Source organism: Tympanuchus pallidicinctus, unplaced genomic scaffold (genome assembly GCF_026119805.1).
Source record: "Tympanuchus pallidicinctus isolate F22 unplaced genomic scaffold, pur_lepc_1.0 scaffold26, whole genome shotgun sequence".
Taxonomy (NCBI): domain Eukaryota; kingdom Metazoa; phylum Chordata; class Aves; order Galliformes; family Phasianidae; genus Tympanuchus; species Tympanuchus pallidicinctus.
Window position 1 is genome coordinate 10982324 of NW_026294743.1, and position 250298 is coordinate 11232621.

General features: G+C 36.8%; 4 long non-coding RNA genes across 4 annotated transcripts; all 4 read right to left on the bottom strand.

Annotated features, from left to right (window-relative positions):
* Positions 1 to 82941: 82941 nt before the first annotated feature.
* On the bottom strand, positions 82942 to 90101 carry LOC128084392 (uncharacterized). The gene is made up of 4 exons (XR_008208504.1): positions 90043 to 90101; positions 89068 to 89175; positions 87046 to 87208; positions 82942 to 84949 (listed from the first exon to the last, which is right to left on the bottom strand). It is a non-coding gene; the product is annotated as an uncharacterized LOC128084392 (long non-coding RNA).
* A 525-nt stretch (positions 90102 to 90626) lies between these two features.
* Positions 90627 to 180610, bottom strand: LOC128084391 (uncharacterized). The gene is made up of 20 exons (XR_008208503.1): positions 180526 to 180610; positions 179994 to 180151; positions 156357 to 156418; positions 150193 to 150528; positions 149998 to 150070; positions 132099 to 132244; positions 129851 to 129987; positions 125632 to 125689; positions 124888 to 125028; positions 120573 to 120683; positions 117344 to 117407; positions 113616 to 113743; positions 111753 to 112503; positions 108394 to 108513; positions 102273 to 102379; positions 95620 to 95824; positions 93690 to 93783; positions 93000 to 93067; positions 91831 to 91882; positions 90627 to 91339 (listed from the first exon to the last, which is right to left on the bottom strand). It is a non-coding gene; the product is annotated as an uncharacterized LOC128084391 (long non-coding RNA).
* Positions 180611 to 184268: 3658 nt separating this feature from the next.
* Positions 184269 to 188794, bottom strand: LOC128084409 (uncharacterized). The gene is made up of 3 exons (XR_008208524.1): positions 188604 to 188794; positions 185087 to 185318; positions 184269 to 184340 (listed from the first exon to the last, which is right to left on the bottom strand). It is a non-coding gene; the product is annotated as an uncharacterized LOC128084409 (long non-coding RNA).
* A 44944-nt stretch (positions 188795 to 233738) lies between these two features.
* Positions 233739 to 244923, bottom strand: LOC128084410 (uncharacterized). Its single transcript, XR_008208525.1, has 3 exons — positions 244843 to 244923; positions 244413 to 244719; positions 233739 to 235051 (listed from the first exon to the last, which is right to left on the bottom strand). It is a non-coding gene; the product is annotated as an uncharacterized LOC128084410 (long non-coding RNA).
* Positions 244924 to 250298: the final 5375 nt, after the last annotated feature.

Consider the following 250298-nt stretch of genomic DNA (forward strand, 5'->3'; position numbering starts at 1 on the left):
GAGCCGTTACAAAATCAGCAAGTGCTTTGAAAGCCAAGATTACCCATGCTCAGCTGAGCCCACATTCTCAGTTGTGTTTGTATTAAATGTTACGGAGCTTTAAGTGCAATGTTTAGTCTCAGAAAATGTTCTTTAATCAGTCAACCCTCATGGCTCTTCAGAGCCTGAGGTGTGCATAGCCCCCCCGAATGAAGACAAGCACAGCTAGTGTCCATATGGCTGCTCTGTATCCTAGGAAGAGGATTTATGAGTTCCCTCCCATTATCACTATGCTTCCCTTGGGGCTCTTTGAGCTTTCACTCTGACTAGCTTTAGTATCACGCTGGCGAATGAGGAAAAACTCCAGATGACACAGATACATCCTTCTCTCTCTGTGCATTCTTTTCTCCACCAAGTTATGTAGCCATTGGTTCCATCAATAGGAAGAATCATAGAATCACAGAATTACTCAGACTGGAAAAGACCTTAAAGATTATCAAGTCCAACCACAACCTAGCCATCCTACCCTAACTCTAACAGCCCTTTAATTTAAAGCTCTATCAATGAACCTTCCCAACTCCTGTCTTAAGACCCCTTTCCCTTGATGTGATAAGCTACTCCTATCAGCAGGCCTTGTCTCATGTAAATCAAGCAGAAGTCAAAAAACCCCAAACCCTGCTGGGCATAGTAGGCTCAGAGCCAGGTATTAATCTGCTGGCCCATCATATTTAGTCCCTTATCATTCCCTATAACAGGAGGGACAGAGGAGAATACAACTTGTGCTCTCAAATCCTTCACCTGTCACCCCACGGCTCTGTCTCGCTCCAATTTATAGGAGGGAGAGGAGGTTCTTTTATTATCTATATACCCAGCGTGAGATTAAGAAACAATGGTTCAAATGTCGGTCCGACCAGTTTATTACAAATCTTAATCAGGGAAATGGGGAAGGGGAGGGCGGACACTGTTATGAATTAGGGTAATGGGGAAGGGAAGGAGGGTGATAGAAAAGATAAGAAAGAAGAGGCAAGGAGTCTTTATAGGAAGCAAGAGGAAGATAGTCACCACCATGGATCCAGCGAGGTTCGTAGTTCAGTCTTTGATCTTCAGCAGCGGTGGGTCGTCAGGCAGAGCTGTTCTGTTGACAACGACGACGACAATGGCTATGATGGCCCCTGTTCAATGGTTTCAAAGTGATTGAGTCAGCAGTCTTTGCAGTGACAGCTCAAATCCAAAGTGGTTGAGTCAGCTCTCCTTTGAGTGGCAGCTTCTGGCTCTGGGAGCTCAGCAGGAAACTCCTTTGTTCTTATCTTCCTGGCCTTGCCAGCAGATAAGAGGGAGCAGGGAGGCGCCAACTTGTAACTTGCCTTCGCAGGATACAATGGTATTGTCCCCCAGTCTTCCATAGCAAACAGGAGTTGGTAACAGGCTAGATCTTTTGCCAGTAAACAGTCCTGAGCACTATCTTCCGAAGGCAAACAGCTCCAAAGATGTAAAATTGTCCACACAGCGATGTTGATTGCCACATAACATCCATCACTTGCCTCCTTAACAAAATACCTAAGGAAGCAAGCTTTGAGCCAAAAAAACAAAGAAGGATTCTCACAGGCTCTGAACTCCTTTTTCATAGTCCATAGGGAAGTTCTTCCTACATCATCGCTGCCTACCCAAAAACAAAACAAAAACAGGGGATAGGAATCTGAGGGTCTAACTAGGGGAGGAAGTTTCTTCCTTATGTCTTTAACTTGGACTCCTCGGAGGCAACAGACCGCCCTGTCTAGAGGCTCTGGTCTATATATTAGCCCTTCTGCTTCCTAAGAACTTCACTACTCACATGAGTATGCAACAGTGAAAGCAGGTTACTCTCTGTAACTAGAATACCTGCAGATGACAGGAAAAAAAAGAAAAAAAAACCACCTTGTGCAATATTTTCTGTGAATATTTTCTGTATTCCATGCTATGAACTGCAAGGTATGTTCTGTAGTGTTACCTCTTAGGAAAAGCAAGTACAGAGTACTGACCACCAACCCACATATCACCTTCAAGTTCTTATTTCAGGCCTTTATATTTAAATTATTTTAAGAAATACAGACATCATTCATATGAAAACTTCTTCTAGTAAATACACTGAGACACAACAGTTGAATTTGCTGCTGTTAGTATTCCCTTTTGTTTCCTAATCGAGTAATCAAGGCTGGGGGAGCTGGACTTGTTCAGCCTGGAGAAAAGGAGAAAAGAAGGCTGCAGGGTGACCTCATTGCAGCTTTCCAATACCTAAAGGGAGCCTACAAACAGAAGGAGAGTCAGCTTGTATAATCAATGAATATTAAGATGTTATAACTACAAAATAAACAAGAAAGTTTGGCAAAGCAAATAACAATAACAAAAAGAGAATAGATACAAAGCTTACCCCTGTTCTGGGCTCACCTACAAAACACCAGCAGAGCAGATCTCCAGGAGATATCCTTCCCCACTGGTAGCCAGCTCTTAAATAGGGCTAGGAATTGCCTTCACCTGTGCTCCTCTGGCTGACTCATGGCTCTCCTCAGGTGATCAATCAGAGGTTCAGGCCTCTGATTGGTTCAGCAGTTCCCATACTGCAGTGTTAAGGATCTACGATACCGGCCGTGACAGGGCCAGGGCCAAATCACTGGACATGCACACCAATGTGGTGAACAGCAAAATGGGCTTTATTACAAGTGAACTCTACCTTATATGCCCCATGCGCTTCGTCTACGCCCCCGAGCATATGTCACAGTGCAGGGGAGGTCCTAATGCATCACATCCCAACATCGCCTCGTCAACGCCAACTCCTGACACATCACATTCCAATTTCAACACTAGACACCTAATACAGTATATGCAACACCATACACAACTCTTTGAAAGGGTTGATAACTGCAGGACAAGAGGAAATGGTTTGAAGTTGAGGGAGGGAAGATCTAGGTTGGATGTCAGGGGGAAGTTCTTTACAGAGAGAGGTGAGGTGCTGGAACAGCTGCCCGGAGAGGCTGTGGCTGGGTTGGATGGGGCCCTAGGCAACCTGGTCTAGTATTAGATGTGGAGGTTGGTAGCCCTGCCTGTGTCGGGGGGTTGGAGCTTGATGATCCTTGAGGTTCCTTCCAACTCAAGCTATTCTACGATTCTATGACTGCGTGATAATTATTTGTGCATTTCCAGTTCCTATAACTCTTACTGAGCTTGGTTTCTGCTTTTCCTAGTATTCCATTTTCTTACCTAACTACTGTCATTTACTTTGTTTCTGTCCATTTCTGATATGTCGCAGGTATTTTTAGTTTAAATCTAAACTCCATTATTTCATTACTACTTAATTTTTCATTTGCAAAAGCCGTAATGTGATTTATCCTCATATGCACACTCAGTCAAAATATTTGTAATTAAAGTGTTCTTAAATGAATTCAAGAAAGTTCTAACATTCTCCTTAGACTCTTAGTTCAAAGATAGATAGGTGTGTTGAGGGGCAGGAGGCAGAGAGAAGAAGGAAGGATAGATGCATGGTGGGCTCCATGCCTACTTTTCAAAGGCAAATGACCAATTGCCTCAGGAAGACATCAGTTCCAGTCAGTAGTCAAGGAGAAATTGCTCTAAAATAGACTAAATAGCAAAGAAGTGCATCTCCGACCGGTGGTTATGTACTTTGTCCTTTGTTTAGATACAACGTTGAAGTGTAACATTATCATCTTTGAAAAACAGCAAAAAAATAAAAGAATATGCTCTTCATTTAGGTCCAATATTTGAGATAATCTTATTTGAAAAAAATCTCTATTGACATTTTCTTTTTAACATTTTTGTGGGGCAGAGGGAAGTGTTTTGCTTTGAGATGCAGAACTAATTTCTTGAGAATATGTGCTAATTTCTATGGGTATATGCTATATTCAAATCTGTAGGCTTGTTTAAACTAAAAGTAATGCTCCAAACATTGAGGGGGAAACCATAGCTCAAATACTTCAAAGGTAACGTTATAACCTCAGGTAACCAAATTTACCTGTTACTGGAAATGCCATTTTTAGACCAAATCACAAACTTGATATCAGAAAAGATCTTGATGGTCTGTAAATATGTTAAAAATAGGTAAATAATCTAATTTTCTAACAGTTTGACATAAGTAAGTATATAAGTATATACATATATATGCATATACACATATATATGTAACACACACACACACACACAAAAAAAAAAAAAAAAAAAAAAAAAAAAGAAAGAAAGAAAAAAGGAAAAAGGAAGCCTGGCAATTCAGCTTCATCCCATGGAGATTAGTGGAACTCAGAATGGTCTCGTAGTAAGGAAAATCACTTTTGAGAGCCATTCCAGTAGCTAAATGTATTCAAAATAATAATAATAATAAAAGATTAATTTTTGCTAATGTTTCTATTAGGAGCATTATTTTGCTGTATTACTTTTAAGAATCGAAGCATCCTCTTATTATTTTGTTGTATTTAAGATAAAAGCTTAAAGAAAAATAGAATAAGTAGCACTGAGGAAAAAAATATTGTAAAAAGCACATCGGTATATATGCCTTACTCCTAAAATTTAAGCCTTGCCTCTGGTAGCAGCTTTTTAATTATTTTGGATGTTATTAAACATGGTGCATTGCAAATGTCACAGAATTCTTTCCTACTGATTTTCCACTACAGCTTTTCTCAGACCTTGGGCTTCTGCAACACTTTCAAGAAAAGATTAGACAATATCTCTAAGGAACAGCTTTGGTTTAGTGGATCATATCTTTTGACCAAGAAATGGCATCTCAAGTTTCCTTGCAGTTCTATTTCCTAATTCTGTGATCTCCCAAAGAGATACTGTAGAATAAAATTAGAATTTGCCTCTCTTTTATGTACTTCCTGCTTTCTTTTTATATGACTACTTCACAAACTGTATCCTTTAACGTTGTTCTATTTTGACAGCCTGTGACTGGCACATTTTCTAAGCTAAGTGATCACTTCTGTCAGATATTTACCTCTTTTCAAGAAATTATCTCTGAAGTTACCACAGGTCTACCTGCATTATCCTTTTTTTTTTTTTTTTTTCCTTTTCTTTTTTTTTTTCTTCCCTTCAGTTTTCAGGATACCACATAAGTAAACAGCCACACCAGTTTCATCTCCACTTCTATGCTACGTGCCCTACTTAGCATTTCAGGTTTTTATTGTGCTTTATCATTTTCTTCTAGTTCTATTTGAAGTGCACCGTATCTTCACTATTTTATGGTGTTCTAGCACATCATTTTCACCTGCAATAATGGGAGTGGCCGTTGTTTCATCTTTAGGTATATGAGGGTGGCATTTCTATAAATACAACACAAACTCATCTGTATATTCCACAAATATGTAGACGACAATTCATTACTGTTTCCAGTAAGCTCAGGGCTGGGGTGGGAGGGAGATTAGAAGGAGGAGCACCTGTTCAGCAATTCCTTTGAGCTATTTACTCTGTTCTTCCTAAAGTACTCAAGTGCACGTCAATAGCTTTAGCAATAACGTTTAACCACTGACAGTGAACGACTAAAAAAAAGATTACCTACAGAAGGCTGTTTCCCACACAGTAAACGTCTTATCATTCTTTTCCAATATATTAACGTAGTTCAAAATATAGCATTAAAATTACATTTTTGCTGCTGTGCGATGAAAGCAAGAGTATCTCAAGCAACAGAAATAAGCTTTCGTGGAGACCCCTGGAGTTCAGATTTGTGCGTATGAAAATGGTGAAAGAAATCATAAGACAGAATATTTGTCAGATGCAGAAAGAAATCTTTTGAATGTTATTGTTCTGTGACAGAGGGGGGTAAAAAAGCCATTTAAAATAAATCACAGATGTCCTGTATAAAATTCAGAGGATTTAAAGGCCTGAGACAAGGTTTTGAATAACTGAAGGTTCACTGCATCTCCTTTTTAATAGTGTGCGACTCATAACTGAGACTGACTTTATGTACTATTGTGGACTGGTTCTGAGCCAGAAATCCAAGATTTCATAAATTTTTCCTTTAAATTCTCTATTCGAGCAAGAAGCAAGAACTTCTTTAATCGTGTGTAAAAAGTCTGTTAAGGGATTCAAGATAGAAAAGAGCATTATGACGGAGCGCAGGAGCCAGCCACAGTCCCTTCTGGCTGCGGCCAGAAAATCCTATATGCTGGCCTGCTATGTCTTAGGCAATGTGTGCCTTGTTCCTTGTGTTACAAGCTCCCCTTCATTGGAAGGGACAGTGATAGAAATATCATTCTATAATGGTTCCCTAAAACTTTCGATCTCATTTTTAAAAAATTAAACAGCTACATTGATCAGTAATACAATCACAACACAAGTGGAAGTTTCATTAGCTCTTCCTTCAGCGCATACAGTTGCTTCTCCCCAGTTTGCTTTATCATTCTGCAGAATTTTTCATGTGGTCACTTTTCAGACAGATTCTGTTTAGCTTCTCCAGTTCCACAGAACTTCAAAAATAGAATTTAACTTATGCAGAAGTATTTTTGTCTTTTTTACCTTGCCACTTCTTAATCCTGCTCTCTTAAGCATTTCTTTTTCTTCCCGAAAATTGAAAATAATAGAAAACGATACTATTTGAATAAAAGATATTATAAAAGACAATCAGGTTCACTAAAAGAACATAATGCATATATTATTGCTCTTGTAAAAAGATTAAGACTGCAGTTCAAAAAAAAAAATACTCAAATGTTTGCTTTAAGTTCCTGATAAATTTTACCTCAAGGCTCATTAAAATGCTGCCTTATATAACAATATTTCAAACTGACAGCTCACACATTGAGTGTGGCTTGGTTCTGTGAAATTATGTCTTCCGAGTATTTGACTGTGTGCATGATGATTTTGTTGCACCTCTGAATCATGTGAAATTAAAATGTTAATGAAATGGTTGAAAATAAATAAAGAAGAATTGGACTGTTGTTAGGAAAGCTCTCCTCACTCTCCGAGGGCGAGACTTTCACTAAGACCTGTTAACACGGGACAATTGCTCCCAGCTACTGATAAGCACGCAGTAGATTAAAATGAATCGCAGAAAAGATTAATGCTCTTGTACTTGTTCTTAAGACTTATAACTGCTGTATTAATGTTCTTTCCACTGCACTAATAACAAGTCAAATTGACAGCCCTAGCTCTTGGCACATTAATGTCTAGAGACCTGGTCTTTAAGAAGCCCTTACTTACAAAGAGAATGCTATGGGCTTATGGAGTTAGAAATAATCTTTTTTAAAATATTATTATTTATTATTTTTTTAAATAATGTCATAACCAAACAATGTTCAGTATTGCACATGGCAGTATGCCTATGCACACAGGCTACTCATCCCACTAAGAAATTTCAGTTTTGATGTCTTTCAAAGAGTTCTTCGGTGCTGGATTTTGAACCTACATGGTGACATGAATGCATATATTTCTAGATTTCTAAAGCAGTCAAAATGACAGCGTGTAATACCTGCATAAGAACATATAAGCAATACAGAAATCATTATCCTCTTTCAGGTAACTTTTAACCTAGTCATTTTCAGGTTTGTGATACCTAACATTGAAAAAAATTAGAAATAATTTTTTTTTTTTTTTTTTTTTTACTTTGCCCTTATCTTGCTTTTCTCCATCTTCATGTAGTATTTTGTGTTCCTCGTCATCATTGCCTAGAATTGAACATTTTGTGGAACAGAGGAAAGTGCACTTATTCACATATTCTGGACTAGATTCAGTATGCAATTTAGCCTTGGAAAGGTTTGGAGCTGCTCTTTCTCTGCAAGTATAAAATGCTTCATCCTTAAGCCGATAATAAACACTAAATTAAACAAAGCAGTATAAATGGGTCTCATCTGGAAGAGACTATTCTGACTGTTTTTGTGCATTGTATGTGAAGAGTAGGTTGTAAAAATTCTCATGAGGGAAGGTTACAGAAAAGAATAAAAGAAAACAATGAAAGCAAATGCAGTTAAAGAACAGAAGATCGAAGTGGAGAAGCAGCAACTTACAGGAGAACATTACAGGTTCCCAATAAAAATGAGCAGTCTATTTTTAGGTTGCGGTTTATATAGCCTCCAATGCACATACATCAGGAGCAAAGGGTAGGTAGCAAAATAAGAAAAACACGATCATATTATTTCTTATTTCCTTACCATTCTCCACCATTCTCCACGATGTGGCCAGATGCTGTCAGACTGGAACAATATCTACAAAATATCATAGCGTGTAAATACAACTGGTTAACTCTTGGCTCGTTCCCGTTTCATTTCAATGATGTAAGTTCATCAGAAACTTTGCTCAAGCCCTCCAGTGCAGACAGCCAAGATGTGATTTTCTAACTCGTGCTAAGGTATAAACCACAGTGATGACAGAAAAGAAAATGAATGATTGATTCTTACCAGCAGTGGGGTTTAGTTATGGAGATGTATGGTTGTCACTTTCAGGATTGCAGAAGCCTTTTAGATAGTCACTTACTGACAAGCATGAAAGCAGGCTGACTTAAAAGGATTCCTTAAGAAGGAAACTGAAATAAGAACACTGAAAGTTTTAATGTATTTTGTTCAGATTTTTAAAATATAAAACTATTAGACATCAAGGAAGATGGAGAACAAGCAAAGTCTCAGGACACCAGTGTGTTAAACAGATTTGCACAGACTTAGACTATCTTACTGCGCCTCTTCAGGCCATCATTTGCTTATTCCTTTCACAGGTACATTTGACAGTGGTTTTTATGACTAGATGTCATAGTTTCTGACCTAGTTTTTCCTCTCTTCTTAAAAAGTAATAAGGGACATGATAAATCTGAGGCAGACTGAAGAGAAGCTGTTTTGAATTTTCTGGCAAAAGAGTTTTGTCTAGTTCACGCATCACACACATACATCTCAGCTTGATATCTCGTACAGAAGCACAAATCATTTTCCATCGGACTGAGAAATAATGTCAAACCTAATGGCAATACAAAGGTGCAGACTGCTCATTAAAATTGGCCAAGGTGTCTTGACTTTCGGGCACGCTACTTCACAAATGAACAAAACCTAACGTCAGTCTACAGTAGCATGTTCTGTGATGAGTATTTAAGTCACAAAGTGTGCTAAGTTGATCATCTTTACTCACAGCAAGCAAGGTGCTTCAGTTGTCCAGCGCATTGCAGTCTGCAGCGGAAGACCATTACTGCAATTCCTCATGGAGCGCTGAAAGACACATGGGCACACAGCAGGTGAAATCACCAAAAACACCCAGCAATGCAGCAGTGCCTACGCTTCTTCTGCTGGGGATGAACAATGCCAGCAGTAAAGCTGCTCTTTGTCTCTACTGGATCTCATTGACAGTGGGATTCACAGAGTAGACCTCCACGGCCTGATCTCACAGGCGTGCTCAGAGCGATCTACATTCCTTAGGGAAAAGAAAAAAAAAAGAAAAAAAAGAAAAAAACAATAACAAACTTTGGAGAAGTGTCCACTCCTCCCACATAGCACAGCTGCTCCTTACCTGATTGCATTTTGATGAAAGTGTTTTACATCTCAGCAGAGTGCCCTAATTGTGATGTTAGCAGATAGTTTGGGACAGGTCTCTCTTGCTCCGAATGTTTTTAGCTGACGATATTTAATTAATTTTCCGCTTAAGAAAGTAAAAACAGTCACTGAAACAAAGAAGGAGAGGGAAGAAATACAAGGTTGATTGATATGCAGCTTCTAGTCTTCTCTAATGACTCCTAAACTGTTTAATTGAAAGGGACTATTTTTCACCCTGAAACTCTCCCTGAGATACTGCCCAGTGTTTAGGCTATTTTCTAAGGTATTGGAATAGAAGCTGTGTTGAATTACTTCAGGCTATGGACTTACCTGGACAGCTTCTGGGGGGACAAAGGAAGTGCAGGAGGACGCTTCTTCCTGCGTAGCCACGTACATAAAATCTTCATTCTTTCTACAGGAGTCTGTAGTCTTTTACCCTTTACTCCTCCTCTGAAGACACTGCATCTACATATTCAGTTTCTGAAAAGGTAATTTTGGAACAACACAAAAAAGAAGCGATTCATCATAGAATGAAAGGAGAAACTTTAAGAGAAAGGCTTTGAGTAGTATAAATAAAAGCTGAGTCCGATTGTTTTTAAAGCAGTGTTAAGGGCCTGACACAAATAACCGGATTACAGCGTTGTCTCTTAGTTGTCACAGTTCTGTGTAATTGGTCATAATATTGTTTACAAACACACTTTTTGCAACTAAGTAGGGAGTAAAACACACACGATCGGGATTCAGTAGGCAGTTAAATGATGCACTTCTGTTTTGTCTTGTGGGCTGTATGTAATACTTCTGTTATTTTTGAAGGTTACGTTAGTCTGTACTTCAAATGAGTTCAAATCTGGTCTTTCGGTTACATCCTCAAATGTTTGCAATCATCCCACAGTTCTGTGGAATTTTATCAAAGCATACCTATATTTATTCTGCTGAAATAATTTGTTAAGAGCAGTTGCTGTGTGAAAGCACTTACAAACAGAGCACAATGTGAGATGATGTAATTGTGTGAAAACCCTAGATGGATCTGTTTTTTTACACGTTATTTTTTTTCCCCACTATATATGTGGCATATCACAGAACATGCAAATAGCTTTAAAATTAGACAGTATTTACCCAGAGAATAAAATATATAGTTAAATGAAGAGACAACGTTTCTTTCTTACCAATAATGTATAATCGTTATATACTAAGACGTATCGTATCAATAATCATCAAAAATCTCTTTCTGTTACTCTGAAAAGGGATCTCACATAAAATCAGACTGTTGTGACTGTACCAGGGATTCACAGCACCGTCAGTCACAATAATAGCAGGTCATGACTGTGAGATGAATTTATTCCTGCCTGGAAGGATGATTGTGGAATTTGTATTGATGTTGCATTACTGTGAATAAGTAAATTAAGTTGACTGGCTATTTCTCCTCAAGATAGATGAAAATAAAATTAAATTAAAAAACTGAATTCAACATACAGTCAAAGATCAACAGGTAAATGAGCTGTCACTGAAGCCATGCAAGTATTCATTGTTAGGGGGTCATGAAATGGAAACTGTTCATAAGGAGTTAAAAGAACCTTGTTAGCATTGTGCTCAAAAAAAGCATATTGCTGATTACATTAAAAACAAAAACAAATTTCTAATCCAGTGCAGCTATAGTCTCTCTTTGTTTTCTTTCCTGTTAATGTTCTCACTCAGCATGATGGAGGCGATATATTTATTTGGCATCTACAGAAGCTTCAGCTTTAATCAACACAGTTGATTTCAGTTGTTACATTTCAATTATATGTATACTGCTGGGACTGTTTGTTTCTTTCCAGTCTCTTATGTCTGTAGGTAAGACAGTAATAATATTTACAGTACTATGTTAGTCATTCATGTCTGCTTCAGTCAACTTCTTCTATGTTTATCAGCCTATTTATATATCCCAATCTACCACTTTTTCTCTATATACCACTTTTTTTTTTCTCTGAATACGTACCTTCTATCAATTATTCTTTATATTATCTATATTATCTTTATAATATCTGATCTTATTCACTTGTTTGCACTTGTAGATCACTCTTTTCCTGCTGCTTGAGCAATACAAACAAACAGGTGAATAAGAACATCTTTGGCTCCCGGTTGCTTGTTAAAAATCTTCTCATTAATGATTCTTTTTTCATTCAGTGGTTAGATTTTGATGCCTTGACAATTCAAATGGAGCATGGAGTACTAATTATTTTTGTTGTTTCATCATTTTTTAAGATGCTTCATTCATGCATGACAGAATTAATCTTACGTAACTCAGGGGAATGCTTTTCCACAAAGGGTGAAATAGCAATGTCATCCACAACATTGATTTAATCTGTAAATACTTATGTAAGTAGCAATTGAATTATTAAAAAATATAGTTGATTAATGAAGGATTTTCACATGCGAAAGCTGAGTCCCTTTTATTATCACCATTATTTGAAATAAAAAGCCTAATCAAGTCTACAGGAACCTAATTGGAAACTGTATAATAGATGCTATGCTAGGGTCAGTTAATTTTCCTCTGAAGACAACAACCATATTGTACTTGTTAAAATGTGAATGGTTTTAGTTGCTAAGGACACTTCATTGGGTGCTTGCATAATATCTATCTGTCTTCATACTGCAGAAAGAGATTTAAAAAAATACCCTTTCAATTATATGCTTTGTTACATGCTTACTAAAAACCAAATTACTTAAACTCAGTTACTGCACAGAATTCTCACTCTCCTCACTATCTGACAGCGTTAACAAAAGAAAGCAGTAAGTTGCCATTTCTCTCATATTTTGTTTTCTGGACTTCTGGAATTCAAAGAAAAACTTTGAAACATTATAATCATGGAGTCAGAAGTGATTATTTATATGTATCACTGTTAAAGACCTATTTGTACCATGCTATCCTAATGAGGGCTTCACCTCAGCTTCTCTTTCCAATTCATTGGTTTTGGTGGGAATCAGATATTCAGTGCAAATTTAGTACAGAATTTAGTTGCTCGGAGAAAGATGGTTTTGGACACAGAGTTAGTGTCTTCTGTATCTGACGCCTAGGAAGCTCCTAGAGCTATGAATAATTGCATCAAATTTCACTAAGTAAGAAAATTAGTTGTCCAGAACAAAATTTTCAGTAACTACAGCTGTGAAGGGGAATTAAATATCTAGCAGCCTTCCAAACAATGGGAGATCTGGGCCCTTCTGAGAATAAAGCTTAAACTGAATTTTTTTATTTTGTTAGTCTGAAGGTAGAAGCAAAGATCATAAAAACCATTTGCTTTTTCTTATAATACGAGAGATGCTAGCATTCTTTTCTATAACAGCTTGTATTTTAATACTTACAAAAAACAAAAACCCCTACAAACATAATCGGAACGCAACGCTTTGAGGTGAAAAGAAGTGAGCCCCTGTTATTACACGTGTTGAACTCTATAGTTGTAAGTCACCTGAATATTTTTTTCTCTCTTTAATATATAATTCATGTAGTAGTGCGTTTGTGTGCATGAATTTAGGACTCTTCGTTTATTAGTCCTATTCTCCTATCTTGAAAGGGAATGGTTAAAGCTGGCCTAAACAGGCAAGAGCAACCCTCCCCTCTTTATAGGTATTGTAATTGCTAAATAAAGAAGCCTAACTTAATATTCTGTTTACCATATCCAGAGTTTCACAGGTGCTCTGCATAAGAGCTGCTCTTAGCTTTATAATAAGCTCTTTTATTTTCATCCCTTCCCAAAATGATTCAATAACTAGATGGTGGCAGGTACAAGACTAGCAACTAAGGAATCAAACAGCTGTTGGGCATAAACAGTTATGCATCAATTCACTCTTATCTCTCAGTGACATGCATATGTTTATGAAAAACATTCCATTCTCTTTCAATGTAAATCAGGACTGCATTTTGTTATTTCTACTTTTTCTTTTCCTCCTGAAATCACATTTCCTCCAGGAAATTGCATGATGTATAGTGCAGAATTTTCCCTTGTAATGTAACGCATTCACAATTAATTGTCAGATTTTTGATTCACTTGAAAAAGGAAAGAATCAGATCCTAACTTATGCTAGAGTCATTAAAAAAATGTGTTGTATGTATGTAATATTGGACTACCATGTCCTTTCCCTGACCAAAAGCTGAGTACAATGCAAACAACTTTTAGAGCTTTGGTTTGAGCTGTGAAGAACTAATGGGAGAAAATACTTGAACCCATGGGAAATGGATGACATATCATTGCTGTGGACTCATCGTGCGGAGTGATACCACATGGCTGTAGAGGCTCTCGGTAGTTGAGAGTGGGAGATGTTTCATGGTTAGCTCATGTAGAGATAGTGCAGCCAAGGGGAAAACAGTGGCAGTGCTGAGCTGCTTTCACAGGATGCTGAGACTGAATGGAATGCTGCATTCACCAAGCCTGGCTGAGGGAGCCAGGGGGATCTGAGGAGAGCGCGTGCGTATGTGTGTGCAAAGCACTCCCTGATACAGCCTTCCTAATTTAGTCCACTTAATGAATTCCCTAAACTGAAAAATCTTCCCTATGGTAGTATTTTCCTAGAAACGTCTAGGCACAAAAGCAGGAAAAATACTGTTTCTGTTGTTAAACAAGTGCATGAATGCTCCAGTAACTGCTTGTCTTACCTCAAGTCAAAAATCAACATACAAGGCTGGGAGCCTCTGGTTCAGACAAGTGGGGACTGCCAACATTTCAGCCATTTAGCACTGAGCTGCGACACTCCTACGCACGATAATTGCTTTCTCTACAGGTATATGTATACAGTCTAATTACATTTTTTAAAACGTGACAAAGTGCTGCACGGTTACTTAGTGCCACTCTCCACAACAAATACTGGAAGAATTGGGCACAAGGTGTAGCTCTCCTGCATTCCAGGCCACAGCCACAACTGCTCATTTACACACTGAAGCAAATTTTACCTACCAGTCTCAACAATAAGCACTGTGTTTCCCTTTTTTATGCAGGTCCTGTTGAGTTCCCAGTAGATGAGTTTGTAAGAAGGGAATAATGGACACTCAAAACGCACGTATGTCAGAGCTTACCATGCAGATAAGGAAACCACTGCCAGCAGCAATGCTAGGATGCCATGCTATGTTTTAGTATACAACTAATAAGTACTAATGTTTACTAAGAGTCAGAAAAGTATTTTTGTTTTCGTTATATGGCAGGGGAAAAGCAAGATCTATTTCTAATTAATATAAAAGCTTTCATCCTAAGGCTTTGGAAAATCAAAAGTCCAGAATCAATTTTTTTTTTTTTTTTTTTTAGATCATTTGCTATAAATTATTTGTGTGAAACAATTGATAGTAAATGTAATGAATGGGCACTTACAGGATGTTCAGCACAGTTCCATTATGTGAAATCAACAGGAAAAGGATCTATTTTAGAATGATTTTTACTTTAACAGAGAATAACTTGCCTGGACCACAACCAACCTATATCATAATCTCCGTCTAAAGTCATTAAGTCAATTTTACTACATCATTCAGGTAAAATATGAAAGCAGATTTCTGCTTTATCAGTGAAATTTAGCTCTCCGGTCCCCTAGCAGCTGAATTATATACAAGGAGCTACAGTTTAAAACACGATCTGTCAAGCATACATTTAATAAAATTCCATCACGATCATTTAAATTTTATCAGAATGCCTTAAAAAAAAAAAACATTTTGCGAAGAGAGGTTGCAGACATCTATATGGGTTTTTTGCATAGAACCCTTTTCCCTTCAGCATACTTTAGAAGCATTTGCTCCTCGCTAGATCTAGCTCATGGCCTGTTTTCACTGTGAGGCTCAGCAGTGTTCTTGATGCCAGCTGCAGTGCAGATGATGGCAGATTCACAAGAACTTTTCTTTCATCCTTCCAACGTGAAATGCCCCTTCTGTGTTAACTCAAGAAGGGAGGAGCATCAGGAACAGGACCGACCGCAAGATAACCAAGAATCAAGGGAGCCTTTTGCAATTTAGAGCACTCAGGACATCTATTCTAACTTTCACAGCATTAGCCATTTTGGGGCTTGAACTTCAAGCAGACCGACTTAAGCCTCTTGAGTATAACCACAGAACTATACCTCTCCACTCTGTGCATTAAGTCATCTCTGTTTAAATAGCAGTGGAGATCTGCTAAATCCAATTGTCTGCCTCTGTGACACTTCCTTAAAATAGAGATCAGAACTATTGTCTTCTCCTTGGATTCTTCCATTCTGGAACAATTGGAAAAAAATTGCTAGGGGGATGCTTTGCAACTGTCAGGAGCGGTGTTTTTTGTTTTGTTTTTTTAAATATGACAAGATATATGTTCAGAGTGATGAATGAACGGAGTGAGCAGTGTGTGGGAATTCAACTTATACTGAAATATGTATCTAGGAGAGAAAGGCAGAGAGGTAAAATGATGCAGAGCTGACCATAAAGCTCACAAGCATTATTCTCAGCCCTGTGCTGTATCACATATGAGGAAAAGAGTTGTTTTTTAGCTCTGTTAGCTGACACGCTTAAGCAACAATTCCATAAATGCAACAAAATAAGCATTTGCATGCTGTGTGCATACTACAGCCTTGTTTCATTTATTAGCGTAAAGTTACCTTTTCTCCAAAACACCACCTTGACTTTTAAACATGTACTTCATGTGTGTATTCTACTGTGACAGAATGTGCTAAAGCCACACATTGGCCTGAAAAAAAGTGGAAAAGCAAGCTCTGTTAGAGAAATACAAGGAAAAATGCCACATGAGGTAACGTGGATTTCCTATTATACACAGAGTCTAGATTTGCTAAGCCACCTGAATTAAATTTATGTCTCCTGAATGATTAGATCCTGTATATTCACGCTCTCATTGTTTGTGTCAAATAAAAGATATTGTGTACAACTATTATTTCACCTGGATCTTGCTGTTTTCCCTTCTAGACTAGAAGCTTACCCTCTCTGTTCTATAATTTTTCTACTGTGTCCAAGCCAAAATTATTCAAATGTTATAAATCCTCTCCAGACTTTGAATGTATTCCTAAACATTCCTCTCTGTCAGTTGCCAACTGCTTTGGTCATTGCTTAGTTGATTGCCTGAAGACCACAGCTACTTTCTTCCAATCACAAAGATAAAAAAGGTTGATCTTCGACATACATCTCAATTTTTTCTTACGTTTATGAAGTTATACCTTTGTTGAACAGCTGGCTTATAGGAGGATCGTGCCCAGCAGAAAAGTAATGCACTGGTCTAGTACAACGCGTTTTTGTTCTGACAGTTAGAGGCCTTTACTGACTTAGCCTGTTATGTTCTAGCTATGCAAATGCTCCCCACTGAGAGACACAGTTTATTGTCCAGAGACAACAATATTTTGTGGATGCTTATTGCCAGAATAAATCAAAAGACATATCAGACATATCCATTGTCATTGCAATTATTGGCAAGGCAGAGGCACTTTCAAGCAACAGAAACAAAGAATGCAAGCAGTACATTTAAATGTCAAAAATGGTATGCCCCAGGGCTCAATACTGGGGCTAATGTTAATGGCTATATGGCTATAATCAATGAATATTAAGGTGTTGTAATTTCTAACTAAACAAGAGACTCTGGCAAAGCAGATTATGATAACAAAAAGAAAACACGTAGAAGGCTTACCCCTATCCTGGGCTCACTCACAAAACACCAGCAGAGCAGATCTCCAGAAGAGATCCTTCCCCACTGGTAGCCAGCTCTTAAATAGGGCTAGGAATTGCCTTCACCTGTGCTCCTCTGGCTGACTCATGGCTCTCCTCAGGTGATCAATCAGAGGTTCAGGCCTGGCTCAGCAGTTCCCATACAGGCAACTTTATTTAAAATTTTTATTAATGATCTTGATGGGGGGATTGAGTGTACCATCAGTAAGTTTGCAGGTATGAAAGTGTCATAATTTATCACTGAATGGATTTTTTCCTTTGTTCTTTTGCATGTTGACCCACATTCTGACGTAGTTATTTTCTGAAGGCTTTTCTTTTTTCTGTTTCATAAATCATGCCTCTAAAGCATTTAGAATCCTTCTTCCTCTATACTCTCCAGAAAAAAAGATGCAATTCTTTATGCTCTGTTAAACAAGTACATTGGATTTCTTACTAGAAAGGTACAGTCCTACTAGACTGTTTTTCTGTGTCCTCATGCACTCTAAGAAAAATGTCACAATAAAATAATAATAATAATAATAGACTAATCCCTTTTCCTTCAAAAGCTCAAACTTGAGCCTACATCAATAGCTCTAGTAGTCTATAAAGATTTGGTCATTACTCTTTGTATTCATTGTTATTTTAGGCTTTTTTATTTAAAAAAAAAAAAAAAAAGAATTTAAATTGTGCAAACACAGTTGATAATGATATGTTACAAACCTATGCAGCTATTTTCCTTTTCTCCTCTCAAATGTTTTTACCTACCTGCAAAAAGTCACCTAAACTCAGCTTCCACTCACTGCTAAACTATGACTTATTTTTAAGCGCAAGATCCTATAAAAAAGGGATGGTCACTGAATATGCAATTCTAACTTTCACCCGTACTTTAGATCAGTTTCTTGTTTTAAATCCCACTTAATTACTCTGCTGCTTGTTACTGACTCTATCTTAAGTGCTTTTTGATGAGACGTAGGGATGATGATATAAAAATAATTGATTCATATTTTCTTTGTGGCTGAAGAGATATTTAAACAAATTTTTTTAGTGTTATGTTATGCTTGAAAATTAAAAGTGAAATTTCAAGAAAAAAAAAAAAAAAGAACAACTTTCCACAGACTTAATGTTCTTGAGGCTGATATGCTGATGTTCGTTGTTTGTGGTATGGGAAACAAATCAGTATTCTGCTTATCATACAATGCATGCATACATATTGCAAAATATTTTTCGCATATTAAGAAAGAAGTTGGCATGATCCTTACCCTACTTTACTAAAGCATGGAAGGAGTCCTGGAGAATGGGAAAGATATTCCTTTATTTTATATTAAGCTTCAATATAATTTCCTTAAAATCCAAGCTGAAAACATTCCACTGGTATGTAGTTATTTCTGTGTATTTATTCATGAGTTTGAAATCCCACATAATAGTTTTCAAGGAATCTAGGGCAATAAAAATAATGGAAAATATTAACAATTGCCACTGTTGACCCACCTATCTGTTGTAGGCATTTAATCTGATCATTGTCATCATTACCATGAGATTCAAAAACTGGCCATTTAAAATTTCAGAAGTTCCTTGGCTGATGAAATCTGGATGTATATTCAGCCACAAGTCAGTAGTTCTTTCTTCTAAATTCATTCAAGTGATATACAAACAGACATTTTAGATCAAGTTCTGGTACAGGAATCTGAGTATTACATTGGAACTGAGCACCATTTGTACACCTTAGTCACTGATTATGGCAATAAAAAAAACCCATCCTGTAACTCAATATGGAGACCCCCAAATGGAGAACCACCAACCCATCCCAAAAACCCCAAATGGAGACATCCAACTCCATGACCCCAAATGGAGACCCCAACCCATCCCAAAAACCACAAATGGGGACCCCAACTCCATCGTTGGATGCCTGTAACCAGCGGTGTTCCTCAGGGGTCGGTGCTGGGTCCGGTCTTGTTCAACATCTTCATCAATGACCCATCAATGATGAGGGGATAGTGGCCACCCTCAGCAAGTTTGCTGATGATACGAAGTTGGGAGGATTGGCTGACACACCTGGAGGCTGTGCTGCCATTCAGCGAGACCTGGACAGGCTGGAGAGCTGGGCAGTAAGAAACCGGATGAGGTTCAACAAAAGCAAGTGTAGAGTCTTGCATCTGGGGAGGAATAATTGCATGCGCCAGTAGAAGTTGGGGGATGAGCTGCTGGAGGGGAGCTTTGCGGAGAGGGACCTGGGTGTCCTGGTGGATGACAGGTTGGCCATGAGCCAGCAGTGTGCCCTCGTGGCCAAAAAGACCAATGGCATCCTGGGGTGCATTGCAAAGAGCGTGGCCAGCAGGTTGAGGGAGGTGATCCTCCCCCTCTGCTCTGCCCTGGTGAGGCCTCATCTGGAGCACTGCGTCCAGTTCTGGGCTCCCCAGTACAAAAAAGACAGGGATCTCTTGGAAAGAGTCCAGCGGAGGGCCACGAAGATGGTGAAGGGCCTGGAGCATCTCTGCTATGAGGAAAGGCTGAGTGAACTGGGTCTGTTCAGCCTGGAGAAAAGAAGACCGAGAGGGAACCTGATCCAGGTCTGTAAATATCTAAGGTGTGGGGGGCAGAATGGTGAGGCCAGACTGTTTTCAGTGGTGAGTGGAGACAGGACTAGGGGAAACGGCTGGAAACTGCAGCATAGGAAGTTCTGCACAAATGTGCGCAAGAACTTCTTTATGGTGAGGTGACGGAGCACTGGAACAGGCTGCCCAGGGAGGTGGTGGAGTCTCCTTCTCTGGAGATGTTCAAGACCTGCCTGGATGCCGACCTGTGCGACCTGCTGTAGGGAACCTGCTTTGGCAGGGGGGTTGGACTCGATCTCTGGAGGTCCCTTCCAACCCCCACAGTTCTGTGATTCTGTGAAATGACATTATAATTTTACAAAACATATTACCTTGAAACTAGTACATATGGACCAATTATTATTTCTTAGTCCTGCAAAATTACTTACGCACAAGACTGTACATCAGCAGAGAGGTTAAATCAATTAGTTTTGCAAATGACCCACTCACAGACCCCTGTTTATCAAATGGTGAATTCCTAGCTCTGTCTTTAAAACCCAATAAAAAATATCAGGAGAATTAGTCCTAAATCTAGTTTTCCATCCTCAACATAATTTGAGGGAAGTTATTTGCATCCATGGTCATTGCAAACAGCAGTCATTTAAATTTAATAACGTAACCTTTCAAGCCTAACTTGAAATATCTCACTGATAATGCATAGATATATTGCAATGTATGGATATATTAAGGCATGAAAAACAGCATTTAATCTAGTCTCTAGTTTTAGGAAAAAAATCTTTGCAACCTGCTCAGTGCAGAACATCTCATTCAAGACTGCACTTGTTCTCATGCAACTGCTTGTAGTTGACAGCAAAAATGTGGATCAGTTGTGGGCTTATAAATATATACACATTTAAACCTAACGCAGTCCAGAGGCTAACAACTTGTATATTTATTCTGCTTTCGGTATTGTAAACAAGTAGAAGTCTTCAACATTGTTCAAAATAATGGGATTGATGTATTTTCATTTGTAAGTTATATGACAGAGAGGAGAATTTTCAAATAACATCTGTTTTCTATTTAAAAAAAAAAAAATCTAATTACCCTTGGTGAGATTTTTATGGTAGATTGTCACTTACTAGTAAATCATTTTTACCATATACTTTATTATTGAAGGAAGTAATTCCAATATGAGTATTAATTAGAATTACTACAGGATAGCAACTAACGTGCTACAAACATCTCGTGTACCACAAAAATAAAATAAAATAAAAGAAGTAGTTCTTTAAGTAAATCCTTAATAGTTCTGTTCAAGTTTTACATTGGTCGGAATTATTATTGTTTAAATGTGTTCTCAGTGTCTTTGTCAGAGGCATGAACTCTCACATTGCACACAGTATAGCATGATTACATCTGCTTAATTGTGTTCCTGTATTATTTCATTAGCATTTTAATGGCATTTCCATAGTCAAGCTTCTACAAAAGCACCTCAAATACACCTCCTCTGTTCAGCATAGTTATAGGTATTAATTCAAATGGCCACTAATCATGTGTACAAAATGGAGACCGGTGAAATAGATAGACATAATTAATTTACCTAGAAATGTCATAAAACTCAGTGGCGTATAATGAAATTACACAGTAATAAATATATAAACATCACTTAATTCCGTTATAAACCCTGAAGTGACAGAAATAATGATGAATTGTAATGTAGGATGAAGCCTATTCTTGATCAAACATTTTTGTTAGCTTAGCCAACTTCATGGGAATCAAAACTGCATAATTCTCTTTAAATTTATATGGATTAATATTAATAAACAAAATTATAAAGATCCACTAATAATTAATCAAGCTAAAATAACTGTAAAATAATAGTTTAACATGGTTTAAGCTTAAATGCATTATTGATAATGGAGTAATACATCGGGGAAGACTTCTAGTATTTTATTTTAAATTACGTTACTATTCTACAAACCTCTTTCCAAAAAAAAAAAAAAAAAAGAAAAGCAGTATAAAGCCTCAAAATCCTCACCATGTTTGAGGTATTTCTTCTTACGCAGAAAATGCTGGCTCAAGAAAGATTGTTAAAACAGTCCAATTCCTTCTTCTAAAATGTAATCAAAGCTGAAGAGAGAGAGAACTGTAGATGAGTGAAACTCACGTGCTTTAAAATTTTGGAAAAAGCTGTGCTGGAAGAAAGTCTTGAGAAACAAATAATAATTTTGAAATGCATGAATTACGCAAAGTTTCTTTCGCTTAATTTAATTTTTCTTCTTAAAGATTTCATCGTGTGCGTTTTGATAAGAAAGCATAATTATAAGCAAACGTATAATCACACGTGAGAGATTCTATTACTGACATAGCACAGAAAGCTTTAGACTTATATTACTGTTTTGCAGAGGACTGCTTCTTGTAGTCTTCGGGATGAAGAGATGAACTGAACTCCCGAAATATTTCCCAGGCTTTTTCCAATAACTTTCGTTAACCAAAAAATAACTCTCTGTGCCTTCTTTCGCATCGTGCCAGGACTTGCAGGATGAAAAAATACATTATCTGAAGTGAGAGGTGTCATAAAGGATACTCGCAATGGCCTTTACCCAAATCCTAATGCAGTCCTTCTGCATAGCATGACAATTACAGTGAAAAATGCTCTGCTGGATTTGCTATGTAAAGTGAACCTGTAAAACTGTATTACTGCAGATATGCCAGAATGCAAAAGAAAAAGATACTCATGGGACTGCTTTGGAATTATAAATTGGTATAATTCATCAGAGTTCAGCTGCAGTATGGAAAAGCCAACAGACACAAAATTGAAACTGCCAGTATTAGCACAATATCTGTGTTTTCATTCCTGACCCTCTCACACCTTTCAGTAACAAACAAGCGCATTAAATCTAGTGCTCTCAATTTGAGTATTGGGAAGGCTCGTGTTTTTGAAGGTAGGAATCCTTGATTAAAATTCAAGCTTGCTTCATATGTGATTATCCTGAAATGTCACAAAAATTGGTTCCTGTTAAGAACAGTGAGAAATTATATGTAGTTAGCAATTATAACAGCAGCATTTTCTTCCAAATAATTGGAAGAAATCTGAAGTTATATTGACAGTAGTTAATCATTATGAATGCGTGAAATAAACTGAAGAAGTGCTGGCATTTATATGATGGGTTTTCAGAATCAGATAACCTGAATCAGATAACCTGAAATGCTTTCATACAGGCTAGAGCAATTAAAAATGAAGAAAGTCAAACCAACCACAACGAACAAAGAAAAAGAAACCAATAGACCCAAAGCACTAAATAAACAAATCATTAGTAGATGTATGAACTGTGATTTTTAAAATAATAACTTACCTTAGGCAAGCATACTTGATTATTAAGATTTCCAGACATATGATGTTTTCAGGTCTTCTATGCAGTCTCTTCAGCGTGAAGAAATTTCTGGATTCCTAAAAACGTATTATCCTCAATCCGTAGCTCTTGGTTACTTTTTACAAATATTGAGTGAAAGCAATGTGTCCTTACTTCCAAGAAGACCAATGGTATCCTGATATGCATTGAAAAGAGTGTGGCCAGCAGGTCAAGGGAATTCATCTTCCTCCTCTTCTCTGTCCTGGTGAGGCATCATTTAGAATACCGTGTCTAGTTCTGGGCTCCCCAGTTCAGAAAAGACAGGTATATCCTAGAAGGTGTCAAGAGGAGGGCCACAAGGATGACAAAGAGCCTGGAGCATCTCCCATGTGAGGAAAGGCTGAGCAACATGGGTCTGTTCATCCTGGGGACTAGAAGACTGAGAGAGGATCTTATTAATGTTCATAAATATTAAAAGGAAGATGGAAGGCAAATGGCTGAAGCCAGGCTCCTCTCAGAGGTGTGCTGTAATAGGACAAGGAGTAATGGCAAAAAACTTGAACGTAGGAAGTTCCATGCTAACATGTAGAAGAACTCACTTATGTAAGGGTGATAGAGTGCTGGAACAGGTTGCCCAGAGAGTTTGTGGAATCTCCTTCTATGGAGATACTCAAGACCTGCCTAGATGCCTACCAGTGTGATCTAGTGTAGGGAGCATGCTTTAGTAGGAGAGTTGGTCTCTATAATCTCTTGAGGTCCCTTCCAACCCCTGTGATTCTGTGATTCTAAAAGAAGATCACCTCTTGTTTGTTATCATTTGGTGAAGGAAATAGGTGAGAAATCAAGTGTCCCAAAAATTGTTCTTACAATTTGTTCTCTCTTTTCAGTTTGGTTTTGTTACAGGCCATTCATCTGACTATTTTCACAGTTACGCTTACTCTTTTCTTTTCTTTTTTTTTTTTTTTTTTTTTAAACAGAAGAGAAATATAACACTTGAAAGCCTTTAAAGTTTTTTTACTATATCAGTTTGAATAAGTCATTTCTGATACTTTAGCAGGAATCAGTCAAATGTCCTGTCAGTAACAGATTCTGCTGTGTTCAACCGGGAATTTAATTCATCCTCATAAATATCTACTGCTCTTCTTTCATATCATTTTATACCTTTTCTCCAGCTTTTCTAGTCTACAGCTATCCCCCACTATCCCATTCTATTGTTTGTAACAATAGCTGTCATTTTACTTTTTTTTTTTTTTTTTGCTCATCATCTAATGACTTTTTTTTTTCAAGAGAAGTCTTCTGTTCTATTTTTTGTGTTTATGAAGCTTCTCTTTTCCAAAAGCTTCTCAAATCTAAACTCCTGTTTATCTATCAACTCAATAGCTAGCAAAACTGGACACCATGACAGCATGATTTTTCACTAGGGTACAATTCCAGATTAAGGAAAAGATGGTAACATCTCATTTTTCATCATTCCCTCCACTCTTCATATCCTATTCAGTTCTCCATTGGAATGAATTTATTTACTAAGTAAACAAACTGTAGTAGCTGACAGATGGATAGTAACAGTCAAGAAATGTCCCTATTTATCACTAATACACATCTTTGAGTGGACTTACCAGATAGGATCATAAAGTACATCTTAAAATAAAACTGCTTATTCATAAAACTGAAATACTAATCTTCTAAATAATTTATAAAAAATATTATCTTACATTTCCTACTTAACTGGAGTCCATGCCTGAGAGTATCGCAGTCCGCTTGATAAATCAGAGATGTCAGAAACTGCAGCAATGTTCTTTTCCAGTAAATCTCTTCAGTAAATAATGACGGTTCAAACATAGTGATTTCTTCACATAATGGGATTTGGATGATTTTCTGCAGAGTAGATATAAAATAGACATCATTTTTCATGAACCAGGAGTTCATTTTATAGATGCTTTATGTGTGTTTCCTGTGTATGCTGAAAAATATGTTTGTGATCAGGGTAGGAAAAAGATGCAAGAAAGAGTAAGGCAATACAAAGAAATATGGAGTTCATACTAGCCTGTGGAGAGGGCAGGCATTAGACTTGCTAGAGAAAATTTTGTCTGTGATTCAGAGATACCCAGGGATGCTAAGCATGTCTCCTGAAAGAGATTTCTTTTGCAATGTTTGTATTTTTGCACATTATACTAAAGTCACAGAAAATCTGCAGTCTGATTGCTGGCAAAACTTTCACATGATAATTAGAACAGGACTTGCCCCATGCGGTGTTCTACAGATAGCTAGAAGTCTGAATTTAAATCATCATAAAGAAGTTTCTATTACACCTCATGCTCTCTAGTCATGAATAATATTAACAAATATTCAGCTTGTAAGGGTGCCGAAAATAAAAATCAAAGATTTGGTAGGTATTATGCTGTTTTTTCCAATAATACTTGCCTTTCTCATTTATGATCGTGCTGTTAGTCAGAACTCTAAAATTTTGCTGAGTGTATGGTCATTAAAATGATAAAAGTGTGATCCTATCACTATTGATTTTTCCACTGAATTTTCAGCATGAACATTTTCTGCCCCTGAGAGCACTCCAGCTGTGCTGCCACAACAGGATAAATAATGCCTTTCTGTTTCCCTGAGAATCTGCTTTCTTCATCTTCCGATATAACTTCCCAACTCCATTTTATTTTTCTCTAGACAAATTGGTTTATGGATTCAATGAGGAAAAAATTAAAAAAAAAAAAAGAATCAGTCAAATGAAAAAAAAAAATAATAATAATAATAAAAGAAATTATTCAGAAGTTGTTAAAGATCTTTCCAAGGTTAAGCTGAAATATACGCTCTCCAGCTTTCACCTTTTATTTTAAAGGTTAAAGGGTGGAGTTGCAGTCTGTGAGAAGAAGGGTTTTCTATTTTGCCGTGATTACAGGTAACTGACTTTTTAAGGAAAGAAAAAAAAAACTAGAAAAAAATGTTAAGTGTGCAGCTTTTATTTTGTTTTGAATATAAAGATATTAGAGGTTTCTGGGATTTATATCATGCTGACAGACTGCAAATTTCTCAACCACTAGCAGATCTACCTCTCCTAAATATAACAGCACAATGCTATCTGCATTTTCTTTGACTAGCAGGTCAAAAGAGGTATTTTTTTTTTATTTATTTCATGCATCATTCAACATTTGCTTTAGTCATTCTATGAAGTGAGAATATACTTCATTCTGCCCAGAACAATGTAAAAAAAAAGCAAGAAATATTTTTGTCTGCTTTTCAGCAACACACTTGATTGGACTTATATTTGTTGCCATATGCTGCCATGCCATGGGTTATTTCAGTGTATCTGTGAATTAAAAAGCAAACTGGTCTTTACCTTCTTTGCTCTGAATGTGTTCTCTGCACTCTAGAAACACAAAACCTGGATTTCTGGCTTTGGCAACACCACGAGCACAGCTCACTCAAATTGAGTAGGTTTTAATATTAACAAATTCCTGCAAGGAAAAGAAAATATTATGGTACTAGTGGACACACATGATCTGTGTAGTCTCTATTTTCCCTCAGTTGCTATTGGTAACGATTACCATACCTTTAATCAATTCAAATCATGACACAGTGGCCTACTATGCACTGTTCCAGTCTAGTCCAGAGATGCAATGCAGGAAAACAAAATATTACACAGTCTACACCATTTCTTCTCAAAGTAGCTAGCAACCACCACACCGTTCTTCTGTTCTGTGAGATTAAATGAATAAAACAGAAAAAAACTTTTGATTGTCATGATATATATTTGACAGTCTTGCTAATTCATAAGTTCTGCATTTCATGCTTGTATCTGCGACCTGTTCAAAGCTGCTTTGTGATACAGCCATGAGAAACAACAGGAAGGCCACAGCTGCAAATATTAGAAACATTTTTATAAGCTTTTTTATAAACAACATATGGCTACTGTACTGGTTATTTAAAGCAGAAAATTAATGTATTTCTGACTCTAAACATGCTCAAGAGTGGTAAGAATACTGTCAATGTACACATCTCATTTTTCTTCTCGACTACAGCAATTGCTTGAACTTCTTCCTTAGCCTGCATATATTGAAACTGAATTTGCTTTCTTGTTAGCATCTAGTGAGTAGTTCTTGCTGACCTCAGGCTGCCTTAGGCACAGATTAAAATTACAACATTACTTAGATTAACAATTAATACTGCAAAGGCATCTTCAGTCCCCAGAGTCACATTAGAAAAGGATGGTAACAAATCACATTTTATGGGAAGGTGAGAATACGATTGATACTTGAAATTACTGAGTGATTTGTTTCAGTGCTTCTGTAAGCTGATGTCAGAAAGCTGGATAGCCCACTGCCATATTACTGTTTCTTTTTTTTTTCCCCCAATATATTTTACATTTCAATCTACAGAAGAGTTCATGCTGTTCCTTTAGCTTGGCAGCAAGAACTCCAGAAAAAGTACCACTTACCTTCCCTGCCCCTGTACTTGGCACTGGTGAGGCCTCACCTCGAGTGCTGCGTTCAGTTTTGGGCACCTGAGTACAGAAAGGACACGGAGGTGCTGCAGCAGGTCCAGAGAAAGGCAACAGGGCTGGTGAAGGGCTTGGAGAATATGGCCTGTGAGGAGAGACTGAAGGAACTGGGGCTGTTCAATCTGGGGAAAAGGAGGCTGAGGGGAGACATTACTGCTCTCTTCAAATACCTGAAAGGTGATTGCAGTGAGAGGGTTGGTCTCTTCTCACTGGTGACAGGACAAAGGGAAATGACCTCAAGTTGTGCAGGGGTAAGTTTAGGTTGGATGTCAGGAAAACCTTCTTTACAGAAAAGATTGTTAAGCACTGGAAGGGGCTCCCCAGGGAGGTGGTTGAGTCACCATCCCTGCATGTGTTTAAGAACCGTTTGGATGTGGTGCTCACGGACATGATTTAGTGGAGGGTTGTTAAGAGTTAGTGTGGTATGGTTAAGCTGTGGTTGGACTTGATGATCCTGAATGTCTTTTCCAACCTGAGCAATTCTATGATTCTATGTCATGTAATCTATTTCTTGCCATGAATACAGAATATTTTACTTATTCTTTAATTATGTATTGAAATAAAGGGTTTGATGTCAAACCTCGAACAGTCCCAGAGGCCGCCTCCAATACCAATTCCTATCTGTGCTTCCCCTTTGTTCCTACAAAATAATGTTTTGGCATGACTAGCCTACAGGCCCCCTGAAAAATGTGTTTTCCTTTCCTCAGCTTTCTTAAGACCAATATGAGGCATGTTATGTCTTGCCCACCCTCTCTTACCCATTTTCTCATAGAAAGGTGAGTCTGTGTAAATGTTTTACGTGTAAATTGATGACAGCTATGCTCGAATGGCTCAAAAACACTGTTCTCATTAGCAAGATGCCTCTCCCGAACCAAGTGAGGGAGAAAAAGTTGAGAATTTGATAAGGAAAAGTGAAGAAGCTTTAGGAGGAAAATACAACTTAAAAAAAAAAATGTCAAAACATGTTTTGACATTGTAGGGTGTCAGCGCTTTGCTCAGATGGCACAGAAGTTAATATCAGTTTTGAGATGGACTTTAATGGGAAAAGCTCGTGGCTAATCATGAAAACTAATGTCTCCTTTTTTCTCGCTCTTCATGACAAGTGTGTGAAAACATATTACTCTGTCTTCTAGTGGCATTTATACACTGTTTACATAAAAATAAACTTCTCTTCCAAGTCTGTACAGTGGATATTGTGCAATTTATGGCTTCAGCTTTGGGCAAAGATATCAGTGTTCTATAAGAACTGCATCCCTATGTGGGACACTTCTGTTTTGCATTAACAAAACTAAATAGCCTCCACAGCACTTCAACACTTTTTTAAATTTCAGAAGGATTGAAGCTGAAACTGTGGAAAATATGCCTGTCTAAACCACTGTATCTTAGCCTGAAAGCACAACATGACAGATGGAAGGTAGACTACTTGTGGTTAAATTAGAGATGACACACGTGAATGCACTCATTTCTTAAGAAACCAGACTTAAGGAGATAATATTTCAAGTCCCTAGTTTTTCCAGTGAAATAAACAAAAGCATCCTAACCCTGTAGCTTCAGGGAAAAAAAAACAACCTCTTAATACTCTGTGATGACTCTTTTTTTGGCCTCAGAGAAGTCCTCTGGATATTTTTCACTCCGTTCTGTATGCAGTGAGAGGGAAAGTGAGATAACACACCCCACAAGCTTCTGTGTGCCTGTGACATTTGTCAAAGCTGTTACATCCATGACAGCTGAAAGGTCTGCAGTCATCTGATTGCGCAGGCGAGTGAATCCTATTGTCATCACTCTGAAGCCTAAAAACTGTGTGGAGCTACACCAGAAGTGCTGCAGTTTTAGCAAATGCATTGGCTTGACAAACCAGTATTTTTGTAAGATGGAGCAACATTCAGGTTAATGACAGCTGTTCTGTCAGCTGCTTCCTAATGCAACAGTGTTCGCAGATCGGGGAGCAAAGGTAATATTTAGACAGGTTATTTTGGGGTATTGATGTTGTATGCTTGTTCCTTGTTATTTTACTTTTTTTTTTTTTTTTTTTTTTTTTTTTTTTTTTTTTTTTTTTGGTTAAGCTTGCTTGAAAGGAAATGGTAAAGTATACTTCAGTATATCACTAAGAAATAAGAGATGTTGCTCTTGAGACTTTCCAGACAATATTCACTACTCTGGAACACAAAGCATGTTATTCTGTACTGTAGTTCAATAAGAGTAAAGAAAGAATGAGACTATTTCCACTGGGATAACTTTTAAACTACACAAGTAGATGTTTAAGTGCACGCTGCTGCTTCTTATCCAACTTGGATGGTGGCTAGAATAATTGCTGAATCTGAACAATATGAAAGCTTATTTCAGCTTCAGCTTTGGCTCTGTGGGTGACCACCTGACTTGACTAAGTCAAGCATAAACTTCTCACTGACTGTAATAAAAACAGTATTTCATCATGCAGCATAGACTCCTTATAGAATTTACGTCAACAGTAAGTTGCAGAACAGAACTCCTTCTGTATAAGATAGCACAAAACGTCTGCTTCTGTAGAAACCTTCATAACTTCATGTAAATTAAAGCCAGAGATATCGTTACATGATCGGATATGTGTATAATCAAAGAATATTGGGATGCTATAATCACAAAATAAACAAGAGAGTTAGGCAGAGCAGACTACGATAACAAAAGAGAATAAATAGAAGGCTTACCCCTATCCTGGGCTCACTCACAAAACACCAGAAGAGGTGATCTCCAAAAGAGATCCTTCCCCACTGGTAGCCAGCTCTTAAATAGGTCTAGGAATTGCCTTCACCTGGGCTCCTCTGGCTGACTCGTGGCTCGCCTCAGGTGATCAATCAGGTTCAGGCCGTGACTCAGTAGTTCCCATAAAATATGCAAGGAAAGTACCACTGACTTCCTAAAAAGATGTGAGCGCAGAATGAGATACAGAAAAAATCTGCAGTCTCATGCAGCCCTGAGGGAGCTGCAGCATACACGAGACACACAGATAGCCCAAGGCCTGAAAAACATCTTTTCATCTCTAACCCCTGTTGTGCCACTCTTCTTTGGAAATTAATTTCCTACATCTGCTGTCCTTCTGTACATCAAAAGGTGCCAGGTTTCACTCAGATATGCTCTAGTAGGTGATAAAACTTTAGTTAGCAAAATATTTCAGTCTTCAGAAAAATTAAAGCCCGATCTACAGATGAGTGCGGCAGATCATAACAGACTACTTGTGCCTGAAGCCCCAGCCGAATGGAGAATCTCTCCTTCCACCTCTGCCCTTTTCTCTGAAGTTCTGTGAGGCCAGAGGGGTTAACATCTTTGATATTTTATTTCTTCTTCTAAACTGCATCTCTAGCTGAATTCACATCTTATAATGCCTCCAGGACATCTTGCCAGTACTTGGAGAACAATATTATCCAGATATGCTTATTTCCCACAAAAGGACTGGTGAAGACCTAAACCAGAAAAAAATATGCATAATACAACATTTTGGTAAGCAAAGTACAGCGTTGGTGTAGATGCTGTCTTCCACCAGCGCGTGGAATGATTTTTGTTGCTGTTTTTGTCATTGGCAGACAGTGACGATCAGAAATAAAATACTAAGCTGCCCGTGTGATTACTAAAACTGATCTCAATTTTTACGCACTCTTTTTAAGTGATAGTATAAAGAAAAGCGTGTAGAACATAAAAAAGTTCAAGGTAAAACAAAGCTGCAATGAAAAATGGATATGAGTTGTCTCACTAGTTACAATTCAGTAGGCCATGCAGATCACAAAGAAAGGATTAGTTAATGTCGAGCTGCCACAAAACAAGTGTATTTGGATTTGTAAATCAGCATGACATCTTTACACATCCTGATGTAGTCTACAAATGCTTCAGGTGGAATACTGTATCAGGTTTTGTTCGCTTCATGTTGTAGAGAAAGAAACGGATAAAGTTGAGAGGATGATAGAAAGTTAAAAATCATGATGTCAGAGAAAACAAAGAATTGAAATCATCTGGTCTAAAAAGGGATACATTTTGGAACATATGTTGATTTGAGTCCTGCCTGGTTTGAGAGTTGAATATAGGACATCATGTGTCTCTGATGGTGATTCTGAAATATCTTTGAAATGTCATCAGAGGAAAAAAAAAAATAAAAAGATCCTTGATTTCAAGTAACCACCGTTAATTTTAGTTTAGATTATATCTTCCAAGAGATTTATTTAGTTTTTCTGAAGTTGATTAAAAAAATCATTGAGGAATTAATTACATGATTTCCAGGTTGTAGGGCAAATAGACATGCACGCACGTAAGAGTAAGGGAAACACATCACCTAATTAGCTGAAGTAGCTGAAAGCATTAAATAAACTTACTAAAAATTTCAATATAACATTTAGTCTTAGAGTAGGTTTTAAATATCAGTTTATTTGACTTTTTGACTACTTTCACTTCTAGCTCTTATCGATGTTTTTTATTATCGTGATAAGAAATATATTTTTATTAAATCTTATCTCCAAACATCACTCTGAATTTAAAACATAGAAGAGTAGAAGAAAAGCATTTTAAACTGAATTTTTGTTTTAAGCAACACACTAGTCACTACATTTAAAACATGGGGTGCTACAAAGCATTTTTCCAGTTAAATTACCTAATTTTGTTTCATTTATGGACATGGGAGGAGCAGTATTGCAAAAGCCAAAACCAGCATCCATTGCTCTGCACTCTGTTACAAATGGCCAAAGGGAATCATCTGGGAAAACAAAACAAAACAAAAGAAACACAATCAACTAGAGTTTCTGCTTTTAAAGAAAATTATTTAATACAAGATTAGAAAAGAAAAAATTGTCTTCATTGCTTGTCAAATATCATTTATCAAATATGTTATTCATTGATTTTGTATTTTTCCCTTGACTAACGCATCTAAACAATTATTACTTATGATACTGAACCAATACTTCAGCAACCACAGCATTATCTGTCAAATAAATTATTTGATAAATAGTGGCAGTATTATTCAAAACTCTTAGCCAACTGTTTGTTTGGTTTTTTATTCTTTATTTTCAGCTAGCTGCAATCTCTGACATGGAATTAAGCTGCCTAAATAGAAATTGATGATGCACATCAAATGATAATAGACAGTGTTGATTAGGTATAAGATTTCAGCTCAGACAGCGCTATATTTTCCATTAGACTGCCTCTTTCAATTGTCTTTTGACAGTTCCTTTCTGGGGTTTGTGATCCTTCTTTCCTTACATTTTCTTTCCAACTTATATTGTTCCATAAAAGATAACTGTCCTTTTGTATAATTTATATATGGGAGATGGCTCAATACTGTATTTGAGAAATGCTTACTACACACAATCTGTAACTATTGTTAAAGATTTTACTGCTATTTAACTACTCTGATATGACTTTATAGAAACAGAAGCCTGAGAACTGAAGTTATCTGTGTGCTAGAAAATGATTTGAGTCTGCCATTTCAGTTACTGCTACTGTTGAAAAATGTGGAATGCACCGTGCAGGGCTAGGCAGGAAAAGAGACAATTTCATAGTTAGAAAAATGTTAGCATAGACAACTGGACAGAAACATTGTCCATAAGCAGGGTGCTGAGCAAATGGGAAAGTAATTTTTGTAAGTAGTAATGCACTTCTCATTTTCTGTTTGCCAACTGGAAGACATCTGGAGCTTACCTTTGAAGAATCACTCAGCATTCATGACTGCATCCAGAGTCAGTCACCTTCTCTATAATGATTCAAAAGAAAAAAAGGCCAGCGAGCCAATAGGCAGATTTATCAAATTACACTTGAGAAGTTCTCACTTTCTAAAAATGAACTATCAATGTTTCTACAGTACTAGGACGTTATAAATTTGTATTATTTCTAACATAGTTAAGTCTAAAAAATAGAGATTTTTTTTTGTACATGCATAAATCAGACTTTGTGCATTAAATATGGCTCTCAACTCTTCATCAAATAAGGAGGGTGAAAGTAGAGACTGAACAGTTGCAGTTGAGAGAGACATTTCTTCTATACTGAAGAAATTAACACAGAACAGAACTACAAGGACAGTGATTTCAGCTTAAGTGGAAAGTCTAAGCTCAAGTTTATTTTCCTTTGTTTTATTATTATTTTTGAATGTTTGACTTACAGCACTGAACTCGGGGGAACAAAGTGGTGCAGAATGCTGGGTCTGGGGTGGAAGTGCCACAGCCTATGGCCAATCAGAATGGGTGCCCCGTTCTCCTGGGTCCTTCTTGTGAGTCTGAGTAGGATGGGGCTAAGTGTTGTATGAGTGTATGGTGTGTGTCATGTAATAGAATTTTCAAGAATACAAATCACCATTCAGCCACTCAGCTCATCCTGATTAGCAACTAAATTCTAGTCTGTATTTCTCTGAGCGATGCAGTCCTGTTCTTGTGGCCTATAATTTGACCAAGTTTTTTTTACGCTGAAGTTCCTCCATACCTTGTGGGAACTGACATTGTCAATTTAATGGTGGATCAAACATATATTTCTTCATTTTTAACAACCTAAACATTCAATTAATACTTCTGTAATTAATATTATCAACAACTTTGCATTAAACTCCTTTTTTTTTTTTTTTTTTGCATATTCAATTTGTTTCTGCAACAGTTAATTCAAATTAAGCGTAGTTGGAGCTGAATCAGTAATGCTAATTATTCAGTTCAAAGCAAAGAAAATAACAGTTATGATGGTAGAAATATCTAACTGCAAATATAGCTGGAAGTATCCTAAAACTGCATCACCTCTAATTGACATCTGTGACATTGTAGAATAACTTTCTTGCTCTGCTCCAAATAAATATGAATTTTATGTTATGTGATAGTTATTTCTATAAATAAGAAAGTGAAATTTGAATTTGAAAATAAATACCTTGCCCCTTCTCAGTTGAAATTCTTGCTTTCATCTGGAGGCAGATTTATAAAACTTCTTTTCACAGTTATTATTTCTAGTTTTGATGCAATTCTGAAGAGGCTTAAGAGGTACCGGACTATGGGCATACTTGCTGAAGTGGTGATTTATCTATTTTACCTAATTTACCTGATCTACCCAACACAAAATTCAGGAAATTTAACACCATAAGTACCAAACAATAATACCAATCAGTCATATCATTTTTCCTTTCTGAATAATTAGGGCTAACACCAGTCCTTAACTGAAACCTATTTCCTTTTCTCTCTGAACTTACTTGCTAACAATATGACTAGCTATTAGTATAACAATCCAGTTAAAGTGAAGTAAAAACAAAAAGCAGCAGAATTGCTGCTTATTTGATATGTTTAATACAAAAACTATATTTCATTTTGCCTATGTACAATTTGTGCGTACTTTTGAATCTGACTTCCTGTAACTATGGTGCAAATACATTTACAATTCACAGAACTGCATGGATTGGAAGGGACAGCAAGAGATCATTAAGTTCAAGCCCCCTGTTAAAATCAGGTTCCCAACAAGTATATGCGACCTACATATCCATATTTCCTTAATTAAGAAAATGGATGTCTGTGACTGACACTATAAATCGTGTCTACTGTATCAACAGTACATGTTTCTTATTATTCATTAGTAGTCTTGTTTCCAAGAAAATCAACACAGTATTTAGACTTTTTTTTTTTCTCTCTTCTTTACAATCAAAGTTTCATAGAAATAATTAATAATATTTGTAAACCTAGGGACACTAGGATATGTTAGGATATGTAGTAGGATGTCTTTGAAAGCGAAGATGTTCTAAATGAAGCCAAAGTTGTTTTAAACCTACTTGACCCATTACCTGAAAGATTTTTCCTACATGAGTAGGAAGGTGATCTCAGAAATTTCTTAGACGTAGCAAGTGTCATTCAAGCTTTCTCCTTCTTATAGCAGATGCAGTGTTGTTGAGAGAAACTGTCTGTGCTTTCCACTGACGGTATTGCTGACAAATAAATCTGCAGTTTACCTGCACACACACACAAGTCATGATGTTATTACTTTAGAATTCTGAATATGGTATTACCTTGAGTGTCTTGCATAAATGATAACTTTGAGAAAGAAAAAAATCCCTGAGGAAGACAGTAAAAAGTAGCAACAGTTCTACTCAGAGAATACTGGAGAACACTGAGAGGAAGACCTGCGTACCCCACTCCACAGAAGCATAAAGACCCAAATTACCATTGGCTATCAGCCTGAATAACCGAGTTGAAAAGCTGGCTCTAAATCTTTAAAGGGCTATTTCTGGTAGCAGTAATCTCCCTCTGATGCTTTAACTCACAGTTGTGACGTTACTGTTGTGGGTAAGAATAACTGCATTAAGTTTAAGTAAAGGGTTGTTTAACAAAACTGCTAATAGCCCTGCTTTAACTTACTAAGTGGTTTTCTATAGAACTGAGAAACCAAAGTGATGTACAGATTTATCTATGTGTTCTTATTTACTTTTGATCATTGCAGTACATAAATTTGATTTCACAAATTCAGGAAGAAAAATGGTTGCATGATACAGTGATTTTTTTCTTTATAAAATTCTAATTTTTAACTGGAAAAAAACCCCAACATATTAGAACTGCAATATACCTGCCTGGCTTGTTTGTCCTTCTTCCTATCCAAAATATAGATGGCAAAAAAGTCAGAATTAAAGTCTCAAACCGAGAGTTACGCTAATACCATAAAGTGAACAGGAAGGGGTACAAAACTGTGTGCAATTTGACTGCAGCTGGAAGGAGAGAGAAACTGCAGAAGGGCATTGCTGCAGCAGCACTACAAGAAGGTTGTACATTGGCCTGTAGACAAATGATCTCCAAAAGTTATGCTGATCTGAGAGAGTCTTGGCAATCTGGAGTTCGTGTGCATATATTTTGTATTTTGTACAGCCCTTGATCTATAAGGGAACGTTATGACAAGAGAGGGAGAAAAAAAACAAGATAATATGCAGCAATTCTACCAAGACAAAATTTCAAAGATGTATGTTAATTTCCTTGATGAGAGTTTACTCTTTCAAACATATGGCAAATTAAGGGTCTCTGCATGTTTTGAGGGATCCTGCATTGCAACGTAAATAAATGCCCAAATTCTGCTACGCTGATGTGAATCCATGGCAAGAGTTTGGATAAATGAGACGTCTCCAAACTTAGTTCAATAAACAAGAACAGCAGATGAGCCCATGGGGATTTAAGGGTCATTATAATCTTGTAGGAACAAAGCCAAAGTTGGGGCATTTTTACAGCTGAAGAAAGCAGACGAAGCATATGCTGCCACTTATGATCTAAATGTCAGTTTTCATCAAAAGCTGTCTTAGCTGCAAGGTTGCTATTGCTTGTTTCCCCACAGTCCTCATAGTAACTATAAAAATTTCATTTCTACTCTAAATATTTAAGTACCAGTTAGACCTGTTAACATTTTGGAGAGCAAATGCAAGGGAGCTACTAGATTGCACTGATCTAGGCCTCGTTGTCATTTCAGCCGTAATTCTTTCACATGTTTTGGGGTATAGAGATTTCTTGGTAATTTCAAATATAACATATTCTGGGATAAGTTAATTGCTCCTAGCAAAGCTAGTTATTATACATTAGTAATTGCTGGGTACTGGTTATAGAGTGTTTTTCCCTTCTTTCTTTTTCTTTCTCTCCTTTTTTTTTTTTTTTTTTTTTTTTTTTTTTTTACTGCCAGTTAAAAGGTTTCCCAGTTGTCAACGAGCATCACACCGTAAGGGAGTTAGAATTTTAAAAACATTTCCAGTGTTTGAGCTGATGTTGATTTCATTACTAGCACTGGAGTCACACTGTATTTTTTTTCTTGTCTGTAATTAAAACTGAACATACAAAATCTGTCCTAGGTTACTGGAAGTCAGCAACTTCTGACAATCAGTTTCAATTTTTGTGCAATTTATCTTGCAAGTGAATTTGGAGGTTCTTACCCGTATTACGCCACCACTGCGCTCACACAAAAATATGTCAAAGCGTGTCTGTCTCAAAGACCTTGCAGTCTAAATGGAACTAAATTTAACCCTGTAAGTGTTCACAAAAAAAAACTGAAACAAACAAAAAACCAGAAAAGAATAATATGGATGTTCAGATTAACAAGAAGATCATATAGTTTTACAAATCAAATATAGTCTAATTGGAACATTCCAGAAAACAAAAATTATTTCTATTCTTGCCTTTAAACATTAAAACAGAAACAAAACAAAAAAAAAAAAAGGAGAGAAAAAAAACACCACAGAAGAACCTGTGAACTTGTTGAGGTAGATTAATAATGAATACTACTAGTGCAAATAATAGTCTGAGTTATTTTCCTTCTCAGAAAATCTGCATCATTTTTCATTTCTCATAGCTTTAATATCATTTATTTCATATAATTTGCTGGGTTAGCAGACAATTAAGAGCATTGTGCTAAGTGCTGTTATTGATCTCAGACCAGTCTCACTGAGCACATCAACATAATATTATTGCCACAGGCACTTGTGTCAGTTGGTACAAAATCAATTTGATCTACTTCATACTTGAAATCATATTTTATTAATGAGAAACACCAGATGATAATTTTTGAAACAACTCTGATCCTTTTTAGCAGTTACATTAATTTATAATGTTTATTAGGGCTTGGAAATTGTACGCTTTTATCCTTCCAATGAATAGTGATTTGTTCCTGTGACTATGGAGAAAATTTTCCCTAGGCAAGTTTCCTGATATCTCATTGCATGTGAAGCTAAATAAAAATAAAAATAAAACAAAACAAACCACACCCATACTTTAAACAGCAAAATTTAGCCAACACAAATTTATATCTGTGAACGAAACAAACAAGTATTTCTGCATACTGTAAGATACCTGTAAAGGGACCATATGTTTATTTAACGTATTTGTTGAGCTTTTATTAATTGACAGCCTAAATAAAACAAAATAAACCTAAATATTGGCAGCATAAATCTATTGGAGGTATTACGTACACATGCAAATCTCCTGTGCCAGTATTTAAAAAGCAGTGTCTAAAAAAATTTTACGTGAATTGCACTATTTTTTATCTTTCACTTGACAAAACACTGTTATAAACTTATCTGCTGCCATAAAATACTCAGAGACCTGGTGTTCATTTAGCAATATAATGGAGACTAAGATAAAATAAAAACTAGTGCAGTTAAGGCAGTTTTAAGCCCTCCCTGTGTCCTCTTAGGGTTTTGCAATAAAGATTACGGTTACAAATGGCACTTCTGATCCTTTAATCCTTCCTGGCACTGCGGAAAATATCCGTCATACTCAGTGCACCAAAATCTATGAGTACTAGATGAAAGAGCAGTACAGATTCTCTCAGTCAATGGAGATCTCTCCCACTTCTATTTTGATGACCTCCTCTTGATTGCTTCTAATGTTGAGTTTGGAGAAGAAGGAAGGAAGAATTTCCACTCTGGTGCATTTTTGTAACTGCTTCGGTACCTGGTTAACTCCAGTTTGAGACCTCTTTTGATTGAACAACTACAGATGGGTCATCATTACTTCCTTGTGTATGGATAATTTGTATGCTGTAAAATGCATCCATAGAATTTCGCTCCAGTTTGTGTGGAATGTTCTCTGGTGGGGCAATTGGATTGGGTTGGGACTGGCTGGGTCCAACACAGGGCAATCCTGGCCTCTTCTCACAGAGGCCATGCAAACCCTGCTGCCAGAACCTGTGCACCAGCATCCATTAATAACAGTCTTACACATTTTTCTCTGAGGTTTGAAATCCTATGCTGTATTGTGTGTGCCATTTTAAACTGAGTAAGGTTTTCCTTCTGAAATTGGGAAAGACATATCTTCTCTTTTATCTTTCCCCCCCCCCCCCTCTCTGAAATAGAGTAAATTGACAAAAACATTGCCTGGCATAACCTGACTTGGGAACTATATGAATCATTTATTTTCCACTTGTACCTCCCTCCATCCAGAGGCTAATCAATTCTTGTATCCATGTGTGTTCTTCCAAAAGAACATAAATCTCTTGCTGGTTGATGCAAAATAGCTGTACGTACCTGAGACAAGCAACAGTGCACTGTAAGGAAAGCAAGCTCGGCTGCTGATAGACGTTCTCTGAGGTGCAGTGCTTGGAGTCAACGGAAGAATTGCTCTCCATTAACTCTGCCTCCCATGCACTGGCGGCTAAGACAAAATAAATAATTAGGACTAGTGAGTAAAATGTAACAACCTGCTGGAAACAAGGTTCTTTTGCTGCATACCAAGCTGTAATGCATGATTGCAACTTACCAATTTGTTGATCAGGACAGAGGATTATGCCATGTAATAGATCAGACATCAGGATCTTGTCTTTTTGTCAAGTATTCAGGCAGGAAGGATGGCGGAGATTAAATATCTAAATAAACTAAAAGACACGATAAGGGCAAAAGAAGAAGAAAACTTGTATTTTAAGATACCTCATTCTCTCTGGGGCTCAATCGTACTGAAAACAGTATGGTAGAAAAGAAAAAACATGAAACATTTTGAAGAAGATGTGGAGTATAACACAAGGACAAAGAAATACTCCAGAATGTTTGAGTGAGCATTTCTATTTCCATCAATTCAGAAAGTTTTTACCACTGACAAAGAAAAGCAGTGAGAGAAAATGTTATGGAATTTCCCTCAAGAGCTGTTTGTATGAATCTGTTTGTATGCTTTAAAATAATAAAAAGATTCTTAGATCAATTATATGAAAGTCACAAGCTGCGACATAGGAGGTGGATCAGAAAGTTGATCATCATAGATAACTTTCATAATATTCTGGCTCGAGTGTGATTTCAGTTAGTAATAAAGAAAAGTTAGTTTCTATTTATGGCTGTTTAGTGGATTGCGACACAGATCTGAGAACCATTCTGTACTTGTTTAGTTTGCAGTGGACAGTGCTCTATGCAAAGCTTGCAGCTGTAGAGCAGTTGAGGATGAAGGGGACAATTAGTAGGATGAAGTATTTGCTCAGGGCAAGGCTGTGTGGAATATCAACACAATTCTGTACTGTGCCATTTCTGCGGCAGGGAAAACTGAAATGATATTGCTAAGAAATAAAGCAAAAAAACCTTCAGCATGTCTCCTCTCCACTTCATCAGATAAAATGCAGTTTCACATTTTCTTGTACTAAGTGAAGATTTCCTCTGATCTTGAGAAATTATTTTTTGGTCCGTCGTTGTAGGATTCTGTAGCAATAAAGTATGATTAGAGCAAGAAGAACAAACTCTTATTTTTTTTGGTATCTTAGAGTTCATAAAATTCATTTGATAATAACTGTAGATTTGTAAATGAACTACAGACAGTTACAGGTTTTTTTTTTTTAAAAAAAAAAATAAAACAACAACAACCTTATATGAACATAATAATTGAAAAGATTTTAGTTATATGCAAAAGGTAAAGCAAATCTACTTACCTGCTTTCAGTCTCCTTCATAAGTTAAAAAAAAAAAAAAAAAAAAAAAAAAAAGGGGGGGAGGGGGGAGGAGTGTAGGAACATGGTTAACCAAGAAGCAGAACAAGAAGAAAAAGCTGAACAAACAAATGTTACAAATGTTCTTATAACTTGCGGCACTATTCAGATGGCTATTAAGGAAAAGAACCACTGTCCCCAAAGCAGGAGTAGTTGAAATCTGAATGAGTGAGTAAGGGACTTTTACAGCATCTACTTATTTCAAAATAAAACTGAACTAGAGAAGAGAAAGCATCCTTCCAAGGGCCACTAACTCTAAATCTACAGCTTATATTGCATCAACTCCCAACAGATACTTCTTTATGAGCATTCAGAAACAAAATCTTATCCAAGTGGTTGTAAAAAGAACAGAAAGGCATCAACAAATGGAAACAGCATCATACTTCAAATTGAAAATCTACTATTCTCATCATTTTTGCCACTGTAAAACATAATATCCTGGAAAGCTGCATATTTAGAGGATTCAGATGTTTAGAAGTGTAATATTGCAAAGTGAATTACAAGTATGCAGGCATGAAATACACCAAGGAGCTTAAGATTCTGGGCTCTTCAGCATCAGGAAAATATTCCACAAAGAAATTTTTAAGACTTTGCTTATGTGAATGGACCACTACATGATACTGAGCACAAAGAAAAAGTGAGCTAAGTTGCATACCAGAGAAAGTGCCTCATATTTCATAAAGAATCAGAAATACAGTTATGTACACCCTAGTATTCACAGTTAGATGTTCCAAAGGGAAAGAATGGGATAACAATCTTAAGTTGAGGGTTTTTCCCCAAAGTTTTACTCAAAGGATTGCAAAGATAGAGATGACACTCAAAATATCTCCTCAGAAGTCTCTTTTAAGTATTCAGGACAGCAGTTAACTTGGGGATATTCACGTGTTTCAAAATGAAACAAAAATGTACAATTTATCTCTCTTATATATTTCTCAGCATACACTGAATATACTCAATCATTTTCAGATACAGAAAGGAGATCAGAAGGAGAAATGGCAAGCTGGAACTTACCTGAAAGGCTATGAGATCTGAATAATTCCTGAGGTCACATGAACTATGCAAGGCACTGTCATATATCTGAATGCTGATGCAGCACAGCCTTGTGCCCTGTGGTCACACTAACTTGGACCCCAGAAAGAAGCTAGTTATGTTTTTTTAGCAATTACTATATATGTAATTACCATAATATGTATGTTAAAATAATATATATTATATATATAATTAACATAAAATATACATATAATATATATACATAATTAACATAACCCCTCAGCTGTGCTGTTGCGTTACACTGATGACCCAAAAGGACCATTCTACTGACTTGCATAGATCTTTCCAGAGAATCTTTACATTAAGCTGCGGTCACATTCTCTTGTTTTAATTTACAAAGCATCAGAACTGTGATAAAAAGTGATAATTGTACTGGACCAGCCCATAGTGCTTATGTCCCCTCCCCTTCTCCTTTAATATTTATGGCGTAAGAGAAAGATGTTTTGGTAGCTGTGAATTATCGCATTTTTTCACATTTGAGAAATAAGAAAGGGTAGATCTATCTTTGCAAAATATTTGTGTATACCTATGTACACATTTTAAATTAAATTACACATTTATATTGCAAATTAAGTTTCAGAGCAAGGAATTTAGGGAAGACAATGGCAGCCTACGATGAGAGAGCTGCCTAGAATTACTTGGAAAGTCACGAAAGAGAGTCAAATGAATTTCCGTATCAAGTACATTATTCAAAGATGACAACATCAAGCAGTCGTTTGCCTCTGTTTCATTAAAAGATTTTCTAGAGCCACTGAATGAATAGAAGAGTGAGAGGGAAGCAAGAACATCAAGACTACAGCCTGAGAGGCTAGGTGAAGAGGTTTATAACAAGTGCTTGCAGATGTTAGTGATTACTCTGTGTCTGCAGTATGGTTACACTGCCATTCATTCTAAGTGTAACATTAACAGCTTGTTTCGGAATGCAAGTATATTTTTAGAGGAGCATAGAACAAGAAAGATTTCTATTTTTTCCAGTTACTTATTCCAGAATACATGCATTTGCATACAAACCACTCAGGCTGTACACACACATATTTATATGCATCTCACCTTTTTGGAACTGCAAATGTATTTTTTCAAAGTAAAGCATGTGCAGTCCTTCACAGTGCTGATTACTATGCAACTGCCATGTTTAAAATACACTAAGGATATTATTGCAGCAGCTTGTTTTTTTAACTGTTCAACAATGGTTTTTAAGTCTTATAAATTATAAGAGTCTTATAAGAGTCTTATAAGTTATAAGAGTCTTGTAAGTCTTAATAATGACAGAAAATAGAGTACCAAAAAGCAGGTGCTCCAATTTTGGAGCTCTAGCAGGACCACGCAGGGCACTTTTACAGGAGCAACATTTATCCTTGCTGGCTAGTCCATAATGCCAAGATAAAATTGATCTGTCCCTAAAAGAAGATTCTATAGATTAACACTACTGTGGAACTAACAAGAAACCACAGATTTTACCTACCACTATTCAGGATGGAATACTTTCCACAACATCTTTCTTTTTATTAATGTCTCACATACCTATTCAAAGGAGGAGAAACACATCTACGGAGATGGACTTACGCTTTTGTTATGGATAGTTTTACTCACCATATGCAAACTTACACCATCATCCTTAATGTCGATTCACAGGACTGAGCTTTGAGGAACATATATATGTACTTATATATATGTACATATACCCATGTGCATACAGTGCTACTACTCTAGGGAAAAAAAATAAATAAATAAATTTAAAAATTTAAAAACAGGAAGAGGTGAAGCAGGTTACTTTAGGATGTGTTAGCTAGCAAATTTTTACTCAGATAAGTAATAGCTTCTTTTTAATGGCTACTGAATTCCTGAAAATGAAATATTTTTCCTTAGATAGATAGATGCTGATATTATATACATGTAATACCATACATTATTTATATATATATATATAAAATCTATGTATTATGTATATATACATATACACTTACATTTCATTCTTGTCATTCTGTAACCCTGAGAGCAGACAATGAGAATGAACGGACAAACAAATAGAGACATAAAAGTGCGAGGGGTGATTATTTTAATGGCTTAGCATTCAATATATTGTTCAGGACACTGAAACGTATATAGGAATGGTTCTAGGAGGATCTATTATTCACCTGTAGCTGTAGAATATGTTTTAATTTGTTTTCTAATCCTGCATCTGATTTCATTCATGGCATAAGCACAAAGCAAGTACAAAGAAGTAAGACTTTCCCATTTTGAATTTGTTCCCTGGAAAACTGTTCCCTGGAAAGAATCAGAAATCTTCACTTTTTCTTTTGAACGAAGTCCATGGTTTTTAGATTACTGCATTTTAATCCTCACATGCACATTAATAATCACCTCTAAGAAGAGGCCTAGGTTTACTTAAGGCATACCTAATTTTCTTCGTCTGCTAATTGCCATGGTTTTACAATTTCTGTCATTGGTATTCCATATCATAACATCACATTAAAGATGTTAATGCCCCCCTTCCATGGACTAACAATTTTTTTGAACACTTGGCTCTCAGAAGAGAAGAACTACACACATCCCAGAGGATCTTGTGTTCAGAGGGGAAGATGAGACCCGCAAGTCACAGGTCTTGCTCTCTCTCTTGCTGCCTGGCAGTGTGTGTGTGTGTGTGTGTGTGTGTGTGTGTGTGCGCACTCCCCAGCCATTTCACCTTCGATTCAGAGTAAGGCCTTTGGTTTTGGATACTCTCTAGATCTACATAACTGCATGACAGCTAATACACACTTAAAAATTAAATACTAGTAATATGAAAAATGCACGTTCCTTACATGAAAAACCTACTAATGCTTATCTCTGTGCAACAGAAAGTCCAACAGAAAAAGACGATAAAATTGAACACTAAGTTTAAATTGCAGGCAGCAATATTTTTTCCATATCTGTAACATGTTTGACTGCAAGAGTCTACATAACAGCAAAAAGTGAGGTCACCTTCATTACTTGTAATATAGAACTGACCATAGCTGCATCGTGCTCATCGCATTTCATAGGATGATTCAATACACTCAAAACAAAGCATTAGCTCATCTTTTTGCCACATTAGAAGCTGGCTCTTGAGAGCAGTCAATAGGAGCTGAAGAGAGATAATTAATACTGAGGAAAAGAGTTCAACTGGATCAACAGATGAAAGAGAGAATATCTTTAGGCAATTAGCATATCAAATGTGCAGAAGGAAGTATAGAAGAACTGGGGACAGTGAGGAACCAGACATGTCTCCTCGCTTTAGTGGAAATTACAATGACTGAGCAGTTATTGAACAGATTTTCAGTAAGTTAGCCATTACAGATTCAAGCTAAATGCACGATGTTTTGGGATATTTTCTTCTATTCCTTAAGAAAAACAGAGTGTTTAATTATCAAAATGTGCAACACAGTCTTTCGAGAAAACAAAGAAAGAAAGAAATATTGCTTTGAGTCACTTCAGAAGCCATAGCAACTTCTCTCCATAGCAACCATTTCTTGATGCAGTGGTAAAAATGCTTACAGAATTGTCAGCTCATTGAGCTCGTCTTGCTGTTTGGCACATTAGGAAAGTTCTGTTTACTTTAGCATTCAAGCATATAAAGGAAATCATCCACTGGTCTATGAAAACTTGCTTTTGCTACACCAAGAAAAAATTTTACTCTATTGTTTTTTATTTTAAAGATGACTTGCTGATGAGTGAAGTCAGTTTGAATTCTTGCTGGAAGTTCAATCATTAGAATATTGAATTTCTCTGTTTAGGTTCCAAAAAAGATTACCTTGCCTTCAACAATAAGAAAGAGAACAATCTAGAAAGGAGGAGTACGGTAGAAAAGGACTAAGTCCCACTGTATGGGTGTCTTACCAGCTGGAGTTCCATTGCTCCTCAGCTCACATCATGCAGCACTCAACACTTCCATTTTTACAGTTCAGCCCATATCTAGCAAACAGATAAAGAAATAATCTTTGAGTAAGAATTGTGTCTATTTGTGTTATTGGAAATGCAGATGAGAAAATGAAAAGCAGGCTCTAAACAAAACAATCAAATTCTCAGGAATAATATTCACTATATTGGAACATAAGCTCTCATCATAAAAGCCAGACAAAAAGTAATGCTGGAGATATTTGTGATCATTACTGTTGCTGTTTTCAATATGTATATCAATCAGATTTTTTGGGTATCAGATTTTCATATATGAGATGTAACATGTAGACTTATCTCTTTGAAATAAAGGCAGGTGAGACCATGAAGACTCAGCCATGAGCTCTTCAAAGAATGCAGAAGTACAGCCCGGTATGTTAAAAGCAAACATTTTATGAGCTTCCCTAGAAAATTGTAACCCTATTCCATCTTTCCCAGGGCAAAATGGTAGCAAACAGCTTGGCAGCTATTGGTGATCTATCTGAATATTTTTAGCATGAGAAAGGAAAACAGTTGCTATGATTCCAGTCTTGTGTCCTGCCTGTGAAATCCTACTCAGAAGAAAATAGTTAAGATATAGTTAGCATACCCACAGGAGTGCAGAGTTCAAAGTTCCTTGGTGTTCATATCAGGTGAGCCAGGCATAAAGTTGTTCCGGCCTAAAAGAAAAGCAAAGATTCCTCCGAGTTCAGCTAAATCAATCCCAAATTCAGATTCCTGACCGTCCAAGATACATGAAACATTTCATATCATATGATTATGTCTTTTCTGTCTGTTCTGCTTGTGCTAAAATCCAGTGATCCTATTGTTGCTGTGATAACATGACACTGTGAGTCTTCATGTGCTGGCATCACAGCTGCAGTTGGACAAGTAAAAATCCTATTTACAAGCAGGAGTGATTGGGTGTGAACTGGAGGAACTGGAGAATAGCGCAGTGTACTCTGCAGAAAAATCAGCACCAAATATTTTACTTTGTTCATTTTCATAAAAATTCTCCTGCTAGAAAAGCTAAGAAGGAATGTAAAATTTCTATTTGGAGATACTACATAAAAACCATTCATGGTGGGGTTGTTAAGGAACTGGCAGTAAAAATTTAGACTATGTTTACGCTACAACCTTAGGTTACAAAATAAGTGGCTGAAGACAGCCACTAAGCTGTTCATCCTGTGTTCATCACCTGATGGGAATAAAGAGCAACAGAAGGAGCGTCTCTGTAAATGTAGTGATTTTCAGCTGTAACATCAAATTAAGTTAGCTGCTTGCTTTATCTTCTTGCTTCCCATAGCTGAAAGCCTGCATGACTTAGTCAATTTCAGTCTTCTTTCAGTATACCATTTATATTTCTACCCACAGGCACCATTTTTGATCTTGGGATTTATTTTTTTTTTAATAGTCAAATAATACTTTGCATTCCTGATTTACTTATTTTTTTCAATTCAGAATGTATCCTCATAGTTTAGGTCAAAATTCTTCAAATCAGACATGGAATGTGATTGTCTTGATTTTCTGAAGCAAAAAGTGTTATCTTTATACATGCAACGGATATAGTGGCAGAGTGGTGCTTATGGAAATCAGAGACATGCATATGCCACTCATCTTTCTTGCAATGGGATTTCATCCAGAATCACTGCAGCTGGTTATATGAAGATACAAAAAAAGCATTTTATTAGCTTAAGATCAAAATTTCATCAAAGTATTCATCCAGTCTTCTGCTAAAAATCAGGGCACTGTTTTTAAAACTGATTTAAAATCAACACATTGGGAAATGGATGGCAAGTATCAAGATCTTTGTTTTCCAGTAGGTGGCAGGTATTAATATCTTTGTCTTCCAGAATAGCACTATCCTTTCTGGTATAGTCTTCGAGATCTCATTCAGCATATCTTGCATATGACTCCATAACCACCCATTGCCAGCTTAATGTTTACTACCTAGTTGTCCATGAGACACTGAAAACTGCTTGTTTCCCTTCCCTCTTCAACATGGGAAAATAGCTTGATGTTTTGCCTCATCTCGTTGATTTTAAAAATTTAGGACTGTTCACTTTATTTATTCATTTTTAAATCCTCACACGCAGTAGTCAAGTAGCAGTATTTCGCAGTGGCCATCACAGCACTGATGCAGAAGAAGGGAAGGCAGCAATGGAAACTGGCTTCATCCACCTCTTCTGTTACTTTAAGTTTCTGAAACAGATAAAAGACAACTTGCTATTCTACTGCTAAGCATTTTAAAGATTTAATTGTAGGGAGCTGCTGACAGAACACAACTATGTCTTTGCCTCATGAAAGCTACTTATAATTTTCTCATAATTAAAAATGATCTCTGAAGAAATTGAGATAATCTAGACTAACTTATACCTATACCCTCCTTTTCTCCATTGGCAGAGGACAGACATTTCTCCTTGAAATTCAACAATTTCCTTGATGGCCCAATCAGAGAGATCACTCAGTGATGTGAGATACATTCCTGGCTGTCTATATGAAGTCCATAACAGCTCTGATGAATCAAAAAATGAAAGAAGCAAACATTAACACCATAGCAAAGGAGAAAAATATAGCCAAATACAGCAGAATCAATGAAAAACACTGTGACAACGTATGAATGATGCAGTAATGCATAAGTCTACAGTATACTCTTCACTTGTAGGTCTGAAATGCTTTGGAATTAGGATCTCTTCAACAGCTGCTTAGGGCACACATTCTCACGTGATTCTTTGCCTATGTTCTGACTAACCTAAGAACATCTGTTTTAAATGCATTCTTTCGTGTAAGGCAAGCTGTTAAAAATTCACAGGTTTACAAGTTCCTGTCGAACACATAGGGATGCTAAATGGATAAGGAATATTACAAACAAATAGTACATTAAATTCTTTGTATACTTCTATTTCCTAATCATAACATAGTAAGCTTTTATCTTGCAGCTTTTGTTAAGATCAAATGAAAACATGAGAAAAAAAAAAAAGACTTGAAGAAATTTTTTCATACGCAGTCTTAAAGCTTTTGTGCCTGAAACAGAAATCGAAGGAAATCCAAGCTTTATGCTACCTAACTTTAAGATTTAAGAAATCTTTCTTTGATTTCATATTCCCATGTTGCAGTTGCTCACAAAAAGATTCTGTCAGATGAATTACACCCTGAAAATGCCTAGTTATCATTATTGACTGTAAAAATAGCCTATACCGATCAGTTCAGAAGTAAAGCTCTACAAAGTACACATGTAAAATGGGATGAGATTATTCACATGATTAATCTGCTATTATCATTTCAGCTACCTTTTTTAAAGCCAGCTAGGAGATCTCATGACAGCTGCAAAACATACAAGCTATGTATTTATACTGCAGTGTCAACATTCCCACAGTAGAAAAGCTCTGGGGAGGACGCCACTTCTCTGAAGTACATTGTGTCTGGATTGATACAACCTTTGAAGAAAAACTGATGGTTTTGAAGCCTGCTTGTAACCAGTGAGATCATGCTATAATGCAATTTCTTAATGAAATTCATGAATAAGTTGCCCCCAGCTTTTGTTCATTAAATATCTGTAGCTCAATCAATTTTCTTAAATTTCATACATTTTTAGATTAACACCCAAGTTCTAGGGAGATTCTCACGGGAGACCAGCAGCACTGTCAGATTAATAATCTTTCTAAACACAGGAAAAAAATACACTGCAGCTGTAACTGGTCAGCAAAGACAAATGACATTCCGTATTTTAAGAGACCAAGAAATTATTGCCAGAAAAAAAAAGATGATAAAAGAGGATATAAAATATTCAGACAATTAATATTTCTAGCATGTCTTTGAAACTCATATTCCATAAAATCCATTCCAGTAAAACTCAATTATTCAGATGTTCACAGAGAATAAACACAAAAGGAATTTGAGCATGCTATTACAAATTCATTAAAACCCTCTGATATTACATTGATGGACAATGTCAAGAAGCTACACAGCTATTTATATTTAAAAATCCAACAACTTTGTGCAGGCAATTTTTTACATATTTCACACAGATACTAATGCCATAATTTCTGTTTAGCAGAGAATTTATTTCTGAAGTGTTGAAAGTCTCTTTATCTAAAGCCTTTGACCTTCACTTGTGTTGTGTTTGTGTGCAACTTTACTATTATATGCTTAGGAAAAACAGCTTGGAAGCCTGTCACCTAAAACCTGCTGTTTCTGTTGAAGTGCTCAATTACTGATGCGTCTTTTTTCTGACAAAATATTCTCCCTATGCTCAAAAATAAATAAACAAGAAAAAAAATAGGTCTTAATTTGAGCTGAACCCTGGGGTTCAGCCTTCAGCCAGGATTCTTGGACATTTGATATATTGGCGATGTAACAAATGTAATTTGTAAGTGCCTGGCCTGTGCTGAAATTTTCTTTACAATATAATTTAAATTGATGTTTAGAACTGACCCTCAGTCAGTGTCTCTGTATGCTAATGTTATTGGACTTTTAATAATTTCCATCTTATCAACAAGGAAGTGTTCTTGAAATTCATTTCATATACAATCACCACGTTTGGAAAATACCTCCAAGTCCAACTGCTCACCTATCACCAATATATCCCTCCTGTCCCTAAACATTTCTTGAATGCTTCCAGGGTCAATGACTCCACCACCTCCCTGGGCAGACCATTCTAGTGCCTGACCGCTCTCTCAGAGAAGCAATTCTTCTCTGGTCCAACCTGAATCTTCCCCTGTGCAACTTGAGGCCACATATGTGAAAAAGAACTGAATTTTGTTTTCATTTGTCTTCACATTAGACTCTTTAATTACATATGTAGATAATACATCATTTTTACTACTCCCTCACCGTTTTGAAGTCGAAGATTGAACTTGTGTGTGAAAGACACTGTATCAGCAAAGATTCTGAGGTTCTTATCCTCCTTGTCGTCTAAGTAAATTGGCTTGCAACATCTTACTGACAAATACATGATGCATTCGACTAAGAAAGATCTATTGATAAAGATGCTCGTTTTTAAAATCTTTTTAAAATCATGATTTTAAAGAAAATAAGTACAATTACGGTTCCTGTTAGGAAGAGGATGAAAAGTTTTGGGAAAATAAGAAAATATGAACAACAGAGCAAAGTATTACAAATCCCACAAAGTAATGGTAGAAATTCTTCTCTGCTACTTTTTTAAACAAACAACAAAAAAACCTATTTTCTTAAAGCTTCATTTCAAATAATCTGTGAAGAATGAATCATTAATCCAAGTAAAATAAATCTGAGCAGTAAAAAAAAAGCAACTAAAGGGATTAAATTTTCAGAGAATCAAATACAGATTAAAAAAGTCAATTTTGACAAAAATACTTTTCTTTTTAATTTCAAGTTTATTAATTACTAAAATATATCAAATTTTTACATAACTGCAGTTGATGTCTTAATTTAGTTGTATCTTCACAAGTAATCATGGTTGCTACAATGTCATTAAGAGTGCCATTAGAAATTGAAAGAAATTAACACAATTTGGCCCTTTGTAAAATGATAGTATACCAAACACATTAAACAATCAAAGATGCCAGTTAAACATTAATTCATTGTGTGTTAATGACTAATAAAGATTTTAACTTTCATTAAATATTTTTATTTATGCAGATGATTAGAAGCCATTGATAGAAAAGTAAAGGCCATGGGGCTCAGTAATATACTTACTCAATGCATGTTACCTTGAGAATGTGTCTAGCTGCAACTAAATACGAGATTATCAAGTATAGAAATTCTACTATTTCCTGTATAGATTTTATGTCAGAGTGCCTAATTCCTACGAGCACTCTTATAGCTTGTCTGGTAACAGAGTTATGCCCATTGGCACACAAAACACCAAAGCATATCCTAAGGGTCCTTTACACTTGGCACGATAAAGAACAAGAAGCTTAGAGACAAGGGGAAAAAAAATTTGAACCTTTGATTTCCATCTCCCTGAGCAAGAATCCACATCAACTTGAAATCCCTAAAAACTGAGCATGTGTGGGCTTTTATTTATTATTTTTTTCATTTTCCACAAGGATGTGAGATGCAAAGGGATGTAGGTACTAATAATTCTCAGGGGGGGAGTAAATGTTCCGCCCACAGGTTTTCTCGCATCCTCTATTTACATTTAGTGCTGAAAAGGGACAAAGACAAATGAAATTCACCCTTAACTCAAGAGCCAAAAAACTTCCTTTCGAAACAAGTTGAAACGAGGGATATGAATGTTTTGTACGTAATCACTATTACTGATAATTGCCAGAGTTATGGTTCTTTTCCCAGGCTTATAGTTTGAGCTTCTGCCTGCTGCTACATCGGTTTACAAATCTGAAACAAATCAGCAGAAAAGCTATTTCCTCATATCTATTGCATGAGAAAATGAAATGGATATATCTGTAGTACTGCAGAATGTACCAGGAGGGCTGCCTAGCTAATGAACCAATGCAGCCAATGTCTGGCGTGAAGCAGGGCACAAACTGCCGACAGAGGTACACATCACCTCCTGGCAAGCTGGCATACAGTCTGTTATAAAGCTATCCATCATGCTGTCAAAGGAATGAAATCAGCACTGCTGAGGAGAGATCTCTGTCACTATGACAGAGATGTTTTCCTAGGGTGCAGCATCATCTATTATTCACCTAGCTTAACTTCAGTTTCTGATTCAGCACATATACATCACTGCTCTTCTCATTTATACCTTCTCATTCATACATTCATAACTTTTCTCCTTTCTCACATTTTAGAGTTGAAAAGTGGGAAACATTTTATATTTGCTAATTAACCACTCAAGTCAGATGCCAGTCTGTTAATGGAAAATTAGCTAGCAACATTGAAAACCATCATCTAAGCAGAAGCATGGACATTCCTTTCTGGAAAGCTGCTGAAATAGCTTAGAGTAAAATCAAGTTAACTTGAATTTTTCCAGATAATAAATCTAATCTGTTCTGATGCTGACATGTTCCATATCTTCTTGACATTACAAGAATGTACATTCAAAGAATATTAGGATGTTATAATCACAAAATAAACAAGAGAGTTAGGCAAAGCAGACTATGATAACAAAACAGAATAAATAGAAGGTTTACCCCTATCCTGGGCTCACTCACAAAACACCAGCACAGCAGATCTCCAGAAGAGATCCTTCCCCACTGGTAGCCAGCTCTTAAATAGGGCTAGGAATTGCCCTCACCTGTGCTCCTCTGGCTGACTCATGGCTTGCCTCAGGTGATCAATCAGAGGTTCAGGCCGTGACTCAGCAGTTCCCATACACTAGAAATTCTGTAAAAATAATTTTCTTAAGGAGAATTATTTGAACAGAGATGTTATGACAGTACTCACTTATTCTCAAGCTCTATAATGAAAATTCATGTAACAGATAAGGCAGATTTGAAACATACATCTTAGTAATTCTAAAAACAACCTTCATATCTATATTACAGTGAAACTGCTAGATTTAAAGTCCACTTGAACAAACAGAATTTCCAGCAATAAACAATATGTAATCATAATAATGGATGCTGTGAAGACCAAGGAGACTAGCAGAGCTTCAGGCATGGCTGGGATGACTGCAGTTTCTTGGGTTTGTGTGCTTTCTTCAAAACATGCATGGGAATATAAGCAAGAACTACAGGGTATCAAAACATCATATGCCCTAATTGGAGAAGTGTGTTCTTTCAAGCCTTATGAAATCCTCTCTGGAGGTATCTGCTGCTTTCTCTGCTGTTTAGCGTTCATGTTCCAAGTTAATAATTACCAAGACAGATGCATTTTATTAAGGACCAAAAGCCACAAGTCAGTAGAAATTCTGAATGCAGGTCAGTAGATGCTCCTGTATCTGCCAGTCTTCATTGTCTCTACCATTTCACCAGGATGAAGGGTAGCTGTCATATTTACTAGCATTTAAAAAAGAAGTCTTAAATTACACATGTAACGAGGCATACTTTTCAACAGCTAACATCAGTCTTCAATAGGCTAACAAAATCACAAATCTGGCCCAAACGTCCTTCCCTACTTCCATGCTTTTTAAATATAAAACAATTAAGTGAAAGTGTTCAAAAGATCAGGGTTTAAATATGAACACTTAGTGCTGGTACTGATATATGTAAGCATAAAATAAAATATTATCTTAACTGTTATTCAGAAGCTAAAATACTTTAGAATTATTTAGCCTTTTAACATGAAATTATTTGTCCTGACATATACCCCAGATAATCATTTAAGGTACAGCTAGTGTTAAGTTAGCTGGGTTAATATTTCAGTTGTTTTGATATTAATAGCATGGATATCATCCTTTTAGAATGGCAAGTTAGAAAAGATTAACACTTACAGATGAGATTTAGATTACTGTTCATTAAATTAATTAAATTACGTTATAATTTCCTGTTAAAACTTTGAACATTTCATGCTGAATGAATATACATGAAATAAATTTGAGCCATCTCTGAGACAGCAGTGTGTACTGCAGCTGAGGACAGAGCATTCCATCTGCATAGCAGTGATGGCAAGATCACTGCATTGCATCCAGGTGCTGTGGGGAGGCTCCTGCACAGCAGTGCAGCTGGCAAGCCTCCTCATACAGTTCTACAACCAAGCACACAAAAAAGACTGTTATCTCTTTATTGTCAGGGAAGCTTAGACACTACCTAAGCTCGAGTGGGGTGGCCAATGCAGTCCAAAGCAAATTCCTAATATGCTAGACTTCCTCTCATCTCTGAGGGATTCAGGGAAAAGGTGAAAGAAGGTCCTAAAATTCTTAGAAAAGACCTTTTTGTTACTTTGCTGTCAAACTGTGTGAACTGATGACAAAATTTTCCAGCTCAGGTCAGCAAGGTGACTCCAGTCAGTAAATCCTGTAGATATCCCAATTAAATTTGATCCAATTTGTTATTCAAGGCCACGATGTCAAACAGTTATGTAATGGTAACACTGCAATTATCCCTAGATTTTTTTCTTCTAAGCTTTACTTCAGAACTTGCTTGGCTCTTTAGAGTTCAAGCTCAATAAATGCCCTTATTAAAATAAATATGGATAGAGATGGCATAATAAATCATACCATCTCAAATGACAGCCATGATGTCCAGCAATCCAAAGCGGTGATGCAATTTAACCCATTGTGGCCTGTAACTATACAATCTTGCATGAGTCTGTAGCTCTGACTTCAACATGGTCTCTGACTACAGTTTTGGCTTCAGTTGAACATCAGTATCACAGCATACATTCAACAATACTATCATTTCATTATGTATATTGAGGTAAACTGGCATTCAGACATAAACTGGCATCACAAGAAGACTACAGCCTTGGAACTGTCCAAGGGCAAGAGACAAAGAAGCAATATTGAGGAAAAACATTCAGCCTCTGGTATGCAAGTCTGATCAGAGCTGTGGTTCAGATCTTAATACTTGCACTTGCAAGAAGTCAGTTTTATTTCCCTCCCCAGTAGTTTTTTGAAAGCATTTAGTGTGTTGCTTATTGGTTACATACATGAAGAAACTTTTATAAAACATAAGCAGTGTTTCTGACCTCATAGTCGCCGCTCTCACACTTGACTTCTTACACCTATTGCACCAAATCAAAGTGAGCTCTTGAAACTGTCAGTTGTAAAGGCATAAGGACAGAGAAAAGAGTGCTAGTGGAAGTTAGAAGTACCTAGTTCTCTCTAGCAATTCTGAATGGTGTTAGAAGATTCAGACAAGCTTTTGAATCCACACGTAAGAAGTTGTACTCAAAAGCAGTCACAAAAGCTAGCTGATGTTCAGTACAGCAGTACCTGAAGCTCTCCACTCCTTATTAGTATGATACTACAAGAGGCTGGAGCAACTGTCTCCGAGTTTGTAGGAAAAATATTGTACTCCTAAGAAAAGTGAAACTTTTCAAGGATATCATTGTCATCACATACATTTCTGAAAGAACAGGATTTCTTTCATTTCTCTAAGTTGGAGGAACGCTTGACTGACACTCACTTAGAAAGTCAGCCATGTAATTATGGCGTACTGACTGATCCATTAGAAGAGATCAAATAGTGATGGGAATCATAGATACAAAGCTAATGGAGTGACAGCTACAAGATAGAAACCTAAATCAGGAAAAGCAGTAAGAACATGCCAAAAAAGATGCTAGAAAAAAAAAAGCAAGATGAAGTTACTCTGGTTCAGCAGATTATCACAAGGAGAAACTTGAAAAATGCAAAGACAAAATGAAGCAGGAAACTTCACAGAAAAGCAAGAAGCTGTAATGGAAAGAAAACTAGCTATAGAAACATGCACTGATTCCAACATCCAACAACTTCATTTAAATGCCATCAGCTTAAAAACTGCAAAGTTTGCAACTTTTTCTGCAATTTAACAAGCAGATCATTGTTCTGTACCATGAGAATAAGCATTCAAATGACTGAAGAGGATTTTTAGAGGTAGAACTTGAACTTTCAAAAACTGAAGAGAGGGACAGAAGCTTAAGACACTAAACAGTGGGGAATATTTCTGAATTATACATAGGATATAGATACCTGAATGAATATGAGATGAGAAAATAAAGATGTGAGCTTTTGAGGGGAAAGCACAAGACCCGTCAAAAACACTTCTGAGAGGGAAAAGTAGTTCATGCAGAAGAATAACAACATCTTGAACTGAAAATCAGAAGTGGATAATGAATAAGGACAAGTGGAGAGGAATGGAATAGTTCAGTTAGAACGCAGAGATAATCCAGTGCAACTGCCTGATCGCTTCAGAATTAATGCAATTCATTTTGTTAGTTGCAAGGTAACAAGTTGTAAATGCTAAGCATATAAATAGGCTAAGCATTTACCAGCTGGCTTAATTCAATAGACAAAGGGAGAACCTGAAGCTGTGATACAAAATTGTTCTGCAGTTACAGATGTCTAAAACAGTTTAATGCTGTGTTAATATTCGCATTTACTTGAGATCGCATGCTTAGAGAACCTCACCTGTTGGTATGAGTGTACATGTGTAAATTTGTAATGTTAAAAAGGTGTAGTCCTTGTGTATGTTAAACTAATACTTACAGAACTTTAAAGTCCAGAAGCTTTTGTTTGGTAGCCGTTCACAGTTCAGTGAAGAAAAGAGACAGTGAAGAAAAAGAGCGAAGAAAAGAGACAGTATCTCCTACAAACAGTTTAAATTTCCTTTTTTGGAGACTGTACTTCTACTTTTAACATCACAGGTATGTGTTAGAACAGTTTGATGAGCACAGAAATTAAGTCAGTTAAATGTTTTTTGAAAAGATACAGAGGTTGAATGGGTTCAGCTCTGCCAACTTAAGGGCATCACCTTTACAGCACAGTAAATTGCCATTGAAATTGTGTTTAGCAGGGGAAAAGCAGATTCTCAATTTAGCAAACCTGCAGCAGACAGTAGAACAAATTGTAATTTGCAGCAAGAAAAACTGATGAAGACACAAAAGAGGCATGATATGACAGGGATCCTGCAGTATGAAATCAATTTATAACCATTTTTACATAGGTATTTCATGAACTTTAAGAGATCATAGCTTTTAGAGGTCACTGCACATTTCTGTGAAGTACAGAAACCTGAAGATGAGATTCCTGTTACCAAGTCTTGATAACAAGTAGATAAACTATTGAAATTTTCAGAGTTAGCCCTCCAAAAATATAGCCCTATATACCAAAGAAAAAAGTAGCAGAAGCTGCAAAGGAGCAGAAACAGGAATATTTCATAGCAGTTCAGCTGGATATATGCTATACATTGCTGAATTAGTTAACATCGCTGTAGACATGTCTGGCAAAAAGAATATGTGCTGATGTTCTTAGTATCTGAATCAGATCAGCAATATATTTAATGTAAATGCTGAGTCTGAGCCCACTCTTAAGGTACACAAGCACAACTGACAGGAAAAGAGATGAGCAACAGCCTCTGACCCCATATGATTTTATGGCATCTTCCTTGGTAGGCTTGTCTCACATCTTTCTCCTTTAATTATGTAATTCCACAATCTGATCAAAACTACCCCACAGAAGTGTTTTCATTAGGTCTATGGGGGTCTTGAGCTTTTTAGCTTGCCTATTTTCCATTTATTATTATTTATTTATTTTCTCCTTGAGATGTGACTTGCTGTCTCAGCTGTCCTTTGACTTCTGCTGATTATCAGTAGACTACATGCCTGCTGCCTCCTCTAGGCAGGCAGCTCTGCTGCTGAATTAGTCTTCCTTGCCATTGTGTTGATGTCTCAGTTCCTTTTACCCTTGCCGCTGATTTTAAGTGAATCCTGCCAAACTCCCCTCAAACTCTCACTTCAGCTTTGAAGAAGTCTAATCTTTACACAGAAATGTTATATGAATTTGCATTAATTTTTCTGTAAGCTATGTAAATTATCTGGAGCCTGAAAGCCTTTGGAAGTGTGCTCATTTTCTAATTGTCACAATATTTACTTGACCTTGGCCTAGATATGTGTGAAGAGCCTCTGGGAAATGTAAACCTATTCGTAATTCATTTTCCAACACGTTCAAATTGAACCAAAATGAGAATACAATAACTGTGACAATAAATGTACAATACTCCAGTATTCACTTCCAAAAAACATTCATTCTGAGTAAGGTATTGTGCATGTTATAGGTTCAGGTATTTGCAGGCTTAAATGTTTAAGTGAACATTTATTGATTACTTAGTAAATGTTAACATTCATCTGAAAAAACACTAATTTAGACAATAAAGGAGTTGCTAGCCCTGTGGAACAGTGACATTTTTCAGCATTATAATGGATTGGTTAAAAGAACTTTAAATGAACTAAGAAAAGCAGAGACAAGTTACGTACAACTGCATCTGTTAGTAACTATGATTAGCTTATTAACTATGGTAGATCTATCTGAAATATGGGTATAAAGTTCAGTACTTTAGACTATCGTGATTCAGGCAAACATTAAAATGTATATTTTAATTATGATCACTTGATCTCTGCATCAGGTATGACAAGAAAGTTTAAAATCACAATGTGAGTCCAGATCCCAGAGATGTGACATTATACTGGAAGGTTTGTGTTAATATAAGCAAGTTATTATACCCTTTTTCTCCCTTCGCTTTGCTTGACATTACTAACTTCTGTTCAAGGCATAGGTCTTGAAACCTCGTGTTTTATTCTTGAATCTGAAATTTATATGATGAGTTTTTTTAAGAGAAAATATTCTGGTGTCTGGATTTGTTCCTCACCAAGTGGATGACTTTGCTCTTTCCCTTGTTGAACTTCATAAGCTCCTGACATCCTGTAGCCCATTTCTCCAGCCTGTTGAGATTCCTGTAAGTGACATCACAGCTCTCTGGTTTTCTGAACCACTCCTCTCTGTTGTATGTCATCAGTAGTTAATCAGATCATTAATGAAGATGTTGAACAGGATTGGATCCAGTACTGAGCCCCAGGGTACACTGCTACTTGCTGGCCACTGTCTGGACTTTGTACCACTGATCACTATCTTCTAGGTCCAGCTTTTCAATCACTTCTCAGTTAACCTTACTGTCTGGTTATCCTCACCCTGCTTCAACAGCTTTTCTGAGAGGATTTTAAGAGAGACTGTGCCAAAAGCATTATTGAAGTCTAGGTAAACAATATCCATTACAATAGCAAGCCAGCCATTTCACTGTAAAAAGTTATCAGTTTGGTCAAATTTGATTTCCCCTTTTTGAATCCATGCTGCCTATTCCTGCTCACCTTCTTGCCCTTCACGTACCTGGAAAGGGTTTCCAGGATTACTTGCTTCCTCATCTTCTTGCAAATGAAGTTGTGGTTTACCAACCAAATGTTTCAGAATAGTATTGTTTTCCTCAAACAGTTCATAGAAGCACAAAATGGCTCTTTTAGTGATTCTTCATTGCTGTTATGGGCCAATGATTCTCTAATCCCAACTTTTCTGCTCATGTTAGCTCACAACAGTTTGTTGTATTTTAAAATGTTCTTTGTCTCTTTCTGACAACTCCTAACACAAAGATAGACAAAGCCTGTTTATATATGGAGCTAGCTAGGAAATTTCAGCATGAATACCCCTTTTTGCACATAAATAAGACAATTCATGCTCCAGTAAAATTATTCATATGCATAAAAGCTCTTCTCCAAATATTTCTGTGAACAGAGTCTGCGTGAATTTTCATGGGGGAACTGTGCAAAGAAAGGTGTGTCCATACTGGATCACTGAGAAGTTAGAATTGATAAAACATGTACATGAAAAAATTTGTATTTTTTGTACATGATTGAGGTACTATTTCTCTAAACTTAACCATTTTGCAACAGGCTCAGGACTTGATTTCTATGTATGAACTATCTCAATACCAGTAGAAATTTCTCTCTTTATCTGAAGTTGGACTAATCCTTGGCAATTTTACCACCGCTGAAACTTGTGTATTCAAAATTCACCTGCTCAATGTTATCAAACCCGTTTGTTCAGATACTAGCTCTTAGGTCAGTAAATATGTTAATTTGATTAATTTGAGAAGATTCCACTGATGCCTCCATCCCTTTTCGTTATGCAGCTAGGCAATTCCTAGATAAATATTCTGAACAGAGATTCAGAGACAAATTCCTATTTTACATATCAAAAGATTATAGAATGGCTAGGATTGGCAGAGACCCCAAAGATTATCAGGTTTCAAGATCCCTATTGCAGTCAGGGTTGCCAGTCACTAGATGATGTCCCCCACGGCCCCATCCAGCCTGACCTTGAATGCCTCCAAGGGATGGGGCATCTACAACCTCTTTGGGCATTCTGTTCCAGCACCTCACCACCCATTTTCCCCCTGACATCTAATCTGAATCTTCTCTCTTTTAGTTTAAAACCATTCCCCTTTGGCCTATCAGTATCTAGCCATTCATGTTTATTATCTCCCTTTAAACACTGGAAGGCCACAATGTGGTCTCCCCATAGCCTTCTCTTCTCCAGACTGAACAAGCCCAGCTTCTTCTGCCTGTTTACATAGAAGACGTACTCCAGCTCTCTGATTATATTTTTTGGCCCTACCAGTTAAGTGAATCTATGAAAAAGAAAAATCATGCCTGCTAAAGCAAGGTCATAAATCACTTCCATGATTTAAAACTACTTCAATTCTTCATGAAAATTTCAAAAAAAGGAGAATAGGAAGAGAGATCAGTACAGCTTCCCAAGTGACATCAGAAAGATGAAAATTCAAGACCAGACATTACAGAATTTCATCATGCACTCAATTACAAAAAGTTTAAAATATCACACAACGATGAATAAGCAGATTTTATTCTGTGATCATCAGGAGCCTAATAGAAACGAAACACAACTTGAAACAAATGTAATTGGTTTAAGCTTGTGTTTTAAGGCATCCCAAATATGATTCTGTCATCTATCAAGTAAATATTATAGACATCGGAGCATTAAGCAATAGCCTAGTCTGAGTCCCTAGTCATTTCTCAATTCACAAATCCAGGTCCACTGAAGTGTGATACATAAATATATATGGAAGTTCTTGGGCTTTGATGACTAGATATTTTACAGAGAGCAAACAAAAACCATGGCATGCTTTACGAGAAAATTCATATCTGACTCTCATGCACAGGAACCTCACCTCTATGTTCCTTCATTTCTTAGTAAAAGTTACCACCAAGAAGAGAGAAGAGGTGCAACTCCTCACCAGATAACAGCTCTATTTTTTTTCCCCTACATCATAATGTTACTACAGCCTCTGTAATTATCTGACAGTTATTACCAATCCTTGAGTAAAAAACATTCTGTAGTTTGAAATGCAGTCTGTTTTTCTCTTTTGGGGAGCTTCCCACCTTACCAGCACGGTGAAACTTGCACCATTTTCTTGGGGCATCAGTTTCAGTAATCCTGGTTTCTAACTTTCTGATGAAGACTGATGTACAGCCCAGGTCCTTGCACTACATCAATCCCTCAGTCTTGGAGCAGATTTACAGAAGCCTTAGTGTGATAAAGTGCAGTCCTCAGAGCCAGTTTGGAAGCACACAGCATCTTGTGCACCACACAGCTATTCTGAAAAAGCTGGCAGCAACATTTGAACATACACCCTCCATAGTTTGCATGCAAAATTACTCAACTTTGATTCACTTTAAATGAACAGGAGCCCCTTAGCTGACTGGTCCTCATTGGAGCTAAGAAAGAATATTTTATTACTGGAGTTCACAGAGACGGATTGGGAACACCTTCTAACTCTTGGTCTAATGGAGAAACATTGGTTAGTGGTTACAGAATTGATTGAGTTTATAAGGAAAATTAATTGGCCATGAAAGAGAAGAAAGGTAAACTGTACACTTCAGTTAACTATCAAATAAAACAGGATGACAGTTCCTTCCATAGCAAAAGCACTGTAATGAAGTTTTCGGTGTTAAAGTGTGGCAGAAGATTCAGAAAACTACAAAAAACATTTAATGATACCAGCTGGGAGAGGCCCTTCTAAGACTTTTGGCCCTTTTTTATATTATTTTTCTTCAACTGCAAGTGGAGCTGTACGTATTATGTGTTGGAAAGTCCTTAAGATACATTGTGGTATACTACCTATTTGCTGTGCTGCTGACAAAAATATTCTGATATCTTGGCAGTAGTCTGACCTATGCGCCAGACAATACTGTTGCAATTCTGACTAATGCCTCTAAAGTCACTAAGGTTAAACTAGGCTGATTAGTTCAACAACAGAACATCTGGTCCTAGGTTTCTGAAGCCATAACAATAGAATATGCTGTTATTGTCTAAGTGATGAAAGTGGGGGGAAAAAAAAATGTCGAACCTACATTAGAGGTTGTCTTTTTACTTTCTTTTTCTGCCTGTTTCATGCTAAAAATAGTATAAACAACTGCATTTAATGCCTGCCTACAGCTCTGGAACACTGCATTCAATACCTCAGTGACTGCTTTTTTTAAGTATCTGTTCCTATGTAAAATGCTAAAATGGAAATATTACTCAAAAGAATGGTTACTACTAGTAAGAAGGATAAATGCTTAACATCTTCAATAATTAAATAATTTATTTAGGTGCTTAAAAACTCAATGAAACGTTCAACTTGGGTGGCCAGTGACCATCACATCTGAAAACACTCTGGCGGATAGATAGACGTAGAAATTTATTTGCCCTTGCCCAACTGTATTTGTTCACTAGAATAAGTAACTCAGATCTTAGATCAAATGGGGAACAGAAAGCCATTCTAATTCGCATATAGTCTAGATAGTTGTGATCATTTTATTGTATTTAACTGGTATTGTGCTGCCATCCAGAAGGGTTTTAAATGTTTCCTTTTTATATTCCTTCATTACAAACTTCTAAGATGAATTTAAATATGATAGACTTATTTTTCATGCTAATGAACTCAAACTACTAAGAAACATCTGATTTGATGTGAATTTGGAAACAAACTCAGCATTGCTTTATTATTTTATTGCACTAGGCAAACTCTTTTAATACAGAGGATGCCAACTACATGTACAGTGCCTTGGTGGGTCTAGATTTTGACCACATTTTAGCAAACATGGAACAATTGATTAGCAACAACATTATTACCAGTTGATTATTTTAGCCCTTGTACGAGTACAGAACTCCACCCAGCTTCTCAAATGGCCCAACAGATGACCTGATGTGAAGGTAAACTTTGCATTCATGCTTGATGCTATTAATAGCTGTGTGGGGATGGGAGGGGAAGAATTTACTAACAAATTTTCACAGGATACAGAATGGTTGAAGTTGGACCGGACTTCTGGAGGCCTTCCTGTCCAGCCCCTGCCATCCAGAGGAAGTTGCCCGGGAACATGTCCTAGCAGCTTTTGTAAATCTCTATTGAAGGACACTCCATAATCTTTCCACACCCACTTTCTAAAATCTGTGATTAGCACTACTTGGATATGTTAAAGCAAAAATCCCACCTCAGATTGGTTTCTCACTCATTCAATTCACTCTATACAAAAATGTCTAACCTCAATGTGTATGAAAATGTGACTCATTAAAATGCATATTATATTTAAGTCTTTCCAATGAAGACAAAGAACCAGGGGAGAGAAGGTATTCCCTTAACATGTACACGAGTTGATAAAATGAATTTACAAGATACAAAGCAGTTCCTCAAAATTTTTTTCAGTATTTGTCATGAATAGTGAACTCATAGCCTTCAGTGGTATTTATCCTTCCCAATTGCCCAAAGTCTTACTTTTAAAATATGGAGTAATTGGGGTAAAGATTTTTGTTGCTATGAAAATCAGGGAGGGAGAAAAACAAAAGTCAGTGCAGCTTCATATAAAGTCAACAAACTCAAAGATCATAAAGCCTATAAAATGAGTGCTTTCTGATGTTATGAGGGTCATCTTTAGGTCACAGTTCTATCCAGTGCTCAGGTGTACAACTACATCTAGAGGCTCACTTTCCATTACTTCGACAGGAGCACAAATACTGAACCTGTCAAACTGTAGCAGTGTGAGCTGTGCTGCACCAAATACAAAAGTAGACTTGCAAACAACTGATTTTACTGCAAACTCTGTAGGTTGTCAACTGTGTAAAAATGTTGTCCAAGACATCAGCTTGAGCAATATTCATGGTGAGGAGTGAAATTTTTTCAGAGTGTTTCAAACACTCAGGGTTCAACAGTGCTTCTATTAGGACCAGTGTCTAAATTCCCATCTGCTTCAAAGACAATTGGAGCCAGGATTCATTAAGCAGAATAAAGGAGCTTAATCATATCTGAAAATCAAAAGCTATCTCAGAGATAACCAGGTCAATTTGTTTTAGTTTGGTTTTGTTTTTTAAAAAAAAAAAGATTTCTGTTTTGGAGGCTATCCAGCTATTTACACATATGTTTATATATTACTTATTAAGCAGCTGCTAAAAACACAAATGCAGAGAACAATGACAGAAGTGTCTGCTATAGTAATAAATGATACCATAGTGCTCATTTAAAAAGTGGCTGCTAATTAGTGCATATAAATACTTTTTGTTGCCCATGGCAAAATGTCATTTTGAAAACTGCTCCCCTTTCTTCACTTGGAAGTGAGGTCTTCAGCAGTCCATCCCAAATTACAGTAAAGACACTAAAATATCAGTCTGTATGGCCTAAGAGAAAAGAGCTTAGAAAAATAAAAATTAATGTTTTTGTCATCTTTTTCATTTGTCTCTGTCCATGTTAGACCTTCCCAGATGTAAAACAGATTAATACACCTCCGTATTTTTATCAGATTCTTGTAAGTCAGACATTCTGCCCGTGTTCAAGATCGTGCATATCCGTTTCTGCCCTCAATCTTTTCCTTCTCTAGACCTTCTAGACCTAAGGTACTACTGGATAAACTGTACATTTTCCTGATGCCTAGCAAAAGAATTATTCTGACACTATAATGAAGGCAAGAAAAAATATCTCTCTGCAGAGTTACAAAGATAATATCCAGGAATTTGCTAGCTCAGACTTGCAGTTCATTTAGTTTGGTGATGGATTATTGCATATAACATTGCACATAACAGAAGTAGCTCAGAAAGGCAGCAGTTCATTTGCAAGAGGACACAGATGGAGGCTAGAAACTCTGCCAAGAACAGTGTATGTGCAGCTCAGTAGTGGTGATGACATGCTGAACAGCACAGTCCTCAACAGCCACTGGAGAAACTTCCCCAGAACACTTGAGACCTTGACCCCCATCATCGTGGGTGTAGCTCTTCAGCTATGTGGCTGCAAGGATGCCAGGGTTCTCTTGCCAAGGCTGGGAAAATGGGCTCCTTATCTGTGGGAAGCGAGTGCTGGTGGAGGATCTGTCTCACCAAGTAAAGAAACAGAGACAGGAGTTCAACATCAGAAATTGTGAAGAAGAGTCCTTGTCTGTGTCCTTGACCTGTTGTTCAAGGTTTGATGTTTGCTGGGGGTATCTTTATTAATGACTGAACATACCTGAGATTACTTTGAGCAGAAATTTAGACTAGGTGATTGCCAAAGCTGCCTACCAACCTCAACTCTCTTTAAGATTCTGTGCAATACTAGCAATGGTGATCTATGCATGCTGACAAGGTGCACCACACAAACAAAACCGGAGCCCGAAAAACAGATATACATTAGTAAATCTATAGGTTTATATAATATACCTGAACATAAATACAGTGAGAAATTGTGACACGGATATAGCAGTAATCCATTTAAATTACTCTTAGAGGCAGCAGGGAAGGGCAAGAGGAATAAACAGCTACAGCTTGTCATTGAACCAGAAGCAATCATCAGCTTGAGTTTATCAGGTGTCATGTCAGCAATAAAAATTAAAGGATATGATAAAATGTATATTTTATCATGCATTTCCCTTTGTATAAGCTGTTCTGTGCAGAAGAGATGCTTACTTCCCCCAAAAAAGAGATACTGATTTCTCCCTTTGTCCTTCAGCATGCCTCTATTTTTTGAATTTTTCTGTTACTGTGCCACCAGTCCCAAGGCTTTCCTTATGTTCCTTATTATTATGCACTAGTTTTGGAAAGAAGGAAGAAAACTCTTAGTGGCTTTGTTTGCTTGTTCTTGCTAGGAAATCTGTACTTATGCAAGCTTTTGTTTTATAATAAAAGGTAAATCAAAATAGCTTTTTCGTTCCCTTTATTTTTTTATAACTTTACTACATAGTCATTACTGTAGATTCTCCCTATTCTCTTCTTCAGTATCTTTTATCTTTCCAATTTATATCCATATATTTCTATATATTCCATATTTATTCCTATAGTATTTCATCATAAGCTCTATGTGGTCTGCCATACTCTTTTCAGAGACAGAATAACAAAAGCCAATAACAGTACTCAAGACAACTGCATAACATTTGTGAGAGTTGGGCCTCGTTTCTTAAGAGCAAATGTAGGATATGACTTTGGGATCTCTAATACACATCTTGTCAATATTTAATGAGCTGTACAGCTGGGTTTTTTGCACATTGATGCAGTTTGTGTTAAAGTCAGAAATTTGTATTATCTGGGAAAAGTGACTGAAAGTTTGCCCCTGGCTTCACACCACACACATTGCAGTGTACAAGCACTGCTAATTCACCTTCGAAACTGGAAACCTCAGTGAGCTGACAGTTCTTTTGTTCTTCAGCTCTCTCCCCTATGAATTTTCAGCTGCCACGCAAGCAATCCCAGAGCTGCCCTTAAACTCTTCAGAGCTACAGAAACTCTCATAGAGCCACATAGTGTACCTCCATGCCTTTCCTGCAGGTTGCTGAGTTTCGCTGCTTGCATGTCTGCTTAAATTGGTAAACATACATGATTATATTTAAAGTGTGCATATGAGCATTCATAAATTGGCTGAAATTTCAAATCTAAAATCTATGCAAGTATTTTCTACCTCATTGCTAACTGGCAAAGCCACAGTGCTGAAAAATACACAAAGAAATCCGTGCTTTCACATTTCAACAATCTAGGAAACTGACACACAGTAATGTGTTCTTTCAGCAATAAGTGGATGTTTAAGGGCAAGATATGAACAGAGACAGAAAATGTTGCCAGAATAAGAAACCAATTAAGTAATGTCCATATGGATTACATTGTGAGCACAGCAGCATGCAGAACAGAGGGACTGAGTACCATACGGAGCGTAGATAGTGATCCCATCTGGGTGTTCCCTTTACTAAGGAGACCCACTATTTTATCATGCTCATTCTGACTTCGAATTACACACATATTAAAAATGTTTGAATTACTTTTATTTTACTGCGATTCATCTATGGGTACACACTTCAGTAGGAAGTGTGCAGCTTTTAGTTATAAAGAATAAATCTCTGCTACTGAGACTCAGTAATGTAAGGTCGGATTGAAAGTTATCTGGCAGTCGGTAGCAAGGAGCAAAAAGAAAAAAAAAAAAGGTAATGTAATACCATAAGAACAGAGATGGAAGAAAATTATAAGGCTGCAGATATGTCTCTACTTCTTTTTACCCCCCAGGGGGAAATTAATCTGCAATTTTTTCCTCAACTTGTTACCTTTTCTCAGTCTACTGCTTTTCTGTTTTCACTATATCAGCTTAGATTGTTGGAGTTAATTCTCCATTCAGCCATATAATAAGTGGAAGGGAAGAGGAGGAAAGATGATTCAGTAATCAAATGCTCTGCAGTGTCTCTCTTAGGTACCCTGCCCAGAGGAACAATGAATCCCCTTATACCAGACTGCATAGGAGAAGTCACAACCTTTTGTTGAATCCTATATCTCAAAAATCTGTTATGTACTTTTTGTACATAAAGGACACTTTTTGCAAGACCATTTTACTTTGCACTTCAGCAGAATCACATAATCAATTACACGTCCTAGCTGAACAATTAAAATCAGCATATCGTGCTCTAAAGCACTGATCTAATCATGCTTGGAGTCTTATGTAATGCTCTTCTTATTGCTGGAGCTGCATGCTTCTTAATGATAAATAAATGTGTTGGCCCTACATAGTTCATTAAAATAAAGGTCTGATAAGCACACATTTCCTATTTCAGTACAGATTGCATACAGCCTCTTTGAGAGCATCCAGTGATGTTAGCTTCATTCTTTTCCACATGTGCTACCCACCATGAAAATGAAGACAAAGCAATGAAGCAAAATGGCAGAGATCATGCTTACTTGCTCCTAGTGCTTTCCTCCCACTGCAGGAAGTCTTGCTTCTTTACCCTATTGGCTCACCTTCAAACATTTAGTTACTGATTGCTCTGTGATTCAAAAAGCAAGTGATATAATGAGTTTCCACCAATGATACTTGCATCATGGATAGAGATAGTATGCTGGATTAAGCATGTTTGTCTACATTCAGACTATACTAGGACCTTTCCTCATTTTCTAGAGTCAGTTTATGTTCTTATAGACCTAAATATAAGCAAAACAGTTTGCTACTTAAAAACAGAATTACCAAAGGAAACCATAATATCCAGCTATCAGATGTAGTCTGAATTTTGCATAACTGAATTTCAGTTTTTGACTACTCAAGAGCAACAAGAACCTTCCATCTCACACATGTTGTTTCAGTATGTGTGATAAATTGGACAGGGCAGTAATAAGAAACTGGAATTATGGAATGTGGCACCAAGATAGCTTCACATGTAGTAGAAGCAAGTAGTGAGCATATTTGAAGACACATTTTTGGAAAAATAAAATATCTAAGTTCAGCAAGACAGGAATTGCAGTAGCATCTGTTTGTATAAATATGGCTGCAAGAGTAGTAACCTGACTGCAAATCTGAGACATTCTAAGTTTCACTTCACACTAAATAAAAAAAATACATTTCTGCTCTAACAAAGAAGCAACAGATTCCTAAACAGAAAATAAATTTGTATTGAAACAGGAACATAGAGACTATTCTTTTGCATAGGCCTTCTGAGTAGGAAAGAAGAACTTAAGAGGTCCAAAGGATGCGACTTTTATTACTACACAGGGGTGACTGGAAGAAAAACACAGTAAAACATGTGAATATATGAAAAAGTCATTCTTAAAACATGGAAAGAAAGTTATTTCCTAGATCTATAACTATAGAGACTGATTTTGCAAAAACTTGATATTCCCGATTTCTAGGTTTGCAGTAGGTTCCCTTCTGCCAGGATTTCTCTCTCATTTGTCCCTTTAAGAAGGGACCTACCTAGGTAGTTTTTTTTTTTCGTTTCTCAGGTCAATATGATGTAGACCAGAGGCTTGCAGCCTACTCTGACTCCTTTGAAGTATCTGGAAGTAAATTCCAAGAGAATTTATATTAAAAATAAGCATATCTTCCATATTATCATAAAAAAAAACACCAGGCGATACAGAGCACATTTATATGTGTACAGTCAAAGAAAATTATAATGTTATAACCACTAAATAAACAAGAGAGTTAGGCAAAGCAAACTATGATAACAAAAGAGAATAAATAGAAGGCTTACCCCTATCCTGGGCTCACTCACAAAACACCAGCACAGCAGATCCCCAGAAGAGATCCTTCCCCACTGGTAGCCAGCTCTTAAATAGGTCTAGGAGGGGTGCAGCCAGGCTCCACCCCTTCCTGCAGCTCCTCTGGCTGACTCACGGCTCACCTCAGGTGATCCATCAGAGATTCAGGTCGTGACTCAGCAGTTCCCATACAATATGGCACTTCATTTGTACTTCCAGTTGATATTTTTGGGTTTTATATTTTCCTAAAATTTTCACTTCTAGTACAATAATCAGTAATTTCTCATGCAAAAGCTCCCTCCAGAAGGTCTCCTCTCATTTTATTGGAATTTTATTTAGCTATTTGAAATGTCACGTGGATCTGTCTTTTTATGAGGAAAAAAAAAAATAGAGGAAAAAATTACATATACATTTTTTTAATTATGGTTTTCTAAGGAAAACTAGAAAAAGTAGTTTCCATGCATCAGTATAGCACCCCTAAAAAAGTATCAATTATTTTCACATTATTTGTTCTGTGTGCTGCCTTTCTCCAACTTGAGTCTAGTATTTTATGGTTATTACTGATAGTTCTGTTTAGTCCACAGTCCCTGAGTCTGGCAGCCTTGGGGCTTTTTTTGTTGCTGAAAACTACAGAGCAAAACAAATAAACAGCAAGAACAACAAAAAAGCTCACTCTTTAGCAAGTATAATCAAACAAGAAATCAATTGGAGCATTTTTAGATCAAATATATGAAAATGAAAAAACATGCCTGCAAAAAAACCACAGCTCTACCCAGAGAGTCATAAGAGAAAAATGTAAAAAATGTAAAAACTCCTTAGTGGATAGGAACAAAGTTTCCTATCATCTGAAGAGTAGAAATGATTCAAGTCAAATAAAAGCATTTTAATTCTGGAAAAGGATATGATTTAATAATTTACATTAAAGTTAGTATGGATATGGATTGAATTTCTGGTGGCCAAGCTCTGTATATCTCATTTCTCAGATTCACCTGTCCCCTCAGATATTTATAACAGTCTCTTAATTCACCAGAGCTGATTAAAATATACACTTAAAATATGAATACCAGGTTGTATGCCATATTCCACTTTTGATTTTGCCAGTCTTGCAGTCAAGTGGAAATTTGCCTGTTCCCTCCTAGTCATTTTTACCATGTAAGACTATTAACTATTTACCAACAGTTTTGCATTAGGTTTTCTTTTATTTTCTTACCTTTGCAGTTCCTAGAGCTTTGGAATCTTTCCTCATACTGAAATCACAAGCGGCCTTCATTCTTAAATCCTTTGCTATGCTTATGCATGCTTTTAACACGTCCACATGAAGCAACTATCAAATTATTATTTACTGCTTAGACAAAGTATTAATTAAATAAGTATCCTACAACAAAGGTGAATGTTGTAAAAATATCTATCTAATGCTTTGAATACACAGCAGTCTCTCTCTTCCTAGACAAAACACAACGTCCGCTCTTTTCTGTCTGCACTGCATTCTCTGCCACTTCATCACACTGGGTTATTTCTGAGGTCAGAAACATATAAAGAAAATGTAACTCGATTGTGTAGGCTACGCTTCATCACCCATCCTCCAAAATAAAACTGGATTATCCCATTTAAGGCCAAAAAAGACCTTATATACTATACTAGACCTTAACTCAAAATTACAGACTTTATAGACATTCGTTTCCATGAGTTCAGAAAAAGAAGTCCTTCCAATTCATCCAAAGCAGTTATTCCAATTTCCAGTGCAGTCATGAATAAGTAGATAGATAGATAGATAAATGAATAACAAAGATGAAAAACATGCTCTTATTATGCAACATTACTAAACAAAAACAAACAAAAAAAATGAAGAAGGCTAAAAACATTTTTTTTTCCTAGACTTTTCTTCCTCTCTTCCTTGTATTCCTTACAGTGAAAGTGTTCCAGCTGTGGCAAACATTGTTCAGGCATGGACTGGCAATACATTTCTCACTTTGATATTCACAAATATATATGTCCTTTTAAAAGGAAGATTTTTATTGCAGTTTGATTGGTAGTTAGTGACGTTACATATTTGGATTGCTTTCCCAGTTTTCACTTTTGTTTGTAACTAGTTTATGTTCCTTTTTATTTATGTATTCCCCCCCTCCCACACACACAATTATTTGTACATCCTCCTACTAACCTACTACAAATTACCAGACCAGCTCCTTCACTTATTTTCTTCTGATAAAACTGCGAATCAAATTCTATATTTTTACTTGAATAATTCCATATTTCTTCAAAGAACATCAAAGCACTCTTTGATCAAATGTGAAATGATCAAAGACGAAGCTTGTTAAAAAAAAAAAAAGAAAACACAAAGTGGAAATTCTGTTGCTTTTCTTCACTTTTATCTTAGCTCTTTGCTTTGATTATGTGCTTTATTGTATAAAGAAAGTTGATGCTAGAGAAATGCAAAACAAAAATTGAGGGACAATAGGAGTATTACTGAGGTGCTTGGCCATTTCATGGTTATTGTTATTAGGTTAACTCCAGTTTGTTTTAACAGGAGTTATGCACTACTGAGACATAGGTGTACAGAGGTAGGTTTCCACCTCAGGTTAAATTGGATTTCAATTCAAAAGGGATCTACTAGTAGCAAAGTAATGCCAGTTCTATGTTCCTGATTAACACAGTAATGCAATGGAGTCCTGAATATTCTGAGAGGCTGATGCAATCATTCTGTATTAACAATCCAGCCTGTAGACCCATTCTATACAATTTCTGTTTATGTCTAAATCTATGTTTGCAGTATGGTCACTTGCATTGAAGCTAAGGTCACTTGAGATGCTAATTTAAGTAGAGATAGCTTGAGTTGTCACCAAATTAGAGATGAGCAATAAAACTGGTGAATAATAAAAATTAAAAATAATTATTAAGAAATTAATTAAAATTACCTATATGTACTCATCTGCATTTGAGCCCATATTTTTTCTAAATTTATTTGAAATGAAACTCATCATCATATGGTCTGTACAAAGTGCCTGTAAGTACAAGAGATGCTCTGAATGTAATGGCTCCTATATTATTATGTTGGCCTGAAACATCAGAGCCAGGTGTTAGTAGAACAGCAGCAGAGCCTGAACCTTGCCACCAATATTACATTACGTTTTGATGCCGTGTGACAGATAGGAACAGAAGGACAATCTGACAAAGTGACATCTGACATGGATGTGCCTATGAAACAAAGGCATGTCGCTGAATTCCTCCATGCAGAAAAAATGGCACACACTGAAGTTCACTGCTTGCTGAACATTTATGGGGACCAAACAGTGAGCACAGTGAAGTGAGGGTGATGCGTTTCAGCAGTGGTGACAGCAGCATGAAAGACAAGCCACGTTCCGGATGGCAGTCATCACACACAAAAAAGAGCAATTTGATCAGCTTATTCAGGCAAATTGGTAATGGTGGTGACTATATTGAAAAAAATAATGTTTTGTGGCTGAGAATTTACTCTCAGACAATGTTATTGTGCTCTTTGTATCTGTTGTAGTTTCTATGGAAATATATATGAAGCATTACTTTTGGAGCCACCTGCATATTTATTACAAGGATTATTTTACAAAGAAATGAAAGCAATCACATTAGTATCATAATATCAGCACATTTTCCATGTGTAAAAGTTGCCTTTCATCTTGACTTAGTATATTTTAGGTGCTTACCAAAGATTACAAAGTTTTTATTAATTCAATGAATACATTAATAGAAGATTATTATATTTTAGGATTATGTTTCCAAACAAAGTGTTCAGGCAGGCTCATTCGTCTCCCAAAAAAATGTCTTGAGAAGGATAAAACAGTTATTTCACAAAATTTCAGGATATTCATGAAATCCAAATTTTTTGAACAGTTGTTACCTAAGCAGTCAAAAAGTTCAGGCTAGCTAGGTAGTCAAATAAGCAAATAAACAGAAAACAAAGTCTGAAATTCACACTCTTTATTGGTCCCAGCAGAGGACTATTATTGCCTTACTCCTCTTCAACCTTGCCCTCTTGAATTTTTATCATCACTTTTCTCTGAATCTCACATCTTATTCCATCCTCCATTAATTCCTCCATTCCATTAATTAATCTTTTACTAAGACATACAAAGATGGGAATCAGTGGAAAAAAAAATAGGTAAGTATACAAATGTACTGTTGGAGATAGACATTTCCAAAAACTTGGTTTGATTTCTCAGAGATGAAATGCAAATTGAAAGACGACTTGATCTTTCAATATGAATATATTCACACAAAGCTATTAATCTAGCAACAGGAATATAGCAATGAGAGGATTAATGACTGGAGGTTCAAATTCAAACTGGAAATATAGTACATATTATTAACTATGTCTTGTGTGCTTCACTACTGTAATTAATTTTCAATTAGATTTATTATCATTCAGCTCTTACTATCTTTACAGTCACCCCATAACTGCTTTTTAAGTAAATGTTCTCAATCTGGTGAAATCAGTTATTGGCAAAATACAAGAATTACTGGCTGAAATGTAAAGATGTGTGATATACAAGTCAAAAAAAATACACTCATAGATTGGAAAAGATCAGGGAAGTGTACATTTGGTAACAAGTAGAGAAGAATTTTAAGAAATTATAGGGAAACTGAAAACGCTGAACTGTGTCATGTTTTACATCACCCTTCATTAAAACAATAAATTTCAAGCATGTAGTTACCTAATATTTTTTAATAATAGCAAAAGATGTTTTAAGGTATCAGCCTGGAAAAAAGAAGGAAAAGTTTACAGAGTAATTTCTGTGATAAAAGGAAATAAACATAGCAGGTTTATGCTTAGTTCTGAGAAAACCAGGACATATATATTCCAGCAAGATTTTGTAAATATTCTGCAGGAGTACATATCATACACAATAATATTATTATTATAATAATATATGATAATGTATAATAATGTTGTACAATGCTCTCTTAAAATGCCAGGAAATGGAGGCTGATTTAACAGCTATATGGTAGTTGCAAAATTAGTTGGACAACCACAGTTGGAAAGCAGTTAACATAAAATTCTGAGTGTTTAGCCCTGTCTTTGGCAGAGGATTTAGAACTTGGTGATCCTTGAGGTCCCTTCCAACCCAAGGCATTCTATGATTCAATAACATAAAGAAGCCTGTACTAAGTATCCATTCACTGACTTCATTAATTACATGGATGGCGGAGCAGAGAATGTTAATTGAATCTGCACCAAGGTGAGAGGGACAGCACCTAAATCTCAGGACAATACACAGATGACAAACTGTAAGCGTAATACATAATAGGACAGGAGAGACAGGATGGAAAAAAAAAGTGTCTGGTTTGCAGATATGAAGAAAAGGATTCAAGAACTATAGTGCATCAGAAACTGAAAACCTGCTCCCTTCTCTAATTATCATGAGTACAGCTCTGGTATTAATTTCATTGATTACTGGAGTCCAAAAAAGATGGGAGTCAACTTGACAAGGCTTAGAGAAGATTAGCAGATGGTCAGAGGTTCAGGAAGGAGGATAGAAGAGACAAGACTGGGCAATGTTGTAGCCTAAAAATAAAAGTCAATGAAGTCATCAGGAAAACTTTATTAAGTAAAAGGATGTAGGACAAAGGAAAAAGTAGTTTATTCCTCCATTTCAGTGGTATACAGAACAAGAAGTAATGGAACAGCAAAACTCAAGCAAAAAGAATATTATATGTAATGGAAAGGACAGAGATGATGACATGGGTGACTACTGAATCTCCATTATTGAAACAATTCACAAGCTAGATAATGTCCAGGTTTTGGATAAAGTTGAAACCTTGATATAGTTGAAAATGGTGTGGTTGATGCTCCTAATATAGCTATAAATCATGGGAAAGCATAGTACCTAGAAGAAGTAACTAGGCAGATGACATTTACATAGGTTAGATGGTATGGTCACATAGATTGCATTTAAGTTCATATAAAATTAAGTGCTGTGACCATATTAGGAAGGTTAAGGGACATTTTGTCGAGCATTCATGAAAGAGGATCATGCATAATATTTATGTGAGATTGCCACAGAATAGGAACTTACTAGTCTTAAATCTATAAAACCTTATTAATAGACCTTGAAGAAGACACCTGCAAAGAGCAATTTTCAGCTAAGATTACTAAATCACTGGATTCACTCATCCATATTTTGTTTAAAAAAAAATAAATAAGATATGCTACTTCATTAACGAGACGTTATGGAATTACTACTCAATAAACTAAAATTTTAGAGCTCTTCAGGAAACTTAGAAAGTTTGAAATTCCAAGAGGAACATTAATTGCATTTTGCTCTCTGGATTTTGCTGAGTAATCAAACAAGTTACAATTTATATTTTTGCACTAATTTTTTGACAGAAACCAATTCAGTATGACTGAAGATATATTCTGTGGTTTTCTGCATTAAAGATGCAAATAACTTGAAAAAGGTGTGCAGAGGACATTAAATGATGACCAAGAGATTTTTTTTTTCCAAGCACATACTTGACAATTTAGCAAACTCAATTATTCCTCACAATTCACATTTCTTGCTTCTATGCACATAAAATCCGTTTTCTAGTGCTCTCATGGCTTTCAAAGTTGTTATTTATAGAGTTTCAAGATGACAGCAACAAAGCTATAACTTTTTTGCTGGACTTCAGTTCATTTGTTTGTTCCTCCCTGTGGTAATTTCATTATGTCTTCTGCCTGTATTCTAAGTCCCACTGCTACAATTAGATGTGAAATTTAGAGCTACCAGACTGTAGAGTTATGCTACCTACTACCTACTATACAAGGGTAATTTAACCATTAATTACTGGAGCACCAGTTAACATTCGTCCCTTCTACTGATCAAGATCCTCAGAGCTCAAAAACTTTCCCTCATCCGTACGTGTAAATCTCAAGGCTGAATATATATTTCAACTATATTTCTGATGCAGACCTTCTTGTATTTTACTTTGTCTTTCATTTCTCCTCCCCTTCTAGACATATAGCCTAGAGCCTTATGTTACTGCCATTGTTTCTCTAGAAGTAACATTAGACTTACTCCCTTCAATCTCAGCAGTTTCCTTCCTTTTTGATAAAAACTTTACATTTATGTCAAGACTATAAATCTCCTCTGCCAAAAAATCTTCTACCTATACCTTTTTCTCCTAATCTCTACTCTATACAATATATATGAAATATATTGATGGAAGACCCTAAGGTCTCTGTATTACAGAGGTTACTAATTACTAGCTTGTGACCTTGTACAAAGTACAAAAATGTCAGGAGGTAGTAATGAGGACATTTTATCCCTGAACATACAAGAGTTTTATCTGATAAAAGATGAGAGCAAGAATCTGCTTTAGGAAGAGGAATTTGGAAAGCCATTTTCATTGCTTTCCAGGTACTTGAGCCCAGGATGTCTTCTGTATTTCTGAATTCAATTGCAAAAGATGGAGTACGGGCAGAAGAGATAAATGTTTTTTTCTGATACTAAGAAAAGCATTAAGCATGTCCTCTATACAGAACAAAGCACAAAATATTTTTTGGCCATTTTGATACTTGGCCACATAATTTACATTTCAGAGCACAATTCACCCTGCTTTCTGAAGATGAAAAGCAGGTAAGCCTGAGGAAACCATCACCTTCACTGTATTTAGTAGCCTAATATCCCCGTATCACCTACAGTTGCTTAGGATTCTCTAAATAGGCGACATTCCTTGCAAAATATGAATTCACAGATTTTCTCACAGAATATTGAAAAAATTCTGTGTAAAGTTATACTACTATGCTGATATTTTCTGACTTTTACTTCTGGTGCATCATTTTCCTTACGCTAGTTATGGTCTCAGGTTGCAAAGTTAATGTACTTAGATTGCAGAAAAGACAAGGCTCCAGATGAACATGGCTGTGTACTTTCTTTTTTGGTCTTATTTATCATGCACAAAACCATTCCTCTTCAACAGAAATCAGATTTAGTTCATGTTCCTATTAAGAAAAAGTATTCTCTTTAAAACTGAATACTCATATACTGGGTTATTCACTTGGGTCACTATGTGCTTATATGTTACTTGGGAGGTATTTAATTTTTATTTTGTCCTAATAGGGCTGCTTTCAGTTTGACTGCCTATTAGCATTGATATTTTCTCCCTAAGGCTTTGTGTTTGTTCTTTTAAAACACAATTAGGAAAGTTTCATGGAGTTTATGCAGCTTTCATCCCAGAGAAAATATTTCTGTTTGGTCTTTGGCTATTCTGCTGCTGACATTTCGTGACATTTTCCATTCTCTCTTCTTGTTGATGGTTTTGCATTTCCTTTAAAGTAAGCTAGTCTTTGTGAAAGTGTTTAATCTGCTTCTTTTTTTTTTTTTTCTGTATATTTGTTTCTTTTATTCCCTCTGCATGAAGCATATTTTACATTGGGCAGAAGCTAAATATGTCTTTGCTGAGACCTCTTTATTTATTTATTTATTTTCTTAGATCATTCAGCATCATAGCAGACTGCTTTGTAGTTATATGCTTTAAAACTAAGCAAGCAAATCTTGTAACAACTTAATGTTGGAAGTTCATGTTCGAAAAGGCCAGAGAGACTTCTTGTTTCACCTGCTGGCATATGACAGCACTGACTGATTACTAATCTTTACAGGATACTTACTGTGCTGACTAAAACCCAAGATATGTTTTCCTTAATGGTTGTTTCAAAGGTGTCAAATTGGATGTGGTTGGATCTACAGCTGCACTGCTAATTACGAATACTCCTGAAAAGCTTCCAAACAGAGATATATGATGTATCTCTCAGGCACCAGAGATGAAACACCTGCCAAGATGTAAATAGCATTGTGTCTTACAACAGCAGGATCATAAACAACTGATGCTTATAACGGCATTTTTAGAGGTTCTCAGAGTCTGAGCACAATAATAAAAGTAATTGGCTAATTGGAAGTCAGCTATCAAAAATTAGAAGTTTTAAGGTTTTTTAGAGATGATACACTTTTTCTTAATCAGTCTTAGATTTCAGAATGACTTTGGTTGGTAGGATGAAGATGGCAATTTGAATTAGCAGTGCTAAGGAATTAAAGAAATGTTTTCTGAAAACAAAGGCTCAGCTACATGGCTGGCTTCTGGATTATGTCATTCAGTTCTTAATCAGTGATATTGAGGTTTTGTAGTTTCAGCTTTCCACATTTCCACAAAGCAAGTGATAACCTACTGTGTGTATGAAAGAGGGGCGAAAATTTGAAAGAGAATTGAATTTCCCATATAATCAAAACTTTCCAAAAGTCAGAAATTCTCAATGTGTTTTTCACAGCAATTTTACTTATATTTTTGGGGTGTATGTGGCGAGGTGTTGGTAGCTGGAAGGTCTGTGGGGGTGGCCTATGCAGGAGGAGAGCAGAGCTGCCCTGCGCTCAACACATGCACATCCAGTCAGTTCTGCAATGAATCCACCACAGAGCATGGCTAGACCCATCAACCAAGTTGGTGGTACTGCTGTGGAAACACGTTTTAAAAAGGGCATAGAATGCCAGACAGAGATCAGGAGATGCTCTGTTGCAGAGCAGATATCCCCTGTAGCTTGTGGAGAACCCAGGCTGGAACAGAAAAGTGTGAGGAGTCAACAAATCACCTGAATGTCTGAATTTCCTAAATATATGTAGTAGTTACACAACATCTTTGCATGTTCATCATTTTACAACTCAGACTACAAGGATAAAGACTGTAACATTTCTGGATTTATCTGTTTTATGGAACACTATAGTTCTAACCAAGCATAACTAAATTTTAAAAATGTGTTTCCCTCCATCTGCACTGTTGATTTATAGGACTAACAGGCTATCAGAATGGACTGGGTAAGTGAGCACGTTACTCAAAAGTTTGTTCCTGTTTTTCATTTCTGGTGGGGTTTTTGTTGTTGCTTTTGTACTCATTTCCAGTTTTTTAATCTTTTTAATTTCTTAACATAATTTGGGGTTATTTTCTGTGTTTTCTCAGTTACTGAAGTGCTACTAGCTCTGAGAAAATGTGCTTTGTGCTCCCACCTCTAGCATGAGTGGCAATACTGTATTGCTATCAGCACAGAGATACCCCACTGTAACCTTGTTGAAGCAGATTTTGATACAGGCAACTAGGAGAGAAAACATCCAGTTTGGTTTTGATTAAAGCAGTACTTGTCCATAGAATGGATATATTCTTACTTGTGTATCTTAGCATTAATGCTTATCCTGCATGAAGCCATCAGTACCAGAAGAAGCTCCAGGCACCGTCCCAATCACTTCTGCTATTGGCAGAAGCATACGTAAAGAGAATATCTGCAGAACTGCTGAATATCCTTCCCTTTCTAGCAAAGAAGAACCAGGGAGGTGATGCAGACTTCTGATCACGGACACTCCAGAACTGAAGCCACAAGACAAGATGCTGGATGCATTAGGAGGTAAAAAACCTGTCCTGAGTTCTGCTTCTTGAGTTTCACAAAGAAGCTAGGATGTTATTGTCCAAGACTCACCCAGGTTATTCCACTGACAATTCAACTTTCATTTGCTACAGGACAATGCTTATGAACTGCCTGTATGATTTGCCCTCACATAACTTGTGCATAAGGAAAATTAATGTCTTCATTGCAGCCTTTGCATCAAAAAACAGTTAACTAGGCAGCACTGTCCTCCACAGGAGTGGCTATCATTATGAATCTATACAGACAAGCTGAATGCTTTCCCCCACATAAATATTTCTCTGTACTTTTATATACATTCTGACGCTGAAGATAATCTCTGAAATAATGCTGCTCCCTGTTCTTTTTTACCACTAGTCTGTGGTAGAAAACTTCTCCTTAGATATATGATCCCACGAACCTCAAAGACCCCAGAGATACCATGAAATGTCCAATGCTAGTATTAAGAAAAAATAAGAACTGCAGTAAAAAGGGCCTTTGTAGAGATGTTACAAGGTGGAGTAGATGACTGGAAGGTGCAGTGTGCTTTATATTCTCTGTAGCTTTAACTTTGTTTCAGTTTTCTCATGGGAAGTATAAATTATATCCCTGGCTATCATTTAAGTGACATTTTGCAGATCACATAGAACTATATAAAAAACTCATACGCATTAGGAGCAGGTTTAATTCAGGCTTGATCCATTTCAAGAAATTGCATTCTCTCACTATAAATCATTATTTATAGATCCCCCTATTAAATGTTAAGGTTTCCATAACAGCTGCCTCTTTTTAATTGCAACTCCTTTTCCAAACAAAAGCATTATGGCTTGCTTCTTTTCTGTTATGTACATTTAAACTGATCTTTCATTTACCTTATTATTTTTGGCAATATCAAATAAAGGCAGACGTATTGAAAAACTGTCCAATATTTACATATTTATTATGCTAAGTGTGGTTCTAGAAACAATGAATCACAAGAGCTTTTATCTTTTTAAACACTTTGTGCAGCTGTTAGAATTCAATCGCCACAGGTATTGAGATAAAGAACGATAATAATGTACTGATTAAATCTCAGTGATAATTCCAATAAAACCGGTGATATTTGACTGCTTGTAATTTTAACTGTTTGAAAACTTACAACTAAATATTTCCAAAATTGCTTCCAACGTAGAGTACATTTCTTTTAAGCCTAAATGAAAGCCTAGTGTTTGGGGTCGTAATACACTGGTCTGATATACTCTGCTTTTGGCTATAGCTGTGCTGGGTAAAGCCTAAATCAGAGTCCAAATCAGAGAAGATTTAAACCTTTTATTCTTCTGAATTGCCACTCTTTCATTTCATCAGAACTCACATGAGACTCAATCCTGAGTGAATTTTACCCTTGCAATATATTACTGCACTGAGAAATATGATTGCAACATCAGTTAAATTGACATTGTTAAATGAGCTTCAAAAATCATTCACACACACACAAAAAACAGTATAAATTTAGTCCACAATTTCTTAACTTTGAGATTTACTATTAAAGAGACATAAACACTGCCTTTTGCTACATATTCCATAGAACAATATTTCCTATCCCAGAGCTTCAACGGATTTACATTGTTGTTGTGGCCTGAGAGAAGTCATTGCAATCTCAATTCCTGTTTAAATCATCTGTGAACTGTTATTAATTTCAAGCGTCAAAGCTGTGCATGTGTACCTTCTCCAGCAGTCACCCAAAATAGCTGTACCGTTTTGATCAGATGTGCAGGCCATCCAAACGGGTCACATTCAACTGACTTTTGTTACTTTTTCTTTTTTTTTTTTTTTTTTTTTTACTACCATATTTCAGGCAAAGCAACCAGACATTAGAATGAACCTTATGAAAATAGTTTATTATCGCATCATTTAATTAATCTCTTAATTAATTGAGGGGCATCTCTTGTTCCTGCTTACATTATTGTGCTTAAATACAGAGATTAGAGTATACAAATGTTCTCAGGGTCATAAGACAACGGTCTGATATACATATTTTTTTTTACCTACAGCTGTGCTGGGTAAAGCCGGTGCAGTTCTTCACTCCACATCACCTTTCCCACTGATGTCTCCTTACATCTATTGACTTAATCTAGGTATTGACTTTCCACATTAGCATAAGATAATAGTAGGTGGTTTTCTCTCAAGCCAGGTAATTTTAAAGAAGTTAGTGATGACTGAGTGTACTTTTAGGTTGGCAAATAGAAGTAGTGATAACTCTGTGAGGTGATGACACTGAAAGAAAAGCTATGAACTAACATTTTTAAATGTTTGAGCTCATCTAGATAATATATCTGACTTAAAACTCAGGAAGGCTGAGAGTCTGACTAAGAGTTTGAAAATAACTTGTAGTTGCATCTAGAGACTGCAAAGGATCAGTTATACTCATTCTGGATAACATAACTGAGTCATTAGATATTGCAGTAATTTATATTTCATTTTTAATGATTTACTTGTTGGGCATTCATTTTAAACTGAATTAAGCTTTTCTTTTCATTATTACAGTGCTCTTAGGTGTAGTAAACACATTTTCTGAATATTCATACTTCTGAATTCAAATGTGCAGGGAGAAATAATTTCCAAAACATATCAATAAATTTTTTTGACACGCGTTAACAATTAAAGTTCTGATTGTAACTCAATAAACATTTATACCTAAACTGAAAGTCATTAAGTTCAGCTTTTATTGTATATGACCATCATTAATATCTCTGACATCCATCATTATTACTTCTAGTACTAAATGTCACAGATGTTGTAAGGAATATATTATTTTTTAGTATTTCAGTCTAGGCATATGGCTAGAAAATGGAACAGCTGTATTTGTTTGAACAGCCTGAAGGTACTGCTTTCTCAGCAGCAAAAACTTTTATGATGGACAAGGACCTCAGGAACAGTCCTACAAATTCTCATTATGATGAATATTCTTGGATTCACCTACAGACCACAGTAATATCAAAAAAGATAAAGACAGAAGTCATTTTGTGCCAAAGTGAGACTTCTCCAGTCAATCTCAGTGTGGGAGTTGTTTGTTGTACACATTTTGTTAAATCAGATAAGGTTTCAATGTAACCAAAAGTAATTTGGAACCAACGTGGTTTTGTTACATAGTCTGAGATAGTTAGATATTCTATACATGATTGAGAGTTTTGAAACACTATGTGTCCTCTCTGCTCACGAACTTCTAATACCTACTTACTATTGTATTTCTTCAAAATATCTTATCCTCTGAAGTAATTTGCTAATGAGACAACATACAGCTAAACGTATTTGACCTTAATATGACTTTTTCAGTCCCTGGTATGAAGAATTTGATTGCTACAGATAATGTAATGCACAAATTTCTCAGAATTAAACTTAATAAGACTGAAAAGTATTTGAAGCTATTTGGAAAGAGAAACAAGTCATCAAGAACATAAGAGCGTGCTACAAAAACTACAGCTACAGAAGAATGAGGCTCTTTTTTATTGTAATGAAGCTTCAACAGTGGTGAAGAAAATACATGGGTTCAAAAATGCCTTTAGGAAAATGTAATGAGAAAAACAGCAGCACTAATGCTTTATTAAGGCTGCAACTGCATGGTGCAATGAGCACTGGGTAAAGTAATATATCTTGAATTGATTACATTGATTAAAATCAGCAGTCAAAGAATTATTTTTCTGTGTAAATGAAAAACAAGAATTTGAGAATACCCAAACCAACAAAAATCACAGTAAAGAAGAGGAATCAAGGCAGAACTTACAGATAACAAACTTATACATTCTCATTCCTGTGAACATGTGGATTTTATGTTGAATGCAATCACAGAAAGACTAAATATTATAGATTTTAATGAGAAAAATATATGAAATCACACAAAATTCCAACTACCCAACAAGAAAACAAAAGTATTCTCCAAGAATCACCCTTTACTATTATTATTACATAGGAAACTTGAAAGAGGTCACAACAAACACTTGTTCTTTTGATCCATTCCACAAATATCAATTTCATGCTGAGACCAGTAGGATGAATGACATGCAATCTGACATTTGGGGCAATTCAAATCACAACTTCAGAAGTGCAAAAATCACATGTTCTGAAGTGTGACTTGTATAACCCATCTACACTGTTGGGCACAGAAATCCAAACAGTTTAAGGATCTTTCTTATTTAACCTTCTGATTTGTACAGTCATAACATGGCTAAATAAAAAGAACTGAACATTTGAATCTGAGCATGAACAGATGGAAGAGGAGTCTAGAAAGGTAGTACTTGGACTAGTTATAAACACCACAGACAGTAGAGGTGCACTGGTGAGATATTGCAATAGTCAAAGCAATGGAATGAGATACATTAGACTCCTAGACTGTAAATGAAAAAACAAATTACAATAGCATGGAAAAAGCATAAAATGAAGAATGAAGAAGGGGTTAAGGCTTTTGTTCTGTTTAGGAATACCAAATATACATTGGTTCTCTTTTAACAAAACACTGTTAAGTAAAATACCAGAGTACAGCATGATGTCCAGAATAGTGCATCCGGATTCCATCCTGTGTACAACCTGACAAAGCCATTATCAGAAGCATTTCCTCCACAGACACACACACAGTCAGTATTCTGGAAGGATCTAGGGGTGATTGTAGAAAAAACATCAGCAAAATACAGAGTCTGATTTCACTGGTGTGAGAACAAAAAGGATAACACATTATTTAGTCATTAGGCTTACTGGGATTACATGGAGATTAAACCTGAACTGTGGGAGAGACTTCACTCTCATCCAAAATCTGTTTTGTGGAATGAGAAGGTCTTTCTCTCTTCAGTATTAAGTTGTACTTCCCTTGTCTTCGTAATAGGTATGCATGATAAAATTCTCTGTTGTTCTTAGGTAAGATGATTCCCTTGTACTTTTTAAATAGCAGTCCAAACGCCTATAAAGAAGGAAGATCCATATTGTTTTTCTACCACCATATACAATTATTTCTTTGCAGAATACAAGATGAAAATTAATAGTCATTATTGATATTTTGATCTAAAACCTAGAATAGGCTGTATGAAATTTTTTCCAGTATATTTTCTTCAATTTCAACTTTCAATATTAGTTTAAATTCTGTGGGATTTTTACCACTGCCTCTTCCTCCCAACAAGTTCATGCATACAGACTATGATAATACTAATACATGCTAAACAACAACAAAATCAATATGATATCATATGATATATATGAAAAAGGGAAGTGAAAAAAACACAGATGTTAGAAGTTAAATATTACCTCACTAACACTCAGGTTGCTAATGAGCTATATTGCAAGAGATAAAGTTTGAAAAACAACAAAGCAAAGACAAAAGAAAAATCTATTTGTTAATCTTCTCTTTTGTTCTCCTAAATTCTGTACATAGTTGAACTGCTGCTCATGACCCCAAACAAAGAAAAATATTTTAGCATCATCAGACTGAAAATTGTCACATGCATACATGTGTGGTTGTACATGAGCTTACATTTTATGGACAATACATATACTAGCCAGGAACCAGAAAAAAAAAACTTTGTGACAAAAAGGATCAATACAAACCTCAAACTGTGACTAGAAAATACTAAAATTCTGATGAAGACTAAAAACAGTTGTAGACTGTATAAAAACAGTAGTTTGGCAAAAATAATTTTCCATCTACTAATTGTTGAGTATGATTCTTTCAAGTACCAAAACTAACTTGTACAAATCAAAGAGTTCACAAAAAGGAAAGAATTCATAAAATAAAATACTTGAAAATGAATTTTTAATCCACTCATGTAATCTTCCTTGATTTCATATTTGGAAATGCTATATAATGAAACTTTATCATTACCATTTTGTTCTGATTAAATACCATAATCTTCTTATTTGTGGAGATCCCCAGTGTTCCCCACTTTTATTAAAAGCAGGGTTCTAATGAAGCTCATGAGGTGTCACTAGGTAATTATTACTTACAGTTTGAAATGAAGCTCAGTTCCAAGCCATTTGCATTTATGTGCTAAACCTAAATGATTAATGTAGATTTTTACACATTTTTAGGTTTAATTTTTCAGTCTAATGAAACTATAAATTTCAAGCTTTCAGAAATATTCCTACCTCTTATTTAATTCAATATGTAATTGAGAACATGCTTTTGCTACAGATGGAGAGTTTTTTCTCAAATTTGAATTAATTTGGTGTTCTGCTGAGCTAGTAGATTAAGTACTACTGATTGCCTGATGTTCACTATGCTAAATCTTAGCTTTCAAGGTAATGAAATAAAATTTTAGAATTTCACAGGGACAAAAAATGTTTTCTGCAGAAATGACAGAATACATTCTGCTCGTGCTGCATGCAGTGAATGACGCTTGCAGAATGGTGGCAGCTAGAAACAGTCTGAAGAAAATTCTACAGCACTGAAGTAAGTAAGTGCCAAGTTCAGTGCCAAGTATTTTTTGTACGCAACTTACTCAGGATTTTATTTCATTTAAAACAAGAGTATTTTATGCTTAACTTATAATACAAACATCTCACATGTATGGGAAATGTTAGGTTATGACTAGCAGCAGTGGTAGAGAACCTGGTAAAGGAGCATAGCCAGCTCTGGGAGCACAGGGTGGAAGCAATTCACCTCAATGTGTGGCCAAAAGGAGTGAACTCTGAGGTTTGCTGCTCCCTAACCTTACTTCAGGTCTGACAGCCCCAAGGGAAGCATTTCTATTTGGAGATCATCTTCTTCAAAATGTTTGGAAAGCCCTGATTCTTGGAAAGGGAATTCCTTCTTTATTATTGAACTGTGACCACTGCTTTCCTTCCAAAAGTTTTTTAGAGCAACTACATCTGCTGCCCCCTGTCCTTACGTTATGCAAATAGATTACAAAAGCATTATCCTTAAATTCAGGGAAGTATTCCAAGTTACTAATGTGAGACTGACAACAGCTTCAGGAAGAGATTATGGGAGAGAATAAGAGAATACCTACTAAAAACTTGCAACAGCCACACATATAATAGTGAAAGAAAGTCAATTATGGTTACCTCAGAATTTATGGAACTATTTCTTCCACCGATGAGTCTCTCAGAAAAGAGAATGATTGCCAATATAGAAAAAAAGTCTCCTTTATCCCCATCAGTATTCTACATTCTTGAAGAATGCTGTTTTCTTAGTTTCATAAAGATGTTTCTTTAGTCTTTTACTGTTCTGAGGCAGGAAGAGTAAGAAGGAGTAATTATCTTGGCTAACTCAGTTTTCACCACTAGTATCTACTGAACATTCATGGAATTCTGGCTTGAGTCAGATGAGAGGCAGAGATGCGTCCCTTGGCTAACACTATCACTAATAAAGTAATACCAAGCTCTTTAGTATCTGGTATACAGTGTATATCTGAGGGCTACTTTATCACTGTACAGGGATTAATACACAAATCCTTCAGTGCAGCAACCTGATATTGCATTCAGTCCATAAATGATACTCAGAACTATTATACTTCCTCTCTGACAGGAGAGAGTAGTTAACACTGGGAAAATCTTAAAGGGTTAATCTCTAGAACCAGTTTCAAAGTCATTTAAGAAAAAGTGTCTGAAATGCTAATGACAGTAATAGCTAATAAGATTGCTGTGGATGACTACAGCTGGAGTCACCCAACTTCCAAATTCCTTGGGTTCACATTTTCCAGTCACAGGGGTATAAAATTCAGGGCAGTAGTTTGGTTTTGCTCCATAACATCTGTGACAAGCCGTAATGGATCACTGCCAATCTAGTGATTCATGAAATGAAAACTTCTTCCTTTCTATATCAGTGCAGACGTTCCCCAAGGGTTCTTAAAACACCTGTGTGGTCACACAGTATGCAGAGCATGAGACATTAGCAGCTCATAAAATTCTTTTTTTTTATTATTTTTTGAGAAGCTGCCTCACTTTCTATTACTGGAATTTAAAGATAAGTCACTGGAAGGAGTAGACTGATAGCACTGGTGTTATCCAGAAGTCTTTGAAAGGCATGAGCACCATCATATGTAATTAAAATGATTGCCCTGCATTTATTTTGCTATCCTCCTCAGGTTAGTTCTTCGAAAAGCCCCTCTTTCCTCAGGCAGAACTATGCTTCTGAAGCATTACTATGAATGCAAGAGTGTGAGTTACTCCTACCTAGAGAACACAAAGACCCCTCCTTGCCCCCCAGGCGTAGACACAAAATCCACCTATAGACGACATGCAAGGAAATTAACCACCTGCTGAGAACGATCCTAGTCATCCAGCTCGTGAGGAGAAAGCAATCGAGAGCAAGCCAATGGAAAATTATGAACCATGCGTGCATTTAACTTCTTACTCTGCCTTAAAGCATGTGACTCTGCCCTCTGATTTCAGCCTGCAGCCTATTTCTTTTCCATCCTATGTGCGAAACACATATTAGACAGGGTTTCACGAATGACTGCTGTCCTGCTCTGGCTGTCTTCTGAAAAGCTAGGACTGTCAAAAAGCCAAAAGTTACCAGTGTTTCTTGAAAACTCCAGGTGACAAAAGCAAACATTGCATCAGTATAGGCATTAGCCAGCAATTTTAATTAAGAAGTTAGCATCTGTATAAACTTTTAAGACACTTTGGCATATGACCAGGTTTTCACTATCTGGAGAGGCTAAAGTATTATTCTAGATCCTATTCTCTTGTTACTCGACAAGATGGCAAAACTGTTTATCCTGAAGCCCTCTTGCCTCACCAATTACACCACAAATTCTTTCCTAATCAGCATTGCCACGAGAAAGGAATGCTGGTTGTGCATAACACTGGCACTCAGGACCTTCCTTTGAGATTTAAATGCTGTTTTCTCCTTCATCATAATCTAGTAATCCCTTACTGTCATCTATAAGGTTTTGTGCTTATATTTCTGCCTCTCACAAAAGAAATATCAAAGTTGCAGTCCTTTGTGAGGCACTAGCAGCAGTGGAGGTAAAGTGGCTGCCAAATTACGTACTGCATGCTATTAATGGGATAGGTGAACAGCTTAAGGCTATACAAACAGCAAGAATTTTGCTCTGTACGCTGTATAGCTGACTGACTTACCTACTAAAACAATAGAAAGAGTTCATCGAAGTTCTTGGCCCGCTTTTCACTTTTAATGAGTATTCTCTCAGCAGTGGTTGAATAGCAACATAGTTATAATTCTGAAACCTGCAGGAGTAGAATGGTTGCAAATCAATTATATTAGGCATCATAATTTTGATCCAGTTCAAGGCCTCTTGTGTTTCATTGCAACTCTCAAAAAAAGTTGAGAATTAATTTGGTGTAAATGAAACTATTGCTCATAACTGTGACAGTACTTGACCCAAAGGGAGTGTTTCCTTGTGAAAATATGCTTCCAGCAGAAACCAGTTTCTTTCTTTAATGCAGATACTCCACTGCAATGTTTATATCACAGCAGTCTGCTTCTGGGTTACTTATGTTACATGGATAATAATACTAGGAATTCAGTCTTAGACAAATTACTTTCTCTAGTGCTTCTGTAATAATGCACAGTATGGAAGATGACAAATCATAGAATTACTCAGGTTGGAAAAAAACCTTGAAGTTCATCAAGTCCAACCACATCATGATCATATTACCCTAACTCTAAATCATGTCCCTCAGGCACCACATCCAAAAGGTTTTTAACCACTTCCAGGGATAGTGACTCAACCACCTCCCTGGGGAGCTCATTCCAGTGCTTAACAACCTTTTCTGTAAAGAAGGCTTTCCTGATATCCAATCTAAACTTACCCAGGTGCAATTTAAGGCCATTTCCTGCCATCCTGTCACCACTGAGAAGAGACCAACCCTGCTCTCGCTGCAATCAGCTGTCACGGAGTTATCTAGATCAATTCGTGTCCGTGATGGAGGAACAGCAGACCTGCAGGACCACTGGCCCAAAAGAGGAAGACTAGGAAGATATCTGGAAAGTTGTCAGTCCACTGAACTGGAGTATTAACTCTTTAATTCCACGTTTTAAGTGATGTTATAATGGGGAATATTGATAACAAAAATCATAAACCATGGCATCACCTTTCAGGTATTTGAAGAGAGTAATAGGGTCCACTCTCAGCCTTCCCTTCCCCAGATTGAAAAGCCCCAGTTCCTTTAGCCTCTCCTCATAAGCCATATCCTCCACGCCCTTCACCAGCTTTGTTGCCCTTCTCTGGACCTGCTCAAACACCTCCATGTCCTTTCTGTACTCAGGTGCCCAGAACTAAACACAGTAGTGTTTAGAGGCCTCACCAGTGCCGAGTACAGGGCAGGATGACTTCCCTGGTCCTGCTCACCACTCCATTCCTGATACAAGCCAGGATGCCATTGGCCTTCTCGGCCACCTGGGCACACTGCTGGCTCATATTCATCCCACTGACCATCAGTATAACAAGGTCCCTTTCCATCAGGCAGCTTTGCAGTTGCCTCCCCAAAGCTGTAGGGTTGCCTGGGGTTGTTGGGGCCAAAATGCTTCTGCTTCTTGTACTTTTCTGACACTGAGGAAGGCTGAGGAGATACAAGGAGATGGAAGGGGCAGAACAAGGACAGCTGACCTCAGCTGGCCAAAGGGATATTCCACAGCATGTGTCACTCTGCAAAATAATAATAATAATAATAATAATAAAAAAAAAAAAACAATAAAATCCACAGTGGGAAGCTGGCTAAGGGGCAAGTACTGCTCATAGACTGACCGCCCATCAGTTGGCAATTGGTGAGCAATTCTGTTGTGTGTTATTTGTTTTATAAATATGTATTGCTATCATTAATATTACTATTTTACTTTTTTTTTTTTTTTTTTGTCTTAGTAAATAGTATTTTATCCCAACCCATGTGTTCTATCTGATTTTTCTCCTGATTCTCTTCACCATCTCACTGGGTGGGAGGAGTGACTGAACAATGATATGGTGCTGAGCTGCCTGTAAGGTTAACTGGAAAAACACATAAATTCATTTTCAGGTAGCGGTGATCTTGGGAATGTTATTTTCCACCCCAATTCTTACTTTTCTGTATCGTGTAGAAGTTTTCACTTATTCAAGAGATAACAGATTAAAAAAAAATTAGCAAACAACATAACTACACTAGAAAGAGCTCTGATGAAGGGTTGTCACTAGCAGTTGATGCAAGATTTTGTCCCACATGCAATGCAATGTTCCTCAATCTTGTAGTAGTTTTTGATGAAGCTGTTTCTGTAGCTCTCACAAAACTTTCATTTCTAGAAGGTCTTGTTCACACTGTCATCTTGAATAAGCATATTTCTGATCCTCTTCCTGAAAATCACAATTCCTGTGATGAGCTTTTTAGAGGATTTCTTGCTGTAATGGAGTATGTTATTTTTCTAAACAGAAATTGAGCAATATTTATTTAGAAAGATGAATGTAAAATTGCCCTCTAACAAATCCACATCTTAACTCTTCAGAAAGGCTAACAAAAATCAATACCATTGAACACTTTTAAAATAAATAGAATTACTGGAAGTTTATAACAGGTGACATTTGAAATGATATTTCAGCAGGCAAGGCTTCGATTTAAGGATTCTACACAAAGCATTTTAACACTAAATTTGGATTACAGAGGATCAAACTTAGCCTATAAATTAATGAGAAGTCATAATACTTTCAGTGAGGATTTACCAATCTTCCTTGCTGGATGAGGCTTATTGTCTTTAATTATCAATAGGTAACTACTTCAACCTTAAGCAGCCAGCTCACATGATTTTCAATTTTGTTTTTCCTTTAAACTAGCTATCTTTGGAAAACAAGACTGTGATGTCCTTTGAAATAAAAGAAAAACTATGGTACCTATTCAATACAGTTATCCCTGACTCACCTCAGGATGCATTTCTGAATCTGCTGTTTTCCAATTTGAAGTGTTGGGGTGTCTCGCTCCAATTTATAGGAGGGAGATGAGGTTCTTTAATATCTGTATACCCGGTGTGAGATTAAGAAACAACGGTTCATATGTTGTTCCATCCCATTTATTACTAAGACCTAATCAGGGAGACGGGGAAGGGAAGGAGTGCGATAGAAAAGATGGAAAAGAAGCAGGAGTTGCTTAAAGCGGGGAGAGTCACCAGCAGGATCCAGCAGCGTCCCGTTGCACGGTGTTTGAAGGTCCCGGGCAGAACGCAGCAGAAGACGGGGAGCAGCAGCGTGGCGACCTTGGGCAGCAGGCAGGTAGACGAGGAAGTCGAGGAGCCAATTATTGAAGCAGCAACAGCGGTCAGGCAGCAGGCTCAGGAGAGTTCAACAGTATGCAGGAATCACCTCAATCTTCAGGAATCCCTCTATCTTCAGGAATTCCTCTCTCTCTTGTCAGAAACCTTGTTCTTGGCGAGGAATCTGTTATCAGAAACCTCCGTTCTTCATGAGGAATCTGTTGTCAGAAACCTATCCTCGTGGTTTTCAGTTCCTCTTTTATCCTCCTTGTTCTCCTGCCTACCTGACAAGGATGGGCTTCGTGCAAGAGTCATTGAGTACCCTCTAAGATGGCCATCATCCGGAGATAGGTCCACACAAAGGAGCACTTCACAGCTATTTAGCTGCAGCTCATCTCGCTCTCGTTGCCCCTGGCCTTGTCCATCTGCATTCCACCAGACAAAGGATTTCACAATCCTTGCTCGGGACTTGTCTGGACTTGAACAAGTCCGTCTGTGTCCCCAGCTAGCTTTGAGACACAGAAGTTAACAGAGTAATCTCTTACATGGGGTTATACAAACATCCATGCCAAAAATCAAAGGGTTGTTACATACACCTGAGAAAGCTGTTGAGATACACATGAGGCAGTCTGAGTGTATGAATGTTTCATGAATGTTTCAACAGTATGATATGTACAAAGATAAAATAGCATACAGTTTCAGAAGTCTTGGTTGCGTTCAGTAGTGTTTACCCATCTGTTCATCTGAACAGCTAGTTAAAATACATTCACTGTCATGTCTTCACAACAAAAGTATTATCAGAGTACTTAAAACTGCTCAACCTAGAAAGGACAAGGAATACTTGAGGGTACTTGCCTTTGGAGTCTTTTGCCTTTCCAAACTGTGGAGTTTCTCAAACCACCTGGTCACCTAAAGGAAAAAAAAAAAAAGCACATGATACATATACATGCATACACAGAGGAAAAAGATTGATTGGAAGAGAACTATATGAGTTTTTGTAGAGGACAACACTTAAATTTATATTTTCTAAATTGCCACCAGAATAATATTTTTACATGCCAACACCAACACCCTAAAAATACCGATGAATTTTCGTTTCAAACAAAAGAAGTGTGAGTGCTAGAGACAAACGAGTTGTTGAAAAACATGAAGCAACATAGAAATATTTGCCAGCTTATATAGAGTGTAAGACAGTAAACAGTGGCAGCATATCATTCATTTACCTGCTGAGCTACTTACAAGACATCACAAGAAAAATCTTTCTTGTAAACAATATTTGTTATATACACTAAGTAGAAGCATTTGCAATGTCGATGTCTATGATGTCTGTATAATCAAAGAATATTAGGATGTTATGATCACAAAATAAACAAGAGAGTTAGGCAAAGCAGACTATGATAACAAAAGAGAACAAATAGAAGGCTTACCCCTATCCTAGGCTCACTCACAAAACTCCAGCAGAGCAGGTCTCCAGAAGAGATCCCTCCACATTGGTGGCCAGTTCTTAAATAGATCTAGGAATTGCCTTCACCTGTGCTCCTCTGGCTGACTCGTGGTTCGCCTCAGGTGATCAGAGGTTCAGGCCGTGACTCAGCAGTTCCCATACAGATGTCCTAAATAAAACACTAAATAGGGTAGGTACTCAGTGTTACAGAAAAACTTTCAGGAAAAAACGTGAAAACAGAATTGACAGAAAGTATCTGTGCAGTCTGCCATTCCCTAAAAAGCAAACAACCAAATGGGCACTTCATTTATGACTAGCCTATTACACTCGCCCCTTGTGTAATTTCTGCCACACATTACATTGACATATGTTGCTGATTATTTCTAATAAAGAAGATGGAATAATTTTGCAGTTTATTTATAAACTCTACGTTTATTTTTTACCATTTTAGAAATAGAATTGTAGCAGCATACATACACACATGAAACATGCACATAAGCACACATATCATTTTATGTTTGCAGCCTGGAAGGTTAACTATATGCTGAGCTGCATTAAGAAGGGGTGGCCAGCACGGAGAGGGGGATCACTGTCCCCCTGTACTTGGCTCTTGTGAGGCCCCATCTGCAGCACTGCATCCAGGCCTGGGGCGCCAGCACAGGAAGGACTTGGAGCGGGTCCAGAGGAGGGCACTGAGATGGTGCTTTGAGGAAAGGTTGAGGGAACTGGGATTGTTTAGCTTGGAGAAGACAAGGCGCAAGAACTTTATGGTGAGGGTGGCAGAGATAAACTACAACTGGCAAAAATGTCTCTGCTGTATGTTTCTCATAATTTTTCCTCATATATGTGTGCCTCCAAATTATAGCAAAAGTGAAACACAATGCTCATTTTTTCTTTCAGATAACAATGTTCTTATTTTCTGCTATCTCTTTTTTTTTTTTTTTCAGAAGCAATTACCATCTCTTCTGAAATTGTAAAATGTCAACACTTATAACTTCTTTCTAGCTAAAACTCTACCTGTTTATTAATAAAGCAGGCTTTTACAGCACTGATCCTTATAAATATCTCTATATTTGGAAAAAAATATTGTTTGGTTAGTTGTGCAGGCAGATAGCTATAATACCACTGCATAAAGTCCTCATTTTTTGATGCACAGTGTCAGATGTGCCTCTGGGAAAATCAGAAAGTATTTGAAGAGGGTGATTTTAGTGTAATGCATACATCTAAATAAGGATAAAATGATTTCTCTAAGCTATTGTAATTCATGCATTTCAAGGTGCTGTAAGCAAAAAGAGAGAACTTCTAAATCTTTAAAATTCAGTGCAACTTTGTACAAGCTGCGTGTGGGAGAATTTTCCAAACAACAATTCCAGGTGTGCAGCATCAGAACCAGACATTCAGTTCAGGACATTTTGAGGGAAAAATAAAATTGAAAGACAATTAAGCACTTGGGTATCATTCTGCTCTTGAAACATGCTCTCAATCTTCTATATGCTAAGGTGGAAAATGAGCATTTAGTCAATGACTTTTTCAAAGGTCACTGCAACTTGTGCTGTTTTTGCTGCTCTGATCATGAGGTCAGGTGGAAAATCTTCAGACAGAAGAGGTTTCCCCTGGTAAAACTGATTCAACAGAGCTGAAATCGTGGTAACCAGTTTGGGGGGATTTCAAAATGTTAAGGCAGTATCGTCAGACCTCTTGCCAGCTGCCAGCTTCCCTGTGCTAGAAACCAAGTGCCTCATGCTCAACTTGTTTTGTAGAATGTTTGGAAAGACAGAGCTCCTGCTGTTTCCCACTCCCACTACTCCTAGCAGAAGTGGCAGAATGGTGCTGCAAAAGTGGCCTGGAGATTTTCAGAAACCCCCCAGGCATTTCCATTTCGGCTAGTTAATCCCAAAATGGAACCTGACCACAAACAGAAGGCAAGGAAGCCCGGAGAGAAAGTCTGCATAGAAGCCTGTGCAGATACCAATGGTGAATCTCAGAGCAGAATGACCAAGTAGTTGTAGATACTAACCTGGTAAGCTTGATAGCCCCATTTTTATGGCAGCTTTTTTACATGTGAGTTGCTGAAGGAGCTCTTTGCTGCTGCTTCTTCTGCTTATCCGCTACCTGACTGTGCAACATCACGGTCTGAGAAAAGGTAGAGGGGAGCTCTGTGGACAGTCATCTCTGAAACCCAAACCACATGTCTACATCCTCAGAATGGCTTGTATTAAAAGCTAAGAGCAAAGTAGAAAACGTAGATCTTATTAAATGCATGTTTAGTGGACTAGTTTGAATTAGAAATATAATGTGCTACAGTGGGAAAATATTGCGATGAGCAAGAAAAATCACTTCAGCCAGAAAACTTGTTTAAAGGAAGACAGTGAAATTTTAAGTACACAGTAGAGCTTGCAAAATGCAATTGACTATTTGCAAAAGGACAGGGGCAACATGAAAACAGCCATATATGTCTGCACTGTGGCTACATGAAATACTTTAAGTAAAAGCAGGACAGAGGGTGACTATCTTGAACAAAAAAAAGCGTATCAGAAGCTCGCTGTGCCTATTCCTGAAAGTCAGCAGTCAGGAGACAGGGTGCTATTAAGTAGTTATCTAAGCTGCAAGTGTTATTGTAAAGGTCAGAATAACCTGACATTAAGCATCCAGGGTAAAGTTCTTCTGACAAGTATTAATTAACTGGATTGCAGAGCTCATGACTGAGTAGCCTTTAGCAGTTATTTCCAAGCAAGTCAGCTGAACAGTGTCTTAGTGAGAAATATCCAAAGTGAGCCCTTGGTGCCATCTTGCTCTAGATGTCCACCTCCTGGGCTAATTGGTTCGTGATGCTCTCAGACAGCCCAGTGGCCCTGCAGTGTAGGGCACAGGGCATTGCAATTCACCTGAGGTATTTCCTGTAAGCTGAAAAATTCCACATCCGTAGTTGTTACTATATGAGGAATCACCTTGGAAGACGTTGTGACTTTTTTATTAAAAAGAGAAAGAGAAACAATCTGAAACAATTCTTCTTAAGAATAAATATCTCTATTTTCCACTCAGCCATATTGCCCATCACCTCAGAAAGTTACGTCAATATTCAAAGCAGAGTGCAGTGCACTCCAGATACAAGTGATAACCCCTTTAAGTATGAAGGTTATGAGGAAATCTGGGCTGTATAATTCACAGAACTCATTTCACAATTTTATCATGTTTCAGTGCTCTATTATTGCAAAACAAGGTGGTGATCGATAAAGGGCATCATCTGCAGCTTCTGAGCCCAAATGGATATACCTTGAATAATAAATTTATCATCATTCATTATTTGTCAGTGCATCTCAGGATCCCATGACCAAGCTCTCCTGAGGAAGCTAATACAGAGCGACGGAGAAAACATAATGTTAATTTCTGCTTGATTTTTATTTTTTTATTTTTATTTTCTTTAGCATTTAAGAGCAGAAACCCACAGCACTTTCAAGAAATAGATGAGAATCTGAGGAGCAGAGCAGGACATGAAAAGACCTCAGCTTGGGTGCACCCTGCGGTCTGCAGAGGCATAGCTGTCAAGAAGCATGATAAATTACTTGCCAGGTTTGTACTTTTTAAAAGAAAAGTACCTGATAATAAGTGCATCCTCTTCCTCTTCAGATACATGTATGCACACAAATAAAGCCCTGGCAATCTCTGGTAGAAGGAGGTCTTGTACTACAGGGAATTTATATTACAAATACACTGGCGGTGCACAGGTAGCTAATGTACAGTTTGTTTGTATTTCATCAGAAGTGACAGAAAAAAAGTAAGAACATGACTCAATGAAACTTGGGAAAATGGCGTGTAGCCACACTCCGTGCCACTGCTACCTGTCAAATCAACATGAACTAATCCAGTATACACAACTGCCTGTCATTCCCATCATCAACAAACACAGATGATAACAAGAACTCCTCCATATACTCCTACTCCCTTCAGCGGTGATTTGTTCAGACAGCTTCCGAGGAAGCTAAGTATGACTAAACAGACTATGTTAGCAAAATAAAATAAAACCTGAGTACAGTAGGTGCAATTTTCCTGCAAGTCCATTAGTAAAAATGCTTTGACATCAACATAATTTTGAGCAGGTAACAGGCTGCTGGATAGGTATACTTTATCTCTTACAGTTTCTGTCGTTCACAGGTAAATGTAAGTGAAATTAGTCTGTTCTACACCACAGTTCAGTACTTGAACTGTCTACCATCCAGATGAGCTTTCTGTTCTGTCTAGTGAGTGCCAGCTTTATCTCAAAGATCTTAAGGCAGAAAATACAACTTGGCCACATTTTTTAAAAATTGTCAGTGCTTATCTCTGCTTTATTCGCTTTTTTTCTTGCATAACAGTTGAGTTCTTCTGGATTTCTACATTGGATCACCTCCAGCATATCACAGAATCACAGAATGGCCAGGGTTGGAAGGGACCTCAAGGAAGATGAATCTCCAACCCCCTGCCACAGGGCAGGGCCACCAACCACCGCATTTAATACCAGCCCAGGCTGCCCAGGGCCCCATCCAACCTGGCCTTGAACACCTCCAGAGACGGATGGGGCATCCACAGCCTCTCTGGGCAGCTGTTCCAGCACCTCACCACTCTCTCTGTAAAGAATTTCCCTCTGACATTCAACCTAAATCTTTCCTCCCTCAACTTAAAACCATTTCCCCTTGTCCTGCAGTTACCTACCCTTTCAAAAAGTTGATTCCCCTATCCCATCTTCAACAGTGTTTAGAAATCCTTCAGTTTCTTCCGGTTTAGTTAGAATTAAGAGCAAAAAATCTTATGTTTCAGGAAACTTTCACAGATTCTCAATATTATTTTCCATTCTGCAAAAGTAAAATCATTCAAAGTTTACTACTGGGAAAGAAGAAAATTACCCTTTAAGGTAGTTTAGAGCTCATAGATAAATCATTAATCCATGTCTTCAGTGAACTCTGGAGGCTTAAGTATGGCTAAGAGAAAGTATCTAGCTTTTCCAGAAGCCCAATGAAGTTGTATAGTGATACAAACATAACTGATGAATACACATTACATCTATACATATATATATATATATAAAAATTGATATATAAAGATAAATATAAAGATAGATATAAACAATGATCAAACAAAAACAGTTCTCAGAACACTGTCGTATTACTCAATGTGAATCTTTCATATAGCACTATAAGGATGAGTTGTTTGTAAGCAGTTCTGGCATTTAGCTGAGGACTGAAGTTGATCTAAGAATTTAATTACTGCTTTAGAATTAGCTGTTGAAAAAGATTAGATTAAAGAAGCCATTATGAATTTGAAAGCTCCAGGATCAGATGCTTTAATTTGTGAAGATTTTAAACGCTTTCAAGGATTAAAATTTGAAACTTAGGTGTTAAAATCTGCAACTTATAATAGCCTCAGATATAGTATTACATAAATATTAACTGATCCTCGAGTCTTAGCAAGACTTATTTCATTCTTCCAATTAATTCACTCTTTGGTCCTGATCAAAGACATAACTGAGTTATTCTTGGGGACACTGTATGAACACTGCTCACGCGAGGTCACCGGGTGCAGGATTTAGCCCACTGCTTTTAAGACTTAAGGAGAAAAGCTTCTTCTATGTACTTTGCACTTTCCACATTGAACACAGTGTTAATTTGACTACTGGATAGGTACTATGTAATACCGTGCAGCAAACACTGCAAATAGTTGTGCATGAGTAGTAAAGGGAACAGTAGAGATGAGGATAGAGATTGCAGAAACTGCCCTTATTTATATTGGTTTAAATTTGGTTGTGGAACAAATCAAGGCCAAGATTTGTGTCTGATCTGAATGGAGGATTTCGTTTTGCTTAGCTATGCATTCTGAAGATTCTGAGCCCTAAAGATTGGCTGCTTCAGGAAGCAGTGAGTGCTAAATTTATCTTTTTGGCATTTGTTTATTTGTTTTGTTTTAACACAGTATTGCAGCTACCAGCTATTTTTGTGAAAACATTGAAGCTACAGACAGATATAGAAGTGCTTTTAGTTTGGAGGGGAAAAAGCTTTTAATCTGAATCAAAGCATATTTGTTACTTCATTATACCACTAAATGGAAATTAGTCCTTGATTTTGGCTCATTTCCAGTACTTTACAATCCATTGATGGAATACAAAAGTAAAAACAATGAAACAAGGAGTTTCTGTTTATTTGCCAGCTTGGCTAATATTAGCAGCATGGTTTCACTGTGATGCAAAATATTTATTTCAAAATGGAATTAGTCTTCAGTTGATCTGCCAGTTTTCAGTAACAAAGTGAAGGGTCTTTGTCTTCCGAAAATGGTAAAAATCATTTTACCATCAGCCAAATGTGCTATTTTATTCTTTTTTTTTTTCCTGTGAAACAAATCTGAGAGCAAATTTTGCTTTGCTAGCTAGAAGTGGTATAAATTTCCAGTTTGTTATGCTTTTCATTGCCCTGAGCTGCTTTGCTTTTGGCTTTCCACTAACACGCACAATTTACGGAATATCATTGTTTGAATTTCACCAAACTGTAAAGCAGCCAACTCTACTTATGATTAGAGAACAGTAGAACACTAATGTGATCAAACTAAATTTTCCATGAAGAGTGAAAACATTTGTAGAGTAGAATGGAAAGAGAATGAAAACTGACAAGAAAGCCTATTTCTCAGAACGTGGGTCTTATCCTTGTAAAAATCTCAAATAAAAAAACCCAAAAAAAGACTGGTCCTCAACTCCTGTGCTCTGTCAACAATCAAAATCTTAAACCTAACTTGAATAATATCTCCTACATTTTATCATGTCTCAAGTCTAACTTGTAAAGATCCTTTTATATGTCTAGCTACTGCTCTAGGACAAATCATGTGTATATGAGAATGTAATGCTCTCAAATTTTTAAAATGTATGACTATTTTCCCTTGCATCTGCATCCAAAACTTCATCTAGCTTCTCATTTTTGACACCCTACAGATTTAAAATTCACTTGGCTCCTGCTTGTTTAGTACTACAAGAAATAAAGTACTCTTGGGAGTTCTGCTAGAAGGAATAGTTCAGTGGTGACCCAGAATTATCATCTAAGCAGCAATAATAATATAAATTTTAGTTTAATAGAGAGCCCAAAATAAAGCCCTCATTCTTCATCAGCCAGTGCAGACAGGTTTGCCAGCCTGATGTGATTTTCCTCTGAAAAAACATTTCAAGTGATATGATTTCCACAGCCAACTTTATAACCACATATAAATCTTCTCTACACAGTGTTATGAAACAATGGACTAGTCTTCTTTGTGAAAAGGTATAAAAATAGTATTAAAAAAACAGGAGCCAAATATATGGTGATCAATACATAATGGAATACATTTTCAACAGCTGAGTGAGTCCACTACATTATTTTTTGTTACAAACTAGTTGAATGTGTTCTTCAATTTATGAATACTTCTTTCTAGAGTGCCCCTCATCTTGGATCAGTCCTTAAAAGCAGTAGAAATTTTCAGTTCCTTATTTCAATTTGTACCAAGTCATCTATGCTTGCGGAAATCCTCAATATATTCTGCAATATAAACTGACATTCCAGGAGATAAAACCAAAATTTTAATGCCTGGTCTTCACCTAGTTAACCACATCATGGTTTTGGCAGGGATAAAGTTAATTTTCTTTGTAGAGGTTCATGCCATGACGTTTTGGATTTTTGATCAAAATTGTGGTGACAGCACTCTGATGTTATAGTTGTTGCTGAGCAGTTCTGTACAGACCCAAGAATGTTTCTGCTGCTTGTGCTGCTCTTCCAATGAGGGGATGAAGTCTGCGAGGAGTTGGGAGGGAACACAGACAGGAAAGCTGACCCAGACAGGCCATAGAGATGTCCCATACCATATGGCATTGTATTCAGCAATAAAAGCTGGGGTAAAGGAGGAGGAGGGGGAACATTTAGGATGTCAGCATTTGTCATTCCAGAAAAACACTGCATGATGAATCCTGTTCTCCTGGGTGAGGCTAGACATCTGCCTTCCAATGGAAAAGTGCAACTGAATTCCTGGCTTTGGTCTGCTTGCACACACAGCTTTTGCTTTATTTGCTGTGCTGTCTTTATCTCAACACACGAGTTCTTTATACTTTTCCAATTCTTTACCCTGTTCCCCATAGAGAGAACTAGCAAAGAGAATATTCAAAGAATCATAGAATGGACTAGGTTGAAAAGGACCACAATGCTCATCCAGATCCAACCCCTGCTATGTGCAGGGTCACCAACCAGCAGACCAGGCTGCCCAGAGCCACATCCAGCCTGGCCTTGAATGCCTGCAGGGATGGGGCATTCACAGCCTTCTTGGGCAACCTGTTCCAGTGCCTCACCACCCTCTGGGTGAAAAACTTCTCCTGATATCCAACCTAAACTTCCCCTCTCTTAGTTTAAAACCAATCCTCCTGTTCCTAATGCTATCCACCTTGTAAACAGACATATCTCCTCCTGTTTATACTGTTTATATATTGTAAACTTCTGTTAACATATGTAAAGGAAATGCTAAGTCACGGTCTGAGCCAGTGACTGAACACTGGTTGGAAAGCAAGGCTGACCCATGGGAGCTCAGGTGCAAGCAGTGACTGGAAGGGATGGAGCCAGGCACCACCTCTTCCAGACCTCCATTAAGGATTGGCAGTAGAAGTAAGAGCATCTCTTGCTGGAGATCCTTGCTTACCTGAGGCCTTCCAAAGGTAAGCAGCTCCTTTCCTTCATTTCTGTGTCCTCATTTGCTGCAGCCAAACACTTTGCTGCCCCCGCTATTACTGTGGTACTTTCCATCACCTTATAGCATTACAACGTAAGAAGGCAAAAATCAATAATTAGCAGAATTAAAGTTTTGTTTTTTTTTTTAAGCATAACTCACTTCAAAAGTTTTAACTGAAGTTTTAACTAAATCAACATTTTTATTATAGTTATTTACAGTATGTTGCTATAAACTTAGTAATTTTTAGAATTGATGCCTATAATAGTACAGAAAAAAAAGCTACCTTTCCTCAGCTGCACTACTTCTAATAACCTGTACTGTTTCTTTTCCAAAGGCGTAGCTATTTAATAAAGAAAGAAATCCCAGAAGTTTGGTACCAGTAAAGGACTTCTTATGGTGTTTAAGATAGCATCAGAACTTGTACTATAAACCTCTGCTTTAAAAGGTTTATAAAGGTTGAGTCATAAAAATCAGTCCATTGAATAACTTCAGTCATTATCTCTCATTGTGTAAGTTATATTTTCACCCCACTTTCCACTTCCTGAGTAACCAGATTTTTTTTCTTTACCCAAGTAACAGAAATGTATATTTTAGAATTAATGTGTTATGAGTTATTTCCTATTTTACAGTCACACTGCACAACATCTTAAAGTATAATGTAAACAGTGTTTTAACATAAATGAAAGATGATCTCTCAGTTTTTCAAGACATAGTTCAGTAATAACTCAATAGTTTTGGTATCTTTAATCCCCAAAGCCTGAGCTTCTATTTCAGCTCATCATAGTCATTACCGATGAGTCCCTTAGCTGTTCCTTCTTTTTACTATTGCCACAGGACCCAGTAATATTCCCACCTGATTGCACATCAGTCTGCCAATGGATACAGAATACTATGAAAGACAATCACATTTTAATGAAATATTTCCAGAAATTGCACAACCTGGTGCATGCCCTGTCTTTATGTATCTGTATGATACAGACACATACCATAACACTAGCCTGATACATTTCAAGCAAACTCTGGTGTTACATTAGCACCTACATTTTTTGTAAGAGCAATCACCTCTCTGCCATGAAGGAACTTCATTAGATTTCATATGGTATCATAAATTCTTAGCTGCAAGGCATCAGAAGGCTAGCAGCCCCAGTTACAGGAATTGCAGATGAGCACATGCACTCATGCACTGTAAGCAGACACTGCTGTTGTTCATGGCTTGTTGATTATCACCAATTAGCTAGATACAAAAGTCATGCAGAGTATTCTTAATTTTGGATCAGAATATAACAAGCTACATAGCTTCCCTTACACTGCTTTAATTCACCTCTCTACAATACCACTGTTCTCCTGCCTTAGAGCTGTTGTATTAATACACCATAGATCAAGATCATGCTCAACACTGTGAGATTTGGATAGAGCTGTCTTACTAATATTGATATTCATGGACCCAAAATATACAAATCCTCTGCATAGCTCTGTCAGCCAGAACCCTTCCACCTCTATCTATGCTTTTCCCAAGTCTATTTCAAAGAATCAGTGACAAAAGGTTGCTTTATTTTACTACAGAAACGACCTCTCAAAATCACCTTAGTATTGCAGGTTTATATTTGAGGTATGGTCTTGACACTGGCCAAAGATCAAGCTTTTCTACAGTTATTAATTAGAAGCTCTCTTTGGCTCCTCTGCTATAGTCCACTGTAACACAAAGACTGGCCCAATTGCTTCTGACCCAGCTGACAGCAATCCTGCAAACCAGTGCTAGTAAAACTGAGTACCCATTACCTGACTATATTCTTTGCAGAAAACATGGAAAGGATTTGCATGTATGCAGCAGTCATATCCTGACCATGTGAAGTAGGCAAAACAAAGTGAGCAGCCCTGAAATGCACACAAAGCTTCCAGAGCAGAAGATATTGGTGGGGAGAGGGGGAACAGTGGCAGGAAGAAAATGCTTTTATGTAAGTGGACACAAAAGACAGCCTCTCCTCTGGTGAATCTTGTCTATACTTTCAGGATTAGCCCATCCAGGTAAATATTCAGTGGTTTCAGAAATTGCAAATGCAGAGATAGCGGATAAAAATGTTAAGGTAGGAAAGCAAGTTAATTAGCATACATAATCCATTTTATTCCCCTTTATCTTCTCATTCTAGATGCTTCTCTCAAATTTATTCATGGTGTTAATTTCCCTGTCCAAGGACCTATTAGAATAATCATTTCATCCTACTGGAAAATCTTGTCCTCTCTTGCCTTAGAAATCCAGTTGCCTGTAGGCAGGATTTACATAGACATGACTTCTAAGATGGGTTCTTGTCCACTCTGAGATTTCCAAGGAATTCCTTTTTCTGATGTTAGCTTGTTTAAAATGCCTCTGGAACTTCAAAAGTATCTGTTCTCTGCATTCATTGCTGATTTCCACAGTAGCTGTGTTTCCTTGATTGCGCATTTCTGAGGACTCATCTCAAAACGCAATAGCACTTTCTCAAGGAGTATGTTAACTTAGTCTAACAAAAAGGATTGTATTGATTTGGTCGTCAAACAAAAATTCAAACTCAGACATTCCTAGAAATAAGGCAGCATTGTCCTGTCACTTACTGTCTAAAGGAAAAACGTATCATGTTTTCATCATGACGCTCTCCTAGGTGAAGTCCTCCTAGGAAGGAGAGCATCATGTGCCAGTTTATGCCTCAATCTTTCTAAAAAGATACCTGAGGAACTGACAAAAAATACCAAAGGGGCTGACTGCTTTCAGTTGCATTATCCTATTCTAAGAGTTTAAACTCCACTGGGAAGGGCATCAGATTTGTATGTAGTATTTCTAATAACACACGTAAGGCTGAAAGAAAAACAGAAATGATGAGATACTCCAAATTCCTGTTGCTTTTCCCTTACTCATTGTGATTCATGCAGGCTGCACAGCTTGGATTCCCTTTGTAAGACTATCACTAACTTTCAGAATAACCTTCAGTAAATCACCACATTTTTCCCTAATAATGAAATGGTGATAGTAATATCCTTTAAAGAAGAAAACACTCTATGTCTGATCATTAACATCTAATTACTTTCAAACTTTGTCATTTTCCTTTTCAGAAAAATAAATATTATTAAAAAATAATAACAATCTACAAAGATCATTCTGGCCTTCTTCTAAGGACTTTTCCCAGCAAGCAGATGACACTGACCCACTGGTTTTACTGTGTGGAAAAAGCATTTTATGTTTCCAAGTCATCATGAAGTGGCAGGGGAGGAATCTGATGAAAGCTCTTAATTTCGGAAGTCCTTAGATGAAGTCATTTACTTTTATTTAACTATTTACTAGGATACAATAGCATTTCTACTAGACTATAGGATAAGAATACAGGGTTTTCAACTTTGTCTCTCATTTTATGAGATGAAATTATTTATGTGGGAAGCTGCTTATCTGTAGGCGCAAGATCATGTTTTTTCTGAGTGGAAAAGTACCCAAATCTTCCTATAAAATAATGTCTAGAGTAGGTTTTTCATGACAAAAAAGAAAAACAAAATTGAAGATGTTAGATTTTCACATTAATATGTATGCAGAACAATCAGATTTCAAGATGAAATTCAAGTGAAATTTTTTCTCTTAATTTTTTCATCAAATTTAAACTTCAGAAAAGTTAAAATTATAACTTGTTATTCTGGATCACTTATCAATGGCAGCATTTTTCTAAAAAATTATTTATTTATAATTATTTATTGTATTTAAAGTTAAATATAATGATTATATGAATTTTAACATCTCACATTTCTGGTTACTTTAAAAGAAAAATGCAATTTCATAGTCCAACTTTCAATTTATAGTTGCCTCATATCCTCAGAAGAGAGAGACTATTTGTACTATCCTGTATCACTTTTTCAGATGATAAAGTTAGCCAAGTGTTTGGATAATTACATACAAGAGTTTGAGGATTGCTCCAGAAAACACTAAATTGCTACAGGCACAAAATGAACATAGAAGTAGCCGCAAATGAGGTTTTTTTTTCCTTTTTCATGGGAACTGACCAATGTCCAAATCAATCAGATAAACCAGATAAATTATGATAATCATAATTAGGGACTTCATGTGTGCACGAATGTGACTTTAGATTATTTATTTCAGTAGATCATACAGATCATTACTTTGAAATCAAGCCAAGTTGAAACCTATATCTCAAAATAGTATTAACCTTTATATGCAAGTCTTACTTCACTCTATTGATTTCCATTTCTCTTTGTTTCCTTCTCATCTACTTCACTCTAAATATCATCAAAAGCAACAAAATAAAGCAGCTGAATGAAGGATATGTTCAAGAGAAATCTATTTACTCTCATTGGCAGAGATCATGTAAGTGGAGTAATTAATAGATATTTTATTCTTACGCTTCTAATCCCAGAAATCCTAAAATACCCATAGCTTAAAAAAAATTATTATTTTTTTAACTGAAAAGTAGTTGTGAACAACTTTGTTTTTAGCCTTTATTTTGCTATCTCGTCTGAAAGGAGTAGAATTAAAAAGTCATTTGAAAATGTTGCTGATAAAACCAAATTATATCTCTTTCAGGAATATGGTCAGTGCTTTTACAAGTTGTTAACCTCCTACTGCATTTTTTCAATTTGATACGCAATTATTATTTACAAGCAGTATGAATTCATTAGTTTTATGAAACTGGTAGTTATTATGCATGAGTTGCTTCTTGTCCAACAGGATTGAAATAAAAATGAGATGTTGAATCTCTGAAGACTACCGTAAAAGGAACACTTACAAGAGTGTAACTAGATACTTCGTAAATTGACACTATTATACACTGAACCATGGCTTGCCTAACCTGAAGAAAGTCTTAGCAGAACTTGGATGACCCTGCTCTTTAATCACCAGAATCACTCTAGAAGAGCTGTAGGTGATGTTTTCTCAGAATAGGTACAGGCTGCAGACTCACAGACATCAGAAATCCTTTTCAAATTTCTTGTATGGCTTCTAACATAATTATTTTTAGCAGAGCAAAATGTTTCTTGGAGCTGTATCAGCTTTGAAATTTTCTAATGAGTATTTTTTCTTCAAGAAAGGGAAAAGAGAGAGACCAGCATTTAAAGAATGTAAAGCTTGTACAAATACAGAAATCAGGAAAGTTCACAAAACATGACAGATGAAACATAAGGCAGACACTAAGAGGATGAAAAACAGAATACGAAAAACTTCTTAAGAAGAATGCTCAAGCTAATAGGAATATTTAAAAATGTATATATGGAAATAAATCATCAAGAGAATTTGTGGTACTACACAATGACACAGGTGTAAAGGATTTCATGTGGCCATGGCAGAGATGCTTAGCAAATTCCTGCACATTTGGGCAGGGCAGCAAGTGCATAGGAGCTGATAAATGAGTTTATCCTGGGACTGGCAATTGAACGGGATGAAAACCAACCGAAGGAATATTATGCTATGTATCCTGATTATATCAAATGATATTCTAGGGATGGTGTTGCTAATGTTACAACTAAAGCTTCAGTTACACACAAGCAGTATTTAGCAGTAGTAAGACACAGTGGAGGCATACCGAGTCATAAAAGCATAAGGTGTGCTGGCTCGTTATCATGCACCAGCTGGTCTGTCTCTACAGCAGTCACCATCTTCCAAGCCACCAGCCAAATAATGCAGCAATGCAAGGAAAGTCAAGTCCCATGTACTATCCTCTGCGGATCTGGGAGAAGGTTCACACTCTCAATGCTGGAGCATGGAACAATTAACAGTGCAAAGCAGGCTCCACACACACAGCTTCTTTGCCTAGGTTCTATAGGCTTTTCTCTTCCCTCCCATCAGCAGTCAGATCTGCCATCAGGTGTCCTCCAGAGCCTTAAAATATCCTCAGCCAAACATTTACCACTGACTATGCTTATCAGAGTGAAATCCAGTCTAAGCATCTTGTGAGCTACTCATCAAGGTAGTTCCTTTTTCATCTCACAGTGATTTTATGTAGCCATTAGTGCCCAACAAACCATATCCATCTGCTGTTATTTTCTACCAATCACCATTAAAGGTCAACAGTTAATTTCCTTTTCTCTTGTAGCAAAATGTTACTGCTCCTTTCAATTCTCGTACCTTCATAATAAAGCTGCATTTTCCACAATTATCCTTTTCAGACTTCAGGCATCAAGGGATGCTAAGTAGGCTCCTCCACACATATCTTGAGTACTGTGGACAGTCCTGGTCGCTGCATTTCTGGAAAAATGTAATAGGAGTTAGAAAGGTACAGAGAAGAGATAATTGCTTTACAGGGAGAGGTGAAAAAGACTAGGATTCTTCCATATGGAAAGGAAAATAAGAGGTTATGTTTGAGGGTCTGCAAAATCACAAGACTGAATGAGTGCAGAAAACAAATTTTTATTCAACAAATCCAAAACAGAACCAACCAGCACTCACTGAATCCATTCAATAGTCAAAATAGTTTAAAGAAATATGGCAAGAAGCAGACTTCTTAAATTTTTTGCCTCAGGAGGCAGCAGTTCAAAATCAGGATGAAAAAAAACATAGCAGGTCTATAACCAGGTACTATAGGAAAGAAAAAAAATTCACACTTCAAGATCCCAAATCTGGTACCTACAGATTTATACTTTCTTCAAGATCAAGAACTTCTGAATTTGCGCAAGTTCTTATCATTATTATATATCATTATTCTTTTATATAGGATTTTTATAGGGTTTTCAAAATCTGGCTGAGGAAAGCCACATGTAGCTTGGTCTGGCCTTGTAGCTGAGGTTGCTTAAAGTAGGAAATTGGATTTGAGAGCTCATGAGGTCACCTTCAGTCTGGAATACGAGCTTATGGCTGTAGTAAGCCTAAGAAATCAAGAAATAATATAGATAGCATTCAGTAATTTCTTCAACAGAAAGAACACACCATAGGAAAAAGAACAGCTATTTTGAAAGGCAGAAAATGATAGTTCTGCGGTTATGTTTAACAAATATTTCAGTTAGTGAAACATATTTTGTACAAGTTATACTCCATACACTTCTACTATTACAGCTAAAAGGGGCAGAGGAAAGTCTGTAACTTTATCCAACAAGAATTTCAAGTGCCTGCCTAAGGGGCAGATCAGCCCAGCCCACAGAACAGTTTTCTTCATGTGCAGAACAGTATTCTTCATGTGCAAGGAGAGCAGTTGAGATTTCTTGCTTAACAATAGTTCTATTATTAAAGCTCCAAAATGAGAAACTTGTTTGTCTGTGGGAAGGGGAATACAAACTGAGAAGTAAGTTTGCCTTTGAAATAAAACTCTCTTTTGCAACTCGGTTAAGCAGGATTTGTGAAGGGTTACAGTGTTCCTGCAAATGGACAAAATAATTATACTTTGCCTCACATTTATCTTGATATTGAAAGGGAGAGTTAAAACAGCATTTCTTATTTTGTTTATTTGTCACAAATATTGCCAAGTAAAATATAAAGTCCCTATACATTATTTAACTTATGGCCAATCAGCGTTTCTCATTATAATTGACATGGAAAATCATATGGTGACTGTTAAGTTAAAATTGAATTACAATACAAATGTAATCAACATTGCAAAGGCCATTATAATAATTTCTCATGTCAGTTATTACAAGTTTTATTGAAAAATCTGTAGGGAAGACAGGTTGATTTTGTCTATCTTAGAACTGAAATCTAGTCAAAGGACGTAAATCTCAGAGAAAAAAATAGTATCTTAAGGAGGCTATGAGATGAACACTAATTTTGTGTTTTAAAAGATATTGGATAATTTATTTTCAGACACACGTTAACATTGGACCATGATATCAAAGGTGGATGTCAGTGATATGGCAGTAGAGGTTGAACCTTCCCACAAGTCTTCTATTACGATTTGTTGCTGTGTGACAGATGGCAGTCTGACAAAAGTGAGTCTGACCTGGGAGTGCATATGGAGTAAAGATGTGGAGCTTAATTCTTCCACACAGAAAAAATGGCACCCGTTGGCATTCATTCACGCTGGCTAAATGTTGATGGAGACCAAACAGTGGCTATGAGCACCATGAGGTGGTGCATTTCAGCAATGGAGATAACAACAGCGGATCACCTCTGCTGGTGCAGATTTTTACAAGCATAGCATGAAGGCTCTTGCTCATTGCTAATGAAAATGCATAGCTAATGGTGGCAACTACGTTGCTAAACAAGATCTGATGATTTGCTCTATCAAGTAGTGTTATTGTGCTACTTGTATCAGTTGTAATTTCCATGGAAATACATAGGAGGCTTTACTTTCAGAGCAACCTATGTAATTTACTGACATACACATGGGTTTGAAAGGCTGAGTAACCTGAATCTGTTCAGCCTGGGGAAAAGAAGACTGAGAGAGAATCTGATAAATGTTTGTAAAACATATAAAGGGAGGTGGGAGGCAAATGAATGAGGCCAGACTCTTCTTGGTGTTGTGCACTGATAGGTCAAGGAGCAATGGCCTAAAACTTGAACATAGAAAGTTCCATACTAATGTGCAGAACAATTACTTTATGGTAAGATTCTAGTTTTTGTTTGACTGGGACCTTCCTGAGCTTGTAGCAGAAATTTAGAAAAATCTCAAAGTTGTTCCAGAAAAATCCAAAGCTGGTCCCCTTTCTTTCCATGTCTATTTATGCACTGTCATGTATGCATTTGACTTGCTCTTGTCACATTCAGTTTGGGAAATGGCATTCCACACCTACCTTTAAGTAAAATGACAGAAGGTGACATGCATATTATCAGCTTAAATGGTTTTACTAAACTCAGTGGTTAAATCATCAGTCAATAGTCATATTGCTGACAAGAACTCAGCAGTACAATTCAATACGAGGAATGAAGGGGAAAAGATTCAATTTTCCCCTTCTCTGCCTTAGTCTTTAAGGAATGCCAGATTTCATCCTAATGCTATGCAACAGCCCACAATTTAGTACAGTCACTAGGAACTTTGTATTATTCACCTATTTTCTGCTGAGCTCAAATACGAATCTAAGTCAAAGCAATAGTGAATGACAGAGAATGAACCTACAGATTGTATCAAATCTAAAATATAATATATCAAATTATCTCAGAATTTGAAATCTAGCTTCTGTCCTTGTCATATCAATATTTTGTTCTAAAAGGCTCATGATAGAAACACTGACATTAACTATGTTATTTCCACTGGGAATGAGTCTCAAGCTGGTAGAGTAGTGAAAGCTGGTATATTTCCTTTGGTTTTAATGGAACTATGCCAGCTGGCATCAGCTAAAAATTTCATGCCTTAGATTCCACATCTTAGATTCCACACTTCATCTGACTTGATTCATAAACAAAGTAAAGTCTCGTGGGAAGAGGCTATGCCTCTCTACTGCACTGTCTCATTACTAACACTTACAGAAGGTTAAATTTTAGAATTCATTACCTGTTTAACACTTCAGAATGAAACAAAGTTAAAAGAGAAATGTAAAAAAATAGAATTGCTTTATTACCTGGTTTGTGTGAGTATTCATCATGCTCAGCAGCTTTGCTTCTCAGTCCAAAAGTATAGAAATAAACAGATGGGAAATAAAATTTTTGCAGCATCTTTAAAATACGTACTATTGTTACATTAAAAAAAAGATGTATTTCTCAAGGTCACTTACATCATAAAATATTAAAGAGGAATGAAGTAATTACATGAAAACACCTGTAACTAATCTCTTAAAGTACAGAAGCCTGAAATATGCAATTCGCTTTTACTTCAAATTTCTAGGTCCATTTTGAACTAAATACTTTGCTTACACTGTAATAGTTTGCTCTGATTTCTGTTGCTGAGTGAGGTAGAGAAATCTGGGCTGCATATACATTTCCTTTGTTTTTTTCTTTTTTTTTCCCCCCAGTTCTGAATATTCCTGAAGAATTCATTATTATGGAAACCCTTAATATTTGAGACAGATCTTAAATCCACACCTAAGATGGATTTAAATAGCACGGCGCTGAATTATCTAATTTTACTTTCTTGTTCCTCTTGACAAAATCTAGACCTCCAAAATTAAATTAATAAAATAAGAGTGTCAAAAATACAAAAATCAAAGACTACAATTGGGAAGCAACCCCTAAAGTCAGCGAACAAGACATTGAAAAAGATATTCCATAGAACGTGGGCCAGAGGGAGAGACAAATTTCAGGCTCTGTTCTGAGTACTTGAAGTAGAATCCATACATAGACTTGGAAGTCACCTTCCTTGTTAAAGCTCACATCCTGCAAAAATTCAGGTCAGGATACAGAGTTATGCTCACATTCCCTCCCACTCTTCTTTTACCTATATCTTTTCTCCATCCTTTCACCTTCCAGACACACTTAGGAATTCAGTCTACAAAGCAGTAGTCATTTATGTCCACTTCCTAAGTTAATGAGATACAGAGCTGGTATAATCAAATATGCAGGTGACATAGAGCTATTAATGTGGGATTCCCCAGTGTCCAGTCTACAAGCTGTAAAATACCCCTCATTGCACAAAACATGACTCAGTATCTGATCATAGAATAGGCCCTTTCATATAGGAGAACAAAAGCCTCTAAAATGAAAATATACCAGAGGAAGAAGTCTGCAGTGATTAAGGATACTGCTTCTTTCTGCATATCCTACAGCAAAATGGAAATAAGTTCATATAATACATTACAGAAGACTGAAACAGTGCAACACAAGGTAAAATTCCTTTCTTGATCCTAAATCTGGCTGTAAATTTAATCCAGGACAAAAGGATGGTTACACCACCTGGCTTCAGACACTAAAGAGTTTTACAGTGTGATAGAGATGACGTCTCATACAGTGACATAGAGATGCCATCCTTGGTGTCTGTCCTTGCCTTATCCCCAGTGTAGGTCCACTCTTTCAAAAGAGCAAGGCAAGCCTTTACTGCAGCTTTCATCCCAGCACTTATCCACAAAGCAAATCACATACCAAAGGAGGAGATATTTTTTCTAGCTGCCATAGAAACCTTTAAAGACAACTGTAATTGAATGCAACACAGATACGGAACAAGAAAGCAATCGAGAAGCACGATCATATCTCGTTTCAATTACTAGTTGGTACTAAAACACTGGATCTGGAGGAAGTTACTTTCTTCCTACTGAGCTACTTGACAAGAAAGGAAAGGAATGAGAAAACATCAATTGCTCAATGTGCCATTACAGTCAAGAACTGACCGTATATCCATCTAAAATGTCATCTCCCCCAAAATAATGTGTGCAGAGCTCATTGCTACAAGAACAAGCAGTTTAGAAAAGGGAGTTCAAGTCTCTAAGGAAGCTTCAGAGACATGATCAAAGGGATAGAAAAATACACATAAATACTGGAATTATTTTACTTACAAAGGTGATGGGTAAAGAGTGTTCTTTCCATCATGTATACCAGTCACAATAAAAACATATGCACTGGTATCCTGGAAATGCTTGGGAACTTCTGATCTCCGTTTTTACCATAAAAGTCAGTTTAAGACCTAGAGGCATAACAAGAAAAAAAAATTGCAAACTATTTTGGATTAATCAGGAAAATACTGGACTAGAAAGACCAACAGTCTAAACCAATTCAGCGTTGCCTAAGACATAAAGGAAATAAGAATTATCCAAAAAATAACAGTGACATTACAGAAGCATTTTTGGTCAGAAATAAATCATAAAATCATAGAATAATGGAAGGGCTAGTTTGGAAAGGACCTCAAGTTCTAATCCTCCTGCCATAGGCAGAGTGGCCATCTGCTAAATCATGTATTAGTTCAGATTGCCCAGGTCTCCATCCAACCTGGCATTAAACACCTCCACGGACAGCACATCCACAGCCTCTCTAGGCAACCTCTTCCAGCACCTCACCACTCCCTCAGTAAAAAAAATCTTCCTCTTGACATCTAATCTAAATCTCCCTTTAGTTTAAAACCATTGCCCCTCGTCCTATCACTATTTACCCATGTAAAAAGTTGGTTTTTTCCTTTTAATACTGTAAGGCCATAATGAGGCCTTCCCACAGACTTCTCTTTCCCAGGCTAAAGAAGTCCAGTTCCTTCATCCTGTCTTCACAGGAGAGATGCTCCCACCCTTGGATCACCTTTGTGGCCCACCTCAGGACCCTCTGCAAAAGCTCCACATCTTTCCTGTGCTGGGGGCCTCAGACTCGGACACAGTGCTCCTGCTGGGACCTCACAAGGGCAGAGTAAAGAGAGACAATCACCTTTCTTGCCCTGCTGGCCACCTCTCTTTTGATGGAGCCCAGGATACTGTTGCCCTTCCAGTCTGCAAGCACATACTGCTGGTTCATGTTCAGTTTTTCATCAACCAGGACCCATAAGTCCTTCTCAGCAAGGCTACTCTCAATGAGGTCTTCTCCCAGTTTGTATACATATCTGGGATTATCTTGACCTGAGTGAGGACCTTTCACTCTATTTTGCTGAACCTCATCAGGTTCACAAGGGCCCACCTTTTGAGTTTATCAAGGTCCCTCTGTGTGGCATCCCTTCCTTGTGATTCATCCACTGTACTGCTCAGCTTGGTGTCATCAGCAAACTTACTGAGGCTGCACTCAATCCCATCATCTATGTCACTGATAAAAATGTTAAAGAGTACCAGTTCCAAGACGTACCTCTGGGGGACACATCTTGTTACCAGGCTCTACCTGGTTCTAGAGCCATTGACCACTACCTTTAGGTGCAACCTTCCAGCCAATTCCTTGTCCACCAAATAGTTCACCCTTCAAATCTATTTCTCTCCAATTTAGAGATACGGATGTGGTGGAGGACCATGTCAAAGGCCTTGCATTTATCCACCAACCCAATCACTCTGTCATAAAAGACTACCTGATTGGTCAAACACAACCTTCCCTTGGTGAATCACAAAATCACAGAATGACCTAAGTTGGAAGGGACCTCAAGGATCATTAATCTCCAACCCAGGCAGGGTCACCAACCTCCCCATTTAATACCAGACCAGGCTGCCCAGGGACCAATCCAACCTGGCCTTGATGCCACCTCCAAGGACGGGGCATCCACAGCCTCTCTGGGCAGCTGTTCCAGCACCTCACCCACTCTCATAGTAAAGAACCTCTCCCTGGCATCCAACCTAAATCTTGCCTCCCTCAACTTCAAACCATTTCCCCTTGTCCTGCTGTTATCTACCCTTTCAAAGAGTTATTCCCCTCCTGTTTGTAGGCTCCCCCTAGGTACTGAAAGGCTGCAATGAAGTCACCCTTCAGCCTTCTTTTCTCCAGGCTGAACCCTACTACTTAAAGATCCAAGTAATTTGTGATTTTATGTGATTTTCTTCTCCTTTCAGTTACACCCTTTTTATTTCATTTGCGATCATTTTCCTACCACATGCTTTATCTTCACTTTACCTCTATTTGATACAAACTTTATCCCAAGCCAGCTTGTTGCATGGTAAGGTAAATTATAATGCATGGTGCATACTTGATTGCACGTACTCATCTATGCATTGCAAGTATTGGGCATTTCATTGTTTAAATGGCTGTGTAGCTACTGAATGAAAAAGAGGTGTCTATGAATAGGGAAAGAAAACATTTATGGTTTCACTTCTAAAAGTAATATCCTAATAAATATGAGGAATAGAAGAGTAAAAAGTCATGAATTCCATAGTCATTTGTTGATATAACAGTATGTCTGTGATGAACAAGGCTAAACATACTGTTGAAAACAGTGTATTTTCTTCTATATTTTGCAATTACACAATTTTATACGCTGATTCATTTTAATAAAATGTAAATATAAAATCTTATTTTTCCACTTCCTATAACATTTCTAGAGTATTTCTCATATTCCCAACATATACCTTTATCATTAAACAGTTCTTCATCAATATATCTGATTTCTCTCATGAATTTTATTTCATTTGGATGTGCATATTTTGCATATGTATTTCAAAATTGGTTTTGCTATTAAAAACATAAAACAAGCACAGATGCACCACACTTCCCAGCATTTTCCAAATCTACTTGCATTATTCTTCAGTAACTTCAAAGCATATAGTAGCATCATTTCCTTCAGCTGACTAGAAATTTCAGAAACCATTCTAAGCCTGTCTACAAGGAACTGCAAAATCAAATGGACTGTGGCACAAGGCACTATGTGGTCAACATATAAATCCCAATTACAGTACATTATTCCTGAATTACAATGTATTTCTTAAATGACAGGAGCAAATGCTCACAGATAGTGAGATGTCATTGCAATCAAAATTTTTCTTACATTTAAATTTAAGCAGATACACCTTTGACTTTATATCATGCTGCATATCTGACTGTTCAGTAACATGGCCTTGAGAGACTGTGTTTCTTGATGGAACATTATAAACCTTTGATTTTATAAACATAAATACTTAACACTTAATGGCCTCTTTTCAATTTTTCATGGGTTTTGACTTCTTTTGTTTTGTTGTTTTTAATAGAAGCAAAACTGTCTCACAGCCCTGTTAAGTAATTTGAAATAGAGGTATTTTCCTAATTTGTTCTCTCTGGTTTACAAATAAAAAAAAAAAACTCATAACATTTACAGAGTGCATTGATGTATTATTAAACATTAAAATATGACAAGAGACATTTTAAAGGGCTTAATTTTGAAAATTTTATGCATAATCTGTGCTACTCTTTAAAAAATTAAATATGGAAAATCACATTCAGATAGGTTTATTGAGTGTTTTTCTACAACTACAGTGACATTCTTGCACTGTACTCTCTGAATTTGTCTGGAACACCACCATGCATAATCTCTGGATAAGCATGTGATCTTCAAAGTGATCTTCAGAATTGATTTGGTCACACTGACAGATGAGAGTTACAGAGTGGTGAAATGATGAGAGCATCTGCTGTCTCAAAGAAGCTGTAAATGAGTTCATATTGGATTGCCAAAAAAATACACGATCTTATCTTAATCTGTGACAAAATTTTCACTTACAATGAGGAGTCCAAATATTCTTAATTGGACACACATACTGCGTAGAGTGGAATTGTATAATATTTATATAAGCATAGATTACTCTAAATTTAGTTTAAACTCTGTTGAAAATTACTTCAAAGATCTCTTGCTAAAGACCATTACCTTCATTTCCCAAGGCACATTTTCCAGAGGTCACCTTTTTTCTGCGTGTGGTTAAATAGTATTTCTGTAAATAACATTTAATATTAATTAAAATATTGTAATATTTCTGTTAAGTAGTATTCCTGTTGCTGAGTTGCACCACCCAGTGCAAGGCCCCAACACCACATTCAAAGAGGACAGTTTTCTACTGATGAAGTGGTCAAGGGCTCCTCAACATCTGCAGAGTGAAAGGAGCATTTCTGCCACTCTTTAAGGCTCTAAGGACTTTTGGATTTTGCAAAAGCTTCTGATCACCACTGCCACATAGGCAGAGAAGGGCTATAGTAAAGACAGGGAAATAAGTAGTACAGGAGAGAATAATGAGGCTTTCAGCCTACCAAACATGATGTCCAAGGTTGGATATGATTGCCCTCTACAGACATATCAAGGAGTAAAGCAGCAAAAACAGAGATGCTATTTCATATTAAGGGCAACGTGGCACAAGAACAAATGAGTATAAATTGGGCATGAAGAATTGAAATTGTTCTGGAAATTCAAAGCAAGTGTCTTGTTACAGTTCACCACTCTGAAATACTGGGAAGCCCAAATGTCAAACTGCTTTTAAGGTAGCCCTATTGATAGGATAGGTAAAGCTAAATTGATAAAAGACATTACATGGTGCAATTTCTAGCAATAATAAAAATCTGCACCTAACTAACCAAGATGTAGGTAGAATTATCTGATATTTCCTAGTTTGCCTCACAAACCAGATTTTTAAAGTCGACAGTTCAGGCATCTTTAAGATTAAGCTGATCATCCAGTTCTCACACCTGTGTGCAAGTCATTTCTCAGTATTCCTATTCCCATGTGCAGCATCTCCACCTTATCTAGCTGCACAAGAGGGATTCGTATTAGAATTCGGCTCTTCGTAACTGCCAAGTAATAAAAGAAATTACCTGTACATTATACATTTCTCTATGATTAGAAAAGCCTATGAGGGTTAAAAGAATTCTGAAAAAGTAGCACTAGTTCACAAGTAGGTGATTTTTATTTTCCTCACTGAGATTTTCTTGTGAGAATAAAATGCAGGCTTTCACTGAATTGCAGTGCAGATTTGTAGTCTTCAGGAATTAGATTTGAAGTAGTGTTTGTTATAGAAAGTTTGTTTGATGTTTGTTTTTGTAAGTGTATCACTCCAAGCCTAATGTTATCTATGACAGAATTTTCCTTTCTTCAACTTTTAATGTATTTAATGTGTTTTTTGCCTGAATAAACTTTTCAAATGAGTATGTAGTAATTGAATTTTGTCTTATTTTTTCATGCTTACTACACAATAATAGTACAAGTAATACACTCTAGTATATATATTTTATATGAATGTTTAATTTCTTTCTGAAAACTACTTTGATTCATTAGGAATTAAGTAAATAAATTACACAGAAATGCAGGAGTTCTAGAGACAGTACTCTAAAAATGAAAAGAATTTTCTTGGAATGATTCAGGGTTTCTTTTACATTGAGTATGCTATAACAAAATACAATTAACTACAATAGTTCAAGCAACTTTCTGTGAAATGTACTGTTTTTCTCAAACTCCCTAGGACATTTCTGCAAAGGTCACCGTGAAGCAGAATATTAAAATAATTGTTGTTCAATGATTGCAGTTTGGTTCCATTGCAATTTGACTGCACTTTCTAATAAACCTCCACTTCATCATAACGCTAAGTTTATTCACCATTTTAGATGCATGACATATTTTGATTGTGGTGTATTGCCAATATTTAAAGGACTGCATAGATTTGATCATCAGTCATTTCCTATTTTGGTCAGCTGACTGTATCAAAAAAATGTTAAAAAAATGGAGGCAGCTTGTTTGGGGAATCAATAGGCAGAGAAAACTAGTTAAATGGAAAAGAATTTGTAGTAACATGCACAATTTAGAAGAGAAATATGGTTGAAGTTGGTGATGAAATAAAAGCACAGACGTATATCAGGCCTTGCCAGAGGTAATTAGTTTATTGATTGAGCTAATCACACCCAAAGGAAAATGAACTAAATAGGTCATTAAACTATACTGGACACAGAATACTGCACTGTGCTTAATGGCTCAGTACTGCCTTACTGGTGTTCAGCCAGGAGTAAAACTTTGCTTTCAACACCTATAACACTGCCAGATTAAAAACCATAGAGTACACTCAGAATGATCAGAAGAGATGAAAACAAACAAATGTATGACTAAATAGGGAAAGTAATTTCTTTTACAGGGAAAGTAATGGAAATTTTTGTTCAATAGCAGATGAGTTTACAGATGGACAGATCCAAAGAAATAACATCACTGACATAAGTTATGCAAACTTAGAGACAATCATACAGGTTTATAGTAGTAGAGGTTTCCAAAATTTTCTTATTATATGGCAAAAAAGCTTATGGAAAATAAAAAGTAAAATCTGTGGACCAAACCTAGAAAGAGAAGTTCATATAACATATTAAAAGCTTTAAAAACTGAGACTCATTATATTTGTTACACAGTTTGAATAACCTTTTTGAAATTCATAATGTAGCTCTGAAATCAGCACTGGCAGTGAGACAAACTTGCTGACAAACTAAAAGCATTAGGTGTCACTTTTTTAATTGTCTAGGTAGCACAATGTAAAAAGAAAAGCTTGTTTTTTTCCACCTTATATATTATATAAGGTGGCATTCTTTTATTAGAACATCACGTGTACCACTTGAATCCATTCATTCAAAAGAATTACTGATTTTACAGTCGACTTTTGATGTACCACCCAATTTGATCTTTTGCTTTGCTTGGTTTGGGGGGGAATACGGGTTGAATTAATACACCTGTTATGAAACACTTGTCCTCAAAGCTGTTGCTCCTTTAAATATATGAAAAGGGAAGATTTTAGATTTTAAGCTAGAGGCAATATTGCCATTGACTTGAGCAAGGACCAGAGAAAGCTCTACCATTGACAACACTCTTTCAAGAAGAGAAAAATACAGAAAATCCATAAAACATTGACAGAATGTATGATAATAAGCTTCACCATTTCGTCTGGATTAATTTCCCACCAATTAAAATCTCCAACCAATCTTTATGCAGTAAACAATGGAGCTCGTTCTCATCATCTCAGTATCCTATTTTGGATCCTTGGCATTAAAATTTCAAACTCACAAACTTGTTAAATCCCCTCAGTTCTCTAATGATGCAGGCTTTTACACTGAAAAAGCCAAGTATCACTAGTACTTACCAACAGTAGTTACAAAATAGATTTCAGTGTTCAAGAGCATGTTGATAACTGCATCAAACCACCTGTAAGAGTCAGATGTACTATCTCAGAAGACATTCTGGAAAGACTGCACTAGAAAAAAAAAAATTAAAGATTAAAAAGAAAAAAAACAAGCAATGGCAAGAACAGTAAGGATTATAGAAATTCAAATTATACACCTGCAAAATAATATATTCAAATCATAGAATCTGATGAAAAGGAGGATTTTATAAGCATCTGGGAATAATACAGCAAAAATTCATCTCTGCAGATACAAGCCTGTGTATTTCTTTTGGTAATAACTTTTATTACTATTGGTAAAGCCTGAGAGTCAGAGAAAAATATCTTTTTTTTTTTTCTAGACTGAAAAATAAGTAGACAGCTGATAACTAAAATAGAAATAAAAGGAAAGTTATTTTGCATTGCCTGAGAATGCTGTTTCCTAATTAGCCTCTTGAGATATTTTGGAATGAAAAGTCTTTTCAATGTGGTGTAATTAACAAAGTCAAAGGGATACTTTCCATCAGCAGTCTAGAATGCATGTCTGAATATTTCTCCCCCTTTTTCATCTGAAAGCTAATGAAGAAAATGCTCCAGCTTTTGATTCGGGAATTTTTATTTATTTACTTATTTCCATATTAACAACCAGTATAGGACTAGGAGAAAAAAATTCTTACTAGCAGCTGTTCTCCTGCCTTGAGATGGAGGAGGACTAGGCCCAGTACTCCTCTTGAGTACTTGACCAATGTCACATCTCTTTCAGTTGAGGATTATGCTGTAAGCTTCCCGCTTTGCCCAAGCATTCTCTCTCCCATTGATCTCCTCCATCCTCCCACACAAAAATGCTGGTCAAATTACTGAAATAACTATAAATGAAGGGGAGAAAAAAAATCTGAAAAAAATAACAATAAATTAATAATATATGTATATATATCTAAAAGATCTGTTCCTTCCCTTTGAAGTTTTGGAAAATTTTATAACATTTATTTTGCATTAGCTAGAAATCACTTTCCCCGGTTAGCTAGAAATCACTTATCTACCCCATGAAAGTGATGTCATATTGTCAAATACACATATCACTTCACAAGGATCTCAAAGGACTCACAAACTGAATGCAAGCCATACAAAAATCTTTGCAGACACCCATGAATTACAAGGTTAGCTCTAGGGTGAACCACAGGGGCTACAGTGATTTAATACAATGGTTTATAATAGAAATTTAAGATTGCATCCCTTTGGAACCGCAAGTGAATTTAGTTAAGGACAAAGTAATTATCCAAACTGGAATTTGAGTAGACTGCTAACAACCCTATTCTTGCAAAACAATGCTGACATTCTTCTGATTATGTCACTGAAAGTAACCTCTCTAACTTGCAGTCCTTTACTGCTGAGCCATACATTCAGAATCTGCTGAAATTATAATGCTTTTTAAAAATAAAAAAAAAAACCCACACACAAAAACCCCTATCATTTGATTTTCTTTCTGGTCTTACTAGGAAGAAACCGGTGTTTTTGATCACATTGATTTGTTCAGAGAACCAGCTTGTTCGATGACTGAAAAACTACAGCTCAAAGTGGATTTCCCAGTGGTTAAGATGTTTTAGATGCATTTCAGCAGTTGAGTTTGGTGACACTAACGTTATTTTCTTTGTCTTCAGAACAATCCCAGGAGCAAACATCCTCTGTACAGGAGAAAATATATGACTTTTGTGTCTGTACTGTCTTTTGGGGCTGCCACACTGCTCACAGAAAATCTAGCATCAGATGAAGAGCTGGGAGTCACAATCTTCAGAGCCACCATCAAATTAGTACTCTGATAGACGTGCCCAGTATAACAAAGTAGAGAACAGGAGAACTGGCTACTTGATAGCTCAGTTGGAAAAAATGTATGAACACTGAGAACTCTCTGTGCTCTTTATAAATTTCCATATTTTTGATGTGCAAGGAATTAGTTATGATTTTGCTACGCACGCTGACTGTAATTTAAATGACATCAAATTTCCATAAAATAAATCATAAGCATTTTATTTTAGTTCTGCCTTCAAGTGAATTACTGAAACACTCTTCTCATCCAGAAGCAGACTTGCTAATGGACACTATGTCAGAATTTTCACTAAATGTCAAAATCACAAAAGTCTTGCTCTTTCTCTAAGAAAGCTATAATTGTACTTAAACTTGAAATTAACAGAATCTTTAAATATTACCAACAATTATACTGAAAAACCCTTATTTTGTGGGCAATAAATGAGATTACAGAATATCCTGACTTGCTTTTTCAGTTCCTTTCTGTAGCTATTCTAACTGAAGCAGATATATATCCGCTGCAAATGTCCTATAGGTTATAAGAAATGCTGAAAGGAAATTGCAGCCTGAATACAAGCTGTATATGTGATTCAGAAAAAGAGCTTGCAAAGAATATCAGATAAACAGAGTTTCCATATCATGGCATTGAAACAAAGAGCAATACTTATCCCCACATCCCTTCATAGGAGGCAAAGATAAATACATCTACATCCTATTTATAACATTCCAGAACAGCTAGAGAAGAGGCCAGAAATAAGAGTTTGTCAAGTTCCTCATTAACCAAAAACAAAAGTAGACATTACCAGTGTGGCAATATATATCAGAAGGAAAGATACTGATACTAGGTAACAGAAATTCTACACTCAGCTACTCATCCCATCCTCTGATGGGATTTCTTCACCACGGAGAAGCTGCTGCTGTCTGCTCATCTCCTTCAGTTAATGGAGTGAAACATCCCACAGATACTCTTTGCCTTTGTTCTGCCAGGTTCTATGCTTTGAATCTGCTCCCAAAGGAGCAATGCACTCAGAGATTCACCTCCCTGCTAAATTTTTAGGCCATATTAGAGCAGGAGAACATAAGCACAGAATAGAAGAAAGAGTGTTATGAGTTATTATAACATTATAATGGTGGTTTCTGCTCCTGCCTGACACTCAGCATTACAATATTATTCAATTTTTCTGTACAAGCTTTTGGATATATTAGAGCAATTTAAAATATCTAATATCTACCTCCCTGTGCCACTGTCCTTCAAGATTTTTACACATTTGCCCATCATCACATTAAAATAATTTGTTAACTTCATAAGTTGTGTTTCAAATAGTTTCTTGCTACTTTTTCTTTTGCCTTGAAAACTTTCTAATAGCATCAGGCAATTTTTTAACAATTGTCTCGCTCCAATTTATAGCAGAGAGAGGAGGTTCTTTTAATATCTGTGAGATTAAGAAACAACAATTCAAAGGTTGGTCCAACCTATTTATTACAGATCTTAATCAAGGAGATGGGGAAGAGGAGGACGAACACTATTATGAATTAAGATGTGGAAGGGAAGGAGGGCAATAGAAAAGATAGGAAATAAGAAGCTAGGAGTCTTTATAGGAAGCAAGAGGGAAATAGTCACCACCATGGATCCAGCATGGTTCATAGTTCAGTCATTGATCTTCAGTAGTGGTGGGTCGTCAGGCAGAGCTGTTCTGTTGATGATGATGGTGATCATGGCAATGATGGCCACCTTTCAGTGGTAGTACAAACTTATAAATAAGTCCAAAATTGTTGAGTTCTTTTTTGGAGTGACAACTCAAATCCAAAGTGGTTGAGTCAGCTCTCCTTGGAGTGACAGCTTCTGGCTCTGGGATCTCAGCAGAAACTCCTTTGTTCCTATCTTCCTTGCCTAGCCAGCAGATAAGGTGCCAACTTGTATCTTGCCTTCACAGGATTCAATGGCATCATCCCCCAGTCTCCCATAGCAAGCTGGAGTTATTTGGTCACAGGCTAGATCTTTTGTAAGCAAATAATCCTGAGCACTACTTTCCGAAGCCAAACAGCTAAAATTGTCCACACAGTAATGTTGGTTGCCACATGACAACACCCATCACTCATCTCCTAGACAAGTCAGTCTTATCGCAAGAAATACCTTAGGAAGAAAGTTCTGAGAAAAAAAAAAACAAAAACAAAAACAAAAAAACCACCAACAAACAACAAAAAGGGAAGAAGGATTCATACAAGCTATCATGCAGTTATCTAGATCAATCTGTGCCCATGACAGGGGGCAGAAGGCCGGTAGGCCCCCCAGCCCAAAAATGAGAAGGGAAAAGTGGAAGGGTAGGGAGAAGGGAGCTGGCCCCCAAAACAGGCAGTGGCACCCATCTAAGGAGGAAAACTTAATATCACTAAATATGATATCAGAATGCAAGATATAAGAAAATGTAATTGGAATTGAGGCTAAGAAACAAAATAAAATGAGAGAGAGAGTGTCTGAAAATGAAAGCCTTACTTTGAACTGAAGGAGCAAGAGAGAGAGATTCCGTGACTTCCTCCCGTGGCTTATCTTCCTCTTTGAACATGAAGTCCATTGGGTGTAGTTCTTTTCTCTCTTCTGAGAACCAGGTATCTGGAAAGTTGTCAGTCCCTGGAACTGGAGTATTAACTCTTCAATTCCCCATGCTTTGCATGATGTTATGATGTGGAATACAGATAACAAAATTATAAAACCATGACAATAGTGTATGTAAAATCTAATCAGCCCTTCAATGAAAGCTCAAATTATTTTAGGATGTAGTATGAGACTGAGTAAAAAAGATCCTGACCTACTTGAACTATTTGTTGCTGAAATCAGATGTGAAATTTCCAGAGTTCTTCGGGAGTAGAATTAGTCCAATACTAAGTAGTTTTAACAGGTTAAGTACAAACGTACTTTTCCTCCTGTGTTCTTCATTTGCTTTATTCAAGCTGCTTTCCTGCCCTTTATTTTCCTTAGGTTGATTAATATTGTTCAACTCACATCAGTTTAATGTTATTTCACTTAGACTACTTTTAAGTAAACTTCAGTATTTATCTACGTTTAAGTTGGTATTTAGATGTTAAGCATCAATATATCACTGTAAATAATGATGAATTTATTTTAAAGCTATCTTCAGCATCTTGGCTGTTCTCACATCTCCTTACTTAAAATGTAAATTAGAGTAATTAACAAGCAACTCTTCCATGGAATTTGCTTGTGACTGGCAGGTGAACTTACATAAAATTGAATCAATCCTTTCTGTTCCCTAGGATTAGCTCATCATTGAATACACATTCTGCAAGAGAAACAGCTCAGTTTTAATTTAAAATATTTTTCTGTTAAATAGAATATGCTAAATAATTGTAACTAATCAGTCAGAAGACAAGCCCTCGAGTATGTACTCTAGCATGTATACATGTATACATTCTGGCATGCATACATGCCAGAATGTATGCACATACTTGTATATATGTATATGTACATACATATATATATATATATATACATATATGTAGCAGAAAGCAGCACAGTTCTAAATGGAAAAGGCATGAAGTGGGTTGAAGAAAACAGGAAAAGGAGTATATACATATATATATATATATACACACACACACATATACGCACACACTCGATTTGAGGCTGCCCAGATATAAATCTCAATTTAGAACACCTCAACCAATTTTACTGTTTTAATTTCAGGTTCATGTATCCCAAAATGCCTAAACTTTCACAATTTGAATTTGCCTTCATAAATGCAAATAGCCCTGTTAGAAAACATTAGGCTGAATGCAAAGAAAGTCGTTTTTCTTTACAATTACAGTATGAGCCTCATAAGTGCACTATACTAATTTTCCCTTTATTATACAACTGCAGTTACAGAAAGTACTTCACAATCAGAATAACAATAATTTGGATGTGATTTTATGCAACAGCACAATTACAACTACAAGACGTTTTCCATTTAGTACTCTAAATAGTCTTAATTTTTGAGCCTCAACTAGAAGAACTACTATTTAAATACTATTTCCTAACCAAAACCCTGCAGCTACAAATCCCTTTTTTATCTAACATATTGCCTCTGAAATTAAAGATTTAAGTGAATGGTTACTATGTTCTGTCAACTCCTGTTCATAGTAAACATAATCAAGCCACAGTGTGAGATTGATCACCCTTGATTTCACATCCAGAAAATAGAGTTCTGTAGATCACAGAAGCATTGGTCCTTGTCAGAACTAACACTAGCATTATTCTGTGGATCTACTGGAAGAAAAAAAAAGTATTCCATAGACAAGAAATTTCCAGAATAAGTGTAAGATTTGAGATGAGTTAGGAGAAATGATTATCTGAAGAATACTCAAGTGAGACATTGTAAGATACATTAGAGTGAAATCCATAGGGACAGAGTGAAAATGGAGATGACTGTAAAGCTTACATTGGAGTGACTCTACAGAAACGTAGTAGATAATGGTTGGTGGTTTTTTTTTAGATTATTGCCCAATATTTATTTGTTGGTCTTACAAATATACTGGAAAAAAAATTTTGAATGTTGGAGAGGTTTTTAAAAGTATGAAGCTTTTGAGAACTGTGCTAAATCCTCTGACAGTTTGTGTATTTCTCTTTTGATTTTCATTTTAAATTTATTCTTTTCCAAGTCATGAAACTTCACACACCTATTTTTTGAACATGAGGCTAATGCAGTGCAAGAGAGAAGCCAACACAACTGAAGCTGAAGGACTCTTTGATAAGCCAGCTCAAAAAAAAGAGGTAAAAGGCAGAAAATAAGGATACACAGAAGAGATGCTATTTGCATTGAAAATCTTCAAAACAGGTTGATATAAATGGTGCATGCTTTTTCATTGACCTTCTCCAAAGGGTGTAAATAGAGGAAAGATAGAACAGCTCATCTGCTATCTGAACAGTCTGTCTATATTATAAAAGAAAACATAGGAATCTACAAAAGTAGAGCTGTTGACAAAAGCAGATCTGTTAAAGCTTATGATGTCTAGTGTGAATGCCTTTTGTCATCTCAGTGCAAAGCATGTTATTATTGGCAGGTAAATCAAATATAGATACACAATGAAAAAATGCTCACAGAGAATGGGACTGTGCTCTCCCACAGTCTTGCTGGGGTCCTGCAGTCACTCCTAGTCACGGGTCACTAATCAAAACTCAGTCTTTTTGGTTACCTGAATATCTGATAATCCATGTATTATCTAAACCAAATTGTTAGGATGTATTGCTCACATTGTTCTGCATGGTAAATATCTACCGCGATGCTTATGATCTACTGTGTGGCTTATTGATATATTTAACATGAATCTTTGTATAACAAATAACTTTAAACAGCTCAGACAAGAGTTTCAAAGAAATATAACACTCCATACCATCCACCTATTGCCTGTTTGAAGTGTAAGTGCCACAAAGGTCATATAGTCCCTCCTATAATGAGAAATAAATGACCCCACAAATACATCTGTTCCTGTTCAGATGATGAAGCTTCTCTTCAATTTATCTACTTTTATCTTGAAGACCTTATAATCTATACGTCAAATTGTGAGATGCATAAACTTCAGGAAACACTGTTTGAAAGAATGAAATGCAAACTTCAGAGGTGGGGAGGCAGCAAAACAGTGACCATTTTTAACTCCAACCCTAAAAGAAGTTTAATTTGGATATGCATCAAGAGAATTTGTCATTAGAGAATTACGAATAATAAATATGAGAATCATGAAATGTGATTCTATTAACTTTGGTAAAATGAAAAAACGGAGAGAGAGAGAGAGAGAGAGAGAGAGAGAGAGATAAATAAAACAGTGAACTGGGTGCAATCAGCACCACCAAAGAAGTAGGTGGCAAAATATTATATTCTCCACACCTGTTACCATTTAGAAATGCAAGATACTGGAGCAAGAATACATACCGGAGGCAGATTCATACTTGAATAAACCAACAGGGTGCACATAGAATGGAAGCCTTGCATAGCAAACGGGAAGGAGAAAAGAGCAAAATATTCTTCTAAATTTTGTTCTCGAGTTGTTTCTTGCTGTATTATAAAGATTCTGTTTTCAAGCAGCTATTTTGTGGCTTGAGTAAAAAGAACAGCTCCACTTCGATGATGAACGAACGACTTACAAATACAATAAATAAATTCTCAAGAGCCAAAGTGGTGCAAACATTACAGGTTTAAATGAAAGATTGGCAAAAAGCATGAAATCTTCAGAATAACATGTTTCCACGCTGCTGTAAGGAATAATTCAGCAGAATATGACTTCTCTAACCCTGTTTTCAAGATGCTTGCAGCTTCTCCATCCCAGACATGCAGACAATTCATTCAAGTCAATTGATTAACTGTGCACTACTAAAGATCTACTTTGAGATTCAGTGAAAATACAAAGAGAGCACAAGGTTTGTGTGAATCCTTTTAACCTGGCTGCTCAGTGTTCCCATAACAGAAATCAAAGCTGAAAGAAATGAGAATGCAGAATTTTAGAAGAGCTCAGTTCTATTCAGAGGAGACTACAAGCCCAAGCTAGTAAATTGTCCTCATTTAGAGCAATAGGTCATCTGCCTGAGGAACTCCTCATGAGCCAGGAGCTGCTGCCCTAATACAATTCAGTGACTCTCACTGGGTTTTGAGTGGTGGAAACTTGTCCTTTGTGCAGCAGTCTGTTTTACAGCTCCTGTGGTAATTCAGCAGGAGCCAAGAGAGATTGCTTTATACAAAGGCAAGATGATGGCCTATTAATCAGTAAGTCAGTACTGTCAAGGTGGAAGAGTGACAATTTTAATGTTGTTAAAATAGCTCACCATAGCCAAGCCTTTTCTTTTGAAGAACAGAATCCAAATCACATGCTTTTTAAAAGCTTAAATACATGAAAAATAGAAGAAAAATGTATTACATTGAGATTTTCTTTTACGTAGAGAAAATCTGTCATAGGGAGAATTCTAGGATTAATTACAGAAATGTAGTTTGTAAAAAAACAACATAAATTAATTTCAGTGATGAAGTTCTTACTGACTGTAAGAACGCTCATTACACCAAACCACAAAAATGTACAGAAATTTAGTAGTAGCTGGCACATAATCAAAGCTGCCACAATAGCCACATCGAATGATCATTATTTAGGATAATTCTCATGCTCAAAACAAAACAGTACAAACCCAGTCAGGAGTTAGAAGCTTTGAATTTCAGCAAGGCTAACATGTAGTGGAGAATGTCATTACAATTCCTAATGCATTAGAATAACCCAAAGCTCACCATGTTGGCTTTCACTCCTCCACTGTTCTCTTAGCTGGAGTGGTCAATTTTTTTTAGCAGCCTTTTCCAGTGTCCTTATGAACCAATGACTGCTCTAAATACATTCCAACATTTTTGGTGCTGCTCGTGAAACAGCAAATAGTAGGTTCCCCCAAGCCATGACAGCATCTGGAAGTCACACCAAAGGCAAACACTTACTGTTGTGGCTGGTGATACTCAGCATCATGACAGCAATGTTGATTTTCACCTCATTCCTTCAGGAGCTGCTGAGTGGATCAGGAAGAAAGAACATCACAGCTGGAAGTTGCCCCTTGCCGTGATGCCACTGGCTGTCTCTACAAGATTCAAAAATGTTACAAATCTTATTTAGACCAAGTGAAAATATTTCAGCAGACAGATGGGGAGCTGTGCTGGATCTGCATTTTTTTTTTTTTTCCAGTGAATCACTGAACTGAGTTCAGCCAACACGTGTTGTTCAGAGCTGACAGAAATGTTTCCAACTCTAACAGTGACAGCTCTTCCTAAGAGTAAATCCCTAGATGTGAGGTAACAGAAAAGGGCCAAACAAACCAGACACTTACATCTTGGCCTGGAGCTTCCAGGAGCATAACACACATCCCCATTTGTGTCTTACTGGAAATGTCACCTGATCTGTACCACTCTGTTGTATTCAAAATGGAGTGTTTAATATCAAAAACTGTTACAGAGGATGGCGCAAAAAACAGCCCAGTACCTCAGCCACTTTTGTTCTGTCTTGCTATTAAAGAAGGTGTAAGTGGCATGCATTTGCTGAGCTAGTGACAAAATAGATGATATCTCAGTAGTAACAACTTGCAAGACTTCATCCATAGACGTCGCATATACTTTTGTCATCCTCAGATTAAAGCTAATTTTATCATGCATTACCTGATTTATTACTTATTCCTTATTGTTACCATTGTATCCATATACATTCAGTGCTCATTTTTGAGCTCTGAATACATTTTACCTTTCTGTACTCCCTAGATTTCCAACCTGTAAATTAAAAAGTAATACAACAGCTATTCATTCCACTCTGAAGAAATTAAAGTTGTAGCATTATGACTGCAATTATTAATGAATCAATTTCCCCAAATTACCTTTCTATTATGTACATTAAAAAAAAAAAAGCAAATAACAGCGTAACAAATGGTGAAACAAATGGTGAGCAGAGCGTGGCCAGCATTTTATTCCGATTATTAGAAATACTGAAGAACAGTTATTTATCAAGCCAGAAAAGAAGCACTAAGCTGGAATAGAAACTATCTTAATGTTTGCAAGAGAAGCAAAGAGCAACTTCTACTGCTATTACAAACAAATTTTGATTTCAACATAGTCCCCAGAAATGAAGGGAAACTTCATTTAAAGGGCTGCAGTCAGGATAAGAAGCAGTTGCCTCTAAAGTTGCACTGGCTGCAGAGACTGGCTGTTGGTTTCCCTATTGGAAGCTACCAAATGACTTTATTACATTATATTCTATCATAACTGCTTTCTCAGGAAGGTGACTTATTGTCCGCAGTGAAATGACAGATAGTTAATCATTGGTAATATTTCCTGTTTGATATTTTCTATACACCAGTGCACTGCACAGTCATTAGTTTATTATACTGACTGAATTGATTTGAGTACATATGATGATTTATTATAATTTTTTTAACAGTGTTCAGCCTGTATTTTAACTGTTTCCATTTCTGTTGCCATTACCTTCGGCTAGTTAGTGCTCCTGTTTTGTTTTTTATACAACTGACTGAAGGTGAAATATATCACCACCAGAAAACTTCATGAAAGATGCGATACTCACAAGATTTAAGTTGAAGTGCTTTGGGCTAAATTCAGACCTGATGGAATTTAACTGGAGAAGTGAGATTGCACCATTTGTTTCAAATCTGAATTTGGCTTTCAATATCAAACTATGCTGCTGCTCTTGACTCTTTCTACAGAAGAGCTCCACTGCCTGGGTAAAATTGAGCTCAATGCAAAAGGTCTACACAAAGTCTAAGAATTAATCATAGACTTTGCACAGCACAAAACAGAACTATGTCCTAAACAATCTTCTAGTTGTCTTTTATAGAAAATGTCTCCCTTTCTGCACATTCATAGGCATGCCTTTCTGAAAAGTAAAAAATTGTTCATGTTAATTTCTGTAGCTAGACAATCTCAGACCAAGGGAATCAAACTAAATACTCAAACATCCAGGTTCAGCATTTGACAGATGAATAAAAGGAAAGTTTTACCTATACTTTTAATAGCTATCTTGTAAGCAGAGTTATGAACTCTGCAGGCATGGATAGCAAATGCTTCACAGCTATATTTTATATAGATATATTTTATATATCTTTCTCATTTCCACTTGCACCTGTGTTACCAAATGAACTACTGATCCCTAAGGAAACATGATCAAAGACTAAACAAGGACTTTGCATCTTACCTTCAGACATTCCATGCCATTTTCTCAAACACCTCTTGTAACTGTACGTATTTTGTATTACTTGTCCTTTCAGAAATAAGTATGAATAAACGGTTTCTATGATTCCACTATATTGCCTTGAGGATTGGCTTCTTTTTTCCTGATGCCTTTTACATTGGGAAGACAAATAGTAAGTATAATATAAACTCAGTCTATTGCATTCAAATTTCTGCCCTTTCCTGCTCCACTCTCCCTTGGGCAGTTTTGCTCAGTCAAGGCACCTTGTACAGTCAGTATCACAATCCAATCTTACAATACAAGATTATCTAGTTTGGAGAAGTCTCCTCCAATGAGGGAGACCTCATTTTGGTCTTCCAGAACTTGAAGGGAGCATGCAAATAAGAGGGGATATAACTATTACAAGAGTGGATAGTGATAGAACAAGGGGGAATGGTTTTAAAGTGAGACAGGAGAGGTTTAGGTTAGATATCAGGAGGAAGTTTTTCACACAGAGGGTGTGAAGTGCTAGAACAGGTTGCCCAAGGAGGTTGTGTAAATTTTTTCACTCCCAGCGTCAGTGCTCAGATGCCTCACATAAACATAAGGATAATTGTTCCTGAGGTCCAAGAGACAGATTGCACAAACTAATACATGAAAACAGAAACATAAATCACAGACAAGAAATTGTGTGCAATTTCTCTGAATAAATAGAAAGGTAAAATTATATTAGAAAGGTAAAAATACCTTCTTCAGTTTAGTAATTATCAAATATTTACATGCAATCATGCCCTTTCTTGTCTTATTCACTACCAGAGAAATTCAGACATGAACACTTCTAGAGTTTCATATTGAAATTCTGTTTTCTGTGTTAAACCTCTGTCCTTCCCAGTAAGAAAAAAATACGTAAGTAAAAGAAGTAAGCAGATAGTGCAGGAAGACAGTCGCCTTTCAAATTAATTCCTCCTTGAAATTTCCATCAGTTTACGCTCTACAGAATTACTGCAACTGGAACCTTGTTGTTGTTTCTTATGTATTTGTGAGGTGTGAGAACAATCGTTAAGTATGTGGAGCAGGATGCTGCTACTCACAAACAGGCTTGTAATAGAAGGAGTTGGCAAAAAAATAACCTGACAATATCTTCTGCGTATCTTGTTCTTGTTGAACACTGATGGTATCAGATTGTAATGAACAAGGATCTGCCCACACATCCTAAGGGAATGTTGTAAAGGTCAAATGGAAAATAAATTCAAGTAAGCCCTGCAGAACTAGAGCAACATTTAGAACATTTTTTCAGATTAAGCAGGAAGGAAGTTTTCTGGATTTGTTTCTACTTATTTCTTGCCATCAAAAACACTGGTATTTTATGAGATAACATATTCCTTGCTGAGATAGCAAGAAAGAAGATAGCTCTGAAGGATTTCAGAAGCCAAATTGCTCAAACTGAAAGGGTTACATTTCCCTACGTACCCCCCAAAATTAGAAATACTGCTTCCTAACTGCAGATCTTTGAAAGTGGTTTACAAGGCAAATAATGTAAAAACACAGCACAAGTAGAATATGAAAAGAAATAAATCCAGAAACAGCCTGTACAGTAAAAATATAGTAGATGTTTGGCTAAGAGATCACCATGACAGTAACACTAAGATAACACTGGGGAAAAAAAATGCATCTCATTTGATCTAGTCTGTTTATGATTTCTGCTAGCAGAATAGCATAGATTTATTGCCATTTTACCAAAACATATATTTGAACACATCAACAGATCTTACACATTAGCTGTTGCTGTGGAATTGCCAGATGGTGGCCTGAACCAATGTTTGAGCAGCAGATGAGAAGGAGTGGCTAACTCAAGGAGCTCAGGTGCAAGCAAAGCACCTGAACAACAGGAAGGTGTGGAGCCTGGATCCACTCCTCCTTACCCACACTTAAGGGTTAGAAGCCAAATGAGGCTTCTCTCTGGACGGAGATTGTATTTCTCTTGAGCTGTCACAGGTTGTTGGAAGGGGGTGAGCTGATTTTCCCTTCTGATTATCTGTTACTGCTCAACAGTGCTTGTATCTTGCTCAAAGACCCTGCCATCATCATCTTTTGCCATAAAGATGTATATCATGTCAAAATTGATTTCTGATACCAAGAAATTATTTTAGAAAAATTACAGCCATCTTTAAAACTGAATAACGATTATTGGCTGTAATATTAAGAAAATAATAGATCATTTTGGATTAACCTAAACACAGCACAGCAAGACTGGATGAGAGCCCTAACATATATCAGCAAGATATAAAAAAAACCCTCAAAAATGTTGGGTGCTCTACCTGCATTGTTCAGATTCTTTTTTTTTTTTTTAATCCCATCTTTCTTTCAGCCTGGAGAAGAGGAGGCTCAGGGGAGACCTCATTGCTCTCTATAACTTCCTGAAGGGAGGCTGTAGTGAGCTGGGGGTCGGCCTCTTCTCTCGTGTCATTAGTGATAGGACCAGGGGGAATGGCTTCAAGCTACGGCAGGGGAGATTCAGGCTGGACATGAGGAAGTATTACTGTTCAGAAAGGGTGGTCAGGCACTGGAACGGATGCCCAGGGAGGTGGTGGAGTCACCGACCCTGGGGGTGTTCAAGGAAAGGCTGGATGTTGTGTTGAGGGACATGGTTTAGTAGGAGCTATTGGGAATAGGTGAACGGTTGGACTGGGTGATCTTTTAGGTCTTTTCCAACCTTGGTGATTCTATGATTCTATGATTCCTTACAGCTGCATGAGTCAAACCATTGCAAAAATAGTGTATTATTAGTTCACATAACCTACACTGCATCTGTCAATCCTTTTTTCTTCAAGCTAATTCCACTAATCCCATAAATTTTAGCTTTCTTACAGTCAGACTTTATGCAGATAGTTTCCAAAGTTCATGCTCCCTGCGCTTCTCCTTCTATTAATTTGACACAGCTGCAACATGCATTGATCTCATCTCCCTCTGTCTAATGACTAGGATCATTAGTAATTTTTCTAGTTGTGCTCTTTCTCATTCAGGTACAAAGGCATTCTTTCTGGTCTGGCCTTAGGAATCTGAGTTTGAATGCCTTCACGCTAGGTATTGATCCTCTGCTGCTCACTATTTCAATTTGCATTCTAAGTTCTGGGTTTGTAAGTAAAAGAGAAAGTGGTTAAGAATAAACCATTTTTACAAGATAGCCATGATCTTCCCCTTCAGCTTCTTTCTCCCATCTATTTTTGCTTCAGTCTGTTTCAGAAGGAGAAAGATGGGGTTTGTGTGGATTACAATGTGAGCATGACTGCCTATAGACTTCCTCAATTACCAATTCCTAAATCACCAAAGAGCTAGATTTAAGACATAACTCTTCATGCAGCGTTTTGTATTTACTATTAGAACATAGTTTAGTTTTGGGATATCTAAGACAACATCAGCACTGTTAACTCACAGAGTCATGAAAAATCCAAGCTATCTGTGAAGAAGTATAATTTGGAGGAATTGTGTGCTGAGAGCAGAAAACTCACATCAGCTGTCTCTATCAATACTAATGTTGAAGCCTTGTTTACTAATAAGTAGACTTATATCAAGTTAGTAAATGTCATCTGCAAGTAAAATGGACAACAAAATTAACATGGCTTACTAACAGTACTTTACCTTCAAATTTCTTTCAGAAGAAAGAGAAAGCTAAGATGAAGCATGTTGAAGCAAAGCCTACACAACACACTTCACGTGATAATTACCCTTTAAATGGTGAGGTATCTCAGCTCTAACCCAGAACAGAAGTTCTGAAAGATAAATTAAATCCTGTAGTGAACTTGCAAAATCCTTGTATGATTGCGTTCAAAAAGGCAGGGAAAAAAATGATTTCATTAAGGCAAAAAGAGCAAATTTCTACTGGCAGAGAGTCAGAAACTAAAGGCCTTAAAAATGCAAATAGGAATAAAATGTAGCAAGTATAATTCTACTTTGTTATCTATTTGTTGCCATTATGCAATATCCTAAATTGAATGAATTAAAAGCGAAAGATGAGCACGTAAGGTTTAACAAGATTTCAAGAAAAGAATGAGGGCTGAAATTATGGGCATGCCAAAACTATAAAATATGCAGGTTTCTGCAATATTAGAGTGAACAAGACAATTCTTTGTTTAATAGAATTTTCCCTTTCTGTAATTACTTCAGGGTCTGGGTGCACAGAGAATATTGCTAGTAAACAACTATTATTTTGCTCTTTTTCTTCTTTACAGTTTATAGTTGCTTGACTGCTTGTACTGGTGCTCAGTGCTGAACTATTTCCTGTGTCATGCCAGGTGGAACATTCTTTTATGCACTTACATGAGCAAATAAAAGTCCAAGTCTTTTTTTACCTATTAGTTCGAGTATTTTCACTACATATAAATCAACAACTTTCACTAGATTAAGAGGTGAAGAGATTTTGACTTGCTTAATTCTGCTTATTAACAACGAATCTTTTTGACGTGTTGACTGTAGCATGATTATTTTCTACTAAATCTTAGTGCACTTCACTGGACTCTTAAATATACTTCATTTTTAGTATTGAATAAAATATAGTGCTAACATTTGCATCCTGGTTAAAGTACAAATACTGACAGGTTCCTACTGCATTTGTAAAGAGAACTATATTTCACATAGATCATATTTGATTTGATAAAGTGGCCTTATTTAGCCTGTACTCTCAAGTAACCACTAATTCTCATTACTGTACCTTGTAGCCTGCACAAGTTAGCTCTTGTTATTCTTATTCAAATAAGAAGTTGTTGTTAGGAGGCTGTTTTTTTGACTCTATTCCTAATTCACCTCTGCTTACAAAGTGAGAAGAATGAAAGAACAGAGGAACAGAGGAAAACTGGAAAATGAGAACTAGGTAGGTTCATTGCCAATAGCTTACTGTGCAACACAATTTTTGAACAATTTGCAAAATCATTCTGCCCCTAGAAGCGAAACAAGGATTCAAATTTCATTTCTGTTGCAGAATGAATGTAGATGTTTATAGTACAGGTAGCTGTTAAGCTTTTGCATGATCTTTTGTGGATACTCAAGCTAGGCAACACACTAACAAGCTGCTTTGGAATTTGCTCTGAGACTGAATATAAAACAAAGTGCATTTCTTCAATACTTAAATTGCTGCCAGCCCTTTTCCATTCTTATGTCCCTAAGGACAATTTCCCAGGGTATCTGATTCAGAAATTCCTTAAACGGATAGATGTTCACTCTCTTAACTTCAAGCTCCTGTCTTTGCTTTTTTACGAGGCCCATATTCCTCAAGATCATAAATTCAACCACTGCATGGACACTACAGTCTGGGGTGCCTCCAATTTTAACACTTTTTAACACCTCTGCATTGGTGAGCACCAGGTTCAGTACCACTTCACTTCTGATTAGCCTGCTCAGTACCTGCACCAGGAAGTTACCCTCAGTACTTTAGTAGCCTTCCATATTGCTTGCAGGCCCCTGTGTTGCTTTCCCAGCAGACATCCAAATATTTGCCAGAGGAATCCCAGGCATCTATACAGACTAGAAGGAGCAGCCCTGCAGAGAAGGACCTGGGAGTCTTGATGGATGAAAAGATTAACATGAGCCAGGAGTGTGCACTTGCAGCTCAGAAAGCAAATGATATCCTGGGCTGCATCAGAAGAAGGGGGGCCAGCAGGGACAGGGAGGTGATTGTCCCCCTCTACTCTGCTCTTGTGAAGCCCCATCTGCAGCACTGAGTCCAGGTCTGGAGCTCCCAGTACAAGAAAGACAGGGAGCTGTTGGACAGGGTCCAGAGGAGGGCACTAAGATGATCAGGGGACTGGAGCAGCTCCCTATGAAGACAGGCTGAGGGAGCTGGGCTTGTTCAGCCTGGAGAAAAGAAGGCTATGGGGTGACTTCATTGCAGCCTTTCAGTACCTAAAGAGAACCTACAAACAGGAGGGGAATCAACTCTTTGAAAGGGTAGATAACAGCAGGACAAGGGGAAAGGGTTTGAAGTTGAGGGAGGCAAGATTTAGGTTGGATGTCAGGGGGAAGTTCTTTACTATGAGAGTGGGTGAGGTGCTGGAACAGCTGCCCAGAGAGGCTGTGGATGCCCCGTCCATCTCTGGAGGTGTTCAAGGCCAGCTAGGATGGGGCTCTGGGCAGTCTGGTCTAGTATTAAATGTGGAGCTTGGTGGCCCTGCACGTGGCAGGGGCTTTGAGATTCATGACCCTTCATGAATCCAACCCTGGCCATTGTGTGATTCTGTGATCTGCAAGTCCCCATCAGGATGAGAGCCTGCAAGTGCAGTGCTTCTTGTAGCTGATGCAAGAAGACCTCTTCAACAGGCTTCCCCTGATCAGGTGGACAGTATTAACAGACAATTCAGAAAAAAAAAAATCCTTTTTTTTTTTTTTTAATCCTTACTAGTTACCACATCTGTGCCCAAATCAGCATTTTCTAAAGGGGGAAAACAAAAACAAGGTTCAGAAGTATTATCTGTTAGAATTATTTCATTGGCTTTAGAGAAATCCTTACTTTATGCCAGTGTAACATATGGTAGCAACTTTTATCTTAGTAACTGCAAATAGAAACGCTCAATATGCAACTTTACTCATCTATGTAATTTCCTTCAGGGAAAGTACATTTGCAGCATTCTCACATGACAATAGATATTATTCTTCTAGGTACAGTAAAAGCAATACTGGTCAGGAGGAATCATTTAAGGATGTATCACGCTCTCTTGTGCATGTTTCTTGGTTGTTTTTTTTTGTCTTTTTCCTTTCCATACTCATTCTTCTACATAGCAGTATTCAAACTCTAGTCACCTCTCTATTCCTAATCTCCCCAACCATCTAATGATTAGCATTTTCTAGAGCCACAACATAATTCCTTTTTATGACTTCGTATTTTATTTTGCTGACAAAATTGTAATCTAAGCAACAAATTATGAAAAGAGAGCTGTGAAATTACGTTGTGAAATACACAACATAAACAATGATCATAAATTTTGTCATTCTGTGGTGATATATGAACTCAAGTAAATGTCAACAAAACAGCCAGGAAAAAAAAAAAAAGATGAAAGTGATGAAAACATTAAAGTAAAATCAACTGTACGAGAAGGAAACTTCGGAAAGATGACCTCAGCAGAATTTATTTCTAAGCTATTTCAATATTTTATCATCAAAGCATTAAAGACATGACTATACTGCATGGTGTAGATTTTTGGTTTGTTTTTCTTTTTTGCTTTTGCTGCCAATTAATCTGCATGAAATACAGCAGATTGGAAATGTTTATTGGGTAAATAGAAATAATTATTTCATGCAGCTAAACAATAACAGTTACACTTATATAAACCATGCATTTTTTTAATATGTACATTTCAGATAAAGGTCACCTTAGTGTTAAACTGTATGATTTTGCTGCTCCCTAAGATGTTATTTGTAGAATCGTTTAATAAATCAATGGGAATGTATCCTATAAACAAGACTTACAATTCTCAGAACACGTAAAACCAAAATCTATGAAAAATATTATGATTTATTTTTTATCTTTTTTACCACAAATATTTCAATACGGAAAACTGTGAAGATACGAATCTCTAATAAATGGTCCATTAATTTTAAGCTAGTTTTCACTTTTTAACAGTAGATCAGAATTATCTGGGAAAGGTTTTCGATATTATATTGCCATTGTTACTGTTAGAAAGAATATCATGGAGAAACGGAAAGAAACAAACAGAGGAGGAATGCTCACCCACACTTGAAGATTCAGGCTCCCCATGAGAGACTCCATAAGGGAGGATGTCCAAAAACAGATTCTTCCCCCGTGGCAGTCAGCCCTTAAGTGGAGTCCAGGAGAGGTGGAGCCTTCAGGTCACGAAGCTGAATTGCCTTCACCTGTGCTCCCATGGCTGATCTAGTCCTTACCTCAGGTTATCAGTCAGTGGTTGAGGCTGTGACTCAGCAATTCCATACACTTATTTTATATTCTTCTCCTGATAACTGTCCACCAGCAACAAACTTTGCAAATACTTGCCGGTGTGTAAGCAAGCAGAGTAATACAGACAAGGTGGTTTTTCACTTTAGTACTGAGATAGTATTATAGTAGTTACAAGCAGTATTTTATGATTAAATACAAAGTCCAATTTACACTCCAAATGTTTTTGAAACTCTGTTGTAATCCTCAAATATGATGACATTTTATAAGAATTAAAGTAAGTGACATTTCATAATGATGAAACCACTTGTAATTGCACAGAGTGTTAATATCTCTCTAGCAGAGGACTATGATTGAGACTGTGCTTTTACAACTGCACAGTAGTTGAGATCATGACAGGATTAATAGCATACCTGCTGTGGTTCAGTGTTTCAATAAGCAGCCAGACTTTTTTAGACAATTTTGGGGATTGCCCTAATCTGACATTCCAATGCTATTTATATGGGATATGTAGGATTTCTACTTTGTCATAAAAGCAGCATCTATTTTTTTTTTACGTGAACCAGCAAGTTTCATAAAGTTAGGCATTAATGACAGAAAACATCCTTAATCCTTTTATTGTGGCATAACGTAGACCACATAAGCACACTCTGTGAACACCGTTTCTCATTTTCCCCCTGGAAAAAATAAATAAATAAAAATAATCCTAAACAGTCCCTTAAAAGTTGTATCCCTTACAGTGAAAGTAGACTTAGGATTTTCTGCCTGTGGTGACATCTTTAGCTGCCAGTAATTTCCTTGTTTTTTAAGGTCAAGCTATAAAAGAAGAGAATTCTGAGAATTTGTCTTCATGCATTGGAGTCTTTGCAATCATTTGTGCATAATCTAGACACAGGAGAAAAATCCATGCATGATATACCACATTATAATATGAAGTGCAACAAGCAACGTCATCAAAAATAATTTCTGAGTTCGGTCCTGTGTGAAAAAATCATTATAGGTACTTAAAAAATGGACAGGAAAAAAACCCACACATGTGAAGCTTAGCAAAAAGGTATTCACCAATACTTCGCCCAGATATAGCTATCATCTGTTAGTTTTCCATGTAGTACTGTAATCCTGTCAATATCTCAAACTTAAGCCACAACACAAATACATAGAAGATTTTTAGATTTTTAGATTTTTTTTTTTTTTTTTTTTTTTCTGCTTTTCCTAAAATTTAGAGAGTGCTGAACTACAGTAAATAAAAGACAATGCTGAAACCAAGTGCCAAATGGTAACCAGCATGTCAGGAGAAAACATCGTATTTTTCCTTTATGAACTTATATAGAAAAAAGACACCTTGTATTTCCCATTATATCTTTCTTACCCTGAGGAATCTGTGCTGTGAGACCCTGAGGCAAGGAAACACAGGAAAGGGACAAGGATAATTTCCCTGGTCATTTATTGACTTCCCCTAAGGGAACCTGGAGACACAAAGCTTGTTATCATCAGCCAGTGCAAAAAAAAAGTTCCAAAAATGATTTTAATGGCTTTGCCTACTTTTAGTGAGAATGCATGGGCTCATTGATCTGAGCAAAAGAAAGCTCATTTTTATCAAGACAAACTCAGAATTTCGGTAAAATTGGAGCTCAGTAACTATTTAAGATAAATCTCCACTGAAATTCTCATTGCTTTTCAGTATCAGGAAGAGCATAACTAAGCATAACTATGAATAATATACCATGGTCCTCTAAATCTGTAGCTTTTGTCAGGCAGACAGAATACCTAACTATGTTTTATGCTGTTTTACCAGCACGTCTCAACAAACAGAATGCAGCTATTTGTTGCTCATATATAGCAGCAAACCTCACCTCTAGGCAAAATACACTAAGTTTGACAGGATGGTGAAAAACATGATTTAAAAAATAAAATAAAAGGAAGAAAAGGAAAAACACTACAATTAATTATATTTTAGGAAACACAGTGATGCTCAAAAGAAAAAGAAAATGAATTCCAACTTCATAAGTTAGTTTTTTTCAGTAGTTTTCCTATCCTTCATGCCTAAATGAAAGGAAGAAAATTGCTTGGGGAAAATACTTATCAATTGTATGTCATGCTGTCCACTTAGAAACAGCTTCATATGGGATACAGAGAATTGAACATTCCTTTTTCCCCTAACACAGCATTTATTTCAAGGCACAATCAACTTTTGTATTGAATTGTCTGAGCCTTTGACTACATGAAATTATAAAGCTGCTTATAAAGATGCCTAGAAAACCACAGCATTGTAATAATTTGCTATATTTGTCAAAATATTCTCAATAAAATTAGATTAGTTTAAAATTACTTAATATGCTTAATGAACAGAACTGGAACATTCATTTGATACATGGAAGCAGTGACTCTAAAGCCATTATTTTCGTGATAGTATAACTTTACGTTCCCATTAAATCCTAATCCCTGGTCCACCTCAAACCATAAGTATACAACTTTGGACTGTAAAAATGCTTCAATTTATCTGGTAGGGTTTTGAGGTTGCACAGATGGCTGTTGTAGATTACTAAAATGGGTCTGTGCAATAACAGTGCCAGCTGTAGAACAACCAGTCCATCTATAAAAGAGGTAGCAAATTAAAAGAGGGAATCCTTTCAGGAAATGTCTGAGAGCTCTTTCAAATGGACTGAAACTCCACATCAGGAAGAAAGAATTGCAATTTGACAAAAAAAAAAAAAAAAAAAAAAAAAAAAAAAAAAAAAAAACAACCAGACTTCTGACATATTTGTCATTAAAATGACATTTCAGCAAATCATTTAGGGAAATGAAAGACCAGGGTTACATTCCTTTATATTACTGTAGCAATCGTAATATTAAATCATATAGTTCACTTCCCTTCCCATTTCTTCTTTCCTTTGGTGCAGTGATACATTAGGAATTGGAAATTCACATTTGTCTAAATATTTGTTTTCTCATGGAAATTATTATTGCTATTGCAAGAGTGCAGTGAATTAGGGATTGATAGTAAGTATCTTGCAGAGCAGATGCTTTCATGTTAACCACAGTGATTCAAAGTACAACTTTATATGATTCTTTCACGATCATAAACACAGAGCCATTTTCACACAAATGTCAATAATTTCATGTAAGTGTGCACAACACAGAAATCAAAATTACAGAAGATATTGCTTTATCATGTCTCAGCTGAAACACTGAAGACAAAAATATGTCTTCTATTTTATTCCTACAATCTGATATGATCAAATTACTATTGTATTGTACTTATCATATTCATACTTAGTTAAAGATAAGAATTAAGCAAAAGGCTTTTTGGACTTTTTGACTTCTTTCGTCTGTAATGGAGAACTTGATCCAATCCTTACTCTCCTTCAAGGAAACTGATTATTGTCGTAGACATTCTGTTGTCATTTCCATTCATTTACTAAATTAAAATGAGGGCTCTGAAATTAGGATAAAACCCCTTTTCTTTATGGCATAATTTAAAGGAAATCTTCTGTAACCTTAGTAGCTTTTTATTTTTTTAATAAAAATTCCTGCCCTGGAAAAACAAGCAGTCCTTCCCGTTTTGGTACTTTCATTTTTAATAAAATAATAAAAATAAGAATGTTTTCAGAGAAGGGAAATGACATAATATCCAAATATAGAACAGCTACTTCAAAAATATTCTACTGAATAAAGAGTAATACATATTATTTATACCTAAGTATAGTAAAAACCACTGGTCTTTTTTTACTTCAGAATGCATAGTGATACAATTTATTAGAGGTTACTTTCATTTTTTTTTTCACTGATTTATACAAAGGGCTTTTAACAGTTTCAAATTGTGTCCAATAACAGGTCTTATGTACTGATGTATAGAAGTCACTCTACTCACCTTAAGAGTCTAAGCTATGCACAAGCAGAATGAAAATCCAGTACACCGTGAAGAGCAGAAAGCAAAAATGAGATTCTAGGAACTGAGCCAACAAGCTGTTTTTTCATATATATGTTTTTCTTGGTCCACTAGTTAACGTTTATGGACTGGAAAACACTGAGACATATTTTTATGTATTTGGAGCTTTGGTCCACGCTCCTAAAATGCTACTATTCTCAGTTTTGCAAAATGACTGCAAAAGCTCTGCCCTGCCCAGAAAATACTTTTCACGCCACCATTTTTTGTTCGATCTAAAGTTAAACTCAATTTAATAATTGCCCTTGCTCAAGCATTTACTTAAGATAACATTAGAAGTTATTCTAAAATGGAAGAAGAACACAGCCCTTGAAATTCATAATTGAGGTGATTCAAAGCAGAAATTATTATACCTCGCATTTGTAAAACAACTGATTAGAAAAATGCTAAAATGTTGCGCACGCAAAAAGAGTTAATTTCTTTTTCTGTCACAGGAAATTTCAAATTAGCGCCTGTGTCAGTATAACACAGACACAATTTTAATTTGAAGTGACGTTTGAATTCAATTAAGATTTTCATTCGTGGTGCTTCATTGATATTTTCATACTTACACACGTGTATGTACGCACGTGTATCACAATTTCTTCAGTAGGATTAAAAAGCATCTTGGATAGATATTTGCAGTGGAGTTGTCAGGTCACAGCCCTGAACCATTGGTTGAGCACCAGGGGAGAAGGCATTGCTAACCCAGGGAGCTCAGGTGCAAGCAGTGCATCTGACGGACTGGAAGGGGTAGAGCCAGCATTGATCCCTCCTCACCCTCATTTAAGGGTTAGCACTGAGGGAACAGTATTTCACTGGATGGAGGTGGCACTTCTTTCAATCTGTCACTGGGCATCAGAAAGGGTGAGCTGATTTTCCTTCTTTATTACTTGCTATTGCTCCATAATGCCTGTATCCCATTTGAAGGCTCTATCATCACTTTCTTTTGCCATAAATTCTTGCAGCAAAGTAGAATTAGTTTTTGAAGTTCTTATGCTGGATTTTTAAATAAATCATTTTTTTTTTCCTAGTTATTGTGAACAGATGTGTATTTTTATTTTTTTTTCCCAGAAGGTAAACTGGTAACTAACTACAGAGATAAGTAGTGAGAGAAGCTATTTTCTAGCTTTACTGTATGCATCTGTGCACTCATTTCTGCCAATGCATCATTACCAGTCATCATCCATCATCTAATCAGTCCTGGCTGGATCAGGAAGGGAGAATGCATTTGCCTGTAGCACAACTGGCAATTTAAACTGGGATCCTTCTAGAATATTTTTAAAATATACCCATAGAAGCTACACATACCTTTATTATTCCTTTGCTGCATTTTTGCTATAGGGTGATTTTGTACTCTTACAGCTATAATGGTATGCTTCCCCTGTATCAAACAGTCTATCGAAAGGCAGGTTGTTCAAACCAGGAATAAAGAACAAAATGAACAGGTTTACAGTCCTGCAGTGGTTCCAGGGATGCCTTCTTTAGCAGTATGAACCAGTAGTAGTACAGTATGTAGTCCAGATGAATCTGCCTTGCTTCTCAACAAGAAAAACTAGCCAGGACAGAACATACTGCTATCACAAATGTAATAGTATAAAATTAGCTATCAGGTTACCTCTACTAGGTACAAGACAGTGTAATAAAGGCTTTCTCTACCTAACAGGAAAGTACAAGTAATCTTCTTGATCAGTACTGTCTGCAAAGTTAGCAGTACTGGTTCATGTGTAAAATACAGCATTCTGCTCTAACAGTCTTCCTTTTTCCACTTCAATTTGTTGCTTTGTGGAAGACCTGCCTTATCTGATAGAAGGATGAGGGAATCTGGTATCCAATCAGTTCATATTTAAGCAATTTTCAAATATTAGCTATTTCTTTTTCCTTGTAGGAAAAATGTCTTTAGAAATTCCTCATAAGTATCCAGTATGCTTTCATTCTAAATAATAGGTATTCATTTTCAAAACAAATTACACAGCAATACAAGATCTGGGGAACAATCAAAGAGCTTTTGCTCTTATGCAGAATATAATGAACATCCCAACTGGCCCCAAACCCCACACAAAATGTCTCCCATATAAGTTGGCAAGTCTAAACTAGTCATTGTTTTGTGCTTAAAAAATAAATTCAGTAAGTAATTAAAATAAGCTCTCTACGTCTGTCTTCTTGGTTTTACTTTGAAGGACAAACTAGAACAGTCAAAGACAAAACTTCTTAGTTAATTTATGTCTATCTTCACAGATCAATAATATTTTTAAGTGTTGATATGGAAAAGTGTTTACAAAGATTGCTCCGTTGCACTTCTAGTTTAATGGTAGTTTATTTCCTTCCTGTCAGATTGCCTTGCCTGCTGAGAAAACCTTTGATGCTGACACACCTTCAAAAGATCAGCAGGGAGAATATTCCTTTATTACCTAGGCACTATAGATGTCAGTTCTTCTATAGGTCCCTTTCCTCTCAGATTTTTAGTGTTTAGACTTTCTACGTAGCCTTCATTTCCTTTTCATTCTGATGAAATCTACTACAACTTTGTTTCTTTTTCAAGGATTTTGCTGAATTTTTTATTTCCATCAAATTCTTCCATCTGGTACTACCCTTCATCTTTAAAGAGTTCTGTGCTGACTGGGGAGGAAGAACCTGAGCTAAAGTTCACAAGAGCATAAAATAGCACTGTTTGTTTTGCAGATTTTCCTACCCTACAGCAGTCATGACAGCTGCTCCCATAACAAATGATTAGAGCTTACAAACAAAGCGGAGTTGCAAAGGACAAGGGATTTCAAGGAGCCATCCACTATGTAATTTGCAGATAGATAGCTATTTACAGTGTCTACTGCAGTATTTACAGTGCAAAAATGGATATGAGATCCTTTAGCATTCCCTAGCCATACGGATCTCATCTATTTTTGCTCTTCTCAACCCTGTATTCCTCATTCATCCCAAAGCACACACAAGCATACATAAAACTGTCTTCTGTTTGGAAGCACATTCCTAGGAAGTCTCACAAGGACAAATTCTGGAAAAAGGCACAAAACGTGGAAGCAAAATAATTACAGAAAGTAGTGTTTGCTAATTGTTTTCGGCACTGGTGGTGGATTCCAGTGAAAAATATCTACCTCTCTCTGACTAGAATGCCATTTGAATTAAAGGTGTAATAACAAATAATCTGACATAGAATATCTACTTCTACAGAGTAATTTATTTTCTGTATATTAACCAATATACTGCAATTCTGGCAAAGTCTTTCCAGGCTGCTCATAGATGAATGGTAATAAAATAAAAATTTCTAAACAATCAGCTAGTTTAGACACCAACTTCAATAGAAGTTCTGCATCTAACCCTAAATCATTCAGAGTAAAAGAAAAAAGTGGTTTCACCAATCAATAAATTATATCACGGAAAACATGACAATGTTTTCCCTAATTGTGGCCAAATTTGGGTCGTCCTTTCCCTGATGTATTTTATCTGCAATTGTAAGTTAGCCCTATATTGATTTTTTGCACATCATCTCATGTGGCCTCACCTGAACTTTGGGTGACTTACATGCATATACAAGAGCACAAATCTGTTTCAGAATTGTCTCACTGATAGGTGAAGTTTTAAATGTTTTATTAAACAGTAAATTACAGCAAAGCTGGTTGTCCTTTTACTTGCAGCACTGTAAATCAAAATTTTAATCAATGATGCCATATAGTTATAGCAAGGACCCAATAAAAAAGAGAGCCAAAACCAAAAATGTGTTCTCTCCCACTTTTGTGTGCATGTGATAAACCACTTGTAAATGATGCTCTTTACTGTAAGTTTGAAGTCAACAGGCTTTCATAGTAAATGACACAAAAGTGCTACCAACATACTGCTGATATATTAAGCACAGCACAAAAGATTATCTGCTGTTTTTGGCTTTTCCCTAAGGAGATTTTTATCTCTTTATAGTTGAGCACGTTACATGAAAATTTACCACGGTGCATTAATACTGGGGTAAGAATAATGTGTAAACTTGCTGAGAATTTCCTGATTTTAAAAATATTGCTGAAGGAAAAAAAAGGCCAGGAAGAATGGGGTCCAGAGTGTTATATGTTGTTTGTATCTGTGCTGTAGCATTCCTAGGTATGCAGTATCTGCACATGTCAGATTGAACACATGGGCTAAATTCTGGAGGAGGAACTTTTCAGATTATTTTTTTTTTTTCAGTGGAACGAAATACAAGTAATGTGAGCACAGAAAGCATCTGGTATTTATGCAGAGAAAATTTTTGTGCTATTTGTGTCTTTCTCACATGGAAGATGGACAATCACAATAGTCCAGGTAGATGAAACTATTTTTAATGAGAGTTTTATAAAGTGTTTTTGGAATAATTATGCAACTTGATTTATTCTTTTGGTCACAGAAACTTAGTTTGCATTAGGCAACCTGCCCTATGTTTTCAGTGTCATTTGTGACTTGAAATGCTCTGACTGGGCTTGCTCAGAAACTGCAAGTTATCCTACAGTCTCGTTTGAAGATATCAGATTGTTTTCCAAGGCAAACAAGCAAGACTCAGCACCTCAGACTAGTGACCATCTTTGAAGGGAAAACAAGGGAAAAGATTAAAGAGCAAATTTGCTTTTCCTTTAGGGAAAACAAAACAAATTAACGATAAAAAATTGTATTATTCTGAGAAGATATGATTATTTTCCCCAATAATACTTCTAAAATAATGCCAATAAGAAAAAGATAAACAGCCTTGTAAAGTTGCAGATAAAAAAGAGAAATGGAAAGTTTCTACAGAAGAGCTGAACACCTGTACAGAGGTATTGTGTCACTAATCCCTAGTAGGGCTTCAATTTTAGGTCTGTTGTAAAAAATCAACCATCTCTTCAAGCACAGGTATTACAGAGAAAGAAAACTTAAATGCTTAAATAAGAACTCATAGAAAAGCACAAAAATTATGTCGAAGCTGAATAACAAAATGAAAATTGACATAAGAATACACAGCAATGTCAGACCTGACAGTGTGAAGAAGGCAGAAAAGCAGGTCAAAAGTGATTATGTCTTTCTCATTGTAGCTACTACAGGGTAGAAACTGGAGTCAATTTTTGCGAAATAAACAAGAAGAAAAATTAACATCAAGAGTATTAATAATATAACTAGTAAGATCACAACAAAATTATTTGCAGAAGGAATCTGCTATCAAGAAACAAGGAGAAACAAAGACAAGCAAATGCACATGAACATTCCACGCCATGTCAGGGCAGGGAAAGCAAACAGGACTACATAAATGTGTGAAATGAAAATCTATTTTGACTATATACTGACTATATTCTGACTCTATACTATGAGTGCTGCTCATACAACATCTGTTATACGTGGGGACAGTCCTGGCCTTGCTAAGTGGCACCGTGCACTTCTTTCAAAACAGCAGCCTCTAAGTAAAGGATGGCATGAAAAATGGTAACTTATGGGCAACTGCACCTTCAGAAATTTTTCCAGGTGACTTGGTGAAGATAATGGAAGGAAAATATCAGAAAGCCAAGCAGTTCAGATTTATGAAAGTCTGAAATTAAGGTTGTACATATACATTAATTCTTTTCTCTCCTCTGTTTTGTTTTTCTTTCTTTTTTCCACTGTTACACAATTACATAATTACATTCATTTCAGCCATCATATTCAACAGATTGCAAGTTACTGCTTTGAAGAGAATGATTCTCCATTCATTTCCTTCAGGAGCTGAAAGGATTACGGTAAATAAAATGGGATACTACAAGGAAGAAAGAACAATCATACGGCTTAATAATTTTGACTGTCTTATGGAGTATTAAGTTTTATCCCTTTCTCTGCCAAAAAGATCCTAGAGGAATTTGGACAAAACACTTGAACTGAATCTTTCAGAAATCATACCTAATCGGATATAAATTGCAAAACCACTAAGAACACACTTGCAAAAACTATCAGTGTGATTAGATTTTTACAAAATGCTCTGTCTAACTAAGTACCATGCAGGCCTCTGAAATTTTCTGAACTACAAACATCATATTGTGCTGAATTAGCAGGCAATAATGAAAACAATGAATGTTTCATGAACTTTGAAAAATGTAGATAAAATGTAGCCAATGTCATACACTTACCTCATATGAAAGCATATAAATCAATGAGAAACTGTGTCTTCAGAGCCAGGGTCACTCAGCGTGTTAGATAAGGCTTGCATATTGAAAAACAAAAGCAAAATATCAAAGATCAGTGCCTGCTGTTTCTGCAGGGGACTGAATGAGTCTGAGGGGTGCTGAGGAGTGGGGAAATTCAGAATGTAATCATCCTCATACCTTCTGTTTCAGTATCTTTTATACGTAGATTGCAGCTGATACATTTAAGGAATTAATAATTATTCAAGTCAGTGCATCTGTTGATGCACACAGGATGAATTAGCAATCTCCTCTTATCTGCAGGAGTTCTGGATTGTTTCTTACCCGCTCCATGCTCTCTAGATTGGTTGCCAGCCAAAGTCTTACCATCATACAATTTTATTTTTGTAGGCTCAAGTCTCACAGGCTAAGACATTCGATGCCTGTTCAATTTAAAATTTTTCATTTCTCCTTTTTAATGTTCTTCCTTATAGTTTCCTGTTATGCTTCGAGGTCAAGTGTAAAGATCAATAAAGCCTGCAACAAACAAGCCATAAAGAAGCAATCTGTACTGTTTATTGGACCACACTTACAATAACTCCATATATGAAAAGCATGCTAAAAATGTTAAATTGCCTGTAACAGAACAATTCAAATTACTAACAGTCTCATTTATTCTGTCTGGAAAGTTGGAAACTATATATGAATGAACAAATGATACAGGATATTTTCTGCTTAAGAGGAATGTTTCAGAGTTATTTTCTTTAGGTATCAAATTGCCAAACCAGAACATCTCAGTCATGGCAAAGCTTCATGTACAAAGAGTAATAATTTAAAATTAAAAAAAAAGTGAAACATACTGCTTTTCAACTATAAACATATAAACTGAATTAATTACCCTGAACATTTTTCTCAAAAACTGTATACAAGACACCATCATTTATTCCATCTAAAATGAAAAAAATCTGGATTATTGTAAGTAGTTGAGACTAGATAATGTGAATTGAACTGATCTTTAGTGACCTCTGACAAGAAGTTTCATCCATATGATTTACTTCTAAATGAAATCTTGTATGGATTAAACTGGAATTTTGGTTCAAATTCAGATACCTTCAAGAAAAGACATTTGCTAGAAACTGCATGGAATATTAATGTAACACATACTGACTGTGGGTTTGCTCTAGATGTAAAATGAATGCGCTCTTATTTGTTGTCAGTTGAGAATCTGATAAAAATGTTTTTTTTTTCTACTGAATTAATCCAGGGAGCCATCTATATGTGCCCATCTCTTGTCCTGTTGATACAGGTATGCCATTTTATAGGAAAAATAAAGGAAAAAAATAAAACATGCAAACTTTTGGTTAGTGAGGGTTTCCGATTGTTGGTTGAGTTTATTTAAAAAACAAACAAACAACAACAACAAAAAAATCCCTTATGTTACATTCTTGATCTTTCATGTTCAGATTAGATATCAAAGAGTAAACATGACTGATTTACATGTATGTAGAAATGAAAAATAAATATACAAACAAAAAAGCTTTCCTGTGCACATGGAAAGCACACCGCATGTATTTCCAGAGAAGCCTCTGCAGAGCAATCTGAAACTGTTAATCTGCTTTATCTGAGAACTAACACATTTGGTTCATCTTATTCCTTCTTCTTCACTCACAAAACTCAGCGGTGAAAATTTAATGGAATAATTTAGTCTCAAATCCCTCTTGTAGTGAGGGGTCCAAAACTGGTCATGATATTTCAGATGTGGCCACATCAGTGCTGCACACAGAGGATCAACTTTCCCAGTCCTGTTGACTGCACTATTTCTGATGAAGGTCAGGCTATCGTTGGTCTTCTTGGCCACCAAGACATACTCCTGCCTTGTGTTCAGCCAGTTGCCAGAAAGCACCCCTATGCCTTTTTCTGCCAGATAACTTGACAGCTTCTCTCCCCCATGTCCATACTGCTGCATGGAGTTTTTGTGACACAAGTGCAAAATCCAGTATTTGGCTTTCCTGAATGTCATAACATTGACTATAGCCTGCTGATCAAGCCTGGCATTATTTAGTATCTATCTTCTCACATACATCGTGGTATTAGAAGAAAGGTTATATTCATTACTTCTGTGTTTGCTACTGAGGTGATCATCACTCATCATCATCATCACTCATCATCACCACATCCAGATCTACATTCACATCTGAGGAAGAACACCCATAAAGTGGAAAAATTTCGGAGAAAGCCCTCCCAAAAAATGAAGATCTGTAAAGTTTGAGTTATAGAAAGGTGAAGTAGTTCTTTCAATTTAGACCGTTAAAGATAAACATTGAATTATTGATATAAAAGACAAATACTTAAATATCTCTCATATTTCTCAGTAAGTCATAACAACCCCAGAAATGGGATCTGTACAAGAACTGGATTTTTAAAAAATTATTCAAAATATTATATGTGCTTTTACATGTTTACAAATCTGTATAACATGTTATCTTGTAATTTTTGATTTCTTTCCTTGTTTTCTAGTAGATAGTGCAATTCATCATTGGGATTGCATACTAATTAATCAATAAAGATAAGAGACTCATGAATTGAGACTACCCTTCTAGGAGCAGCAGCAGCCCACCACTAAGGATATTCCAGTTAAAGTATTTCACAAAAGATCTGTAGTTTCTCCAGCAAAGAACATCGTAGAAATATGAAATGGATCTGAATTATTTGCAGTGAGTTCAAAATTTATTAATCTAAACAGTAAAAAACAACCCTTCAAAATTTTGCTGGTCCCCATAATGATATCTAATATGTGGCACAGTACAGAAAGAACAATGTTTTTTCTCTTAATTTTCCAAAATGCCATCTTGATATATGCAAGGTAATGCAGAGGTTCAGTATTTGGCTTTCAGAATACTAGAGATGAATTTAAAACAGAAATGATGAAGCTGTGACACAACTTAAAATATTTCAACATTTTTTGCCAGTGCATTAGAAATTTCAGCAAAGAAAACCAGCAAACTACACCAGCAATTTTTGTATCCACTGCTTCTACAAATGAGAAGACTGCCAAGCTGAAATAAATCCAATTAATCTTACTTATGAAGTAACCTGTAAATTTCTTTCTGTGAGATCTGTTTCCTTCTGGGAGTAGTATAGCTTTGAGCATTCATCTAATCTATTTCTCCTATGTATACAAGTAAAACCTGTATGAAAGTGATTACAATGTAGCTAGACAGATACATTTTTTAAACTTTTTAACTTTTTTTCCAAGAGTTGACATCTCCAGAAAAGCTCATTTTGGAGCATTTTCAGAGTGCTTTCTCAAGCAATGACATTTAAATGGCTTCTGACATTTTTGAGGATAGGGTTGGGTTGTTTTTTTTTTAATGTGAAAACTGAAGAAACCTCCTTTTTTTTTTTTTTTTTTTTTTTTTTTGGTATGCAGAAGCAATCAAGGATTCTTACTCACCATAAAACATGTCAAAATAATGGATGGCCTGCTCAGCAAAGAAAATGAAGAAGTCAGGTAGAAACACACCACATTCTGCTAAGAAAAGACTCCTTGTGCAAGTCCAGTTCACGTATTGCCTTCATGAAAAGCCATATTAGACAATTATTTGGAACTGGTTTATTTTCCCAGTATAAGCCTTTGAAATAAAATAATCTTCTAGTACTTCCACTGGTAATGTTACTTTTCTGAGTGTGTGTGTGTGCAAAAGAATTCACTTCTGATTTCCAGTTGACCTAGTAGTTCATTAATTACTGCAGATTATTATGAAATCAATAGTAACATGCCATTGTTGATTCACTTCCTATTCATAAATGTGAAGGAGCTTCCCACCCCTTCATTATTTAATTTATTTATTAGAAAGATTCTTCAGTGAGTAATATTTTATGCTGGCATGAAGCCTCTCATTTCTGCATGCTCAAAAACAGGGAAGTGGGAATGAGGAAGGACTGCTAACATCCTTTCTACCTCTATAATTTTTGTTGCTTTTTTTTTTTATCGGAACTAACAAGAGCAACAAAATTCACTCATTCTAACTTGTGTAACCCCTGGCCATACAGCTTTTTTGTACTACTGAGCTCATTAAGATCAGATGCACAAGTACTTCAGGTGTTAGGAAACTCAAAGAGTGACATCTCTGACAATGCTAATACTTGGGAGCAACAGAATAATTGTAGCCTTATTATCTTGCCTAATGTGTATTTGCTTGAGGTTATTTGTCATTATGCCTACTTGAAGAGCACCTTTTCTCAAGGGCAGGTCTTTGTTATCATAAGTACTTCTGGCTTTCTGGTAGCTGAATTTTTTCCTAGGGTTGTTTATGTTTTCTTGATGTGACTTCTTACTAAGAATAAGAAAGAGTAGACATGATACATTGCTGCTTGAGCTGAAAGATTCTTGTAGCATGGAAGCAATGTCTCAGACATACCGTCCCATCTGCAATGGCAGCAAGAAAGAGTGGTGAAAAGAACATGTACACAGATCTGGAGACAGACAGACATGCCATGAGGCCACATTGTCCTTGCTGCTGGACTAGCATAGAATGCAGAAACAAGCATTGAAGTTACAAAAAATAAAATAAAGAATCTCAGCATAATTGTAAAGAGATCTATGTCATAGATGAAATGCTTGGAAAAATCAGAACTGTAACTCAAGCAACCGTATTCCGAAAATAGCTCCTTTCTGGGGATGTTTCTTTTTTCAGTATCCTTCATCAACCTTTTTGATGTTTTTAATTCATGGGTGGCAGTTCAAAGCAACTTGACAGTTATTGCTACACTCTGAATTTTAGTTATTTAGATATCTTAAGAAATTAACACTCTATATGGTGATTTGTGACAAATACAGCTATCAATCTATTGTTATAGACTTTCAGTTGCTTTTTTTTGGTATTCTGAAGTCTATGTGAGTAGTACAGTGTCTGTATTTTCTGTCCAGATACTGCAGCTGAGTGGGGTAACCTACTAACTTCTCACAGCTGACAGTTCAAATATGAAATCACAGATTTCATCTTTCAGCAGCAAATATGCCTCTGGCATCTTTCTTTTGCATTTGTCAGTCATGAAGCTGTACACCAGATTCTGAGAGAAGAGAAGCAGCAGTGTCACCACAGGAGATATAAAAATGTTGGTCTTCGGGGATTTGAAGGAGAAGTTTGGTTTCATAGATAACAGAAAATGCTTTGCAGACTTTCCATGGAATTGCTCTATTACCTCAGTGTTTGACATCCAAATGTTGTGAGTAGACCACTTCTTGCACTGAATATCCTTATTTCAATACATTTTTACTTTCTTGGACAGGATTTACACCCTCTCATCACAGAACAGACAATACACGCAGTTGCATTTTTAGAATGATGTAAAGCTTCTGATCTGTTTTTAGCCATAATCATTTTAAAAGAATAAACATAGTAAACTGAATTTCTGAAACAATTGCTTTAAAAAGCCTTCAGTCTACAGCCAGGTCAACGGGAACAGAGGTTCATGAATTCTGATACAGCTCAGAGCTCTGATGTATTGGAGGCAAGTGGCCAAACAGATGAAGCTGCTTGGAAGTCTAGGTAAAAGGTATTTCTCCAGGCCCACTTTATGCTGCACTTTCTTTGCCTTGTGCCATGTTTTTGTCTGGAAATCAAATCCTGGGTCTGCCCCTCCTAGCCCTCATTTAAGGTTTAGCAGCTGAGGGAGAAGTATCTCTCTGGATTGAGGTTATATTTCTCTTGATCTGTCACTGGTCATTGGAAGTCATTGGAAGGCACTTTTTCTTCTTGTCTTCTATTGCTCCCATAGTGCTTATCTCAGTAGAAGGCACTGTCACTGCCTTCTTTTGCCACATACCTCCATAGGGGCTCTTCTGTATAATGGTCAGGAAACCAACTAAGAATGACCAGCTAAGTGTTGGTAGAAACATTCCCTTCTCTAGCTGAAAAACTTTTAGATCTTTATCTGTACATGGATCTTGGAAATGAATCTTGTTTGGAGTACTGATTTTATTACTCCTTTTTCCTCTCCTATCTCCCTTGGTAGCATACATTTTATTCCCCATTGTCTGCAGAATAATATGCTATGATGAGAAAATGGTCTGCTTGACAGGGTATAACATAGTTTATGATGCAAGTTGTATTTATAGACCAAACATATATATACATATATATATATATATATATATATATATATATATATATATATATATAAAACCTGAAATACTTCAGGAGAAATATCTGGCTCATACACCTCATACACTCTAGGTACTGTTTCGTGCAAATAAAATTTTCTAGTACTTCCTTGGTCTGCAATCCCAGAGGAAACATGAACCACATTTCTTAAAAAGTGGGTTTGCCTGAACTTAACATGATATAAGATGAAGAGCTTACCTCAAGTGTACCATAGAGTCCTGTTCTCTGCACTTCAACAAGTCTGCTGTCTTCATGTATCACTGTGTAAATGAAAGTTCGCAGAGGTGAGAAGGAGTGCATCATCCACAGACAGTAAAAATTTTTAAAGCTTGTAAAAACTGGGTTAGTAGAGATGTAGAAAAACACAAGCAATAAAGCAAGTAAGATTTAACTCCTTCAGGTAAAAATACATAGAAGAAAATAGTGGGTGAAAGTGGGTCATTAAAATATGAATCGTAACTATTTCAATAGGGGACTTGAAAGATTCTCAAAATTGTTTTTGTGTTCAGTGCTCTACATACCTGATGCACATTATTAGTTTTTCCAGCACATGAATTAAAAAATATTTTCTATGCCATATCATAGATTAGAGAATTTGACGTTGTTTCAATTAAACATGGTACCAGTTATAATTATTTTGTTAATATTCCAATGAGCAAAGTACTTTAATTTTTGTTGGGAACAAATATGTAGCATAAGAGAAGGTGAATGGGATGATGATTATTAGAAAATAAGACAAATTTTAAAAACTGTATATACTGTAAAAGCACTTAAATAATAAAGCAATGCAATATAGCCTAAGGAACATTTACAGGGCACATCCAGTTATTTCCATAAAATCAAAATTCTATGTTCAATCCTTAAAGAACTGTTTTTAAGGATGTTTTGAGGTGACACTGCTACTGCTACTACCTGCTCATAGAGGTCGATCAAGTGAGAAAGTGAACCTTGAAGGTGCTGTGCTAAAAACTTCTAAATACCAAGTGCAGACAAGGACAATCTTGAATTATTTCCTTGTTTTCTTAGACTCTCCATCATGCTTAGTCAGTTCTGCATGGTGAGTACTGCTCAGACATTAGTGACAAACTTAATATACAATAAAGCAAGGGTACAGGACAGCTTACTACTTAGAACAGCAGTAAATTCTAGTGCCATAAGTATTGTGATTCTTTGTTGATTAGTGCACAGAGGAGCCAGACTTCCTCATCTAATTGATGCCATACATACCTTCCTCTTTCTCTGTTTTTTTTTTTTCTATTCCAGATCTTCAAGACATGAGGTAAGCAAACATCTTTCTCCTATGCAGCTTTCCCCTTGTTTTCCTTTCCAAAATGTGCTCATTTTTATATCCTATGCCCTGTATGAGTATATGCTATCACATGGCTTACAAGGAATGCCAGAGAACCTCTTAGTTGGATTTAGTCAAGTGTTGACCAAGGCATCCAGCCTTTCAAAACAAAGCCTTTTAGTGTGCCCAAATATGGCCAAAGTGGGAGATATACATAGGCAAATAGGCACTTAACATCAGATATTAGGATATCTTTTTTAAAAAAAAACCCACAAGGATTAAGTCAAAAAAACATCTTCATATGAATGAAGAAGGTCTACATGATGAAGATGGTCTACAAAAAAACAACAACAAGAAAAACCATGCACGCACACACTAAAAACACCTTTTGCTATATAATAATGAAGACTAGGTGAGTGCATGTGTGTAAATGCTGAATCCAGCTACAAAATTCCAGAAAACAAATTTTAAAAATGAGACTTTACAGTATTTGCTACCTATTTCCAGAGGTACACTATAATGCAGTCCAGAATTGTCTCAGATACTAAAATCACATGTTTCTATTGTACCAGAATCCAGCACTGCTTCCAGTTTTCTTCAGACTGTCTCAACAATTTCTCCTGAGATTGTGAGGTTTGAATCTTTCTAAGTTAAATTAAGGTGTCACTGTGCCATTATATCAGGCACTGTACATTGTAATGTACTGTTTATCATTTTAATAAGTACTTCTCTTTGGTAACAAAGCCCGCAGACTAGGAATAAAAAGTACTGGGGTGCTAGGAAATCTTATGGGCTGTTGAGTCAGTAAGACATAATGATCCCGACTGCCTGACCTCAGGAACATCAAATGACATTGTTTCAATCAGCTGTAAATACCATTTTATATGGAGGAGGTATGTTAGAGTTCTGAAATAAGATCTCCATAAAGAGCAGCAAGCTATGCATTTCAAAGTGGCATCCTGACGATTTTGGCTCACTGGGGAGTAAGTGATCAAACATGTATCAACAGCTATGATAAATGGAGTGCAGGTAAAATGACACATTTTAGCAATACTGCACTTCTTAAAAACAAGAAGTGTCTGAAGGTAGATTTAGTCCACATTTAATACTTGGCCTTTTGTCTCTGCAGCTAGTAAAAATTCATGTTGCAAATAATCACTGACTTAAAGAGAAATTCAAGTCTTCAAATAAACTCTTAATCACAGGCCTTATTCTGTTTGCTCTTGCTATTTATACATGTATTTGCAAATTTTATATTTATGTGTCACACATGAGCTTTTGAGGTGGACTCATAATGGCGTGCAAACAGGAAGTGGTTATATCTACTAATATTGAAAGATTTGAACACAGATCTTAAGATCATTTCAGTGTTTCTCCAGCAGTCACTGCACATTAAGTAGCATATAGAAACCACCTGTTGAATCTGTTTCTCAGTATTGACTAGAATTACTTGATTACAAGTAATTGATCCTAAGGAATTTTCTTTTATAGTACATTGTGACTCCTTTACTGTTCTCTAACCAGAAAAAAAAAGTCTGAGGAAGCAGAGAAAATCTGAACAGATCATGAAGGTTGAAAGACCTCTGAACAGTCATAGAAGAACATTATACAGCAAATGAAAAGAAAAAAACACTCCATTTAGTGAGTTCCTTTTTTTGTGCAATATGTCAGGCTCTTACTTGTTACAGTAGAAAACTCAGTAGGAATGCAAAAGCTGTAACAAAGAAAAACTCATTCACTACAAAGAATATCTTGTAGTTGGATGCTCACACATAAATAGTATTTCCAAAGCATTTTGCTTTTAACTTTGAGATGCTGAAGATTGCCATGGGAACAGAGGTGTCAGAAACCAGGAATTTTCTTTACCAAAAGACCACAGGATAATGGCAACTTTAAACTTGCTTCCTTCAGTTTCGTTATTGGTTCTACACCCTGTCTACAAATCTGGGGGATTTCTCTACACAGAAAGGATCCTCCAAACAACTGATTGAAACCAATAATGCTCTGTCCTTTATTTTTCCTGACATCTTTTCATTTGAAGCACTGTTGAAATTTGCTCAGTAGAAAGTTAAAGTATAATCTAAGCAGAATACAGCGTGGGATGCAAAAGTTTTCCAGTGATGTTCTCTGGTAATAAATTAATATATTTATGAGGATTACATTTATCACAATAAAGGTGTCTCATTTCCTTGTTCTGTCATGTATTGATACTCCATGTGAGGATTTCAGGCACTTGAATTTATGAAGAGTTATGCTTTAAGGAATGGAGGTTTTGACTAAAGAGAGATGCAATTCATTTCTAAGTCACTTAGAAATGTACAGCCTCACATTAGCTACAAGTGATGTACCCATAGACTTGCCTGCAAGGTGTCTCAGACTTACTGAGGCTGCTCAGGAAATAGAATGAGGTGTGGTTTCAGTAAAAGCTGAGCTATACCAAGGGCCTTAGAAGGTGGAGAAATCAATGTTTTCAGCTGTTTCTGCGTCTGAATTTAACGAAACTAAAATCTTGCAATCTTCCTCTGTTTGAAGCTATTACGCTGCCCATAGTTTCTATTTCAAAAACTCAGGAATCCAAATGCAGATGCTTATGATAAAAATCACTCTTTCTGCTCAACGTTTTCACAAAACCAATTCATATCAGTGGGAAATGCCAACATACCAAACCTCTTCTAAAGAAAGTCTAATAGAAAACCGATCTATCAGTTGAGATGACAGCACTCAAATTTCTAGCCTGGAGGTAGTCTACATATCGTTGTTAAATCTCAACTTGAGAAAGCATGCAAAGGATCCTTGAAATTGCTATTTAATAACATACAGTAAATAAATTTCTTAAACACTGGCTATTACTGTCTTCAACTGCAAATACAATGAATTCCTAATAAAAAAAGAAAAGTAGGGGGAATTTTAAGTGAAAAGTAATGAACAGCTTTCCACCAGAAGATGGATGATAAGAAACAGTAGTCAATAGTCCATTAGCAAGTCCATTATAACCTTGGAATAGAAACTTTCCTTATTTTAGAAAGCTAAAACAATTGTAAGTGAATTTTAACAACTGAATAAATGCACATGCTAATCTGAAGTTACATAAATTATATAAATTAGCCATGTCTTGTACTGCACAAAAAAAAGTTAGTAACTCATTATCAGACCCATTATCAAACTCCTCATTGTGAGTACACATACTTTCATTGCTAACGTGTCAGCATTTCCATTACAAACACTTCTTTTCAGAGGCTTAAATATCAATCGTACTGCTGAAATTCTGCTTCAATTCATTCATTCTGGAAGATATTTTTATAGATGGTTTTAAGATAGTTAAAATGCCACCACTTCTATATGTGAAATAATAACAGTTATTATTTTATATAATTACCTCAATTTCAAACATTCCTTTGCAATTACAGGCATTCAGTCACCTGAACAACTCAGCTCAAAGCTGTTAGGAAAATCCTAGCCAAAATTTTTTCAAGACTGAGACACTGAAAACATGAGGTGAATGTGAACTTTCTCATTTACTAAATCAAGTTATATGTTAAGAATATGTCACTTCTTGCAAAATGCCAGTATTTACTGTAGTATCTATAATCCAAATTAATCCAATGAGAAAACTAGACTTTATTTTGCTGACTCCTGTCTCGTATACGTTGCCTGTAGGTACGCTATTGTAACTATTTATGTGTAATTATGACATCATTTAAAATACCTTCTTCATCCATCTCATTTCAGAATCAGGAAGCTTTTTTTGAAGCTTTGTGCTTCAAAAATACATCTTCAAATTTCATTTGGGCCTTGTGAGTTTAGGGGACTTTTACTACTTCAGAGAAAAGGGTACAGGTGGAACTCAGAGAAGAATACTGCATTGTGTCCTCCTCCTTGTTTCCATTTAGCTTCCTCTCTTACTATTTGTTGTTTCAAGAGGCAGAGGAAAAGCAAATTTGTGCTTTCCTACATGTCTAAGAAGTCAATGTTATATACAGTTTAACTTTCTAAAAAAAAAGTGAATTATTTTTGTAGTCTAGCTCAGTGATTCAAAGTGTAATGTTACTTGGATATGAATGCTGTCAAAATAAGGGAATCTAGCTGCACTAAGGCTATGGTTAATCCAAGTGTGCTGAAAGATTAACTCTTCTAAGCCTTTTGAAAAAATCCACATATTTATTCTTTCTACATCCAACTTTGCCACATCTCAAGATGAATAATGATAGTGCCTCAATTTATGTATTTTTCAAGAGAAGGTTTCAAGTTAAAACCTTTTAGAAAGATCATAGCACGAAAAGCTCCTTCCCCACTAATCTATAAGACTGGTTGTGTGACAGTTACATATGTTAGTGAATAAGTGTGTTCCCTTCAGCAGGAAGGCTGGACATTTTTCTAGGCAGAGTGAAGTTTTCTAGAACAGCATTTATAAACACACTCTGGTTAGAAAGATTCAAGCACATCTATATAAGCCAAACTAGACAGATGGGTTTCTAGGCGTTCACAGGCACGTAGCTTAAGGAAATACCTTAGGTACATCAACATCTATGGCATCTAATTTTGAACTTTTTTTTTTTTTTGTAAAAACTGAATACAATCTGCAGGACGCAGCTCATATTTGCCCACTTTCAGATTTTGTGTTGGCAAGACTTGCAGACACAGATGCACGCTTCTCAGAAATGTGTCTTTGAACAATAATTTTACAGAAAGGAATTGAAATGTATGTCCTTTAAAAAGATAAATGACACTGACTGCTGCACTTGTTGCTCCTTCTCCACCTAGAGGAGTGATTAAATAGTTAGGATTCATTACACGCTATGAAAAACAATTGTGAGAAAAGATGGTGGTGTGAGGAGGCTTGACAAATGGAACTGGGCATGTTTGAAGGATCATGGATTCCTAAAACAAAACCCTGTGAATGCAGAATTCTCCTTAGATAGACATAGAAAATTCAAGAGGTTGAGACATGTGTAAAAGGAGTTTTCAAGAAAAGGTCAAATTCCTACATAAATTTAAAGATAAAATAAGGGGAGCACAAGAATTTAAAAACCTTTCGGTCTCAAGGACTCTAAAGCAGTATATGTGATTAATCTTTTTTTTTTTCAGAGAGGATATGGAAAACTAAAAAACAGTTGGATGCCTGTGACTGAGTCAGTAGAGGATTTAATAATATTAATAGGCTTAGAGAAATATGATGTCTCATGGATATAAATTGGCCTGCCTTTTGCAGAGTGCAACATTGCCACAAAAAGCCACTGGGATTGTCTTAAGGACTCAATGATGAGAATAAAAGTAATCCTAATTCACACTGTTCACATGAATTTCTATAAGTCTTTCACAACAGTTAGGGAGGATAAGTACCTATGAGAAGAAAAGGAAAGAAAAGGACAATACTTGGTTCTATTCATAACAGAAACAAAAGTAAAAAATGTTTTTTCTTCGCAGTGAAGTGAGGAGGGGAAGTCACAGGAACCTGTGCTGTGATGCAGCTTGTTCAATGCTTTCCTGTATCATTTGGAAGCAGCAAATGAAGTCTGCACATGGAAATGAAGAAGATACTCAAACCTGAGAAAATACCTGAGATAAGAATAAGAATTCCTATGCAAAACTGAAGGAAGATTTTGTTATGTTGATGAACTAAGTAATAGCATATCAAATTCAGCATTAATAAACAGATAATATTGTTCAGGGTGAGCAGGGTGCTGAGGGAGTGGAATTTTTAGCTTGTCTAAAATGATGATCTTGGAGTTATTATTAATTATTCTTAATTCTTGGAGAATTATCATTAAGGAACAACTATCAGCTCAACACATATCACTATCAAAAATCAAACTAAATGCTAGGAATCAAAAGGAAGAAAACACTGAATAAAAAAGATTATTAACATGTAAGTGCATAAACCATGCCTTATACATATTTTGCAAACTAAGATGAAGAAGAGAAAACTGAAGAACTGCAACAATGATCTAGAATCTAGGAGCAACATTTATACAACTCTTGGAATAAATACCTTGAAGATAAGCAAAGAAAATTAAGGAGTAATACAATAATGATGCATATCATTATGAAACCAAAGTGAGTTTCAACAACACAGATATTTCTTTGCACTACACATAGTAATGCTATAGAAAATTCTTGTCACACAGTATTTTGAATGTGAACAGCCTGCACTGGTTCGAAAAAAGATGAAATATCAACTGAGAGCCATAAATACTGCGTTAAATAGACTATTTAGTGCCTCTTCAGGATCAATAAGACCCTGATAAGCCAATTACTGATAAGCACCTGCTATGCTTTTTCTAATTATTGGACGCAGAATACAAATGTCTCCAAAATCTTTTTAGATGCATCCCATATATCTTAATCTACTTCTTCTGCAAACAACTAAATCACACTGCCCACTCCAGGAGGCCCCTTTGACAACAAGAACTGTACCTCCCTCCCTGGTTACACCGAAGTCTCTCCCAGGCTTTGGGATTTCTCATGCCACTTGCTGCTGTATGGTCCAGTTGACCCATAGCTTTCATAACTGTTCACTGTGCTCCAAATGTTGGTGTGGGAGAAAGTGGAAGAGAGAAACATGTTTTCTCTTGACCCTGCATAGTGTTGTCTCCACAAGAGCTTAACAAAAAGTGTCTTTTTTTTTTTTTTTTTTTTTCTCCCCAAAAGTAGTACACACTCTATTAGTGGAACAAAAAAATTAGTGTTATCTCAGTTACCATCCCAATTATCCAACTAAAATATAACAGTTATCATTAGGTCAGCTATGGTGAGAGCGATAGTTGTTTAACTGGAAAGTCCCTAAAAGTGTCATAAAAGAAAACTTACTAACACCAACAACTTTTTCATGGTATGCTCACCCTTCCAGCGTCCTCTTAAGTCTGAAGGCCTCTGATTCCCATTCTTCCCACGTAGAGGTCCTGGAATGTCACCATGAGTTATCAGCATCCATGATAATTCAGCAAGAGCAGAACAGTGTTGGTGATAGGGCCCTATTTGTCTTCATTCTTGGGTCCACTTGGATCAACTTTTAAATGTTTTTTCAACATGGTTTTCTTCCTCTTCACTAGTTTTCAGATGAAGTTTAAAAGCCACACAGCATCCTCCCATCACATCAGCTGGCATAAAAGGCTGCTGTGTGGTAGACTGATATTTTGACTGGTTTGGTAGACATTATAATCTACTCCACGGACACATCAAACTTTTATGATATATGGTATTCACAGAGCTTGAATTTCAAAAGATAAGCAAGAGCCACCTGTTAGAATTTTTTAAAAGAAACGTCAATCATCTAAGGTCCAAGTCCTGTCAGGTCAATACAAAGCCTATCAACTTAAAATAGGTATGGCAAAAATTCTATTTACAGTGTTGTAAAGGACAGTGTTTTCAGTCTGACTTCAAATGCTACCCTCACATGTTTCATTGGCCAGAAAACAAGACAAGAAGGCTAGAGAAAGCAATGGACAACAGCCCTTGCCTGGAAAACTCTCTAATGCAGAACGTGTAATTATTACCACAATTTTTATTCTTTTTTTTATGTTTGGCCATGATGTCAGAAGCAGGTGGTGGCATGGTAGTAGAGATGGAACCTTCCCACCAATATTCTGTTGTACTGAGTTGCTGTGAGACAGATGGCAGCAGAGGGACAATCTGACAAAATGGTGTCTGGCATAAGAGTGAGAATGGAGAAAAGGTGCACACTGAAATTCTGCCACATGGAAAAATGACACCCACTGACATTCATCAATACTGGCTAAACACTTATGGAGACTAAACAGTGGCTGTGAGCACAGTGAGTAGATCATTTCAGCAGTGGCAACTGTGGGTTACCTCCGCTGGTGCAAATTAGCTAAGTGAAAGCTCACTGTGATGCAGAATCCTTCTTCTTCTTATCACAATAATAGCTCATTAATATATCACTTTTAAGGAAGCTTATCATAGTCTACAAGACAAGTAATCAAACACTGTTACTGAAAAGTTACTGTTTTACACTCCTATAAAACAAACATGGGGGGGTTGGACTCGATGATCTCTGGAGGTCCCTTCCAACCCCTACAATTCTGTGATTCTGTGATATTTATATATGTATGTGCATATATTCTAAGTTGAGGGTGGCCTGTTGGCTGAGTTATTTGAATTGAGTCTGGTGCAAATCTCACACCATTTCTGAGCTCTTACTAAAGTGATTTATGAAGAATGTGTCTGAGATACCTCAGAGAACTCTGAAATGGTGAAAGTCAGATTATGTTTTTTTCTGTCTCTTGATGATCTTGCTTCTGTTACCAAGCAGAGACTGGAAATTGATTTCATCAACTTTCAGTCTGAAAAGAATGACCTTTAGATTCCATGTAATGATGGTAACATCAATTTTTTCTTAGAAAAGCAACAACCTTGGCAAGAATAGTAACAGGTCTCAAAAAAGAAATAAAATGCAATCAATTAAACCAGTTAATAAGTTACATGGTGCATTCAAAATATAAACAATTGTGACTATAACATAAACACCTCACGTACATCTACTTCAGCTCATTTCCTGTGGAAGAAAAGCCAATTTGGTAACTTTCTCTATGCTATGGTCTATACCAGAATGTGTCTTCAATCACTTCTGTGTGTACTGAAGAATTTCAGAAGAAATTGAGAGAGGTGACACAGACTCCTAAAATAATTGCATGTCTGCAGGTTTCAAGAAACTAGACACCCAGGTAGAGGAGAAGGTCCTCTAAGTACCCTTCCTTAGAGAAAGGCTGCAGTATGACCTTAAACCTTCCCAGACTCCAAGTTGAAAACCATCCTGAGAAATCTGTAGGAAAACTGTCTGTCTTGGATTCTACATGTTAGGGCAATATTTGTTACTGGGATCATAGGATAATTTTAAATTTCTGCCATATGTTATTCGTTTTCCCATTTTACTCACAGAATAAAAAACATTAATTGACAAATAAATACATTTTCTACAACTGCTACCTTTAACACGGGCACATAAATCACAGAAGGTATTTTCTATAGTAGAGAACTAGATTAGAAATAGGATGAGGTAATTTAGGAGCATCCTAATAAATCTAGGCATAATGTAAATTAAACAGCATTTATTTCATTTTACCTCAATCGTTTTAAAAGAAAATAAAAGATATTGTAATGAAACATTCCAGGAAAAATATTAATATGTCTATTTCACACTTTATAGGCTCTATTAGTGTACAATGTACAGACAAGCCTTACCCTGCTCTGCTAGTTTCATAAGGAACCATTTCACTGATTTATTTTTTCCCCTGAAGAACGGCATATTCAGCAATAGTTGTTTAGCTGCACTTAATTAAATGTGGCATGAATCAGAGAGAGGCTTTTTGAAAGCAAAAAAACTGCCCTTATAGACAAAGGTAAAGCCTATGAGATGTGCCCCTGACTTTTTCTTTAAAAAAAGCAGTATCTTTTGTCAACAACTCTATTCAAGAAATATTGCCTTTTTCTTTTTTTGTACACATCTATTGCATACCCAAGGAAATTAATGAAATATTCAATAAGAACTCACATCCAGCACAGAGAACAGCTGTTAAGTACAACTTGGGGAGTCACATTTGCCCACAGTATTTAGGTGCCTTAGGTCTCCCCTACACAAATCAGTCAAGTGACAAGTAAAGTGAGAAGTTATCCAATAAGGACAAGCTGTAAATCAGGCAGACCTTCATGGAGGTAGGCAGATTTATGTGTCCTCAGGATCTGAAGCAAAGATTTTACTGGAAGGAAGGCAGATGTTTACGCACACACAGAGAAGTTATTTATGTTTGCCTTTCTGCAACTTATTGAATCAGAACAGCCTATCTTTACAAGTACTGTACTGCATCAAGTGTATTATCAGAGGTGTATGCTTTGCTAGAGAATTAAGTAAAGCATACACCAAGAATTGTAGTGAGCTTATATCCAATTCAGTGCAGGGATATCTGCAAGAAAAGGGTCAAGATCAATTCCATTAACCTGAAGGCATCACTGAAATAGATTTTAACCCCCTGGAAGTAATTACTCAGTGAGATTGCCATTAGCACCAGTCGAGCTCTTGATGGATTGAAGTCCGTTAGCTACTCAAGTTTTACTAAGACTCTAAATTTATCCAAGTCTCATGGTAGATATTTTGTTTTTGACTTAAATGAGATGTCACATTCAACCAAGAACCAGTGTTATATCTCCTTGCACTACCATTTTGACTTATTTCTGTTTGAAAATACTGATATAAACTCAAAAGAGGCCAAGCCATTTCAGTTCACCATTTCAGTTCCCCATTTCACCCTTTATCCAGAACCTTCCTAGAGGAAAAATTTAAGAAAATCCCAACTCTGCTGTGTTACAGGGCCAGAGTGCTCCTTTTCTACCTTTCTACATACACTGCTTACTTTGAGAGCATAAGTTTAATTTTGCTTTCTGACTTCTAAACATGCTACAGCTACTAATTCATCTCAAAAAATTGGCTTCTTGGCTGGCCTCTGAAAGGCTGTATCCTAGAAAGTGAAGAGGTTTAGGTGGGGGACTTCAAAAAAATAGATACAAACATTTAGGAAACACCTACAATCTTTGCCACACCTCAACAAACTCTTTGTTAATCATTAAAAAACATTAATTAGATGGTGGCTGTGGGAATAATATCTCTCAGATAAACAATAATTCTCTCCTGTTCTCTTCTACTGTCTCACAGATTATGTTTGAATGCACTAATTGCTAAGCAGCTAGGTATGGAGTGGCACTTCTACAATATAATCAGAACTTTCTGCAGATGAAGAAACCTGGGCATTAGCTTTAAGGATATATACTTATGTACATATCAGTTTCTAAGCATTTGTAAAAGCAGGGGGGAAGGGAGGGGGGGAAGGTGATTTAAAATCCATACTTTGTTCAGGCATATCTTAGGATAGTTGGAGCATTTGGATTCTTTAGTTGTACAAGCACTTAAATCCTTGCATTGAACAGTTTTACACAAAACTAAGAACACTGGTCTTCTCGGAGTCAAAATTCTAAGGATGAAGTTCCTCAAACGTGAACACTGTTGCACTGAATTCCCATTGCAGATATAGCCCTTAATTTGCCATGGCTTCGTGTATGTGGATCACATGCAACCTATCATACCTGAAAGTACCAATGATATAAAAGACTAAAATTGTTGTCAGAGCTGACATGCACCAGTTTGAATAGGAGGTGTATTGCCTCTAAGAATAAGCTGATTATGAGCATAAATTATGTGAAACACATCCGTGACACCTTGTCAAGCTTGAGAACTGAGACACTAATTCTCCTCATAACTGTTAAGAAGGAGAACTGTGGTACCATCCTGGTATAAATCCAGATTAACTTTGTCTTCATCAATTACTGAGATCAGAATTGCCTACCATTTTTTTCTGTCATTTTTATCTGATCACAAAATCACTTTATCACTAAATATACTCGTGTTTGATTACATATTATAAGCCAAATTTGTTATAATGCAGAAAATGTTATTGACCATCTGCCTGCGGTTACTGTAAAAACATCTCAAGCAATTTTGGTAGCCCATTAGTAGCTGCTGTTCTGCACAGATGTATAGAGACTACATTAACAATTAGATTCTGTGTATATTAGGCCCCATAAAATTAGTGAACATGAAGTAAATTTATGCTGCTTTTTCAGAATTGTCCAGACCAAAATTCTGCTCTGAAAAAGTTAAAGAATTGTTCAGAGAGCCTTTTGTGAAATTTACTAGTTTGAACAATTACTACAGTTTATGAAATGATATTTGAAATTAAGTATATTTAATTGGGTAATTGAAAGGTAGTTATTTTAATACCTTTGTGCTTGAGCTCATAAAGAAATAAACCCATTTCTTCACTTTTTTGGAAGATGTGAGGAAGCAAAATAAATTAAACTTGCCGTTTACAGGTCTATTTGCATATTCAGTCCTCCTCTGTTTATGTTTTGGAGTATGCACTTAATATTTCATGACAGGTGTGGAAGAGAAGTCTTATATAATGAGGATGTTAACTATTTGAGGAAAGACTGCATCTTTTGAATTGGAGAATGGAGGCTAAAGTATGATATTTTTGAGTGGGAGAAGGCTGCTTATAGTTCAAGTTTGGTGTACCACTCATAGTCCTTTACTCTTACTGAACTTACTGGCAGTAGAGAAAGATTTTAAACGACAACTTGATATTGTTTGAAGTCATGTTAATATAAGTCTTACCCACTGTTCTCCTGTCATTAGCTACATTCTTCCACCGGTCACAGTTTCCATGTGCTCTCATGTGACTGCTCTGAAAGACAGGAAAGAGCTGGAGATTATCAGGGAGATTTCACAGCCATGTAATGCTGCAAAGATATTCATACTTCAGAAGAACAGCTTAGGCCTAGATAGAAAAGTTAGAAATCCAAAGATAATGTGAATCCTTGTTCAAATAAGAAATGAAACATTAAACGCTGTTTAAATTTTCAAAGTTTATGACAGTTACATTATTATATATAAGAAATCTGACTCCATTTCTGATTTCATATCTCAAATAGAAAAATAATGAAAATGCAGTATGCTATTTTTGTTGTTTTTGTTGTTTTGTTTTGTGTTCAGTAACGTTCAGGCTACAAACAACACAATTACAGGCAATTATGACATATTTTAATGAATTGTACTTTAAAAAATGAACTTATAAAAATGCAAACATCTCTTTCTAGCCCTGCACAGAAGTACCAACAATCAGGATATTCATTTTCATTCCAACAATAGCAGCAAGAAGGACAGGAAACTTGGCCTTTATCACAGAATGACAGAATCACCCAGGTTGGAAGGGACCTCAAGGATCATGTAGTTCCAACCCCCCTGCCTAGCAGGGCCACCAAACATCCACATTCAGATCAGGTTGCCCAGGACCCCGTCCAACCTGGCCTTGAACACGGCCAAGGACGGGGCATCCACAACCTCCCTGGGCAGCCCGTTCCAGGGCCTAACCACTCTCCTTGTAAAGAACTTCCCCCTAACATCCAACCTAAATCTTCCCTCCCTCAACTTGGATCCATTTCCCCTAGTCCTGCTGTTGTCAGCCCTTCTGAAGAGTTTACTCCCCTCCTGGATGTAGGTTCCCTTCAGGTATTGATAGGCTGCCACGAGGTCACCCTGCAGCCTTCTCTTCTCCAGGCTGAACAAGCCCAACTCCCTCAGCCTGTCCTCATAGGGGAGGTGCTCCAGCCCCCTGATCATCTTAGTCGCCCTCCTCTGGACCCTTTCCAAAATCTCAATGTCTTTCTTGTACTGAGGGCTCCACACCTGGACAAAGTACTCCAGATGGGGCCTCACAAGAGCCGAGTAGAGAGGGACAATTACCTCCCTGTCCCTGCTGACCACCCCTCTCCTGATGGAGCCCAGGATCCCATTTGCCTTTTGAGCTGCCAGAGCGCACTGCTGGCTCATGTTAAGCCTCTCGTCCATCAGGACCCCCAGGTCCTTCTCTGCCGAGAAGGAATCATAGTCATGCACATGTCTGAAAAGTAATTCTGGTTTACATTGCAGTAAGAGGTCAACTGTGCCATTAATTCTGACACTGTTTTCACTGTGACTGCACAACTACTCACTCATAGCAACTAACTCTGACATCACGACCAGTTTGTATAACGGGCATTTCACTTTCATCACATAGACTGTATTTTCTTCCTTTATCCTGCATAGCTAAAACTTGGTTTTTAGTAATTGCTTTTTCCCCAAGGAAAATAACTTCTGAACATTTCATAAAACAGCAGTAAGCAATAGTCACTCAAACAATACTTTTAACAGCATTCAGTTACAGCACAGCATATTCAATAGCACTGATCCTGATCATTAGTAACAAATGGCTTTCTTGGCAGTGTTGACTTTAAAATAACATTGGGAGAAAAGTACTGATAAAAATTTAAAGAGTGGCCTATATATAATGTAATACATTTGAGTTTCTCAATTTCAAAGAGTGAATAATGCAGCAAGGTCAAAGATTTTTGTATATCCAAAATAGAAAGACTTTCTCTACTAAGTTCTTCTTTCTCATTTAATGACCAGCAGTAGATTCATAAGTCATATGTGGCAATTTAAAACTGGTATCTAGGATTTCACTTTCAGTGCTATCCTGTAATCTGAACTGCCAGTTACCTTATTTCAGCTCCTTTTATCACGCTGATCTCAAGCCAGAAGGCTTTTGCTCAGATTAGTACCTGGTGTAATTTCATCAAATTCAAGTGCTTTTGCTAGAGGTGCACAGCTGTAATAAAGCACCTCTTGAATCATGGCATTTTAAGAGTATACGGTTTGAAGATACACCCAAATTCAGAGTGATACAAAGACACGAAGATAGAGTGGCCTTTCAAATCTGCCCTTGTGCAATTCTGACTTTCACTAATTTCCAGTTATTGCGCATTCCAAATTTAATATTCTTGACCAACAAATGCCATGTTCTCATCTCCTCCCAATTTCCTGGAGCTTCCTTCTGCCCTTTTCACATAAGTGTCTCCACTTGGTCATATGTGAGACATGAACTCTCCTCTACTCTCTCCAACATTCTCACAGAATTCATCTTTCTATATATTCCTTTTGTATTCTCAGTTTTTACTGTTATTCCTCAAAGCATTTGTACTAGCATTACTTCACCCATACGACAAACTAAAATACTCAGTATATATATAATATATTATATATATATATACTATATATATATATTATATATATAATAAGTTATACATTCTGTAGCGACTTTTCTATCCTGATTTTTATCCTTGTCAGCAGTCCCAGCTCCTGCAGCTCTGACTGCTTTCCACAGCTACGTTAGCAAATGATTTAGGCTATTTAGATTGGATGAAGGAAGGAAAAACTTTTATTGAGAAAAATTTGGACTGAGATAATAAAATGCTGTTGGGAAAGCAAGTGCTGTGAATCTTGACCTATCTGTGGATTGTATAAACTCAAGTACAAATAGATCAGAAATTATCCTTCTTGATTAATTATTCTTCTTGTCCTAAGAAGAGGCAAGTCTCTGAATCAGACAGTGCCTCACACTAACATAACATATGAAGAAGGGAAGCTAAGCTGCAGGCTGATTCACAAAGTAGAGCACGTTTCTAAAGAGCTGCAGGAATGCAGAAGAGCACCCTTTGAACTCAGCTGTTGTAAAGGTATCTAGAACTAAAATCTATACCGACAAGGTCAAGCTGTTGAAAATGAGGAGGAAAGATCTGGTCAAAAGACTGCCTGCAACTTAGCAACTGTGAAAAGGAAACAAACCAACAAAAAATTAAAGAGCAAAACCATGTCAAAACAGAGAGGAAGGATCAGATACCAGGACATTCACAAATTAGACTATAGAAGCTCTTTTTATACATGCTTCACAGAGGACTGTGCTTTACATAAATCACACAAGAGGTCTCAGCAAAAAGCACTGGTAGATATCATTTTCTCCAGAAAGGTAACAAATTAAATATCAAAGTATTTGTCAGAAGAGAAACTCTACATGGAAACCCGCCCCCAGGCTGGCTCGGTTCTCTGAATTGATCCTGCCCTAGTTCCTTGCTTGACACTACAAAGCTGTAGTATGTTCTGTGAACAAATTCCTTTCCCTAAATGCTGTGTAAAGCTACAGAAAGAGGCAAGGAGAAGACAATATTTGTTATGAAAAGTCTGAAGGGTAAAAGCAGTATCACAGGGAGTAAGCTACCTTTCTTTAAACTATATACAAAAAGGCACTTAGGGAGAGTTTTTCTCTTGTTTTTACTTACTTCAGAATTGGTCTCTATTAAATCAAGTGATTTGCACTATGTCCCTGATGAACAGCGCAGTCAGAATCGTAGAAGAATCTCATCTTCCTTATTCCACAGTGATTCTACAGTGATTATAAAAATCCAAAGCCTATACTTATAACTAACTATAGCTAACATTCATTCTTGAATATCATTTGTGCAAAACTGATGAGGTTTGAATATATTAAGATCAAACCTACTTCTGTTAGAATTCTATCCCAGGAGTCTTAGCAGGTTGTAATCAAGCCATAAAAGGAAAGACCTCAACTTCAGAAATGAACCATGAAAACTAAAAAAAGGCTTCTAATGTGCTATTTACTTTCATTATGGAATGCAGGTTTTTGTATTTTTTAAATTAAATCTAAGACCTGAACGTTGATAAAGAACATACATAAAACACTTCAAAGAAGACTGCATTTTTTTCTTACTGAGAACCAGTCTATTTAAAACATATTTATTACAGTTTCAGTATTGAATAGAAAATGTATAAGCTCCTGCAAACGGGAACTTTGCTGATGCAGAGAATTTCTGATTACATTTTTTAAATTTGTATATAAGACACTATGAGAGTAAATGTGTGAGTGGCAAAGCTAGAGAAGATTGCTCTTGAATATAAAAGATTAATACAATTCTCACACAGTGAAAGCCTGCTGGGAACAACATCTGCGTTCCCACAAGAATCTTGTGCTTCTGGTTGCCTTATGGTCTTTCTTCAGTGTTGATTACTAAACAAATTGCTTTAGGTCAGAGCAGAATAAATACAACTTGTCTACAGCAAGCAAGATGACCGAAGTATAGCAAATAATCTCTTTTGCTTTTCCTCATCATTATTTCTCTGTCAGATATATTCCTGGCGTGCTCAGTCCAAAATATGGGACTATCTGTCTTTCCTGTTAGTTCTTAACTCTTCTGGAGTTTTTAACATAAAATTTTCAAAGGCTTGGCATGACATTACTTATTTACAGAATAAATATCTTCTAGGATCAAACGTACAGTTAAGTATCAACATTTGGTTTATTTATTTCATCAAAATATGCAGATTTGAATGAGCTAAAGTAATTCTCAAGTTGTTACCCAATTCAATAAATTTTCTGTCTCCTCTGCCCCAAAAATTTGGAAATAAAAAGCATTTAAGAGTTTGTAACTTTTCGTGTTGGCATTTTCAAATGAATCATTTCAAACCTGCATGGCCTTTTATTCTATAATCGTGCTCTATTTTACTTTTTCTGGTCTATTCCAAAAAAACATGACCAAGATGTCACGAGCTGCACTCAGTAAATCAAGTCAACAGAAAATGCATTTGCCTTCTTGGAAAAAAAAAAAACAAAAAACAAAAAACATATTTTGCAGTCATTTCATACAGCAAGTGTAATTTTTCCTAATTTTATTTTATTTGTAATTCACTTCAGACTTTCGGGTCTTTACTAGCTTTGTTCATTTTTTAATTTCTGGGCCTCTGTGATTTCTCAGCTCACCAGCTCTTTTTGTAACACTACCAGTCCCACAGCTCATTGATTTGCTAGTTTAAGCCCTGCAGCAGCCTTGGTGCCATCTCTCTCATCTACAGTGAGCTTATTGAGGGCCTCCTGCTATTTCTGAGTCCTTAGAGTCTGTTATAGAGGACTCCCTCTGGCACTTTGGATGATTCTTTGCACTGTGAAACTTTTGCATCTTTCAAAACGAACTCCACTAGACAGCCCAGTATGGCTTTTGACACCAGCATCACAAACTACACCCTATAGCCTAGTGTAGAGCTTATCCCTATAAAACTTCCTGACAGTCATTTATTTTCATGGCCTCCCTGCTGGCAGCACTACAAGGATGGATATTCCCTGCATTGATAAAGTACACAAGATGAAATGAGTGCAGCAAGATTTTGCCTCTCAACCAAAACAAGAAGTTGTCTGAGGGATGGAGCCAAAATGCTGTGCCCTCAATACTGTTTGAAAGCCATGGACAAAATTCCCCTCAGTTTAAGTCCCAAAATCTATGCTTTTGCTGTCATTCCCCCACCCCAGTTTGATTTATAAATGTCAATCAACCTATGCAAAATTCATTTTTCAGGAAGGTTTTGGCTGCAGTGTAAAATTGTCTTGCTGTGAAAGAATCCTTAGACACAGATGTTTGATCTGCAGGTGCTTTCTGAGCATTCTCATGAGAGCAGAGGTATGGCTTCCCCTGGGAAGGCTGGTCCAGCTATCTACTGTAATCAGGGAGTGACAGTCAGAGGCAGGCTCACCTCCTCTGACAATACAGCATTTCACAAGTCTTCCTCAGGGACAGTCCCTGCATCCTGGCAATGCTAAAATAAGTAACCATTGCCTGCCAGATGTTATCTTGTTCCTCTGCAGAGATATCTGCAAGAGCTCATCTAACAGTTTACTAGCCTGAGCCTGACATTTCAGAAGGAGAAGGAAACAAGTCTGAAAATTAACACTGCCAGAGGTAAAAGTAGATATTTGAATATAGTTTATAATGAAACAGTCTTTAGAGAAAGCTTGTTGAGGATGTGCTGAGAACCTTCCCACTTCTCTGGTGAGTCACATTCTGGTTCTTCTTAGGTCTACAGGAGTTTAAATATGAATGATGGCTCTGAGGGAATGAAGAAATGAAGACAGATCTCAATAAGGCTGTCGTATCTCATGTATTTGTCTTACCCTGAGACTGGCTTTGTCCCATGGTCAACTCTCTCCACATTTTTACTCTTCCCAGAAATTGTAACAGACAAGGTTCTCTACTTAGAATCACAGAATGACTTGCATTGGAAGGGACCTTAAACACCATTTAATTCCAAGCTCCCTACACCTTCCATTAGATCAGGCTGCCCAGGGTCCCATGCAGCCTGGCCTGGAACACCTCCAAGGGTGGTGCATCCACAACTTCTCTGGGCAAACTCTTCCAGTGCCTCACCAACATCATAGGGAAGGATTTCTTCTTCACATCTAATCTAAACTTAACCTCTTTAGTTTTAAAATTGTTCCCCTGTTTTCTATCACTACCTGCTTGTGTAGAAAGTTGGTTTCCTTCTTGTTTATAATCTCCTTTTAAGAACTGGAAGATTACAATGAAGTCTCCCTGGAGCCTTCTCTTCTCCAAGATAAACAACCTCAACTCCCTCAACCTTTCTCCATAGGAGAAGCGCTCTAGCTCTCTGAGCATCTTCCTGACTCTCCTCTGGACACTCCAACAGCTTACTTTCTTATGCCGTGGGCCCTAGACCTGAATCTAGTATTGCAGATGAAACCTAACAAAGGCAGGGTACAGAGGGACAATTATCTCCATTGCCCTATTGACCACTCATCTTTTGAAGCAGACCAGGATACTTCCTGGTCTCCAGGTTGGAATCACACACTGATGGCTTGCATCAAGCTTTTCATCCGCTACAACCAGTCCTTTTCACAGAGCTCCCACTCATCACCCAACTTGTATTCATATATGGGATTGTAACTCCTTTGTGGTTTTAAAATGATAAATTTGGCAGCAGGTAACAATATACACTCAATTTCTGCTGTTCTAGTATTTGATAGTGCCAAGAAAAAGATTAAAAGATGGAACATACGCTATTTTTACTAGATCAGGTAAGAAGTTCATCTAATGTCCCCTAAAACTGAACTCCATTTTGAACTGTTAAACTGCTTAATCCCCTATTCTTGATATATGAAATAAATCTTTATGGATTTCTTTTAATGTCAATCTTCATAGGTGTATGTAATATCATTTTCTTAGGTTTCTCCACTTAATCATCACATCCCTGTTACCATATTTTTCTATATCTGTTCAAGAATCTTTAAACAAAACCCTCTTTACTACAAAACTTGTCTAGGGATAACAGTCTGTGTTACCACCTAGAATACGGAGGTGGCAGTACCAGGAATAACCCTGATTTTATTTTTACAGATCAGATATTTTTGCTTGATTTGTATTATAGCAAGTACATAAGCAAGTTAAAGTATTATTGACTTGCATTAGTCAAGCAGTCTGGGAATATGCATCTCCCACCACCGTATCCTTCCTCAGCTCTTATTTTCTGAAAAGCATTCATGTGCAGCTGAAAATGATGTTTTTATTCACTAGAGGTTGTTTGCTGGACTCCTTACAGCAATGGCAATAAGTGGCTTGTAGTCACTTTCAGCTAACAGTGACCTTCTGCAAATAATGAAATCAAAATATTTTTGGTTCTCACAGACTAAAGCCTTTCTTCTCTATCTTACTTTCTTCAGTGCCAATGACACATAAGCCACACATTTCTAGGTCTGACTATTTTACAAGTAAAGCAATGTACCTTACAGGCAGCTGTAATTACCTTATGTTTGTCTCTGATTTAATAAGAACTGCCTGCTTGCATTGCTGTGCAAGGTTTCTCTCTCATATACATTTTCTTCATTTCAACTTAATAATTTATTGTTTGCTTTAATTTAGCAGGTCTAGCTCTTTATTAGCTTCTAAGCCTCAAGCCATGCCTTTCTATCATTCCTTCACTATCTCCAAATATCGTATGTGCACACTTGAGCACCTTATTGCTAACCCTTAACTTGACCAGTGGTAGCTTAAGAGAACTATGACTCCTAAAGTGCACACAGCATAACCATGTAAGTGGAAATATTTATGTTCTGGGCTTTATTGTTTTGTTCTTTCTGAAGGTATCTGCTGCAAACATGATGATGTCTCATGAGTAAATAAATACTGCAGTATCATCAGCTTTTCTGACTTGCTGGTAGTAGAGAAAACTCCCTCTACATGTGCCTTGTTCATAAGTATATATGTAAAAAACACAGTGGTTTTTTTGCTGTTATTTTTTTTTCCAGAGGCACAAAGAATGCATCCTGTCTGAAAGCTGTATGCACTATTTCCAGAGCTATTTGCATTGTTACTTTTTCTTTCTTTTATCTTTGCAAAATGATTTAAACATATATATAGCCCAACATAACTTTTTCACATCTGTGCTACACACAATTTAGAGCTTCTTTGTTCTGAAAAGTAATGCCTTCTATTTTATTATGTTGGCTCACAACATCAGAAGCAGATGTTGGTGATAGTAAAGGTTGAACCTTCCCACACCAATATTCCATTACATTTTGTTGCTGTGAGACAGATGGCAGCAGAGAGGCAGTCTGACAAATTGGCATCTGACATGGAAGTGCGTGTGGAGCAAAGATGTGACATTGAAGTCCTTTATGTAGAAAAACTGACATCCACTGACATCCATCAATGCTTGCTAAATGCTGATGGGGATCAAAGAGTGGATGTGAACACGGTGAGGCAATGCATGGGGCAGATATTTACAAGTGCAGCATGCAGGCTTTTGTTCGTGGCTAGTGAAAATGCACAGGTAATGGTGGTGACTATGTTGAAAAACAATGCTTTGTAGCTGAAAATTTGCTGTACCAAACAGTGCTCTTGCACTCTTTGTATCTGTTGTTGCATTACTTTAAAAGATATCTACATATCTTAAATAATTCCACAAGTGTTTTGGTTTTCTTATTATCTGGTCTCACCACTAGCTGTCTTATGCTTTTAGCACTAATACTATTAAAAAATGAACATACTGAAGAATCCTTCAGGAATTGGGAGTCCAAAAGATATTCCTGGCCAGGATGATCAGAAACCATATTTTTTCCTTTCACTGCAGACTTTCAAACAGCCTAATGGGAAAATGAACTCTTTTACCCTTCTGAAGAAACATGGTAGTGTTCTGGGCTCTGTGTGAGTAATCTAGTACCAAATTTATAATGATTACCACACCCCAGGGAACAGGGCGCATTGATTCACTTAGCCTGCAACTCAAACCAGGTGAGTATTTCTCTGAGAAATCCATACCATTAGATAGAGTTTATAGAGTTACAGGCTCTGATGTGATAAAAATGTAAGAAAGCCTCAGTTAATGCATTTATAATATAAGTCTTGAAATCCTTTCTTTCTCCAAGACCAGTATACACACCTCTAAACACTAATTTAACCCTTACAATCAGGGTAGGTTTGAAAGTATAAAAACACCCCACGGGAGAGTGAACCTCACTGACCTAGTTAAAACAATCTAAGCCACCATTATATGAAGCACTTTTGTTCATCAGCTTGTTCTGGCTAAGACAGAATGGGAGAGAGATTTTCTGATCCCATCAGACTTCAGCAATGGTGTTTGCTGGTGGCACTTATTCATACCTCCTATGAACTAAGCAGCCTATTCAACACCTTCAAGTGGATATCACCAGTGTATCTCAAGTCCTGTCAATCAAACCTCCTTGTAAGACTTGTTGGCATTGCATAAACCTCCGAGAGCAGCTAACTTCACCCTGTAAAAGTAGCCTTCACCACACTATCATTTGAAAGTTTTTCCCAAAACACAGCTTTCGTGTTACTCAGATCTCCACAGATAGCCAAGATTTGCAAAAAATCATGTGAAACTTCACGTGTGAATGCACAAATACAAGCAGGTAATGATTCAGTTTCACTCATAAACATAAGTTATTTCTAAAAAGTAATAGTAATCATGTATTTTCTGAAAATAGGGAATTCTAATGCAAAAGCATGTCTGCCTCAAGATTAAGTGTTCTCCCCAGCAGTTGAGATGATTAAAATGACCAGGCACTTGTGAGCATCAGGAATAAGGAATGAAAAGTGCCTCTATCACAGCTAAAACAGCAGCATTTCTTGGCTTCTACTCAGCTAAACAACAGAAGCAGCAGTAATAATCTCCCTTGGTGTAGAAAAATGTAAAAGTCTAAGCTATTTGCTGGAAGAAAAAAAACAGCATAATTTCTGTAAGAGGGATAAATAAAAGGAGGGTGAAAAAAAGATTTTTTTTCACATACCTGCTTCATGAAGCTGAGGGGAGGAGTAAAGAATATTCTCAAAACTAGTCTGGCTTCCTTGATCTTAGGACTCATATAGGATCTTGTCTCCATCCAGACATGAAACAATAATGCCCTGCACTTTTCCCTTTGCATACACATACACCTTCTTGCTCCTCCTGTTAGTGATAAAAAACAGAAGTAAGTATGTGTTGCAATGTCAGGCATCTCAGGTTGGGAAAAAACCTGCTGGGAGACTTCATCTGCTGTATATGCTTTCTCCTCTATAACGCATTCCGTTCTGTAGGATGTAGCTGGAAATAAAATACTTGAAGCTGGTTGTGGAGCAAGATATGCAGAGTAGAATCCAATTTTCATTTTCAAAGTTAGCTGACCAATGAAGTATGCTACTGCAAAAACAGTTCTGTCAGTATTTCCAAGGTACCTCTGACACTAAGAACATTTATAAATGCATCCAGGAAAATGTCTGGAAATGTAGCCTTTAACATACACTTATGAAAATATTTACATGTATTTATGAAAATGTATTTACCTTTTCTCGCTTTGTATAATGAATGCAAATCACCTTTTTCTTCATAGACCATGAGTTTTATATAGCATTGAGCCAGGAGTATTTGTAGGTTTCTGGAAGAAAAAAAAAAAAAACAAAACGTTAGGTTTCCTCACCCACAATGAACTCTGAGCATCAGCCAATATTAAGACTATTAGTTTCAAATGCATATGAACATATCCTAATCACTTTTCAATTATCATTACACAAACAGAATGTGTTTATATATATCTAGTTACCTGCTTCACACACGAATGTACACAGCATATAGATCAGCACTAAGAACTAGGAACCTTATTGATTGGGTTGTTTGACAACATCATTCTGCAAATGGTAAAAGATAAACTGATTATTCTTCTCTGTTCCCAGTTATCTGTATTAATAATTACAAGGCATTTATGAGGTCCTGTTCTCTGCACCCTGTACATACATGGCGTCCACTGGAATTTAGGAATCCATCTCCCTGTCATGCTTAGAGAATCTAAGTGACTGTAATGGACTAACATGAATCAACCAAAATCTCATTTATGTGAGGCACCACTGGAATTTAGGTTTTAATTCCACTTCTTCTAAGTATATGCAAGCCAGATGGAACAGCTGTGATATTTCAGTGTGTCAGTGGTATTATCTCTATTCTGTGCTGCCTGGATGAGGTGGAATAAGAATATTTTGATCCTCTTGCTTCATGCCTTAGAGTATACATTCTCAGTGGGGCAAAATAAATCAAAAGTTAGGTGGTTTTCAGTGCCTGAGCTTGGATGATAAAAGCCTTGTTAAATATGCAGTGTAGATACAACAGCAATTTATGTAGTGTATTCCATAGAAAGACTGGATAAGTAAAATTACAGTCTATCTTATTGGACTTGACCCTAGAGCTGTGAGTGTGCTCCACCTGTTCTTATTAAATATTCAATAAATAAATAAATATTTTTTTTTATTTGTTATCTTCCAGTTAGATTTTATAACAGATGGTCAAAGAGCTCAGTGGTCACATTTACATCAAGAAACAAAAACAAATTTGGCAACAACCCTATCAAGGTTAAGATCTTTCCTGCATATTTCAGATTAAAATAGCCTTGGGATTAAAATTTGTTCTCCTATGCTGATTAAATTTAATATCTTTAGACGTCAGACAAAAAGAACCATGTGCAATTACTACTCTGAGACTGAGAACAAGGAAAAAAGAAAGGAAAAATAAGCATCACAATCACAACAGTCAAACAAGATCACTCTGAAAAATATTTTTTCAGAGTGAAATAAAGCCTGCTGAGTTCATCAAAGTGGAAAGTGCTTTCTGCTCTAGATCAGTCTGAAACTAATCACACAGGAAATCTAAAGAAGAATGTAATGAATTAGTTGGAAAAGACATAACTGGCTTTCATTTCTTTCACTTCTCGCACCATCTTAATCGGAATAAAATATCACAGAACTTTGAGTTCAAGACTAAAAAGAAACTTGTACAATGCATAGTTTAGAAAGTCAGACTCGCTTGTTAACTAAGATAATGGCACTCTACAGAAAAAGATGATGAAGACGAGAAATGTAGTAGTGGGGTATCTTCAAGCAGCATGATTGCAGTGTTATTCTCCAGAGAGGGTAATCTTATTTTTTGCAACTAAGACTGGCTTCTGTGCATGCTGGCTCCTTTATTGGGATAGACTGTATTGATTGGGATTTCTTTTCGTTCTCATTAGCATTAAGGAGATTCTCATTGTAAGTTTCTGCTGTTTTCACACTTTGAGAAGGAGGGTGCACAATTCTCAGTAAAGTCTCGTGGAAAAAACTTTAATTGCAAGGGAAACAAACTCTCAAACAGTGCTGTTAATACTACCGCGTGAAGTTGTTTAGTCCCATCTAGTGGCCAAAAATGACTTTACTGCACAGAATGAAACAAACACAGCATCTAAGCAACAGACCAGTAAATGCTATTATCTGCTTAAGCTCTGGACAAAAATTCTCATGCTAGTATTAGTTCCAGACTAACGCTTTGTTAGATGATATCCCGAGGCAAAGCCATATACTGTGAATGCTCTCCAGCCACAACTAATTCCAGTGAAAACAGATACAATTGCGTCTCAAAACTGAACTCATCTAAAGAAAGGCCTATCAGTGATTTTATTTTGTAGCTGACTTTGCTTCTTGAGAATATTTTTGTGTAGTAAATATCACTCTGTAATGGTATTCTGCAAAGTGCAGCTTACAATAGCATCTTAAACAGCTCTTTACAGATATTATGGATTCCATTACTATTGACACAGCTTTAAGACCAAGCAGAACTCCATTTTTCTGGCAAGTGCAACATCCTGCTCACATGGTGCATACAACTATTGAAAAATCTCTGGCTTAACATGAGTGGGAGAAGTATGTTTTTCTTTCAGGACAGCTATAAGGTCTGTAATTGCTGGCATTTCTACACTCTTACTGACTAAGGAAAAGAACCACGTCCTCCATGAAGGCCAAGATGGCTGGAAGGAGCCGACAGAGACTAGATGGGCGTAGAACCAGCAAGTGCTCTTACATGTGAAAATGCAATAGATACCAAAATGCCATGGCATGATTTTTCACAACAGAAGTTGCACTTCCTCGCTGCAACAGAGAGCACAAGTCAAAGTCCCATGCATTCTTCAACTTTACATCCCATTCATCTATTCTGGAAGATCAAATCTTATTTACATTTCACAAACCTGGAAGTCCATGTTCCAAAAATATTATTGCAATCAATTCTGTGCTGTGTGTGCATATTTTCTGAGAAGAACACTCTGCAATCATTTTTTAAGTGGCCTACCAGTAATTTTATTGCAAATAGATCTTGTTTCTTTATAATGTGCTGCAATTATAATCATGTCATCACTAGCAAAAGTCTATTTACTTCATGCAGTAAAGGATTACTATGACAAAACTTGGTAAGCATAGCATATACCATGCTTAGTTTGGAAATTTGTAAGAGTAAATTTGGAGCATTATGTTACATTTCTGTGTCTCAGTTCAATGTGCAGCTTCCTTACATTTATATCCAAGAAACAAGTCTTTCCATTCTCCACTTTTCCTTAAGCTCAGATTATTTTGTGTCTGATACATGAAAGCTCCCTGATAACTTACAGAGATGATTCCAATCAAGAATCTCTGGTTAGAAGTACTTTTTTAAGAAACACCTTTAACAAGTTCTAGGTTACTAAAAAACATAGAACTGGCATGCATAACTAAAATTAAATTTGATTCAGAAAGATACTGCATTATTACATTGTCTGGCCTAGTTACAATCACTCAGCAAGAAATCCCAAACCTGGGACAATGGCTACAGTGTATGAAACACAAAATCCTCCAATTTACTTAACAGTCTCTGAAATTTCAGAGCAAACTCGATGATAGTCAGAATACAGTTTTCAAAATAATGGAAATGTACATTGAGAAAAGTTATCGTGGTGTGCTGAGAAATCCAGATATAGGTAAAAATCGAGGTCCATTGGTTGCAGACAAGCAGCAGGAAAAGTGTTGCAATGCACATTTCATTATGTTCATTATGTATGGAAAAGTCCCTACCTCCTCCTGTGTAGTTTCACATTGCACTAAGGTACTCTCTCTGTGTTCACGGGAAGAAGGATTTATTGCCTGCACTGAGATTTTTCGCTCATATATACATGAATAGCATTTTTTTTGTTGTTCAATTGCAAATTAATGCATTCTGAAAAACAGTAGTTCTGAAACTAAATGCCTTTATGTCCTACCTGTCTTTTCTTGTGCCTTTCCATGTTAGTGACCATTTGATGTGTTTGAGGTTATACATTCCTTTTTCCTTTCTGAAAAATACAGAAAAAGACCTCATTAGTGAAATATGAAATTGCAATAATTATACCTCTCTTATAGATCAACCAATACGAATCTTCAAATATAATCTTCTCTACTTTCCAGTTTTCCTATAAACAAGTTATTTTTGAATGGCATTACTGAAGAAGTCTAGGGAAAAAAATTCAGCTGAATTTAAGCCTTCATTAACCAGCGTTACTGCACTCATCACACTTGTATTTACAAAGGTGCCTCATAAAATCCTGCACTTTTTAGCAGCCTGCTATGCTAAACTTTACCTGATGAGAATTCTAATCTCCCTCTGAACTAGCATGGAAGTAGTTTCAATAGCAATCTCCACCAGCATGCTCTAATCACAGGTGCTAGTCACTAGCAATAGCATTCAATTTAATCATTCTTAAGATCAGGCCTACTGCATTTCTACTGGATGCTAACTTTCAAGCTGCTCCTTCCCTTTTCAACATTACCTGTTTCACCTTCCTCTTAAGTCAATCCATCATTCACCCCACAAAGTTGCTCTGTCTTTTCAAGTTGAAATAATTGTCCTTGAGTCACTAAATCATATGCTACACTGAACTCAAGATAGATTAGCTCTATTGTATTTTTCTTCCCAATAAAATCAATTCCTCTACCAAGGAAAGACACCATGTCTTTGTGATATGCATTACCTCTTGTTAATCCATATTGTCTTTGTGCCATTTTCCATTTACCTCTACGTCTTTAGTTATTTTCCATTTACCTCTACGTCTTTAGTTAAGTTTTCTGAAGAAAAGAGTCTTGAAGTCTTCTGACAGAAGTTGAACTGCTGTTGCCAGTAATTGTCCATGTCATTTTTCTCTTGCGCTCTGAAAAAATGTCTTCTCATTCTATACAACTTCCCCTCTTATTGCAGTTCCTTATTTGGTTTTTACATGATCTGGTGAACTATGCCCAAAATGCATAAAACTAGAAGAGCATACTGGATTCTTCATCTGTGGAGAGAGTAAACATCTCATACAGAAACAAATGAAATAAAAGAGAAAATAAAACCTTCTCAAGCCACAATATTCAGAACACAGAAAATCCTATGCAAATTCTAGTTGGAGTCATCTTTTAAAATAGAAAAGAGTTTGGTGGGGGGGGTTGTTTATTTGTTTGTTTTTCTGGAATTTCAAAAATCCTGGTAATTGCTGGTGATTTTAAGCCGATCTTGAGCTCCTTCCTAGCTGTTACACACTATTTCAACAGTGAATCTGCCTTTTTAGTAGCTTTTAACTATGGATTTTTGACCTTAATGACAATGCGTAGATTGCAGATAACAACGTAAATCACACAACATGAATATGGTTTAGGACAAGGAGCAACACCTGTTTCTAAAATAATTGGGGTCTAGGATGCTTTGGTTTATGATGCCTAAGATGAGCATTCAGTACAAAACCAGTTATTCATGCCCTATTATCAGGAATATATCCCTGCTCAAAAGCAGGGATCTAAGCCAGTGGGTCTTACAGGAATAATTAAAGAGACACTGGTGCCAAAGGGCTCTCGTGATTAGAAATGGACTTGCTTAAATGCACATTACAGTTAATGGGCAATAGCTCATCATTATGCACCTATCAGTCAGCTTTATGATACAGTCAGTGTCCTGTTCAATTTTGCTGTTTATACAGCTAAGCCATTTCTAACAAACCTGCTTCACTGAAAGCAAAACCTGATGCAGTATGAAAATATTAGGTAAGACATTAAATCTATCAGTTCTCAAGGCTTAGATCATTCAATTCAGTTAAATTACAACTGAAACTGTTAACTTAATTAGAGTTAAGTGAATACTATGATTCAAGGAATAAAAGAAATCCATTTTTTAAAGTCCTTTTAACTATTACACAAATACAAAATGGCAACCTCCTCTTGCCTGAGAAAAAATTTACTCTCACATAATGAGCAGAAAATATCTGCTCAAGTAATTAGAGAGAAAAATAGGAAAAAAACAAAAGGCAAAAAATAATCCACACAATACAGCTTTCAGTGTTATTTGTTGCGAGGGTCAGTAAATAAAGGATCCATTTGCGAATGAAATGAGTCCCTAAGACTTCAGAAAAACCTAAACTACAAGATCTTCTCAGCTGGAATCTGGTATTGCTTTTTTTTTTAAATAGGCATAGCATTAAAAAGAGAATTGCAAAACAAATTGCAAGTATCTGTGATGCTAAAATACTGTATGAGTCGGGAGTTATTTAAAATACTATCTGTATCTTTAATTCCCCTATAAATACCTATTTGTATCATGAAGAGGGTACGGAGAATAAAGGAAAGACTTTTGATTTGCATAGCCATGGGACATGCACTGCTGCAGGTAGCAAGCAGAAGGCAACATATCTCTTGTTTTTCTGTAGGTCACTGCTTGGAGGCCACACAGGCCATTTAAAAGACTGACATCAGCAGCAGAGCTCTTTGGCACCCGGAACTCAAGAAGGTTATCTTTCTATAATTGCTCCCTAAGCACCACCAGAAGCAAGAGAGTTTTTCATTACCTTCACAGTAGCTCTGTGGTTAAATGCCACAGCTAAGACCTTTATTTGTCATTGTGTTCCCATTTTTTCCCTATCCTTCTGTAACATCTGATCCGTTATTTCTCTCACTTTGTTTTTCTCAGATGCAAAGCACTTGGGCAAGGAGAGATTTCTTTTAAGCTGCGTGCATTTCAGGTTATCTCAGGTGGACATAGAGCACCATAGAATTACTGGGTCTTACAATTTTTTTTAGAACTCCCGTAACACTTGATATTTATCATAAGATTCCTGTTCTTTACATATATAATTTTACATGGGATGCACATCATTTAAAAAGCAGATAATATCCACTTTTCTTGTCTACCAGAAAAATAGCAAAATACCAAATAACAGTAATAAAAATTAACTCTTAAGATGTCAGATTTTGAGAGCAAAATACAAAATATTGAAGTCTTTAAAAACCGAAACTGTGACAGGCTTTATTTAGTATCTAATGCTTAGCCAGCCAAGGTTAGCCGCTGCAGTCCATTTTGTACATAAGACATAAAACAATGGGGGGGAAAAACAGTCTCCTTAACTGGCTCTTCAGAAGGGTTCTTTCATTGTAGATCCCACTGCAGTTTACAGACTTCTGGTTTTAGAAAAAAACTGATAAGCTCTGGAAGTCTTGAACTATATTTACCGAGTTAGGCACATATTCATGTTTTCAGGATTTAGCTGTTTTTGTTGTAGAACAATGGCTCCAGAAAACATATCACTGTAAGCACGGGTATATTTTCACTTTGTTTACTTAGAGTACACACATTGACTAAGCTTAATGAATATAAAAACTTATTCTGTCCAGACAAGAGACGCAAACCTTCTACCTCCTTCCCACACTTGCTGCAGGTACTCTAGTGATAAGTTAAGACTGTGGGGTTTGGAAGTTTCATTTTAACTAAAGTCATCTTTACTGAAAATTAGAGAGTAACATTTTATGCAGACTGAACAGATCAGTACAGGCATCTGGTTGTAGTGTTCGTCACATTTTATGTCTGTAAGTGGCAGTTGTAAGGACCAGAAAAAAATGGCAACTACTTGGTGAAATAGTGCTGTTGTTGTCTGTTCTCTCTCCTTCCCTCACCACATTTCTTGTGGCTTAAATCCATTTTGCCCTTGTTTTTGGCTGGTGATGATCTCAGTAAGTCTCAGGGAGCAAGGACCCTGTTATTTCAGCTGCTCTTTAAAGATGTAAAAATGTATTTCTGGCAAACAATAAATAACTATATGGTGGAATTTGTAGGTGCAGGCACTCCTGGCTCCCAGGGGCCAGTAGGTTTAGAAATAATAATTTAAAAAAAATGAGTATCAACATGAAAACATTAAACTTTTATAAAACAAAAGCATTTGAGAAGAATATTAATCTTCATGCCTCAGGACATAAACAAACCTGTGATGGGGTGCAGGAAGAAACTTAATCCTCAGGACAGCTTTTATAAATGCTTACCACATCTAGCTCTCTTTGAAACATGTTATACCACAGCTAAAAACAGAATACTAGAGTACAGGGACAGATAGACTGTTTCTGCATGGCATTTTTAAAGTTTTCTCTTCCACATTACTTTAATGCCACTTTCACTTGGAGTTATTTGGTCCCAGATTTCACTGAACAGATTCTGAGATGACCTTTTTTCTCAGCTAGTTTCTTTTTTTTTTTTCCAATTTATATTTTGCTGCGTAGATTTTGTAGAGGCAAGTAAGCAGAACTATCTTATTTGCACTACTCACAGCCTCAGCTATGTCTTTCACCCTGTAGCCTCATTCACACATTCTGTTTTCCATCTTCTGAGTTCTGGTTTGTTTTGTCTAACAGTCTCCTGTACTTTCTGGTTTGGTTTCTGTCTTCCTTGTGGCTTTTCAAGTCTTTCTGCAAGATTTTCTTCTTTCTCAAGAATAGCTGGTATGCTAACACCTAACATGGCTTAACTGAAAAAAAGAAGAAAAAAAAGAAAGAAACAAAAAAAGGCAACAAATAGACATACACAAAAATAAAATAAAGAAAAAAAAAAAAAATCAAGAAGAAAATCTCCAGAATAGAAATTATTAAAACTGTTAGAGGACTTGAGTTTTTCTTCTGGGAGCTTTTTGTTCATCATAATTATTTTCATTGTGACAAACTCTGTTATCAAAATGTTATGGAATAAAAAGTAATTTTAGCTAATACAGATACATTTTATTAATACCAAATTCACCAGTTTTAAATACGTGAGCCAATTAATAAAAAAACTACAAGGAATTACAGCTTCTGAAGAGTTCACTTTCATGATCTGAAGAGAGAAAAAATAGGACAGTATGGTCAAAGTAAATCAAACGTACTTACAGATTGCACAGGATAGTCTAGTTCTGCTAATCAAAAGGCCTTTTATCCTTATGAACTGAAATCCAAGTATAAAACAGTGACATTTTGTGTAGAAAATGAGGCAGTGAACAATGTAAATTGACCCACTTAAACACAAATATTTTTGTTCAATGATAATCCTTTTACATTTGATTATTTTTCCATCCAGGAGTGTACGAATGTATCACAAAGTATGCAACTTAAATGAGTAGGAAGCACGCCAAAGGAGATGCAGATAAACTTGCTTACAAGAAAATGACACCTTGCTGAAATATGAGATGGAATAAAACAAAATGGACAGACTAAACCTTGTATAAATTCCACAGGCACCGTGCTTGCTAATAAGTAAGAGCATTTAGCGATTAACATCAGTGGGTTTGTGTAAGCAAAAACTTGATCCAGCATTTGCATTAAGACCAGTTCAAGGAAGGTCTTCCAGTAGCTGTGTGGTAAGTATGTTCCCAATTAGGAATCTGCAAAACATACCACGTTGTGATAAACATGCCTTCTCATTTCCAGTACTGCTTAACCTGCCAAAGGCTGCGATATCTCAGTATCACCCAGATCTTTACTAAGCTTTTTGCTGATTTATGTTGAGCCTATTCCTTGTTTCATGGGTTTACTTATTTGGGTTACTAGGTTTCCTTTTAAACATCACACATACAGAGTGAATTACTGCAATATATAGTTTATTAAGTTATTATTCTTATGCTTCATTCTGTCTGCGACTCAGTGCAGCTGAAAGTGTACAGAACTGAGCAAGTGATGATCTTTCCTGTATTTCTGTGAGTGTATTCAATTTGGTGGATGCTTAAATTTCAGATTTCACTTGTTTCCTAAGTTATTTCATGAGGGGGGTGTGGGGAAATGACTACAAGAAGGAATGATTCATAATGTAATTAATTGATGATTCATAATGTAATTAATTGCTACAAATAATTTGTGACTTGATAACTGTGAAGAAGTGTTTTTTTTTTTTACATTGTTTATACTTTCTTGGACTGAGTTAGGTAATATCTCTTCTCTCTAAGACAACTTAAACCAGCAAAAGCCCTATGACGAGTTCTGGCTATACTAACCAAAATGTGAATGGACTTTAGGTGATCTAGGTCAAATTTGTGCACATAGATCACTCAGCACTGAAGATAAGACAAGTATTGACAACTTGACTAACACACAACCACTCACATACCTCTGTTTTGTTATTGAAAAGCTCTTCTGAATTCTTTTTTTTTCCTTTACTCCAAGACAAAGCATAAAGCAACCTGAAAATGTCCTGGATAAGAAAAAGGGTAATAAAAAGTTAAGTGTGAGTAGCTTGGATGCTGGGATGTTTGATGCATGTGAACATGAAGATCCATAAAATTATCTATATTTACAGTCATGCATACAGGTAGAGACAAACATACACAGATGTTGCCAAAGAACAACAGAAGACATATGCAACTTGACAGACATTTCATCCTTGCCACCTTCAGATCTTGTTACCAGAAAAATGCTACTGGACTTGAATTATCACAGTTCTTTCAACTGAAAATTTTCAATGCTTCAGAAAGAAAGTTTTTTAAAGCAATTACATTTTCTTCACACAGAAAAGAAGAAAGACGGCTTTTTATAGAACCTTTCTGGAGCTGTTTCCCAAAGAAAAATAATCCCAGTTCAAAACTAGGACCAGACACATTTATAAGGAGAATCAATAATGTAATACTATAATGATATCACATTCTCTGTGATACTTGTGGTTGTTTCAGAATAGCAAGATCCAAGGGATTCTGGCACAGCTGCAAGCAAATCATCTGCAGAGCAGTAGCCACAGAAAAATTTACATGCATGTGAGCACAGAGAATGGCACTGACAGCCCCAGAATGACAAATACCTAAATATATTCTTTGCTTTGGAAGAGGAGAGGAAAACATCATTTTTACTTTAAAAATAAAATTAAAAAATTCAATAGTAGGCTGCTTATTCTCACAGGAAGCTCAATTAGAAGTACTCACAGTTGGCTTCAACCTAAACTGCTCAAATAGAAACTCTCAAATACAAGTTAATTTACGAGAATTAAAATAGGGAAAACTGGGAGTTCTGTTCTAATTAAGGCACTTAATTGGCAATGTATTAAAATATGAGTTCAATATAATATTAAGCCTGGAAAGCCATGTTTCAAAAGCCAAACTTGCACTGTTACATCACAAATTATTCACAGCCAAGGAATGCAGACTTCAAACCAATATATCTAACTGCTGATGTTTATTTATGTGCAGCATCAGTGTGATTTAGACACCTAACTCCAATAACTGCTATAAACATAACAGCTTGAATGAATTACAAGCTACTGGAGCAAGATAAGCCCTGAAGTAATGTAATGCAGCCACATTGACAACATCTAGAATTTTACTGTATGTAATGTATGCCGTATATCTGAGCTGAAAGAGAACTAAGAGCAGCCACCTGTAAATAATAGCAAACTTGGTACAAGGTGCCTTAAGACATTATTTTAAGAGTACAATATTGGAAACAGCTTCCACTGCCATCACATCTAAGAGAAATGTAGATTACCCTAGGTAATATTGTCCCTTTGCCCCATTCCTATCACATGTGCTCCCACATCAAATTAGTTAGGTGTTATCACCAATGAACACCTAAAGAAGCTAGTTCAAAAACTCATTCTTCTATTACTTTTAACAATCAGTATGTCTTTATTCTGATATTTTTTATGTTTGCTTTTATTGTCCTTGACTCTTCATCTTGTATTTGCTCTTTGGCCAACATTATCAGGGTGGTTTTTTTTGCTTTTTTTTTGTTTTTTTGTTTCTTTTTCTGAATGTCTAGCCAGCAATTATATAATCTCTCAGCCTGTGTTTTGCTAGATAGAAAAAGAAAGGATTTTTTCGGCATTTTCTTCTAAAGCAACCTCCCTACTTTACAAACTACTCCAGCAGCTCTTATCTAGGCTTCCTTTAGATAACCAGAATTTAATAAAGTAACCAGGTCAAGGCCCTGAATGTGGCTTTTCTTCCTGTATCGGTTTCAGTGTTTCCCACTGGTTTCAGGAAGCACCTGAGTTCACAATCAGTAGTTGAGTGAAGCATTTTCTGTCCTTTCCAAGAGGTCTGGGATTTATCACTTTAAAAAGGGACAGCTATGCACAGCAGTAATATTTGTAGTGGAAATATGACAGCAAGCAGGAAAAAAAAAAAAAAAAAAAAGAAAAGTGATTGGAAATATACCTTTGTTAGGATTGCTTTCTCTGTTTAGATTAAGTTCTCATTCCCTCTCTGAAACGTCATATATCCCACACATCACCTTTGTACAGCCATGGCCTGGCAGCCTGTGCCAAACAGAACAACTCCCCACTGCCTAATCTGTGAGCTGTGCTGCTTGTAGAGGTTTGTTCAATAATAACTGTCCCAGAGCTGGCTTCATCTCCCATGTTTTCAACAAAAAAAATCTCCAAACTGAAGCAGTGTGAAAGATTGTCATTTGTAACTGAGTCAAAGGGCCCATTTTATGTTCAGATACTGAAACACTTGTCTGATGCCTCATACACAACCTACTAAAGGTCTGTCTCACACTCATAAACACTGAAAGCTCTGCTCAGAATAGAGCCACAGACCCCCCCCCAAAAAAGTCTGACTGAAGCAAAGCAAGTTATCTTACTGTGTCGTTATAAATTAGAGCCAGAACAGACTAATTCCTGAACTTTTATCAAGATTATGGCCTGAGAGGGGCAGGTAGAGTACAACTATTTCTAGAGCAAAAAGTGGTGTAACCATCAGAGCAACAGAAAAGCTATTGAGATAAAATATTTCTGAGAAAAGCATGCAGCATCACTGAGATTTTTTCCAAGCAACTACTGTCTAATGCTAAGAAAAATATTGTTTATCCAATTAGTGAGGTTATGTGACAACAATACTTACGTTACACAATATGTCCTCTACCACAGGCGATCCAATATAAAATGCAGATGAAACTACAGAAATAACACAAAATGTCTGAAATATTTACTGGAGGCACTGAAAACAAAGATTATTTTACAGCACAATAAAACATACTGCTTACCTCGTGGCATACATAAAGATTCATAAGTATCAAGTACAATCTTCTAACAGTTTATTTAAATTAATCTTTAATAAATCTGTATTATCCAGTAGAATAAGCATATATGACCAGCAATAAAACTGCTCCCAAGTTTACAGAAGAGAACCTAGTATAGCTATTCCAACAATTTCATGCTGATAATGTTGATAAATTAAAGCAAAAATAGCCCCAGTGTAATTACTATGTTTATGATTTTAAAAAAAAAAGAGAATATCAAATCAGTATATTTTCTAGTGTTGCTACAGTAACGCCAGAATAAAAGTACTTCATTATTAAACACTCCTATAATGTTCTTTTAAACCTTGCTGCCAGTACATTCATGTGAGCAAAATTTCACCTACGTGCAAAAACAAAAAAAAAAGACAAGAAAAAGAAAAGGTGACAGAGTTCTCACCAAAGAATTATTGTGTATCCTTCCTGGCATGCGCACTGTGCAATGAGAGATATCTGTAACATGCCAATGCATATTTAAGCTGTTATTTGCAAGATTGCATGTTCTAGTTTTGAAGTGCTACACACAGATATTTTTGCATAACAGAACTTCAGAAGAAAATTCTGTAATTTTTCTTACATTAGCAAAGAAGCATGTGTTAATGACATGGAATAAATTGCTTATAGGTAGCAGAAATGTTCTGATTTCAGAATAAGTATTAATACTACTAGGATAATCAATAAATTCACTGTGTTAATGATAACCAAATTATGATTTCTCTTCTGCTTTATAAGTATGCATAACAGTCAGCTTTCTATTTCATTCGTATTACTAGACTTTGTTTTGGTGGGTTTTTTTGTTTCTTTTTTGTTTTTGTTTTAATTAATTCTGAAAGCATTTCTTGCAGAGACTGTAAGATATAATTTATCCATCAGACAAACTCAATTATTTTTTGATCATTTGATAGAGCTGGTTGAATTCAATGTAATATTAGTAACATATTAATTTAAATAACAAAAATGTTAACACTTGAAGATGTCTCAGAAGAAATGTGTCAATTCTGTTACTGCTGTAACCATTCACTGCAACAGATATCTCAGTGTAATCTGATTTTCAAAAGATTTTGGCAGAAAAAAAGCTGTGTTTGCACATTCAATCTCACGACCTGGATTTAAAGAACAGCGAATTCTCAAATGCAATATTCACCTTACATAGAACAGATAAAAACCAAAACCTATTGGTAGAAAGGAGCTCATTTTCATGAATTGCTCCATCTTAACTTACTCCATCTTACACTTACTCCATCACAACATAATGTTTCCTTTTGTTATTTGTTCTTTCAAGACCTGAAGACATTCCATTATTCAATTGGAATACAAGAGTCACTCTTCTACTTCTTTTTTCTTTTCTTTTTTTTTTTCAAATTGGGTAAATCCTGAAAAAAAAAAAAAAAAAAAAAAAAAAAAAAAAAGAAAGAAAAAATAGGAGACAAAAGCAACCGGCTATGTATTTATCTTGATCTTTAAGATATTTATGTCAGCTTTACAAGTGTGAGTTCTGGATTTGTGTGCAGGTATTTCCATTCTGAGGGTGAGGGTCATTCTGATTTTTGTTTTATATTTGTTGGGGTTCACTTTACAGCTTGGCTTTGATGGTATGAGGTATACAGTAGCCTACTATTTTTGAATAATATTTAATTTTCCTGTGTTGTACAAATGTATGTAGGAAGTGCCATTCTTTTTCCACAGATCTGAGAATTAAACTCTCATAGGCCCATGGATTTCTGTAAGCTACTCATTGTTCTAACACTCAAGCCAGATTTTTTAATTACACGGTCTGGCTGAAATCCATGACTTGTTGATATTTTTCACCTCTTCCATAGCATCTGGTTCACTAATATAAACATAATACAGATAACACCAATCTAGATTGCTTATTGCCAGCCTTATGTAAGTGCCTTAGCAGGTTTTCTTTGTGGAGCATATTATGTGCAAGTTATGCCAGAAAGTTGTTTGTTTTTTTTTTTTTTTTTTACTTTGAATCCTATTTATTTCTATTACCCCTTTCTCTGTGAGTGAAAAATAATCATTAATAACAATTTCTCTGAACAGTGGCATAAAGATATATACTTCAATGAATTAAAAAAAAAAAAAGTGTATATTGCTGTGTGGATTTACACCATATATTAGGATAATAAAGACAAGATCTACTTAAGTGATTTTTTTAAACTCAAGTTTACGAATTTTAACTAAAAAGTTCCACATCATGTTGTGTTTGAGAGCAATACAAAGAAAACTTGTTTCATTTTGTCATCAGAAATGGCATAGAAAGGATGAAATGTTGCACAAGTATAATAAGCAATCAAGCTTCACATAGTGAGCTTCTTTTTTTATTTTCCTGGAAATAACAGCTCTCTGATTTGTTTCCAATCAGTAAATGACACACTATTTTTTTTTTAACAATTAAAAAAAAAAAATGTTTTGCTAAGCCCTAAAGCCGAATTTAAGCTCCTTCCCACTGTTCTTAATGTTTGTCCAACAAAATTATAGAATTTTCATTCATTTAAGGAAAAATTTAAAAAGTCAGTGCCTCTTGGAAAAAGGCCAATCTTTTCAAGGTTCAGTGAAGAACATTTTTGTTCTTTGTTTCCCTCAGAAAAATCACTCACAGTTATTTGTCTCAATCTACCAGATGGCTTCGAATGCAAAAAGGGCTTACTGGAGGTCAAGCCTTGTGCTAAACATCTGCAAGGGAAAGTCAGTGAAGTCCACACTTTCAACAAAATACTCAGATGTCCGCTGAAGTCATTGGAAGAGTCTGGAGGAGAAGAGAACCAGAGAATTACAGAATCACCAGGGTTGGAAAAGACCTTCCAGGTCATCCAGTCCAACCATCCACTTGTCACCGATGCTACTCACTAAACCATGTCCCTCAACACAAAATCCAAACATTCCTTGAACAGAAACACATATGGAAAATGCCACAATAACACTGAAAGATGAAGACGGAAAGGACAAAGGGAATGTTGCTTCCATTAATATTGCCTAGAAACAGCATATTGAAAGGTAAGCTGATTGCATATTCTGAGGAAAAATAACTTAGGTTGTGTTAGTTTTCATCTTCCAAACAAAAGAATCAACACTTATGTTATACAGAGTGATCTCCAGTGCAACAGAGACACCATAACACAACAGTAACGAGGGAGATCCAGGTCCAGCAAAGAGCAGTCAGATTAGCTTGGATTCTCTGCCCAACAACTTAGTCCTGCAGGAAGTTACTGGAAAGTTTAAGGGAAGTTTTACACTTCACATGGACTATTAAGTCAGTACTGACACGCTATAGATTTATTGCAGCCACTGACCATGCTTAAACAATTACAGAAGTTAGCCATAGGTGTTGCTGTCATATTCCTAAAGAAAAATTGCAGCTGACATTGGATTTTTGTCTCTGTCTTGCTAAAAGTATTGGAATAAGTTACAACAAAAAAAATGAAATAAAGTTCCATCAATCCTTACACTGACCTGAATTTAAAAGCAGATCCTGGGCATCATGCTGACAGGTCATCTTCACTGGAGTATTGATTTGCCAAACCAAGAAAATAGGCAAGCATGAGCATGAAGCCAACGCTTTTGTGAAATAAAGCTTAGGGCTGCTCAAGCCAGTGCAGTTGTGCTCCCAGGGATGCTGATCCACTGCATGACACAGTAGCTTCCCATCTAGGAGATGGGAGGTGAAGTGGCATGCTTCAGACATGTCAAAAGACTGTGAACAGATTCCTGCCCAAGCAGTAAGGGTAACCTGCGCATGGCTCTGCTTATCAACCCATAGGGCAAGAGTGAAGCAGAGTTCCTAGAAAAGTGGAACATTGGGAAAAAAATAACTCAAATAGAAAGATGATTCAGCTTATTGCTGATTCACTGTACTTTGAAATCTAGTCCTTTCTTTCAACTGAGCATTTTTCTGGTCACATCTTCAGAACCTGGCTTGGTATGGAAGCTGATGGGATAAAAGACTGCTGTATGCTGAGTTAATCATTCATAATGTTTTATGAATAGAACTCATTTCTAGTTTGATGTATTACTGCAGAAAGTTTAATGCAGTCAACACTTCACAAGCATGACTGTCTCTTCTACCTCTGAATGTACATCTGGCTCAGCTAATCTCAAAATAATAATTTAACTTACTAGTCGATTTTAAAATACTTTGAAAGAGGGCTCTGCTGGCAGATTGGTCATCCAAAAATAGTCTTCAACTGCTTCTATATCCCAGAAATAGGATGTTTTGAATTATCGCATATCATTAGAAATAGCAGCAGAAATCATCAATAAGCACTCGTGCTAATGAGGCACAGAACACTCCTACCAGTGAGGAAACAGGAGATGACAGCGTGACCTATTTTCTTTTCACTATTATTCAAGTGTGCTTCTAGTTACAAATTTAGGGATAAATAAGAGTGCTGACTTTTTAGGTTTCTTAATAGGTTCTGATCAAGAAAAAGGCATTCTGATTAAGTAATATTTCTGCTTGCAATTTAAATTGAGAGCAGATAACTAGAGAAGCTGCAGGGTGAACATGCAAAAATATGGAGGACTACAGGTTTTAAGATGTACTACTTTCACTCATTCCAGTGCCACAGGACCTTTACTACCTATATTTACTAGGTAAAAGATCAAAAGTTCTGCTGCAGTGTATCTGTATCAGTTCTGTTGTAGTACACATGAAGAGAAGGTCATACAACTTTGCAAAATCTCTTGTCCCACGTAGGTATGATGATAATGTAAGGTATGATCAAAAATTTAAGTACGCAGTATTGCCATCCTGTGATAAAGATGGCTAAGAGAAGTTTGGGTAAAAATGGAGAGTCATGTGACTGAGTCTTTGAAATTCATACTCCGAAATTGGAGAATGATATCCAAAATTTAAGAGTAGAAGTACTTAAAATACAGTACAGTACTTAAAATACAATAAAAATAAATTTGGTAAGTAGAGAAAGGGGATGATTCTACAGGCTTTACATATTCTTACTACTAGATCATATGTTCTCTACTTTAATAAGCCAAGTTTACTATTAAACTGTAACGTTGCATCCATTTAAAATACTTTCTGAACCATAGTTTAACAACAAATATTCATTTCCCTGAAAAATCTCCAGTGTTTAAAATGGGAAATCATTTGTCTTGTTTCATTCCATAGCACAGTTCTAATATGGAAAGGTGGTCAAGAACGTAAAACGGTCTTTTGAAACAGGTTTTGTAGTTCCCATACAATTCAAGAGTTAGTCCAGAATGAAACTGGGCAAAAGGTGAGCTCTAACTGCAAGGCCTGTAAGAACTGAGCAGCAAGTTCCCAGCCATGCACTGGATGAGAATCCTTGTGTACTATTTATTGCTGATGAAATTTGATGGCCAAACCAAGAACAGTTTATAGAAAAAATAACAGCTGCAACAGCAACAACAACAAAAAAACACATTTTTTGTTGATTTTCTTCCAGAACAAATATACTCAAGTCTTTAATTTTAACTTTTGTCAGAGGTTTTAAAGCTGTTGTCACCCACCCCAAGGTGAACTTCCAAACAAGATTGTTCAAAATGAAAATTTAAAACATTTCTTTTTCTTTTTACTCTTTCCTTCTAGATGCAACTTATAAACCTGAAGATCATACAGCTTTTTCATCTCACTTCCACAGGCCTCTATCAACATGTAACGTTTCAGTTTTGTGAGAGATTATCCCACCAGCTACCTTTCATATATGCTTCATTCATCACTTGCTTCTAATCTCAAATCACAGCAAAATAGAGAGAGAAAAACCTTTACATCATCATCAATCATCAAAAAGACTAAGGCTCATATGTTAACACATAAGTGTTAGTGTAACAGCAATAAATTAATGCATATCCCTTTTCAAAGGAATCTACACTGTGAATTCTATTGTCTCCTACCTAATTTAAGCAAATGAAAGCATGTATGTTTGTCCTCAAAATAGGATTAATTCCTATCGATCGTATTTTTATCACATCCTATGTAAGCTTGCATTTAAATTCAGAATTATTTGAATTTATACTTAAATTCATATTTTTTAATATATGCCCTTCAGAATAGGAAATATAACAGTATTAACTTCTGCTAGAAGGCTAGATTAGAAAATAAATATTTGCTGAAGATTTAAAAGGCCAAAACTCACATAAGCAAGTGACAGGAAAATACAGGCATTTCTATTTCAGCTGACCTTTAGATCAATACCCCTCTCCTCCTGCCCCAAGCATCTGTCAGACAAGCACTGTCACAAAATACCATTGCTAACCTTAAGCCTTTTCCCACTAAGCACTCCACTTCAGGTTGCACCGACCATCCCCTAAACCATTAAAAACTCTCTGGTTTTGCCTCAAGGGCACTTATTGCAGTTCTAACCTTCTTTTTCTCTTCAGTATTTTAAAAAGCCCGATAGTAAGGATAACAATCATTCTGACATAGCTTTTCTCAGATAAGAACAAATGTCAGTCTGCATGGTTTTTGCAGAAAATAATGAATTTATTCAATGCTACAGACAAACCAGAGTTTTAGTCCGAGTCAACAATTTCAAAACCTGCTCATAGTTTTAAAACACTTGCAATTCTGCTTGTCAGCAATGAACTACAGATTGCCAACCTGTCATTTCAAATGAAAAGCACCTTTGACATCCTCGAGTAGTGTTGATGCTTTTTGTCCTTTTTATTTTTTATTTTTTTTTAACTTTTTTTTTAAGCTGCTTACTTATATTGTGGCTACTACTTTATTAGAATCTGACTTTAAAGTTGATCCTGGCATTCATTAAGGATAAAAGGATATGTGCAGTGACAACCTCCAGCGCACTGCCATCACTCAAATTGATGGGATTTTTGCCTAGGGATTTAATCTTGTTCTGACAAGCTACCTGGCAGGTAAATACAATTAGTGAATAAAATAAAAAAGTTTTAGATTAATTTTGCATTAAATTACAACCAAGGGCAACATTTGCTGATGTGTCAGATTTCAGCTTCTTTCATATACAAACATCACTACTCAAGCAAAGAAATAGAGATGCATGCTCAGCCGAGGACTTTTCACAAAGAAGCTACGAAATTTTTACTGTGTCTGGAATCATACAGTGAATAGATACGAGACAGCATCTCACGTGACAAAATTGAAGGGGCTTGGACCTGGAGAGGAATGGCATCAAAGCAGCAGTGATCTGTAAGCAGAGCAGTGTTCTTAGAGTTCTGCATAGAAATAACGTCAGAGAGCTGAATGCCTCCATTTTGCTTCACAACTTTAACCAAGGATCTACTTTTTCCTTGCCATTTTTGCCAGCTTTGAGTCAAATCAACCTAACCACTCCCTAAATCCATTTTTATGTCATTCTGAGATATATTTTTATCAATGAAGAACATCTTTGAATTTACTGAAAGTCTGAAAGCCCAGACACACAAAGTTAAACAGATGTACATGAAGGAAAAATAAATCACACAAACATTAAGCATATAATGTTTTTACTCACCTGCCTATGTAATTCCCCTGCATATCTCTTTTCTATTGCTTAACTAAAACAACTCATGCAAAGTAAAAATCCTAAGGAATTATTTGTTCTTGTTTTGCTTTGATTTCAGCATACTAGACAATTGGCATGCAGAGAAATGAAGGAAACTTGTGAAGTTGTATAAGCTTCTGGAAAAACTGCATGCTGGCTGCCTAGTTTTCTGCTACCCTGTTTTTAGAGAAAGGCTGTAGCAATGTGAATTTCATATTAAGATGGAAGCAAAGGTGAGCCTTATGCTGTTGTTATATCTTCTATATCACAAGTTAGTTTAATTCTGTGTTATTACATGCTAAATTATAGTGCTTGGCTTAGAAAAAGGCAATGTGAAGTGGCTAGATCCCAGCAACTCAAACGGGGGCTTGCTAGCTCTCCATCTGAGCTGCTGTGTTTGTTGGCTTTCCTGGGTATCCATCTTACTATCATTGTGTTTCAGTATAGAGTATTCACTACATAGTGTTCACTCTTACTGAACACTTCTGGGAGCCAAAGAGCAAGAGTGTGGTTGACCTAAAGTCCACAGAACCACAAAGTAATCACAGTAATTCCTAGGGGCTCCAAGCTCAGTTATGGTAGGTAAAGACCACAGAAATTGCAGAAGGACTGGCAGTAATGGCTAAGCTTGGTTTGTTCTGCTTTGACTGTTGCTTGCTATCTGTGTTAAAGCCCAAAGGTGAATTTTTGGCAGAGCTGTTTCTCCTGTGCTTTTGATTAAGGAAGGCACTCTGAACATTGGCCCCGATAAGGCTAATACAGACAGAGGATTTTAGGGCTTAAAAAAAGATTTTTTTAAAAATGGAGCCCACAGAAGCATGGCAGCACAGCTTCGGTACAGAGAACACCAGAATAACAGATTGGGAAAGAACCATCTTTCTCACTGAAGCACACTAAATTGGAAAGTGCAGAAATATGTGGTGTTATTACAAATGCCCAATAAATGGATGCTTAATAAGTTGAGTTGGAAGAGGAAATTGAAACACAGATAAATTGCAAAGCATCCGGGATTTCATTTTAATTTTTAATGAGAAAAAGAGCTCAAGAAATACGGCATTGTGAGTAGTTACAAAGTTCATAAAGAATAAAACCAGGGATTTTTTGTAAGCACAGTTCATCCTGCTGCTATCATCAGCTCTAAATCCTTCAGGGCAGTTTGTTCTCCATGTCTCTCTCTCCAGCTCAGAGAAGCTGCATTTTTCTTTCCCTACGAGAACTACAATGGTTTTCTAATTATGTGAGGAGGCTGATAAAAATTATTATAAGTAGCCAGGTATACAATTTCACACCCAGAAGTGTAATTTGTCATTTTTAGAAAAACCTGAAAATGATTAATCTTGATTTAATTTGTAAGAAACCTTGACAGGCATTAAGAATACACCTATAACTCCAGTTGACACAATGTGACACAACTCTGACACAATGTGAATATGGTCCTACAAGCACAGCTGCACTTCAAAAACTCTGACACAATGTGAATATGGTCCTACAAGCACAGCTGCACTTCAAAAACTTTTATAACGTTGTCTGGAAAAATCATACTTTGCTTTTCTTTTGGATATATGTTAGAACTGCAACCTCAGTTATTTGCTGAGTTGAATCTTTAAAACATTCATAATGTGAGACAAGGCAAAGACTTGCTATTCCTATACTTCTGAAGACAGTGTCTTACAAAACTGAAAATATACATTTACTTCAAGAACATCTTACTGATTTTCGGTCTTCAAAGTTGCTAAGTTTTACCTTAAGATCGTACTTCCATTGCCTGTCTAGAAAAAGCAGATCTTTGCAGTCCTGGAGCATCCTTGTACTGTGCCATACGACGTTATGAGAAGTGATGCTTTTTCTCTTGAAGTACCCTCCAAAAAAAAAAAAAAAGAGAAAGTTGAATAATAATAGCACTCAAATGACCAGCTCTCTATCTTTTCAACATATTCTGCATAATCCTTAATTATACATCAGTAACACCAAGGCAGTATCTTCATAAACACACAGAAAACAGGGTTATTTTACCCACACATCAGTATGCTCTGTGCATTTAGAGTGCAATGTATAGGAGTGAAAAAATACGACTAATCTTTACACATAGAACACCTATGTATCTCAATCTGATTCATCCTCAAACAAATCAATTGGAAAACGTGTCTGAACTTCACATTAAAATGCAAGCAAGCAACAACAAAAACAACACAAAGCAAGTCAGGCATGTAAGTATTTGATTTATTTTGATTAGTGTCAATAAGTTAGCTCTGTGAAACTAGATATATGTCTTATGTGTTGTGCTGGCCACATATGTTTTACTTTCTTTGTAACTCATATTTTTAGGCTACAGAACCTGGCCTTCACCTCTCCATCATAATCACAAGGGAGTGGTTTTAAGCTAAGAACCCAGCCAGAGGTTGCTATATCTATAACTGATATAAAATAGTGAGTACTTTTCCCCAGCTGTGGTAACCTTTGTTTCTAAATAGCCTTGTGCTTCCAGTGGCCAATTTTCTCTGAAATACCAACTTTCTGTGAGCAGGAATGAAACATATGTTGAAGGGAATAAAGGAGATGAAGCTTTTAGAATGAGTCATCCAATATACACTAATGGCAAGTTTAAATCTGTATGTCCACACATAACTGTCTGGCTCAAATGAAAATGTGCCCTTGTTTCTCAGATATAACAGTGTGCAACAGACCTTGTGTTTTACAAAAAAAATTTTTAAGTAATGCAAAATGAACATAAAGTATGCAAGAAAACAAAAGTATGCACATTTCAGTTTTAAATGTTTACATGCGAGTGATCTGAAACATTAAAATACACTACAGAAATGCTTATATCCAGCATAAAGAGTTCCAGATATGTTTCACTGAAATCTTTTCCCAGTTCCAGCTACTCACCTGAAAAAAAGGACAGTGCATCAATAGAGTACAGTCTGGCAATGTCAGTAATGGAGTTAATACTGAAAGCATTTCAACAGGGTCATTCTCAATTTCTCTTTCTCTCTTTTCTTCAACAGAAAAGTTTGAAATTCCAGTTTCTCTATTCATCTCACACCAACCAAATGTAGTACATCTCACATAATTGGTTTCTTACTTCAGGAGTTTATATGTCAAATAACACTTGTGGATCTAGCAAACAAAGTGAGCAAGAGAGAAAAAACAAACCAACAGACAAAAAGCAGACTAGTGAAGTTCTGTCTGAACTAGTTCCACTGTTGAAATTACTGAGAATTACAAAGTTCTCTGGTATGATCATCCTAAAGAAGCAAGGTTCAGAACTACAAACTAGACCACAAATCAGAAGAAATGCAGTGAATTCCATGTCCAGAAAACATTTTCTTCCATAACTGTGATGTCTGCTGAAGATTGACCAAGCAGACACAAAAGAATTTCCATGCAGCATGTGAGGAATAGGAGCAATGCTCTAGGAAGGTGGTAACACTGCAGAACAATGATATAAGACAACAATGCATGCAGTGACAGATGAAAGATTCCAATGATTGATCTGCACAAGAGAATTGCTAAAAATGCTTTAGTCACTAATGCACCCTACAGACCTGGAGATACCAGTGATCTCAATTGTACTGACATGCAAAATCAGTATATAATTGGCTAATCTGCCTGTATCAGTAGGCTTTCTGACTAAACTGGAGGTAATTGTTTCTTGGAATGAGGCTTGCAAAAACATGCAAGAGATTGATTTTAGGACTACCTGGTTTTCCTGGAATATGTATGATTTCCACAGTCCATGTTCCTGTCTAGATCCACATAGTCTGCCACCCAGGCAGGGCCCAGAGGTGGAAGCAGCTTGGAATAAGGAACCTTATTCTTCTTTCAAATCTTTCTCATTTCATCATTTTAACTAATGAATAAATTAAAAAAAAAGTCCTATAGCTAATTAACACAAATATAAAAGGAAACAAAAATCAGCTAATCATGCATTTCTAGCATATCACTTCAATCAAGAATGAGAAAAACGATAACTTCAACAAGTAGACTTCACGTACTTTCATGCATGCATTATTTTGGAAAGGTCAATTAAATGCCAAATATGTAACTAAAAAAATGTGAAAATATTTAATATTCAGCAGTTGCAGAAAGCTTATTGGTATACATTACATCTAATTATGCACTCCACAATCATTGCAGAAAAGAAATTCATAAAACATTAACAAAATATGTTCATCACATTATTCATGACCAGATATTTAAAAAAAAAAAAATGCTTTCAGAAATGTGATGAATGGAAAATTGGCTTTCTTTGCTTAACATACTTTGACTTAAAAGAACAAAGTGTCAGGAGGCAAAATACCTGCAAAACCCCAGGAATGCAAAGCATATAATGTAACATATTGCCATGAATGTATAAAACAGACCACTACACATTTACCCTATTTTTTTTTTATTTTTTTTTTTTGGCTTTGACTAACCGTATCTGCTATTGAAAGCATTTAAAACAAAAAAACAAACAAAAAAAAACCATACATATTGTGGAGGTACTGTCAGTATTCAAAATCCGCCTTTCCAGAGTTTTCCAGCTTGGAAATATCACAGGAATCATAGAAAAAAATCTTTATATTTTACATATTAGCAGTTTCAAAGATACATGTGTGCAATCCATATTAGTAAGGCCTAGGTTTTACATCTTTGTTCTCACTGGGTACCTTTTTTCTGTTGGGTCAAGGTAGGTGACATGAAAACAAGAGAAAAGGTACTGAACTCTTACACCAAAGGAATGAAATCAGTGCAACAGCAAGACAGCTTTTGGATCAGCTAGCAAGCAGCCAACAGAAAGCTAGATGCTTATCAGTCAGCAAGACAAGTAACAACTGCATTGATTTTATTAATTGTAATCCATTTTCTTGGATTTTCAGGAAGTTGGAGTTTCTTCTCTAGTTACTGTGAGAATAATTGTTGCACCTCTTCAGTTTTGTGTTTTCTGGATGTAATCCAGCCTTATCCCTAATGGTAAGAGCTCTTGTTACCTGGTAATTACTGGCAAGGAAAAACCTCTACTATTTTATAAAAATCTACAGATGACAAAATGACTTTAGCTTGTCACTAGATATAGATTCATGAATTATCCTAGTAGAACACAGAAATGAATTAGCAGCTGGCTGATAACTTGTATACAAGCAAGCAAAAGTGAGATTCTATTGATTGTGTTTTAATTGAGATAAAAGAGCAGACCTTTAAAGAATGCAGAGTCTAGTATCTTAATATTGATGGATTTGCTGATGCACCTGAATATAAGAGCAATTAATTTTTAAGTTAAGTTTATCGAGTTTCAAGTTGTTTGATAGCCAAGGCATAAAAGTTATGCTAACATTAAAAGTCCTCTTTAGAAATGCTTTTAAAAGAGTTACCAGTGCTTGCTACTATCTACTGCAAGCTTCATGAAACTGAATGAGTTGTACTAGTACTGATTATGCTCGAAGACAGTACTTCTAGAAGTGAAAGCTATTTGTATGCCAATAACTAAACTTCTCAGTGTGAAAGAATGGAAACAGCCTTAGAAAGCAGAACATCTCAACAGTCAGCAGTAAACAGGTTATCAATGGAAGAAACATCATCAGATACTGCACACCCCTCATCAGGATATTTCATTACAAGTACTGTGTGGATATTTCCAGATCACAGCCTGAACCAGTGTTTGAGTGGCAGCTGAGAAGACGTGGCTAACCTGGGGCATACAATACAAGGAATGCCCCTAGGTGACTGGAAGGCAGTAGATGCAGGGTCCACATCTCTTTACTCTCATTTAAGGGTTAGCAGCTGAGGGAGTAGGATCTTTATTTAGAGATCACCCTTTCTGGAGTCTTCACTGAACTTTGGAATGGGTATGCCACTTGTCTCTGTGTTGTCTTCTGAACTGTATCTTGACAAATACCTTTACAAATCTGTTTGTGTGCTGGCAAAAGGTAACATCATTGCCTTCCCTTGCTCCACAAGTACATAACATGGAAATAAAAGCTCCCAAGCTAGATTAAGTATACTAATTTGACAGTTCACTCATGTAGATAAAGAAAAGAGATGTTAAAAATTCTGTGTCATCGGGTGAGATATTGCTGATTCATTTGTTATTCCTTTATGTTGGCTTTTTTTAATCTTATTTTACTGTTCAACACAGTTAAAAACCTTGTAATAAGATGTGCTTATTAAGTGCTTTTGGTGTTCTACAGTTTTCCTAAGCATATCACTATATAACCATTAATCACTGAATGCATACAGTGGATCCTCAGTATAGCTTTCAACATTCTTCTGATATAAACTCAGCTTTTTATCTGTATAATTGAAACATCTACATCAAGTCTATTTGCTCCTTCTTCCTAAGGCAATTTTAAGATCCAACAAGTTCTTCCTGTTCTTCAGGCTGATATCCCTCTGTCCCAAATTTGAGTGGACCGAGTTTCTATATAGGAATAAAGAGTATTGTTTTGCCTTTAGGAAAATCATTTCTCTTCTTAGAGTGAATTAGTTGAGAAAAATACTTTCTTAAAGAAAAGCAATGAGTTTCAGGTGTGGACAAGAGGCTTGCTATTTCATTTCTTTAGCTGTTGACCATGAAATGCTCTGTGCTGGAAACAGCTGGAGCTATTCCTTCTACGATCTGAAAAAAGGTGCAAAAATACAAGTTGTTGTTGTATTAGTTTGGTATTTAAAGTTAATCATGATGATCAAAGACAGACTTATTTAGCAATTAGTTTGGGAAAATCTTAGTTTTCTACCTTTTGGATATATAGTGCTCTTTACCTAAAAATTTTCACTGTTGGGAGGTTATAATAGAGTTGTTATTATCAGGGAAGACATCTAGCCACTTTACAACACAGTTACATAAATGCAACATGGGAACAAGTGGATAATAATATATAAATAATGTGCAATTTGACAAATGTGTCTCTTGTACTTTCAAAGTACTGGTTTGTTGGTGTGTTTTGTTTTGTTTTCCCAATACAATATGCTTTCATGTACTTTTAAATCAACAACCATTTTTTTCCAACATGGTCTGAATGTAAGCAGTTCAGCGTTCTAAGTTTCCGACTTTCAATTTGCTCTCAGCTGCACAAGGATTATGCTGCACTGTCTCTTTTTTAGGACTCAGTAGACATTCGCAGAGAGGACAGTTTAAAGCAAGCTCTGATGAGTGTTTCTAAATTACTTACATCTCTCTGTTAAAGACTTACTTTTCCAAGCAAGCCTAGGTGATGCAAAATCATAGTTATGTTTCCAATCAAAGAATTCAGAATAGGAAAAACATCTGGGTCCTGTGAATATCCAGCATTATTTCCATTATACATTATATATGTGTCTTCAACACAACTTTAACAAATATCTGTTTTTTTACTTTCATAAAGTTGGTTGTCTGCCAATCCACCTCTCACGCAAAACAGCCAGGCAGGGATGTTCTGACTAAACAGTGTTATGATCCCTGTGTCATGTGGGAAGCACATCAGGTCCACCTGGAGAGTTTAGAAGAGATTGATCCATTGGGATGCTTCAAGGATGCTTACACATACGTATATCTACATACAACAGCACAGAACACACTGATGCCATTTCAAGCAATACTGCAGAGGAAAGAGGAGGAGCAGGAAAGAGAGACACCCTTGCTTCCAATCCCTGGCTTCAGAATGGACATTCTTTCAATTATTTTTAATCCATGGTTATGGATTATCAAATGGAAATGCTGTTCCCATTTGATACTACTATCGCGTGTTATTACCTATAACAGAGTTTGCATTGTATTACCCAGTAGTTAAATACTGCTTGAGGAAAACATTCTCTAAGCCATATTTTGTATTTCTGGAACAGGTATTCTGAAACAGTAAATAAGAATCACTGTTTGTTTTTAAAAAGTGATTCTAGCTCATCTGACTATATTATCTCAGAAAATACTTCTTTATATCCCAAAGGAAGGAAGGATCTAATTAGCTTGCATTATACCAGTTACAGTTCACAGCTATTCTATCCACCAGTTCAGTTAAATAAGAAATACAAGAATACAAGTTAAATAAGAAATACAAGAAGTTCTATGTACAGTGCTGAAATAAGAGAATTGTTAATGTATTGATGCCATGGCCAAAAAATTTCGTAACAAACTCCTGGTTTACAAGCTGGATGTGAAGTATAATAACCAACCATGCAAGTATCTGAGCCAGATGAAAAGGCATAAGCAGTTTACAAGGCTAAGAGCTAGACAGAGGACTACGCTTCACAAATTAAACAGGTAGTTTCTGTTCTTGTCTTGGTTTTGCTAGAGGAGCTTGGACAATAACAGCTTCTACGTATATTAGTTTTCTCCCCATGTCAAGGGTTTTTTGCTGTGGTAAACAGACAGCATTCCTTAATAATTTGCGAGGTAAGCAATAAAAATGCACTCAGAAATACCTGCAGTGCCAAGCAAGGAATTCATCTGAAGTGTTTACTGTGTCTCCAAATGAGTCACGCATATCCCCCAGTCCCACCCGCCAGCCACGAGACAGGACCTACTCCATGCTATAATAATCAGTGATGCAGCTACCTGCCAACAGCATTGACTCCTAGGGGCATCAGAAATTAAGATTGCAGAGCTGCATCCCATATCCTAAACAAAGCTCTGCTGAAGGTTATATTCTAGCTGTACAGTATATTAAAATAACAGACAATTTCAGGAAAAAAAAATAATCTTTTGTATGTTGCCCTTTCAACTACTGTTGTATCATCTATTTGCCTGTCTTTAATTTCATTGTTTGCAATCTCCAGTTGTTTATTGAATTGCTATGGTACAAAATTTTCAACCTGTGGATTGCTTATAAATGGCTGATTGGAACAATTTCAGCTTAAATAGGTTTTGTTCTCATGAATATTCAATCATCTGGTTCTTGACATCAAATTGTTTTTTTTCCCTGTTTGGGTGATATAACCATTTGAAATGGTTCTGTTTTCTGCCGTATGCAATGCTATTTTACTCAAAAATCTTGGGTCTGTGCCGAAAAACACATTTTCTTGAATAAATTTTCCTGCATAAATAAGGGATGGAGGGGCAATAATTAGAATGCCCATATAAACAGTCAAACCCAGATTGTTCTGGGAAGGCAATGAAATTGCTCCCTTGCTGCACCCTGTGAATTGATCTAAAAATGGGAATTACTATGCTATTCAGTTAATGGAAAAGGTTACAGCACGATTCAAGACTTTCCTCAGAAATAACTATGCACATCCTTTGAGAAAAGGATCTCTTCTTCCTGCAGTGCACACACAGATTTATTTACTTCCCTTTCATTACAAATATGTATGGGTCCCACTTAAAACTGACAACATCTGCAATAATCACAACAGAAAACACAGGGAGAAGTCCAGTTCAGACCCATCGCGTTACAGACAAAGCACAGGCTGTTTTTCCCAATAACTCACTTAACATTCATCCTTTGGCTATCATTTTATTTTTACCTTGGTCTTGAGAAGTCCTGTTATGAGTCTATGCTGTCTGCTCCTCTTGCTACTTTCAATTGCATGGAATTGTCCACAAACTTCATGACTTTCAAAAGTGTTCATCTCTAACCAATACATTCATTTATGCATCTTTCAGCCAACTATTAATCCTTGCTAAGATCCTTCCTCTTGTTCCACCGATGCATTAAAAGCCCTTAAGGAGAAGGGCTGCCTTATTATTTTATAAGGTTTTCCTATTTTATTTTAGCAGACTGGTTCATCCTATTGATATGCTTGCTGGCACCTTGCAAGGACTCCAAGAAACCTTAGACAGACAAGACCTCTGTCACCAGAGCTCTGCTGAACACCACGGAGCAGGCTATCACAAAGATCCTCTTCACCTTTTTAAGAAATGAAGCAAGTTCAATACTATGTCTATTAAAAAAAAAAAAAAAAGTCTGGCTGGTAATTTACTTGTGGAGAGTTTAAAAGGTTTTCAATGATTAATGTGAACTTGTGCTAACCGTTAAGTCAAACTGACACATAGATTTTTTTTTAAGGAGGTAACGTAATCCATTCATTATCACCCATCTTACAGAATTTTGTTAAGTGTCCAGCTTATTCAGTGATTGTTGGACTCTTTCGCTAGTGATTCAGGTAAAATAAATATCCAACATCATAATTAGACTTAGTTAGTTTTCAAGGTAACCAGTGACAGTTCTGTGTAACGTTGACCTCAAAAACATATATTTCTACACCCTATCATAACAATTAATATAGTTCAGTACTTCTGTTCTGCAAATCATAACCTGTATTTCATAATGAAGTCACTTGAAAAGATACTGACCTTCGACAACCATGTCAAGTATGGCTATACAACTAAGTTGAAGGGGAAGACCTGACTGATCACAAAAGGGATAGACAATTCAAAGCAGGAAAAAATCAATAGGCAGTTACAGATCTTTCTTAAAAAGGGACATATAAATAAATTTGATTCCATTATTTCCTAACAGAGAACTTGCTGCAAAGGTAGTTTCCAGGAAATGAAGTGGCTAAACAACATTAAATTGTCTTTATCTAGCATAATCTTCAAAGCTATCTATACATGCTGATGGACAGCATGCTTCATAGAATCATAGAATGGCCTGGGTTGAAAAGGACCACAGTGATCTCCCAGTTCCAATCCCCTGCTGTGTGCAGGTCACCAACCAGCAGCCCAGGCTGCCCAGAGCCACATCCAGCCTGGCCTTGAATGCCTGCAGGGATGGGGCATCCACAGCCTCCTTGGGCAACCTGTGCCAGTGCCTCACCACCCTCTGAGTGAAAAACTTCCTCCTAATATCCAACCTAACTCTCTCTCCCCTGTCTCAGTTTAAAACCATTCCCCTTGTCCTATCACTATCCACCCTCATAAAGAGCTGTTCCCCTTCCTGTTTATATACTCCCTTCCCTCTCCTCTGCAGTGTAGAAAATTTCCTCTATGTTTCATCTTCTGAGCAAATTCGTCAACATCTTACCTTTCCTCAGTTGCTCTCCACAGTCTTAAAAATACTGCAGGAAAGCTCTCCAATGAGTCTTACCTAAATCCAGGTCATTTATTCTCTGGAAAGAATTCATACTGCCATGGAAAATCTGAAATGTATGGATATTTGATTCCTGTCAAAACAAATTGGAGAAAGCACAATTGTGTCTTTTTTAACTAGGTTGCAAAAGTTTTGATACATTAGGAGTTCGCTGATTTCAGCAGCAGTGCAACTGTCACTACAGTTGAGACATTTTGCTAGAGTATCAGGACAGATTAAGAAGCAAAAATTATCTTCTGCAAGTGTGAAATTTTTTTTTTTTTTTTCACATTTTAAAATAAGCAAGGGAAAACAAGTATATTTCCTCCACACAAAGAAAGTCTTTTCTTACATGAGAAGTAACCACCACCAGTCTTTCTCAGTATGGCTCCTAGAAACATTCCAGGGATACATCTGAGACAGATTTGGAAATGCACTAGATTTACAGTCACTCTGTGAAGGGTTCAGTACTCTAACAGATATCATTGTGAATAAAAGCACCAGGCATCTCATCACTGCTCTACTGGTTGAAACATTATTGAAAGAAAAGGACTGGCCTTATTCACTGGCAAATGTGTCTTTTAATGATAATGCTTTTTCTCTCCCAGTTTTGTATTATATCTTGTGATTTCATGGTAACCACGGCAACCATTCATTTTTGTTCTGAATAAAAAGAGTGCTGTAAATCCATTCAACTTGTTGGCATATAAATTAAGGCTGCCTGCCTTAACTAGTATGCTAGCACTGAGTTCTCCCACTTAGCTTTAAAGTGACGTGTTCACTACTGAGGAAGAAAGTGCCTGTTTCTGCTGAGGTGAAAGAAAGTTAGTCCTGAGTGGGTAGAAAAGGTCAGTGCACAAAATACAGGTGCTGATGACTACTACTGATAACTGAGTCAGTCAGGGTGAGCAAAGAAAATATTGGAGTTACCTTTGAAAAAAACAATGCTTCAATACCAAAAGGAAAGAAGGGGAGAGTGGTGAGGGGGAAGTAAAGGATTAGAGGTGGAAATACAGCTGAAATTTTCCTGCCTCATACAGAAAGCAATCTAACCCATTTTGCCCACTCCACATAGGCTATAGTGTACAGCATCTTTGTGCAGCACACAGAGTCCCTCATGGCTCACTGCTGTGCTGCCTGTTTTCCAGCTAGTTAGCCATTACAGAACACAAGCTAGTACCTAATCCTTCCCAAAATAAAGTCCCTAAACCTTAATAATACACCTACAGGACAACGTAATTCAAACATAATTCAGTAGATCAAAGCATCTCACCAACATATTTCTCCCTTATCACACTCCAGTCTGTTTCTCCTCTTCTGCTGCTGTGTGGTCTTTTTCCTTTTTTAGCAAAAACAATGTACTCCTGTGCGATGGCAGCTGTCTCATTTCCAATGTACCTGAAATTTCAAATACATCCCGAGTTATTCAGGCCTTAGTCTGGTGTGCCATCAGTATGGTACAAGATCAAAGAATAATTCAAGGTGGAAGGGATTTAAGGAAGTCCTTTAGTCCAACCTGACACTCGAAGCTCAGGGTCAAAATTGATTTCAGACCAGCTTGCTCAATCTAATTTCAGCAGAGTTGTCCTTGAGAAGCCTGGGTGTAGATGAAAGAAAAAATAGCCTGCAGCAAAAGTAATAATGTGATGATTTGATGAAGGGCATCGCAAACAAATGTTATCACAATAGCCATATTTCATTTTAATCCAAACAACAGCTGATCTTGAAATATTATCCCTAGAATTTCTTTTTGAATTCCCTACTCAACCTTAATGCCAAACTTCATGACACCGGCTCTCCAGACAAATTTCATTGTATAAAAGCTTCATGAATTGAAAAATGGAAAATTTATACCCTTTGATCTTCGCAAGCCATTATTATACCATTGTCTTCCCAAGCATTAATTAATAATAAATGCTTAATTCATCATGAAGCTAAGTTAAGCATATTTTTTCAATCCCCTCAGCTCTATGATCCCTGTTCTATTAAAGAAGCTTAGTCCTAGCACATCTTCATTTCCAGATGCATAAGTCTGTTAACAACAGATTAGATGCAGCAGCATATTTTAGTATTACTACTTTTCTGCTCAAACTGAAGTATGTGCTTTTTTTCCCCTTCTACAATACCATTTTTATATTAGCTTTGTTTTGAAAACCAAAACAAGCATTGATATTTTAGGCAAAATTATTTCAGCATAATATGTCGAAATACTTAATCACAAATTCTAGCAGCAATTTCTCTTGTTAGAAATGACCCTGGCCATTGTGTGATTAATACAGTACATCACCTTGATGTCAGGCTGAGGCTCTGGAATACTGAAATCATTACTTTTTGAGTTTCAGACTGCAGTATAATTGTTCACTGGAGATGCATTTTTAATAGGCTGGTGAATGGTAAATAACACCTAAGTGAATTGTAGGAAGACCAGTGATGGATTAAAGTCAGTTTTGACAGATCTGCCAGCCTGTGCACCACCTTCTCAGGAAGAACTTTGGCTTTCACAGACTTACTTCAGAGCTAGAAATTGCTGTTCCAGTGATTCTGTCTCAAATCAGACAAAGCTAAATGGAAATAATATCAAATCAAATGTAGCATCTCTTGCTCTGGTTCACAGGAAAATGTCAAAGCGAGTAGAATTTTGCCTGGCGAGAATCTACATGAAATGGGGGGTAAAACCTCTCCTCTTCTCTTCAGCGAGGCACAAAGTAATTCAGAAACTGATAAAATGTACTTTCCACTCCCAGGAATTCATCAGAAGAGGAAAAGTAAAGGCAGGATTGAGCACAAGGAAATTTCAAAAAAAAAAACATAAGACTCCTACACACAGGAAGGACTCTTGTTTCCTACTCCCACAGGTCAAAATGCCTAACCTTGACACCCTTCCTAAAACTGTCTTTTAGTTTTTGCCCTCTTTACTCTCTCCATAGGAAAAACTGCTCTGTGCGAATCCAGGCACTGTGAACATGCAATGCATCCTCTGTGTGCGTGTCCAGAAATCCAACCTTGAAACTCTCTCTCTCCTTCTGTTAAGAAGGGGCTATCACACAAGAGCCCCAGTGACAGCTGAACGCTGGGATTAATGCCTGAGACCTTCATTTCTACATTTGGTAGAGGAGCGGGGAGTGCGACAATCTACCGGATTGTGGAACCAACGCAAAGTTTCTCACATCAAAAATATGAGCATCGTTCTCCTTGAAATGGGAAAAGCCACTCTCCACCATGTATTTTCAAACTGTTCACCAGAACTCATGCTAATGCATAATTTATGCACAGGCTTTATAAGGTCATTCGAAAGTTTCTGTGATGGTGATCAGCAGCACAGGTAGAATATATTCCCTGCATACCACACTAAACTCAACTTTGCTAAACTTTGCTAAACTCAAATATCAGTTCTTTCCTTATTTAGACAAATTAAGTAAACAGGAGCCAAATGAGGCAAAGTTCTCTGCACCATAAGTCAAGATGTGCCTGTGTGTATGTAAAAGCTGTTGCATTTGGAAAAGCAAGATATAAAAGGACTCATTTTAGTTACAACAGAGAAAAACATGATCCAAACCCTGAAAGCCAACACAGAGATTTAAGAATAAAGTAGAAATCTAGTTAATAATTGGGGCAGGGAGGAGACCCCTAGAAGGTAGAATTAGGCAGACTGAAAATAATTCTAAGATTCAAAGCTGAAAACTGCAAGCACACGGTGAATCAATTAGACACAGCATCAATTTAATTTTCTAATTTTATCCACTTAAGACATTGGATTTACATAGTTTATTCAATACGTTTCCTTCTCAATCTAGATTTCTCTTCGGGGTCTGACCTTACATCACAATAAATAAATACAGCAAGCACGCTTGGATCCATAGGATTGCAATCTAAATTCATCCCAGTTAACATTAGCAAAGATTAGATGAAGCAATGCCTTTAACACATTCTGACAACTAGCAGTAGGACATACAATTCAGGGGGAGAAGGGCTGAAGCTAAACGCTATGTAATCAGAAAAGAAAAGCCCAAACCACAAGATCTATCATTGACTCATGTCTCACTGAAAATGCGCCAAGATGTTCTGCATCAATACATGATTCAATCAGTCGTGTTATTACGCAGAACACAGTAAAGATCTATAGGTCACGAATAAGAATGTTTGCTTTATATTTTCTTGAGAGGTGAAACTTCTTAACTGAATCTTACACTTAATCATTTCTAAATCCCAGGGTGTATCTGCTGATCGCTGTTTTGATTTAAAATGAAATTCATTTTCTGGTTTGCTGCATGACTTTTATTTCAGACTTGACTTAGAGATTTATGAACAGGATATAGCTTTTCTTGCTGAACACTTCAACAATCTTGGTCCCTGCAGTGATTTCCACATTTCTGCAAGTGGGAAGAAACACTCACCACCACAAAATGATATGACACCCCTACTTCAGAAGTCAAAACAAGTTTCTTGAGGGCTGAAGTATTCAGTTGCAAGAGGGACAGAAACCCAAGGGGATCTAGCCCTCACACTATTCTGAAAAGCCAATGCCAGTTTTCAATTCATTGCTTCTTAATTAGGAAATTGAAAGAATCTGGATACACAATGAATCAACGTCTGTATGGAAACGGAGGGAGAAAGAGGTTATTGATTGAACTCATAGTTTCTCCCGTAGCCTGAAATTTGACATTTTGACACTGACATTGAAATTTGACTTTGACTCAGAATAAAATTATTTCTGCTGAAGATAGCTGCTCTATGTTGCAAAATCTACCGTGAAGTGCACTATTTATAGCAAATGGACCATAAGTTTCTGAAGACAGAATTAAACAAACCACAATATACCAGTATGACCCCCTGCCACGTGGCATCTCTGCAATTGCATTTCATGAAGTTAAGCACTGCTGACAACTTGTACTGCCAAACAGTCTGGTACCTTGACTTGTAATGCCCTACACAGCACAAGGTCCAAATATTGTAGATCTGCTGCAGAAACGTATATATATATGGTGTGAAAAGGTAAAATACAAGTGCTCCAATTTTAAATTGCAAGGATGAGAACTCCCATTTGGCTGCCTGCTTAAAATTGGAGATTTTTCTTACTCTCTGTTTACTTACACTCTATTCTTTAGTGTCAATAGCAAGTCCCATGGGAGAGTACCACAAATCTAACACTGCTCAGGTATTTGAGTGTCTTTCAAGTGTAACTCCTAAATAAATAAAGCATGTACTACGTGGAATGTAAATGCATTTAATACACACTGAACTTTAGAAGTTACGTAGGCATTTGGAGAACAATAAATTGCAGTGACTGTAAAGCCGTGGTACTTTTAAAAATTGTATTTGTTGCCTGAGTAATAAGGACAGGGTGTAAAGGGTTTTTGTTTGGTCGATTAGTTTTGTGTTTTGGTATGTGGTGCCTGGAATCAGAAAGGGAGTCAAGTCACTCAGTTCTCTCTGAAATAACACACTAGCAATCTATCAAGAAGTCAGGTACTTTAATGCATAGTATCCTCATTTTAACTTATCAGCTGAAAATTTTACTTTACAGTTCTGGTTTGCAAAACACCTCCCAAATAATTAATTTCAAGCAACTTTACTTTATTCTTGCATGCTCTACCTGACTACTTGGCACTGCTCATATACTCAATTTCCAGAGCATTTCACTTCAAAATGAGATGAACAGAAGCGTGACTCCTGTACATTTAAGAGCACTGAACCACTTGTCACTTCCTTAATCACAAAGCACAATCACTGTTCTGGACACACCTTTTGTATTTGTTTCATCTGGCTCACAGTTTAGGAAATTCCTTTTTTTTTTCCCCCACAAAACAAAAGTAACAAAAAATAAACAAAAACTGACCAAACAAACAAAAACCATAATAGAAAATATCATTTATTCAGTGTTTTGTGCCTTTGAATATTATATAACCATTAATCTTTACAAAATAATTTACAGCTAGAAACCATGCATTTCCAGCACTTGATTCAAATTTGAAGAAAATAGCTCTACCAGTCCCAGGTACACACATGCCTCCAGATATCCACAGCTTTTAAAGTATTTGCTTTGTATTAGCCTCTTTTTATTGCAGAGCACTGACACAACATCTAGGATTCAAATCATTTTAAATTAGGAATGAACTTAGTCTGGGCTGCCTGTTAAAAACGGATTAAAAATGGATTAAAAACACTCCAGAAGACAGTCCACATCTTCAGTTCAGTGACTTGTATTCTAGAAGGTCTATCACCCTCTGCTGATTTTAGTAGAAAACTTTGGTAACTTAGGTAGTTAGGTTCAGTATTTAGATCTCAGTGGATGAATCAAAGGCTATGGTGGTACAAAAGCAGAAATATTCAGTGAGAAAAGGAAAACTCTTACCAAATCTTGAAACCTGTATATGGGCAGAGCACTGCTCAGGGAGCTAGTTGGGAAGGTCAACTGGGAAACTGTTCCTGAAAGCATCCGGTCCAGCACTGACGGTCCCATTTTAAGTACCACTTCTTATGGGCTCAGGAACAGGCAATTCTGCAATGTCAGAAGTCATGCAGGTGGGGCACCAGGTCTACTCTGTTGAGCAGAGATCTTCTAAAGCTCAGGTAGAAAAAGAAAGAGTATCAACCTCTGTTAGATCCGATATTCTGCCTGCGTTATATTCACAAGCAAATTTAATGACTGGCTGTTTCAGGCAGGAATTTGTCTCTGTCATTTCAAACATCTCAGCACGTATATATACATACACATATCACACACCAGCTATACTAAGTTCCATTAAGCTAAAATTTGAGGTGATATTTTAATTATTATTATTGATTATTTTTACGTTTTTAAATTATTATTTTCAGGAGCTGGTGGTACAAATGTAAAGCTCAGCACACCTCAACAGCTCCTCCAGGAACCATCTCTCTTAGATGCCCATATTATGCCTAGCACAAAGAGACTGAGAGCCCACCTGTGGCTCCTACCTGCTCCTGGAATACAACTACACAAATCCATAGTGACTACAACAGTAATCACACAACACTCCTTCACTACACTAAGAGTGCACTTTTTATTCAACTGTAGGATTTAATGAGTTCTGGAGCTTTGTTTCTGGCTCCATTGTAAAGAATAAGCTGCTTATTACTTGTAACAGCAATTCCATATCCTTGCGGTGCATTGAGGCATTTTTAATCTACTTTCACAATATTTACTACATCCTAATAAAAAATGGGCATTATTTGTTAATTAGATCTAATTTGGAAATTTAAGACATTTCTCAAATAATATTGTTTTTATTCTCAAAAACCTATATGCAAAAATTTAAGTTCTCTCTAGTATGTAGAAAAATGAACCCCAGAGCAGAGACTGGCAGTTAAATATGCAGGCTTTTGACAACATAAAAAAAGAAAAAGTGTTTTAAATATCACCAAGATTCTTATGATCATCTTAACAGTCAGTGGTTACAAGCTACTAGTGCTTTAATTTGGTGCAGAAAAGCTAAACCTGAACTAAAATTACAGAAAACACAGGTTTTCAGAAGTTAGAATTCAGGCAGTTCTCTTCTCAGGTAAAAGATTATTGATGGAACTGTAGAAACTAGCAAACACCAGGGATTTGTTTCTGATACTGATTAATGTTTTCAGTTCAGCACAATTTTTTCATACTTAAGATCCTTCCTGTTAAGAATCACTAGAATAATTTCAACTGCTTACGCTGTAGTTTACTCTGATTTTCTACCAGTGCTTTTTTTTCTTTTTTTTTTTAAATATCCTTCTTTCTTTGGAACTGAAGACTCAGGGAATACTTACTGAAGTTATTTACTGTCTGTATTTGTCTGCTCCTCATTACTGTGGGGTAGGATGCCTTCTGTTCTGTTTCTTCCAATCGAGATGAATATGAAGTAATGTCCACGTTGAAAACGGGCCAACGCTTTGTGAGTTTCTGCTAAGGAGATAACTGCATTCCCACTGCCTACTGAGACCAAAGCCTTGAGTTTGGAAGAACAGCAGCAGAAGAAATCATTAAACATAAATATTTCTTTGCTTGAGCTACTCTCTCTATCAGATGTAGTCTCCAGAGATGTTGAGAAGCAACAGGTAACGGAATGTGCACAAGTGCACATGGAACAAGACAAAGGGAAGACAAAGGAAGTCCTTTATGCATTCCAACATCCTCACGTTTCCCTGATGAGGCTAAAAAGAAGCTTAAATGAGGGGTTATTATGTTTGTTTTGTGCAGCTCTTGAACAGCAGAAAACAGACAACCCAGCAAAGTTCAGACATATCTGATATGCAAATTATTAGACACATCATGTCAGCATTTTCCTTATTTTTCATTAATTGCAGTTATACCCTTCACTTCAAAAAAAAAATCAAGTGAAAACAAGATGATTCCCAGTAGAGACTTTTTTTTCCATTCAAATTGCCTGTAAAGTCCAAAAAAGAGTAATTTAATTCAGAAAATTATTGGACAAGGGATACAGCACATGTTTTTGCAGGTAAACAAACAAACAAACAAAAAAAGTGACAAAAGTAATGTATTCACTATTACCACAGAGAAGTTATTAGAAACCCACACCCTCCTTCCCCCACTTTCATTATCACTAAAATAACACGTTTTTGTTTCTGCAACCATCTCTACTTACTGCTTAGTGATACAGAGGATATAAACACCCAACAGTTTCCATTAAGATATTCATCTGAGATCTGTGGGCACAGGAACATCAGAGTTCACACACGTTTCTGAGTCTCAGAGGTGCTGTTTCAAATACTGATGAATCAGCAAGGCTTACATTAATCAACAATTCTCCAGCTGTATACTGGCGCCACCAAACTAAACTGGCGTCAGGAATGCTCTGATAAGAAGCAGTTGATGCAGAACTCTCAGGTGAGAAACCCTTACCCAGGCCTGCCATTGGTTTTCAAGTTCTGCTTGCCAATACGTAAACCAAATTCTGTATTCTGAGTGCCAAGGAAATTCTTTTAATGAAGAGTAAAAGTATTTCCTTTCCAAGTACTTTAATTGCAGCTTTCTTTCAGTTAAATTCTGTGTTCTTCTACAGAAAATGTATTAAAATAGTAGGTTACTATCAGAAATAACCATTAGATTAGGGAGATATAGCAATGAGCTTTCCTTTGCTTTCTCTCTCTGCTCACCGTAGGGAGAAAGAATTGTTTGGACAGGGCATATTCATTGTTCTGTCATTAAACAGAGTACCTCACACTGCATCAGCTACTGTCTCTGAATTTCAGGAGAGGACAGACACGTGGGAAGCGAAGTAGAATAAAAATTATGCACCCCTAACTACTCCACTGAAGGATTCAATACGAACACCAACCTGTTTGTTGTACAACTCTTTCTGGTAGGGTTGGCACACTTGGACTGTACATGGCATTTAGTGCCATTTCAGATTGTTTGGGACTTCTAGGCTGGCCTCCAGTTGTCGTTCAAGAAGAACACAGTTCTTCTATTGGTCTTGTGTCAAATATGTCAGTTCTGCAAAAAATTTTGAATACACTGAGGACATCTGAGATATCCCTGTAAGTTGTCACTTCCCCCAGATACAGTTAATTGAAGACAAGTGTCAAATTCTGTGATACCAAGATGTGACAGACCATTACATACCTGGCCTATGTAGCAAGGTGACCCAAATAGGTCTAAATAATCTGCCCATTAAATCCTAGAGTTATTAATTGCTCAAACAGTTAACTGGTCTGTTATTTACAGGAATAAATTAAACTGACTTACTCCTCATGCTGAATTCTTTGAGCAAAAACTATAAAAACTATTCTGTGTTGCCTTAGGCAAGTCTGATTAAGTCTTCACAGGAGTCTTCAAATGCTTAAAACACAGCAATAAGATTCAAGTTATAATTAAATATAATTTACTAAATAATAATAAAAAAAACATTGCCTATTTTAGCAACTCAAAGCCAATACAAAATCAATATTGTCCATGCGGGGGAACTTCAAGATACTTATAAATTAATAGTTTTATTAGGGAACTAGACTTGGATTTTAAGCCACAAGGATGCAGATGATGTCAAATAGAAACGATAAAAATCTAAGGTCTCACCAGTAAAGAAACAGTGCTCTGAAATTAATGCATCTCTCTCACTTGTGTAATATTCGTAGTATTAAGCCTTTTCTTCCTAACACCATTTAAAAAAAGAGAAAGAGAGAGAGCAATGACCCAGTCTCCTGCTGGCATCTTGCTGTTGACACTAACTCAGGATATCATTACATAGATAGCACAAAGAAAACACACTGCTTTGTCTGCAGTTCCTCTGTCACAACAGACCCTGAGTTTCTCTATAACTCAGTATTTTTTTTTCCAGAGGCTTCTGGGAAAAGGTCATTTCCAAAGCAGGGAATTTGCCTGAATTTCAGCTATCTTGTGTAGATTTGGAATATGCTCTCTTTTCCCTTTTGCAGAGTTCTGAAATTTACCAGTCATAAAATAACACTTTCAAAGGGTTTTCTCCTTTCAGAAATGCTGAAGGTGGTCGGACCCAACAGAAACCATGCAACAGCTTTCACAGAGTAAGCCTCGTGCACCTATTTTTAATATTTGAATTTTCTTTATTAACACAAAAATATCCAAGTATCTACCAACAGACCACATATATATTGTTTAGATGCAATACTTTAAAAAGACTAGCTTAGTCTTGATCAACCTTTTATCTTTAACAAAATACCTACTCTGTTCAGCTTTCAAAAATAATGAGCACAGAACTGCTTAGTTATCAGTGAGGCATAGAAACTGTACATTTCATTTTCAGTATACTTATTCCTAATGAGGGATGCTGGGTGAGTCTCCAAGTGCAGAATTCTTATCCTGTTAAGGACTGTGTGTAAGCAAAAGGAGACAAGTTTAAATTTTAGAACTCTGCTTGCATTTTGGCATAGGTGAATCAAAGACAAAACCAGTAGCAAGGATAAACTAAAACAGTTCACTGTAGCAGATACAAAATAATTTCTCAAATGAGAACAAAGCTTCCAAACAGTTAGGTGTGGTCCCAGTTGCCACTTATACATGTAGAAAAGAAGAAAAGTGGATGGTCAAAGTAAATTCCACAAATTTTGTTTCTTGAAAACTAAATAGTACAACCACTGAATAGTACATACTGCCTGATTCCTCCCTATGCAAACTGAAACTATTGGGTTGAAAAATTAGATATATTCCAATTAGAAAGCAGCAACAACTTCAGGTATTAGAAAGATAAATTGAACATCTATGAAAGCCTAAACTTCACAGTTAAGTATCACTTAAAAATATGATTTATGCCTCCACAATGGAAAATAAATCATCATTTTGGTGTGAGGGGGCAGAAAAATATCACATTATTAAGACTGAGAATTTCAAAACATTCCAAATGACAAAACAAGTGAAAGATGTTCACTACTGAGGAAGTATTTAGGATTAAACTACATAAAACAGAGATAAGTTGTTGCAAACACAGAGGTAGGCTTGACTTTGACTGGCCATTGCTGTCATTTATGAGACTGCAGAGAAATGTAGAATTGTCTGTCAAAGACTGCAAAGAATTGTTTATTTTGTTCAATAAACCATTTTATATGCATGGAACCACATACTGCAGAGTATGCATTCACCAGACAGAGCACAGCTCTCACAAAGCAATTTAACAGGGTGCTGCCAACTTGAAATATTAAGAATTTGATGTCATCTCCCCCGCCCTGGCCCCTGAACACAGTTTAAAAGAAAATACTTTCAGTTGCTACATCTGCTCCTGCCTTTTTTTTTTTTTTTTTTTTTTTCTCTCCTCTGATTTATAAATCATATTTTCCATTCAAGGAAAATTTTCACTCTGCTATCTTTGTGTAAGAGATCCAACCTCTGGAAAGCTGCTCTCAGGGACCTGGTGGCCAGCTGCCAAAATCAATGCATCAGGGAGTTCTGCCTGCACCCACGGTGCTGATCTTCAATGACTTCTGATGCCTCTCCCCTGTGGGACAACTCTCTTCTTTTGTTTCCAAGGTAAAATCCGCTGCAGATCACCTCTGCTTCTAAACAAAATAAACAGACCAATTTCTGCCAATGGTTTTGACTGCAAACCTAAGAGCCTGTATTCTCCAAATATAAAATGATCTTGATTTTATTTTGACAACCTCCAAAGCAGCCACCATCTGCAAAACAACTTGTCATCGGATAGGGCAATTAGTATCATTGTCATCTTTTCTTCTCTGGAATTGCCTAAAAATACAAATCAGACTGCAGGAGACGCCAGAACATATATTTCACAGACATTTTTAACACATCCGAAAATTAAATTATTGATCTTTATATTCATCTTGGTTTACTGTAATTTAAAGGCAAAAATTTATCCTTTCTTTAATTTAAAAGCTCTAAGCAGAACATACATTTGGTTAAATCTACCTAAGCATTAATTTAAATAGAAAATGTAAACTACAGTTAATGAGTATCTTCAAAACATGAGAGTGAATAATAATACAATAATTACTTCTGTTTACTAGACTATTGTCAAAACTGCCTCACTGATTCATAATTGTCATTAAATCAGAAAACGACAGCTTATTGTAATTTTCCAGTCTCATTTAATTTTTAATTGAGTTCTTCATGGTTTTATACCGCAAAATCTCACCACCCTGCAATTCCAAATATAAAGAAAAGAGAAAGAAAGTTAATGTAAGGCTTTTGTCTGGATCATGTTAAGTAACTGTAACCTCTAACTTCTACACATATTTTATTAGGATAAAAAATGAAACCTTTCCTTGTACAGGGACATCTTCAATTCTGAATGCGTTAGTCAGGCTAATCACAGATCCTGTGGCTTACCTTACGCACCATCTGCTCCTTCCTTTCTCCTGATCTTTCCCCAGGCTCCTCAGAGAAGTCCCAGATGTGGCCTTCCTTCAGCTCCCACTCCTCTGCCTGCAGGCAGACCTACGGTGTTCATCACTGCAATCAATCTCATCTGCACCAAGCAGGAGAATTTAAAAAAAATGTTATTCAAAAAAGATGCGTTGAACTTTACGTGATTTCCCATCACCTGCTTTCTGATCAACTTCTTGTTTGCCAGGCCTTTGCCAGATATTCTGTATTTACAGTCACTGGGACATCAACCCTAAGGCAGTTGGTAAGACAAATTTGGAAGTAAGTTCACGCATCCTATTTATTTATATATAATATTTCTGTCCTGTCATTACTATATTCTTTTTGGGCTGCTTTCTATTGAATCAGCATCACAAAATACAGACAGCTGGGAGTTCTTTTAACCTAATTTACTTGATGCGCTTTTCCCTTAAATTGAATATATGCTACTGCAGACAATTTTCAGAATGGAAGTAAAGATTATACAGCATAATTCATGCTGCAGTAGCAACTGCTAAAATCTGAAGATAAGCTATCCCTTCATCCTGTGATTTGTGAAAACACTAGATCATTTCAGATATATATTATGTCATCATCACAATGTTTCTTGCTCTGAGTCTGTGCTATCATCATTCTAGCTAGCTCTAGCAAGCAGAAAAATCTCTAGGTAATCTGATTTTACTTTTTTAAAAAAGGAAATATATTAATAAAAAGCCTGTCAGACTAGGGTTTTCTGGCATAATTCAAATAAAAAAATCCTCAAGTTTCTCCTGAGACGATATGCTACCTCTACATATTGGGGGCAGAGAGAGTATTTAACTTATTCCTAACAATTTTCTCTACAGCAATCACAGGCAATCTTTTCATGCTCAGAAACGTCTTCGGCTATGGTCCTACATTGTAATTTCTTCAAAACCAAAGCAATTTTAAGAATACACCTGCTCCCTCTAGGCCCAAGCCTTGCATTTGTCTCTACGTGGAAAGACTATTTAATATGGTGGGTGGCCTGTTGTTGTTTCAATTGAATTGCTCTGGAGCATGACTGCACAAAGAATGACAACAGAATGTTAAGGAACTGCAGAACAAAGGCAGGAAGGAAAGTGATGGAATGGGAGCATTTATACCAGTGGGGAAGTCTGATATGTGCTGCACCCTTTGGCAGCAAGAAACTGCTCTTCAGGGGTGGGATGACTACAGCGGATAGAGAAATAACAACCCAAGGAGGAGGCTTTAAAGGAGTCTGCATGGCAGCATGGGTACAATGAAAGTTAGACACACAGAACTTGTAGGTGCTCTGGAAATCCCAGCAGCAGTGACAAACATCTACCAGATGATTATGAAACACAATATTGTGCCTTCTCATATCTCATGCACTAGGCAAGATATGAGAAAGATGGAAAGGAACCATAAACAGTGCAAAACAAGAACAAAAATATAGCCAAGACTGAGTCAGGGGTACCGAAGCAGCAGTTGCCTATGAAGAGGAGGAGAAAGAGAGAAAGAAAGTCTTTACTTCTTTTGCAGCAAGTTTTGGCATCTTATTTCAATATAACAATGTCTAAACTAGCTTTTAAATGCTCAGTCCAGCTTGTTAGCACTACACTAAATAAGTGCTAGCTTATCCTGTTTCTTAGCTTCTGTGGTACTAGATGTACCTAAAAGGTATGAACACACAAACTTTAGGTGTATTTCAATTAAACATGTGATATGACATGATTTAAATCAAGCTTGACGTACTTCTAAACCACTTCACCACAAGGTTATAGGCCAAAATCTTTTATGTCCAGTTACCAAAGATCAACTAGCAAAAAATAAAAAATAAAAATAATAATAATAATAATAAAAAATATCACTGGTATAAAACATTAAACCTTTTCAATAATAATTTACAAGAGACAGATTCCAGAGCATTTGGCTTTCGTATATTCACACTGGCAACTAGATTCTTTGTAAATATAGAAAATGTTAATTAACCTGATTTACATCTTACCCCAAAGTCTCACACAGACTCACATCCTGATTTTAGTATTGCAGTTTCAACATTAAGCAGAATATAAATGTTGAAGGAGAATAGAAAAGCTGCATTTTCCTTTCCATAATAATATTACTTCTGGTAATTTATTCATTGCAAAATTTCATTACAAATAACCAGATGCCTTCAGTTGCACTGTTTTTGGATACCACAACTGCCAAACCAAACTATTTATCATAACAGAAGGACATACTGAAGAGATGCACTCATTTTGCACTAAAGCTTCATTTTGCCTGTAGCAAAGATGTAGCATAGCTGAATGCCCAGAGTGGTAGCTAGGAAGTTAACATGCACAGACACTACTGAATGAAGATTACTGAGAAATTCAAACAGTGAAATCAAAACTCAACGTTCACTTGACACAATCTTTGCAGAGCCACTCCTTTGTTACCTGCTAGTAAGAAAACAGATTTAGTTTATGTGGTAAAGCTGTTCTCTTCCACAAAACCAAAAGGGACCTATTTGTGTCTCAGCTGTAATGCAAAGTGGGATATGTACAGCAAGGCAATAACCAAATGTAAATCTGTTAGTTGTCTGGGTGGGCTATAATGTCTGGCAATCTGCAAGCTCACATAAAACAGACCTTATACAGTTGAATGAATATTATCAGTGTTTGTTTTTTATTATGTTACGAAATATCTACTGCCTCCTTGGATTAAGATGATAGAGGATAAAATGGGTAGTTTATAATAAATAGTAAAAAAGTTGAATACACTCGCTATAAATTTCATTCTAGAGCATGCATGACTAGAGGCAAGACCTAAAGTCATGATTAAGATTAAATAAGTGTCAAAATCTTATGATTTCAACTGGCTGCATAAGCTCTGCTGCATTGCAATTAATTAGGAAGAATGGAATTTGCCTTAAATTAATGCTGAATGCAGCTCCCTATAACTAGATGGAAAATTGGAAAATTGGATGTAAATACCACATTGACCATCACCAAAACCCAAAGGGATTTAAAGTTTTTCTAATTCAGAATTATCTCCTGTTTTTTTGGGTGTTTTTTTTGTTGTTGTTGTTTGTTTGTTTTTTAATAACCATTCACATTTGGTACTCTGGGAAGTACCAAATCAAAAAAAGAAGCAACAAGCAGTAATTGATTTTGCTCATGTACCAAGCTAAGCCTTGCTTATCAGTAAGGAGCAACAATGAAGGGATGAGGCAAGAAAAACACAGAGCAATGGAAAAAAGAAAAAAAAAAAAAAAAAAGAAAAAAGGAAAAAAAAAAAAGAAAAAAGAAGAGAAAAAAAAAAGAAAAGAAAAAAAAGAGGAAACAAAAATAAAAAAAAAAGGAAGTGGATGAATTAAAGAGAATTTTGATGGTAGTCTGGGACAAAACTATTCAAATATTGCTGCAGTGTATCCCAGAATCCACAGTCTAAACAAGAATTCAGGTTTTGGTGTTCTGGTTTTACTTAATATTTCTCTTCTTCCCACCCTCTTTTTGTCTGATTAAAAGTATTAAAAGAACCTGAAAATTCAGAAATACTCACATGTCATCATAATCAACCAACACCCTTGAAACAGCATATTTTGAAGACAATAAGTTTTATAGAAAACACTTCAACCAGCATTCCAGTATCTTCATTCCTCACTACTATCTACCTGCTGATGGTATGAAAGATACAAGAGAAGATCAAAATAACTATGGAGATGAGCACAGACAACTTAAAGGAGAATCAAGAAGCATTTCTACAACTTTGGCTGACAATTGCTTTGAGAAGAAAGTGATTTCTTAGAGGGCTCTTATGTAAATCCTTCTCACAAGCCTCAGCCTAAATGTACGGGTGATTTTTCTTCATTTTACATCAGTTCACCCATCCTTGAGAAAGCATATAACAAGATAATAACACCCACAAAGAACTGTTATCATTTATGTATTTGCAAGAAAGCATAAGGAACGTCTAAGTTTATGAGCATACAATATTTTGAGTAAATTAGTTAGGTGACATTAGACTTCTAAACCAGATTTCCATGAGGAAACTACGGCTTGGGCCTGTAGTAGAGCTCCATGAAGGCCAATTGCAAGACTCTTTCTCAGAAATATTTGCTAGCAGCTTGTTGAGATCTTCCCTGGGAAGTTCACAAAGCCATTCTCGTTCCTCTTCTGAATAACTTCCATGCAGGAAACTAGAATTACACTTTCTAGTTTGAGGCACAAATATAACCTACTCTCAATGCTGGAAAGTCATCTAATGCTAATCAAAATGGCTTTACAGAGACTTCTTGCTGAATTTATAAAATTGATTAAGGAGTCATATCTGTACCAATATGCTGCCCTTGATAGCAAAATGCAGAATATTTGAAAACCACAGTAGATTTATAATGGAACACAAACCTCATTTTTTTTTCTGAAACTATTGCCTCTGTACACATATCAAATTGATAGTCCAGTATCTGCATATTCTTCTCATTTTTCTTCATGTACGTGTGAGGAAAAGGGTAAAGGAGACAGCAACACATTTTTCCATTGCTAATTTCAGAGAACTTAGTTTATAAATTTTACATTTAGAGAAGACAGAATTTAGAATACATCTTTAATAATGTTTGCTCAGTTATGGGAAATTTCCACCTCACCAGAGACAACGTTCTGAAATCAGTGTGAATATGAAATTAGGATATGTCTCGAATATGGCAATCACCTTAAAGACAGAAAAACTCTTTTCATAATAAAGCTTCAGTGAAACAGTGGCTTAAATAAAAGAAAGGTTTCAGTAATATTATTTCCTTCATCATCTTTGGTAACAGAATTCTGCACCATCTCCTATATCTCCATTACTACATAGTGCAAAAATCAGGGTAGTTCACTAAATAATGTTGAACTGCTTCTTGAGCAGGATTGTCAGAATCTACTCACACTCATATTTGTGATGTAGTGTGACAGTGCTGGATTGAGAGCAGAAGACAGTGAAATATTATACACGATGCATTTATTCCCAGTACATACTTTTAAACACATAACTGAATGATATATACTGTATGATTTATAACTGTATGATATTAATGCAAAATCCCAGTTGTGTTATCTCAATCTATGAGACTTACCCATTCACTTCCATCAAGCTGCTAAGTCTTTCATCACAACGTTTTCTAAAAGAGTTGCATTCAGACTTAAATTTTAATGCCAAAATGTATTCTATCAGAAATCTCCACCAAACATACCATATACTTTTCAGTCGGTTTAAAATTGTTTACTCGTTTCACCTTTCACATTGCTTGAAACAATCCACAAGCCATTTCTACTACTACATTCAACTCTCAGGCTGCTCAAGAGACAAAACTGATCAAAACTCTCTCCCCATCTCAGTTGTGCTTCCTGGAGCGTGGATGCAATCTGAGTCTATGCGGGTTCCCCCCATTTGCTTCCTTCTCCTGGCACACCAGAGTTCAAACAAAAGGGATGCACTCCTCAGCTCACCCATCTTTCCTATTTCTGGGAGGAGTGAGTTGGTTCCTCTTTCTTTAATATCTTGCTCTGTGGCATCTGTATCTCAAATAATGACTGTTATTGCTTTTGTTTGCTTTACACCACCACCATTCCACCAAGCCCAAACAGCTGTGTGAACATGCTGAAAATTGTTCTTGTGTGCAGCCACAATTAGCATGCAAAATAGGCAAAAATGTAAAGAAAATTGGAGATATTTGTCTCTGGAGAAAGGGAGATCTATGCAGAGCCACTGATGTTATTCGTGATAATAACTAATAATAATTCCACTTCATGATCTGAAAGGAGAGAATGGATCTGGCCCAAAGAAGCCTGCTGGCTCCAGGTGTTTCTGTGCAGGTTCTTGTACTCTACCAGAAGGTTTTATCTGAGTAGTATTCACACAAACATGCAGTTCACCACATTGTATATCCAGACTTACCACGCATATGCAACACATGCCTTCAGCTTGTTTGTATGGGTGGACAACAGCCACTGCAAACAAGCTGGGCAGGCTGCACATCCTCTGGTCCCTGAAAGCATGCAGCCCGGCCTGACAATTCACAGTACACAAACTGCGTGTCGTATTTATTCATATGTCCAGGACTAAACTGATTTGCAACCATGTATATCCTACTGCAATACAGTGCTTTTAGGATTTCAAGATGTATCCAAATTGGATTTAAAGTTAAACAAAATTCAGACTGTCAGAAAGACTTTTTGCAGAACATGTGAAGAAATTAGGACTCACTGCCACCTAGAGGAAATTCGGATCATTACCTTCCTTTCACGTAAAATCTTTCCTCCCTCTCTTGCTCATCATGCAGATATCCTGTACTGAGGTTTTGAAAAGTAGATTAATCTCAAGTTCGTTATGCAAACCATGACGTGTACTAATTATTTATTTAAAAAAGGGTAAGGGTTAACAGTTAAATATCCAAACCCTTGTACTGCTGAGAACATCTCAACTAAGCTCAATGGCTCTGATTTCCAGCAAGACAAGAATTTCCTTCACAGGCAACAAAAAAATTTGGTAAACATAATAAAATATATTTCAGAGCACGAAAACAAGAAGCATTTGATAAAATAAGGATGAAGGGAAGGGGAAAAGGGGAAAAGGGGAAAAAAGGGGAAAAAAGGTTAAAAAAGGGGAAAAAAGGGGAAAAAAGGGGAAAAAAGGGGAAAAAAAGGGGAAAAAAGGGGAAAAAAGGGGAAAAAAGGGGAAAAAAGGGGAAAAAAGGGGAAAAAAAGGGGAAAAAAGGGGAAAAAGGGGAAAAGGGAAGACTATACTAAATTATCATTCTGGTTAAACATACTCTAATCAATTCATGCAGGATATTCCCTAAAACCATCATGATGCTATTCAGAAGATATTGCTTAGTAATTAACAGTAAGTTTACTAGCAAGGGCATTCTAATGCATCCAAGCTATTCAATTCAGCCCCAATCAGGTTTTCCTGTTTTTGAATTCCCAAAGCAGTCAGGAGAAATTCTCTTCAAAATTTTCATCCCAGTGTGTGGAGCAAGCAATAAATTGCAGAGATCAAGTTATTTTTTTCCAGAGTGTAATCATTTCAGTGGTATACAGAGGGAGATCAATGTTGTTGTATCATAGGGAATGCATTTATTCTACGTGTGGCATTACGCTTATTAATTAGTCACTCAGTTTGCCTTTTCTATACACATGAAGACATGGATGTCACCCAACTCAAATTCTGTGTTAGAGAGGACAAGGAATATGAAGTAAATTGAACATGGAGGAAAAGACTCTTCACAAGAGGGAGGCTGACCACAACACTGAAATGACAGTTGAGACAGAACCTCAGCCATTCTTGAACACTATCCAACGTTACTGGTGGCTAAAAATACCCAATCTACATGATACTCTAAGAAATATCCTCCTCCTCTTTTTCACAGCACTAATAAGATCTGAGAAATTGACCATTTTCCACCAGGAACTTGAAATGACAAACAGATTTCTGCTGTCAGGAGAACTGTATTGAAATTTACTTAGCGTCTTCATGCAGGCTGCTGAAGACCTGGGATCTCTACTTCCTTTACTTGCCATTCATACGTGCCTAAGCTGCCAGTGAAAGTGACTGAAAAGCTCCTGCCAGTTTCGCTTTCTGTCTGCAGATGACAATAAATCTGATGATAACTTTCTTAATAAGCAGTCTTGAAACAAAGGAGCGCTCTCAGGGACCTCTTAAGATAGGAGACACAGGAGACTGACAAGACAGCCACAGAGAAAAAAGCAACAAGAAATCCATGACATTCGAATGCCAAGCAGCTAGAAAAAAAAAATTAGATAGATAAAGTATTGTCTGGAAAGATGCTCTGAACTGCAAAGAAAAGGCCATCACTTCTCACTGTTTGGTTGAAACTGCGTTCACAGGAACAGAGTTTTTCTTCCTTCTTTGAAATGATCACTGTAATGTGGAAGAAATACGATTCCATTATCAGTTTATTCCCCTCTTGGGGTGAACTCATAAGCCTCCCTTAAAATTGACCGTTTGGGTCAAAAGTATGAGGTTATTATATTCTATCACATAGACAGTACTGGTATCACGAAGAGGAATTTCAATTACAGAATTATCTGTTTACCAATATATCTTAATACTAGGTATTATCATTGACTTTTCCTCCTGGGGTTTACCGTCTACATCAAAGTTAACAGACCTAATTGCACCCCGCCATATTACACACAATTTTAAAGACTGAACTCAACTGAAACTGCTTCATCTGTAGTGGCAGAATAGGGACTTAGCACACAGTTGCTGGGAAAGTTATTCCATAGGAGTATTTCTCAAATTCTTTTGTTTTACTGGCACCCTGAGATGGCAACAGTTCAACGCCTCTAGAGATGAGGAGTGAGGACTAACCAAAATATCTGTTCTAAATCTTTCATGTTTTTTCCCTGACTTTGGAGGAACTAGGCTGTTGCCAGACACTTGCAGTAGTCAGCTGTTCTCAGACTACTGGGAGAACTTTGAGGAGTCTGTTTCTCATTCTCTCACTTACCAAAGAAACCACAGGACTGGGTGATACTACAACCCAGAAGATCACTCTCTCCAGTAAGCACTGATCTCACTGTTTCCTTCCCCTGTACCACTACTGCAAGCTGGAATCAGTCTTGCACCAGCCCTGGCATTTGTTGGCTTTCCCCATAATAGAATTACAAGCACTAATCTAGCAAAAAACTAATTCCAATAAAGAAGGATTGCTTTCTCCTGTTTTACCGAAGTCAGTTGGCAACCAGAAGTATCTGGCAGGAATCAAACCTGGCATGAGAGAAGGGCAGAACTGCAGAGCCAAAAGTAGATGATTAGAAGAGTGAAGTATAATGAAAAAATCATCTTTCAAATAATGATGGTTAAGAGCCTTGCTAGATCTAGCCCTCAAATATATTATATAGGGCTCACGTGACTAATTTCCTGCAACACTTTTCCCTTATCCAGCAGTAATTGCAATGGTGTTTCATTACCCCATTCTTACACACTTGACAGTCAGATAAAATGACCTGGAGTGAATGTTTTTGCTCATATTTCTAGCATTCACTTCACAGACATGCAAGTACTTCTGCATGACCCAGAGCACTTCAAAGAAGAGAGAAGATAGTACCAATTCAGTTGTTCTCAGTATGAATCATGAAATTCGTTTAATTTTATAGCTGCAGATAAATCAGTCAAGTTAATTGGTGCGCCATGAAGCTACTCCATCAAAAGAAAACTACCCAATAAGCCTTTACAGAAATAGGCAATATTTAATAGTCACAAATCCAAATGTTATTCAGATATTTTGCTCTCAGACACCACGTGAATACGTGAATGTCAACAGCAACACTGAAATACAAATGCTGCTTTTTGCAGGGTGTTTTTTTTTTTTTATCATAGTCAATCAGCCATTTGCTGTCAAGCATTTTACAGGTAGTTTCAGGACCAGCCTTATTTTCAAAATGTTCTTCAGTGACTCCATTATTTAAACAAACCCCCCTTGGATTCAAATAACATCCTATGGTGATTTTTTCACTAAATGTAAAAATGCATACATACGTTCACATATATACTCGTATATACATGAAGCTTCAGGGCTGATTCACAGAGATTAATTCCCTTCCAGTGGTTGCTCAGGAAAATAATGACAGCATTATCTGGGTGGTAAAAACTTACGTACAAGATGTAACTAGTCATCAGAGAATAATCTAATAGCAAGATTAATGGTCAATGTTTTTTTCTTCAGAGGATTTTCTCCATGACAAGGTACAGCTGTCAGAGCTTCAACAGATCTTAACTTTTTTGGCAGAAAAAAAGCAACAACAATCTGCAGTTTGCTGAATATTTTCCAAGTACAGTTCCCAGTTGCCATAGAGGTAGTAGACCATCTGGAGAATCTCCAGCTGAACCAAAAAAGCAAGCCGATCCCAGCACTGCAAAAGTTACTTTGAGGTTGTCACATACTCCTGCTGGATCCAGCAGTAAATTACAAAACTACCGCTTCAAAGGCTTCCCAAATCCTTCTCTGGAGTTGGTCTGCTGCCTCCAAAATACACAAGCTTTGCAATATGGGCCTACACTAACTTCAGAGCTATCTCTGTCTAACTGCATCACACTGTGGAGCAGCGGCATGTGAAGCCAGAAAGTCAGGCTGTCTTGTATCAGTCAAGTGCAAGAAAGTTCTGAATATTTCTGTGCACTGCAAAGACAGCTCACTGAATAATTCTCACAGAACAATTTATTCAGGCATACTGACACAGTGGGGGCTCCGGACATACTGCCAGAAGGTTGTTTGAATTCGATACTCAGATTTGATTTGAATTAATAAAATATTGATCTCATCACTGAACCAAAATATTTAAATCCAAGCTGTGTTAATCTGCAGTTGGTCAGATGTGTTGCAGGATTCTTGCATATTCTCCTTGCTGCACAAGCCTATAGGCATATCAAACAGCTTCTGTGCAACTTCAAGTAAATACATGTTCTTTCCCTCAGCACATGAAAACTGAGGACTTGTGTTCTGCAAACATCTGGGATTTTCAAGCTACCTGGAGAGCAAGAATAGAAGAAAAGATGGAGGCAGCTTGTTTGAAACAAATTCATTAAATAGCTTGAAACACTTACAGTATTTACATCAGCACAAATTACAACTGACTCCAAAAGACACATACAATCATAAATTCAGTGAGGATGGAAAAGACTCTAAGATCACTGAGTCCAGCCACCCCCACCATGCCCACCAGCCACATCCCTCAGTGCCACATCTACATGTTGCTTGAATGTCTCCAAGAACACTGACTTCACCACTCCCCTGGGCAGCCTGTGCCAGTGCCTCACTGCAATTTTGGAGAATGATTTTTTCTTAATATCCTATCCAAACATCTCCTGGTGCAACCTGAGGCTGTCACATCTCATCTATCACTGTTACCTGGGAAAAGAGGCCGACCCCCCATCTCACTACAACCTCCTTTCAGGTAGGTGCAGAGAACAATAAGGTCTCCGCTGAGCCTTCTCTTCTCCAGGCTAAACGATCCCAGTTCCTTCATCTGCTACTCATAAAATGTGTGATCCAGACCCTTCACAGCCCCACTGGCCTTCTCTGAACACGTTCCATGGCCTCAGTGTCTTTCTTGTAGTGTGGGTCCCAAAACTGAACATGGTGCTCGAGGTATGGCCTCACTTGGCTGAGTCCAGAGGGATGATCACCCCCTGCTTCTGCTAGTAACACTATTTCTGATATAAGCCAGGATGCCACTGGCCTTCTCAGACACCTGGGTACACTGATGGCTCATGTTCAGCCAGCTGTCAGCTAACACCCTGAGATCCTTCTCTACAACATGGCCTTCCAGCCACTTTTCCCAAATCCATAGCAATGCACGGGGCTGTTTTGACCAGTGTGCAGGATCACAGAATCATAGAATTGAAAAAGACCTTAAAGATCATCAAGCCCAACCACAACTTGACCATACTACGCTAACTGTAGCAGCCCTCCGCTAAATCATGTCCCTGAGCCCCGCATCCAAACGGTTCTTAAACACATCCAGGGATGGGGACTCAACCACCACCCTGGGGAGCCCATTCCAGTGCTTAACAGCCCTTTCTGTAAAAAAGGTTTTCCTGATATCCAACCTAAACTTACCCTGACACAACTTGAGACCATTTCCCCTCATTCTGTCACCAGTGAGAAGAGACCAACTCCACTCTTGCTGCAATCACCTTTCAGGTATTTGAAGAGAGCAATAATGTCTCCCCTCAGCCTCCTTTTCCCCAGACTGAACAGCCCCAGTTCCTTCAGTCTCTCCTCACAGGCCATATTCTCCAAGCCCTTCCCCAGCCTTGTTGCCCTTCTCTGGACCTGCTCAAGCACCTCCATGTCCTTTCTGTACTGAGGTGCCCAAAACTACCAACTCCAGGTGAGGCCTCACCAGCGCTGAGTACAGGGCAGGATGACTTCCCTGGTCCTGCTCACCACTCCATTCCTGATCCAAGCCAGGATGCCATTGGCCTTCTTGGCCACCTGGGCACACTGCTGGCTCATATTCAGCCCACTGTCCATCAGTACAACAAGGTCCCTTTCCACCAGGCAGTTTTCCAGCCACTCCTCTTCAAGCTTGTAGGGTTTCCTGGGGTTATTCTGGCCAAAATGCAGGACTCGACACTTGGCCCTACTGAAACTCCTACAGTTTTATTCGGCCCATTGATCCAGTCTATTCAGGTCCCTCTGCAGGGCCTTTCTCCTCTCTAGCAAATCAATACTCATTCCCAATTTGGTGTCATCTGCAAACTTAACGAGGGTGCACTGAGTCCCTTCATTAAGATCATTAATAAAAATGCTAAATAGAAGTGGCTCAAGTACTGAGCCCTGAGGGACACCACTTATGATCGGCTGCCAACTGGATTTAACTGCATTGACCAGAACTCTTTGGGCCTGGCTAGCCAAACGCTCACATTGAGTGTTTCACTCAGCAGAGCCTATGCTCATCCAAACCATGGGCAGCCAGCTTCTCCACGAGGATGTTGTAGAGGACAGATCAAAGGCTTTACTGAAGTCCAGGTAGACCACATCAACAGTCTTACCTTCATCCACTAAAGCAGGTCACCGTGTCATGGAATGAAATCAGGTTTGCCAAACAGGATCTACCATTCATAAACCCATGCTGACTGGGCCTGATCTCCTGGTTGACCTTTAATTGGTCCATGATGGCTTCTGAGATTATCCATTCCACAACCTTCCCAAGGTGATATCGATAGGTCTGCAGCTACTAAAATCATCCTTCCAGCCTTTCTGAACATGGGTGTCACATTTGCCAGTCTCCAGTCCACCAGGACATTTCTGGTTAGCCAGGACTGTTGAAAGATGATGGAGAGTGCTTGGCAATCATAGCTGCCAACACCCTCAGCACACTAGGGTGCAATCCATCCAGCCCCATGATCTTGTGAGCATCCAGCTTCAGAGCAGGTCCAAAAACATCTCATCATGGATTATGCCGGGCCTATTCTGTTTCACTTCCCTATCTACCAGCTAAGGGGCTGTGTGCCCAGAAAGTCTTACTATTAAAGACTAAGTACCTCTGCCTTATCTTGATCCTTGGTCACCAAGTTGCCTTCGGTGTCCAACAAGGGATGGAGATTCTCCCTAGCCCTCCTCTCCCTGTTGATTTATTTACAGAAATATTTACTGTTGCCCTTTACCTTAGTGGCCAAGTTCAGTTCTATCCGGGCTTTGGCTTTTCTAATTTTCTCCCAGCACAGCTTCACTACGTACCTATAATCATCATAAGTAGCTTGCCCACTCTTCCAAAGACCATAAGCATTCCTTTTGCTCTTGAGTTTGTTACCCTCCTGTTTGTTACCCATGCTGCACACATTAGTGTAAAAGCACCTTATCTGGACCACCTTTTGAGAGACAGTAGCCCTAATACCCTCTTGACCATACTCAGGTGTTTCCATAGCCTCACACCAACCCTTGCATTCTTCCTACAAAAACATGAGTTGTTCTCCTCCTTCAGCAAGACTGTGTGGGATCTCACTAGCACATCCCTTTCCTACAAGCACTGGCACATTACATACAGACTCTGTTCTGGTGACCCCAGTTACACCCCCACCCCCATCCCCTTCCGTACCTTTCATAGTTTAAAAGTCTATCAATGAACCTTCCCAACTCCTGTCTTAAGACCCCTTTCCAGCAGTGGGATAAACTATGCCTATTGGTTGCCAGCAGGCCTGGTCTCATATAAACCGAGCAGAGATCAAAAAACCCAAACCCTAGCCAGGCACACCAGGCTCAGAGCCAGGCATTAATCCATTGGCCCACCATGTTTAGTTCTCTATAACTGAAGAGATAGAGGATTCGGCACTCAGTCTTGCTGAACATCAACAGGATATTTGTGTCGCACATGCATAGGCATAAAGCTATTATCATGGAATATCTAGGGAGAGACAGCAGTCGCTACAAGGAAAATTGGCATAGAAACAAAATGCTGAAAAGGCCTCATTCCCTCTCCCCCCGAAATAAGTTCAAGAGAAACACAAATTCTCTCACTAATTTATTTCAGCCTCATTTAGGAGCCCATTCTGTCACTGTGCAAAGTAGTTATTAGGATCGGAATGATGGATCTATTTCTGGTCACTTTTAAGACTTGAGCTGAATCTTACCAGATCACCAACTACTAAAACATTGTTTCTCTAGAAAACAGGTTACAGGAAGGTATTTCTCATCCTGGATACAGTTATTCCAGCTATGAGCCATGTGCACATCCACACATAACCTTGGTTCTAACAACAATGAGCAAGGAACTGCAGCAGACAGTGCCCTCGTTAGCACTGGGTCTCTGACTACTCCTGATCAAAACATTTGTTATTAGTGAACTCTAAGAACCAAGTTATCTGCAAGTCTGCTGGCCATGTTAAATTATTTCATCTGCTATAATACTAGCATGTGAAGCTTTCAAAATTTACAAGTACTTTTGGATGAATTATGTCTACCGTGGATAGCTTTTAGTCTTTGACTCCTTTTTGTAGCAGAGCAATTCGACTGTCAAATCACAATAGATGAAATTTGCTAAAACATGTAAGCAATTTCAGAATAAATCTATCACACTGGTAAACATCTCAGTGTTAATAGGTAAAGCTAATAATTAACATAACAATAGCTAACAGCTAATGTTATTTTGAATGAGCAGTCATACAGCACTTTTGAAAATTTCACCTAGATGTTCTATTTCTTATTCATTATTATTTCTAAAGAAAGCTTTAAAATAAGGTTCTGTTTTCATTGATTCCTATCTTGAAATTTATTCATATACTTTGTAGAAAATTTTTTTACAACTCTCATATAAGGTGGAATAGAAATGGAATATGAAAACCAAGAGTCAGGACAAATAAGGAAATACGTATCATTTACAAATGCAGCACAGAACATGTCAAGTTTTATTTAAATTTCAAATGCATAATTTAGTAATCTGTAAAACTTTTTGAGCATCATTTTCCCACCTTTCACAAACACAAACTGATATCTGATTTTCACCCATAAGCACTCAGCCTGGTCATGGCTGTTATTCAAATATAGCTCTTTGCAATCTATCCACTTCCTAACATAGAAGGCAATGCCTCCTCCCTTCCTACCCTGTCTATCCCTTCTGAAGAGCCTGTAGCCTTCAATCAGAGTATTCCAGATGAATCCCAATCAGTGGGATTCCCAGCACATTTCTGTGATAGCAACCAGATCATAATTTTCCAGGTACATCACTGTTTCCAACTCCCCTTATTTCCCATGCTGCATGCATTAGTATAAAGACACTTCATCTGGGCTTTCTGACACACTACCTTTCTGGAGGGTCCCTCCCTCAAACCTCTGAAAGAATTCTGAAGTTTTCCTCCACTAATTCCTGAAGGTTTCAGGCGGGGGGTCAGCAACGTTGCCTCTTCTGAAGAGTCCCCAGAAGACCCTACAGAACAGTTCAGAGGCCTATCCCCACCATCTGCTACAATGGGAACATCCCCAGGCTCTTTTCTGTCCCACTGACCACCACCCTCTTCCCCCATCAAATCTAGAAAATTCTGAACTACTTGTTCCACCCTAAAAAGCGTCATTTTATCCCCATCCCCCTTCATACCTAGTTTAAAGCTCTCTCAATGATCTCTCAATCAGCTGCTGGGCCAGGGTCTGTTCTCCCCACGGAGACAAACAAGACCCATATACAGCCATCAGTCCAGGCACCAAGTAAACTGCCCCACGATCAAAGAACCCAAAGTTCCTGTGGCTGCAGCAACTTTTCAGCCACATATTCAAAGCCTGTATTTTCCTAGACCACTCTGTATCCCTCAGCACCTCAGAGCAGAGAGAGGAAAATACCACTTGTGCACCCACTCCTTCAACCATTCACCTTAAACACCTGAAATCCTTTTTGATAGCTTGCAGGCTTCCCTGAGCAGTTTAATCACTGCCTACCCGAACTATCAATCACAGGTATTAATCAGAGGAGCAATCCAGACCCAGGAGTTTTTCTAGTGATGTCCCTGACGCAGGCCCTAGGGAGGCAGCACACCTCCCTACAAGTCGGGTTTGAAAATGGGACCCTCCGTTCTCCTGAGAAGGGAATTGCCCACCACAATTACCCTCCTGTATTTCCTGATCGAGGCAGTCGCAAGGTGTGGGGATGATCGCTTCACCCTAGGCTCCCTCCTAGACAGATCCCCCCTTCACCTCCCCACTCACCTCCCCTTCAATTTTCAGCATCTCAAACATGCTGTTCAGTGGGACCTGGGGAAGCAAGCAGGCAGGGGGTGCACCTGTGATGCTGAGCTGGGACTCTTTCAATCCTCTTCATCTGTCTGACTGTGATAGGGCAGGGGGCCCACACTTTTCTGGGGTATCTCCCTGGCACCCTTCCCTCCAGCGAGTCACTCCACCAGTCAACCTCCTGCTCACACTCCCTGATGGCCCTTAGCCTCTCCACCTCCTCCTTGAGCTCCACCACCAGGCAGAGCAGCTCATCCACCAGCTCATACCTTACACGGGTGGAATCCCAGCCTGTCTGCCACCCTCCCTCTGGCAGCAGCAGGCTCAGGCACTCCTTGCAGCCAGACACCTGAACATCCACAGTTCTGGGCAGGCCATATGTTTGAATAGTCATAGCTTCTTGAGCAAGCCCGCTGTCTTGTACATACCATGTTTAAGCCTGTGGTCTCAGAGACTGCCAAGAGAGCGGGTCTCCTGAGCAAAGAAGGACAATGCTTACACACCCGGCAGTCCCCACTAGCTTAGCAGCCCGCCCACAAGCTGCCAGCCCTCCAGCACAAGAACAGAGCTGTTGCTGGCTCCAAAAAAGCCCTAAAAAGAGCTTTTTCTCAGCCTTGCCCAGTGCAGTCTTACCTGCCCTGTAGCTACTCTCTGCAGCAATAGAAAACAATTATGAGATGGATGATCATGAGCTGAATCATTCTTTATCAAACTGCAAGACACACAACAGGTCTGCCCATGACTAACATTTGGGATTTTAGAAGAAATTAAAGAAACCATACAGCATGAATTTGGGAACGCAAAGCTTTTAAAACATAAAAATTAAGGAATTTAAATCAAAGGCCGGATACTATTTTTAGTTTGCACTGCAAGCCAGAGAAAAAGCTACTAGAAAAAAAGCTTATGGCATTTCTTCACTAAATCGGCTCCTTTTGTACTCATGCAAATCTAAGAACAAAGAGCGCCGTTTCTCACAAGTCAAAGACTGCAGAAAGAAGAAAAATGGCTGAGAGATTTCTTCAGCTAGACTTTACACTTAACAACAATTCTTTACAAACGTTTAAAATAAAGAAGCATCTGAAAGAAAAAAGATGCAGCACTGCAAATATAGTGTAGAGATTAATATCAACCCGCATATTAAATGCATATTTTGCCTCAATTTTCTATAAAGTTAATGATGAGGACATTAGTGGAGTAAAGAATGAAAATAAAGACAGAACATCAGAAATTATGATACCTCAGAGAGAAATAAATGTTAATATTCTGAATACCTCCTAAAGCAAATATAAGAAGGGCTGAATAATCTCCTTGTTAAAATGGGATGTATGGAATAGTCATAGATGTATGGAATGATGTATGGAATAGAAGTATGGAATAATCAAGCAAGATTGCATGTCCTGCTATATAATAATACATAATGCTATATTATATAGTATATTCATATTTAATATTATAAGTAGTAACTATTCTATTTGTGGTGTCTCATGAACTGAAATCAGTAAATGCGGGTACTACATTCAAAAGAACGGGTACAAATAATGACAAATTAACTGACTTCATCAAAACTAAGTCTTTGGGCAGATTCTGAAAGAACTAAGGCACAGAGAGAGAAAAGGAAAGCAGTATAAATTACAATGTGGCTTTATCAACAGTAGATTGCAACAGATCAATCTATTCTCTCCTATTCCACATACCTGATTTGTTAGACAGTAGAACATTATTTATCAGGGATTTAAATCAAGAATTTGATACAGTTTACACACAGAAAAGATTTGCTAAAGGTGAAGAAGGCAGGTGCTAATACATTTCTGAAGGCGCTAAGGCTAGAGGTATCAACAGATAATTGCCTGGGAGGCCATGATAGAAGGAGTGGTTGCTAGATGTTTTATCAAGCAAACATCCTGTTTAATAAGTTATTCAAAGATCGTAAGGAACAATGCAGATGAAATTAGCAGAGAATATTACCATACTGGTTAGACTGATAAAATGAGATCGTTATACAAGGGTAGAAAGAGTAGACACCTCTACTTGTGGAAGAAGTTGATTACATAGATTAAAAAACAAAACAAAACAAGAAAAAGGAGGCACGTTTGTCTGCCTATTTGAGGATGATCATTTCCATCCAAAGCTACGAATGAGCTAACGAATTCACAAATGTGTGAGGAAAGACATTTGTCATGAGAGGAATGGAAAGACTTAATTGCGTACTGTTCTGGTCAAATAGTTTTATTGAAGATGAACTTTAACTGCAATAACTGCAAAGAATTGCAATACAGATTACAAAACTAATACTATCTGCACAAGATCGTATAGTAATAAATCAACTGTAAACGCATCCCTAAAAGTTCAGGAAGAGGATTCCAAATAGAGTAATGAAAGCTTTAAAAAAAAAAAATCTATAATTTTGAAATGTAGACCAGTAGGCTTATAGAAGGTATTTTATAAATGGATAAAAGACTTGTTTGTAATAAGAGCTCTTATTCTTCATAGAAGCTTTCCCGGTTAGCTACGTGTACCAAAGAAGTTACATGCTAAGGGATTTACCCAAACCACATATCCAAGAGGACTGGTAACGACCTAATCGGAGTCAGAAATGAATTATTTCCCTGTGGTTGGTCCGTGGCATTCACTGGTTGAATTTTAGTCTACTTTTCCACATTCCTCGCTGTGGAGTGAGGCAGCATAGGCTAAATTCAGGTGCAAGACTAACAAATACCATAATGGTGCAGGACATGGGACACTGGTGATCATTTGCATTGTCTTTCTGAGACTTGCTGCATTTGTGCCTTAGCCCTTGTCTTACAAATCTTAACGTTATGGAGTAATCAAGAACGTTTTGTCACAAGTGGCATACAGTGGCACATCAGCAGATATTTGCAAAACTTGCTGTTTTGCAGCCGTTTGCATGATTGCACACAGACCACTGAAACTGGACAGGCACCAAATAGCTTTCCTGTGTACCAGTAGAGTTAGAAAGACCAACATTCATCTCCCTGATATCAGACAGATGCTCCAAATCAGTGTGCCTGATTTCAAATTTGAAAACAGTGTGAAGAAATTCTTTAAAATTTGTATAGATACATCACATCAAAGTAGTGTAACGGGGGGAGTGGGAGGGCAAAAGGTTATCTGGCAACTGAAGAAAAGTAAGAAGCACTTTTTATATTTGAATTAATAGAAAATTCTCTGTAGGTGAACAGGTAAAAGCTATCTTAATAATTTCTCTTTTTGCCTTTAGGGAGGACAGCGATAGACCGAGCATGATACTGAGTGATATAAATGGATCTTTTTCCATTTTAAGTTGCCAGGGGAAGTTTACACAGTTTGTTGCTGTTTCTGAAGCCTTCTTGTCACAGTTCTTGTTCTATTAAAAAATGTGTAGTAATTCAGAAAAAAGTTTTTCCCCTTTAATTGATTTGCCTCACATGGAAACAAAATTCTTTCTTGTTATTAAGTGTCACTTGAGAGTATTTCTTCTACAGCTGTTTGGAGGACATTTTGCTCCCGTTACATGTAGCTACACATATGTGCTTTTTCCTAGCAGTAGCAAAATCTCAGTGAATGTTTCTCTCAGCTTGCTTTTGTATCATCTGGGACTCAACAATATCATAAGCACTGTTGTTTAACAAGTGTGGAAAAAAAAGAGAAAAAAAATTATTGTCACTTACCAGACATGCCACTGTGCAAAGACTTGCTGACCTTGTTGGAAAAATCAGGGCAATTGAGACTTGTCTAGTTATAAGGAATCATCCTCTAGACATAGAGTCAGTGTAGGTGGTTCCGTTCACACCTTCAGCTACTGCAGCACATCTCTACCTCCAGGCCTTTATATATCCTGTTTTGAAGATAGATGGAATTCTGAAGTTGCATTGGACTCAGGCAGGCTCCCAGACACTCTCAAAACTTGCAGGTCTCCTCAGATCTGGAAATCGCAAAGGACCACCTTCCAAGGTCTGGAACAGCAGCCAGTTAACTCTAAATTGAAAAGGCAAAAGACAAACACAAGAATACTTTACATACATCTTATCATCATTTACCTGATTCTATTTACGCTTTACATAGAATGAATTGAGTATTTCTTAGAGTCACATAAGATACCTTTCACAACTTCCAATAGGATTGCCTTGCTGTCAAAGCAATTCTTAGCCCTAGTCTTCTTTTTAACAGTCTTCCACTTCCCAATGTTTGTCTCAGTAATATACTGCACTGTTGCAAGATAGATGAAGATGCTCCCTGATCCTAACTCCTGGGTGTTCATATTGCTCTCAGAAAAGAGTTAGACTTTGCCTTGGTTTCACACTGCTTCCCAGTGTCATCTGCTCTTATGGCACCAGAATTTTGCTGGCTTAATTTGAATCTTTATCAACACAGACAACTTTAACCTAACTTTCTTTTAGAGAAGGAGAAATTCTGATCCACATAGAGAAAAACGAGGGATATAAAATGATAGTGAAACTCAGCATAAACACTGTCCCAGTTGCTCACACATTAGAATATATCACCAAATGTTGCAGTTCATACAACAGATTTAAAGTCATTTGCTACTAGTTTTGCTATTCCCCTCACAGCAAATACGCTCACAAGAGTAACGGTGCCTCTGCTATATTAAAGCAGAAGTATCAGCTGATTTTTAGCTGAGGGCTATAGATCTCTCTGCCTGCAGGGCAGGTAGAAACCTGTGCTCACTCTAAGCTTAGCATTTCCTGCCTTTAAGCTTTAGGAATTAAGCTCCACAACTTTGAAGGCAGAAGAGAGAATTCCTTGTTTTAGACCAGCTTTGAAAGATCTCCCTATCGAGCTTCCTTTTGTAGGTTCTAAGCATAACACAACCTTATGTTTTCCTGTTAGATTCTTCTTTGGAATTAACTGATTGTTGAAAGGTATTGGACTATTGTTATACATATGATAACACCTTGAAACAGTTAATTTAAGCAGATTTTAACAACATTTTAACAGCTGAATTAATCACTCTTATTTGAAAAGTGATCTGCACGCCATCATCAGCCTCTCAGCTCCTACTTTGGTAATATCTTATAAGCCATGTGTTGGATTATTCACAGCACGAGATGGAAAAGAATGATGAAAATACAATGTTGTTACATAAAATTTTCCTTATTCTATGCAAAGATTGGTGTTGATTGCCCACTGGAAAAAAAAAAAAAAAAAAAAAGCAATTAAGAACACGAAGGATTGAGACAAATTATTAAAAACATTACAAAAATGGATACCATAGACATCAATGCTGACATTCATTATTGATAGCATAGACTATGGTCATTTATCAGAAACATGACAGCAGTATACATGCATTTTTAGAAAAATCAAGACATCTTGAAGCTTGAATCAATGTTATAGCTTGTCATCTATGCAAACAGTAATGAATATGAACTCTTGTACAGAAATTCCTCTTCTCCTTGCACCTTTAATTTAGTTATGCAAAGGAGCTCTGGAAACACTCCGTATGCTACCATCTGTTTGTATGCTATCTCTATGCATAAGAAGTAGAGAAACTCAGAGGCAACCCTGTCAGTGATTTCACCCTCTTTCAGGCAAATTTCACAATCTCCACACGCCTTCCCCTCTCTTTCCCCTTTTCTGTGCAGTTCCTCAGATGAACAGTTCCACATCACCTCCATCTTCTGCTTTCTGGCTTCTTGGTGTTGCATCACCTATCATTGATCCCACTATACTGTAAAGCCAGGGGATGCCTGCAGAACACAGTCAGAAGTTTCTTTGTCACATCACTTAATTCCCTGGGTTTTTCTAAATGTTCTGCTACCTGTCGTTTATTTGGCTACTACTTATTTTTTCCCCTCTCTCCTCCCTTTTTTCACCTTGTCCAATACAATCAACTGTACTCAAGCAAACTCTTCATCTAAATGTTTGAAGGATCAGGTGCCTTTGAGAGCAGGCCATCGCTAAAATTTCTAAAGCATAACTGAAGATAAAGAATTTTTTAATTCTGTTTTTCACATTGAAAAACTACTGTTACATCAATTTTAATCACTTTAACCTCACAGAACTTAATTTACAACTTGCCATTTATAACTCCAATATTTCAAGCTACCTTACTTCTCCTTCCCCTTCCAAAACAACCAAATAAGTCAGAGATTTTTTCTGCATAAAATATAGCAGAAGCTGTGATCCAGGTGCTCCCCTATCATTTTGCTTTGCCTCTTTAAACTTTACTCCTTCCACGAGCAAACCATGAGGTTTCATTCTTTGGCTTTCCAAATAGCTTCTCCTAGTCATCCATTTAGACTTTCTTTTTCGTAGAACTCCTAATTATGTAATTGCCAGAGAAGGTTTGTTGCAAAGAAACACTAACACTATGCTTATGCATTTCCATGGCATTAAATTAAATAATTTTGTCACATACTCCTTAGCTTGACATACACTTTACCTCAGCTGCAGAAAGTATAGTAGAATCTAAGCACAGAAGTTAAAGCCTAAAAATCTGAAGAAAGGACTGAGCACTTCTGAACTGAACTCTCAGTTTTAACAGTTAGTTTCAACAAACTTGGTTTAGTGAGACCTATTGGTGATAGGTGGATGGTTGGACTGGATGATCTTGTAGGTCTTTTCCAACCTTGGTATTTCTGTGAAACCTGTTCTTCACAGTTAGGGTTTGTTACAGGAAAAAATAAGCCACTGTTAACGCAGTTTAATGCAGGAAGAATTTAACAGTGTTGCAAAAAGAAGCTAGACACTACTCTGTCATCAGCAACCTTCCATAAAGAAATGAAACAAATGAATTCTAGGTAAAAGAAAAAATTGTAATGGAAAAAATGCTCTAGCAATTCTGTATAATGAAATCATGAAAGACTCTTACTATTAATTACAGCTTCTTTTTACTTCACATGTAAAACAACGATACCTGGTGAGTAGGGCATTTAAGTGCTGAAAATGAAATAGCAGTTTGTCACCGTAAGATAATTACATCAGGCTTTTTATAAAATGCAGAATAACTGACAGTGAAGTGGGAAAAGACACCCCAGAGGATGTGAATTTCCCCTTGAGAAAGCACCTAAGCGTATTACCTGTTAATCTGGTTTGGGGATTTCCACTAATTATTCACGCACGAGTTCTGAAGAGCATCAGACACCAGGCTGCTTCTTTACTTCTGTGCATCTTCTTAGGATCCAGATTCTCCCATATCTGTAAGCAGCAAATATGTTTGTAATCTTCAGTACTGTTCTTTTTCAATATCCCATTCAGCAACATCTCATCCCTGCTGGAAAACATACTATATACAGAAATCTAATTTTCCGAATGTCTGACTTTTTTCAGCTGATCTTTACAGACACTTAAATGTGTCCTTTTTTCTCCCTCAGCATCCTATCAAGGCCCCTGTTAGCAGTGACGTGTACTCTGCGCACATCAGCTCCTGTGTTTGTCCCTTTGGCTCTTCTAGCAAATTCACATTCTGTCTGTAATAGCTGGTGATCTTGAAAGATTTCCAGTTCCAAGTATAAGTGGGAGTAGTGGAGCTCCTTGTAAAACGACACAAAGGTTATTTGGTAATCACATACCGGTCATTTGTCTTCAAAGGCTCTAACCAGAAAGAGATGCATAAAAGGCCAGGATTTGATGTTCTTTATCTCTCTGATCAAACACGGAAGAAAAAGAGTGTACTCCTTCTGAAGTCAGTAGGACCTAAACTCAGATTAACTCTGTGCTTAAGGACTCCAATTCATGAGACTTTCCAGTACTTCATCTGTAAGCCAAATTGTGGAGTGTACCTTTATTCTGATGTTGGTCTACTTACGATGTCGGTCAACTGGAGTCAGAAAAATTGGGACAGTGATCTTGAACTGATTAAGTGTCAGAGTAATGAATTTCACATGCTGGAACACAAAAACGTCAAGGAGTCTGTTTTTTAAGCACCCCATAACAGAAATGAAGAAGGCCAATGACAAAATTTAGTAATTCCAATATGTGATATTGATGTTAAAAAGAAAACTTCATAGGTGACATGCTGGACAGGCAGATGCCTTTAATTCTCTGATCTCTGCTAGTGGAAACCACAAAGGAAACCAGGACTGCATTTCTTGAGGTAACTGGCATTTGAACCATGAGGGCATCTAAAAGTTCAGAGCGTACTAAGTCTGTATGTGTGACTTTTCATCTATTTTCTCCATTTAAAGCGTGAATCATTTCATCTGAAACTTTGGCTTGACCTGTTCAGTAGGAACGATCAGTGATAACGCACGCACATATTGAATGCTTAAAATAAATCACACAAACTTGCTGCTAACACATTTCATTACAAAGTAGGCGCTTCTCTATGGTTAGCAATAGAACAACACAGCAGTCTCCAGCACTTTTCAACAGTCTCTGCTCTCTGTCCCATTACCCAAACACAGTTACCACTTAGTAATTTTGCTAGTGTTTGTTTTATCGTAGCTGACATAGTACTAACAACAAAAGAACCAGAAGAACTCATCTGTTCTTTCATTGTCCTCAATTCACCATCCTCTTCATGAGTCAAGACATGATCAGAAAAACAGTATACCATCTTCATCTTCTGTATAATTATTCAAATATTATATCTTTTCTTAATCATAAACCATTACGTATATAAACAAATATTTAAAATGAAAGTGTCATGAAAATTTAGGAATAAATTTTACCATTAAATTTCTCTGTATGAGATCTCCCCACCTATAAAACTGATCTTCTCACCGTGTTTTTTTTTATCAATATAATTTAACTGTGTGCATACTGCAGTTACTCGTCTTTATCTTTTGAATGAAAGAACCAAACTGGGAGAAATCAGTCTCTGCTTATATCCAAGTATGAAGAAAATCAAACTAGGAAAAAAAAAAAAAGAAGAAGAAGAAGGAATTCAGTTGTTTAAATCACTAAGGCCTATGACCACTTCTCTGCTCAAACATGAATGGAAAAGTTTCAGAAGGGTTCTTCGTTCTAAGTCCTTCAGAATAGCACTAGAGTGACTGGTCCTTACAAGACCTCCAAACTATTTCTAATGATAACACTGTAGAGCCCACATTGATAGATTGAGGGCAATAACACTTTCAAGTGCTTAAATGTTTGTTTGCCACGTGACTGAATCAGCTCCATCCTTCATGAAAATGAAAAGGGAATGACTAATAGCACTATCAACTGCTCACAGAGTATAAAGGATATACTTTTCAACAACTGCTCCTTTAACCACTCTATTACTCTCTCCTGCATTTGATTAGAGGTATGATTATCCAGCACTTGGTTCATATCTTCCCCAAAATTTTCTTTTTCTCTCAAAATCCTTTTCCTTTTATTGCTCTAAATTCTCCAGTTTTCTCTGTGGAGCTAAGAAAGATTTCTTTTATTTTAGGCTGGTTCTGCAGGCCTGTTTGGGAAAAGCCCAGACATCTGTCAACAACAGTTCTACCCAGTAAACAAAAAATTCCTGTACAGCAAATAGTACAGCTGAATTGTGGCTGATCTCTGGAGCATTGCTGGCAAGATCCCAAAAAATTTTGTAGTCCTCATTCCTGGTTGTAAATATTTTACTGTGATAGCAGGAGTACATTAGATTAGTACTACTAGTA